Below are 244439 nucleotides of genomic sequence, written 5' to 3' on the forward strand. Positions count from 1 at the left end.
GTCTGGTAATGTAGGTTTGTTTCACAGTTCTTCCATGTTGATCTGACAAAGATTCACTGGTTTGCAGGCAATTTTTTTTCCCAGCATAAAATATGACATTAATGTATATCTAAAACGTAAGAAAGTCTTCATCGTTGTTTCATGAAAGATCAATCTGGTGTTTTCACACTAGACTGTGACTGTAACATCCTACCAGCAGGTCCTTCAAATCAAGAATTCAGCACCATGGAGAGCTCCTGTCAAGGAAAGAAAAAAAAATCTATTGTGGATCAATTATGTTGTTAAACAAGTACCACAACAACTTAAATCAAGTGTAAAAGACATTTTAGACTAAACAACTAGATTACACCCCCCAACCTTTTCCCTAATTTAAACCTAATGCCTCTAGTTTTTATTTATTTTTTATAAGTGTAAAATGTCAGAATGAATTTCAATATATTGTAAATCTAGTAAACTTATTCCAGGGAGCAGCAATCCCATTCGTGCACTCAAATTCTTTTGTAGACTATTTGAAACTGTGATCACAGGTGACTTCTATTACAGTACAGTATTTACATTGTTGTTAGCATGATGATGTAAAAACAAGAAATCCAGCATAGAAAACCTTTCCTTGACATTTAAGCACTAGGGGCTGCCCTACAGAGATCTCGGTCATACATCACTAAAAATCTGTTTAGTTACTAACAAAAAAATTCATGAGATCAAGACAAAGTAATTTCTGAATGGACAGTTTATTAAGGCTTGATTTTTATTTATTTTTTTAATAGAAAACCAAGATAGATCTTTTGAACAAGGTATGTTCACTACAGCTGTGGCCTATAAGATAAGGTTTATTTAGTACTTTGTATCTCATTGATCGTTTTGTAATTAATATAATTTCATGGCTAACCTGACATCCCTCTTGCAACAAACATTTCCTGACAGTTTACATTAACATGCATTTGAGACCTGTCCTTCAATCACAACCAGTTGCTTCCTGAGAGAAAGACGGCTGTGGCTATGGTGGTCTTCGGCGGCATCCTTTAGCTTCCCCCTGCCTTTACGCTGCTTAGTGAGTGGTGTTGGTGAAGGCAAACATGTGAAGGGTGTTCACTGTATTGCTTGGATCCACCTAGCTACTGCTCAGTGCAGATTTAATAATAAAAAAAAAAAAAAGAGGAAAAAAAGGGAGGGACACGAAGAATAAAGGCTACTATTCGATGGCAGTTCTCTTGAAGATGAGGGATACACTGGTCAGGTGCAAATACACTAGAGCTTCACACACCTGCAAAGTACTGCTGTGAAGCAGACAGTTCAAACTCACTTGAAGTACCTCCGCAAAGCGCAGCACTTCTGCCATTTCAATGTTGGTGTTAAGTTTTAACAGAGTCAAGACAGATCGTATGGCACACACATTATCTAACAATCTGAAAATACAAACAGCTCATTTCCACCTTATTTACCTGATATTACTGTCTGTTTAGGTGAAATGCCTTCAGAGAACTGTGAAGCGGAGTCTGAAAAATAAATTTGCTTACTGTAAGGTCACATCAGATTAAAAAACTAACAAAATTACACAGATGAGAAAAAAAATCCCTTAAAATGCAAAGAGGCAGCTATGAATTCCTCTCTCCATCTTTGTAATCTTGAAGTCCAAGATTAAGCGACAACCTCAAACTAATCGAGAAAACCACCTGATCTCTCAAATAATTTCGCATTCTTGCTGTGAATGCTCCAAAACGAGTAACTAAACACCCGTCACCACCCTAAAAACAAGCTGCAGGTAAATAGTTCAACCATTCGCGACAGATTTCTATTTTGCAGCTTGCCATGCATGGGCACACACATCTATTAATATTTTTATTTTTTAATATCCAATTTTTTTAAACATACCTCAATGTAGTTTACAGTATCATAATCAATGGCTTCAGTCTAGAACAAACTATAGTCGCAACAACCAAAAAACACACAGAAACCACATCTCATTCTTATTTTTTCTTACTTGATATTAAATCAGTTACATTAATTTTTAGGTTATACATTTTTAGGCTTTCTCCATGAATATATAGGCTCCTACGTTAAAGCTTAGCATTATGACCAACATGATAGACTTAGCAAAACCAAATTAAAGGAAAAAAAGAAAAAGGATTAAGACAGAATGACGGTGACTGGACAAATATCTGAACCTTCCCCCTTTTCGTGGAAGAAAAATATGATAGCAACAATTGATTCAATGCAGCAGTTACATCATTACATAAATCTGATAAAGTAATTTAAGATGGTGGATGCGACAATTCTCTCAGACTGGGTTGTATACACAGGCAGAAAATCCTGATGAAACATACAAAGGACCCCTTCAAGACAAACATCAAAAGAAAGCAAAGCAGAGGGGTGTGAAAGATGTCAATAGTACAATTTTTGATTTAAATGGTGAGAGTTCTGGTTGTGGAGGACACATCCATTATATCTTTCCCAGAGGCCTTTGCAATTCCTCCTCTGAAATGTCTCGAGTCCCGTGTGACTTCACACTATCCCTGATTTCTCCAGCAGTGTCACTGTTTGAGCAGTTCTTTTGAAAAGTCACCAATAATTAGAAAAAAAATGTTAAGGCTCCAGAAAACAAGTTTCTGAAATGAAAATTGTCAGTAGTAAGCCAAAAAATAGATTTTGTCGATTTGAATGAAAAATAGATAAACCATTGAAGTTTTATTATCGCACAGTTCCAAGTCCGACATTGCCTTTGGGATCCTCCAACCCTGTTGGCACAGTTAAACCTCTGAAGCATGGCAATGTTGCCCCCAAATGGACAAACAGGGGCAGGACACATCCGTTCCTGATTGTACTGAAATATAAAGTGGCAGATTTTTTTCCTCCATGGTGCAGTCAAACCCTGATTTAATTGGAAAGAGGAGGGGGATGTGGGCAAGAGAGAGAAAACCAGTCTGTTGAGAGAAGAGTACGTCATGGAATGGGAAGAAAAATGTATATAAAAAAATCAAATAAAGAGTGTGGTGGTGGCTAGGTAATACATTAAATCAGCTTGTTATCCCTGCACAAAACGTGGTGGTACATGGGGCAAAAAAAAAGCACAAGTCTCAACAATGGCAGAGATTCACCAGGATTAAATAGAAAAAAAAATGAAGGGCTTGGTTGCATTTTCATATTCTTCTGTCTTTTAAATCAAGTCCTAGTGTAACTGTTGATCAAGCCAAGGATAGATGTCTTCTATTGTTTATTCCTGTTTTGGCGCTCCTGTTCAGAAAAAAAAACAAAAAATAAACATTACTTATATGACTGTTACTCAACAAGAGTGACTGCAGCACTCCTTGATGAACAGAGGTCTGCATGTATTTAAAGTGCTGATCAAAAACTAGATTAGGTGAAATTTCATCGTCACTGTGTGAACAACATAGTCCAAAATAAACCTCAATAAACAATAACAAGAACATGTCAGCTCTTTACCTGATCCAACCGAGAGCGGTTCTGTATCTGAGCAGGTTCAAAAGTCTGTCAAAAGGAGCAAATAAAAGGAGATAAAAACAAGATTAGATTTTCACAGATCAGCAACAAATCAGCAGTCAAATGATCAAAGGAAACTGCAGTTTTCCAGTAAAAAGCACAAAATCCTTATATATATATATATATATATATATATATATATATATATATATATATATATATATATATATATATATATATATATATATATATATATATATATATATATATATTAGGGGTGGGACTCGATTAAAAAAATTAATCGAATTAATTACAAGCTTTGTAATTAATTAATCGAAATTAATCGCATTTCAATATTTGACATGAGAAATATTAATTTAAGTTTAGTTGATGAATGAATCAATATACATAAGCTTAAACTTCAAAATGTTGTTTATTTTCCCACCAGTCTACTACACAGACCAATGAAGGGTGGAAGTGCTCCTGTGATGAACTCCTGAAATTAAAGTTAAGCATCATAACTGGATAGTTTTATTCAACATTAATGTCTCACTTGTTATAGTTGGAAATTAATCATTCTCTCAGCTGTATTCCTTGATGTTGAAATATGTTCTGCTTGTTTTAACAGCTTATTTTGAATTAAAGACTTAAAATTAAACCACAAAAAGGAGAAAAAGTTCGTTCTCCGTTTAACCAGCTGCTTTTACACAGCTGTGCTTCACACTCACGGTTGCTAGGCGACATGAGCTACAGAGGTGACGGCAGCTGATATGAAGGCTAGCTGCTCACTTCCGGCCTTTGTGGTGTTCGTGGGTTGCGAAAGACGTGGGCCTGGTCCTTCGCAGGATGCGGCCCCTAATTTGGACATTGTGCGTCGATATAATCTGTATGCCGGGAACTCGCGCACTGAGAAACGTTCCACGGTGCAAAGTGCGATTAAAATGCGTTAAAATTTTTAACGCGTTAATTTCCCCGTAATTAATTAATCGAAATTAACGCGTTAAAGTCCCACCCCTAATATATATATATAAAAAGGTAACAGAGTAATGACTGTACCCACCTTGCGCACCTCTTCCTCTTCTTCCTGTCTCTTCTCATAATGGGAGAAATCATCAAAGATGGAAGTTGTGTGTTTGTAGGTGGCAATAATCTTGAGCACCTGCTTGGCCTTTTCCAGAGGTACCTCCTGGGTATCACGGGAGTTGGTCACTGGCTTGTTGTCGTTGTTCTCCAGGCGGATGTGACGCAGCTGGCTATTAGGCACATCCTTAACAAACAACCAGTCCACATCAAACTTGCCTTTCCACTTGTCCTGTGCCCAAACACCAGCACTGGTCCCATAGTCCACTGGTGAACGCATCTCTGCCACACCGCAGAAATGACCACTGCCATTGACACTGAACAGGAGGTATACAGGACCTTTACCATTCATGGCCCGGAAGGCTGAGTCCAGCCGCTTGTTGCCATGCTCAGTGCTGCACCAGATGGAGTACTTGATGGAGCGATGAATATCATCCTCAGAGTAGCTCTTAATGATGAAAACACGAGCAGTCTTGAGGTTCCAATCAAAGTCCTTGGGGTTGTAGCTATGGGAGGCCCGCAGTTTCTCCAACACTGGGTGCGACTCTCCACCAGGTCCTTGGCTGGAAGATATTTGGGGGCCATTGTTTCCACTACCAACCACACCCATCACACCACTCCCATCATGGCCAGGGCCACCCTGGCCATAGCCTTGGTTACGGTTGCGTGGAGCAACCCAGCGGGTCTGGGGTTGTGGGGGCTGGGTGTGGTTCTGGTAGGGCTGGGGTGGTGGCTGATGGTGGTGAGGGGGTTGGGGCTGTAAGGCCATAGGTGGCATCTGGGGTTGCACCAAAGACTGAGGAGGCGGCGGCTGCATGGGTCCTTGCTGCATGGGGGCTTGAGGTGGCATGGCATGAGGCAGGCCAAGAGGCTGCTGCTGTTGCTGCAGTGGAGCTGTGGCTACTTTAGTCACTGGGCCCTTGTCCCAGGTCCCAATGTTCATGTTGTGTTTGATGGGTGGTGGGGGAAGAGCTCCCCCTGGGTTAGGAATCCCTGGCTTCACCTTAGCTTTCAGCTGCTGTGGTTTGGCAGGCTTGCTGGCAATGGCCGCCCAGGAGGTGGGTTTGGGTGGGGGCATTCCAATTGGTGTGGCTCCGTTTCCTGTGGCTGCCACTGCAGGTCCACCAATCACAGATCCCACAGCCTTGACTGCTGATCCCTGACCAGTGACATCACCACCGATCTTCAAGCCAACCATACCCTGCTCCAGGCTGTTCATACCAGGAGCTTTGTTCAGGGTGTCACTGTGAAACCCTGTCTGACCATCAGGCACCAGAGTGCCCCCCAGGGAGCTGGGAGGATAGCTATAGCTGCCACCGTAGGCTGAACTTTGAGTCTGCTGGCCCTGGGAGCCACTTGTCCCCCAAGCAGAGAAGGCAGGGTTTTCAGGGAAAAAGTTAAATCTGTGGGGATAGATACTGCTTCCCAGGCCCCCTGGCTGACCAAACACTGTGTCCGGCATGAAGTGGTGGTCTCCATTACTCAAGGGTCCATATGGGGTGAGGTATGGAATAGGGGGGTCCCCACCTGTGGACCAGGGAGCCTCACTTAGGGGGTATGGAAATCCAATGGAAGGAGCGTAGTAGCTTGGCAAATAAGGGTCGGTGATGGACTGGTAACTGTTGTTCTGAATGAATGGAAGTCAAGATTCACAACATTAGCAAGCAACTTTGAGTTTCATTAAAAAATACCCCACAAAATTAAATACAACTCTGCTAGTTGTAGGTTTTTGTTTTAAATATTAGGTTAAATAATAGGTAAATGCTTCTTAAATCACAATTCACTACTTCATTGTTTTATAAAGAGACTGATTATACATTTGCCATATTGTGGCATTTGATAATGAGCAACATTCTTACAACTCATGTGAGAGAAGGTGAAGAGCGGACTTTACCTGAGTTGATTGACCAGTGAGGTATGGCTCAAAATCATTGTCATGAACAGTGTCCTTCTGATGCAGTGAACCATTTTGCACTGCAAAAAAACAAAACAAAAAAAAAAACATTACATTAATGGGTCATTTAATTTGATTTTGTACTGGGGATGGAGTTGTGTTTTGAGGGCTATATAGCAAAGGTTTTTAGCTTTCAAGATGTACCAAGTTTAAGGATAACCCTAAGATTATATAAAGCTCTTGAAATATTTTAAACAAATCAAATCATACTGATAAATGGTTTTGATTTCACAGATATATTAGTGACACAGAGGCCAAAGTGTTCTACCAAATACAACTCAGAATCATAGTACTGAGATCTGTCTGCCCCTATTGTATCTGCTTTTCCAAAAGATCAAAAAAATGACTAAACCAAAATTGGCAAGCCATGCCAGACAATCGTATACCAGAGGTGAATGTGCCTGTGGCCTGCTGCCAGCCAGACCTGGAGGGAACACAATTTAAGACCTGCCTGTCACTCCACCTACTCCAACAGCTGCAGCAGATCAAATATACCAATATCAGTGTTAATGAGGAACTAACAATAATAAATTATGGGTAAATCTTTCTTTGTAATAATTAGTAGGGTTAAAAAAAAAACAACAAACAAACATATTTGCTAATTTACACCAATCTGCCACAATATTAAAATATAAAGGATTCACTGGCAAGCTTTGGATAGATGCAGTAATAGGACTTTTTAGGCACAGGTAAATCTTATAGAAATCTGATCTATTGTCATAAAATGCATTGTGAGATTTACAGTTCTGAGAACGAAGGACCTTGTGTTTACATTTCAAATGAAAATGCCGTTGCTACTACATTTTAACAGTTTTTCATGTTTGAAATCTTTGAAACCAAGATTTCTGGAAACTAACACAAGGGTGTCCTGACCCGTGAGAACACCAGTTCTGAAGACACAAGAAGAAACTACATAATATTAGACAGGTTGTCTTGAATATAGCTTTTTCAAAGCATTTTTCACAGTAATAGAATCACCAAAGGTGGTCTGCTACAATTCACTGTGATTACAATGGTTTCTGATAGTGAGAATATTTACTGGAATAAGACTGGAATATTCCGAAAATGTGAAGTATTATCGGCATTTGGGATTTGAGGAATTTAAACTATAATCTAGTAGTATATCTCCTATGAGTGAAAGTTGTCCATAACAGCTATTCCCGCCTTTATTATATTACAAAAACTGACAGGCAATTTTCTAGGCTACAGAGGTGAGTGTGTCATACTCAAAAGATGGATTTGTGCTCTTACCATAAAATTATGAACCAAATAAATGCCAAACCATCAGACAGAATCAGTGCTATGAGGGGAAAACTTTACGCAGTTATCATCAGCATCTCATTAATAACAATCCTATCTGTAAACAAAAGACTTCAGCATGTTCCCCCAAAAGCCACACTGTTAAAGATGTTACTGAATCCACAGGATCTAGAGGTTTCTGAAATTTGGATTTTAATCGCCAACATGTTCTTTTCCAGTGTGTCTCACATAGTGTACAACAGCACACTATTTTGCCTCTATTCATTTGGCTTAATATTATTTGTATTATATGTTAATACTTGGTTTAATGTGGATATTCATCTGCCAATATGAAAGACAATAGGCAAAATACAGTCAATCCAACTAAATAATTTTATCCATACCTTTCCAACAGCCTATATCAATCTCCAGCAAAGTGTAGTAATTATCCAGAAATATGGTATTGTATACCACAGAGAAGTATACAATACCATAGTGTATACCTCTCTGTGGTATTCAAGATGAGGACAGGGACGCTGATTTACCTGGTAGAGGTAAAGCCAGGCTAACTATATGGATGGGTCTGTTGTAATGCACATGTTGTTACACCCTCACCTAAACCCAACTGAATATTTTTAGCAGTACAAACCCAGCAAACTATCTTTTTTATTGCTGCATGTGGGATAGGACAACTTTGGACAATGTTCCAATCTGATTCTGCCAAATTATACAGAGTAAAAAAAACCTTAATAATGTGTTAAGCTTCAGTGGACCTTGGCATTGATTCTGAAAGTCTCTGGTAGTCTACTGGGGGGCTGGAAAACCTTTCTTCCAAAATATATTTGGTGTGTGATAATGGTGTTGGTGCACTGTCTAAGACATTGGTCCAAAATCAGTCATATGCTACTGGTGACTGTGAACCAGTCATGCTCTATGGATGAGGGCACTGTCATCCTGGAAAAGGCCACTGACATCCGGATAAAAATGTTTCTTCATGGAATACCATTCAGAACAATTTTGTAGTAATTCAGATACTCTTCCCTCTAAAGGGATAACTGGACTCAAACCGTAACAGCAAAACAGATCCACTGGATGTCTTCAAACATTTACAGTTCTCCTTTAATCTGTCCTAGTCTTTACATATACAAGTACTTATCTTTATACACTCATCCACAACTCACCTTTTGATGCTTGTCCCTTTGATCTCTGTATCCAAGTAAATCATAGAAAAAGGGGGGGGGGGGGGGGGGGGGGAGACACCACAAAGTTATTTTCAGTTGGCCTGAAATATCACGTAGCTTCTGAGTACAGCCCATAATGTTACCTATCCATTACCCAGAAGCTGAACATGAGACTACTTCCTGAAGAGAGCCAATCTAAAACATTTATCTAACGCTTCTCTACATAAAATGTGCATATTACTTACACTTGACAACATACGTTGCTGCTATCTACTTGTCATATTGTAGAATTTAGTGGTCAATTTGTTTTAATCAATTAACCAGTTAATGATAGCTTTAATGCACACACAACTTTGCTAACTACCATAGCTCCCTTAAAATGGCCTTGTAAAAGCCAACAGAGGTAATGCAACTTGCAACTTAGTTTTCCTTAGCAGACTCAAACACTTTAGTCAGCCATGAGAACACATTTCAATAAAAGTAACCGTTCACGGAGCAAGTTAGACAAAGCCTTTATGTAAATCTGTTGACGTTAACTAGCTTTAGGTTTCACGAATTCAGACATTGACTACTACTTTTTTCTCCCCAACCGGCAACAAAAAATATGATTTCTGTTAAAGATGTGTCTGACAATGGCCTGAATAGTTACGTAAAAGTGTCACATTTCTTATTGGTCCATTAAAACATTTAACAATTTCACGGAATGTGGCTAACTCGCTAGCTACAAGTACCGGCCAAATGCTAGTGACTTGCTAGCACTTCCGAGCAATAGCCATAGCCCAATAAATCGTTAACGTTAGCAGGTGAGCTAGCCTGGAAGCTCTCTACAGTCGAGGTAAGTCGTCCTTCCTACCTGAGGGTCAATGCTTGTGGCAGACATAATTCATTAAGCAAGTCCCTGGATTCTCACAGAGCCTGAGCTTGTGACTGAATTGCAAGCCCCGTGATTTGAAAAGCAAGTTCACAGCTCAGTTACAGTTAGCTATGTGGCTAGCTGTGCCGCTTAGCGTGTGGCTAGCAGTTGTAGCGCAGGCTCAGCTGTATATTTTCCGCTGTGTGGACGTATCCCAACTTCCACAGTTCAAGTCAGTCGCCTCGGATACTGTGTCCGAAAGCAGTCAAGTCCCGGTAAAGGTATTCAAGTTGATGGTACGTGTCGCCGAATGGGCCTTTCTGATCTTGAATATTTCTATCTTCGGTCGCCTCTTACTTTGTCTTTTTTTTTTTTTTTTATTCCACAGAGAGAGCCCTCCTCAGTTACGTTAAAGCCCTGTACACTTCCCCAATGGCTGCTCCATCCGGGCTTTGAGCCGCCGCTGTAGTTCACGTCGTTCCCCGCGGGGTGGCAAAAGTTTGAAGCATCCTTTCCATCAGCAAAGTGCATCTAATGGCTGTGATTTAGTGGTTGTAACGAATAAATCCAACTCATAAAAAAATGATATTCCAGTCCAACAAGTTTACTATTCCAGGGGTATGAGTACTATTTTCTGCATCCCCTGTGGGTGTAAACAGCGCCAGGAGGTGTCAGCAGACTGCTTGTGGGTTCTGCAGGCCCGCCTAGAGCTGACACTTCAGTTAGGCACAGTTCTCATGTGAGACTGTGTGCACTTGGCGTGTTAGCTTCCCATTCAAATGCCTGTGGTATATATCAAGCTGAAAAAAAAAATGGAAATGAGTTCTGTTTTCATGATTATTTTATTATGGCTAACTCCATATGGACTAGAAATTCAATACAGTTATTGTTACACCCTTTCACCGCTAGGGGGAAGCAACGAGACATACACAATCCCCATAACTTAGCCAAAGGTCAAATTTGTTTATTATATAAACTGTAAAGAGACACTAGCATGTTTGATTTTCTTATCTATATGACTGACATTATGAGAGCAGTTTTATTTTCCCCATCTTGTGTAGGTTATGCTTTGACCTGGCTTTCTCTTTTCCATTTGTGCCTTTCTGCCTTAATCCCTCATGGCTGGTTATCTAGAAATTCAACACCCCAAACTTGCTCAGCATGAAATTGAGCATTACAGTCAATATAGATGGGAAATATTTTAATTAGATTTAAATGTACACAACACATGCAGCACGCTCTTCTTTCTATTTTTCCTTCCAAGAAAAGAGACTACATATCTCATTATTTTGTGTATTTAACCAATTAATACCCTAGTTTTCACAATTAATTTTGAAAGCTTCCACTTTTTACAAAGCTTTCTTTTCTGTATGAGATGTATACGCATGACCTTTATATTAAATGGTTTTCTGTTATTTAGTTTAAAGCATTAGTTATTAGTTGTTAGGGGAAGAGGAGGAGCAATGTGGCATGTTCAGGCTGTCATTCATTCAAGGGTGAAAGGGCAAACATTCTGGCATTTGGGAGATTTTCTGGAAAGCAGTCTCCTGTAGGCCACTGTGCAGGCCCCCTGCAGCTGATCACATTATTTTCAGCTGGATGTGCTGCGCTCACCTTCAGTGTGCGCTCCACTATGGACCGCAAAAGGGATGACTGGCACAGAACAAAAAGGGAAAGGAAAACCTATATGCTGCAGAATGATGGATGACAGGCGAACTATGCTTCACATCCTTGAGGAGCCTCGGATGCGAAGAGAAGGCATGAGACTTCAAACTTTTCACAACTGGCCAGCAGATGCACCTGTCACATCTGGAGACCTGGCAAGGGCAGGGTTTTTCTTTCTAGGCCCTGGGGATAAAGTTCAGTGTTTCTGCTGTGGAGGGATTTTAAGATGTTGGGTACAAGGGGATAGCCCAGCCACTGAGCACAAGAGACATTTCCCTACTTGTAGTTTCATTCTGGGTCAAGCTGTAGGAAATATTCCTCTTCAAGCTGGCTCCTCAGATTCTGTGGATGGACAGCTGTTGAGTCAGCTCCAGAGGATGACTATGGATGACCAGGGAACAGCTGGACAAGCAGTCTACCCAGAGATGGAAACAGAGGATTCCCGGCTTACAACTTTCCACAACTGGCCCACCGAGGCCTCAATCCAGCCAGATGTTCTCGCCAGAGCAGGCTTTTTCTACACAGGTACTCAAATGTCTCATTATAAAGCCTAACAACACATCAGTTCTTGTTTTTAATAGATTGTGAGCAAAACTTTAGTATCTATTAGTATTTGTAAGGGAAATATTCAGCACAGATCTTGTCACTGTTGGAGCGAAACACCCCCCCACCCCCCACCCCCCCGTGTGAGAGCTCATGCTACAATTGTCCTGCTGATTCATGATGTTGTGGACAGAACAACCTGGACAAAGCTGGAGCTGCTAAAGAAGTAGGGCCTGTATAGCTTCAGGCAATACACAGGGAGTGGACACAGTATTATGAACACACAAAGTTTTTGTGAAGGAGCTTTGTGGCAACAGTGTTAGAGAAGGATGAACCTTCCCTCACAGTTTCTTCAGATTATTGATTCTGCATGAGTTTTATTTCTTTGGCCTATAGTCTTTTTTTTCATTTAGGAAAACACTGGTGTTTACAGAGATTTTTTGCTCTAAAACTGCAAAGATTTAGTGAGTGTGTGTCATTACTCCCTACGTTATCGCAGGTCACGGTGACAATGTTAAATGCTTCTACTGCGATGGAGGGCTGAGGAACTGGGAGCCAGGCGACGACCCCTGGCAGGAACATGCCAAATGGTTTCCACGGTAACAACAGGACGTTTCACAGGCAGTTATTGAAATACCAGCCGAATGCTTCATTTTTTTTTTTTATCGTGGCATTGCAAAAAGTCTTTTTATATTCAGTACTGTGCAAAGGTTTTTGTCACTTTGGATGTCAAAATTCCGATCACATAATATTGTCAGAAATGCATCTGATCAGTCCCAGATTTGCTTTGCAGCACGAGCTAATAACCACAAAATTACAGCCAGAGTTATAAAGCTCTTTCAAGTTTGACTTGAGAAATTAACTGAAAATAAGAACTAGACTGGAATTATATTTGATAAGATGTAAATCTAAACTGGCTTTTTTGTATTTCTCAGATGTGAGTTCTTGATACAGTCGAGGGGGCAGGAGTATGTCAGCAACATACAGGACACTCATTTCCACCTGGGTGACACTGTGGTGCGATTTATCTCTCTTATTTATTCAGGATCTATTTGGAACACTGGAGACATTGTAACTATACATTAATGAACAACAGTTTGAAACTGCTGCATTTGAATGAGTCAAAAATGTGTATGACTTTTCCAGGGAGGATCACAGACTTCTGCAGGTAGAGATATCAGCTCCAGAAGCGGTAAGTCATACAAAAGGCAGAGACTGAGCTATACATACCAAAAAAAGCTAATTCTTGCTGAGAAAATATGACTAACAATATAGCAGCCTCCTGCTTTCATGTCAGTAATTATCTATGTATATCTTATATATACATATATAGCAAAGATTTAAAACATCGACACCCATTCGTGCTTGTTTGCACGAGAGAAAAAGGGTGATCAAGCATTTCTGTTTCTGTTGCAAGTCACATACAGGGAGAAAACAAGTCTGCAACCACTTGATTTATTCTTAAATCAACCACTTTGGTTGAAATATAGATCTGATGGATAAAAGCATAGCTTTCACAAACTCTATTTAATACCTTAAATTAGCCACAGGGAATCAGGTCCATTTCTTTCCATTGTCATTGCTTTGTGGGGCTGCTACAAATGAAATTAATGGAAGATCAATTACCTGAGATAATGTTTGCTCTAAAATTGAAGTAATTAGGGAGAGCTATGGAAACCATTTGACTGTTGCTCATGGTTGCAGGGCAGACATGAGAGGGCAATTATTCCATACAATGAAGGAAGCAGAATTATAATCCATATCATCTGAAATGCATTAGAGCTGTGATTTGAAATGTTTATATACTGGCAGACTGAGGTAAGCTGCACAATTTGACAGTTATTTCCACACTTACCTTATAGATGGTATAGTGTGTGGGGTGCTTAGACTAGTATGAAATTGACATGGCATCCGGTGGCTGGTGGGTGGACTGCTTCTCTCATAATCCTGGCATTTCCCTTCCTCTGATCTCCAGATCTGGTCGGAGGTCTGGGAGCTTCATCGGCCATGCTTTCTCCTGTGGTGCAGACTGTGCTCCAGATGGGCTTTGAAGCCAGCCTAGTGGAGAGTCTGGTCCAAACCAAGTACCTTCTGACAGGCCAGCACTACACATCAGTATCAGAGTTGGTTACTGATGTACTGCAGGCAGAGGAGGAAGACAGACAGAGGGGACCTCAAAGCAGAGGTAACCGTCATTGTTGGCAAGCAAGTAATATATTGTCTGCAGACAGCTTGTGTGCTACTTCATATACTTCAACTTCACCACAATATATATATATATATATATATATATATATATATATATATTACTGTATTTATTCAACAGCCATAGTATTTTCATGAGAATTCAATTGGTTTTGTTGTTTCCATTGAGCAAAATCCACCATCTCAATGGATCCTTAAGTTCATGTCTGACTGAATGTTCGTGTTTGTGTGCATCAGAGCCAGAGATGAGGCAAGGCTCCAGTGCTGGAAATGTAAGAACACAGACACCTGTCAGACAGAAAGGTCAGCAGTCATCATGTCAAAAATTTTCAAGAAAAATCTAAACTTTGTGCTTGTAGTATTCTCTTTATATGAAATCATTCAGTTGAACAACAGACATATAATTCCTTTAATCTACAGCAATTAGGCTTCAGTTATAACACTGTCCTTAAACAATTGGTTTGTGTGTGTTCATCTGGGATCAATAAAGTATCTATCTATCTATCTTCTCCCAGCAGTTAAGGACCCCAGTCCAGAGGAGCTGCTAAGGCAGCTGCAGGAGGAGAGGACCTGTAAAGTGTGCATGGACAAGCTTGTGTCCATTGTCTTCATCCCCTGTGGTCATCTGGTGGTTTGTGGTGATTGTGCTGCCAGCCTACGTCATTGCCCCATCTGCAGAGCTGTCATCAGAGGCAGTGTTCGTGCTTTTATGTCCTAAAGCTGTAGTGAAGAGCCACCTATACAGGTGTTGCATGAGTGGCCTTGAGATTTCCACTGGCCTCAATTTCTATTGTACTGAAAAGAATAAAGAGTGCTGATTGCTTATTTTGTCAGAGTTAAGAGATAATTTTCTATAATAAATATTTCAAGCTGTCATCATATGTTTAAACAAACAAAAATTACCTACGAAATGGCACACCGGATCATCAAAAGAGCACATTCTTTTATTAACAAACACATATTTACATGAGCACGAAGCACAGTGATGGATAAATAGGAATACACAATCAGGTCACATCAGGTTGGAGGAACACCGGACGCAAAACAGGAGAGGGAGAAAAAAATCATTTCCACTTTCTATAAAAGCAAAAAGTATCTGCAAAGAGATAGACTCTTTTCAGTGGAAATGCACACAACCATAATAGGTTTCAACTAATACCAGTCACCAAGTTTAGGAAAAAGGTTGTATTGCACTGAGAGGAAGACCTGTTTTTACATTAAGATTTTAGTAGAATTTTCCTACCAATACTGATTATGTTACAATATGAGGTGCTTTGTGTTTTTACTAACCCACACACTAGTTGGCTTCCCAGGAGTCAGTAAACTTTAAATTATAAAGATAGTGATGACAAAAATTATTGCATCTCTCAGACACGAGTTGATCGACTGAACCAAAACGGTATTCAGATCATTTTCAAAATCACAATAGTTTGAAAACTACCTGGCAGTAGAGAACATCTAAGATCACAGAGGAATCTCACACACACTCAATAGTTGAAGGTGCTGAAAACAGAAACAACTAAAAATAAACCTTCCCCAGAAAACAAGCTAAGTGGCCAGTTTCAGACTATTAGCCAAGAACTATTGCAACCAAACAACACAATGTAATTACTGTCAAATTGAGCAAATCCCAATGTACATGACGTAGGCAATACAACTATGAAAACACAGAGTAAGAAACAAATCCTGGCCAGGGAAAGTGCTGAAAAACACATGGAGATTTATGGAAGATCAGGCATGCAGCAGAAACTCAGTAGCCTTGAAATTTGCACATGGACACTTTGAACACCAGAGGGCAGTAGTGATCCACACAAACAGTAAGGCCCGAACCTCTGACTGAATATCTGACTTATTCCTGACGATGCTAACATGAACAAAAGAAGCGCTACCAATCAGTCTGGGAGATATGAACTTTTTCATTTGCCTAGAAAAGGTTGTCATGTCTCTGGGTCAGAATAAAAGAAATCCAAGTATGGCAAAACTCAGTTCAAACTTGCAGTTACCAATTAACCAGCTCATATAAAGCCAGTTAAAGACACAGGTTTTGCTATTTACTTATTACTTAATATGTTATGCACATAATTACAATACAAATTGTGTTTAAAAGAAAAAATACAACATGCTATCAAACAATCACAACTGCAACTATTAATACTGATCATTTAAACTGCTGAAGTGACAGGAGAAAACATTCTGATCTATTCAGGTATAGGTCATGCTACTTCTACACTGAAGACCATACCCAAGCATCTCAGCACTGTTGTGCGCAATATGAACAATATGAATCAACTTCTATTGTTTTGTTCAAGTTAAAAATATGCTATGTAACCTTTGTTTGAGTGTGTGTAATGATCACCCTTGCCAGATCTATCAGTAGTCAGAGGAGGACTGATGTGAAAACAAAGCTTTCAGCATATCATCTAGCACAAACACCTGACACTTCAGAAACACAGACTTTGTTGTTGGTGAAAATAGTCACAATAATAAGACTCCAGAAATAAAACTAAGACTTGCATGCCATCCTTTGTGTTTGAATGCCTCTTGCAGGCTCACGCTATTTTGCATTCTTGATAGTTCACATTTTCAAAATCCCAAAAAAAAAAAAAAAAAAAAAATCTTACCCTCCCACTTTCATTATTTACATTTTCTATTTTTGACGGATGCCCCTGTAGGTTTGGTGCTTTTGTTCCCTGCCCGCCCTCTACCTCTACTTCTACACTCCCGTCTCTTCCTGTACTGCTTCTGTATTTATGCACACACATCCTGGCCTAAAGTAAACAGACAGCACACAATAGCTCATTCCACAGGCTCCACTGTAATTCAGCCCTCCGGCTAAGATTTGAGCCAAACCAGCAATAATATGCTAAATCACTGAGTCCTCTAAGACACAATGCCAGAGACTGGCAATGATGGGCAGTCCCTGATTACATCCACAATGTATTTATTAGCTGTACATGATCTATACAGTCACAGTCTGGGGGGGTAATAAGCCCATTGTGGGCAGGTTTACAGTGGTGAGACCTCAGCAGAAAAGTCAACACAAACAAAATGACTGATGTTTTCCTAAATACACAAATACCCCTAAATACATGCTTTGTTACACTGCAGTTCCCCAGCTCCCTAAACCCATCACGATGGACCCTTACAGAGAAATGTTGTTTTTTCTGGGCAGTACACCAGCAAATTACATGTTTAAAGTACTGAAATCAAGAAAGGGAGGAACATCTCGCACGCTGAAGCGCACTGGGATGTTTGTGTCAAAGCAACCATTTTGTCTCTGCAGGAATTTGCTGCATCACCTCCCCGCTGGATGTTCTCCTATTTACGTAGACCTGGAGGGGACAAAAAGACAGAAAGGGCAAAGCTTTAGTACTTGTTGAGCAACTAATGCAAAAAGACATTTATATTCATAGACACACACACACACACACACACACACACACAGAAGAATTTCTCAAGGATAAATAGGTAACTCTCAGTAGGTTGGGGGGGGGGGGTACGGGGGCTGAAAACTTCCTCCTATTAGAGACAGAGTTGATTAAACTGTCAAGACGCATATAAAATATTCATTTCATGTTGGCAAAGAATTATTACATCACTTCCCAGACTTATTTTTATTAATTTCACTGCATAACTTAGGTGATTAATCCAATTTTAGAGATATTTATATGTTTTTCTTCATGTGCTTTCACCATTAACTGCCTGTGGACACACACACACACACACACACACACACACACACACACACACACACACACACACACACACACACACACACACACACACACACACACACACACACAGTGCTACGAAAGGCCTCAATATTCCCCAAAGCAATCTGACAGGATGTAGCATGTTTCAGACAGCAGTTTACTCCCCAGACATGACTCACATCTCCAGATACTGAGTAAGCAACTCTCCCTTCAGTGTAATCTCTATTAGCCAGTGCTGTGCTGTAACCTAGTGACGCTGACACTAAACTCTGTGATGAACATGAAAGTTGTGATTATTTTGTCTTGCTCTGACTAATGAAGAGTTTAAGGGGGTGTACCTGACACGCATGTAACAAATGGTTTCACCATCACAAATTGCAACAACAATAACGTGAAAGGTCACAAAAATATGCTTCAAAGACACAGAGACAAACACACATGTAATGGGATGAGAGCACACTCGTACTTACGGGTACATGGGCTTTAAGAGGAGATGAGATGATTTCTCATTGACATGGTAGAGTGGGAATGGGTCAAATCCTCCAATAAAATCAACTGAAAACAAATTGAACACATAAATTACGGAGTAAATCAAAAGACAGACAAAAAAAAAAAGACACCGAATATGCATGCATGATAAAAACAAAACAAAACTGAATGACGAATGAAATGGAAACAAAAAGACACAATGGGAACAGATGCAGTGTGCAGATGTTGAAATGTAGGCAGCTTGTGAACAACAGTGCAAACTTTCAGTCTCTTTCAGTGTTAACACTGACAAAGTCTACAAAAGAAGAATAAGAAGCAGAAAAAAAAAAAACTATCCCTGCTTCAACTGATTTTCATCTGTGCATCTGCCTCAAGCCTAAGGGAAAGCTTGGGAACAGGTGAAAGCTTGCCAGCTGTCAAAATAGCCTAAGCCTTTTTATCGCTCAGAAACAGAGGTGACCTTCAGCCACTAAACTGATGCTCAAACCTTTCTGTTTATTTTCTCAGTTAAGAGTTCAGACTCTAGGCGAGGTGCAGATGAGCGAGCGACTGTTATGTCATGCGAAAAAGAGAAGGACATGCTGGTACCAAAGTGCTGTGTGTTTCTCACAGATGCAGAGAGAGATTTTTGAGATGGATGGAAAAAAGCTTGGGGCTTTTGAGGGGACAGAAACGGCTGAGCGGGGGAGAGAGAGAGAGAGAGAGAGAGAGAGAGAGAGAGAGAGAGAGAGAGAGAGAGAGAGAGAGAGAGAGGAGAGAAAAGAGAGGAGAGAACGGGGTGCGTCACGCTTGTCGGTCTGACTGACAGGGAGCCAAGGAGATTAAGGAGTCCATGTGAAAAAGGCCAGCGTGTCCAGGAGCTGTGAGTCTCCTCTAAACACAGTGAGTGGAAGAAAAGTAAAAGCTGCACCCTATTCAGTGGAAAAAAGACACCAAATATATATAGAGGACCCTAGTTGAGAGAATAACAAAATGGGCACATCTGTTTCTTCTTGGAACCTAGCAGCTGTGGTGGGGAAAAAAAATCCCATACATACAAGTCACCCATAGAGACTAGTGTAAGGCCAAATCAGTTCCATCCAGATAAGAGGAGGCAGGGGTGGTCTGCTAAAGGCTGATAGGTAGGCAGGATGCACGCAGAGAGCCAGAGGGGTTGTGCTGTGTCACCCCCTTTCCTCTGACCCTGTCCCGGTTTCCAGGGATTCACTGTTTCATCTGCACACCAGAAACACACATACGTGCCAGCCACCCACCAACAGATACAAAGATGCACACACAGAAACATACAAAGACCTCTCCCCTGCTCTTTTCTGTATGAGTGATTTTCTCATTATAAGCAGGTGGGGATCCATCTACTGTCATGATAAACCATGCTGAGGAATACAGCTAGATGATAATCATGGTTGCCATTTTTAGACACACTACAACTCGCGGGGATAGCAAAGCAATATCACTCTGTGGATCCCTCCACCAGTCTGTGAATCTAATACTTTGGCTCAGAGTGAAATATCAGGTTGACTACTGGATGGATTGCCACAAAATTTGACACAGATATCTGAGGACTCCAGAGCAGAAATCCCAATGACTTTGGTGATTCCTGCACTTTTCATCTAGGACTACAAATGGATCAACTTCTCCACTTGGAAGGTATTTGAAAGTCAGATTTCTGTAAAGAATCTTATGACACATTCACTGAACAGTCCAAACTTAAACGAGACCGTGTGTGCATTATGTACAACTTTTTTTTATTTCCTTATTTTCTGTAATATATACGCTGTTAAGATGCTGGGTTATCATATTTAACATGGTCAGAGTTTAAAATAATGAGATCAGGCAGTTCTTTTGCATATAATTGCAAGGTAAACACAGGTATTACTAATTAATTAGTAACATTAACTTTGGCTGTGTTCCTTTAAGATAGGGAACGGCTGTGAAACACTAAACAGAATGGAGCCATAATTATTTTTATCAACCTGTGCTATGCATGCATAAAAATTGCTGCTTAGAAAAGGACCCATGAACTAAATGCTCAGGCTTCTACAGTACAGAAGCCCCACCCACCTGCTGTTCAAACCTTTTGTTTATAAGGGGCAGCCTATTGTAAGAAAGCTGTCTTAAAGAGAGGGGGAAGGGTGCTCAAAGGGAATGTTTCATACAAATGATGGACTGAGGGGCTGTTCCAGGGCCCAGTACAAGATAAATAAGGATTATTTTGAACTGTGACTCATGTAAATCTACTCAATTAGAGTAAGAAGTAAGAATTTAGAATAAAAAATAAACATGGATTGGGTATAATAGGTTGCCTCTAAAGCTGCCTCTTCTCAAACTAATGAAAAGTGTGTCAAAACATTACTTAGCACTCTACTAAATGCTTAATTTATAACCCCGACCTCCATTTCTCCTACAGACTATATTGTTTTCAAGCCAGTTAATTGCTTGTTCCATGTTGAATCATTTTCCTATTAATTACAGCATGCACAGTTCTGATCCTACTTTGAGGTCAGTCTTCTATGCAGCTCACTGATCCTTGATGGTTGAGAAATCACTGATAATAAGCATTAAAAACACAGCTCTTTGAAAACATGTCAGCTGAGATCATCTATCTCACTGTAATGTGTTCCATTTTTCCGGGAATGTTTCAGACTGTAGCAATCTTTTTCTATGCAGCAGAAAATAAAAATGAAAAGGTGCTTGGATAAAAAGGTTTTGTGACACTCTTAACATTGAAAGAAGCAAGATCACTTTCTTCCAAGCAGACTGAGCAAGCTGTTTTTCCCCTTCTGCAGACACATGCAAGAAATGAAAGGTGAAAGGTATGCAGATCAGTAGTTAAGGCATCTATGTTGTGCCCCCCAAAACAAGCAGGGAGTAATGTAAGACGATTATGTTTCAGTTCAAGTGGAAATCAGAGGACCTGTACTGAACCAGCAGAGATACAGACAGTCTGCAGTCTGTGTGTGTGTGTGTGTGTGTGTGTGTGTGTGTGTGTGTGTGTGTGGTGTGTGTGTGTCTGTGTGTCTGTGTGTGTGTGTGTGTGTGTGTGTGTGTGTGTGTGTGTGTGTGTGTAAGAGAGAGAGAGAGAAAGAGAGAGAGAGAGAGAAAGAGAGAAAGGGGGCAAGCTGAAAGGACACCAATATTAGACCAAAAAAGACCAGAAGGGGGAATCTGGAATATAGTGTGAGAGCGATCAAGAAAAGCAAGGGTGAAAATGGCAAAGACAAAGACAGAGAGAGCGATAAAGAGTGGACAGCTCATTCAAGAATCTGTAATGATGGAAGAGGTTAATTAAAAGACGCAGTTGTGGTCCCTTTCACACACACTCGTAGTTGGCTCTGCATGTCTGCATCTCTCTTCTCACACACCATTATGCAGCCATCTTTGCTGTTTTATGCATTGTTATTCTGCATATAAAAATGTTGGGTGTGTTTGATTGAAAGTGCAATTACATTTTATGATCCATGCAAAGATGAGTGAGAGTGAGATGTTCAAGGGAGAGACAGAGTCTGTAGAAATTTTGTCTGCATTAATGGAGTTTCCAAACTCCAGTGTCAGCACCATCTTCAGTGTATTCTTAGTAATTTTTGTATGACTCCATCATGATAGCCATCATCCACACAAATGGAAAAAAAAGAAAAAGAAATCTCTGTGCTATGCATGTACACTATTTGTAAATTGTTTGTGTTAATTATAAGGCATTATTATAAAGTCTTTACAATATATTGCAGTCACACAAGGGAAATCTGTGGCTGGAGATCATAGCATGACCAAAATTATTGCAACTCTGTGCAATGAACTTGTGATTTAGTTGCTGTTTTCAAAGACGGGGAACAGGTCTGCAGTGATAAAACGGAAATGAGATGGAGTCAGTCTGCTATCAGTTTTCAGCTGAAAGTGGTCAAGTTAGCAATTACATGTAATCTTTTTATGATAATATGGCAATTAACTGTGATAAATTGGGGACATTTATTAGAAAGCATTGAATATCCTTTCATTGCTATGCAGATGATACCCAGCTTTATCTATCCATGAAGCCAGATGACACACACCAATTAGTTAAACTGCAGGAATGTCTTAATGACATAAAGGCCTGGATTACCTCCAATTTCCTGCTTCTCATCCCTACAAATCTTACAAACACAGTCTCGGGGGCCTGGGTGCCTTAGTGGTGAAGCCGGCAACCACATACATATGGCCACGTTGCGATGCGGGAGGCACAGGTTTGAGTTCCAGCCTGTTGCCAGTTTGCCCATGTCCTCCCCTGTTTCCTGTCTCTCTCCATGACAGATAAAAGCTGCTGTGGGGGAAAAAAAAGAAACCCACAGTCTTTACCTTAGAATAGAAAGCAGCTTGAGGCAAGTGCTGTGATTTGGCACCTTATAAATAAAATTTAATTCCCAAATCTATTGCTGTTTGTTGCAAATCTGTTGCCATCTGCAGACACAGAAATTCACTGATTTTTTTTTTATTTTCTAACCAGCATGATACTACTTTTTTTTATTATTCATTTCATTGCTTGTTGGGCAGCCTATTCTGAAAGATTCTTGCTGCCTGGATTCTTAATTAGCCTATATTACGGGGCTGGCTAATCACCCCAAAACACTTGCTTGTTGGTTTTCTGTTTGTTTTGACAGATCACCACCATTTCTTTGTGATTCTGCAAAAGAGCTTGAACAGCACACCTGTCTACTCTAACATTTGCAGTATTGATGCATTATCTGGTTCCAGCCTCTCCATTGTGAGAATTTACTGCTTCTTTTTGTTTTAAGTACATTTTAATATCTCTGGGCATTGGACTGTTGATTGGGCAAAATAAGACCTTTATATTGGATTTTATATTGGAAACTGTGATGGGTATTTTTCACTTTTTTTAAATTAAAACACTTTTTTTGATTTAAAACATTATTTGCATAAACATCAGTAATTAGGCCAATGCATTACTGGGGCAGCTTGTTGCTTCAGTTTCAGGGACCTGATGTAGTATATGATGGCTCACTGACATACTGATGTGATGTACATGGGCACAACATAAACAACAGATAGCCATTGTTGATTTTATTAATATATAAGGTATAGTAAATGAGCATATCTGTCAGGACAAGGGCCTGTAGTTTAAGAAGCACAAAATCACTGACAGTATTTATTTATATGGTAATGATCTTATTGCTAAGTGAAGTCTAGACTTCCTCCAAAGATATTTCCCTGCTGGTTACGCTGGGACATTGCAGTTTGAGATGCCTGTGGTTTACTTCATAGTTCTGTGTTTCTGCCTGACCTCACACTCCTTGGCTTTGCATTGTTTCTCAACCCATTATTTAATCCATGAAATAATATGTCTATCCTAGCCTCATGCTCCTCTACTTATCACATTGCTTTTGTTTTAAAAATAGTATGTTTTTGCTTTTGGTCAGTGGGTTTCCCTGACTAAAGCCTGATTTGTTGCGGCACAACATTTAAGGCAGAAATTACAGAACAGGTACCATCAGTTTCAGATTTGCAATACAATATGTCCAGGGTGTACCCTGCTTCTTGCCCTATATCCAGCCCCCCACGATTCTAAAAAGGATAAGCAGAAGGAGATGGATGGATGGATGGATGGATGGATGAATGGATGGATGGATGGGATGGATGCATGGATGGACACTGCTACATCAATAGAAATGATCTTAAGGCTATGCTAAAGCATAAATCTAAGGACATTTTCATAAATGAGGCCCTGAACATGTCAAGTACCTACATCTTTTTGAACATACTCAAACTTTTTTATTTTGACCTTCTCACACAACTTGATGATACTGCCACCTGTACAACAAGCCCTCTGGTTCTTCTGTCTGTTTTTAGAGAATTTTCAGCAGATGTGACTCAGCACAGAGGGCGGCAGCATAATTAGCAGACAAGCTAAAGCAAGCTTATCCCAGTGCTAGGCAGCTAACTCCATGACCTACTTTACAAAGAGGATTTTCCCCACCACTCACTCTGCTGGTGTGTCTGCTCACTACAGATAACTCTGTAACAAATTCATGCACACAAATATAGACAATCACCTACACTCAGTCAGCCAGTCACACACAGTGAGCTAAACATGCACACAAACACATAAAGGTACGAATGAGTGCACAACCACATATAGATGCACTTATGAGTGACAGAGGTACAGAGCCTCACATCAAAAGGGAGCACTCTCATGCACGCACACACACACACACTCAGTCTCTATCAGTGATGAACCCTGAAAGCCATGTCAACCCTGAGCTGATGGTAATAACGATGCTTGTTATTCTGTCCATTGTGTCTTCTTGGCTTTTTGCGCGTGTGCATGTGTGTGTGTGTATATGTGTGTGTATGCGTGCGTGTTCATTTCGCTGTTCTTTACGCAAGCCTGAGCACTCAAATCGAACTCAGTACTGTCCCTGGAGAGTGAAAGAGTGCTTTGCGTGAAAGGAATTCCTCTCTTATCTCCTTATTCATGAAAAGCTCATCATGCCTCTTGTTGTTTGCATATTGCGTCCTTTTTTCTTCCCGGCTTGCTCCCAATAAACACCTCTCTCTGCTCCCCTAATGTATGCCCACTCTCTCTCTCTCTCTCTCTCTCTCTCTCTTTTCTCTCCATCTCTCCAGAGGATTCTCTCTACTTTTCCTCTCTCAGTGAGGTGCAATCAGCTGTGGAAGTTATTGACCAGCAAGGTGGTTAATGAGGCTGATACAACGAGTGACCAGAGACCTTTAACTTTTTAAAAGCACACCTCATTAAAGTTCAAAAGCCAGATATGGGAAAAGACATACAGGGGGAGAGAGGTTTTCTTAAACATACTAAAATCGAGCTCTGATATATTATTATTCCATAAACTTGTGAAGAAACTGGGAATTGAAATGAAGCAAATGAGAGAGAGGAACATGGAAGGTGTAGTTCTGAGTAGGAGGAGAAATGCTGAGACAGCCAGGGAGCTCAGTGAAGAAGCTTGCTTTAATCTACACATCAAATAAGAGGAGAAAATGAGCACAGAAAGTGCTTTAGCTGGTGTTTGCGTTGCTGCAATTGCTGTGTGTGTGTGTGTGTGTGCGAGCGCACGCGCGCGCGTGTGTGTGTGTCTGTGTGTCTGTGCATGTACGTGTGTGTGTGTGCACCTGTGTCTGCTTGAACAAGCATGTCCATATTGGTTGGTGTGTATAGGCAAAGGGCTGATTACAATAACAAAGAGCTAGCACGTGGAAGCGACGTAGCAGCGTTTCACTTTAGCACAGCCTGGGGTGCCATTTACACGAAGCCGTTTTCACTGGAAACGGTGTCGTTTTGATGCGTTTCAGCCTTTCGTTTACACGATGGCGTTTCAGAAACGATCCGCGTTTATACGAGGACATGTGAAACGATGAAAACGATGTAGTTCCCATGCCAGGCCACAAGTTAGCGTTGGTTTTCTCTTTGCAAAGTTTGTTTATGCAAGACGCGCATGCGTGGAGTGACACAGTAGGTAGTGCGGGCAAATTGTTCATTACTTACAAAACGGCCAATGTGAGAGGTTTTGTGTGGACCGATGATGAGGTTGGATCGGCTGCTGCACACAACGCTGAATTACAAAACGGTCAAAACACAGGAAAAGCATAAGAAGCACTCGTGAATCCGCGAGTACTGTTATCAGTTTGCGCGTGCGCGAAAAACTGGCCGTCGCAACCATAGTGCGCATGTGCGAGTCGAGCGTTTTCAAATCACCCCGGTTTCAAGTGTTTACACGAAAACGCAAGCCGGTGCGTTTCTGAAACGCTCCACTCTGGACCCCCGTTTCTGAAACCACATCGTTTTCACTCTGTTGTCGTGTAAACAGAAGGCCGAAACGCATCAAAACGACACCGTTGTCGTGTAAACGCAAGGCCGAAACGCATCAAAACGACACCGTTTCAAAATGAAAACGGTCTCGTGTAAACGGCACCTGGATCAGAGAACAAATCTACCAGATAATTAAAACCAATAAAAATCACACCATAATCTGTTTCTACCCCAAGCTTTTTTTAGCCATCCTTTGCATTTTTTTATCTCTATTTGAGAGAATATGAGTGTCCACTTTGATTTTAACACAATCAATGCCTACAGTTCTCACTAGGAAAGAACAGAACTCAAACCAAAAGGGAAAGTTGCTGAGAGGAGAAGTCAAAATTTTTTTCTTTTTTTTTACTTTACTTGACTGAGCTGGTATTCCTTCAAAGGACTACTTAGGGTTGACTGATGATTAAGTTGTATTAGTTCGAGCTAAGGGTGCAGGGCACTTGGGTGGTGATGCAAACCATTCGCAGCCTCTGGTATGTGACCACCTAAGAACTGCTCAGATCTTTGTAACAAAGGTATACAGGAACACACACACACACACACACACACAGGAATCACATCTCAATTCCACCAAATTACAAGAGCCTGCTGTTTTAATTAAATTAGTGCATGTAGTGCTTTGTTCATTACTCTGTTTGCGAATCACATTAAAAGCTACAAAAGAGAAATGAATAAAGGCAGAAAATTAGTATTCTAAAAAGCATATGTAAATAACTCCATGCAAGTGGTCCATTTAACCACAATAAAATATTTGTAAAGACAGATTCTCAAGCTTGTGGACATAGCTATATGAATCCTGGAGAGCTACTGCAGAGCAAATCAGATATTTATGACTACCACTGACCGTTAGATCAAACGTTTCCTGGTCTTTGATTGGCTAACCTCTTGCAGGACCTCTGACCTGCTGCCTATGAGGTCACAGCAGCTGCATCATTTATCAAATGTGTCTGTCTCTGCTTTCCCCATCTTCACTTATGTCTCATTTCATGGTTCCCTGCTGTCTTTTCCCACACTCTCCACCAGCTCTCTGCCTGTTTATGCTTGACAGGAAAAGAATGAGTCTCTTGCCCTCATCTAACTTCAAGTTAAAGGTCTAACACAGATCATTCATACATGAGAAGAATAGCAAGGGTCCAGAGATAACACACAGCGAGAAGCCACTTAAGCAAACAAATCCACATGTTTGAGTTTCTCCAAAGAAACAGACATGGGGGGGGGGGGGGGGGGGGGGGGGGGCAAAGTTGTGTGTTTGTGAACAAGAGCCCTATCTCACCTCAACCAGGCAACAGACAGCTGGACACGGGGCACACAGAAAGAAGAAAGTGAGAAAATAAAAGGCCTCAGTGCATTAAAGGAGGGAAATAACAGGTTTAAGACAACAGAAAGGATGGCAGACTGTGAGAGACAAAGCGCCCAGCGTACATGTGAAAGAGAAAGGGAAGAATGGGCTGAAGGAGGTGTGGAGAAGTAACACATGGCTCCTTTGGTTCTGGAGGGAAAGAAGAGGAGAGGGCCCAGCTGGTGTGGGGGAGGAAGGAGGAGGTACAGATAGAGGTATAGGGTAGGACAGCAAAAGAGGAAGAAGAAAAATGCAGCTTTATTCCCTCAACTCAGGCGTTTTCATCTCCCCTGTGTGAGTGGTTGTGGGTGTGAGTCACTCATTATCACGCGCACCCGTGTGTGTGTGTGTGTGTGTGTGTGTGTGTGTGTGTGTGTGTGTGTGTGTGTGTGTGTAGTCACTACTCACAGCTGTCCTCCTCCTCAGTGATAGCACTGACAACATAGCAGGCGTACACAAAACCAAGGAGCTGTGAACACACAAGCAAACATAAGAGGTTAGACTCTGCAGACCTGCCAGGGTGAAGTTAAGCTGCTGAGTGTTTTCTTTGATGGGCATAAAGATATTACAGGAGGAAAACGTGTTTGCTCTCAGGGATCCTGAAGTACCAGATAATGCAACACTGCTCGAAGAACAGAGTGAAATTTATTAATTAATTAGATCTTACTGTGAACAAGTTTAAAAGAAAATCAAGTAATCATTAAAGACATTTATTGAGCAAACAACATTTTGAAAGAAACCTTAGAAATTTTTGCTTCTCAAATTTTTATATTTACTTCCCTTTACAGTTTTACTCTTGGTTGAACATCAAGATGTGACCTCAGTTTATTTAAATATGTACAAACATACAGCATACAATTTTAATGAGCTTGAAAGTCAATATTTGGTATGACCACCTTTATTCTTCAGCACAGCCTGAACTCTCTCAGGCAGCTTTCTTGGCATTTCTTTAAGTAGTCTTCAGGAATAGTTCTCCAGGCTTCTTGAAGGAAATCCAAAGCTCTTCTTTAGGTGTTGGCTGCCTTTTGTTCTGTTCCCTGTCAACATGATCCCACACTGGTTCAATAACATTGAAGTCTGGGCTCTGGGGAGGCCAATCCATGACTGATAATATTTCATTATGTATTTTTCTGTCTGGTTTAACTGCATTGGCAGCCTGTTTGGCATGCTGAAAAATGAAGCCACTGCCAATCAGACACTTTCCAGATGGTGCTGCATGGTGGCTCAAAATCTGACAGTACTTTTCTGTATTCATAATTCAATTAATTTTGACAAGATCCCCAACACCACCGGCTGAAATACAGCCCCAAACCATGACAGAGCCTCCATCATGTTTTTTTAAGAACACACTGTACACCATCCTGAGATATGCCAGGTTTCTGGCTAATAACTCTTTGGGAATCGCCGTGTTGGTGCAAAAATACAGTTTTATGCCTGTCAAATTGTGTTATCATTAGCATTATTTTGAAGATTCAGTTAAAGAAATGGGAACAAATTAGGTGTTTTTGCAACAGGCTGTTAGTAACAAAGTGCCTAAAGACACAATTTAATTTCAGAATCCTTGGAAGTAAAATATACAGACATGAGGTGTGGCTCAAGACTTTTGTACAGCACTGTAAATACCTGCCAAAGTACTTATAAATTCCTTTGTGAAAATGTGATAGCCTTGTGGTGAGGAAGCCTGAGAGAATTGCCATCTGACTCAACAGTTTCCCTCAGCTCTACAGAGCTTTAAAGCGCCTCTCAGCAGTGAGGCTGGAGCTTTATTGTTTTGGATCATTCTTAGCACTGATATAAAGTTTTTTTTTGTGGAAGCAGACAGCTGCTTTGAACAAACAACCTCTAAAAACCCACTGCAACCACTATACCTGTCCAGCATAGGAAAGAAAAGTTCATGTCTAGCTGGCATACACAAAGGAACATTTAGTCAGTAAAGATACTGCAGTCGAGGGTTTCTGCCAGAAAAGTTGTTAAGCCCAGTGGCTGGATTTGGCCAGGGAGTGGGGGATTTAATGCTCCACTCTATTAACATAGTACTATTCACCAGCTGCTTCTGGTGAAGAAAAGGAGACAAACACAGGGGAGTTTATTTCCCACTTCTACCATGAAGAGAAAGTAATGTAGGCTATAACAGGAGAAAAACACAAAGTCATGGGTTCTCTGAGTAAACATAAAAGAGAAAAAGGTGTTACATTAGAAATATTACATACATTAGATAACCCAACAGCTGTAGCTTTTGTGACTTTAAAAATACTTTTAAAAAATGTCCCTATGCTTAAACCTGTCAAGAATTCAACCTATCATCCAAATCAGTGATACTGTTGCTCCATACTGGTTTTATGTGGATTTGGATGTGTTCACTCTAACTCTAATGTCCTTTACTTTTTGCTGTAGGTTATGGAGTGTGTATAGAGTAATTGCTTGTGTCCATAAACACACCAGAAAGCAGAGCACACGAGTGACTATAGGAGGAACACACGTGTGGGGAAATACACAGCAGTGAGAATAGCCCGTGGCACTGGCAGATGGCTGTCATCAACTCAGAAACAGACACAGCGAGTCTCTGCATCCAGCCACCCATCCATCATTTGGCACTCTGCCATGCCAATTAAAGCAGCATCGGGCACACTGCCCTGCTTGCATACTGGGTTCACAAACATGAAACCCAAGGGGGTAATGACTGTGTGCGATGATATCTATTTATGTAAGATTCATTCAACATATAACTTAGCTTGGCTGATGTAATTATAGATGGAACAAAGATAATGTGCTGTTCTTCTCTATCGTTTGGGTTTTACTCCATTTTTAATGCGTACAAAATATTTGGGGCCTCATTGAAGTTCCAGATGTAGATTAAATGTTTTATTTATGAGTGAAAAGCAGGTGTCACATCTAGTATAAAAGGGAAGGGTTCTGTCTCTGTGTGGGTTAGATAAGATACTCTTCTTTCCGCTTCTCTCTCACTATATTTTTTCTCTCTAATATCTAATTGCTGGTCTCACCCCATCCATTACAGTGGCAGTGAAATGGAGGTGAATTAGCATATGTATAAAGCCAGTGTCAAACACAAGATGGTGTTAACAGCAGGGGGCACACCCCATTTTTCAATTTTATTGTGTATCAGTGTGTGTGCCCGTGTGTGTTTTGTCAGTAAAAGTGTGTGCTCTTATGAGTTAATATATGCATGAGTGCATGTTGATTTAAACGTCATAAAAGGGGCCCTGATTTCTGCAGTTTGGGGTTGAGTCAAACATAGTATAGCCAAAGTATCGGCAGAGAAGGCCTGAGGAGCGACCAGGTGCCTGTGCAGCATACACAAGTGAGTCAAATTAAAGTGAGTGTCAACTGTCTACGTAAGGTGTGTTGGGTAACCGAGCTGCCAGAAAAGCTTTCATATGCTGCTTCATTGATTTTGTAGGTGTCTGGATGTTCTTTCAAAAAATATTTGCTGTTTTGATTGAATACCCCTGCTGTTACGATTGTGGCAGTGAAGAACACTGTAATAGTTCATAGTCAATTTGCAGAGAAAATGCAATGGGCAGTAATTTTAAAGCAAAGCTATGTGCACTGCAGTGCAATTACTCAGCACTGTTTTGGCCAGTCTAATACATGTAAAAGCATGTATTAGATTGGTGATTCAGATTCCTGGTAGATTGCATTGTAAAGCAAACAGGGTAAGTCTACTGTCTACCTTTGGATCATCAAGACAGATGATCAACGTTTCCTATATTATAACAATCTAGAGATGCAAAATTGTGACTCATAGTATCATAAAATCCTCAGCAGTGTTTTGGTGTCTGACGGAACAATTTTACTGACTATCAACAAAAGCCACGCACTCACAGTATGCCCAAACAATCAGGCACGGGTAATAACTTCTGCTGTTTCTTCACTTATAATTGCTGACAGCGAGACAGATCAGACACTGCATGTTACAGCTGATCTTTGTTTCCACGCACTTACCATGGACAATTTTGTAAGAATCAGGTCAGGATATTTTTCCCGGTTGTACTTTCTCAGATTTAGCACACAGCAGGAAATAGTGTGCTTTAGATGCATTTGCACTTCTGGAACTACTCCGTGTGGTTTAAGCGAGACTGCTGCCCACAGGAGGGAACACACATGATTCCCATTTGCAAACAGTAAATGCACGGTTTTATTAGCTGCACTATTCACACACTGGTGCACGCCAACACAAAGCAGCTGGCAGGTACAAGACCTGTCATAAGTAATGTCATAAGTCTGAGCCAACTCTGTTGGGTGATGTCTAGAAAAGTCAAGGCTGCAGCATATGCACAAAAACGGCTTTAGTTTGATATACAGATGGCAGTTCTGGTGTCTGATAAATCTTTAAACCGCCCACTGACAAACAGAACCTTTTTCACAAAAGCAGTTTGCAAGTAGCTCGCACATGGGAAAACGTCATGTGTCAAGAGGCCAAAAGAAATTACATCAGCGCTCCTGTTAACAATTAACAGTTCACAAATGGCATCTATCACTTATTCATCAGCCCATAACTTCTGTGTGCAAGAAAGTTCTGACACTGCATGTTACAGCTGATCTTAAACCACTCCGTCTTCAATTCCTGTTTTATAATGCTTCCGTGGATTTAGTGTGATGTACAGGAAGGCGATAAAATCGGAAATGTGAACACTGGTCGGCTTTTTTGCTGGAGGCAGCGACCAATATAGGTCGGTGTCCTCAATAACAAGTGACAGTTCCACTTATGTATCGTTGCATATTAAGTGTCCTTAAATGAAGCTAATAAAATGCCTGTCTCGCTATCTCACACTCAAACTTCCACACACGAAACACGCACACACACACATGCACGCACGCACGCACAGCTTTTGTCACCTATGTGCAGAAATTATTTTTGAAATTAATGTCACATTAATTAAGCTCATAAAGCCCGCGCATGTCCTCTGTGACTTGACCTCAGTCTTTCTGTGAAGACGTGCCACACTAAAGCCAACTAATTTGTCCGCCAATCATTCTCCTTCTCCTTTGCACTGTGTACTTCTTTCTTTATGCTTTTCTAAACACAGATCTCAGTGTTTCTGTCACTCTCCAAACTGCAAACCTCCTCTGCTCTCTTTCTCTCCAGCCTTCTGTGGTTCCTGGTTTTGGGGTTTTCTAACACTAAATACCACTCTTCCCTTTGTTTCCTCTCTTTTGCCTCCTGGGTTGCTGAGCAGTGAACAGTGATCTCCAGAATTAATAACTCAGAGGAAGAAGCAAGAAGGCACACAATTGGATACAATAACTTTGGTGCAGGAAAACAACTAAAGATGTCCTCCTTCATGCTGCTGGCTGAACTGAGTAGATATAGTGGTATTTCAGTTTCATTTGTGTCTCTTCTCTCAGATAATGAGGCCAAAAAGAAGTTAAAGGTTCTGACATTAATGTGTATGTGAGTGAGAAGATCAGCCACTGAGCTAGAGAAAGGTTGCTTGTATTTGCATAAGCTAATGAAGGTCAATGCTACATTGAATGTGTCACTCCAGAAAGACACATCGGCACCTTTAAAAATTCACTTTCACTCATAAAAGAAATCAGTCCACTGGGCATGCAACTACTTTGGTCAACCACTGTAAAGGAAATGCAAAGTGCATCTAAGTTTGATGTCAGTTCTGTAGGCTTTGGTCATAAAACAATTTAAAAAAAATCAGATATTGCTGATAGATTAAATGTCTAGAAAACACTGAAGTTATTACAATTAATTTTGACTGAAACAATAAAACAATTTAATCACTTGGAGATTGTGGATGTCTGTACAAAAGTTTAGGACAATCCATCTACTAGATGGATATATTTCATATACTAAATAGAAATCTTGACCTGCCTGTGGTTCTACAGAAAAAAAAAAGTATGTCCGTTGCTGTGATGTTTTAGTCTGGCCTGATATGGAAGACTGAGCTACCAACAACCTACCAACACTGTGAACCCTCAAACCATGTCACCAGTTAGATTTTTTACACATGAACTCTTCAGATGGGTTCTCACTACAGGAAATATTTCATTTGATTTTGGCATTTAGGAGGTACCTTGCAAGGAGCTCTGTGTGAATACAATGGACAATTACCTGCACTATTCTCACATTCTCAGACATTACACAGACTTTGTGTTAGGGAGCTGCTAGGATAAAGACCACTTCATGTCTAATCTAACTAAGTCAGACAGTTGCACTCTCACACGCAGCGCAGCCAGGTAAAATTCAGGGCTGTAGCGAATGTGTAAAAATGGCTTAGGAAGGCATTCACTAGTTTTTCAAACTGTAAGAGATATGAATTGCTGCTATTCTGTTTCAAAGAGGTAATTTGATATGACAAATATCACCTATGGATATTGGGAAAGATAATTAGATTGGATCCCTTCTTTTCCATTTGGAGTCTTGCTGCACCCTGCGGTGTGGTAGGCCTGTATCACTCATACCTTCACACACAGTTGGTTATGCGCGAGACCACTGACTGACATTTTTGCTTATTGTTCATCCTGGAATTTTGGACATTACCCTTTGGACAAGTTTATTTCAGACATTATAACAACCTGCTGTGTAGGAAATCCTCCTCATGTGAATGGTGTTGAGTTGAACCTGAATTGGAACTGAAATTGATTAATCTGTTGTTCTGTTATCCATTACAATTTGGAATTCAGATTACCAGGGTGCACCCAACAGATTTGATATTGAGAATTAGCACTTGGCCAAGTAGTATTATTATTTTATGTATTTTATTGTGTGTAATTTCATTTTCATAATTGTGAGCCTTGTATAACTGTTCGTCAATTTTATGGTTTATGTCACTAAAGTTGGTTGTCCTTTAAAATTATCCAGCTGCCTTTGTGTGTCACTTAAACACCTCATTGTGCTCCCATAGCCGAACCTATTGGCCCATTCATCTAGAATATATAATACCTTTCTCTACTGTGTTACAGAGAAGCTGTGGCGAGCCAGCCAGGAGCATGAGTGTGTGTGTTTAAGTGTCAGACCTCTTACACATATTGTTAGGACGTGCCAAGTACTCTTTCAAAAAAAAAAAGGGGAAAAATGGATGTAGTGCTCAGGGAGTCCATCAAAATTCCCCTCTCTGTGGTTGTTAGTGGTTTAACAGGGTCTGAGGCAGATGAGGAAGTGTCCACCTTTCTCCAGAAGTATGGTTCCATTAACCGTTACATTCGCTTAGATGATCCTAAATCGGATTACCATAAAAACATGATTATTGAGTTTGCACATGAAACTGGCATGCAGACACTAGAACCATTTCTGCCTCTTCAGCTTCCAAGCTCGACTCAAGCAGGCATTGTGTATGAGTTGAAGGCTTTAGGAAGTGTCTACACCGTAGATGCCAGAAGCAAAGCTACTAAGATGTACATGGAACAGCTCTCTGAAATTGCCAGGCTGAGTGGAAATTCATTAGGGGAAATGTTGAAGGAGGAACTTAAAAGTCTGGTTGCATCTGCAGAAAGTGCTTTTGCCCAACCACCTCAGACTGATTCAGAATCCTCAGCTTCACAGAGTCCAACCCCACAAAAAGACTCAACCAGCCAAAGAGATGTCACATCTTCTGAGAACCCTCAAACAGTGACGCTTACCGAATCCACGATTTTGACACCAGCAACTGATCCAAGTAAGTCTCTCACCCCTGCCATTTTCAGTGAAAACCTGATTGATCTCAACCCCCCACAGACTCTTTCAGTCCCCTCTGAATTCACTGCTACGCCCCTAATCGATGTCAACCCACCTGCAGTTCAGCGGGTGGTGGTTGAGCATGTGGTGCGCAGCAAGGATAACTCACCCCAGTTTGCTTCACCCGGTAGACTCAGAACTTTTGCAGGCAAGAGTCCACGTCCAAGCCACGAAGCAGATTACGATACATGGCGTGCAAGTGTTGAAATTCTTATCAGAGATCCATCTGTGTCAGACTTGCATTGCACACATCGTATATTGGACAGTCTTCTTCCTCCTGCTTCTGAAATGATCAAGCATTTGAGCCCACAGTCTAGTCCCTCAACTTACCTTAAGTTGCTTGACTCTGCTTACGGGACAGTTGAAGATGGCGACGAGCTTTATGCTAGGTTCATGAGCACATTCCAGAATGATGGAGAGTTACCTTCTGTCTTTCTGCAGAGACTGCACACTGCTTTAAGTAAAGCAATGAGACGAGGTGGTGTGTCCACCCATGAGTTTGACCAACAGCTTTTGAAGCAGTTCTGTAGAGGCTGTTGGGAAAATGCTTTAATAGTTGATCTTCAGTTAGAACAAAGGAAAGAGAAACCACCTGCCTTTGCAGAGTTGTTGCTCCTTCTTAGGACAGAAGAGGATAAACAGGCTGCAAAAATGACTCGCATGCGGCAGCATTTTGGCCATGCAAAGTCTGGCCATAACTCCAGTAAGCAGCGTGTCATGTCACAAGTGCATCTCGCACATGACACTAATGATTTGATAAATAAGACTGATCTTGAGATGCTCAAGCAACAAATTGCTGATCTCAGCATTCAGGTGAAGAGCATTGTGTCAGAGGGCCAAAACCCAAAACGACCTAAGCAGCAAAAAGCAAGGTCTGTTCCTCTATGTGTCACACATGAAGCCCACGTTGTGAAACCAAAACCAGCCCGTCAGCATCCCTCCACGTTCAAAGCAGATGGCAGACCACGTCCCTGGTACTGTTTCCAGTGTGGAGAGGATGGCCATGTTGTTTCAGTCTGTGATAAAGCACCAAATCCTTCCCTTGTAGCAGCTAAGAAAAAACAGCTGAAAGAAAGGCAGGCTGCTTGGGAAGCTTCTAATGTTTCTCAAAGTGAGACACATTTAAACCAACATCTGCTCCCATAGAGGGACATATGGGAGCGAAGTTACAAAATGCCAGTCCCAAAACCATGAAACCTGTTGTCAAGAGTGTTGGGGTAGAAGGGTCAAAATTACCACATGGCCTTGTGGGAACTAAAACCACAGCCCAAGTATCCATTGCAGGGAAAGACATAAACTGTCTTCTAGACACCGGTTCACAGGTCACAACTGTGCCCCAGTCCTTTTATGAAGAGCACCTTTCTGATCTGACCATCCACTCTTTGAATGACTTGCTTGAAGTGGAGAGTGCTAATGGCCAGTTTGTTCCCTATTTAGGATATGTCGAGCTTACCATCACCTTTCCTAAAGAGTTTGTTGGCTCTGATATTGAAATAAACACACTGGCCTTGGTCATCCCTCACCTCCGCTCTGCAGCCCATGAACAGGTGCTTATAGGCACAAACACACTTGACATTCTTTATACGGACTATCAGAAACTTTCACCCTTTCAGCCTTTGATGAGTGGCTATCAGGCTGTTCTCAAAATACTTGAGATACGACAAAGAGAGTCTAACCGCAGCAGCCTTGGTTGTGCAAAACTAATAGGCAATCTGCCTAAAGTTGTCCCTGCAAGACAGACCGCTGTTGTTGAAGCCTTTGTTCATGTGGATCGTCTGAACATTCAAAGAGACGTCATTCTTGAGCAACCATCAGCTTCTTCTCTACCAAATGGCTTACTGGTTTCAGCGATTGCAGTAACTTTACCAAGCAAACGTTCATGTCATGTTCCTGTCGTACTAAGAAATGACACCAACCATGACATTGTCATTCCCCCTAAAACTATTGTGGCAGATGTTAGTGCTATAGTGCAAGTGCTACACAAAGAACATACTGTCAGAGAACCAGACTGTTCTCAGTCTCCAGCAAAGCCTTCCCAAGAGCTAAGCTTTGATTTTGGAGATTCACCTCTCTCCACTGAATGGAAAGAGCGAATAACAAACATGCTAAACAGTATGCCAAACGTCTTCTCTCAGAATGACCTGGACTTGGCCATACTGATAAAGTTAAACACAGAATCAAGCTCAGTGATGAGACGCCTTTTAAGCAAAGGGCCCGTCCGATACACCCCAACGATGTGGATGCTGTGAGACAGCATCTACAGGAGCTCCTAGATTCTGGAGTCATACGGGAATCTGAGTCCCCATTTGCTTCCCCGATCGTTGTGGTTCGCAAAAAGAATGGCTCTGTTCGTCTGTGCGTGGATTACAGAAAGCTGAATATGCAGACCATTAAGGACGCCTACGCTCTTCCAAAATTGGAAGATGCTTTCACTGCACTTGCTGGTTCTAAGTGGTTCTCCGTCCTAGACCTCAAGTCTGGTTACTACCAGGTTGAAATGGAAGAAACAGACAAGCATAAGACTGCATTTGTGTGTCCAGTTGGATTCTGGGAATTCAACAGGATGCCCCAAGGAGTAACAAACGCACCTTCAACCTTCCAAAGACTGATGGAAAAGTGTGTTGGCGATATGAATCTAAAAGAAGTTTTAGTGTTCATTGATGACCTCATCATTTTCTCATCATCCTTGGAAGAGCATGAACAGCGCTTGCAGCGTGTCCTTGAACGACTGATGACATACGGTTTGAAACTGGCACCGGAGAAGTGCAAATTCTTTCAACCATCAGTAAAATACCTTGGTCACATTGTCTCTGAGAGAGGTGTTGAAACCGACCCCGAGAAAGTTGAGGCCTTAAAGACCTGGCCGATCCCCACAAACCTTAAAGAGCTTCAATCCTTTTTGGGATTTGCTGGATATTACCGACGGTTCATTCAGGGGTACTCTGCTATTGTAAAACCACTTAATGAACTAACTTCCGGTTATCCACCACTCAGAAAGCTGAACAAGAGACAGAAGGTAAATCCAAGCTCAGAATATCGCAACCCAAAGGAGTCCTTTGGTCAGCGGTGGACATCCCAATGTCAGAAAGCTTTTGATGACATAATAAGGAAGCTAACATCAGCTCCAGTCTTGGGATTTGCAGACCCCCAACTTCCATATGTCCTGCATACAGATGCCAGCACTGTTGGCCTTGGGGCTGCATTGTATCAGGTTCAAGATGGTCAATCTCGAGTCATAGCTTTTGCAAGTCGAGGACTTTCCAAGAGCGAGAGGAAGTACCCGGCTCATAAGCTTGAATTCTTGGCCCTTAAATGGGCAGTCACAGAAAAATTCTCTGGTTACCTATACGGTACCGATTTCACAGTGGTGACTGACAGCAACCCACTTACATATATTTTAACGTCCGCAAAGCTTGATGTGACAGGGTACAGGTGGTTGTCCAGTCTTTCTACCTACTCATTCAGTCTTCAGTACAGAGCGGGAAAGCAAAACCTAGATGCTGATGCACTTTCTCGCCGACCTAACGACCCACCAAAGGATGATTATGCATCCAAGAAAGAAAGTGAGAGAATCCAGCAGTTCACACTGTACCATCTGAGCAATCCTAACAGTCCAGAAACTGTTCCCCAGGAGGTGATTGAGGCTATTTGTGAACGTCATATGGTCACTTCACCTGTAGCTGATGTTCAAGCCGCCAATCCTGGGTTGACATTAGTTGAATCCCTCACTCACCAGTCCACAGCCATCCCCGACTGCTTCCAGCAGGAGCAAGTGGATGGGTCCCCTCTTGTCCATTCATTTTCAGAAGAAGAGTTGAGGCAAAAACAAACATCAGATCCTACTATCAATGCAGTCATTGTACTCTTGGAGACCGGTGAAACTCCATGTCCCAGCCTCAGGTTGGAGTTACCAGAACTACCCTTGTTACTCAGAGAGTTGGCTCGGTTGGAGATGCAGAATGGAGTGCTCTATCGTAAGCGACAAGATGGTCCAAACATCTCATATCAGCTTGTGCTTCCTGAGGAGCTAAGAGCTACAGCACTTAGGAGTCTTCATCATGATATGGGCCATCTTGGAGTCGAACGAACAGTAGATTTGGCAAGAGCCAGATTTTACTGGCCGAAAATGCGCATGACCATTGAAAAAATGGTTAAAGCCTGTGAGAGATGTATTCGCCGAAAAACACATCCAGAAAAAGCTGCTCCACTCATGAACATTAAAACCTGCCGACCGCTTGGACTGGTGTGCATTGACTTTTTGTCAATAGAGCCAGATCGCTCAAATACGAAAAACGTTCTAGTAATAACTGATCATTTCACAAAATATGCAGTGGCTATACCAACTCCAAACCAGCGAGCACAGACCGTAGCGAAGTGCCTCTGGGAAAACTTCATTGTCCATTATGGTCTTCCTGAAAAGCTCCTTAGCGATCAGGGTGCTGATTTTGAATCGAGGACCATAAAGGAACTTTGTGAACTTGTTGGCATGAGGAAAGTGCGCACAACTCCTTACCACCCCAGGGGAAACCCGGTTGAAAGATTTAACCGCACTCTTCTTCAAATGCTTGGAACACTTGATAAGTCAGACAAACTCCGCTGGAAAGATTTTGTCAAACCTCTGGTACATGCTTATAACTGTACAAAGAGTGATGTAACTGGATTCTCCCCCTACGAATTAATGTTCGGGAGACAACCCAGACTACCCATTGACTTGATCTTCAGATTGCCCACCAATGCTAGCAAGCAGACTCATTCCCAGTATGTTGGCAATTTAAAATCTCGGTTGGAAGAAAGTTATCGTATTGCTACTAGTAATGCAGGAAAGAATGCAAGTTGCAACAAAGCCAGATTTGATCGGCGAGTGATTGAATCAATCTTGCAGAAAGGAGACAGAGTTCTTGTACGAAATGTGAAGCTGCGTGGAAAACATAAGTTGGCAGACAAGTGGGAGGAGGATGTTTATATTGTCCTCAAGCGAGCTGGAGACATGCCAGTTTACACAGTTAAACCGGAAAGTAAAGATGGACCAGTGCGGACTCTGCACAGAGACCTGCTTCTGCCATGTGGATTCCTGTCAGCAGCTGCAGAACCTGAGACAGTTAAATCTCGTACAAACAAGAGACCCAGAACGAGACAATGTCCAGTTGTTGAGAGTGAAGAGGAGATCATCTCAGACTCGGATGATGTTCCTGATTGGACGTTTTTCCCTCGTATTACACCTGATGCATTTGTCATAGTGCCTGAAACTCACAAGTCGAGTGAGCCTGCTTGTGCAGTCCGGCAGTCAGCAGAAACCGAGGAGTCTGTAGTTTCTCTTTCACCCGATGCTCCAGCAACTCAGTCCGTTGTAGGAAATGGAAATACTGGAGACATTCAAGGTGCATCAAATGTCAACTCACCTGAAAATGACAACCTACCTGAACATGAAAACCTACCTGAACATGACAACCTACCTGAACATGACAGATTATCTGAAGCAAACGTCTTACCTGAACTGAACTCAGTTGACAGATCCCCCCAGTGTTTGGATTTGCAGCAATCTGAGGAAACTCCTCCAGATAATGAGATGAGTTCAGATGCAGTACATGATGATGGGTGTTGTGATGCTAATGCACCTGTTACTGTCCAGCCTGAACCCTTAAAGTTTCAGACTGATGGACTTCAGGATGCTGAAACATCCCTTCGTCGCTCTCAAAGAGTGCACACAAAGCCTAAGAGATTGGATTATGTGAAACTAGGCAATCCTCTGATAATGGTGGTGAATTCTCTTTTCCAGGGTCTTAGTGAAGCACTGACTAGCTCCCTGAATGGTTTTGAGAATGCATCTCATGATTCCGTCAGGCATGTGTAAGCCGTGTGACTCAGTGTCACATTGCAGATGCCCAGGGACGGGCATACCCTTCAGAGGGGAGGGTGTAACCCACATAAAATGGGGATGCCTCTTTAAGAAGCAGGGGTTAGGGAAGCTAGGTAGTCTACCTGGCCAATAAAAAAGTTTAGTTCTGGTGTGTATCAGCCAATCAGAATGCAGACCGCCGCTGTAGGTCCCGCCCTCCTTCCCTGTGTCGGTAGCATTGTTTGTGTGAGCGTGAAGATCCGCCATGAGGAGGAGACTGCTAAGCTGTGCAGCGTGAGAGTCAGTGTGTTAAGACGATTATAGTACTGGATACGAACTTGAGACGAGCTCTTTTGCAATTGCAATTGCTGTTTGCCATCTGACTTCTAAGCTGGAAGTCGTGAAGTGAGTAAATAGATTGAGCTTCAGTTTTCTGCCGAGCACTGTTAGAGCTACCTCGTTAGCCTTGTTAGCTCTTATTGGCTACTGGTTTCCTTGAAGTTCATCTCGTTCTCCGTTCAGCTGAAGTGCCCCACGTGTCCGGACTGAGAGCCACCATATCGTTGTCCCAAACGTGTCGCATTGAGATCGGTGAGCATATTATGTGCCTTTCATTCAGGTTTTTTGTTCTGTTTATCACATTGTTGTTAAATAATAGCCTTATCTGAACTGTTTAATTATTCAAATGTAAACTTTTACTGATTTGGGGTAAAATGTGATATTTTAAGGTTGTATTTGGAAAATGCTTGTGTAATCTACAACAAAGTGGGTTAGGAATGCAGTGAAATACTGCACTGAAGTGAAAGACAATTGTCTTATTGCAAATTTGAGTGCTTTGATGATGGATTGATGTCAACTATGATGTCTATAGAGATCTGATTTAAGGATTAAAGCTAGAACAGCTTAATAGAAATTCTATTATTTTGCTGGTCCTGTCTGTCGACAGGTCAGGTTTTTTTCCCATGCTGGATTGTTCCTGAGGTGGATTCCTCCTGTGACTGTGATGGCGAGCCTTCCCACCTGAACTTAGAGAAAGAACTGGATCCCTTCTTTTCCATTTGGAGTCTTGCTGCACCCTGCGGTGTGGTAGGCCTGTATCACTCATACCTTCACACACAGTTGGTTATGCGCGAGACCACTGACTGACATTTTTGCTTATTGTTTCATCCTGGAATTTTGGACATTACCCTTTGGACAAGTTTATTTCAGACATTATAACAACCTGCTGTGTAGGAAATCCTCCTCATGTGAATGGTGTTGAGTTGAACCTGAATTGGAACTGAAATTGATTAATCTGTTGTTCTGTTATCCATTACAATTTGGAATTCAGATTACCAGGGTGCACCCAACAGATTTGATATTGAGAATTAGCACTTGGCCAAGTAGTATTATTATTTTATGTATTTTATTGTGTGTAATTTCATTTTCATAATTGTGAGCCTTGTATAACTGTTCGTCAATTTTATGGTTTATGTCACTAAAGTTGGTTGTCCTTTAAAATTATCCAGCTGCCTTTGTGTGTCACTTAAACACCTCATTGTGCTCCCATAGCCGAACCTATTGGCCCATTCATCTAGAATATATAATACCTTTCTCTACTGTGTTACAAATGCATGTTTGGGGTGGTTGAAAACCTCTCCCCATACACTGTACGTAGGGAAATACATACGCATACACAACTGCAGTACCATAAATTATGCATAATAAAAATTAATGTTGCTCAGTGATTGTATTGAAATATTCTGCTTTCTGTGACTGACGGCAAGTAGTTGCAGCAACCAACTGGTCTCCATCCAACACCATCAACCTTTGGGCAATAACTTTCAATTGCAAGGTGCTTGCACAGGTTGGCAGTTGGGAAGCAACTTGTCTCCAGACAATTGCAGTCCAGCTTGGAGTGACTGCAATCATCTCAGACTGACTGATTGATGAAGGTCTGGAAATCACCTTCAAATTGATAAACGTAGACACATTTCCAGCATGTTGCAAGCAATTGCAATTGTCAGCACAACTCATCTGCTATGCGTATTTGCAATAGAAGACTCACTTCAATTGGTTATTAGTGCAGCATTTCCTGGTTACAATCCTGTATAACAGCAAGGTTGCCCAGCGCCCATGCCATTTTGCGGTTAAATTGCCGTCCTGCAGCAGCTACATCGCTACTTGTGGAGGAATTTCTGTTTCATATCTATGAGGCTCTGGCTGGACTCTGTAATGTAAGTAGTTAATGTGAATTTCTGTTTAATGTCAGTTTCTGTGTATGCAGACAGCAACAAATTTGCCATTTTTGTTGACTTATCAAAGTTAATCGCCGTATTATCACACACAGATTGCATGTGATTGCCAACTTGACCCCATTCAATCGCAAACTGATAGCAGACTGACTCCATCTTATTGCCGTGGCACCTGACTGTTTTCCCCTAGTGTAACTATAGTATTAGATTTTCTTCATATACGTCTAAAATATCAGTATTCTGCATTTAAAGTCAGTATATCTGAAGATGTCGCCAGTTCTCAGCTGCCTGGTTGGTGCATATGTGCATAGTGATGGATATCTGGGTCGATCTGCCAGCTAATTAACACAGTATTGACCGTGGCTCAGTGTCAGGAGAAAACTCACTGAGTGCACTACAATTAAAGGAGTTTGTAGGTAAAACATACCACGTGGGAGAAAGGCGGAGGGGATGCAAAGAGGGAAAAACAGATAGAGAGGGGTGGTACAGATGTCCTGTAGGTTAATTACACAGGACTCTCTGCCTGACAATGAGGTGCCAACTCATCTGCAGAAAATTAGATGTGTGTGACTGTGTTTTGGCAGCTGCAATTTTAATGACAAACCATTATAAGGTAGAGATTGTAGATACCACATTCATCTGTTCTTTTCTAACCCCCCCCCCCCCCCCACACACACACACACACACACACAGGCCTATACAACTGACATATGACCACAAGCTATTGGGAAGTGTCTGTGGTGCTTATTTGCATCTTCCGCATCAAGTAACTGCACTTAACAGCATGCTAATGTCACACAAACACAAGAGGCTTACCCAAGCAGAAATAAAAGCTGCATAAAGAAAGCAAACACAGGCTGTTCTTCACATGCAGCCCCACATAATAGATTTTACATGAGGTCTGAGTGAAAGGATGAATAATGGGGCTCTGGGATCAGAAACTAATGGACTGAAGGCAAACCAAGACGGTAAATAACACAACAAGCACACACTCAATGAGCAAACAGGTAAGCAAGCATCACACCAGAGTGGAAGTTTCCTCATTTCAAGCTGCTTGTGTTTCACTTTCACGTTCTCCTCTGTTGACTCTTCTTTTTGCTTTCTCTCAGTTTAAAAAAAGGCCAAATACTGTAATAAGTTAATCTTTATCCTGCACCCTGCAAAACAGACTAACAATTAAAGCTCTTGGCTGAGACAGCCTTTGAAGTATAACAGAGGCCAGTCATTTTTTTTTTTTCTCCTCTGGTCTTGAGGTCTTTCTCTCCTCCTCCTCGCTTTTGGCTGCAACCAACAGCCCTAATAACCGCTCACTACTGCATCATAAATCTTTTAATCCCAGAATCTTTATAATCCTTTGAAGCAGAAGCTGTAAAACCTACAGTGCAGCTAAAATGCAGTGTCAGTGCTGACATATCAGAGAGGTGCTTTGTGTCATTGTTACACCAAACAATGAACAGCTATTTAATCTTTCTGGAGAAATTACTGGACTTGAAATAGAAACACTTCAAAGATCCCCTCAGATGGCTCCCGGTGCAGCTTACACAAAAACAGAAAAAAAAAAAAAAAAATTAGTGTTGCTCAGCACAAGAGCTTGAATGTAGAGCATAGACCAAAGGACTCACCAAAGAGAGCACTCTGACCTCTTGGATGTATGAGGGGGTGGCCATGCTGTTTTAATGCTTGTGAACTGAGTGAACCTCAGCAGCCAAAAAACATGCACAGGCCCTGTAGGCAAACAGACCCCAGAGTAGTGATCACAGCAGTCTGCTCATCCCAGGCCTGCTGAAAATACCCATCTAATCAACCACGGCTGTTTCAGCCTCCATATTACCCTGCTCTCTGGTGCTAAAACAAGCCACACCCTTAAAACAGACACCAGACTGACATCACAGAGCTGTCAAAGCTCAAGAGAAAACTAGAGAAGGAGAGTAAGTGACACTGAGTGAGAAAGAAATGCACTGTCATCTTTTGTTGTTTAGGTTCTTGTGAATTTAAATGGCATGAAGGTCAAACGGTGTGAAATTTGGGCAGGAAAAAGACAGGAAGACAGGCTGAGCTGTGAGATTGTGATGTGGGAAAAACATGAAAATAGAGGAAATGAGCAATGGAATGAGAGAATGACGCACACGCCGTTCCTCCCGTTATCAACTTCCACCCATTGCATGTTTCTAGGGAATAGAGATGCAACAGAAGAAAGTATTGCCTGTGGCAGCAATAACCTACGCTAAATGATATGATATCTGTGTGTGTATGTGTGTATACGAGAGCACTTTCTCCGGCTGTTTTAGGAGAAGCTCAACAGCTCAGACAGCTTTCACTGTTCCCTTTAAGCTTGTAAGAGTTATGTCTACAGATGTAAACTGAATTTCACATCCTGCACCATTTCCCTTTTTCTTTCTTCCTAGCTACACTCCACCTCCCTAGAAATGTTTTCTCAGACTCAATTGTTTTATTTACCAGTAAAGGAAGTTCACAGGAGCGAAAGAAGGAAGATGGGAAGACACCGAAAGATGACAGAAACAACTGTGGATTTCTGCTGACTGCATTGATCTTATAATGATATATTCTTATAACAGCAGAACAATAACCAAACCCAGTAAACAGCAATATGTTCTATAATATCGATTTAATGAAGGCAACAAAGAATAGAAGGACAGTGATGGAGGAAAATATCCCTCCCAGTGATAAATGAATAATACATTAACCCAGTTTGAAAAGGTTGCCTCCACTTTGAGCTCATCCTTCAAATTGTAAAGTTTCTTTTTGGCTGAATGTTGCCTGCAGCAGCAGTAAGCATCAAAACAAGGCAGACTTCCCCAGACCTAAAGCTTTACTTCTGAAGTACTTTCTTCCAGCTTATGACAAATCTGAGCTGATAGATGACAGGGATGCCTCCATTATTGGCCAATGGATCCACATTTTTCAACTTAATGAAACATGCTCCTTGGAGCCCAAACTAAATATTTAATGGCCTCTCACTGCGACCTTGAAACCCCTCTAACAAAGACAAAGGGACACCCCACTTTCTTCCTTTTCTTGCCATCCATCCAACTCTCTTTTTTCTGTCTGGCCCTCTTTTTGGCCAGAGAGAAAAAGGGGACTAACCATAACAACAGTGGACATCTCAAAAGGACTCCATTTTCCTAAGCAGTGCTCCGCTTTTAGCCTGAGAGGAAGCGAGGATACAGGGAAAATGATGTCACTTGTGATGCTAAGATTTCAGTACCAATTTCCCTGCTTCTCTAGGGAGCTGCCCCCATGGAGTTGCAGTTGAATGCTTGGTTGAACAATTTCATGTAAATTGCAGGCAAAAGGGTGTTGCCGTCTCATGTGGAGTAGAAATCCAACCAAGGCAAGGGATAAACCAATTCACTGTGCATAATACAAGTAGTAATGAGGTTCAGTGAGAGTGCCATGAAGTAAAGTGAAGCCAGCCATTTTATTATCCTTCTCCATGGGGGCCACAGGATGAATGGTAAAATCCAGTGCTTTTCATGGCTGGGCCCGTTTGCTTGTTTTCCAATCTATCAAACTGCATTCACAATGCTTCCCCAGTTGTAAATAATTCCAGTATCAGATAAAAATCAACAGGACTTTGTAACCCACTGGTACACTGTAGTTCAAGGCTGACAACACCACTGCGTATTCACTCTCTCTTTCGGTCAGTCACCTACTGCCAACATTAACTACGCCACATGTATTAAAATGGCAATAATAGGTGTGAGTATATCACAGTGGAGCCAAAGGTTAAGTGACTGTTAGTATGAGTAAATCTGTGCCACTGTGTATGTCTGAACCCAAGTTCCTGCAGAGCTGGTCACCAAGAGTGTTCTGGCACCTATCCAGGATGGGGGGCAGTCGGTCATATATGGGTGTGCGTGAATGTGAATGCTGGCTGGATGTGAGTTCCTGGTGAATTGATACAGAGCTGTATAAAGAGAACAATAACAGTCCTTCCAGTGTTTGAGTAACCCGTTAGCATCAGGCAGGTCTGAGCCCCAGTAGACAAAACAACTGAGACATTTTTCATTTGGAGACCCGGGCAGAGGAAGGTAGGCTGTGGCAGACAAAATAACTGACTACTGTGGGAAAAAAGCTTAAAGAAAGACAAAAACATCACCTTCCTTTCCATCATGTTCACATTTACAGTGGCTTGCAAAAGTATTCATACCCCTTGAATTTTTCCATATTTTGTCACATTACAACCACAAACATAAATATATTTCACTGGAATTTAATGTGAAAGACCAACACAAAGTGGTATACAATTGTGAAGTGGAACGAAAATTATACATGATTCAAAACATTTTTTACAAATAAAAACTGAAAAGTGCAGTGTGCAAATCTATTCAGCCCCCTTTTCTCTGAGTGCAACAATTGCATTCAGAAGTTGCCTGATGACTGCTAATGACTAAAAAGAGTCCACCTGTGTGTAATCTAATCTCAGTACAAATACAGCTGCTCTGTGATGGCCTCAGAGGTTGGTTAAGAGAATATTGGGGAGTAAACAGCATCATGAAGTCCAAAGAACACAGCAGACATATCAGGAATAAGGTTGTGGAGAAGTTTAAAGCAGGCTTAGGCTATAAAAAGATTTCCCAAGCTCTGAACATCTCACGGAGCACTGTTCAATCCATTATCCGGAAATGGAAAGAGTATGGCACAACTGTAAACCTACCAAGACAAGGCCGTCCACCTAAACTTACAGGCCGAAGAAGGAGAGCACTGATCAGAGATGCAGCCAAGAGGCCCATGGTGACTCTGGACGAAATGCAGAGATCCACAGCTCAGGTGGGGGAATCTGTCCACAGGACAACTATTAGTCGTGCACTGCACAAATGTGGTCTTTATGGAAGAGTGGCAAGAAGAAAGCCATTGTTAAAAGAAAACCATAAAAAGTCCCATTTGCAGTTTGCCAGAAGCCATGTTGGGGACACAGCAAACATGTGGAACAAGGTGCTTTGGCAAGATCTGAAAACTTCTGTTCACAAACGCTCTCCATCTACTCTGACTGAGCTTGAGCTGTTTTGCAAAGAATGGGCAAAAATTTCAGTCACTAGATGTGCAAAGCTGGTGGAGACATACCCTAAAAGACTTGCAGCTGTAATTGCAGCAAAAGGTGGTTCCACAAAGTATCGACTCAGGGGGGCTGAATACTTTTGCACACCGCACTTTTCAGTTTTTTATTTGTAAAAAATGTTTTGAATCATATATAATTTTCGTTCCACTTCACAATTGTATACCACTTTGTGTTGGTCTTTCACATTAAATTCCAGTGAAATATATTTATGTTTGTGGTTGTAATGTGACAAAATATGGAAAAGTTCAAGGGGTATGAATACTTTTGCAAGCCACTGTAGCTCACACATATCCCACAGACTGTGATATGTTGAAGTCCTGGCACATATAAATGCAGCGTATGGACCGTTTTTTTTTTCTTTGGTTGTTTTTTTTTTAATGTGCATATGTCAGTAGTTATTCTTAACTTGTACTCACAGCAACAAGAATCTGTGTCCCACTGTGCATGACCTCGATGTACTGGTAGTCCATGAGGCAGCCCATGACAGTGATGTAGGAGTGGCTCTCTGTGGTGCGGACCCCAGGAGCCTGTGGCATCTCTCTCCGCACACAGCCGGGGCCGTGTTCGCTCCACCAGGAGTGATGGGCTGAGATGTTAAATGTTAGCAGGTCACTGTCCTGGAAGAAGAAGAAAAAACATTAACTTCTTTGCTTGGACTGCACTCTTTAGTTATTAAGTTCATTCATGTAATTCTTATAAGCAAATGAAGACTGGACCACCGACAGGATGCTCATCAAAGCAGGGAGCTTAACTTTGGAAACTTACAGCTCCTTTCCTTAAAGTGTTGGTTCATGCAAGGCCTCACTTGTGTTAGAGTTAAATTTTAACACGAGCATACTCAAAATAACAATACCAAAACATAACATCATAGCAAGATGTTCACCAGCTTTCTTTAGTGTGCTAGCCTGCTGATATTATGCCAAATGCCACTGTGGCTGAGAGTCACAACCAGAAAAATCTATGAAAAAATAAAACATGTACCATCTACATTCATCAGCCACCTTGTTAGGTACACCTTGTTAGTATTAGTTTAGACCCCATTTTGTCTTCAGAACGGCTTTAATTCTTCATGGCACAGATTCACCAAGGTGCTGGAAACATTCCTCAGGGATTTCGGTCCATGTTGACATGATTGCATCACACAGTTGCTGCAAATCTGTCAGTTGCACATGATGCAAAATCTCCCATTCCACCACATCCCAAAGGTGCGCTATTGGATTGAGATCTGGTGACTGTGGAGGCCATCTGTGTACAGTGTAGTCACTGTTCTGTTAAAGAAACCAATGTGAGATGATCTGGCCTTTGTGACATGGTGCGTTATCCCTCTGGAAGCAGCCATCGGAAGATGGGTACAGTGTTGTCATAAAGGGATGGAAATGGTCAGCAACAATTCTCGGGTAGGCTGTGGTATTTAAATGATACACAGTTGGCACTAAGGGGTCCATAGTGCACCAAAAAATATCCCCCACACCACTACACCACCACCAAGCTGAACCTTTGATACAAGGCAGGATGGATTTCATTTTGTTTATGCCAAATATTCCAAAGATAGCAGTCCAGCCATTCTCCTCTGATCTCTGACATCAACAGTGCATTTTTGCCCAGAGAACACCTGACACCAACAACTGTGCCACATTCAAAATCACTTCAATCACCTTTTTTCCCTCAATCTGATGCTCAGTTTGAACTTCAGCCGGTCATCTGACCATGTCTACATGGAGATGAACAGTTGTATCAAATACAGTAAGTGAGTGTATGTATAACACATGTATATCATGTATTTAGTATGAGCAAAATTTATAGGGATTATATACTGAGTGGACTAAACCTGTCATGCCACCAACATGGCTAAAAATACATTTTATTACACAAATTTCTGCTTCCATCACTAAATTTGGGGTAAATGAAAGAGTATTTGTAGTTTAAAAGCATTAAAAATTTACATTTAATTCAAATTAGCTCTGTGCCTTTCCAGAAGCTGCCTATTTCTCATGACAATTTTAAAAAGTTTTCTTTGGAACTACCTTCTGAAAAAAAATAATGGCATCTTTCTGTTGGGATTGTAAAAAATGCATCATCTCTTGGACCTCTTTTTTTTTTTTTTTTTTGGGTTGAAGACAAATCTCAAGAGACTTATAGCTTACATTTATCCAAGTAAAATCAAAAACAACTGCGGGGCTAGACAGATAATTTTTAAAAATTTGGCTGAACTAAATATCATTAATAATAAGTCTGAGCCAACAGATTTATTGTTTATTCATAAAGGTTTAGGAATTCTTAAGCCATTCTACAGCAATACTGCAACTTTTAGAGACTACTCTTCATGCACGCAACTCTGCTCCGCGATAGTGTCGTTCAATTTTTACACAACCATATGAGCTCACAGATACAGACACACAGACACACTCACAAATCAATACCCCAATACAGCAATCTAACCTTGCATCTGCCCCTCAGTGACAAGACATGCATTATTAACGCTGCCAAGTGCTGTCAGGAAACATCTGATTCCTATCAACCCCCACTGGCACATACATGGACACATCAACAAAGCATACATCATAATATAACTAGGTTTTCAAGAGCAGGGGCAGCGCTGGCTCAGGAGGTAGAGAGGAGCCGGAAGGTCGGTGATCCGGTCCCCGGACTCTCCAGTCCACATGTCAAAGTGTCCTTGGGCAAGATATCAAATCTAAAATTGCACCTGAGATAGGCATTTGTGTGTGTGACAGATTAAGAGTTGTGTGCATAGATGAAAGCACTGAATAAATGTGTGTGAGTATGTGGCTTGAAGTGGTAGAACACTTTGAGTGGTCAATCACACCAGAAAAGTGCTATATAAGCACCGGTCCATCTGTGCAGTCAGTAGCAAAGTCTTCAAGGAGTCATGAAAAATAATAATAATACTGATTTTATCCCCATTTCTGCTTATCATCCCCCTCGGTTTCTTATTTTATTTCCGCATCATTCTGTCATTTTCTCAAAACAGTCACAAAAAAAGGGCAGCTGAAGGTCAATAGGTAGGATTGTGAAGATTAATGACTGACAGATGCCACTGATGGATCCTGCAAGCTACAGAAATCATCTCTATCCCTGCTGAAGCCGCACTCACAACTGCACTATGTCAGCAGTCGATACTGAAGAGGCTTTGGGCAACTTACTGTCAGGAGTGTTATTGTTATGCTTCCAGCACCCCAAAGCACAAATCAATCCCTCTGTATCATAGATTTAAGATCAGTCTACTGATATTACTCAAACTATTTTCTCTAACACAAGTCAATACAGATTTAGAGACAATTCAGTTAGAGGAACACTAGAAACAGGAGGCAGTCTATGAGGCTCAGCGTCAAATGATTAGACTCTTATTTAATTTGTTGTTTGTGAAATACAAAGATAAGAATCTATGCTTGAGTGATCGCACTGGGGAAACAAACCTGAGTACCAGACTAAGTGATTTAGATTCTTCTGGCTCTGATTAGTCTCAAATTTACTTAAATTTCACATAGGCACACACAGGGGCTGCATATTGATTCAGGAGCTGGAAAGAAAGTGCTCATGTCATCTCTAAAAAAAAAAGAAAAAAAAAGTCTGCAGTCACAGTGTGTGTTGGGGATGAGTGAGAAAGAGAGGCTTAAGCTAGAGAGAGTTTGTTTCATACTCCGTTCACACTAAGGTGGATCAATAAGAAAATTTGTCCATATTATTTTTTTTAGGGTAAGGCCAAGAAAATACAAAAAGCACTAAATAGGTTTGCCCTTGTTAAACGCTACCTCTTAATCTAAAAACAGGCAAACCTCTGCACTGTTACACTCAGATGTAATTCCTTTTCTGCACCCACCAAATTATCAGACAAACTAAACATAAATACAGGTCAATAAAACCAGAACATCAGTGTCGTAGGAGCTCATCTGACTCATGATCCACCACAATGCACGTTATCGTAATGTGCGAAGAACAGAAAGAAAGCTTCGCGTTTTGTTGTCACTGGTCAGCCGTATTGCACAAACCAATTTAAATCCACTGGGAAGTCAAAGAAGCTCGCAAACATCCAAAACAAATTAATCTTGTTTCACTCAAATCTGACCAGTGCTCTAGTAGGAGCAGGAATTCTTGTGGAATAAGTGTCCACAAAACAGTTGATATGATCTTGACTTAAATGATCACTAGGACTAGGAGTCATAGTGACTCTTGTGAATTTTGAAAGGTCAGACAGAAGGATGGACAGCAGATGGAACGCCTCCCCATCACATGAGTTCATTGGTTCTTTGAAAGGAAAACTGTAACTCGAAATACATTGAGATCACAAAGGAAAGCATGTTTAAGGTATGTCATCAATTTAAACACAAAACCAGAGTTTTCAGATTTTTGTACTGTGCAGCACTTTTATAGCAAGTATAAATAATTGTGCATCAGGAGATCATCTGCTTAAGATGTGCTCTCACTGCTGGAAATATGCAGGTTTGGTTTAGGTGAGAATTTGCCAGGAAGGAGGCAGGACAAAATGTTCACTTTATGAGTTAAATCAAACATCAAACTTTGTACTAGAGATCTGGAAGTCTGATGTCTTTTTAATGCTCTGTCCAACTGATTTAGACACTGGCATTTTCATGTGCAACCCCTCCAAAAAATTCAGGACTGCAGTGCATCTGGAAAAAATAGCTGCTCAAAAAACTCAGTTCCAGAGTGTAAAATGCCAGCTAAGACCAGAGTATCTATATCTGTGTGAAGGTATGAAAGAGAATGAATGAAGAGAGAGACAGTGAATGACTGGGGACTCTTTAAAACAGAGGTGTGTGCAGAGTAGCAGGGGTCTGTCTGTTAGTCTGTCTTGCACCATGGGGGAGGAGATAAGGAATCAATAGGAGGTGACAGAGTATGTGGCATATGACTCTGACAACCAGCCCCCTCACTTTGAGGGTCTGGCTAGCACATACCATTCACACAATCAGATACACACCCTCCAGTAAAGTTCTGTCAACATCAGTCAAGGCAAGCCAGACAAAATTAGCTGACGCTGTTTTATAATAAAATGTGTTAGGGTCCTGTGTGTCAAATTTGGGCATGCATGTGTGCATGGGATATGGGTGTGTGCGTGTGTGCGCTCCATTAGCCAGCCTTCCTCCTGGCTACCATATGCAGAGCTTGGAGCCCAAGCCGGCTCCATCTGTCGGGTTAATGCCCAGCCTCAGCCCCAAGCAGCTGTCCTCTACAAGCCTCATTATTCTAGCAGGAACCATGCAAAACCACACAACCACCACACGCACGCATAGTGGACGCACAAAGACATTCGCAGCGAGAGACAGACACAATTGATGGAGCCAAGGACTATCACACAATGACAAAGTCACCAGAGCCTGGGAAGGTGTTTCTGAAACTCATTTTGGCTGTCTGAGCAGGTGTCAGATGAACACTGCCTACACGAAGTCATTATTCTCATTGGTCAAGCCTGCAACTGGACGAGCTACCCATTAGAGGAGAGGAAAGGAAAGGAAAGGAGAGGAGAGGAGAGGAGAGGAGAGGAGAGGAGAGGAGAGGAGAGGAGAGGAGAGGAGAGGAGAGGAGAGGAGAGGAGAGGAGAGGAGAGAAAGGGGAACGAGAGAAGAAGAGTGGCATTTGCTTGGCTTTAAAAAGGAATAAAAAACAAAGGCACAATGAACAAAGTGAAAATAGCTGGGGAAAAAAGGAGGGGGTAGAGTAAAGGTGACAACCTAAACACTAGCCTTTGTCTGAGGCTGAGGAACCACAGGGAAGCCAGAGACCTATGTGTGTGGGTTTCACACTGTTTTGAGAGGAGGATGGTTCCTGATTATTTACCTATTACATTTAAGCTTCCACTTGAAACACAGCAGGATAACCCACAGGTCAACAGAAAGGTCCCAGTATAAGAAAACACACACACACACACACACACACACACACACACACACACACACACACACACACACACACACACGCTTGAGGTGTTGCTGTTGTGGGTGCACGTTGTACACAATACTCAAGGGAGTGATTTATTGTTCAGAGAGTGGATTCATAGATGGCTGTGTCACACATTCATTATACACTGCAAGTAATTGTGTTTACTTTGGCTTTACTGTTATTCTCACCAAGGCCTTCAGGCTTCTTCAGTCAGAAAAGACCTGGTGGCAATACATCATATCTAATTAAAGCTGAAATATATGCTCAGTGCCGATAAAGCTCCAGAAGCCTTAATTATGCTTTTATATTACACGGCTACAATTCTTATAGCCACAGCCTGGTGCAATAAAGCAACAACACTGGCACAAGGTCATGAATGAAGCTTGAGGCTTTTTTACGGTAAATACAAGAATGAATCAGCTTCTTTCCAGAGAACCATTTCCGCCCTCACCTGTCCTGTCTCTCTTGAGGCCTGCACCCTCTTTCTTTTGAAATCTGCATACAAACCACAAATTTCAAAACACTAACAATTCCAATACCCCCATATCCCATAGATTACCCCATCTCACCCCTTTCCATGATGAGTTTTTGTACTTTATCTGAATGTGACTTTTGAAATAAAATGCCATCCTACATGGTCAGAGAACACGCCTAGCATAACCTCACACTTAAGTCCCATCTAACCCGTGCATCTGTAGAAAATGGGTTGTGTAAACCTAACAGTTAATCTTTTACATAGAATTAAGATAGTGGTTACCCTTTTGACCAGTGATACAGTTGAGGTGTTCTGTTATTAATCTTCTTTGGATGCTTGAAATAAGTGTTTTCTGTGTCTATACTATATATAGTATAAGTCAACCTCAGTAATGGAGGGTTTTTAGGTGCATCGAGAATCTTGCCATTATAGATGTAGATTTATTGTATGACCACAGCTCTCGAACACATGACTACTCCTGTCATGGTCCTGGGCCGTCTGCCCAGCATTTTGTGTTTAGTTCTGTCTTCCCTGAGTTTTGTTGTTTTTCAGTTGTTTTGATACGTTTGTTCCCCTCGTCCCTGTCTCCCCTGCTCCATGTTCTTGTCATGATGTCTTGTCCCTGACCTCCTGTGTTTTCATGTTGAGTTTATTCCTAGTGTTGTGACTAGTCTGTGTCTCTGCCCCGTGTCTGTGTGCCAGTCCCCCGTATGTAGTCTGCGTGCGCCTTGGTTAGTCACTTCCTGTATTATTTTGACAGTCGTATGTTCCCTGTGCTTTGTGTTTAGTTTTGCTTCCCATGTTAGTTTCATTTGCTTCACCTGTTGTTCCCTGCTGTTTCCTCTTGCCCTGATTACCCAGTGTGTACTTAAGCCCTCAGTTTTGTTTTGTTCTCTGTCGCGTCGTCTTCAGTGTTCCCTCGCTGTGTGTCTCCCTGCTCCTCCTCAGGTTTTGGTTTAGTCCCTTCCCAGTATAGGTTTGTTTTGTATTTTTCCAATAAATCCTGTTTTTTGAGTCTGCATCCTGGGGTCCAATTCTGCCTGCCACACACACACGCCATGACAACTCCCCCATGAGGCTGAAACCATGGTGACCGCTTCTCACACATAGACTTTACTTGGGCCCGGCAGTCAGGTATATTAGTATATTTGGCAAGTTAATTTATGATTTTTATTTTTTTAATCACTATTCCTTTGATGGATTTCAAATGACAGTACCATCACTCTTATTTTGAACGTTCAGTCACTGCTAACCACATAGCCCCAGGCCCTTTCTCTTTCAAATTTTCGCTACCAGCTGGCTCGCTGACCAGATTCCTATTTTGGCTACTATATCAATCTCATACTTAGCACACAGAAAATATTTGGCAAATATAATCTTTGCAAAGCAGCATCTGATAAGTAGCATTATTAAATAATTCATTTAAGAAAGTGAGCATGCTTCCTTTCACCTGCATGCACACATACACAAACATGCACATTAGCCCCTAGAGCTGTGGAAAACACTGCGTGACCTTACAAAGATTTCTCAGTGCCACTTGAATTGGATGAAGATGCATGAGGGAAAACCCAGAGAAAATTCTGACAGTCTCACCTTGGACAGGCCTCCTACTTCCAGGTAGAAACAGATGATGAAGACGTTCCAGGCTACCCAGATCGCGGCCCATACTGTGTACTGGAGGGAAAAAAAAAAAAAAAAATCAGTTTAGCTGCAGGGAAAGTAGATGAACTGAAAACAATATGACAGCTTCAAAACAAATGGCAGGCGGAATGAATAGGGTAGTAAACAAAGAAAAGGTTGTGACCAGTGAGCTTTCAAACCTACATACTCTATACACATGCAGACATCATATACACACCAATTTCTATGGAAGACCTAATTTTTTTCCAAGATGCCAGTAAGTTCAGCAAGTCTATTTGAGCCGTAAGGGGGCTGCAGATTTTTAAGGGCTGAGTGAAGCTCAAAACAAAACCATTTCTAAAATTGTACGGTTAGACAGCCAACTGTTGACAGCTATAGACTGCCACTGAACGATAGTCACTGACAGAGTCATCAGAGTGAAGATTGTGAAATCCTCTGACTCATGATGAACTGTGTTTAAATTGTCAGCAAAAAAGGGTGAAGGGCAAATCAGCACCCCTGTAAAAATGTACATGTTAGATCGTGAAACCCCTTAGCTTGCACTCTTACATTTTCCATTTGACAATAGACAATGGTTGCAACTTTCCCCCCTTCCTCCACTCCCTTCAATTCCTGCTTCCTCTGTTCCTGCATGGCTTCTGTCTATCCTCCTTTATCTCCCCTGCCTCTCTTTATTTATTCTGTTCTCTATATCTCTTGCACACTCCTCCAGTCTTTTCCTGTCATTAACATCACCATCTGTGCTTCCACTAATGCTGCTCAAAATAGGCTTTTAATGCCTTAGATGAACGTTATAGTGTCAAATAAAAACTGAAGTGCGTAAAAGCACATTTATAAAGCCTCGTAGTGGTGCTTTCTACCAAAGTAATGAACAACAAGCAGCATATGCATTCCACTGAGCTTTAAAGATTGACCTTCTCTGTCCCCAAACTTGAAGCACTGTATAAATCTAATGAGCTCCTTAGTGGTCCCCCCCAAGATCCCCCCCCCCCCTTTAATTAGCCCTAATTAGCAAGGGATTAGAGTGATTTAAGGGTGTCACACAATGCACAAAAGCGTGCAGCACAATTGCAAAGAAAGGCAAAAACATGTCTGAGCTACAGTACATGCACAGACAGAGAGCACATGCAAAGTGTTGTGACACTACTTAAGAAAAAAAAACATGAGAACTAGGATTATCTGACAGACTGTACAGAGTTTCAAGTGAGCCAAAAGCAATTCATTTATGTGCACTCACCACAACAATGTAGCGTGGCCGATACTGGATGGTGCCAAACAGGCCGAGGATAACGACGATGATGTGGAAGAAGTTGGCCAGGATGGGGGCCCACTGGTAACCAAGGAAGTCAAAGACCTGTCTTTCTAAAGCCAATACCTAAAGGGTGGGAAGAAGGAGAAAAAGCAGGTTAACATTTAGTGGTATCTTTGGATGCAGCAGGGAAGTGCAAGAAATGTTGTGTGGTTAGTCTCGTAAAACAAACCTGGAAAAGGGAAATATACAAAGACACCAACATGTATCGCTATAGTGGGAGAGAATTACATATTGAGCGATAATTAAAAATCAAACACAGCAAACATGGACTGCTCTTAGTTTATTGAAGACAATATGTGTTCCCCTCACAGCAACTGTCCAACAATCCATACTGAGCCACTTGACATGAACAGCTTGAGTGTTTAGCCTCTAACGGTGAGAGCGCCCGGTGGGTGGGGGTGTAGGGAACAGAAGTTTTATAAAATAAACAATGACAGATTTATTGATTCAACCCCTGCTGAGCTACAGAGCAGATCACTATTTCCAACCTTTTCGCCAATGCCTGCCAGGAATGAGAATGCTCTGGGAACTTTACAGGAGGTAAGGGCCTTCCTAAATAATACCACTGCAGTGAGCTTCTGCACGCACACGTTCACGCGTACAAGAAAAGTTAAACCCCTCTACAATGAAAAGAGAAAATCCAGAGTTTGCCCAGTAGAGGTTAACCATTTCCACTCCTGCATCAGTAATTGTTTAATGCCAGTTATATTTGATTAAGGATTTGTTCAAATATGATATCCTTCTTTGATTTATTTTTGCCTTTTGCTTCTTTTTTGTTTTTTGAAAAGGACATCAGTCTCTTTTGTCTTTCCTTCTAGCTCAGATCTTTATGTGAAGTATTTTGTGCAACATGAAAAAACACAAAACAAAGCAAGCTGAACCTTCGAGACTACAAGTCCCTATTTGCATTAACTCAATTAGCATGCCATTTGGTGGAAAATACAGGGAGAGGGTGCAAACGCTTAATTAAAATTCCATTGCCAATCCAATTCCATTCCATTCCCAGCGAATGTGTGCGTGTCTTGAGCAATGATGTGTGCTGACATGTCATTTACAGCCAAGCGCTTGAAGATGGATGAGAGAGGGAGAAATCTTGTTGCTGCCTCAAAGATAGGAACACACCATGAAGCACATTCTTGCACATACACACGCGCGCACAACGCACTCCATACACCATGGTGGCTGCGCTCCTTGATGTAATGGAAATGTTACTAGAAACCCAATGAGACATTGTGACAGGCAGGGGAGGGAGATGATCAAATACTGAGTGATAATTAAAAATGAAGGAGGGGAATAACTCTACAACCGGGGTGTGAAGCGACAAAAGGGCGAGGTGCGTGAACTGCATCAAGCGTTACCATACCAAAGTCAAGGAATATCTCTACAATCAACAGATAAAACCTTTCACGCACATGGAAATAGGACAAAAGAGAAGGAATTATGTCTGGAAAACTGAGCCAGATTAGGAGAATGCTAAGAAAATACATGTTATCAACTCAGAGAGATGGAAAAGGATGAAGGCAAAAATCCCAAACAACATATACTAATGCAAGACGACTGAGCTCCCCCCTCCTAATAACCTCTGTCTATCCCCTGGATAGAGAAAAGACTTGAGGGAATGAATAAAGTCAGGAGTCATAGATCTTCTGGCCAGCTGTGGGTCATGGTTAGAGAGCTAAATAAAACTGATGCACGAGGACTTCAGCAAAGATTAGATGCGGCTATAGGATGCAGTTAATTTATTTGAGGTGTTTGCAGGCTTGACCCGGATCCTATTATTGGAGTTATAATTCAGCTCTGACTTTTAGATCCATGTCTGGCCAAATATTAGAATTAGATCCTCATTATTTTGTGAAAACAAAAGAGAGGGTTAATAAGAATTGAGTACTAACCCTGTATCACATTGACTACAATGAAACATGTAAGAGACCCAGTTTTAAACCTGATCAACAATCTTAATGAGTTACCTTACACTGATAAATAATAAACTTTACATTTTAATAATAAACTTAATAGTAGAAAGGACACCATGTATTGTTTGTGGTCTTAAAGGAGCTTTTTAAAACATAAAGTTAATTAAAAATCTTTCTGAAAAAGTAATAATGGTTAAATTAATTCATGTGTTGTACCTCTCAGATGGCTGGGCTGGATATCAGCTGCAGTTTGAGGCCACTTGCATACTTTTGCTGCCTAATTATACCCTGTATATTAATCCATTGTATGGTGGTGTGAGATTTATCCCTCCTCACCAGGAAACTCCAGAGAGGAAGGCTGCTGTTTTGTTATACGTCTTCTTTTTCTCCTGTTTCTCTTGCCTTGTACATTGACAGGAAGTTAAGATTGTAACTTTAGAGTCTGGTCTGTTTATCTAGTGTTCACTTTACATTTGTTCTGCTCTGGGTTATTTGTGATTATTTTTTTTGCCAGGACTCTTCCTGAGGTTACATCTGAGCTTTATTACTGTTGGAAGAAAAACTGAAATACCCAACAAATTGACTTCACATATTTTCATCCAGTTATATGTTACTCCGAACTCCTGAAGCACCTTTGAGCTCAACAATAATTATCTAAGTGGGGGATGAAATGGGGGGTGGGGGAAGGTAGGGAAGCAAAAAAAAAAACTGTAAGAACAGATGATGGAGTTTTATTATATTGAAAAAGTAGAGCTGAGCTCCCAAAATGTTGTCCACTAATCCTGTTGGGGAAAAAAAGAGAGATCAAATTCTATTAACCAGCTTTTATTCTCTTTGGCTAGATAAATGAAAATAGCCCCAGGGTCTTATGTGAGTGTACTTGGTACAATTTCTGCATTCTAATATTGAAAAGGCTAAAAGAAAATGGAGAAAGTTGTGAAGTAACTTTACATATTTTCTTTACTTCATCAGCCAAGTACGGCATCTGCATGACCCCCTTTGGCCCAAGCTTTAGATGTCAGACAGATGGCCTCACATTTGACTCTAGAATACTTTGGTACACAGAGGAGTTCATGATCGACTCAATGACGGCAATGTGTCCAAGTCCTGTGGCTGCAAAACAAACCCAACCATTACCCCTCCACCAGAGTGCTTGACAGTTGGTATGAGGTGTTTGTACTGATATGCTTTTATATATATATATATATATATATATATATATATATATATATATATATATATATATATATATATATATATATATATATATATATATATATATATATATATATATTGTTTCAAAAGCAACACCAAATACAAAATGTCTTAAAGCTGCATTTAGTCTGATTATATAAAAGTCTATGGAAAAGCTACCTTACTGCTGATTTAATTTGTGGCCTCAGTAAACACATCTCTAATGCAAGGTTTCAGTGTCTTGTCTTCTTTAATGTAACATGATGTAAAGTAAAGTTTCATTTACAGGAAAATAGACAATAAAGCAGGGTGCACATGGCCATGCCCGTTTGTGACATCCATTCTGTAGTGCAAAACTTTTATGATTTTATCATTTTATCCATACAATTTTTACTTGACACTGAATTTTTGTCAAATGTTGCTCACTAAGAATAATTAAAAAAAAGATACACACATGCACGCACACACTGTCCTTAGGACATACGTTATCCTACGTGGACTGCTGTCCCAGCACAGGACAACAGTCTAGTTGTCTAGTTGTCTCCATTCCATGATGTATTTATTACACACAGCCATAGACCCTTTCCCTGAATTATTTCACTGAATTAAAGATTATATAGGCATGAGGCACATATGAATGTGTATCTGCGTGTGTGTGTGTGTGTGTGTGTGTGTGTGTGTGTGTGTGTGTGTGTGTGTGTGTGTGTGTGTGTGTGTGTGTCCTCTTGTTTGAGAAGCTGCAGTTACCCTATCATGCAAGCTGCTAACTCAATAATCTACCAAGATGACAACAATCAATCAAGGCTAGAAAGGCCTCTGCCCACCCAGACACGAACACACACACACACACACACACACACACACACACACACACACACACACACACACACACACACACACACACACACACACATACACACACACACACACACACACACACACACAACCTATATAGCACAATTAGCCCACAATTCATAGGGAGTGGGTTACTGGAGAGTGGGGTGGAATTTGATCAAAAGATACCAATGCTCTTCCAGGAATATTGAGCTGGCTACATAACAGCCCGTAAAAGCCTCCCACTGACCTCTCGCAAGCATAAATGACTCCCTCTTGGGTGACGGAAACTCTTAGTGTGCATTTTGGTTTTGGGTGTGTATATGTGGAGAAGCATGTTGGCCACACATACCACTCCTCCCACTATAAATAACTACCAATTATGGGATGGGTACAGCAGCAGGATGCAACAAGCCCTCCTCAAACTTCCACTGCTGTCCATTCTGAGTCCTCTCTCTTCTCCGCTTTTTAATATCTATTTATAGCTGTCAATTACTTGGTCCTTTAGCCGAGCAATACCAGATTAGGATCACCGACCTCAGTCCTGCTTGTTCTCTCACTTAGCTGGTAAATATACTCAGTCTCTAGAGGTATGCATATATGAGCAAACACTAACAGAGCAATAAAGAACACACTAACACAGTCTGACGATATAAGCCCCACTTTCTCCAATATCAAACTAGAGAATATCAAATCCCCAAGTCAATTCAATCATAAATGCGCCACAAAGAAGGAGAGGTGGAAGTAAGCCAAACAGAGTGATGAGGGAGATCAGAGTGAACGTGTCTGAGAAAGAAAGAAAAAAAAAAACGTTTGATCTGCATCATTTGAGAGCTAATTAAGACGTGCATGTGTGCTCAAGATAAGTGGCTGAAATTAATGAAAAGCAGCGTGCTTTGACTACGCATCCAACCGCGGTTTCAGACAGAGACCGAAACATGTGTCAGGCTGTCTTGACAGTTGTTTATGATTATTAAGTCAAACGGTGTTGCCGTGAGTTAGAGATATCGAGAAAGTAGGGCAGATTTCTGGTGAGGTGTTAGGTGTGATTTCTGCCTGGAGCTGGAGGATAGAGGTGACTATTGACCCTCTCATTTCTTCCCAACTTAGAGATCACATCAGTGTTTCTCTTTTTGTGTTTGTCCTCTGTGAAATGCCCTCTAATAACATGTTACTAGATGTGTCATCAGGATGTGTTTGTGTGTGTGTATGTCCATTCTTTTTTACTTTAGGCGGCATGAGTTAGGCTACTCTGTGTTCAAGCATGTAACTCTGACTCACACTGTCAGGCAGAAGGACAACACTGAGGAGAGCCAGTAGATATGAGGGGTAAATTAAAGGCAACTCCTACTTATTCGTCTGTCTCCTGTTTCCTTATCTCAGTGACTTTAATGGTTGATTTTACTTACCTTAAACACACTAGCCAAAGAGACCAAGCCTGTTAAAATGAGACTACCAGGGGCAATTTGTATGCAATATTCAAATAGCCAGTAATGTTTCATGCATGTCTTGTCCTCTAACTGGTGCATTCCTGGCTGCTGGAAGTCACTGGGAATAGAGACAAGTCAGGGCAAAACATGGCACATTATAAAAATCCAGCCAGTCCAGATTCATGCTTGTCTCTTCTAATTTTTTTGGATTCTCCACACCTAATATAAAATTGACTGAAATATGAGTTCCTGCACGGCCCTTTAAATGGGTTGCCAATTTGGGTGTTGAAATAGTGAAATCTCCCCCGGGGGAAACTAGTCTGAGGGGTCTGGATAAGACAGCAAATCAGAAAACTTTTCTGCTGCACATTTTATGCAAAATGTCATTTTCTTTTCTTTTTCCTTTTTTCTTGTGAATTCCCCGTTAAATTTACCCTCCTGGAAGAACTGAGAGACAGGCGGATGAGAGAAACAGGAACTCACCCTTTGGATTAAATTATGAGAATCCATAAATGTATATTTCACAGGTCTACTCAGTCCTGCAAAACCAACAACAAAGTCCAGGTTCAGAGTCAAAGGGGTAACAAACTGCACTACTCTAATCAGGTTGCATATAGAGTCTCACTTTTTTTGCCATCTTGTGTCTGTGTGCCAATATGCAAATGGCCCTCAGTAGATCCAAGAAGACACAGTGCTTAAATGAAGTGGGACAGAACTGAGTTAACTAGAGTTAACTACTAAAATGGTCTATTCTAAAACTAAATAAAGAGAAGGACAGTAACAGGGACAAACCATGACTCAGAGGCCAGCTGTCTTTTTTTCCCCACCCTGACTTGTCTTTTATTCTGTGACTCCCAGCAGGCAGTAAAGTACTTCTCAAAAACTTTCCCCAATCCAATTTTTCACCTCTTGCCTGGGTAAAGTTATTATACTCTGGTGGCTGCCTGGTCCTTGTGTAACAGTGTAACTAATGGTGCCAATCTCAGTATGTGTGTGGTAGTGGTGTTGTAGTGTGTAGTGTGTGTGTGTGTGTGTGTGTGTGTGTGTGTGTGTGTGTGTGTGTGTGTGTGTGTGTGTGTGTGTGTGTGTGTGTGTGTGTGTGTGTGTGTGTGTGTGTGTGTGTGTGGCTTTGATTGGGCACATGGAGAGTTGGACAGATAGATAGCCCCTGGTCGTGCCTAGTCTAGCAGAGCTGAGACAGGGATTAAGAGGTAGGGTGCCTTCATAAGCTACTTTCTTCTTCACTGTTTGAAATATGGCCTGCACAATGAAACACACAGCAGCTAGTCCCTTTAAATATAACTTGCTTTAAGTGGCAGTGCTAAACAGACAGGAAGAGAGGTGCTGGCGGTGTCTCTGATTTTTTTAGTTTGTTTGTTTTTGAAGAGGCTATTTCAAGCATATATAAAATCAACCTCTTTATTTAAGATGAAACATGTAAAACCCTAAGTGTTCTTACTACTAATAACATAATAATAACCTCACCACCACCACCACAAGAAAAGTGACAAAAGTCAGTGCTTTGAACTAATTCCCTCTGGGATCTGTGACAAGCCACTTTAAAGTTTTTGGGTTCTGCCCTGTGTTGTTGTCTCTCTCTCACACATTTGCTTGAGGATCTGACTTTCATCCTCTGGACTGGAGGCAACAACCAGCTCAGATAACTGAGCTTAATCAGTTCAAGTGAATAAAGCTCTTCTTCATAGTGTAAGTTCATGCTGAGACCTACTCAGAGTCCTTACCCTCTCTCCGTCCACTGACCTCGTTGGGGGTAAAAGTTGTCCCACTTCTATTTCTCCATCTGCTACCAAGTTTCCTCATCCTGGATTTCTTTTACTTTGAGTTTACTGTCCATAGCAGTCAAGCAAAGTTATATTTAAGTTGGCACTTGTGCAGCAGACATACAAGAAAACCTACTTTCTCAATGAAAAAGCAACACATGTGGCAGAGTAACATCAGTAGCCATAAAAGGTGAGTTTTCTGCTGCCTTCATTTTACTTAACTAACTGTTTTTGAAGTGAGCAGGAATGTGAAGCTACAATTTTAAAACCACCTGCCTAATCTTTGAAAATTTCCTGGTGATTACTACTGAAGCTCCAGAGCCTAAAAAAACCCAACATTCAGGACAGTCCTAAAAATAATTTCCTCAGAACTTAACTAAGACCTTGGTCCCTGTGGTGGAAATGTACTGAGCCCATCTAAAGGTTCATGGAAAATCTTTAGTTACAAGTAAGGTAATATTTTTATAGTTAACCTGGTCCTTTTCTGCATGCAATCTCACATAATTAAATAATACACTTGGAAAAAATGGAAAGAATTTAGCACACATTCATCATGAAGCTGATTCAATAATGAACATGTTCCTCTGAGAAATGACCCAAATGTGGACATTGTGACACCAGACACCCTTCTCATTTCTGGTGAACTGCTAACTTGCTCAATGTCTCTTTCTCTTTCTCTCTTCTACAACTTTGCCTTCAGCTAACCTTTAATTTTAAGATGATCAATAATAGCAATGCTCATAATATTAGAGGTTAAATGAGACTGTACTACTTTACTGTATCTCTTGGGTGAAAGCAGCAACACTTATGATTTCAGCCTCAGACCAGAGGATTAATGTCAGTTGAGTGGGTATGTGTGCTTTTCTTGAGAAAATGTTGGGGAAAAAAACAACAGCCGACATCTTATTGCATCTTCAAAGTTAACAAAATATATCAGGTTACATTAAAAATCCACAAAATCGCAAAGCAACACATGCGCAAAGAGGTATTTTGTTTTTTTCGAGGAGTTGACAGAAAAAAAAAACAGTACAAGAATAAAGCAGTGGCTAAAACCCAAACACACCAACAATAGATAGGAAGGAAGAAAAAGTTCAAAATGAGTGCAGCTTAAACCAGCCAATCCTCTCCGCTCTTCTGCTTCATCATGTCCCAGATTTAACAAAGAGCTGTTTAGGTTTCGCCCCAGTTAACAAGTAGGCAATTTAGCAGCGACAGAGAAAATTCTCATCAAAAATATGCAGTCAAGAACTGCAAACAGCTGTCAGCAGTTTGCACCCTCCAGCTCTACTTTCCATAATTGAGTCGGTAATGTTGCTCTTTTCATCATAATACCATCACTCGTAATCTTTCATCCACCATAGAGGAAGTTATGCCGTGTGCATCCATGCTGTCCAACCATTTGATCACAAAACACAATTAGAGCAAAAACATCCGTGAAGTCATCAACCGCTTGTAAAACAAGGACAGGCTGCCAAAATCTGTGGGGGGAAATTTGAGTGGGATGAATATGCGCTGCAGCCATTCAGTTGAGTATGATCTGTCAAGATAGTCATCCCAGCTGTGGTGCTCCCCAAGCAATTTATTCGATGCCACACTATAACAAATGACACCACTGGAACCGCTGGAATGGAAAGAGAGAAATGGGCTTGCAAATAGTTCTAGTTCTATCTCCATTATAGCTTAATATTGCAATATCATTGATGTGGAACACACACACGGACACACTAGTGCAAGCCTGTGCATGGATGGGCACATGCGCATGCTCACATTTGCCCAGTCCAAGGTTTTCTCTCTAAGAACATAATTAATGGTCTGGCAAATTGAAGACATTAAAATGGTGAACAGCTGTAAAAAGGGAAACAAGGGACAAAGAGGAGATGAGTTTTTGACAAACACTCATTATTATAAACCCACATCCACGCAGTATGGGCAATCTCGCAATGGTCAGAAAAAAGAAAAGATGGCCACCTGGCTGCTTTGATCTGTTATATGATTCATCACAGACAAAAGTATATACCAGACCACTCCATTCAAAAGAAGGTTGTCATTTCTATCTACAACAGTTTATACTTAGCGGCATGGTTATGTTCTGGCACCTCTTCATCCTATTGTGTGGACACATTCAAACTGTAGGCAGGGGTCCACCAACAGAACAGAGCAAGCATCAGTAACATCTAACATGACAGCATGAAAAGGAGAAGCTGAGGTGGAGGTGGGTTGCAAAGCAGCTTGCAAAAGCCACTGTAGGCACGCTTAAGATACTTTAAGTAATGTGCCCTGTGTGAGATTTGTCAGTTGAACACACAGAAGGCTATCAGATGAGCCATCAGCTGATGGCCGGTTTGAGATCAGCTGATTCTTGCTTTCAGGTAAAGTTGGTAAACAAACCAGCTGCATCATGCTAATTCGGTTGTTTCATTTCGATGAGTCATTTTTGTGACAAAGCTAGAGGCTACATACTGTATGTAAGTAAAGCTATCTTTGGCGTGACAGCTGCCCTGACAAAAGGATGCAAACTGCATCATCTTTACAGTCTAATGCCCAGAGGTCATCTACCAACAATCATCTCCCTTCTCAGCATGCTAACTCAGATTTGCATCATATATTACCAAGCTTCCTTTTGACAAGCTGGTTTTGATTACCTGCAGGCTCCTCAGCATCTTATTGTATAAGTAAAGGTTTCCCTGGTAACAGTGCGCCAGATAGAGGGCAGAAGAATGAAAGAAAATGAAAGAGAGGGGAAGGGGGAAGTGAAATGTAGAGATCTCAGGTCTTGAGGGTCATGCTCATAATTGAGCTAGGGTGAGAGGTCGAACCACCACAATCACCCCTCTTTTTGCTCTCTATGTTTCTCCCTCTTTCTATCTATAGGTCTTCCAAATCTCAGGTGACTGTGGTGCCAATGATAACTCAGATGGGAATCAATAATTCAAACATATTCCAACCTGCCTGCAATCTCAGCAGGGGGGAGAAAAGAAAACAGGGTGGGTAGAGGGGTGGATTATAAGAAAAATGGGGGGGGGGGGGGGGGGGGGGGGGGTTAACACACAGCTTTATTGTGTTTCCACAAAGGATACATGCTACAGACGTTCATTACACATTCAAGCAGTGCTTCCCATCCCTGTGTACCCAGGCTACATTAAGCTCTTAGGTGAGATGATGACACATTGGAGCTCCAAAAGTCAGAGATGTGACTGTGAATTTATTAGAGTCACCTTGTCCTGGTGTCTCATTGTAAGCTGTTTAATCAACTTTGCAGCTCAGGCCAGGCATGACCTGTCAGAAACTGCTCTTCTGTGGATGAGGGTTGCTCAGGAATAGCAATCTACACAGCCTGGGTCAAGACCACAATCAGCAGTGAACACTGGGGGTCTATTTGACAGCACAAGCACAGCACTTACACACATACACCTACGGTACCTAATTATGGCGAACTGCATGACCTTCAAAAAGAAAAGAATAAGGGCCCACAGACAATATAAGATGAGGTTAAGACCTTCATTTCTGAGATTATCTGAACTAATGGAGCTTTGTGGGCTACATCTATATACTGCGAGAACCTTCAGTTCCCTATCTCATGCACATTTCTAGAAAAGGAAACATAGGCCAGCATGTGAACCTTCCTTTAAAAAGAATACTCATTTTATTTAGCTAAAGTATTTTAGCAGTCTGAAGCGCAGTTATCATGTTGAATGAATCAATCAATTAATTGTAATAGGTCCTAATGACTTGTAAAACAATATTAATTACTACACCCTTCCACAGTCCAAGCTACTGAACCATTTTAGCCATTGCATTATATGAGGAATATAAGGAGGTAATTAGGAGCTAATTAGATGTTTATACCAGAAGTCAAAATACAAACTAAAAAAGTTAATTCAGACCAATTGATTACTAGTTTAGGGTAAGCCTTGGCTTCATAGTGTTGATCAGTGCTCAGCTGGCTCAAGATTAGTTTGGTTTATTAGTTTATTTAACGGGAAGCACACTTAACTACAGTATATAACAAATTTGCATCTGCTGTCTTAGATAAATGTTAGATGATAAAAACAATGTGAGCGATCATGTGCTGCTTTAGGCTTAACAGGAAAATACAACCCTGCCCCCAGTCCACTTCTTGCAAATCTGTTAATCAGCTTGTATGAACTGTATGATACTAGTGGAAATTCTTCAAAGACCTAAGCACATGCCGGCACAGATCCATTTAAATCTACAGTACTGTGCAGACGTCTTTAGCTACCCCTCATTCCTTTATATTTTGCTGGGAGAATGGGAAATAATTGAAGCCAAAAATAGAGTTTGTATAATCCTAACAAGCTTGAAAATCAATATTTGGTATGACCACCTCTATTCTTCAACACAGCCTGAACTCTCTTAGACAAGCTTTCTTGTAATTTCTTTAATTCTTTAAGTAGTCTTCAGGCTTCTTGAAGGACATGCAAAGCTCTTCTTTGGATGTTGGCTGCCTTTTGTTCTGTTCCTGTCAAGATGATCCCACACTGCCTTAATAGTTCAATTTTATTTATATAGCACCAAAGCACAACAACTGTCTCCACAAGGCGCTTTATATTATAAGGTAAAAAACCCTACAATAATACAGAGATAATAAATAATGTTGAGGTCCAGGCTCTGGGGAGGTCAGTCTATGACTAATAGTGTTTGATTGTGTGTTTTTCTATCCAGGTATGCTTCAGTGTGTTTGAGATCATTGTCATGCTGAAAAATTATATCAGCAATCAGACACTTTCCAGACTGTATTACATGGTGCATCAAAATCTCACTGTTTTCTGTACATCGATAATTCCATTAATTTAGACAAGATCTCCATCACCACTGAAATGCAGCCCCAAACTATGACAGCGCCTCAACCGTGTTTTACACATGACTGTAGGCACTCGCTGTTGTACCTCTCTCGTGATCTCTTCTGAAAATATTGATGATTTTAACCAAAACTTTTACATTTTGATTCCTCAGTGGCAACAATAAGACTTGTTGCCACTGATTTTCAGTCCGGTTCATGTGTAATTTGGCATATCGCAGCCTTTTATCCCTGTTTCCCTTCTTTCTTGACAGCCATCCTTCCACTGAAACATTTCTGATAAGGCTTTGGCAACCAGCAGATGGATCAACTGAAGGTCCAGATGCATCTCTCAGGGTCTGTGTCAGGTCTTTGCTGGATTTTTTCCTATCTCTTTAAGGGCATGACTTTCAGATACTGTTCAGTCATTGTAGATAGTGTTTTAGGCCTGCCACTTCTTCTTTTGTCCTCCACATGCCCAGTTTCCACAGTTTTTTAAGGACACACTACACACCATGCTGAGATATGCCAAGTTTTTGATTAATAGCTCTTTGGGAATCATCTTGTTGGTGCAAAAATACTATTATGTACTTCTACAACAGGCTGCTAGAAACAATGAAGCATAAAGATACAATTACACTTTTTTTTCTCCAATTTCTCCATTATGTATAGACACTGGTTCATCCTTTGATTTAGGTGCCTTTTTATGCTTGAATGATTCACAGGTCAGTGTTAAGTGGGTTAACAAACCAAATAAAATTCCTCTGAAAATGGTCAGGTACAAAGACTGGAGTGAATATGAGTGAGAAAGCAAAAATGAAGCCAGTGTCCATAGAAAAACTTTGAAAAACCTTAAAAAGCCTGGAGAACTTAAAAAAAATTTACAAGCCTGGCTACTTGGAAGTAAAATATAAAGAAATGTGGGGTGGCTTGAGACTTTTGCACAGTACTGTAGTTTTAAATGGAGCTCTGCTGGTATGTGCTTAGGTCTCTGAAGAATTGTCACTAGTATCATACAATGTACACAAGCTGATTATCAGATTTGCACAAAGTGGACTGAGGGCAGGGCTGTATTTTCCTGTTAAGCTTAAAACAGCAAATGCTCATTTACATTGTTTTTAACATTAGACAGCAGATGTAGATTTGTTATATCCTGTAGTTAAGTACTTGAAAAAATGACCCAAGAAGTCACATATTTTGTTATTGGTATTCAGTGAATACAGAACTTGCAAGGAGTCTAACAGACACTGACAACACAATTTGTTTTTGCATGGATAATTCAGGTACGGGGGCTATCTTAGTCTACCACCATCTGTACGAGCCAAAACAAAGAGTAAAAAATGTGCTTGTGCCCACAGTGATATAAATCACAGTCCAGAGAAGCTTTATAAAACTTAATAGGAGCACCAGAGAGGTGAAGACAACGAGAACAGAAAGGAGTGATAAAGAGCTGCAACCATTCATTCTATTCCTGCTGGTCTATCTCCTCCATCAGTCTGGCAATGTCAGAGAAATGCAGTTTATTATCACTGATCACACTACTCTGACTCCAAGTTCACACAAGCACTCTGAAGAAGTTAGACACACACGCAGTCAGCAAAACACCCAGAGCAGATGTCTGAGGCATCTGTAACTGTTGAAATTTAAATATTCTAGCTCTTACGCTCGTACTTCTCTAGTTAACAGATTTTGATTCATCACATCTCCAGTAAATTTGCAAGGCACAGGAGGATACAGTAGCAGTAACCCTCACACCCTGGTTTGCTGGCCTGACAGCATATAGTGTTTTATTGCCACACAATTTGCTCCAGCTGCAGTAATTATTCTTAATTATAGCTGTGTGACGCATCGATATCAAAGCTACGGGCCAAGACCTTCCATGTGTTGTGTGCCTGCTAGCACACACAGATTAGTGGGGAGAGAGAAACTGTGTGTTAAAGACATCCAGCATCTCTGAGATCATGAATATTCAGCAGGAAATTTGAATGTTCGTGCCTCAATAAAGCAAATGAGTTAGCAGTGCAAACTGGGGGAGAAAACACACCTAAATCCTTTGTAATATGTAGAAGATGACGTGAAGCTTGCCAAGGGATAATGTTGTGCCTTTAGAGATAACGCTCTTCAGGATGAGGCGCTTAGCTTTTCTGCTAAAAACTTTCTTGGAAGTACTTTGGTTGAACTCACTCTTCTTCTCAGAAGCTTTCGCTACCAAGTATATTCTCTAGCTTTGTCATCAAAAGAGTAGAGGAAAAGTGGGCAGCATGATGCAAGATGTAATGCGCAAACACTCGCACAGTGCTTGTGGGTAGTTTCTTTTAAAGGGGTAACATGAGGTAAAACTTGCAGAGCTCCTGCACTTCTGTACTGTGGTTGATTTTTTTTTCCTTTTTAGACACAAATTATGCATCCACTGTGACAACAAGGACATTGTTTATTCTCCTTGAATGTGATTGAATGCAAAAAAAAAGAGAGAAAAACATACATCTGCTTCTGTCATCTCATCAGAGGTCAAACACAGCTGCACTTATACAACGGCTCTAATCTTTACCTGCCACTAGACCTAATAATCTATAACTCAAAGTTAAGACTGCGCAGCTGTGACTGTGTGGGTGTGTCTCAGTTTGAAGAGGTCTGTGTGTCTGTGAGGCTGCATCCTTCAGTGCTGCCAGCATAGTTATGGCCAGGCATTTTCAGGGTCAATGTTCACTTCTGAGCTCATTACCTTTGTTCACAGCTATTTTGTGTGTGTGTGTGTGTGTGTGTGTGTGTGTGTGTGTGTGTGTGTGTGTGTGTGTGTGTGTGTGTGTGTGTGTGTGTGTGTGTGTGTGTGTGTGTGTGTGCCCTCTCCTGACAAACCACCACGACCACTGAAGAGGCCTCCTTCATCTATCATCTGGCTTTGTGGAGCCACAATAACCATCAACTCTATTAAGGACAACCTCCTCGTCATTGCAAGTCGCTGACATTCATATGTCTAGACCGGGTCCCGTATCGGACCAATGGAAAAGCTTTACTGCCAGGTCAAGTTAAGGTCAACACCTCAAACACCCAACCAGTTGATACCAAAATGAGCTTGCTTGTGTCTGAGTACAAACAAATCATTACACAGACGGGGCTTCCTGCCAACGCTCGCTATTCTCTGGAGCTGATCGGGGTTCTGACAGCCATCCAGCACTACTGTCTGGAACAGTTAGGCTGCAAAGAGAAGAGGGAACAGAGGCGTTTTCGATCAATACGGGCTCATTATCTGTTGCCTTCTGTCCCAGAGAGATGCGTCCCAGCACTCGGCCTGTTGATGAGGAAAGCGCACCACAATTCAATTAGGGGATGGCCGAGATGCCAAAAGAGGTTTGATCAAAGCACTCTGCCAGGCTAATTAGCACACACAGTGGTTCACAAGGGCTTTTTTTTACATCTGAGGAGCAGAGTATGTTGTTTTGTTAATGGTAGTTTTACCCTGTAATGGACTGGGAATAACCTGGCTCATTTTAAATGCATAGGTTTCAGCCAGGGGAGATTGGGGGTCCCTTGTGCTGCTCTACATACACATATATATTCATGTGAACACATACATACACACACACAGAGCCTGACGACCTTTTCAAAAGGTCATGCAGGGTTTAATACAACCCCTCACTACAGTTTAAACTTGTCAGTGTGCAGGTTTGTGTATATGTGTGTGTGTGTGTGTGTTCCTCCAGACAGGAAGTGTCAGGTCATCCAGAAATACTGCCAGGGGAAAATAAAGCTGTTTCCAGAAGTCTTCGGGGACTTTTTAGGCAGCCAGTTGACAGCTTTATAAACCTCATAACAAATGGTCAACCTCCTTCTCTCTAATGAGGCAAGAAGGTCCAAAGGCTGCGAAGGAAAAACAGGTGTGTAGTTCAAAGTGGGTTGTATTTGTATTTGTGGGTGTTGAGAGCATTTGTGTGTGTCACCAGCAAAGTGAGTCACATTTTAATCAGGGAGCAACACCGAGATCCTTGTGACATAATCCATACAGACACAAGCAAACTATTAATATAACATTTGAATTCCCCGTTCTTCACACTATGATGCATGTACAGAAAGATGAACAGGTGTGAGACAAAAAAGAACAGTAAGAAACTAAGCAGCAAGCGCTTAAACAAATACTTAAGAGTTTAAAGACCTAGTCAGCTCTAAATTATCAGCCTTGTACTGTTTGAAATGCATGACCTTGAGACAATGTGGCAACCAGAAAATATAAGGTGGTCTAAAAATGTTGGCTTTGGGGCTGAAACACTTTAATAAAAAGAAGGTGCGGACTTTGTTACTAAACTTGGCTTCCTAAAGGCTGATACCAACTGATAAAAGAAAAACAAAAAAAAAACAAAACTGTTTCATTTCAAATTCCTTCATGCATAATGCAACATATCACAACTTTCCCATTTCATTCTTTGTCTGGAGAAGATTTTATAGCTGCCTTTGTTGCTGAAAGTGGCATTTACGTGGGAGCTTATGGTGTGAGCAAGCTCAGTTTTAATGCCATCATAAATAACATTGTCACAGCCTGTCAGGTAAACTTCACTCAGGGATAATGGCAAAGGCAAGCGGGCCTCTGAGTCAATAGGAAGCATCATCCGAGACATATCATCAGTAAAATGTCACAGCCTACACTCCACTGATCAGAATCTGAAACATTCCAACAAGCTGCACCATTGTTTTTTCTTTTCTTGTCTTTTTTATTAAAACTTCCCAAATCATAGCTGTTTAAGTTCCCAACGAATACATTTCTCATAACAGATAACATAACAGAAGTGAGCGGAAAATTCACAAATGGATGTATTAGCCAATGCTTTACAGGCTGATACATCAAACAACATCTCTGTATATTACACTGAAATACCTCCATCGGTTATATGAACACATAGCTGACACCCCATACAAAGGTGGTCAATGATGGTGAGTGCAGGTGGAAGATGGGACTTCATTATAACATCGTGAGGAGTATAAACTTGCTCTGAGTCCTGTTACTGTACAGCTGCTTAAGGCTGCTGGTGCTCAGAGAAGTTGACTTCTTTAGACCAACACCACATGCTGTCACAGTTCATTTCAACACAACACTTCTTCACGAAAACACAAAACTTATAAACTCACAGTTATTCCAAGGATTACTGTGTTGAATTGAACAGGAATCAGCAGATAAGACAGAGAAAGATAAATATATAAATATGAGATCCTTGTTGGTTACTTAAAGTTATTGTTGATATTTCTATAGCATGCCCTCATCAATTTTCAACATCCTCCGACAGAAGACGTGCTCCTGGCCATTTAAGACAGACACTGAATTTGAAAGTAATTCCATTCTCAAACATAAAGTGGTTTCCTCGTAGAATAAAACTTCTAAGACAAAAAAGTGCAAAAGTATGGACCAAACTCACCAACTGTAAAGTGCAAATAAAGATGAGAGTGCATCGTCCGCTGCAGCAGCCCATTGTGTCAGCGGTGAAAACACGGTGACTCTGGCAGGAAAAAAAAAAAAAAAAAAAAAAAAAAAAAGGACTTAGAAACGAGCCGGAGGAGCTTTCGGTGTGCCAGCCAGACTCAATCTCGATCCAAGCGTCCCATTCTCCTCTTCTGCCCCGGTCTCTTTTACTTGAGCCCAAAACACGACAGTCGAGGGTCGCTCCGGATCCTCTGGATCTGTTTGTTTGCCTTCGCTCCAGCCGCTCGGCCGTACTTGAGGTGACTGACTGGGAGGGTGGTTGCGAGCCGGTGTGTAAAAAGGAGGGGGGTGGGAGGTGGTCGCGGTGGTGGGGTAGTCAACAGGGGCTGAGATAGTGCTGACTGAGGGCGTCAACTGGTTTCTGACTGTGATGTGGCAGTCAGGGCTTTTTAATTCGAAATATTTTAACAGGGGTTAATTTATTGCCATGGTGAATAGACCTACATTTCTGTTAAGTAAATAAAAAAAAAAAAGATAGCCAATTAGATTTGCAGAAAGGGGGATTAATCCAATTTGGGGAGTGTTTGTATGGAAATTAAGAAGTGTACTGGTGCTTGTTAGAAATGAGTATTAATTGTGATTTAATGATGCTAAAGAAACTCGGATGTCTATTTGAGCTTGAGGACGGATAGCGGCATAAATTGCTTCGTATGAGGCGCCAGCTGATGGAGAACAGGCGCCATCTCGTGACTGTATGATGACACACGTTGAAAAGTTTTAACAAAGCCCTACACCACTTAGAACGGATATAATTTTCTACATTTTGCGTCAAGGCGTCTCCTTCCATATTTTATAAACCATTATTTTGTAGTTTTTTACAGCTTCTATACCAATAATTTAAGCTGTTTAAGCCCTTGCGGGTTCCCACAGTCTTAGGGATTCCTTTTAAAGATGTGTTTAATCCAATATGTAATTTGTTTAGTTTCTTTACGTACAGCTTCCACTCCGTTTGACTCTTTATACATCTTTTGCCTCACCTCTCTTTTCTCAAAAGTCCTCTTGCCCTGCATCCTCAGACCTTTTGTTTGAATCTCCACTTGCCTTTTGGGCAACTAGTGGTCGGTATAATTTATAATAGAAAGGATCTTAAAAGCAAGTCTCTCAGTCAATCGTTCCCTCTGTAGGAGCGCACAGAGGCAGGTCCCACCTCTCCCCTCACTAGCTTCTTAAATCTTTTACACGTCTGCAGGCTCTCAGTGAGGGAACACTTCACATCTCATTTCATCACACACTCCCGCGCTCTTTCCCTTTAAAGTACCGCTCCTCTCCTCTCCTCTCCTCTCTCTCTCTCTCTCTCTCCTCCTCCGTGCGCCGCCCTGCCCACTTGCGTCCAGCCTGCCCAAGAGGAGCTCCTCCCCCCCATCGCCAAAAATAACCTTGGGGTATTTGAGGAACCCGACGAGCAGGCACGAATCCGGCATGAGTGGAAAAAAAAAGAAAGAAAAAGAAAAATTAAAAATGCTGAAATCTGAGTAAACATTTTGGCAATCCACCTGCACCTGTTTTCTAATACAGTGATAACTTACAGTGCAGTGCGTTTACTCTAGATAGATAAGCATTGGCGCATCATGTTACGTAATCTGTGCGCCGTCAAGTGATGCTTCCTGCTGACTATTCACTTGATGTTGTACAGCTGATCTATAAATTGCTCTTAACTGAAAATTGGTAGATATGTTAGCAATAAGTAATTAAAATCAAATCACCTATAATTTGGAGAATATATTCTATCAGGCAAAACAGTTCCAATTCAATATTACCAACCTTTTTTTTTTAACCATATCACACCACCTTGATCAGCAGGCAGGTTTTTCTCAGTTATATGCTCAAGATCCACTTGGTTCCTGTAAACCAACAGCTAAAAAAAGCTCTTTAAAGACAAATTATAAAGCTATTGTGTGAAGTATGGCAATCATATAATGCTCAAAATTTCCAGGAAAAAGCTTATATGGGGAGCCTGAGTTAAGGCCAGGAAATACTGTTCAAACTTAACATTTTATTATGTTATTTATTATGTTTTATTATTATGTCTAAACAATGATGCTGTTTTTTTATGTTGTTTGTTTGTTTGTTTTGTATCTTCCATGTTTTTATGCCAAATTCTGAATCACAAACTTGCCCTCTTGAAGCATATTTATCTTAGCTATATTTCATAGAATAAAGACAATTTTTTTTTGTGGCGTGTGACTGATTGCTTTGTTCGTAACAGATGGCATGTTTATACTGTTACACATAAAGCCTGTAAGTGCATGATGTACATGAAACTTATTTATTCCTAGTTGCAGCTCTCATGAGAACACAGCTTCTGAATGTGTGCCATAAATCTATGCCTGCGTGTATCTGGGTTGCTGGTTGGTTGGGGGAGAGTGAGACAGAGAGGCAAGCATGAGGCTGAAATAAGGTCACTGTTAAAGTTCTAGTTAGAAGGCTTGATGGAGGTTCTCCTTGTGTTCTCATTTTGCCCATTTTGCCTGAGACCTCCTATATTCACTGTCTCTATATGTGTGTGTGTGTGTGTGTGTGTGTGTGTGTGTGTGTGTGTGTGTGTGTGTGTGTGTGTGTGTGTGGGAGGGGTATCCACAGCACTTCTTTCATGACAAGTGTGGCCCTCTGGGGCTGCTGTTCTCTGAGAAGACACTAATGTGAAGTGACAGGAGAGCCAGTGGTGCACTGCTCTGAGGGGACCTGCATTGTGGAGGAGACCCAAGAGTCTGGCCCACAGTGGACAACAATAGGAAAAGATCTCAAAAGGACAAGGCTTATCTGTCTTTGAAAGCATCTTAGGCTGTGGCTTTTACTTCTCATTCTCTCTTTCTTTCGCTCTGTTCTCTTCTCTGATTCTGTTCTCACACGTTTTGGCGCTCAAAGTGAAGATTTGTGTCCTGCAGCACTCACCAGAGGTCTGTTTCACTATTATCAAAGAGCCAATTCATCATTTCTGAGACACGAGGGCTGAAGATATTCAATCTATATATTTACAGCAGCCTGAAAGACTTGATTTCCCTCAAATTATTATGTTGCAGCAGTAGTTTGCTCACAACAAAGGCTTGCAGATGATGCCATTATTCAGGCTGAAATGAGTATGTCAGCTGGGGAAGTGTACCAAAAACAACTCCGGATATTTTGAACTGGTGCAACTAAAATACATTACAACCTAACCTTAAATCAAAAGCAAAATGGGCTGCTCCCTTCAGCTCGTTGGGACATTTGTCAACACAAACTAGCTTACACAGCTGCAAATTACAGCCATCACTGGCTTTCCAAAACGCATATGAATGCGTTCTTTATTTAGGCCCATGCTCATAAAAGTTTAACGTTATACAGTACATGTGACGTTTGAGGCGCAGTCTCATTTGATTTTTTTTTTTTTTTTTTTTTACCATCAAGACAGTTCGAAACTCGATGAGGAATAAATGCAGAAGCTATTATGAGGCGCATGTCAATAGTTTACAATGAGATTATGCTTCGGAGAAGACATATTGCTCCTCGAAATAATCTTTGAGCAGTCTCTGTTACTCTAACTGCGGTCGCTTGGAGGCACTCTCTGTGAGGTCAGTTTTAATTGAATGGGTGCCTTCACAGGTGCGTCAATACAGACTCCAGCCGGAAAAGAGGGGAAAATCCCTTCAAGATAAAACTGATATATTTCATTTTGGTAAGCCCGGTAGAAAATGTGAAGTACTTTCAAGAGGGGGAAAAGCACAGAAGATATCAGCCGGAGTCGATAATTAACCAACAGCAGATACTGAGATACTGCGAGATTGATATGTCAGCCCCACATCCGCATCGGACTAAGAGAGGCAAAGGCCAGTCAGTACAACACGTTTAAAAGACGGAAAAAAAAAAAAAAAAAAGAAAAGAAAAGAAAAAAAAAAAGGCATTTTTAGGGGGGAAAAATACAGACTCTCCAGCGCAGCATGTCAGATTTCCTAATCCTTAATTTTAAACTATTACCCAGTTTTTGCCAAGGTCGTGCACGTGCAGGCATCTCTGCTGTGTGGTATTAAATACAGCTATTCCTCAACCGTGGCACTAATTCTAAATGAATATTATATGCAAAACAAGATGTTTTTAATGGACAAACTGCACCAGAGTTATCTCTCCACCATTTTCTTCCTAAATTTTCCTATATATTTTATTTAAACTCGAGATGCACATCTGGTTCTTCTTCTTCATTTTTGGTATTTGCAGTTGCAGACCTCATCCAGAGCTGGGAATTCATTCAAATAATAGTTTCATAAGTGTTTCTAAGTGATTTTCTCTCTCTCTCTCTTTTGTAATGTGAAATCAGATTTACTATATTTTTGGTCATCTCTAGTTTGCCTAGCTTTTATTAAGCTCCTACTTTTTTTTCCCTCCTCGGACTCCCCCCTCCGCAAGACTAATCTTGCTTAACGGTTAAGTTGCGTTTTATTTTGAAAGGAGGGTGACGGGAAGAAACAGTGTTATCGTGTGTTTTTGACTGGTTTCAGTCACATGGTGCTGCCCAACCGAGAGCTGCTGATGGAGCCAGATGAAAAAGACAGGAGGCGAGCCCCTCCGGTTGCGCGTCAGCATCCCCTCAAATAGGAATCCGCTTCTGTCACTTCTGCCCTGCGCACCGAGAGACGGACGACGGCAACCCCGAAACAACACCTGAAGGAGAATTTTATTTGGCATATAGCGTTTTCTTTTTTTTCTTTTGTAATGCCAAAGAAGAAGAGTAAAGGGAGGCTGTGAGGAGGCTGGAGCGTTGCAAAGAATGATAGTGAGGATCAAGGCGCGCTGTCCCAGGAGAACTCATCTCAAAAGCTGGCCGTGAGAGACCGGGATGCTCCTCTAACGCACCGGGGGCGAGTGAGTACGATGCATCTGGCCTCTTTCTCTTTCATTTTTGCTTCCACTTTGGCGACACCTGGACAGTTTTGGACAGTTGCAAATGCACGTCCCTCCTTACCTTTAAATTATGCCGTAGCTACTACTCGATCCCACCTGTCTGATCAATCATTCATAGGCATCTTAGTAAACCGCATCTTCAGCGGCGTGTGAAAGTTAACCTGCTTATTTGGAAATGGTGCACTTCAGCGGCAACTTAACGCATGCAGGCGTCAAGGTTTGATATCGTGCGGTGCGTTTCAGCGGGTGATTGGGAGGTCGATCGTGTCCCTTTAAAGTTTTGATTAGAGTGAACATGTGTTGCACACTGCGGCCACAGCGTTGGCGTTAGGCTAATTAATAAAGCCTTTGTAAGGGGCTCGCCTATCACAGGCACTTATCATTAATCCACTCATGGCCCGGAGGGCGTGGGTTGCTGTACGTGATGATAAGAGAAAGGCACCAGTCCTGCTCACACGCTAGGGTTGATTAATTATGGACTCGGAACTGATGAACTCACTGACTATTAAGTGCCCAGCAGATGCAGACTTGTCAAGCAGAGCCAGTGGCTTTTCAGATCAGTTTAAAGTTAGATGATCACCGGTCAGTCGTGGCATTTGGGCTGATTTTTGTTTTTACCCAAAATAGAGGTCCAGGTCTGTTGAGATGGACTGTGTTTTAGATACAGGCTCACTTATTAGAAATGACATCATTTCATAATATCTGATTCACTCTGTAACCTGTAATAAGAGTGAAATCCTTGCTGTGCTGCTAAATGTGTGGGTGTGAGCAGAACTTCTGCAGCAGGCTCAGTGCATGTAGATGAATGAATCGCACTTACTATGCAATAAGGGTTCCCATCTCCTGTGTGTGTGTGTGTGTGTGTGTGTGTGTGTGTGTGTGTGTGTGTGTGTGTGTGTGTGTGTGTGTGTGTGTGTGTATTTCACCTCATTACACCCATTGTGTTGACTTAAGCAGGAGGGTCACCCCTGAGGCCCGTTCTCCAGCCTTATTGAGGAGTGATGCCCTGAATTACACCATGCTCGCCCCGATTACAGACGAGAGAGAGGCATTTCAGCTTACGTGTTAAGCTCATGTCAACTGAAGCATCATGTATGAGTCTGATGTATATTTCCTGCCACAGATATGTCAGTGCATTACACAATCACCAGACTTAAGAAGTCCCCCACTCACTACAACTGCATTGCTTTTGAGAGGTGCTTAACTCTTGCATCTAGTGTATTTACAATTAGCAATGGAGTTCCGGCTTTGGTCCGAATCTTGAGCAATTATATTTGCAGCCTGCCCACGCACGCTTTGTACAGGAGCTCATCTATTCTTGGTTGTTCTACAAACTGACAAAAAAAAAGAAAGAAAAAAAAAAAACCTCTCTCCCTTACAGCCTGTGTGCTGCATTTCTCCTGAGGCATTTTCAATATTCTCCCTGTGTATGTATTAAACATCAAGCTTGTCGAACTGCTAGCGCGGGGCCGGGCACTTTAAGGCAGAGTCAGCCTTCTGTTGAGGGTGACAGAACAGTCAGATGGCCCCCACAGGGCAGAGAACAATTCCTGCTGCTGATGCACCCAAGGCGACAGGACTGGAGCGCTCCTTCCTCCTCCCTTCTCTTTCATCCACCCTACATCCCATCATCCCTTCCCACCTTCATCTCAGAGAAATGGAAAAAAGAAAAAAAAACAGTCTCTCTGGTTCTGTTGCACACCTGCACCACAGTGTCTCTTCTCTTTCCGTTTTCCTTGCACTTCGACATATAAAACATTTACACTCTCTTTCATAAACACACATGCAGACGTGTGCCTCCGGACTAATATTTATGAGTGGCCGCTTAGGTCATAAATCAGACCGGCTCTCATACACAGCATAGCTGTACACATAAACATTAAACCCACAATCACAGTGTTTAGTATGTCATAATTACATACGACACACCTAATTTTATTTGCTGTCCAGTGCATTTCGTCTGCTATAAAGTCCAATTTTATATGAGTGTTAAACTATGTTTAATTCAAATTGTATCATAAAGGTAATGTTGTATTGAACTGTATAATATTCAGAGGTGTTTCTAATAGTCTTAGAAAAAAAAAGACAAAACAATACAAACACTTTTCAGTATAATGTATCATACTTTTAACAATTATCTAAATATTGAACATGTATGTAAAAACATTATAAACTTAAAATGTATAGGGAGAATTGAACTGTAATATATTGCAAAGGTGTGCTCCTTTAAATGACCACTCATATACATGGAATCAGTGTGTCATACAGGAAGTATTATTCACTCTTACACATGCATCTCTGCTCTGAAATTCAAGGTGTTTTTGTCACATTTTGAAGTCAGTCTGGTTTGTTACACAATCACAGTCTTAAACTCACTAAATGCTCCATATGTAATTCACATAATTGCTAGCCAGCAGGTACACATGCAGTAGGCAAAACAGCTTAAAATGGGTGCATTTGTATGCATAAAAAAAGAGATACTGTAAGACTACTGGAATAGAAAATCATCTTCATATAAATCTTGCTATTGTTCTTGGTGAACAACTTGAACTTATTTAAGTAGTGTTGCTCTATGGTTAGATTTAAATCCCCTCTGAAACATAAAGATAACTTGAAGTGCCACAAAGTAGACACAAGCTCCTAAAAAGGCTGTGAGCCAATCAGAAAGTGATTAGTTCAACGGCTTCAGAGAAACGACCTCCTGTTTCAAATAAATGCTCTGCACACTAATGCACACATAAACTGCCTATTCACTGTTATTTTTTTCTCACACAATCATACTGACTCATGATATTCACGCAAAGAATTATACAACAGTTATAGTCTTTCCCACACACTAATGTCTGCCTACATTTGAGCTTTTAGCAGATATGCTTGTAATCCCACTCACAGTATCATGCTCTTTTTTAAAAATGCAAGTTTTTGGTTTTTTTTTAATCATGGAAACTACCATTCAGTTACATATGCGTTATATCAAGAAGGTATGCTGGGATGTCTGAGTAAGAATGATAATGTTTAGAAGAAAGGAAATTCAAATCCCTATTTTTGAGAGATGAACCAAGTACAATTTTCTTGTCCAATTCCGATTTCTGTTTGTTTTTTTTTGCCGATACAGATTTTTGCCAATTCTGATTCTCTTTAAAAGAACTATAACTGACAGTATACACAAACAAAAATCAACTTTTCTTCAAAGCATTTTTTAGTCATAATAAAATAAATTATTAAACTTTACAGTTTCCCCAGACTGCAGTAAGTTACAGGAACTTCTCTCAGCTAAACAACTAAAAATAAAGTGGTATGCTACTGGAAAGAGGTACAAATAATTATCTGAAAATAAACTGCTGTACACCCACCTTTACCTGACATATTTTACCTTACCAAACAAACGCACGCACAGCAGATTTACATAACAAAGCAAATGTCAGTTTCACACATTTTCCAGTATGTTTTTAAATTCACCATATAACAGGACAATGAACCTTTTCTCTTTTTTACTCATTTCTTTTTCTCATAACTGCTTTGGTGTTTTCACTGCTCATACCGAGGCTCAGCTGCTGGCTGGCTCTGAGCTCTGGCTAGCTTTAGCTTTAGCCACTTTCCCTTTGTTAGCTTATTCAAATTAGACATGTTCAGCTGGATGAAAGTGATTTTTGTGTATCTTCCTCACTCAGTGAAGAACCTTAACAAGAACCTGCTAATGGACAGTTCATGCTAACGTGAGTATGCTAGTGACCTGCATCACTGTGCGCATGTTGAGCATGGATGCAATGGACTGACTCAGACAAATGTGAGACTGACTGGCCGAACAAGCTGAAAATTGGCCAGTTCTGGTCCCTGGCTGCTCAATCAGTGGATCTCTACAAAATTCCAAATTAGAGGAATTGGGCTTTTATTTGCTGCCTGAGAGTTAGCTCTACTAGTTTTTTGTTTAGCCAACGTGCTGGATAGTTGTTCACAACTGCTAGCACATAACCCTGCCATATCTCAGTCCATTCTTATCAACAGCAGCTCTGGTTGTCAGTGGAGGGTCATATAAACTGCCTCTGGTGTAATAAAATAGGTCTCGATATCATTTATGTCATTTAACCTTCTTGAAAATGTAACTACTTTGTCACTACTTCCCTGGAACACTGATTACAAGGAGCCTAAATCTAAATCTAACAACTGATCGTTAGCTAGCTAATGTTAGCCAGTTAACTGTCTAGTTCAAAGTACAGCAATAGTGACTCATTCAGATTCAAAAGGCATTGTACTCTCTGCAGTGTTTCATGAAACTAACACTTTGCAGTTGCAAACTGTGCTTGTAGCAATGCAACAACACAACTGACTTTACAAAGTGGACAGATTACTTTTTGGGCCATTACAGAATTTTCCCATCAGGATTCTTCAATTTTTTTTAATTTAAAAGTTTTTTTTTTGTCTTTTCATTATAATTTCTTTGACAGAGACCCTCAGCAGCACATAGCTGGTGAGGCCTTTGAAAATGTAAGTCATTGTCGATGGCTTTTGGTTTGCTTGTTAAATGTGATGGGAGCTTTACAGAACACAGCATTAATGGTCCATGAATCCTTAAAGTGTGCAAGTGCATAGACATGCGTGCATGTCAGCTGCGTGCCTAATAGCTCAGGGATTGAGGGGCTGTAGATTGGCCAGTCAGTCAGACAGATGTGCCCTAGCCTTGACTTGTAGTGCAGGGCTTCAAACTGGCATGCCACCCAGCATTAGTGCCATGGATCTGTTACCAAAGGGCACCGAAACTTACTCTCTGCATAAAATGCTCTAAAATATTAATTCTGTTGTATAAGGCAATAAAATGCATTGCAGAGGCCAAGAGAAAGAAAGAAAGCATATATGTTCTTTATTTCTGTCTCATCTAATGACAAACTCAACATTAACAATTAGTAAATATACTGTATAATACATTGTGCAAAATTTAAACCAGACAGTGAAGCTTACTTACTTACTATTCTCTCAGCTTCATGAAAAAAGAAACAGTTTAGTTAGGCCTGCATCTTTTTGTGCCATATATTCCTTTAAAAGAAAAACTCAGAAATGGTTACTACAGCTCATCCCCTGAGTCATCACTTCATGCAATTAACTCACAATTATGCAGAATCCTCCTGACTAATTGTCGAGTGCGCTGAAAGTTTAGTGTCCATTGTCTCTCTGTGCACTAAATATATTTCAGGCTTAGCGTGGCAAAAGCTTGCCATTAGAGTCTGAGTACGGTAATTCATACACTAAGTATTGATTCATGTCTCAGTAGCGCTACAGCATAATGTCCCTGAAAACAAGTGCAAACAATAAATAAAGTAAAGAAAAAGCTGTGATTTACATAGTTTTGCTTTTAACTCCCCATTATGTCTGTTTGTAATCCACTTATAATCCAACAACATAAAACAATTTGCTTGCTTTGAACATTTTACCTTCATTACCACATCCTCTTCTGTTAAACGTGACCTGGAAGAAATGGTTCTCCTCTTCTGAGCCATGAACCAGCTTTTGTGGCTTTATCAAACACATTTTATTCAGCATTATTTCTTGACGCAATCAGCCTCATCCAGCAATCTGACACCAAGAAAAGGAACCTACTCTAATAAAATGCTGCAGTTTTTGCATGTCACTTTATTTAAGCAGTGAGAGCTGTTGGAGACATAGGAATGTTTTACATTAAACTTCCTAATAGCTGGTTTTAGAAAGTTTGAAAAGCTCTCTGGGTCTCAGCAGCAGGTGTAGTTGTCAAAATATGCTTTGAGGAAATATTCCTTCCACCTTTAAATCATATTTAGTGCTGCCACTGCATGTGATCCATTAACTGCATATGATCCATTAAGGGATGCATGAAGGCCCACAAATTGCCATTGTGGGAACCACAAGTTAACTCATGATACAATACAAACATGATAAATTACCTACAATAATGATAATACAAGCATACCGTTCTTTGATAGGTGTTACATCGCAAGACAGTTCTTTACAGTAGGTTCTTGTATCTGTAAAACTGAAAAAGGAAAAAAAAATACCCATCACAGTAAAAAATGGGAATTATTTTATTTACTTGTGGTGTGAATGCATGTATAATGTCATTAATGCTGATTTTTTTTTTTTAATAGTGTGTCAATTTAATTAATTAGCTCTCTGACTCACTTTCTCCTGCCGTCTGCCAAATGGCCCCCTGCGAGTTTCTTCTTTACCCTTAGTCAGTCATCTCTTCTTAAATTTACACGCTTTTATTTGGTAAGCTCTACCACAGGAAGTCATTAATTAATAATTCCAGAAAATTCAATTTGGGAACCCCCTTAGAGCCCCTTGATGGTTCAAAGAAATTATTATTAAAATATTTTGCACTGGTGTAGACCACATAACTGCATCACAAGGAAGGAAGTGATATGATATATTGGGTTACATAATTTGTCCCAATCCTAATCATCACCGAAGCCCTTTCTCTTTGAAGTGCCAAACATGCGTAGGTGCTACCTTTCCCCACTTTGTGTTTGAGTCATGAGTCATGGAGATTTTTTTCTTAGTAAAAAAGAAAAGAAAGCAATGTAACCCCTTTCACACTTTGTACAATGTGACACAGAATTCATAACTGTGTTGATTATAGGTGCAAATTGGGAAAGCGGATTATTATTTTTGGCTAAATGGGTCTTTGAGAATTCAGAAATGACCAAAGCAGTGTTGACTTCTGATAAACACTGTCTCTATTTTCTAGAGTTGTTTTTTCTTTCTTATAAAATAGAAAATTAGATGCTTAGCTGTGTCTAAAATGATACATAAGAGGCTCAAAACTGGGACTAATACCCCCCCCCCCCCCCCCCCCCCCCCCCCAGTAGTTTTAAAGCATATCTGTTAAAGCAAATTTTCTTTAGCTATTGTGGTCAAAGTTTCGAGCGTGTCCAATGTCAGTAAAAGCAAAACAAAACAGCATAAACATCCCCTTATTGTGCCTGAATTGAGTTACCATTTGTGACATTTGTGTAGACCCAAAGTGTGTAGTGCGCAAAGTTCCCATATTAAGTAAAAAAAGTGAATCTTTTTAGTTTCATTTGCCTAAGGAAATTTGACTTGGCTTGACCTTTTCCAGCACTCCCCGACAGTGTTCAGCTGTCTGCTGAGTTGCTCCTCTGAATGTTCAGGGCCACACTGAAAAAAGCCTTACAGCCACAGTACAACAAGTACTCTGTATCTAGGCTGATAAAAGAGGGAGGAGAGTTTTTCATTCTTAAAGTTAGAATTCCTGACTCCTTGTGGGTGGAGAAGTGTTTTATACTATAATAAAGTTTAATCTGCACAAACTGAGCATATCTTCTTGATCTCATTAACGAGGACGGGATGCTCTTCTTTGGCGCACCTCTCTTTGTGTTTTTTTTGCTGTTGTGTATATAAAAATGCTCCCTAATCTTGCTTCAGGAATAGGCAGAGTGTTGCATAAGCATTTTTCCTGATCAGATTGTGTTGAGCTAAAAGCAGCAACTTTAACTCCATGCATGTTACAAGCATCCATGGAGTTTGTTATTGGAGACAGTTTCATGATATCAAGTGTTTGATTGATTGCAATATAAAAATCTTTTTGGGGAAGGAACATCAGCAAAAAGTTAGTACAAGAGGAAACAAGTTACCAGACCTGTGACATAGCCAGAAATATTTAAAATGCAGTCTTTAATTTGTTTTGGTCTAATGTAGTTATATCTTCCTAATTAATGTGTTCCATCAAATTTGGTGGTGTTATGCCGGCAATCTGTCTCTGTACTTCCATTTATGTGCTATGCATGTATTTATATGTTTTGCTCTCATTGGAAACTCACCCTCATGGCATTAATTTGAATGTGGGGTGTCTTCCTGGCATAAAAGGCTCTGTCTGTTAGAGACACAGACAGTGGGAGCAGAGTGTGCACTGGTGGGCGAGTTCACCTTTGCAACAGTAGCTGTTTATTGATTCCTCTGACAGTCACACAGGTGTTACAGATGGAAGATCAGCCTCTGCACTCAAAGAACATGGTGACAGTGGGGCATTCATGCTGACTTCCCTGTTTATTTATTCATTAACAGGCGGTTTGTGCCTCAGCTCTTCCTCAGAGGACTGTTTTCACCTGTTTCACCTCATGAGGTTTGAAATAGCAGCACATTGGGTACCAGATCTGTCTCAAAATGTGCATGCACACGCGCACGCACGGCAGCATCAGCTACACCCTGTGCTTACCATGAATGAGTGAGACTGTGGGGGACAGTGAAAGCCAGAGGAAGAATGAAGGGTGGAGTCAAGGGCTCCGGGGACCATGGCAAGACAGATCCTTTATTGATTGCTTTAGTAAGAGAATCCTCCGGCTTTTAGTGGTGCTGCTTAATAAGAGTGGCTTGTGGAAAGAGAGATCACATCATCTGAACTCCACTCCAGAGGCTGCCTTCGGCTTTAAAGAATAGTTCACAGCAAAATCAAAACATAAACAAGAGGCGTCTAATCCGTTTAAATAATGGTTTTCGGCACTCCACAACTTTCAGGATTCAGAAGGATCTCTTTACGCAAGGGCTCGTGTCAGAGTCATTTGTTTATACTTTCTCTCTGAGGTTAGTTGTACAGTTCAGGTTTTCAAACATGAAAAAAAAAAAAGGCTTAAAAAAATAATAATTTTGTCACAGGGCCAGGACACTGTCACAAGTACGTGATCTTTCCAAATCAAAACCTAAGAAACCAGAATTTACGTAGCTGCCTATCACATTGTACATTGCAGGATCACACGAAATCAGTCTTGAGATCTTGCATTGGGTTTGTGTGCGTGTCGCAGCAGGGATGGTGTGACTTTTTTTTTTTTTTTTGGTGCACTGACATCTTTCTTTTTTTTTTTTTTCTTTTGCTGCACATATCCCTATCTGTCTATCTTGGTGTTAAGTCAAGTGCCTGGCTTCAGAGAAACACTGAGCTATTTAAGGAGGCAGCAGACTGTGCTAAGCGAGGAAGTAAAGTGTCACAACTGGGGTTGAGATTTCTTGGTGTTTGAAAACCTTGAAAATATCTTTATTTAGTTCTCTGCTCCCCCGGCACCTTGCAGATTGCACCTAGCTACCATCAGATAATGAGTAGCTATGGAAGCAAGCAGCACATCAAAGCCTGAAGATAAACAAGGCATTACTGACAATAGCATCTTTTACATTTTATTTCAAAATGACATTTTTAATCAGAAAGCCTGTTATCGCTGTCCTTAGGTCATTTTAATTTTTGTGCAAGTGCCAAAAAAAAAAAAAAAAAAAAAGCATAATTATTTTGACATTCTAATATATAGATAATTTAATTTTAGGACTGAAGCAGGCTAATGTAACACTGGAGAATGTGGAACATGTAATACAGTGTGTATATTACTGAGAGAAGTGCTGGGACTATTTTGGGCTGTTTTTGATGATTTAATTTTATTATTTATGTATTCACCTCCACATGAAAGAGCGCTGAGGTCCCAGGTGGTTTGTCTTTTTCTCTCTCATGCACACTTTTTCATGCAAACACATGCGTAAATCCATATTTATTTAGCTATTTGCTACCAGTTTTGTAAATACCACCACTGTTTTTTTTTTTGTTTTTATATGTATGATATGATCCACATACCTCTACCCTCCCTAAGCTTGTGCAGTTAGCTCCAGTGTAAAGAGACACATTTGTGTGTGCATCCAGTCTGTTTTTTGTTTTTTTTCATGTGCTTGGACTTGTTTAATTAAAGCACCTGCTGTTTGTCCCCTTCATTCACCCATTTGATCAATAGCAAGCTGGCTCTGTCAGTGTAGTAGCTGTAATGGAATCTTTGCTAACCCAATTAGCAGTGCCCCTGCAGTATATTAACCCCATTTACATTGGTACACACATATATCTCCCTGACATCAAGCATGCAAGGCCACACAGCTGGTCAGACATTCAGTGAAATGAAGTCAAGTGCGCAGCACATTTCATACGACAAACTTAGACCTAATGTCCTTATCACTCATACCATTTGCTTCTTCCATAGTGAGCATTAATGGCTGTAAAATATTAATGGCCTGTAATGTCTGTTCCTTTGTTGTTGTTGTTTTTTTTTTTCAATTCAAAGAAATGAAGTACTGGATAATTCAGGAAATAGGACTTGAATGTGACATTTGGTCATCTCTGTTCAGTAGATTCATTTAGTCCAAAGAAGTATTTGACTGGATCTCTATTTAAGCTGATTTTGAATGTTATCGATCTCTTGAGTCTTTTTTTCTATATACTTGTTGATATAGAAACATTGTAATGTTTCCAGTTATGCTTTTTTTTCCCTGCCAGCAGCCATTAGCAAGTTGATTCCACAGCAAAAATGTCTGGCTCATTATCAAGATGTTTGTTTATGCTGAGCTTATGTTAAAAATGCATATTTTTACTGGATTTTTTTTTTCAACTAAAGCCTTTGCATCATCCTCAAGAATGCATTAGAAATAGAGCTATACATGTGATGTCACCCATTACTGTTTCCTACTAATAGAAGCTTACATAAGCATAATTTGTTTATTTCACTTTTTGGTAATTATTTTGTGTGTGTGTGTGTGTGTGTGTGTGTGTGTGTGTGTGTGTGTGTGTGTGTGTGTGTGTGTGTATGTATGTATGTATGTATGTATATGTGTATATATATTTTAATAAAAAAAACACAGTACATAATTATATATCTATATATAATTATGTACTGTATTTTTTTTTTACTATAGACATTCATAATTTTGAATCTCATGTATCTAGTTGTACTGTTTTTAGTTAAATTAATAATTAAAAACATTGAAATACACTCACTAATATCTAATCAGCCAGTCACGTGGCAGCAGCTCAGTGCATTTAGGTATGTAGACATGGTCAAGATGACCTGCTGAAGTTCAAACTGAGGTTTAAAATAGGGAAGAAAGTTGATTTAGGTGACTTTGAATGTGGCATGGTTGTTGGTGCCAGACGGCCTGGTCTGAGCATTTCAGAAATTGCTGATCCACTGGAATTTTCCCGCACAACCATCTCTAAGATTTACAGAGAATTGTCTGAAAAAGAGAAAATATCCAGTGAGCAGCAGTTCTCTGGTAGAAGATCCCTTGTTGAGACCAGAGGTCAGATGAGAATGGGCACACTGCTTTGAACTGTTGCACCAAACTTGAAGCAGATGGACTGCAACAGCAGAAGACCACACCGAAAACTACTCCTGTCAGCTAAGGAAGCCGAGGCTACAGTTCCAACAGGCTCATCAAAACTGGACAACAGAAGACTGGAAAAATGTTGACCGGTCTGATGAGTCTTGATTTCTGCTGTGACATTCAGATAGTAAGGTCAGAATTTGATGTAAACAGCATGAAAGCATGGATCCATCCTGCCTTGTATCAGCAGTACAGGTTGGTGGTGCCAGTGGTGTAAATGTATGGGGGATATGTTCTTGGCATACTTGGTAGTAGTACCAGCTTAAGCACTGTAATTGAGTATTGTTGCTGAGTATGTCCATCCCTTTATGACCACAATGTGCCCATCTTCTAATGGCTACTTGGTGACATGTCACAAAGTTCAAATCATCTCAAACTGGTTTCTGGAACAGAGGATGGATGGATGGATGGATGGATGGATGGATGGATGGATGGATGGATGGATGGATGGATGGATGGATGGATGGATGGATGGATGGATTCTTGAACATAATATCTCAGAGAACCTTTGGGGTGTGGTGGAACAGGAGATTCACATCATGGATGAGTGTCATGTTAAAATGGCTAAGCAGTGTTTCCATAGGCAGTTCTGAAGGCCAAAGGGGATCTAACCTGGTATGGATGTGACCCTAACTTTGATAAGCTGTTAAGAAAATTGATGGATGGAAGATTGACCAAACTAAAATAACTAATAAACCCCATCTTCTCCTAGTTTGGTAACTCTGTTTGAAAACCATAGTGAACAGATGTGAGACTCAATAGACACCAAGTCCAGCCACAGTCAGAATGCTATTCTTAACATCACTCACCAGGCGAATGACACAAGATAATGATATTCTAACTAACTGATATGAGTCTCAACTTCAAACCCCACATATCATTTTCAGTGTAGCAGCAGGCATTTGTGCTGATAAAATTAGTCATCTGTGACTTTTCTACAGTGTCAGAGGCTGTGAGTAGTGTAATGGATGAGCAGGCATAGTAACTTGGCAGCAGCTGTGCTACAGTGGAGGTGTAAGGTAGGTGGCCTTGGAGAAGGAGTGTAAAGAAAGGCAGCATGACTCACCTAGTGAGGAGCATGCATACTTCCATTGACGAGCAACCCACAGAGCTCCCTCTCCTGTCTCTTCTCCATCTGTGGTGTTGTGTAGGACAGTCAGAGAAAACAGGAGAGTGATTGGAAACATGCATGTAGGTTAACATTTCAGAATTCACCTGGGTTAATGGTTTTTCCATAAGCTGCCATTGCTGAGGCTGACCTGGCTTTTAAGACTGAATCAAATCGATGGCTTCTCCGTCTGAGGCTGGGAGGAGCGAGCGAGCCTGTCTCTGTCTGTACAGCCTCGATAACGCACTGCTCAATGGGCACTAACCCCCTTTCAAATGGAAATATAGTATCCAGTGAAATTAGACACAGTTATCTGGATGGTACTTAGCAGCTATGGGGCTGTGAATGGGTGATGGTAGTGCGACTGTTGAGGGTGTGTCACGCTTCAACTTTGTTGTCCCAGAGCTTAGCGTTTACAGAACATTTGAGGTTCATGTTTCACATCTTTGAGGTTCAATAACACACCCAAGAACATGCAAACAGAAATTGTGTTTCATATTGAGGCATGTACGATTGGATGCAAGCTTGCAAGTGCAGAGAGTGACTCACCACCCAAAACCATGGGGGTGTGTGCTACAGACAGTATGCTAACTTACAGTACACACTCATCACAGTGCCAGTTCGTTCTTCCTGTGTCTCTCCCTCTCACTCTCTCTCTCTCTCTCTCGCCATGTCTTTGCTTCCCATCTCTCTCTATCACTCATTAGCTTGCTTGCAAACACACATGCGCACCCAGACAAATTCAGACTAAGGGGGTGGATTCATAAATTGCTGACATAGAAAGTGAGTGCTGTGATCAGGTTCAGTACTGGCTCAATCCTGTAAAACCCCCAGGGAAAGGTTTAAAATAAATCACTCATAGATTCTGCCTGCCCTGAAGATTAAAGTGGGGGAAGTGTGTGTTCGTGTCTGTATGCGATCATTCTAAATAAGACAGTTTGTCTGCATTTGTGTCTTTGTTTCTGTGAATTTACTCCATGTGCATATAGTCTGTGTCTTTGTGAGAGTTACTGACTGCAAAGGTGATGAAAAGAGCCACTGGGTGGGTGTGCTAAATGGCTGCATGAGAGTGTTGGCATGTGTAACTGCTCCAATTGGCTTGCCGGAGTTGTCCTCAGGGAAATAAGGGCACCAGCACAAGCAAGATAGGCTGCCACTGATAGAGAGTTATGTGTCTTTCCCATATGTGCAGGTTTTCTTGTGCATTAACCCTTATGTCTTACTCTGGTATTTTTGTACATTTTTTAAAAACTTTTTTAAAATTTATTGGGTGATTATTTTGACTGTGTTACAGCTTGTGGCATGAATTTTTCCTGGAACATTTCTTTTTAGTAATTTTTTTAAAAATCCAGTGTCTTTTACTCTTACATGTCATTCATACTCTCTTGATGCATTTTGTACCCTTTGGACTTCTTCATGGCAAAAATGTACACGCACCAAATAACTGCTATTAAATCATCATACATCAATATTATTTTTCTGCTTTTTTTTCATAAATCACTTAATCAGCTTCAGGTCTGATCAAAATGATCAAATATTCAATCATTTTCAGGATTTTAACCCTTTAAATGTCAGTTAAATCATTTGAATTATTGCATTATTTTTTACATATACTTGCATACATTTTCCATATAATAAATAGTAGGGGGATGGGACATTGGTGGTGATTAGAGTCTTGGATATGTCAAAAATTAGCAGCAAAATAGATTTGATTGCATTAGTATTTTTTATGTAGTGCCAAATATCCCCTCTGGATACCTTTGGGGCCAAAACTGCCCCATTGACTGCCATTACAGTATAAAACCATGTATTTTGTAATGTCAGCATTTCATTTTGAAGAAAAGTAGTGATAATTGATATTTTTACTGTATTCCACCAGATTCAACCATTTTCCCATTTTAGGCCAATGCATGAAATTTGAAATTCTTGTATTTTTGCCAATTATATTATGGAGCAGTGCCATGTTTGTGTGTGTGCACTGATCATTTTAGGGGTAAAAAAAGGTCATCTTTGAGGCACGTGTTTCATGTGTCTTTGAAGAGATGCTTGAGTAAAAACATGGCTTTCTGCCTTTGCTGTACTCAAAAATAAAATCAGCTGTTAGTGTGTATATGCACCTGGCTGCTTTCACAGCCAAAGATGAACATGCAGATTGGCTGATGTGTCATTTCCTTAGTGAGCAGAGAAAGAGAAAACAAATGAAGAGTCCTCCACTTCTGTGAAAGCGGAGAAGACACTAGGGATTCTAGCCATCCTAACCGGGAGTGGACAGCCAAGAATGGACAAGTCTGGTCTCCATCTCATGCCAAGATACTGCACTATATTCAGGCACCCACCGGCATGATGCCAGGGTCTACAAGATATGCCACATCAAGAATCCATTTTTTGACCTCTTCTTCACTCTTGACATGATCCAGCTGATTTTGCAAAATGGCAAACCTACACTGGAGGTATTCATTGTCTGGATGGAGTGATGTGGATGCCCAAGAGATTGGAGCATACATGGGACTTCTCATCCTGGCAGGTGTGTACCAGTCCAAAGGGAAGCCTATGGGATGGCCAGAGTGGGAGTTCAGTCTTCAGGGCCACCATATCCCACAAACAATTTCAAATGATAAGGGCCAGCCTCTGGTTTGATGACCAAGCCACCTGTCCTTCTCGACACAAGGAGGACAAGCTTTCAGCTTTATATAATATCTGGGACAAGTGGAAACAGTGCCTCCCACTCCTGTTCAATCCAGGGGAAGACCGCTGCAAATTCCTGCAGTATGTGCCCAGCAAGCAAGAGAAGTATGGACTGAAAATCTGGGTCACCACAGACGTCGCCGCATCATATGCCTGGAAGTGCAAGGTACATACTGGAAAAGTCACTGGTGGAGCTCCAGAGATGGGCCAGGGAAAGTGAGTCATCCTGGACATAATTGAGGGGCTCAGTGGTGTCACACTTACTCGTGACAATTTTTTTTGCCTTCTGTGGAAGAAAATGGCCCTGGTAGGGACCATCAGGGCAAACAAGTCTGAACTTCCTCTCAAACTGAATCAGAGAAAGGGGAGACTGTCTTCTCATCTCTTTTTGCATTCGCAGCAACCACATCACTGAGCTACAGCCCACAGTGTGGTCCTCCTTCTGAGCAGCAAGCAGCTGCTGCTGCTGCCATGGTGGTGGAGTTATAGACCACTGCTGCTGCCCTCACAGAAACCACCAACACTGCAATTGCCACTGCTGCCACCAGCTTAATCAGAAGGAGAGGCGTGTGCTGGTTGTGCGCAGGCCTAAAAAAGAGGTCTTCTACCACCTTTACCAAGTGTAACAGGTACATTTGTAGATAGCACCAGGTCACATGCTGCAGGACCTGCTGTCCTGCTGCTGAAAATGAACTAAACTAAAAACACACACACACACAAACTCTTGGGGCCCCCCATGGTAGTCACACAGCTCCATTATATAACTGGCAAAAATGCAAGAATTTCATGCATCAGCCTACAACACACACACACACACACACGCCTCTGCTCCATAATATAATTGGCAGAAATCCAAGAATTTCATGCATTGGCCTAGAATGGGAAAATAGTTTAATCTGGTGGAATACAGTAAAAATATCAAATATCAATACTTTTTTTTCAAAATGAAATGCTGACATTACAAAATGCATGGTTTTATTCTGTAATGGCAGTGAGATTTAAAAATGTGGTTATAATGGCAGTCAGTGGGACGTTTTGGGCCACGAAGGTGATTTAAGAAAAAAAAGCAGAAAAATATTGATGTTTGATGATTTAATAGCAGTTTTTTGGCGTGTGTACATTTTTGCGATGAAGGTGTCCAGAGGGTGTAAAATTTGAGGAGGGCACAAGGGTTAAGACTGAGGCCTGGAGATGCAACATATGTGCAGAATGTGCAAATACAGGACACACTCCCTCATACATTTCATGCAGTTGTATGCACACATGCTCATGCTACTCATGAAAGTTTTATCAGTGTGCATAGAAATGCCTTTGTTTACATGTGCAATATGTCTGTGCCTATGTAGACATAACGTCTGTGTCCGAAGGCTAAGTGTATGCAGTGGGTTTATTCAGGCCTTCCAAGAAGTCCATATGGTGTCTTGGGTGATAAATGGACTCAAGGGGCAACACTCAGCAGCTGTTTGTAGAGCCACACTGAACCATGACCTTTACACTCTACTGTGTAAGAGTCTGTAGTTAAGTGGCTGTTTACTCATAATAGACCATGCAGTGCTCTGAGTTTCTACCCACCCAGACCACCTCATTCGCATACTACACCCCTTCTTTCTTCGGCCCTCTGTTTCGCCTTTCGGCACGTACTGAAATAATGGCAAAGCTGACAATGTTGCTCTGTCATCAGCTTAGCCATGTGGTTTCATACCTGTGTAAAACTGTGTGTTGCCGTGTCCTCAGAAGCCACGGCTTAAACTTCACCTGGGCTTTAATCCAACCCTGGTTGCTGTCCTGTGGAGGTAACTGAGGTTCACCTTAAACCTGCTGTAGACCCAGTTTAACATCACAAAGTTTACAATAAGGACTTATTTAATCAATAAAAAAAATTTCAAATCTGTTACTATGGATATTCTTTAAAAGGCAACACTAAAAAAAGCTGTGACCTGGCCAGTGCCTATGAGAAAGGCATGCTTGTAATTTAGAAAGAAATACTCATATACAGTGTACATTATCAGACAAAATCCCACCACAGTTTTAATGATAGTCAGTGCTGGTCATTAATAAATTATTGATATTGATCAAAGTGTTGATAGTTTGAAAGGAAACAAACTGGAAAATGTGCTAATGAAATGATGTGATTTCAATATTTAAGGAATCAACTCTTTTAAATATACTGTCAATACAAGGTCAAATATTTTCAGATCGAAAAAAGGTTTCTCACTTTTAATATGGTTCATTGGTGGGAAAAAAATGCCAGTGCCACGAGTCAATTATCAAATAATTCAATAATAACATGCAAAAGCATTCAGTCGTGATAAAATCATTCATTCCTATTTAAGGGTCAGTCGGCTGACTTGTACGGTGTGTGCAGAGAACTTGCAGGTTGTGACCTTTAAGAAAGGTCACTTAAAACTTGATGTGGAATACAATGTATAAGATCAATAATTGTACAGGGTCTGCCTGGCTTGCTAGGCTATCTCCAATCAGTATAGACGATCGCTGTTTCTGGGATTTGCAGTCAAGAATTTCTGCTCTGATGTTGCAGGATTGTAGATATTATTATAATATTCTGACAGCAATTGTTTAGTTGAGAGTATGTACCAAAAAGAAGTCTCATACAGGCAGTACCAAACAGTTCAGAACGGATACATGTAACATTACACCCGCATTTGTAATGATTAATTCTACAGCAATATGGAAACATGAGCAGCAGTGCAAACATCATAGAACACAGTATAGATCACAGATACGCCAGCAACAACACAATTAACTGCATGCTTGTAAGTCATTAGACAAGTCATCTCTGAGTTTTCTCCATGATAATGAGCTTCTAGTGTGCTGGGTGGCACAGGCGCCCCGTTTTAGCGGCAGTTTAGCTTTGGATCAGCTGAACCTGTGCTTGTTTTGACAGAGCAATCAGGTCTCGTTTGGCATGCAGCTGGGCTTTAAACCCCTCTAGGTTTGAGATTAGCTGGAGCCACTCTAAACCACAGCTAAGCACGTCAGATGCTAAGCAACAAAGTAATTGTCCCATTAAGTTTAAACTGAGAAAGATTAGGTGCACTGTTAATAAAAGGCTGAAATGCTATGCTTTATTTCGTAACCACAGCTGTGGAGCAAGACTACATGAGGTGGATTTAAAAAAAAAAAAAAAAAAAACATCTTGTGCAGAAAAGGTTGAATGCTACGGTAGCTGAGTTTCAGTTTTGCTGGTAATTCAAAAAATCTTTTTCTTTGTAACTGTTGATTGAGCTGTAGAGGATTGGAAGGTGCACGGTTGGCTTAGAGAGAAGATAAGAGAACTAATTCCTTGCCTCTTCTCTTTCTGCTCTTTGATCCTCACCTCCCGCTTCACATCTCTTTGATTGCCATGTTTATGACAGCTCCTTTTCCTTTTCTCCTCTTGCCTCTTTCCTCTCCCACTGTGTGGTGTGGCATGTCAGCAGTTCATCTTCTGTTGGAGGTCTTCGCACACGTGCGCGCGCACTCTGACTCATGCATAGACAAGAGCGAGTGGAACGCACACTCAGAGCAAGACACACCCGCCTCCATCCAAACAGAGGTAAAGTGAGTGCACCAGCATCCGTGATGAATAATTGAGTTATCTGGCTCCGTGCAGAAATAGCAATCTCCCCACATAAGTGTGAAAACATCACTTGCCACCGGAGACCTGGGAACTGGTGCTGCCATGTGGGTCTGCACGTGCATGTACCTGCGCTTCTGACTGTATAAGATTTTGTGGGACTGTTGTGCTTTTTAAAAGCTATGTGAAGATTTTAGAGGGATATGTTATGTCTCAGCATGTTGAAGTGGTGACATTTGCGGATCTGAGCTAACAACTGAAAACTTACCAAATGTTTGTGAATTAGAACTCCTTCATCGCGGTACTCTGATCACTCAGACCTGTGTGATTTGAGGGAGAACTTAAATGGGGGATCGTTATGAATCCATGTTGAACTAGAGCAGCATTTTGATCACATAGCACCAGCTCAAAGCTTAAAAATGTCTTGTAAATGTAGTGAGTTACATTAAGAGCTACAGTTGTTCAGTCTACAGTACTGTGCAAAAGTCTCAAGCCAGCCGGCATTTCTTTATATTTTGCTAGGAAAATGGGAAACATGTCAACACATAAATGAAAATACTATATAATAAGGCAAAGAAAATTATTTGTACAATTCTAACAAGTTTTCAAATCAGTATTTGTATGATGACCTTTATTCTTCAACACAGCCTGAACTCTCATAGGCAGGTTTTCTTAGTATTTCTTTAAGTAGTATTCAGGAACAGTTCAAATCTTTTCTTTAAATGTTGGCTGCCTTTTGTTCCATCCTCTGCTGCGGTGATCCCACACTGCTTCAGTAATGTGAACTATTGCAACACAACTCTCGGTAATCTTCTTATTTCGTGATTGGATGTTTTATTTTCATCTACTTAATTGTAACTTTATTTCTTTTATTGCTATTGTTTGAGATCCGGGGGGGTGCTCAACACAACTTAAAAAAATTATAAGAAAGTGTGGCACCTTGGAAGCAAAATATAATGCATACATAAAAAATGTTTCATTCATCTGAAATTAGATTTTACAGTAAAGCCACTCTAGTCACTCTGTGTAGTGCCCCATTGTATTTAGTTGTAAAATAAGGTTTTTTTTGTTTGTTTGTTTGTTTATTTTTTACAGTTTCTCCACGGTAGTGCATCATGACATATTTTTCCAAAAACTGTCGCTGCTAAATATAGGGCAAGACCTATTTCTATACTTTTATTGTGGCAACAGCATCTCTGGAGATTATCGTAGTTGTTTAAATAATCATAACTAGTGTAATGTGTAGAGCTTAAGCATTCCATCTGTCTCGGTAAGGACTGACCTGATGTAAATCAGCTCCGATGCCTGGCATATATTCTCCCTGTGCGCACCTCCCAGGAGCCCTCTGAAGCAGTCGAAATGGTGACATGACAAAGCTGAGGGAGCAGAATCACAGCAAAGTGACAAATAAGGCCAAATCTGACAGGCGAATCCTCAGAGCAGCCCCACATTTTGACAGATCCTTCAGCGGAGAAGCATGAGCCAACGCCCTCCACAGGAGCACGATTTGTTAATGCTATTTCATAACGCTACAGTAGAAATGATCACATAGATGGCAGATTACAGATCACATATGGCACAGATGTGTGCTGTACAGTATAAAAGTGAGGTTATATAATGAGGGTAGGTGTCAAGAGCAGGAAAATTTTAATAAGTGTTAGTGTTGTAGAAACACAGGCTTGGGGGTGGACTCAACCAGCTGTTGGATCTGAACGCTCAGTGCTCCGTTATGGGGAGACAGCGGCAGATTAAACAGCAATCCCACTGATCCAGCCCCACACAGTTAGCCTGCCACTCCCCTCCCCCCTCATGCACGCCCACATTCGTCATGGTGACGAGGTGCTACTCTGGGTGACCACTTTATCTTCTGCTGGGCTGTAATCTGGCCCGTCCATGTGACAGTGTTTTGCTATTATAGGTAACAAACCTGAAAAAAAGGATGAGATAGGGTTAAATCTGGGGCAGGCTGTCCCAGGATGGATAGCTTCAAGAGCTGTCAGCATGATGGGGTTTACTGGGAGGGAATGCAGGGATGGCATTATCAAGACGCTCAAGGTAGTAAGAGATGATGATAGAGCACGCTACGAAAAAAAAAAAGTGAGTTTCTAGTGTCATCATGCAGTTAAGCAAGGGTTTGCATATGTCTGACAGCATGCTTGCACTGACATTTACACTGCTGCGTGTGTGACGCTGGGATTTAGCAATAGTGTGCAGTTTGGTTTCAGTCAAAAAAAAAAAAAAAGAAGTGATCCTCATGCCCCTGCTCTTTGCGTCCTCTGTGTTTTTCTAAGGGGTTAAGAGTCTTTAGTGTGGAAATCGTCATTAATCTGCTCTGTGCAGACAAGTAAAACAGAGCTGGGAATATTAAAACATGTAGGGAGAAGTCTCCCTGGATCATTCGAAATCCGGTTTGCATGTTTCACTACATTGCAGCTAAGAGATTGAGCCATTCCTGCTCCTGCTTTACTGCATCTGTCTCACCCATTCTTTGTTCTGGTGTTTTCCTCTCCCTCTTCTCTCTCTCTTTCTCTGTCTTCCTTTTTTTCTGACATTCTCGCTGCGACTTCTTTTTCTCTAGTCTGCCTGTCTCTCTCTCGCTTCTCGTCTTTTTGCTGCCAGCTGGGGAATTGGGAGGGTTCCTCCAAATTGGCACACAGATGAATAATGCATCTAAAGCAAAAGCAGAGAGCTGGGGTTGGATATATCTGTCTGTCAGACTCTTTCTCTGTATTACAGTTATGTAGGGAGTTCTGCTGATACTTCAGAAGAGAAAAAAAGACGTTTGACGTGCTCTACCCAGCTTCCCATTTACTTTCCCTTCTGTCATTAACGCTTTTATTCTCAGTAAATGTGAGCATGTATGGTCACAGAGCACTGTGGATAACATGCAAGTCGGATGGTGATACATAGTGCGAAAGATTCTTGAATTTTGGAAGTTTTTCAGCTCCTAGTTTTTGCTATAACACACATGCATAATGCATGCATAGTAGTTTGATTTCATTTGATTCTCTGTCACTGTATGCATGAGTTTGTGTGTATGTGTATTTCTTGCTATTCCCAAACTGCAGCGTTAAAAAGCAAACTGCACTCGTGAGCATAAGCTCACAGTAGCACCATCATTAAAGTAATGAGCAGGAAGTTAGCACCGAAGTCAACCATAAACAGAGAGCTAGAGAGGGAGAGCGGAAAACGGGGAGAGAGGGAGAGAGAGAGAGAGATCCCCAATCCCATAAGGACAAATCTTAAATCCTGAGTGTTGCTTCTGACTCATTCTGGTTAATTAAGTCGAGTCAAGTGAGAGGAAAATGGGGTCTTGCCTTCCCGGAGTCTGTAGGATCAGCACTCTACTGTATTTGCAGCTTATGTAGTCTCTCACTGGAACTGTCCTCTGTGCACTCACAAAGCAGGAACGGAACAAATTGTATCAAGTCTATTTCTCCTATTTTTATTAGCTTGACCTGCACAGCCTCTTTATACACAGAAGATTTCACACTTCCTGTCAGCTCCAAAATTTACATATGCATCAAGAGTAAATGCTCCCATTCAGCATTGGGTTTCAGGCAGTAGGTACACTAATGGTTTCATTTATCACACTTTATTATTTAACCCCCCCATTTATGGTAAATGTTATTTGCTCTGCAGATCCTGCACTCTGCAGTTAAAATGAACACGCACCCCCCCACCCCCACCCCCATCCGAAACTCTGAGAAACAAAGAAATCTGTTGAGCAACCTTTGGGATTTTCTCTGTTGTATTATGGTGGAAAGATTTCGCCATGCGACAAAGGATGAGGCAAACAACTGAAATGTCAAAACCCTGTGTAAACTCTAAAAATAAAACAACACAAGGGTTGCCATTCGAGAACATCATAGGCACTCGATCGGGTGTGGAACAGATAAAACAAACAGTTCTTTATACCCAACAGCAACCGAGGCAGAGCTGCCAACTGTCCTCTGCAGAGAATAGCAGAGAGTGGATTTTAGAAATGTTTACCTAGTTAACATTTTAAACCAAGTGCCCCTAAGATTTAAAACGGCAGACAAACAACAAGGGTCTTTAAATCAGCATAACATATCCAGACTGCAGTCTTAATGTGCAAAATATAATTTATTTACATTTGAATTACATAATGCGGTGTGTGTGGATGTAATACAAATGTTGTGTGATGTAATAAATTCATAGTTAGTCCAATCACAGCCTTGAGGCTAAAAGATGAGCCTCACCTTGTTCCATAGTTTCCTTTCTGAAAGGAAATCCTATAAAAAGACAAAATCTAAAAAAACATTAGTCCATCCCTTTTCTGAGGAATCTTTTAAAAGGGATTTCAAGATGAATTAGTTCCTATAATTTCCTGAGTAATCTGGGCTCTGCAGGTTTTAGCAAATGGTACTCAAACAGCACTAATTGGCATGTTTGTCAGCCTGAGAAAATAAGCTACACTGTTGATTTTGGACAAGTATGGAGGGCTCTGGCATAGAGAGTGGGCTTTTGAATGGTGTTAGGAAGACTGTTAGTCTGTTAGTAATGTGATGAGTTTTGGTTCATGTAATTTGTTAAAAATCACAAATGTAGATCATCACTGTGTTACAAAATTTAAATATAATGTTATATAGCAGCTTCTGAATCACCCAAAAATTTAATTTACTTTTTATTTATTTTTGTTATTTTATCTTTATTTAAGTACGAAAATCTGATTCTTAGAGATCTGGAATTTCAAACTGAGCGTGTCAAGGTCAGCTGGTCAAGGTGGGCAGCAGCTCAGTCAGCCTGGGTTACACAATAATACACACACAGTGCAATACACAAAGATAAGTATACATGTCTACACAAGATAGGGAGTGAAATATAGAAACATACACTATTATAAACTTCTTGAAGCTACAGAAACATAAAACAGCAGAATAAGCAATTGTCACGCAGTCGTTACAGATGCACATATGAAGTAAAGTTCAGGAATAACATAATAATAAATTAGCTGATTTTTGTAGCTGATTCGAAGCAAATTTAAATGCCCTTTTTCCTTATTGAGTACATGCTTTGCAGATACATGAAAGGAACAACTCCTGGGAGTGAAAGCAGTAACTTCCAACACTTTTATGACGGATGTAGGTCTGTAAGTAACAGAAATGGGAGCTGAATGAAAAAGCCTTGTAAATAAGACTATACCAGTGGTTGAATTTATGGAAGGATAAAGCAGGCCATTTATCTCACAGACAGATTACTGCATCAGCAAAGTGGGCGCATGGCCGTAAATTTTTAAAATGTGTACAGTATTGTTTTTAAAATACTGAACTAGAGGGGTTTTGGAAATGTGGTTTGATTTAAAATTGTTTGAATGTTTTGTAAATTAACATTTTAAATCACATCTTAAAGTAACGCAGGCGATAGGTGATATGCCAACTTATGATCCAGTGGTCAACAGAGAAAAATCATAGACAGCCTGTAGAAGAAAGACACACTCAGCAGGCTGGCAAAACATAACTGTCAGCAGCTGTGGCAGAGCTCGAGAACTGGATACGAATGCCCAAGTTCACAGGACAGCAGCTTTGAGATGAGTGATAGTAGTGGAGCACCACCAGACTGGGCACAAAGAGAAGCGAACACCTCCTGTGGAAGAAAAAGTGCTTGATTGTGCACTTAAATTCAACATTTTCTTCACATGTACAGTTAAGACTATTAGACACTTCCTGACAGCACCTGCCAAGAAGAGCAGATCTTTTTTTGTCAATGTTCAGGATGTTAAAATTTAACTAAGGATAAGACAGATGCCTGAACAACTTTTCACTTATGGCTATAAAATCAGAACTTTCTGACAGTTGAAGTTCAAAGACTTTGATCAGTTATTTTTCTCCAAAGAATGGAAGGATAACGTCACTGCTTTAGGTAGGACTTTTTTTTTTTTTTTTGGTGAGGTGGTGGTGTTTGGGGGGTTGGGGGTTGGAGGGGTGCATGATAATTCATGCACAGCCTATCTCATGTGAACAAATGAGGTGCAGTCATTTTAAAGTTTGTGATGAATTTCAGGGCTCCGGGATAGAATTGTATTTGTGGGGATGCTTTCTTGGTACACCTTGAGCTGACACACTAGCTGAGCATCGTTTAAATGCCACAGTCTATCTAAACATTGTTGCTGAACATGTCCATCCTTTTATGACCACAGTGTACCCAACGTCTGACCATCTCAAACTGGTTTCTTGACCATGACACGTATAGTTCACTGTACTCAAATGGCCTCCACAGTCACTAGATTTCAATCTATGAGGGCACCTTTGGGATGTGGTGGAACAGGAAGTTCACATTGTGGATATGCAGCTGAGAAATCTGCAGCAACTGTGTTATGCTATTATGTCAATCATGTCAACAAGGACCAGGATTCAGGATTGTTCTCAGGACCCTGTTGAATCTAGGCAGTGCAATGAAAAATTAAGGCAGCTCTGAAGGCAAAAAATAACTGTACTGTTGTCACTTAATGCTTTTGCTCATTAAGCTCATTAAGGGAAGTATGCTGCCAAAAGCTTTTAGCAGACTCCAAATCATATTTGTTCTTGGTTATGAGATTAGAACATTATTCCAGGACAAAAGCCCAGCAGGTTAAATTCACTTGATCTTTTATGTGACCATTTGTAACAGGTCATTTTGGGATAGGCATTAAATTGCAAACTGAATTTCTAAGTTCCTGAACAAGGTCTTAGTCGTGTGTGTGTGTGTGTGTGTGTGTGTGTGTGTGTGTGTGTGTGTGAGAGAGAGAGAGGCTTAGCTGATGGCAAAAATGTCAGAGGGTTAAGCTGTGCACCCACATCCTTCCACACCACCTACCTTTCTGTGTCTCTTTCCCTTTTTACTGCTGTCTCCCCATCAGTCCATGTTATGCGCAGTGGTGTCCTGTGGGGCCTGAGAATCCCATGGACATGATGTAATTCTGTGTCTCCCTTCAGCTGTAATGTGCTGCACTACAGGCCTCTGATGAACTTGCCACACAAGACATGTCCTCTACACTCCCCTCTGCCATTTATTTCTGTCCATCACAGATTGTGTGCTTCAGTGCCCAATCTTCAGATGGCGTATTTGATTGATTGATTGATTGATTTGGAGGTCGGAAGTCAAAAAGACAGACAATTTTACAAGTTAGCTACAGGTCAGTCCTGTGGAGGTGATTTAAGTGAAAATGTGTCATATCACCTGATGAGGGCTGGTGGCCTGTAACTGACATCTTGGTTTACCAAGAAAGAGCAGTGCTGCACACACCCTCATTCACACACATCCACACACTCACGCAGCAATCTTCATGTCTCAGAACTCCATTGTTGCTGTTGATAATAATCACTTAGTTGGATTTGTACTAATGTGATGACAGAGGCTGAAAGCTGTGCTCAGGATCATGGCAGGGGCATATCAGCCTTGGCTGGCTACATTTACGAAAATTGCATGAATGCTGGCTTTGTTAATCCAGTGTGAAGAAGGAAGGGTGGGGTTTGGGGAAGTCTTTATGTGATAGTGAGCTTGGAGATACAAGAGACAGTGGCCAGTGTAAATTGGAGGGATATTTTTGATCTCACCTAAAGGTCTGTCTACAAATGTGGATAGTTTCAGTTTTACATACTGAGGTTTTGAGATATCATCTCTGAAAATTTTATTTGTGGTGCACGAAATTTCGAAAATTTAGAAATGTTCAACAGCGACCTGTCATTGTAGAAGCTGTCATCAGTTTTCATTGCAACTATTTTTTAACTTAAGTTGAAAGTTATGCCAACTAAAACAAGTCTCCTTATTTAGCTTCTGGAAACAAAATGGCCAAATCTGAAGTATATTTTAGGAAAAATGCAAAAGAAATTGTGAAGGAATGTTTGTTTTCACCAACTAGTATTATGTGATTATTTAAAGTACACTGAGATAACCAACTGGTGACACAAATCTTATAAAACTTCTCAGAAGTGGTGCAATAAAGAAAGGAGCAGCCGAACTAGAAACAGTAGAAAAGGATGGAAACGTCATCAGCAAATAAACTACTTGCTTGCTGTTGAATTTGTCTTTCATTGTTACACCAGTGTGTAAAAAAAACATTTTCTTCCAGCTTTACCAGTCAGCTTTTAATGTTACATTTTTAGATGGAAATGCATCTGCTGAGGTTTAATGATTCAAGAGTTTCAAAACTCTGATCAAATATTTCCTGATTGTAACTATATTTTTACATAAGCACATTTGATGATGAGATTTTTACTTCCATGTTCGTGCACTTGATGCACCAAGAAATTCTCTTTTGTGAAGCTTGTAAAATCAAAAACTAAGAAATGTAAGTAAAATTATATGAATTGTTATGAGAGAAACCCTCAATGACACAAGACTAAGAAGAGCGGCTGATTTCTTTAATTTTGGATAACTGGAGGGAATCACTGTTGAAATGCTGAGGTTAACATTAATATACTTAATATACTTAGATTCCCCAAAGTCATCCAGTTTATGCATTGTGCAGCATTTGGCTCTTTTGGTATTGAAGTCATTTCTATTCAGCTCTTCTGCTCTTTCAGTTAACCCTTTATAGGAACTCACTGAAATAGTTGGAAATTTAAAATTTAAATCTTAGAAAGATAGAAAGAAAATTTGCAATAATGATATTTCTGGTGATATAGAGGGGGAAAAAAGCACTGAATAGCATTTTATTGATGCTTGCAGCTTGGAGGCAGCAGCATTTATAAGTGTAAATAAATGAAGGGCATTTTCCATTTTTCTTTTCCAGTGAGCTACTGTCATTGATGACACACTACCTAATTCAAAGTATGAAGCTACAAGGTGAAACAAGGTGCCAGCAGCACCAGCACTATTTCCTCTGACACAGCACAAGTCAAATGTCAACACAAAGGTTGCCTCGCTAGTGTTTTCCCTGTAAATTTTTAAATAAAGGTGAAACACTTTAGTTTAACAATAACTAAAGTAACTTTAACCTTGCAGCTCTCTGGGAGCCTCCACAATATTGTCAGATAATAAAACTGAAAAATACTTTGGACCTGGGATGAGCTTTATAACCAGTTGCTTCCACTGTGTAACCGCATCATATGGACTTTTGGGTCGCACATCACCAACTGCTAGTATCTCCTCCTTCATAGCCTGGTTGTACTCAGTGGTGTTTTTGCCTAAAGTGGTGAAACAAGTTTTTTGTTTCCACTTTAGGAGGAACAGTTTTTTTTTTTGCATATTTTTCAAAGTACTGTGCTTTGTTTGAGGTTGTTGAAGTAGCTCCATTTTTAGGTACTAAATCATCATCGGGGGCTAACATACAGCTCTCACTGTCAGACATGCCTGGGCTTGTCTCATTGTTGTGGCACTAGGGGACATCAATGCAAGCATTGCTAATTTGCAATGCCATGCAATATTGCAATATGACACTTTCATGTCACATAAAAATTTATACTGGTATTATAACAATTCATGATGCAATCTACAATTTAAATAGAAATGTAAATGTCATCTCAGATATGCAAGTGAATCAGGTTACACTTATTTTTGAACTTAAAAAAAGGCCCACTTTTGATGTAGAGCTGCAATTCAAGAGATCCCAGTGAGGTAGGTTTATAGTAAAAGGCATTGTTCATGAACTAACTTGTTGATAATGATTGTTTTAAATATATAATTAAAGGGATAGAACTGAGTGATACATTTCTAAATGGTTTTCTGTTAAAGCCAAGAGCTCAACATACCGTGCCTCCGCTCATCTCTGAAACAGTTTTCTGTGCACCTGAAAAACCTGCTGATGTTTTTTTTTTTTTTTTTTTTTTTTTTTTCAACAATCTATTTTAAGCAACAAAAAGTAGAATCTATAATTAGCTTTTAGTTAAGCAGAGATCGCGAAATCACAAGGCTGCACAGTCTGCACAGACCCCGTTTGTAAATTTGAGGGTTAAATATTGTGTCGATTTGACTTTTCATTGCAAAGTGATTGTGTAATCCAAAGACTGGGGTTTGATTTGTAACACAGAAATTGTTTTATGTTCTCCGTGTGTGTGCGCATGTATGTGTGTGCATTTGATCTCAGAGACACACAGAGGAAATCTTCCACCCTGTGGTTGTGCTGCACCGCTGCATCCTGCTTGCTGCTCTGCCAGCTCTGCTGCTCGCATCCGCACCTCAGTGTGTCTTTGTAACTCTCACTTTGACCTCATTATCATCACTACCATCACCATTAGTATTAGTAACTGCACCTTTCATCATCATCACTGACATCTGTATTGTAATCACCAGCAGCGGGCCTCGATAGGGCTCTCACCACCATTGTCATCTTTCTCAATATGCTGTTATTATCACTGTCATCATTTTACATGTAATGTTCTGAAATGAAGACAGATGCGGGAATAAACATTCTTGCACCCTAACTGTGTGTCAGCGTTGAGCATGCTGCAGGGGCGTTGTGCGTCGTGCAGGAACTGCCTCTCCTCCTCCTTCTGAGGCTTGTTCACCACTTGTGAGCTTCACATACTGTTAAGTATGCTGCTAGACATGTGCTCCCGTCTTGCATTGTGTTCGCTGGCAGTTCAGAAACGCACCCCTTGTGTGTGTTTCTCCTCTGAATATTTCAGAAGGGGGCTGACAAAATGCAGGCAGAAACAGACCGCTGATGACCTCCTTCTCATCGCCTCCTTTTTCTCCCTCTCTGTTCTCCCCCCCCCCTGCTCCTTGCGTCGATCGCACATTCTCTCAGGCTTCCACGGCATTTCTCTGCTGTCCTCATCTTCCTAGTCTCATCACTGTCTTTTCTCTCTTCCCTCCCCCACTGTTTATTGCACCCTTCCTTCCTCGTTCCTCCTTCGCATTTGAAGTGCGCTCCCCTCTTTCCCAGTCTTCCCCCATTTTCTTGCATATCTTCCACCATTCTCCCCTTTCATCTCCACTCATTTGCTCCTGTGTCTGGCCACTCTTACCATTTCCCTTCATTCATTTTCTTCCTCTTTTTTTTTTTTTTCCCCGCTCTCCAATGTGATGTACTCTGCCTGTCTGTCTATTCCATAAAGGGCTGTCTGAGGCCTCTGCTCTGCTAATTCATTCGCTGTGCATCGCCTCACATATCTGCAGGGTTATGCAGACAGACAGATAGAGAAAGAGAGAGAGGAGAGGAGATCTAGAGAGAGAGAGACAGACAAAAAAAAGAGGACATGGAAAAGATGTAGTTTTATCTCCAAGAAACAGAAAGCCAGAGCCAGATCCTGTGGTGGTATGTTCCAGAATCTCTCTCACACACACACTATGTACAGCTGTTTACAGCCTGCCATGACCTCTTTCTGTGCACTGTTTGCTTTGTCACTTGGATGCAATCCTTAACCACATGGCTGCCATTGTCTGTGTTTCTAGAAGAATGTGAAGCATATAGTGTGCCTGTGTGCATCTGTGCCTCATTTCAAATAACTTGTGCTGATAAGTGAGTAATTTTGAACATAATTTGCTCCCTTTAGTTCAGGTATCGGAGCTAGATGAAACAGCTTTTTACAAGTTTAAACTTGGATGTACACTTAACTTACCTACCTTAGTTCTTGTTCACTAACTAGTAACCATAGCTGACTACTAGGATTACCTTGCTACATTAAAACTGAAGGGTAAAAGAAATGATATAGAATGAGGTATAAGTACCATAATCAAGTGATGACATGATATAATTAAAAGTAGTGCCCAACTGATATAGGATTTTTAAAACCGATACAGTACAGATATTTGGTGGTCTGATATATCGGACAATATATTATTTTTCTTTCAAGCACACAAAACATAAACATATATCCCTAACATTCATTAGGTGTAGTTATTCCTCACTAACATAATATGACAATGCCGTTTAGAAATAATCTTTTTTTCTTGTCATGATAAGTGATAAATCATGGATTACTCGTTTATAATCTCCCCAGCTCCTCTCACATCAGTTGACTGTCATGGTTGTGGACAAACTAGGCAACAACACTCATAACACAGTTGAAGGGTGTTTCTCCCATCTCTCCTTTAGTTTTCCTAATTTTCATTTATCGGCGGTTACAAATGCCAATATCAGTATATTGGCAAATAGCCAATATTGGCATAAAACATAAAAACATGATGTTAGTGTGTGTATGTTAGCTCTACTGACCATATAGCATTTGTTATGTTAATGTTTTCTAGCGTCTGTGAACAGTTCTAACAGTTTTCATTAAGAAAGACATTAAGTTTAAATAGTATGATGCTGTTTTTAAGAATTAGGTTGTCCAGTAGTAACTCAAACCTAAAGCTCATTTATATTAACAATAACTTAACGGGGCTGGACAAAGACATAAAATCTTTTGCTTGAAATAATCCAGCGCTGCAGTGTACTGCACTAGATGTTAAAGATCTTCAGTGCAAGCATATATATTGCAAGCATATACATCAGTTTACTACATTATGCGCTGCAGTTTAAAAATGGGAAATTTTGTTTGTCAGTGTTTGAGGCACTTGTGATATGAGAAAAAGAGTGCTCTGCAGGCAAATGAAGTGTAGCAGCAGAGCGCCTGGTCCTTCCGTCAGTGAGGCCATACTCTTGGGAGCTCAGTTGGTTTTTCCTGTTAAACTAACACAAGAATCTCTCTGGCTAGTCAGATGAATGTTACGGTATCATTTGATCTTTTTTTAACAGCAGAAAGAAAGAATGTGATGAAACCATTTTTGGCGTGCTCATAGTCGCTGCCTTGTAAGGTGTTCTATTTTCTGTGCATTATTCCAGCGAGTCAAAAATAGAAACTGATATGTCAAAATGAGACAGTGACAAAAAGCCAGAGGCAAACCAAGAACACACACAAACATGTGCGCACACACTCACACATGCACTCGCACACGCACATTTTTCACCGTGTGCTAGGCAGCATCTCTTTACTTTCTTATCTCTCATGTCACTCATATGTTGTATGGCTTTCTTTATCCTTCTCCTGTATCTCTGCAGGTTTTCCTTAGCAGACGGTCAGAGTGGCAGAGTTTAAGCTTGAGTAAGGAAGTGTGCAAGACGGAGTGGGTGTCATGGAAAGACAAGGAGGAACTAATGAAAATCTTACCTACCAAAACCTGCTTCTCCTGGGAGCCATTGCAGCAGCGTCTGCCTTTGTGGTCACCATCCTCATTGTCCTTGTCTGTGTTGGCTGCCAAAGGTAAGATTGGTGATCATATGAGGTGAAATGTGGTGCAAGTAGGGTGAGGAATAAAATACTGAACAGCTACAGTTTTATCATCTTTCAGCTTCTGCTTTAGTTCTCTTCCAAATTACTCTCATCATCCCTTCTTTCTTTTATGTGTCTCTGCTTCTTCTGAACTCTTCTCCTCCCTCCTTTCTTTTCACTCCATCCTTCCTCTCCTTCTCATTTATCCCCTGCTTTGAGCAGAGTGGCAGTAATGAATGTTAATGGCTGCGAGTGTCGGATCAGATGAAATGATGTTTACAGGACACTGACGAGACAGGCCAGAGCCAGAGCAGCCTCACGTCATCCCTCTCCAGCAAACTACTCAGCAGGCTAAAGCAATGGGACACCCCATGGTTTACAAAGGATTAGACTCTGAGCCAGACAAGAGCAGTGGAACAGCCTATGACTTTTTTTGCAGAGCCCTCAGAGACCAATCAGAGGCACTGTGGCTTTGTTGCCATGGTATACAAAGATAAGCATGTGGAGAAAGCCTAGCTTATGCTATGAAAATATAACTGCAGTATTGTTAAAATATGCTTTAAAATATGCCACAGAACTTTTAAATTCCAAGGATTACAGTAGATCTGACTCGTGTGACTTTGTGCCTTCATTTCATTTTTACCTTAAACCCCCCACCATGCCATGTTATTATGAAAATCTCCAAGGGGAGCTCTCTTCCTGTGGTTTCCTTGGGCAATTATGGCCATATGTTTGCACAAAAGATTTCCAGCTTACTAGAGGAGATAATATCTAGCTCCAGTGACATGGATCTGCCACAACTTCCCATGGTACCTTTTATATTCAGATTTATTTTCAGCGACTTGCATAATAAGAAGCTGTAGTGTATGGTTTCTGCACCTGTTTGCAGCGCTGTGTTTTGCAGCACAGCAGTAAGGGCTCAGATCTCAGAGATGGGGGTAGAACTGTTGTCACACTCACACCTGCACTGAGGAGCTTTTGTCTTCTCGTCACGCTCTCAACCATATCAACTGTTTCCTATAGCTACAGCCTCCAGGGATCCACAGTGATGTGTACACTACATACATTTGTTTCACAAGGCTAAAACTAGAGGAAAGTAAAGTGAAATCACAAAGAGAATTGGCATGAAGCAAACTGCATATTAATAATTGTGAGTTTGCTTGGTCTTATCTTGAAAAAGAAAATGCAGTGAAGGTCATTCTCCACTTTGGCAAAAACCTGAGTCACGCTCATTCACTGTTTGACTGAGCTCTTGGACTTTTATGCCCTAACCAGAGTCGGATGCTTATAGTATCTATCTGCTCTGACTGTGTGTATATGTGTATATTCTCTCTCTGTCCACTGGCTTCCGTTGACCTTCTTCACTTTGATTTTGTGTCAGGAAAAGCAAGAGCAAGCACCCTCCGGCCGGAGAGAAAGGGACATCTGTAAATATGGTGAGACATGCTTTCATTTTACTCTCTCTTTTTCTCCCCTCTTCCTTTCCTCCCTTCATTTCTCTGTCAACCACCACTCTTTTTCTTCTAAGCCAAGTATAGATGCACATGCATATGTTTGCATGTTTTACATCTGTATTAACAAATCCATATGCATGCGACAGCAGGGTACCCTTCGCCATCCGAAACTCAACTCCATGAGTAAATCTGACACCAGGCTCCATGAGATCAATCGCTTTCCCTGCAATGGAAACTGTAAGTGGTGGCTAACAGCTCTTAAGTGACAATAAATGATATACTACTATAAGCCGTTTCACACACTACACTGTTTCAGTCCTGAGCCAACCATCTCCTTCCTCTTCTCCCTCACCCTTTTCTTTGGGCAGCTGTTAGTAAGAGCCGTCCAGCCAGTATGGACCTCCTGCTCCTCCACAGTCGCCGCTCCCAGACAGACCTGAGGCCCTCCCATGGCCGCCAGCTCCCCCAGATCCCCAACAGTCCACAGAGATCTGGGCAGGGAGGAGAAGGGGAAACAGGAGGGGAAGGGGGAGGCGGAGGAGGAGGAGGAGGGGAAGCCAGAGACCACACCTATACCGAGGTGGGCCTGCGCAATAACCCCACCCCTACCCACTACTTGGATGATGGCCTGTATGAAAGTGTAGGTGTGCGGGAAGGCCCCAAGGTAGCCTCTGCACCTCCAACCACATCAGCCAACGCTGCAGCTGCAGTCAGGGCTCCTCAAAGCCCCTCTGCTCATGCCAGTGGAGCTCGTAATGGAAATGGGAACGTACGTACATGCATTTTAAATATTAATTGTAAAAATTAAAGCTACTTGTTCATGTAACCCTTAAAGTAGAAGATCTGCAGCTGTAATTTAGGGCACTTGCATGGGAATTTTTGTGTTTTTGGATATGTGACAGTAATAAATTTGGTACATACTTAAACATTTTGTCATTCAGCAAAAAACCTGTCTCTCCATGTTTTTCTTTTTTGTTGTGTTTGGTTTGGGGTTTTTTTTTTGTCTCCCAGGGTACCAGAGGGAATGGCACCAGCAATGGACCAATGACAGGAAGAGGTAATGGGGCAAGTGGGGTCAACAGGTCACCTCTCTCTTCTGTCAATTCCCTGGCCGTTCAAGATCCATCTGCAGCTGAGTATGCTTCTATACGAAAGTTTAGAAAGGTAATTACAGTCATTTATTTTTATCGGTGTTTTAAAGTGCAGGTGTGGTAACTTTAAATAAAAACGATGGTGCTTCCCTCATAAAAAACAGTAAAAGGAAGGGTTTGAGTTAGGATATTTTATTCAAAGCCAGTTTAGGATAAGCAAGTAAATCCTATTTGTTCACCTGCATTCACATTAAAAGTTCCAACAAGCTCAACCTGAGGTTAAAAAAAAAAAAAAACTGAAGAAGTACACAAAATCAGCTGTACTCTGCATGTGTATTGTTATATAACACAACAAATGGAAAAAAAAAAGTTGTATTAATGTGTTTACAGTGGGTTCTTAGGTGATAGGTGATGCTTGTCTCATGGTACATGATGTTATCTCTACAGAAGCATGTGTTTGCATGACAGTAATCAGTCAGGAAAATCAGGCAGGTTCTTGTGCTGTGAGCAGTTGTGGTTAGAGTATTGCATCATAGTGAAGGTGGTACAAGTAAGGAAATAACTAAAACTTAATGCAGTTAGCTTACAGTCCAATATAATTTTAAGTATTTTGTAGATATTCCTACCAATATTTCTCAAGGTTGGGATAATACGAAGTTTTAAAATTTGTGTAATAAATGGAGTTTAGTTTCAGTTCAGTCTTTTACATGGCGCAAAGATTTGTTAAAAGCGTCTGTCGTTATTTTTTTATTACTATCATCAAACCTTTGCATGTAATGCTTTCAATGGTGATTCAAAACCTCAAGGTTGACAAGTTAAACAGGAAGGAAAACAATGGGGCCGACAGCCAGTCAGACAGCCAATCGAGCGTGAGTGATTCACCCTCTGCTGGTCCTCCTCCACTACATCGCAGTCAAGAGTTTCCACGGAAACCGCTGGAGCCATTTCACCTGCACTCCTTCCCAAAGGTATGGGAATTATTGGATCAATATGCTCTCTATTAACTTAACCCATCATAATACCCGACTAGCCACCCACTTCTCCAGACTGTTAGGCTGTCTGTTTACCACCAGAGGGCACTGTCCACAAACAAACAGTAGTCAGCCTTGAGGATTTGTATTCTTCAACTGCTCCGAAGGATTGAAACGGCATTAGATAAAAACAGATAAAATCTACCACCTCACTAACATCAGTACTTGTGTTTTTACTGTTCAGTGTTTTATTTGTATTTTATCTTTTTTTTTTTTTTAATTCACATGAAATGGTTGAATGTGCCAGCTGGGATGTGTTTATAAAAACCAAAGTAGCTATAATTGAGAAACAAGAATAACATCAGACCATTTCAAACACACATTTCTTGTACACGTGTACAGTTATTACTGTGTTTTTAACGGAGATTGATAGGGTTGTTTAAATAAGTTTTTGTTGACTGTTTGTCAGGCTTGCTGTTGACTTGCACCTTTAAGCTGTGCTTGCTAAATTGTTAATAGTGTGTGGGTCTATGAGTGTGTGTGTATGTATGTGCATATTTGTGCATGTGTGACTCTTTCCCTCCTTTGCACTTTGCTGCACAGCTCACTAATAGCGAGTAAGTAGTGGAAAGATGGATTATGTAAGAGCTTGGCAGGCTGCCCAGCTGTGTGTGTATGTGTATATGTGTGTGTGTGTGTGTGTGTGTGTGTGTGTGTGTGTGTGTGTGTGTGTGTGTGTGTGTGTGTGTGTGTGTGTATGTCCTGTTGAATCTATCAGCAAGTCTATCTAGAAACGGCTAACAGGTAGCCAGCAGCCAGAGTGGGAATAAATATCGTTCACATATTGAAGCCATTTACTCTGCCCAGGCCTCTATTGCTCACTCTGACTGAGGAACAGGAGGAACGTATAAAACTTTAATCATCCTTGGTTGCATGTGTACACACCACTACATGCTTTCTAATTGGTTACTAATTGGTTTTTCATCACCAGTAGTTACTGCGTCCAAGGTTGTGCTAGGCTCCCACGCTTCTTTTGTTTCTTAGCATAGAATCATGTAAAGTCTTCACATAATATGAAAAAATCTAAACAACTGAGACAAGTGAAACTCTGAAGTCACCAACGTGGATTCAGCTGCAGCAATTCAAGTTTAAGAAGGTCCTGTAATTTTGTAAAACACAGATTTTTATCTGTTTTCTATCGTCCCTAAAATTACCTCTACCAGTGGAGTTAAATGGAGGGTGTGTTTTCAGCAGCATTGTCTGTGTATCTCAGCGGGTCTGACTGTCTGTCAACAGGATGTCTTTGAATGAAGGGATTTGCATAAAAGCTTGTGGAACAGTTGGTCATTGAACAAGGAGGAACTGATTAACTAACTCGCTCAAAATTCAGATAGAATCCTGCTTGGCACTAGCACAGAACAGGCTTTTGATGTTTTTATATATATATATATAGTTTATTTTTTAAATAAAACTCTATTTTAGAACCTGTTGTGAGATTTATTTTTGCACAAAAGCTTACAGATTGTGAGTGCAATACTTGTCTGAACTCATCATTTGATTTTGCTAACAGGAAGCAGTGTTCATGGGCAATGGGGAACAGTACATCTGGAAGCCTCCAGAGGACAATGACATCATCACCTTGCACCCACCTCCACACCATGGGGAAAATGGACAGGGGCACCCATTGCCTCCAACTGCAAAGGAGGTAGAATGTGTGTGTGTGTGTGTGTGTGTGTGTGTGTGTGTGTGTGTGTGTGTGTGTGTGTGTGTGTGTGTGTGTGTGTGCGTATGTTTATAATACCTTGTGGGGACAATTTTCCTGATATATACTACGTTGTGGGGACCAATTGCTCCTTGTGGGGACTGGAACCTTGTCCCCACAAGGGGAAACCCTGTTTTTGGGTCAGGGGTCAGAGTTAGGGCTAAGGTATGAATTGAGTTTAGGTTAGGGTTAGGGTTAGGTATGTGATGGTTAGGGTTAGGAAAAGGGTAAAGGTAAGGTTTAGGCTGTAGAAATGAATGGAAGTCAATGGAAATTCCCCACAAAGATAGCAAAACACACTTGTGTGTGTGTGTGTGTGTGTGTGATGGGAGCAAAGGGAGGGACCACTAAACCATCAGGTTGACTGGAAGGACCACAAGAAGATGGATAGAAAGGCAGGTTTCTGATTACCACTGAATGGCTTGTGCTGAAGGGGGCGCCCATCTGAAAGGGCATAGTACTGCTGCCCTGTGACCTGCCTGTCATACAAGGTTTCTGCTTACAGGCAAAGGTTACGTTACATGGATCCAACACCCTGCTTGCGTGAACCCTGACCCTAATCTTCTGGTCCTCCCCCCACTCATCTGCCTGCCTTCAAAGTATGACCAGACAGATTGGATGTCAGTATCACTTGCTTCCGAATAATTAATAATAACTTCACGTTCACGGAGCCGTTTATTAACTGTTAGATTTTTTTTTTTTTTTTTTTTTTTGCTTCATCAGACCAAACAAACAGATTGTATCCAGCTTTGACTGGGATGTAATATATATGTCAGCGCATGGCTGGTGGGGAGAGGGGGAAGCCTGCTAGTCGTGTCATATACTTGACCACATGCACTGCTATGGGGAGCAGCTCCACCCCCACTTTTCCACTCTCAATCCCTGCCTCAACCTTTACTCTCTGCTGGACAGAATGTAAAGCACTGAGAAAATTGCAAGCGCTTTAGGAAATTCTGTTATGCCCGGGGGGCTGGGGCAGTCAATCCGACTAGATGAACAGGCGTCCCCAAAATAGATGGTTGTCTATAATTAGTCGATGTTTAACGGGACTTCTCTTTTTTCTGTTCCATTTGCCATTTTTTTCTAACATCTTTATCACCTAACATCTTTATGCAATATGCATAAACCTCACTCACATAAAGGATAGTCAAGACGAACATAAAATGTATAGTTTTATCTGTTTTATCTATCTGGAGGCATGTTGAGAGCAGTAGAGCAGCAGTCCTGACAAGTTTGAAGCTGCTCGTAAGTTTCTTGTCGAAGCCTGTGTTGAGCCAAAGAGTCTGGATGCTGTATCTGGAGATTAAAGGGTTAAGTCTCTTCTGTTTGGCTCCACTTAAACTCCTCTTCTGCAAATCAGACTGATATGCAGAGCAGCTGGCCTTGACTGCATCCTGCTATCTCTCTTTTTATTTTTCTTTCTAACTTTTTTCCAGCTTTTTAAAAATTTTCTAGACTTTTCTCTCTCTGTGTGTCCATGTTTTTCTGTTCAACAGTTTGCTGTTGCCCTAACATGCCCATATACTTTGTATCCTCTGGAGTTTGTCAGTTACAGTCGTCAAAAGGTGTTGGGTTTCCACTCTTGACTAAATCTCCTCCTCTCCTCTGGCACTCTCTCTTTCTGCTCCACTCCCTTTGTGGCTGTTAGGAGGCGCTGCCTTCCGCAGCCAATCACGTTGCATGAAGCATTTCTTACCAGATGAATATCAACTGCTTAAAGACTGTTTGGAAACTTGTGCCATGCCTGCTATTCATAAAGTTGATCACACACAGATGCATCATGCATATGGTTGTTTCCACTGCAAATCAGTGAATGCAGAAAATAGTGAAGCTTCAGTCTAAGCAGAGTTGAAGCAATGCCAGAAACATAACAAAAAGGAGTACTGGGTGAGGAAGGAGAAAAGAAAACATACAATGCACAGGCTTCCTCAACAGCTGCAGATATGAAGCCCAGTTTTGAAATCCCCATCATCTTGTGACTTCCTTCCTCTGCAGCAGAGCTGCAAGTTTTGTGTGCACACCCCGTGCCCCGTACATAGACACGCACGGCACATTGGCTGCACACACTTATACCATACGCTAGGGTCTTTGTTTATCCAAAAAGGTCACAAAAGAGAGATTTGTGGGGGGAGGGAGTGTGCATCGCTTGAAATCTGTCAAAGATAGAACCAACAAGCAGAAGAGAGCAATTCAGACAGTGAAAGTGATTTGCACTTAAATAGTATTTTGAAGGCATAGCCAATGTGTAAGACACATAAAAGCAAGGTGAGTACACACAGAGAGCACTGTCTCTCTGCTCTCGGGTTTCAGTTTTTCGGGAGTGCACAAAAACAAGACTAATCTTGCTCCGTGTGTGTGCGTGCGCGCGCGTGTGTGTGTGTGTGTGTGTGTGTGTGTGTGTGTGTGTGTGTGTGTGTGTGTGTGTGTGTGTGTGTGTGTGTGTGTGTGTGTGTGTGGAGGGGGCTGGACAGAGTTTGCATAACCACTGTTTCTCGGGGCCAGTAGAGCAGAGCTGCTGGCCTGGGTGTGAAGACGGAAGGTAAACAAGACCATGTCCCACAATCCTTTGCTCTTATGCTTCTATTGTGGGGAATTCTGATAAACCAGTGTTGTGACCTCTGGTATTTCTGTTTCAAAATTGCATAAGACCTCACACATGCCCTTAGGTTTTGAGTCCTAGATATCACATTTTCTCTGTTTTGCTGTAAGTTCATTCATACTGCATATGCAATTATATTATGTGTGCACACATATGCAGAGCACTGGAAAAAAAACAAAAAAACATGTATATAAGCAAATAAGATGTGAGCAAAGTCCATCAATGAGCACAAAACTTTTCTTTTCTTTTCTTTTTTTTTTTTTTGCAAGTTGGCTGGAATCCAGATCTTTCACACTGTTGTGTTGCCAAAGCAGTTGTGGTGAAATTTTAACAGGTTTATCCACTGCAAAGTTAATGCTGTCGCCCGGCCTAGAACTTAACGGACTGATAACATAGTTTACTCTTTCTTATCCTGCCCTGTAAAAATAGGTCAGGTTACAGCACACAGCTCTGGCAATACAAACTGTTGCATATATATACACACAGTACAGGTGCACACAACTATTCACTCTTTTGTTCACAAACTGTACCTTTATACAGAAGTGGACAAAAACAGACAATTTCAAAAATATAGAAAGTACATGTTGAAAAATTCAGAAAGAGGTGACTTTAAATCCCAGCACAGTTGTGGTTATGGACTCTCACCAACATTCTATTCAAGGAGCTGTCACCAGTAGAGTACAGGATAGAGTTGTGTTGTAGTTCAGTGTTATTAACAGATAATGTCTCTGTGTGTTCTCAGATTGCAGACACCTACTCCATCGTATGTAAAACTCAGAAAAAGAAACCCATGGAACACAATGGAGCCAAGACCCTCCCACGATCCTTTGGTGGGGAGAGAGGAAACATGGGTTCTCGGGGCCGAGGTAGAGGAGTCCAGTGCCAAGCACGATCCCAGGAGGAGCCCTGCTATGAGCCTGTGGGAGACAGGTCCTGGTCCTCCCCAGTGGCCGAGTCAGACCCAGCGTACGCGACTATCGACCCGCACCGGAAACGTGAGCAAGGGGGAACCAATAACAGCACAGCTGGGGGTAGTGCCACTCTGAAGAGAAAGAAACAGACACCGCAGCAGCAGCAGCAGCAGCAGCAGCAGCAGCAGCAACAGCAGCAGCAGCAGGCAGCACCAGCAGCACCTCAAGCCTCAGGACCAAGCTCCCTTCCTGTTAGAGGCCTGCCTGGTGGGGAAAACTTCTATGAGACCATCAGTGATGTGAAACAAGGGGGCAACAGCACTACCACCATCTTTACTTTCAATGATGGCATGGAGATGTATGTCACAGGCCTGTAGCTGACTGACAGGCAAAGGGCCTCAGAACCCACTGGTATAGAGTCTGGAGATTTTCCTGTTCACAGGACAACAGGTTGCTGTACATAGACACAAGGCCCTCAATAGTCAAACAACATGAGGATCCATTTTGTGTTGAAATCAGGTACAAACAGGGTCTTTATCCAGGTTCAGACTTCCCTTGATTGGTCTGTACTTAAGAACCAGCCTAAGCCTAGTCCAGCCCAAATATGGACTAAATTCATTTGAACAAAAAAAAAAGAAAAAAGAAAAAACTGGGATTCACATCTTCAATCTGCTGTTTCACTCACCTTACTCACCTGTTTGTGCATCATTTTCCATTATATCTTTATTTTTATATGAAAATTCTTTACTCTAAAGAGTATGTGTTGTTAATTACAACCTCAGAAGAACACACTTTAATATATATGAAAAAAACAAGAAATGTGCATGCATTGTGCAACTAAAAACACATGAAAATAGTTGTAGCAGTGAAAGTGGCTATATTGTACAAGGAATATGAGGCACACTGTAACGTATTGTCCCCAGTATGCGCGCATACAAACATACACACACAGGCTCCATCCATCCATATGCCTTATCTTACACATATGGATGTCACAGAGATTTGCAGCTCTATCTCTCCTTAAACAAACACCCGAAACAGGTTTTCATTGTGCACTGACCCGTTGCCTGGCACACAGCATTGAGGTGTTGTGTTCAAACATAGACCTATGATTTTTAGGCCTGTTTAAACGTGAAGGATATTGTCCTTTCCCCCAAAATGATCCAACTCAAGCTTATTAGCAGTTTTCAGTAACAACCCACTTGATAACCACAGAACACAACAGTTGGCTCAATAATGTAACTTCCACTTAAATGCAGAGATTAGTTAAAAAAAAAATCCTCACTTAAACGTGACATCTGTAGCTTGAGGCATGTTGACACACCCCAACACACACCCTCACACATATGCACATATTTGGCAGGCATGCAGGCAAAAGTGATCAGGTCAGGGGTGTTGAATGACTTGTGCAAGAATCTCCCTAGAGTGATTTGGGTGATAGATTTCACAATGCTTTTACAGTATTGTTGCGTTAACCAAGAGAAAAATATTTTCAAAAAAAAAAAAGGAAGTGAAAGAGTGTCCAAAATAATACAGGATGCTTCATCATATGCAGATAATGTCATAGCTTTTGGGCACTGTAAACATCTGATTTTATGACTATTTTAGCACTGGACAGCTGCAGGACTGCTGGGCTTAATTGTGCATTGTTGTGCTGTAAAGGGCACAGTTCTGATTCGTTTTCTGGGCTCAAGTTAAACCCAGAGCTCCTCGTAGCTTACCAGATTTAAATCTTGTGGTTGAAATAGCAACAGAGGCCTTGGACTCCAAGGAAAATAAAGAGCTGGGCATAAAAATTACCAGCAAGTCTCTTTTGGAAGGTTGCCCCTCTCCCCACCCATGTCTCCAGCCTCTGTCCAGGGTTCTCTTCCATTATAAACAATGTCTTTCCCATGTAGCTTTGGGGAACATTAAGGAAAGAAAGAACAGAGGGAAAAAAACAAAATATTTGAGGCTTAATAAATGGGTATAAAGATATGAGGTGAAGAGAGATACAAACTGCTCAGAGGGTGAGAGTAAAAGGATGTATTTGAATGATCTCACTGTGAGACAACATGCAGAGAGAAGACAGATGTAGTAAATCGATAGATTCTATTGTGTCAGAAAGTATGTAAAAACAAATGCACTCTGTATTTTAATGCACTGATTATTTTTTTCTTACCTACTGACAGTTTCATTGGTTGAATAGCTCATACCACTGCCATGAAAACAGTATGTTTATGTTGTTGGTGCAATATTTCCTGCTTGGGTCCAAAAAAAAAAAAAGTGCATGCTTTAATATATGGAGATGAAAAATATCGTGGTACTTAATTGATCTCTTGTTTGTTAATCTTTTCTGTTGTACTTTTTTTGCCATGTGAAATGTGAAAAAGCAGTTTTTCCAAAGCAACAACTTCGAGGAGCAGGGGAGAGAAAGAGAGTTATCAGGGAGGAGCTGCTGGGAGTTTAGGGTAGAGCTGTGTTTATTCTCTGCTGTGGAGAAGCAAGAAAGAGTCATGGTGGGTGGGGGTGGGGGGTGAGGGTGAGGGTGCACAGCTAATATAATGCTGGATGATGCTCACTGCAAATGGACACAGACCCAAAGGACCCTCCTCCTCCTCCTGTGTGTGCACAGAGAGCAGCATTCAGCCATGTGCTTCTCCAGTTTTTTGGGGTTTTTTTTTGGGGGGGGGCATTTTGTTAACACTTGGTCAGCTCTTGCATGCACTCCCTTTTCCACCTGTGTTCATTCTTCAACACAGATCTTTTTTTGCTTAGCTTCGCCTTCCTCCCTCCCTTGCTGTGCAGGTGAGGCCTTTGATGTGCGGTTCTGAGAGACTCTGGGAGTGAAATGAGGGTTGAGGAAGGGGCAGAGGCTGTGGGTCACACCAGCCCCAGTCTGATATCAACAATGCACCCTTGGCTCAACTAATGTCTAATATGAGAAATGGCCAACAGCTGAGACGCTTAACAAGCTCTGGTCAGGCTTCCCTTAAACAATGCCGGCTGGAAACCGCTATTGCACTTAATCCTTTTTCTTTGGCTGTCACCTAATGTGTCACATTTCTTTTATCCAGAGAAAAAAAAATAGCACTGATCAGATATGTTTGGTTGTTATACACACATCGAGACAGATGTTCATTGCACAAATACAGTATGACGATGTAAATGTGTAAACTACTATGTTGCTGTTCTGATGTCGTTGCAATGTAACATACAGTATACAGTATATTTGTTGAAAAAAAAAAAAGATGGTTATCACAGACACATTGTACTTTGTGGATGCAAAATCTTTCATGCTTTCCATGCAGATACAGATGCTGTTTCTTAATTGTCTTCTGATATAAATATGGGCCAATACTGCTGTGACAGCTGTAGCCAATGTTGTATGTTCTTAAAGCACAGGTTTTAGTTTGAAAATAATTCATATAACAAAATATAGTGTAACAGTGCAGATACTGTATGCAGAAGATTGTAATGTTTTATATTAACCTTCATAAAATATTAAAGTGAGTTTTTACTTTTCTAATAAAGTGGCACATCATAAAGTGCTTGTTTTGCCTGTATCTCATTGCTTTGTAACAGCTTTCTTACTGCCTGTTGCTGCTCTGCAGAAGCCCCACATTTAAAACTGCAACTACCAATAAAATGTATGTGAAAATTAAGAAAAACAGCAGGCACAGCTGAGCTGTAAGCTATGTTTCAATAACAGGAACCAAATGAAGAAGGCTGCTGAAATATATTTTCCCCCAAACATTTTCTGACCAGTCTCACAAGGCATCTCATAAGAAGGAAGTAGGCGCATGGACGAGAGATAAAAATAGGCCAATCTGTAAAATATGACCTGAAACTTCTCATGCAACTGCCCCTTAAATGTACAGTAATGCTGTGCAAGTCAACCTTCCAGATTTGAATTAATCACCATAAAACTGTACCTTGCTTCTGCATATTACCTTATTTATTGCAGTGGACTGAAGTGGTTCATGCTACTATGTCCACCCATTGTTAGTTTTCAATTATGCTAACTTTTGAATATGATTAGCTCATACTTCCCAATAAACAGGCCTTATAACTTATAGGGAGAAAACTGTGCATTCATTTTATTTATAATAACTCGCCTGCAAAAAATAGTTCAGGTTTTATAATTCACGATTCGCTAAAGCGCCATTTGAGTTGCAAAAATATAAATGCGCAGTTAGCCGCTGAGGCCTGCAGGCTGTTTTTCCTGTGCTCTCTCTCCCTCGCCTGCCTCACAGACCGGCTCATCGTCGACAGACACCGGCCGGTAAACTGTAGAACACGCCCCTTTTTCTCTTCCATCCACAGTACTTGGCTTAGAAAAAAAACGTAATTGACAGAGTGAAAATAGCCAATCACCTGCTTCCCAGCGGTGGACGCGTGCCAAAATGTAATGTTTATGTGTATGCAGAGCACCAATAGGAGTGAGACAGGGGGGAGTGGCAGCCGTTTGGAGGAAAGAGGCAAAACAATCTTTTATCCTCCTGACCGGGCGGCTTTTTGGATACCCGGGGTAGCGGCGGTGGTAGAAAACTTTACATGTAGGCTAGAATATAAGTTAAGACACAGGCAGTTCCCATCAACTCGCGACAATCCTAATAAATGTATCTGACTCCAGCAATTTGCACTAAAATCTATAGAAAGCTGGTTTTCTTTCCCGTCTTGTCTGAATATGGAGTCCAAATATGTTGTGGAGAACTGGTCGGTTGGGACAGGAGTTGGCGGTGCGGACTTTAACTGCCGGACAGGCCGCTCGGTGCTCCGCGACACCCGGGTCCCCTCGGTGGAAAAAAGCCGTTCAATGTTGGCGTACGCAAACGGGCTTGTGCCTGACAACTCCGTAATGGACGGCATCTCGACAGCGGAGGTTAAAAGCGAGAGGACTTCTCTAAAAGGGAACGGGCTGTCTCTGGGTGGTCGAATATTGCACGACGTGGAAAAAGTAAGTGCCGTTCAGATGTTTTACGCATGTGCGCACGACTCCATTAGCCGGTAAAGTCACCTATACACCCAAGTCACCACTCAAGATAGTATCACGCATGCAACGTTAGCGTGTCTGCACGATATGCGAGTTTAAAGTTTTGACATTTTATGACGCTTTCACGTGCTGTTATTACGTTTTAACGGTTGCGACTGTGACGCTTAAACGGCACTACTGTGTCGTTATTTTGTGGTGCCGACAATACAACTTTTAAAGCGTCAGTAAGTTCAACTGCCGCCGGTGCTTATCGTTATTAATTCCGTCGCACTGTATTTACTTTTAATGGCGGCTCATTCTGTGTGCAAAGTTTACAGAATAGGGGGGCAGGGACTTCAAACTACAAGCCTACCCCCCCTCCCCCATGACTTAAGGGTGGAGCTATAGTTTGGGCTTCCTGGCTGCGCAGCAAGGCCCCACTCTGCATATCCACCAGTGAATTAACAGTAAAGACATGTGATATGTTGTTGTTGTTGTTGTTGTTTGCACCATGTGGCCGCGTTTTGTTTGCATCGTGCTTCTACTTGCATTGTGTGTGTGTGCGCGCGCGCACTTTGCGTGATTCTTTATACTGACAGCAAATAAAAGTAATCTATTCCACAACTTTAAAACTATGACATCAAATAAAAAAAAAAATCTTAAGTTATGTGCAACGTTCTGCTGGGATATATTGGGTCCTGGCATTTATCTGGATGCTACTTTGACACTTAAAGCCCACAGAAACGTTTTTGCAGACCAAGCACACACCTTAACAGTAAGGGCACTCCAGTCAGCAGCAGCCTCCCCTTAGCAAGACAGTGCACCCCTCACCAAATTCCCAACATCCCAATCTGACTCTCCCACCAGAACAAACCAGATCCACAGGAGCCCCACCCTACAACCCACAGAACCCAAAGGATATGCTGAAAGCATTGCAGTGGCAGACACCATAGGACACCCCCATAGGTCCAGTGTCCGTGGCCATGGCCTTATTTCTCTAACTTCAGATTTGAAAATTGAAGTTTTGCTGCTTTGCTTTTTATCTGTGAAAGTGAATTGGCAGTGTTTTAAGTTCTGGACTTCCAAAGTGAATATATTTGTAGTATTTTATAAAGTCAGTGGTTAATTGGTTACATAAATATTTATTAACCAGTCAGTCAAAACTGATCATCCTATCTGATAGTTATATATATTTTTCAGATTTATACAATTACTTTGCTAGTTTTAACCCCAATATCACTGGGATTGCTTCTGTTCCGCTTGGTTCAGTGACATTCATGTCCAGTGGAGAGGACAATAACCTTGGGTTTATTAAGTGAGAGGAAGAAAGATTACAGAAGTTGCTTTTCAAGGCAAACTGTTAAACTCCAAGCACCACACCCTGGTGAACAGGAAAAAATCAGAGAAAGAAATTAGAAATTTATGATATTGCTAGATTTAATGTTGTGATCTCTGATAACAGAGAGAAACTGACTATAATTTATTCTTGCTACATTTTCTAGAATGGCCTGGGGGACCAAAAAGACACTGGTTCCACAGGGATCCTGAAAAGGGCGAGCCCCACTCACTGCTCAGGCATAAACGGGCAGTTGTCAGGTGGCTTTATGCATTTGGACATCAGAAACCCTGGGAAACAGCCAGAGCTGGCTGGCAACTTCAGAGCAGCACAAGGGCAGATCCTACCACAGACAGAGAGACATTCCCTCTCATCCTCCCACATCCCAGTCCCCAGAAACAGGTATGGAGAGGCTGATGACATCTATAATCATGAACACCTGGTGTATTTCAATCTTTGGTTGTTAGTGTTGCTTGTTACATAAAAAAGAGAGAGACCTTCAAGAAATACAGTCATTTGATGTGTTTCTGTCTTTATCATAGCATTCATTCACAAGCTTTGGGCATGTGTGTAATAAGCCTATAGATTTATGCCGCACATAAATGTAACAATCAAACCAACATATATGCTCTTGTGTCTGTTAAGCCTCATCCCAGTGCTAACTTGGTACTGTATGTACCAAATGGTGATAAAAGTGATTGTCGTAGGCAATTTTCATCCATAGCTATGGACTTCTGTTCCTTAACAATGCTTTGACATCTGGCTAAAACTGTACAGCGGTTTGGGCATGAATGGTGTGGGGGCGTGCTGGTTAACTGACCGCATGTTTGGTATTCCATCCAGAATGGTTTCGAAACACGTCTTAAAAGAGCCAAAGCTTGATGAGGGCCAAGATTGCTCAATCACTTGACCAAGTGAAAAGAGGGAGGTTGCATGAAATAGAGTGTATTTTGCTGATAACTCCATTATGTAGATTTTGGAAAGATTTTGCTACTCAGATCTCTAAATGTATTGATTGTGCCTAAGCTCAATGCCATCTTTGTTGACCCTCTCTTGACAGGCTGCTGGATATATCAGTGTGATGTGCTCACTGTTGTGTCAGGCAGTAAAATTAACTTTTGTTGTGTGTGAGTGTATTTTGTTAGACGTTTCATGTGCAGTGCAGTTTGCCTCTGCTAGAATTGTTTCACACCATTTTTACACAGAAGCGCACGAATATTTGTGCCCAGGGTCTTCTACGGTCGTCCTTGGTTAAACATATGCACACGTACAGTTTCCTAAGGGCAGAACATGCATCCTGGGACAAGCCTACTGCACTAAGGTGATTATGTAACACTAAAGCAGACTGGGAGAGGCCGTAGGTGGTGCTTAAGAACATTTTCCTTCTTTTTACACAGCTTTTGGGGTTGCTGTCCACGGTCCAAATGCTGTGCCAGATGGCACTTAGACACCAAATTACCTGGTGACTCTATAAAAACTGAGCAGCTTCTTGTTGAATATACATATAAATGTCCTAATTTTTTAAGAGCTTCAGTATGATAATTTCTTCATCAGTGCAAACAGCAAGTTGACTGTAGTCCATCAACAAAATAGGTCATAAGTGTTCAATAGTAGGCCTGATTTTTGTAAGGGTTCACGGATTTAAACGCCACACTTACTCCTTTCCTTCCTTCTCTCATCATCACATGAATTTCACGTGCTGCTGGTCATGTATGATGTGAGGGAGTGTCACTGGGGAGTATGCAAGACTGAGCATGCATTAAAAACCAGGGTGATCATATGACTACTACTACATACTCAACAAAATGGCTCTTCTTGCTGCTCTGTCAAGTTTAGAAACATTTATTTTCCTTTTCATCTCAACAAGACACAAGAACAAAATCTGGGTTGACACTATTGACACTATACAGTGTCTAAAAGAGGTTGCATAACATTATATAACTGTGCAGTAATATTAGCAAGGCCTCTTTGTTGCTCCATTGACCTTTCAGATTAACTCCCAGCCTCTGTTCTGCTCAAACTGGTTTTGTTGGTGACAGATTCTCTTCTCTCTCTCTCCATACTGTTCGCCTAGTCAGTATGCACATTTGCGTTTAAACTACAGCTGTGATTATTGATAAGTTGTTTGCCCTGCAAAACATAAAGTACTGAAAATTGATCTCGCGGCTCTCGAGGTGATAGATTTTGTAACTGACAGTTAATCTCAAACTCAAAGAAGAAACACGGAAAGACTAGAAATGGTAGCAGATTGCTCTGGTTTAGGCTGAGCCTTAAATGCTTGTTATTTTGGACAAAATTTATAATCATTATTTTATTGTTTGGCTAATAATTCCAGCTCTAGGTGAAACAGTTTTTATATTGAGTCTAGTAGGAGAACCGATAATGCTTGCTTAATTTTCTTGGCTCATCCCAGCTCTGTCTGTTACCCAGATGTGCATGCATGCGGCATTCATCACAAATTATAAGAGCACTTTAAAAAGGAACTCTTATTGCCACACAAACCCACTCACAGTAATTTGGTTTTGACAAACGTGGCTTTGAATTTCACATAGTAACAGAGCTGCGCTGCAGTGTAAGGTACCTATTTTTTATTTAATTTTTTTTCTGCTAGTATTGGACACATTTGGAAAGTGGTGTTCAGGATCGTTGTATATGTGGGTGTGACCCAGAGTGCATTTGTAGCACTCTTTGCCCTGCGTTGGATAATGTCAACAAAACCATTTATTTTCATTGGTTCTCCACCGCCTTGGGTAATACCCTTTCTGTGTTACAGGATTAACTGTGCTTAAAGAGACCTTACCTTAGAGATGCTGCTCAGTCCTCTGTGTGTTTTATATTAACTGCTTTGTCACTTGCGTATTGCTTCTACTATTCAACTTAGTACTTTTACACCTCGTCTTGTTATTTTGCAAATGCTGCAAAGTAGGTCACTATCCCTTAGACAAGCCTGGGCAGAAAGATCTTGCAGGAAGGAAGAATCAGCACATTTACTTGGGCACAAATGGTTATATTCATCTAAATATAGTAAAACTGCAGCAAATATTTAAACATTCCCACCTGTCTTGTCAGCTGTGGTCTGTGTGTCCCCCTTTTAACTCTTCTTTTTTGTGCTCTCTCTCTGAAGTCTCCCTTTCACCCACATCCTAAAGCAGACCACGTCAACCTGTCAGTACTCATCAGTGTGAGATCTAGTACCCCGATAACGAAACAAAGACCAGTTTGAATGAACATTACAAGAGCTCTGAGACGTGAAGGGGGTGGCGCCATTTTGTTTTGATGGGAAAAGCTTTTCTCTTATCTGTCCTTGGTCAGGTACACTGTTACCGCACTAGGGTAACATGAATGGAAAACACAGTCAGCACAAACAAGACACCGGGAGGGAAAAACACAGGTCTGTTTTTAACATAATTACTGACCAGCATCTGACTCAGTCTGCAGAAGAGTCACCAGCATGTTTTAGGTCCAGCAAGCAGGCATAATGTAGTCCAGCACCTCTCCATCCCCCTTCAATCACCTCACCACTGATCCACTTCTCCCAAAGGAGACATTACAGGCGATTGTTGAAGGTCAGTGTCAGAGGAACAGCTAACCCACCCCCACTGTAGTCTGGGATGTCTAACCCACATCCAGGCAGCTGACATTTCCTCCTGAGTGAGGTAGATATAGTTCCATATTTGCCTTGGAATAATAGTGTTGGAGATCAAATGGTACAAAAACTTAATGTCACTGTTAAGGTGAGCAAAATGACCACAGTTATCAGTATTATTGCAGTGCTGTTAAAATGTGCCAAAAAAAGTACACATCACATAGAGCAGCAGGACAACATGCAATGTTTTTAAGCGAGTAGGTAGCACGGAAAGCTTCAGTTTACGTTACTGGCAAATCGGGCTTGCAAAGTGTCATGTTTCCAGTTTTGAAAACACTACATCATGGACTGAGCTGAAAGTTAACTTTGATGCTCTTTAAGTAGTGGGCGGCAGTCATGAAGTGATTTCCTTTCTGGATGTTCTGCAGACAAAGTGAAAATCTTTAATCAAGTCTTTCTCAGCACTGCTCTGCAAAACAAAATATGACCACACTTAAAAGTAAGTCCTCTTACTAAAAAGATCAGAAATATCTGAGTGCTGCCTTCTGTCAAACAAACCCACACTGCATTCTGTGCTGGTTCAGCTACATCTGGGAGGCTGTTGCTAACTTTGGTTAATGCTTGTTTTTTAAATATAGAAATCAAACGTGGTTTCAGTGACATCAAAACTTGAAATAGTGATTGTGTGTTAAAGTTAACTGTCATTGTATCATTGTCTGAAAAATTCCTGCTGAGTTAGAAGGTACATTTTCATCCTTCCTTGTAACCTCTTTTCTTCCCTCCAGAGTACAAGAGGTTAAACTTCTTGCACTGACAGGCAGAAGTGAAAGGTCATCTTAAATGAATGGGAGCCATGCGAGCAGGGAGGGTCAGACCAGGACGCAAGCGGGCATCTGGAATGTCTACTAGGTCAGCCCTTAGGATCTGGGTTATAAGCTGTATTAGTGATTCATAACCACAGAGGATTGTAGCAGACAGCTTATCATCTAACTATGTAGCTTTGCTGTTTACTGACTTGGAGGTGCATGGAGGAGTGAGGATCTTGTATCAAAGTAAAAAAAAGTTTTCAGGGTGCAGCTTTGTGGCTGGCTCTGAATCACTCATTCTTTAATACTAATGAGGGTCTCTGGAAGAAGCGCAGAGTAACGGGGGAAATATGCACCGTGTGTGTATGTGTACAGAGCTCTAATGAGACATTAATCATCTCCTGATATGTGGTGAAGAAGAGAGGCAAAATTTCATTTCAGTTTCATAAGTGAGGAGGAGCGTAGGAGGCATGCAGGAATGTTTTCTGCAAACAGTGCTCCGTTGCAAAAATGATGTTCTTTCTATTATGCTTCAAATACATGTTCAATTTAAACCCTCAATTACTTTTTCATGTCTGCCAGTGTATATGTAGGTTTTATAGTGTACATCTGTCCACAGACAGGATGCCTTAAGGACAGGGAAAGAAATGCTTATCATGAGGGAAGGAAACTCTCATTGCGCAGCTCTGGCACTGCTGCAGAAAAATGCTTTATCGCTTGCTCACACACACTAATAGATGCTTACATAAGGCCTCCTGTTCTGCCTCAGCGGCGTTTAAAGATTCCAAAGTCAACTATCTCTCCTTCTCTTGAGTCAGTCTCTCTCTGTCCTTCTGCCCAGCTCTTTATACCAACCACCAGCTGTGCCATTTCCTCCTATCCACCAGCAGCTGCCACCTTTTTCTTTCCTGCCTTTCATTATATCCCTCCCTTAACTTTGCTTTATCTTCACAACTGTTAGCACTCCCTTGATATCCTTCCCCCTTAAGTCACTGACATGCTGGGCTGCAGTGTTGAGAAGGTTACTTTTGAAGTGTTACAGATTAATTGCTATTATCTTAATTTTTTTGTTGGTCAGACATAAATTGCTTTTATCTTAGTGTTCATTACAGCTTTACTGAGACATATTCACCGTTTTTTTTTTTTTTTTGCCATTCATGCAAAAGATTTGTTGCACTTGTCGCAATCAACGTCCCTATCAACTCTTAGTCAGGTGCCGCCACACTTTTGATCATTTAGACCTCTGCGTCGTAGCATTTATGTAGTATGTGTCTATGCTGCCTGCTCTCCTTGCAAACAGACTCCCAGGAGACTGTGTGTGAGAGCTTAATGAGGAGGAGTTCATGACTGATGGAAGTTTTTGATTTCTTGATTTTTATTTATTTATTTATTTTAAGTAAAAATAAATCCTCTACAAGCTGTAGATGATGTTTCTGCTGGTAAGAAAAAAGAATTTATTCTGTACAGTAATGTTAGAGCCTTTTTCTGATTTTGAATGGAATTCAAAGCACTAAAAGACATTCTTGTTCCACGACATGGCCACCTGCCCTGACATGGTCAGCTGGTTGCTCGCATGACAGACTCGGGTTGCTTCAAGTAATGCATTTTGGCATGCTGGCAGATTAGAAGCATTGCAGATTTAAACAAGAGTTCCAACTTTGAGTGCTCACTGTGGAATGAATGGACACTTCCTCAGTGTAGCGACAGTTTCTTGAACGCTTTTGTACCGATATTTGTCCCAGAGCTTTATTCACCTTTATGATATGGAAAAGTGCCAAGATGCAACACTAAAAGAATGACTGATGTGTATATATAAGCTTTATATGGGACATAATGTATTTGGGTTTTTACAGTAATTGACAGTAACTGCAACTGATTACAATTACATTTACTAATACATGCCTGTTGGCCTGTTTATGCTGTTGTTGTAAAATAGGTGCATAAATGTTGACTAGTCAGCATGATGACATTATAATATATTGTACAGATATAAATGTGATGTTATTGTTGTTAAAATCAATAGGATGCTGTAGGTGCATAAAGGGAAAAAAGCCCTGTTGCTATGTAGTTACCCTGTTGCTAGCTGGTTATCGGACAACCTGATAGCATAATATATCATGAATAATTGAAGTTTTGTCAATAAAAATAAGATGTTATTATGGTTAAATAAAAATAAAGTTATAAATGCTATAGACAGGTAATTTTAGCCCTTTGCTCTGTGATTGTTAGGCATCATGATGATGACATAGTAATTGATTTAGTTAAGAACCTTCAGAGATTTAAAATCTGCTCATGTGCCAAGTTTGGTCTCTCAACTCCTGGATCATGGAGGAGTTGGCAGAGAAAGAAACAAACACACAGCCAGGCAGAGATTTCAAATCAAAGCAAACTCTCATTTGTTCTCTTCATGTTGCAGTTTGTTTTTGTAGATGTGAACACGCAATCTGGTGCAGACCAAAACAACTTCACTGAGACCCTTTGGAAGAGATGGTCTCAGTCTGGTTTCAGACAAACTTCCGAGTGGTTTATTTATAACCTGACCTCGATCCGACTCTGCTGCCAGGTATATGCTGCAAGTTTGAGCTAAACCCCTTCCTGCAGCCTGTAGCTTTGCATTCTGGGATGTGGCAGAGTACCATAGATGTATAGAGTACACAAACTGCCAAATATTACTCAGATAAATATGAACTTTAAGAGTTCTTCAAGTTATCCACTAGTCCAGAACACAGCACCTTCCTCCTGTACTTTGTTGCTCCTGCCCCAAACACATCTGGCTACTAAGCAGACTGAACATTCTCATGTGGTTCGCAGTGAAACATTTTGGTGTGTTTGTAGTTCACTTGGTGTTTTCTCTGTGTGAAAAGAAACCAAAGCATGGGGAAACGCTACAAGTTTACAAACTCTTAGGCTGATTCTGCCCAGAAGAATTGAACTGTAGGTGTGAAAACGCCCTTAATTACGTAACTGTAATTAATTATTCCCCAACACTGTTCTCATGCTACAAAAGTACCTTAAAGATAATCACAGTAAAGTGTAGAGTTAAGTTTTAAAGCTGCTTTGCTATTGATGCTGAGTTTTATCTTACACAAAGTTTTTGCAGCATAAGACTTCTTCCACAAAGATTATTTCAGATTCCCACAGAAAAGCATGGCACTTCTAATGTGTCTTTTTCCCCTCTCTTTAAAAAAAAAAAACAAAAAAACAAAACTTTCCAGTAACTGTATTCATTCATAAGGTGTGGAAACGATGGCACACTCATCACTGGAATTTTCACAATGTTTCTGTTGGCACTGAAGCTGCAAATTTGCAAACTTAAAAGCTATGGACTGATTTTGCATAGAAAATGTATTCCCTGACGTACGAGGTTAAAGGTTTTTATTTATTTTTTCTTAAAAGCATGCAGTCAAACAATATTACACATTTAAACTGTAAAATCCAAGGACAAAGCTAATTATGCCAATCTTACTACTTCTTCCTGTGAATGATTGATTGGCACAACACAGCAGGAAAATGTTGTGTGTGCTGTGTAATGCTTCAGTGCATTTGCAAATGGCATCCAAAACTAGATCTGTGATGGCTGACAGTAAGCCAGATTCATGGGTTTTCCTTTTTCCTGTTTCAAAGCACTACACTTATAAATATCCACACACACATACACAATGTCATGTGCAACTTTATCAACGTTATCTCATTCTGCTGATGACAAGGAGTGAAATTCAGTAAAGACTGCAAACAGAAAAGTCAGATGGACTTCTATTGCTTTGTACTGTTCACAGCTGAGGAGCCTACATTTGTTTAAATGACTGATAATGACTAAAATGAAGTGTCCTTACCGTGCTTTTTCTAGCTAGCTTTTGGCCCATATTTAACTTAATATGCGTACAATTTTCTGCTATGTCAGAAAATTTTTCTCCTTTTCCCCCTTCTCTTCTGTGTTCCACTAATAGCTCTTGTCTCCTTTTTACTATGTCAGTAACAGATGAAAAGTCGTGGCTACCTGCATCTCACTATGGCAATAAGCAGGACATGGGCAGCGCTGATTTCTGGCAGCATGCTAAGAAACGTCAGATGACCGTGATCTCACTTGTAGTAAAGGATTGTTGACATCTCTGTCTTTTGGTTTAGACACAAATTCACTTGTACTGAGCTGCTGGCACTTCAGCCAGTTTTGTGTTGGCACAGACTTCTCAGAGTGTCAGGAACTGCAAGGGATTCAATAGATCAAAATGGCAAGAAAACACCTGGAAGCACCGCATAGGCTGAAAATCTTCTTTTGAAAACACAAAGATTAGGCTTAGATAAACAGATTATAAAAGATACCACACCCAGCCTCCAAAAACCAGTGGGCCCAGTTCCTTGTAAGCTTCTAGAAACCCCCTATGCTTTGTGTGTATCCTTAAGTGTGTGTAGACATGCGCATCCTGAACAAAAGAACTACAGTATACGGGTTTTATAATCACTTATCCACACGTTGGTGGACAAAATGAGCAGTCCAGCAGCATGTGAACAGATGTTTATTTTCCTTCTCTTTTTTTTCTTTTTTCTTTTCCTTTCGTTCACAAACACACACACACAAACACACACACTCTCTCTATCTCTGTTTCAGTCTGTAGCCACAGTGAGGTAGTCAGGTTTCATTTAACACAGATCTGCCAGTAAGGCTGCTGTCCTCTCGCCTCCTGGCTATTGCGTCACAGTGTTTGCTCTCCCCTGCTAAGCTATTCAGCAGTATTTACTCAAGTCAATTATATGCACAAAGTCAAATTATAGATGACTCTAGGATTTACACAGATAGTTCCATATTATGGCTGTATGATAAATTTAGGTGTCGAGGTTGTGTGTGTCAGTCATAAGAGAAATAGCGGGTTGAATGCCTTTTGCTTTCTGTACATATTGTTTGCTTTTTCTCCTGTTAACTTGGGATATGTGCTCTCCACTTGATTGGATTGATTTTTCACACACCTTTTTCTTTGAGCTAGCTAAATCTTATCAGTCCTGTTAAATAGAAAGCACTTCACACACCTCGTGTTTCCAGGTTTGTTTGTTTTTTAACTATGATAATATTTGGCTTTACTTTAACTTAGTTGCAGTTGCTATTAATAACATAAAGATGCTATAAGCATGTTTTTTTTTTTTTTTGAGCTGACTACTCCGAGGAACACACTGACTGGACTCCTGACTGCTGCCAAGATAATGTGGAGATTTCCGGCCTGTGGAGAGGTAGAAAGTAACCCCTCTTAATCTTAGCGGTGGTGGCTTCCAGCACCAACATGCCACTGCACAAAGCACTGAGTGTGTGAAGCTGTTCAGTGAGGTGTAAAGTACGGCACTGATCACTTCCTGACTAACCTATAGAACTTTAATAGCTGTTCCAAGGCACAGACATACTGAAAGGTTTTCATATTCTGATTAGTCTCTCTTCTCTGATTCACTGCATTTTCAGCACCGGCTTTCAGGTATTCATCTTTTTTTTTTTTCTCCTGATCTTTAGTTAATATACGATGATGCAGTCTCTCCAAACTCACCATGTTTCATCAGATTTGCTTGTAAACTGTTTAAAAGACAATGCTGGGCTGATCCCCAGCCTCTTGTCTAACAACTTTTGTGTTTTCACGCATCTGCCCTGATCTGCCCTGATCTGGCTTGGGCCAAGAATCAAAAGAATGATCATGGTACCACTGTGTTTATACTGTATTTTGTTCACTATAATTAGACCATGAGGAAAAGATGAGGAAAACAGCAGAGAGAGAAACTGAGAGGAAACCCCAAGCTTAGATTTCATTTTAAATTTGCACTATGGTCTGTGACATTCTCAGAAAGACACTAAAGTACATGGAGGTACATGAAGAAATTCTCCATAAACACGTGAGCCTACAGATTTGTGTCCTTTTTTCTTTCTTTCTTATTTTTTTGTTATTTTTGTTCTTATCAGCTGCCCCACCTAGCTATGTGTAACTGTGGAATTGTGTATTTTTCTAAAAAAAAAATTAAAAGTTCACTATATATAAATAAATTAAAAACACGATGTAGGTGGTAGTGATCCGAGTAAAGGAAAGATTGTTATAAATTCATAGGTATGCTTTAGCTGCCACAATGATGTTTAAGATGAATAAAAGCCAAAGGTTAAAGTTGCCATGGAATTGTTAAATGTTAAAACTTTCATGCCTTCAAACTTGCTCATGTTTGTCATTAATGCATATAATTCTAGAAATTATGTGCCTTTATGAGTGTGTGTGTGTGTGTGTGTGTGTGTGTGTGTGTGTGTGTGTGTGTGTGTGTGTGTCTTTGGTTGTGTGTCTTGAGTCTGAGACCGAAGCGCCTTGGCTGAAAAAGACCCCACTGTCTGAGAGAAAGAAGTTTTGCTCACATGAAGCCTGACTTTCGCTGGGCCAGAGCAGTGTTGGAGCAAGTTCTGTTTCTTTGTGTGAGAGAAAGGGTCCGTCCCAGTCTGACCAATGCCTAGGCCTGGCCTTGTAAGAAAATGCATAACTCTCAGAGTGACACCAGCATTTGCATTCAGCAAGCTGTCCTGCTCATCAAATTACATCCAACCAACATTTTAAGCGTGTTGGCAAATGGTTTAAAAAATAGCAGGTTGATCCAGAGTTGAGGTTTAATATTACTTCAAATAATCCGTCACAGTTTCATCATCCTTACCATCATCTCTCTATTGTTTCCATGATGTGGTCTTATTGCCTCCATTTATCTTATTAAATATTCCATTCCTGACATTGCAGAGTGATAAAGAGACCATTTTCCTTACCTTATTCCCAATTCTGTCATAAGGCCAGAAGTTCCACATGGAGGCTTAAATTACTCAAGATATGGTTTATGGAATTTTTCTCTATATCAGTCACTATCCGGTACAGTAGTAGGACTAGTGAGGGGCTGAGGATAGGATGATATTCAGTTATTCAGATATTCATCTAGGGCAAATATCATAAAATTACATATGATTAAAAAAGTATAACAAAATGAGAGCCTACTGTGCCATTTTTCAAATTCATTAATGTGTTTTAATGCAAAGGTAGTTATCCAATGCCTGTGTGCAAGTTCTTAAATAAAATGTATTTCTGCTAATGGCTCAGATGTAACACTTTTTTTTTTTTTAAAGTTATGGTTATTTTTTACTTTTTAATTCATGTGATATATATATATATATATATATATATATATATATATATATATATATATATATATATATATATATATATATATATATATATATATATATATATAAAATATACACCACAAAATTGAGGCTGATCGTTACTCCTTTTTTGCACATGCTTATCAGTCCACCAGAAAACTGTGTCAAAGTTTGTCCTTTCATGACAAACACAAGGATGGATAAACTATACTCCTAACACATCTTTGCTTTAACTGCACAGTAAGCAAACAGGGTATAGCCAAACTCTCATTCTATATACAGTTTAACACTTTTACTGTTAACTTCCTGCTTCACTTTTTTTTTTTTTTTTAACCAGAGTGCATAACACCAGCAGTCTGGTTTGGTTTGATTAGTAAAGTAACTTGCAAGTAATGAAGAAAAAACCCCATAAAAAAACCCTCTTCATTGAGTGCTTAAACACTTTGCATGGCATCTATCTGTTTTATTTAAAAAAAAAGAAAGAGTGTGATCAGTTGATTATACTGGCTGGAGTCTTTGTCTGTCTGATGGTGCCCTGCAGATATTTGGCTTTGTAGGAGTAAGTAGAGCACAGTGGCTTTGCAACAGCTTTGGTTTGCCTTTGCAAAACACAGGAAACCAGGCAAAGGAGTGCTCTGGCTTTCGATGGCAGACGGGCAAATCTCAGGAGCAAGCAAGTGTGGGAGTGAGAAGTGAAGAATGAAAAACAAAATAAAAGCACGAACTCTGCAGAAAGAGAAATGACCACTATCCAGGGCTTTTCCACCATTTTGCTCTGTTTTCCAAGACATATTTCTTTTTGTTTACTATGGTTCCTAGCTGTCTTTTCTTGCCTGTTAATCGGAATTCATTGTGTGACATTGCCCCTTTCCTTGTTCAAGTCAGAAGATGTTGATAACATGCAGCATGAACTTTGATTACTTGATTTAATTTAGTTTCCCTTAACATCCACAGGACAAAGCTGTAGTTAGTTAGTATGGGTGAAGACATGACATGCCTATGGTATTCTGGAGTATCAAATCCTTAGTCTGGGCCAGGGTGGTTTGAATTAGTTTGACACATGCATGTGATAGGGACTGATGTCATATAATGTGCTACTAACAGTTCTTCAAGAAGATTGTAAACAAACAAACAAACAAAATTACTTGCTCATTTTTACTTCTTTTTACATGGACTCAAATGTCAAATGACATTAATTTTGATAAGGAGGCCATGTTTCTGAGCAGAACGATCTTTTTCTGTTTTGCCTCCCTCAGTGTGTGTGCAGTGGGGGAAGGGGGGAGGGCGATAAGGGCACTGGCCAGAAGAGAATACCCCGCACTGCCCTAGCAACAACACTGTTATTGGTGGCACTAACAAAAGTTGTAAAGGAACTAAATTGCTATAGCTACAATTAATCTTGTATAGCATGAAATGACAGTGGGGAAGTTAAGTAAGGTACGCATAATTTTTTTTCTGAGAGAAATGAACATTTGATAGATGTGTCTAAAAATAAAACTACTGACTAATTGTAGATTTGATGTCTTAAGTACCCGAAATGGTGAAGTCAGTCCTAAAATAACAGGCTATTGAAGATGACTGGAGATTATTATTATTATTATTTTTAAATTCTGTGATAAGAGATTGAAATTCAACCCATCTTCACTGTGTGGGGCTCACACTGTAAATGTAATGAACCTGCAGTTACCTCATGCCTCGCGTTTTGTGCAGTATATGGGCATGGTATGCAAGACAGGCAGTGTGTCATGATCTACTTTGTCATCATCCTTTTAAGTGCTGCTGCTGAGCCAACATTTTCTCACTGAGACATGTTCGTCACAAGCACCTGTGTGATCTTGAAATGGGGTGATCAGTTACTCCACATGAAATAACCCCTATTCACTGAGGTTTGAATCAATTTGAGTTTTTTTGTTCAGCTGAAATTTGCAAATCTGATGCTGTGTGTATCATTTATGACATCTTGAGTCAAACACCATAGAGGGAATCATGCCTTTTTGCTCAGTGTCTAGCCGCTATTATTTTGCCAGAACAAAGCTATCTGTTGTTTGTGCTTGTCCCTAAGGGCACAGATTGCATTCTAGGATCAAGAGAGAGAAAGAGAGGGCTTTTTGTCCCACGACTGAATAACCATCACACTCACAACCCACTTTAAAGAGACACGGCTCCTGCCTGACAGCCTCTCCCTCTCCGGGGGTTCAAAGCCTGGAGACTTACGTAAGGGGCAACATGTGTATTGAATGCACAATCATGTGGGACTTAGGAAGATACACACATGCTTGCATGCACAATGGCAATCACTACTTAATGCCTACCCACATGGCCATATTTTTGCATTTATATCCTTAATATATTTTTATATTTTATTCATTCTGTATATACAGTACATGGAATCTTTTGCAAATTATGACAGAAATGTAAAGCAGAAAACCTAGAAAGAGGCAGAGTGGACACTAATGCAGGCTTGTGTTGGGTCAAGAGTAGACTGTTTAGTGCTAATCATTACCATCTGCCTGCAGCAAAAATAGTGAGATAGAAAAAAAGATGAACAGAGGGCATTACATAATACTGTGGAGAGGAGACAAGATGATGAGGGACAGAGAGAGTGTGGGCTTGAGAGCAGTGGGTGTGGGTGTGGGTGTGGGTGTGGAAGGGGCAGCTGCCCGAGCTGCACCTCAGGCAAGACGAACATCCACACCAGCCCGGTCTTTTCCAATAGCCTCAGTTGTCATAACGTAACCTCACTGTACAGAATATCAGAATGTCCCAGTTAGACAACATATCATTTGCTGTGTGTGTGTGTGTGTGTGTGTGTGTGTGTGTGTGTGTGTGTGTGTGTTTAAATGTTTAAAATTCACATTTTAAAAAGCCTTCAACTATGTGTTAATATATGATTGGTCTGAATTTTAGATAACAGTCCAAATTTACTGGTAGTGTTTACAACCCTCTGAGTCTTAAATAGGCTGTAATCAAAAAAGAAAGTATTACAAAAAGTGAGAAAAAAATGTATGCTAGCAACAGTCTTTGTGGGTTTGTGGCTACCGTCTATTTCTCTGTGAGCCTCCCTCACAGAGTGTATGTTAGGATGAGAAATGCAGGCCTATGCTTTTTAGAGATGAATTAACAAAAGGCTGAAAACTTTAGCTGTATTTTTAGTGTGCATCTCTCTCTACCCCGTGTCCATTTGAATTTGTTTGTGTTCAGTAAAGATAACACATATGAAAACATTAGGCAGCGTGTGCTGAATGTGTAGGGTTAAGGTTCTGTGTTGACTCAAACAGAGAGGTCCTTCAAAGTTTGCGACGCCGTGTTTCTCATCTTTCTAACTGCCAATCACATGCAAGTCATTGCCAATTTAAGGCACGTGCAGCTGCTTTGAAAATGAGGAAGTTGGGACGCTTGTGCACACATACAGTACATACAGGCACAAAAAAACCCTCTCTGATGCCTGTTTTGGGGATCATGTTGAACACATGATCACATTGGACAGATAAGTGCTATTTAAAACCACCACCACCGGGGCTTAGAGAAAGATCAGAGATTATTGTTGGCAGTGTTACGGCTCCAGTAAAAACTGGACCTGTCACACTGAAGTGATGCAACAAAACAATAAATGTTACAGATTCTGCTGAGTCCCTGTCACTCTGCCTTCCTCTTTTTGCGTGACCTTCAAAAGCTGGAGTCGTGTTAAGCACAGTGTCTTTCCTGGTAAATATAATATATCTATAATGTAGTCCCATTTACATGCAGAAGGTCTGGGTAAGAGGGAGATTTAAATTTACTTATCCACAAAAGGAATATTTATAGCATTTACACAGTGCTCTAATGTGGCACATGCAGTTTTTAATGTCAAAGTGACAACTGAAGTAAAACTGTATGTCCCTGTTCCTCTTATTTGACAGAAGCTTCCAAATAACTGCCCATATGCACTACCAAGTAGAGAGACTTTCTTCTTGAAGGACTTTAGTTACACATGCAGTCATCAGATTATGTATACAAACAATATACCTTAGAAAAGCCAATACAGTATGTCAAATCTTCAGCCATATGCACAGTATGTCACTTTTTCAGTCATGTGTTTTGTAGCTGTTGACCTGGATCTTAAGTGGGCTAGTGTTCTATAAACCAGGCAGATCCTGGGGATTTTAATTGGAATGGTAACTAGAGCAGAGGTGATGTGTTAAATATAGTGGGGAGGCCCTGTCGTCTCCCCAACAACAGCAAAGAGCCCACTATAATATCAGATGGTGGTGCCAAACAGTAACTCAGCAGCATCATATCAACATTGGCAGTATCAAAGTCCTTAAGTGTCCCCCTATGAGACTTGGAAAACTACCGTGTTTTCCAAATCCACTTAATAAAAAGTCAACAGGAAAATCATCCCCACAACAACAGGCTGCCTTTGCCTGGCTCATTATACTGCACATTAGGTGAAATGGTCATCTTTAAAACTTAACAGTTTTTTGGCACAAAATACAGAGACACACACATCCCCCCCTCCACCCCCTCCCTGCCCTCTTTCCGCACTCAGAGCATGTTGTTGCTGCCTGCTTCTTGGCTTGGCTTTAAGTGGCAGTCTCTTTTCCTCCCTCTCCCTGTATGTGCCTGGGCCTGGCTTGTTGATTTTTAGCTGGTCTGTATGTTGTGCTGCTGCCAGAGGGGAGTGTTCTTGGCCCAGCCAAGGCCAATACAAGTTGAGGGAGGAAGGAAGGTAAGAGGCTCTGTGTGTGTGTGTGTGTGTGTGTGTGTGTGTGTGTGTGTGTGTGTGTGTGTGTGTGTGTGTGTGTGTGTGTGTGTGTGTGTGTGTGTGTGTGTGTGTGATTGTGGTGGTGGGGGGTGTTGCATGTACTTAAGTGTGCCAAACTGCAGACAAACAGGCACACATGCAGTTACTGTAAGGCAGAGTTAAGACTTCCCAATTGAGGTAAATTACCTGTCTCATACAACAGAGATGTCAGTGACACTACTTGTAAATTTAAGAGCTTCAATTATGAATGATATCACTACAGTTCATAAAATAGCATAGTTACCACAGAGTATGTGCCTACACATGTTCATCTACGTGTGTGTGTGTGTGTATGTGTATGTGTGTGTGTGTGTGTGTGTGTGTGTGGAGCGGGGGGCTGCTATGTTTATCATGTCACCATTAAATTTACTGCATGCCATAAATGCACCATGGATAGACTCGATGGTTCGTGTAAACATCCTGATTGGGGGATTGGGAAACCAAAACCCCACCCTAGCCCACTCCCAAATACATATACATATACCACACACAGACCAGCTTTGTTGACAGCAATCTCTGTTCTCCCTTTGCCTCATTCTGGGCACTAAATAAAGACATCCCCAGTTTAACTTGCTCCAAAATAAAGCCTCTCATAAGAAGATGCGGACAGATTTATGGGGCATCAGTACTGCTGCTCTTTCAGCTGTCATACACTCACACCAAGTTCTTAGTTACTTCACAGGCAGATGAGAAGTGAAAAGGAGTAGCAGGCTGTGTCATATAGAGTGCAATATCTGCATTCAAGTAAGCGATGCAACGGAGCGGTTATCTGACTAAGCTGTTTTTATGATGGTAAAGTGTTGCGGCCGTCTGCTTCTAACTTGATGCAAACACTGATATCAAAATCAGTCTGCTATCAGGTTAGTTCTGCTGCTGTCAGCATGAATAAAAGTCAATCAACAACTGGATTTTTCTTTTAGGTTTCATGCCTTTAGTGTTTTGTTTTTATTTAATACACAGGGAAAAAAAACTCAGATCAGATGTAATGAAACTCTGGTGGAATTATCATGCTTGTTCTGGGAAGGAGGAAGGAAAACACTCAATGTCAGGAAATCGGGGTGGGTTGAAGGGATGGGTATTAATGGTGTGTGGTTGGAGTTGGTCTGTTTATATCAATCTGTGTGAGAGGGGAATATCAAAGTTTGAATTAGCTCATGCATTAACTAAAAGGACTGTTGTCCTCCCAGCTTGTGTTTGTTTTCCCTAATCTCTCTCTCACTAAGGCCACACACCAGAAAACAGACATGGATGACTGTCAGTGGTATGCTATCAGAATACCACACTATATGCAGGCCAAATGGAATTTAACCAAGAGTCCTAACACACATTTTATAGACACATTTCATTAACAGAGACAGAGGTAAGTCAGAAGTGTGTCCTTGGTTGGCCTGATTTATTGCTGAAAACAAGGGTGACTGCAATAGGACAAAACTAATCTTGTTATCTCTTTATCTCTTGTCCAGACTCTCTCTGTGTGTGTGTGTGTGTGTGTGTGTGTGTGTGTGTGTGTGTGTGTGTGTGTGTGTGTGTGTGTGTGTGTGTGTGTGTGTGTGTGTGTGTGCATGCCCTACTTCTGACCATGTCTTTTATTTTGGCAGTGGTTTCAAATATTATATATTATATATCATGATTCTTGCTGTCAGTATTTTATTATTATACACAACCTATTTTTCCAACTGTCCGTGCTGCGCCCACAGCTCACAAACACACACTTAACTTACGTTTTGGGATGCTGGAGAGTAAAACCAACATCTTTTGTGGGAAAACATTTGTGTTTAGACCGTCTGAGAGATTCTTCCGTATCTGGTACATTCCATTTTGATCTGTTTGCTCCCTATCCGACACATTCTCATCAGCGTGGGAGCTTAGCCACTTTTTGAACTTTTTTTGGTGTCTGTAAAATGTTTTAGAGACTGCTCATTTGAAAGTGTGTGTGTGTGCAGATACACGTAGGCTTGCTGATTTTTGAAGTGTACTTCTCTTGTGTTTGTTGACTCCAGCATGAAGTTTTTGTTGTGTGTGTGTGTGTGTGTGCATGTGCGCACTGAGACTCAGAGTGGATCTCTGCCAGGGCTTAGGGCTTGGCTGAGAAAATGCCTCAAACCAGTTTACTCTGGTTGTGTAGTGAAGAAGTCTGTGGGCGGGACGAGAAGCTCTTAAAGCTGCAGACTTTCTCTATGAGAATATGAGTGTGTGTCTGTGTGTTAACACAACTCGGTAAATTTGGATTTGCATTAACATAAATACAGTACATAGCTGATAGATATGGACATTAGTGTATCTTTGATAGGCCCCCCTTTTTCCTGGATTTTACACGACAGTTTAAATTAGTTTGTGTGTGCAAAAGGGAAGAACCCTTGGGTGACCTCTTGGCCTCGCCTCAAATAGTTTTCCCCACATTTTGCTTTCAAGGACAGTAGAAGAGTCTTAGATAGAACCAGTAGAAATAATAAGTGTGCATGAAGCAGATAGGTTTAGTTGTCTTTGCAGGATCCAGTTTTTATAAGATTGCCTTATGCCAAAGCACACTATTTAGGCTGTCTGTGCGTGTGTTTGTGAATGTTTTCTGGTGTCAGTTCAAGTGGTAGTATAAATAAGATTTAAGATGAGGGTGGACTGCTCTGCATGGGGCGTTCTGAGAAGCAACTTAGCAAAAAAACATCGTTCTCCCCTCTAAGCGAGGTTGCACAAGCTGCAGAAAGACACCACAAAGCACTTTCACTCTAAAGGCTCTGTATCCGTGTGTATATATAAATGCACACAGGCACATATTTGAACACACACAATAGTGAGATGTCTAAGATTTACTGTGCATGGAACTGTATATCTCTCTACTCTGGCTACTTGTTGGACTTGTTTACCTCCTAATGCACATTTTTTTTTTCTATCATAATTTGTATTTTGAGGGTTTAAAAAGATTTGAAAGTTTCCCTGGGCACAAAGCCAGACTTTTTTTTTTTCTTAAATATTTTCCCATTATTCTGAAAACAGTCACAACAAATACCTGTAATATAGAGCAATGGGGCTGGATTTGTAACGAAGACAAGGGCACTCCTTAAAACTCCAGCTGATGTCTTTCTTATGTGTTCATTGTATATTTGTGTTTTTGCAGGAAGCCGTCAGGTCATGCTGATAAGGAGGTAATGGCTGCCACCGTCCTGACCTCACTGTCCACATCACCTTTGGTGCATTACCCTTCATCTGCACCCACAGGTAACACCACTGCCTGGGCATTCACCTTTCCACCTACTGCTTCTTAAGTGGAAGGTGCTTCACCAAACACTGACTCATCCACTGTGTCAAACAAAATCAAGAACATTCACTTTAAATCATGCCAAGTGTTATTCGCTGGGGACAGTGCTCATCACAAATCACTTGATGTTAGTTTACCCTGACACAGGCTGAGCTGCTGACTCGATGTGTTAACCTGTATTTATCCAAACGAAGGGAGTCATGCAGTGTTATTAGCACTTTATTCCCCTGGTTTTTCGATGCATGCATGTTTACCTAAGCCCAGCACTGACTGCCAAATGTTTAGCCTTGACCATTTCACCACAGCTCCTTTTGCTGTTTCCAGCGTTGCTGTGGTTGCCATTACCATGCCCACCACCAGACGGTCAAAGTCCTGACAGCTTTGTAGCTCAGCGTTAAACTGAGACTGCTGTTTTTGCTCTCAGTTAGAACTCATATAGCTTTTATCTCTAAAGGCTTGCAGCACCCTGTTGACACTGCTGTACCATTTGAGACATAATAGAAAGAAATGAACTGTAAGCTTTCATGATCTGTCATGCAGTCATTAGATCATATCAGAGGATGCTGTGGGTTTGTGAGAGCAATACTTGATTAAATGCTTAGTTGACAAAATATTTCAGAAGGGAGATGGTGGTTGATTTATCATAGTTTATCATAGATATTTAATTTTTTAAAATTTTCATTGCGACATTAGGATTTGGATTGTTTTGCATTCTGTCCCAATATTATTGTTATATATTATCCTGCCAATAATTTTTTTATTTTGGGGCTTTTAAATAATGCAAACTTAAACTCAAGAGATGCGATCAAAGAGTTCTGATAAAGGGTGCCTTTACATTTGGTTGTCCCGTTCAAGGTCACCTTCTTGTGCACCCCCTGGACTGTTTTTATTGCAGCTGTCCACTTGAACTTGCGTCTGTGATGGCTGCTGGATCTCTTTCAGCATGTCAAAACTACCACCCGTCAACTTCATTTTTATTTTCGGGGAGTAGAGTAAGTTGCAGGGAGACAAATCCAGTGAAGGGCCCAAATGGTGAATGACAATTGTTGTGTTGTCAAGCCAGAAAAACTCAAAAGTGCTCTGAGCTGGCACTCTGGCATGCAGCATGGTCAGAAGATGACAGGAAGTGATCTGAAAATAACAGCTGTGTTGGAAGCTTGAAGCTGTCTTCTCATCCATGAGATGGTCAAATTTAAATCAGCTTAGACTGCTGTTTTTTATGGACCTGTTCTTTTTGTTTTTGTTTTGTTTTTTTCTTTTTCTTTACCTCATTGGTTCACATTTGGCTCGTAGGTCATTTTCAAATTTTTTTGTCTTCAAACATAAAACATCCTCATTTCAGTCATGTCTTGCCAATAACAGAAGCAAATGTCTGTGTTGTATAAGCTACAGTCCCCGAGCCAGCCAGCAGAGCTTGGAAAGAGGTGCTGTCAACTAGCTACAGCAGTTCAACCAGCGGCAACTGGAGCTGGGATGCCAGTGACCATTCAGTGCCCTCCACTCCGTCCCCGCCACTTTTAAACGATACCAACAAGAACTTCCCGCTCTCATCCCAGGGTGATGATGGCAGCGAGGATGCAGGAGAGAGCCAGCACTTCATGTTTGAAGATCCCATACCTCGGAAGCGAAAGGTAACCATGAAAGTTTATGTCCCACTCCAAGAAGGAGAATACAGCAGTTCACATGGTTAATATCATATTGTTGTTGTTTTTTTTATGCACCTGGGATCAGTTTAGATTATAATTTGTAGAGGAATTGTGATTTATGTGTCTGTTTGTGACAATAATTACCCAAAAACTACCAAGTCATGAAATTTGATAGAGGTGCAATATGAGCAAAAAAAAAAAAGTGCCAGTTAAATTTTGGTGCACGTAGCAGACCAGTTTCTTTAAAACTCCCAGCTAGGGCAGTGGTGGAAGATGCACCCTATTTGTCTAAGTTCCTTTCAAATTTGAATTGTGCAGTTTTACTTAACAAAATGTTTTTAAATTATTGCTCCTGAATAGCTGTTATTGCAGTTAGGGAATTGTATGTGGTGTCATGACAAGTATTTAACACACCAGTACATCCATACATACATACATCCATTTTCTTAACCACTTATCCAAATTAGGGTCACAGGGGGCTGGAGGCCGTTCCAGCTGGTATGGGGCGAGAGTGTTTAACACGTGTCAGGACTCAATATATAGAGTACATCATAAAGAAAGTAAATCAAGCTGAGCTTGTACACAAACAGCTCTGTGCCCTTCTTATTTTTTAAGTAGTAGGTGGGAGAGCAAACGGTTAAATATAAGCACTAGGCAGTTTAAATAACCTCTTACATATGGCCTGCCATTCCCTGGTTGTGTGGATGATTGATTATGTTCTTGCTTTTACTTCTCCTCCATTTTGTACTACAGTAACAGTCCAGAATGGCAAAGTGTTTTTGCTGTCAAGTAGTTTCCCATCACCTTTTCAGCCCTTTCAGGGGAAGAGGTGGTCGGGGTTTGTAAGAATGAAAGAAAAGCAGCAGACGGTGTAGGAGCGAACAGCAGGAAGTAAGTATGCAAGGGATGCATAAAAATGAGGGCAGTTGGAGGGTATAAAGAAGGAAAGGAGAATTGATGCTCAGGGTAGCAGTAGGAGGAGAAATCAATCTCAATATTTCCTCTGGCCATACAGTGACAGAGGAGAGCTCATATACTGTATATGTGGGAGTTTGCAATTGAGCTTCCCTGGAGTGGAGCAGCAGTGTAGATTATTGAGCTGCAGAATATATGAAAACCATAAAGACTCCAAGGACATGCTATTCTATAGATAAGCAGACAGGAAATTAAGTAGGATGATGCTGGGGTGAGTATAGAAACCCAACTTGTGTGGAAGTGGGCTTAAATGTTGTTAGTGTTGTGTTGTGACATAACTGACACACAGTCTAACAGCACTACACCCATTGGATTTTAGGCTGTCTGATTTTTGCACAGGCATTGAATTAAGAGGATTATTTAACGTGGCACTCACTAGTCCTAATGTTACTTTGTTAAGATGCAAGAAAAACGCTTTGAGAATTAAGTGATTTGTGATTGTTTGTGGGATTACAGACTAGCTTTACTGTGTGCTTTTTGTTGCAAACAGCTTGATGGGGTAGATGCATAAAGCCAGCGTGTTGTTTTTGAATACAATTAAGAGCAGTGGGAGTCAGTGAGAAGTAGTTCAGAGGAATAGCGGTGTACGAGAGAGTTAACATGACTGCTGTTAAAAAAAAAAAAAAAAAAATCTGTTTCACTCTCACTCTGCTTTCTTCTGTCTCTGCTGCTCCCTCCCTCACTTTTCTTCTTCTTGCCCTTCTTTCTCCAGAGGCTGTTGGAAGGTAATGAAAGCACACACCCACTGTCTTTCATTAGCAGCAATGCAGGTCCCTGCCTGCTAAAGGGAAAGCTGCCAGGGCCTGATAAGTGAAAAGGAAAATAAATCAAAATAAAAACAGGCAATCTATCTATTGTCAACTCCCAGCTTGTTTATGGAGCAAGGCATTGTGTTTGTTTGTTGTTTTTTTGGTAAAATAAAAAAAGAAAAAAGAAAAAGAGGAGCAGCTATGATAAACATTTCTGAATTACACGTCTATTTGGTTCCATTTTTGTGAGAGGTCCGGCTTTGTTAAACAGTGTGACCAGCCTTCCTGTGCTATCCTCATTCCATCCCAAAAAGTGCTACATTTATCTCCCACTGTTCTCATCGTCCCTCTCTGGCTTTGTCCTTTCCTGTTTCTCAGCAGAGCTGTTCTGACTGAGGTGGCCAGTGAGATCCACAGAAATCATCTCATGCATAACAGGGTTATGAAGAACATGTGTTCATTTATTTACTGTTTTAATTACAGCTTGATTCACAACCCAACTGCTAAACAAGAGCACAGCAGCATAGATATTGCAGGAGCACTGAGCTCAGGCCATCTAAATGAACAGCTGGCTAACTCCGTTTGTGTTTTTGGTAAACGTCTCTTTCAGAATTCAATGAAGGTCATGTTCAAGTGCTTGTGGAAGAACTGTGAAAAGGTCCTCAGCACCTCCTCAGGAATCCAGCGACACATCCGCACCATCCACCTGGGGTTAGTTGCTAGTCAAAACTAAGCCCACACAGTGTTGAGTTACTGCCTTCTGGTTTCAGCAGCCCGTATTTGTGGAAAATATGACCAGATATTAGCTGCATATTCATGTCTCTTTTTAGATGTGCTGTCAGGTGTTTTAAAAATGATCTAATGATTGGAAAATTGTAGGTTAACAATCACATCATTTCTTTAGGTGTGTGTTTCTTGCACTTAGCCACACTTTTGTCTTAGCTAAATACCTGAACATACCCAAACCACCGTCATGTGTTTTATAATCTTAATACGTCCCACTGAAATTCTTCTTTGTGAAGATGTCATTGTTTGAAGCTGTGTTTTCTGTGTGTTTTAGTAATCTTTTCTCTGCAGCGTCAGGATAATACTTTCATACCTTGTGATTTAAAATAGTGTGGCAAGACAAGAAAAGTGACACACATTTGACACAGTTGACACAGTTTGGATGGTGTCCAACTGGGCTATTGAATTTCTGTGCCTCCGCACAGGTGCGTACAGGCACATTTGCTATCAAAACCATTCAGCCGTGGCGAGTATGCAAGGGTTTACATGTTAAACATTTTCATTTACTGGTAAGGATGTCTAACTGCTCTAAAAATATTATTTGGGGGAGGGGGGATTTATATCTGCCAGTGCAGATATAAATCCTGCAAATACAGGTGTTCAAACTGAGAAGCAGATCTGGCAAATATAAGTGATCCTTCTCAAAAGATAAAAAGAATAAGCGTCTTGCGCCAAAAAGACAGGGTTTGAAGGAAGATTCTACATTCTTAACCAAAGGGCACATAAAGGGTTATGCGACTATTATAAACTGTATTCACATCACTAGAATTATTCCTGCAAGTTAACGGGGGTGGTGGTGGGTGGGGGTGAATAATTTTGATTGCAGCTGTGCATTGCCCAGTTAAGACAAATTCAACACCACTTAAGCCATACTTTATTTATTCTTTTGCAAGGCATCACATTATATTATATATGCTCAACTGCCATTGATGAGTCATACTGTGGCTGCTTCTGCTGTGCAGCATCTTAGATAATCAGAGATCATTCGCAGTGAAATGTAAATACGATCTTGTGTAAAAAAAATCATAATTTCATACCTTTATGCAATTGGAAGTTAGGAGAAAGAGACACTGTTACTCAAAGGATTTGTATATTATGTGGGTGGTGTAGTAGTTTTTGTGGTTTTAGTTCCCAGCTTGTGTGTTTCAGGACCTTTGTAGCACACTGGTTTATACTGCCCCCTTCTGTTGGGAAGAGCACATTGTTTTTCTTTTATTTGTCGTAATCAACAATTTCTCTACTCATGTTTATGGATGTTAGCGGGACTGTCCTGGTCGTGATTCAGTATTTAAAAATGCATCATAATGTGTTTAGAGATACTTTATGATTTCTTATCAATATTAGTTGTATGTTTGCAGTTTATCTTTAAAACCTATTTTAAAAATTGTTCAAAATTGAAATTATGTGATTTTCACCTGCAGCCGAAGCAGTGAATCTGACAGTGATGGAGAGGAAGACTTCTACTACTCAGAGCTCGAGGTCAACATGGACAGTCTTACAGAGGGCTTGTCCAACCTCACACCCACCTCCCCAACCACAGCCGGTTCTCCGCCCAGCTTCCCTCCACCGCTCACCGATCTCCCTCACTCCAAGCACATCAACACGAATGGTTTGCAGAGCCACGCCCCTTCACTGCTCAGTCACTCGGCTCCCTCCACACTCTGCCACATCCGCACTGACCATGCCTACCAGGTAATTCACAGTCAGCGTGAGACAAGAGATGCAGAATAGATGCAGCAGAATTAAACACAAGACAAAACATGAAGCAGTTGCTGTGTTACTAAGTCAGGATTCGGTTTTCTATCATGTGGAACGCACAGAGGCAGTTTCTGAGTGCAAAAAATAAATAGAGGCCAGGGTGAGTGAGTGAGATCCTACACCAGTGTGGGAGTATGTAACAGGGAGAAAAGATTATCATCAAATTCCTACATAATTTAGGTGTCTGTGCCTCTTATTCATCTTCTTTTTGGCCTTCTTTTTCTTACCTTAGCTGCATATGCGCTCTTTTCATTGACTCGTCCTTGGAGGTACAATGACATGGTGTCAGCTGGAAGAATACATTTGGTTAATGTTTAAATGTTTAAAGCGTTCACTGAATTCAGTTCTTTGCAGTGGATCAAACTTTTAGTTGCCATGACAGCAGAACACACAAAAAGAAACTGAAATGTTTCTTTTAAGCAAAAAAAAAAAAAAAAGAACTGAAACAGCTACTTCATTTTCTTTGTATTGCACTGTATGCCTACTTTTTAAAATTTATCCTAACTTCATGTTCTTCCTCCTGTTCTTTATGCTGCCCTCTGTGCAATATTCTGCAAGTGCCTTCCAGTTTTGGTTGACTTAAATTGTCACTATAACTAAAAGCAATACAAAGTTATTAGCAGTTTTGGTGTACATGTGGAAAACATTGATTTTTAAAAAAAAAATTTTTTTTTTTTAAGGCAGCTGAAGAAATGCCTTCTTTTCTAATTATACAACCTATTCTTTCTGTATTTTCTTGTTTTCTGTTTCTCTCTGCTCATTTCCTGTCCCTCCTTGGTTCTCTTGTGTCCTCTCCTGGCTATGTGGGGTGGTTGTCCATGTTCCAGGCCGCCGCTCCAGTGAGTATCCCAGTGGGTCCTGAGCTGGCTGGGATAGGCAGTGGTAATGGGATCGGGCCTGGAACTGGGACTGACATTGGCATCAGTGTGTCGTGGCAGTCCTCTCCTGTCATTTTTAAAGGCATCCCGGTGAGTGAGGCTTTATCTCACAACCCTTTTAACTGAATTTTAACTTCTCCACTGCTCTTTCCATGGAAGCGTTTTTCACTTTAGTTTTTTTCCCTCCTCCTTGCTTCTTTACACTGTGATCTTTTTGTACAGAGGAGTGTCAGTCTTTGTTGCTGTACCTAAAGAAACTTACAAGTTTGTTGGTTTCACATGATCATTATGAAACAAAATTTTTTGTGCAGTGTAATGGCTATAACGTGGCACCATCGGAGTTTAGATTTACATACCACCACTTTGACTACGGGGGGGAGATGAAGGCTCAATCTCACAGCCAACAAAAGGAAAGCAGAGTGCTTTTGTCTTCCACAGTAGGTGTTGGTAGCTTTCCCCAAAGTAGTAAAAATTTCAGCTAGTAGAACAACCAGAGTAGATATAGAAAGGCTGCAAATTATCACTTCTTTAAAAAAAAAAAAAATTCCTGATTGTGTTGCAGAAAACTTTAAGCCATGCTCGTGCTAATATCTGAACCACACAAATGCAAAGCTCAGTGTCATTTGTATATTTGTGATAAACTTGTGTCTGTTTCCTGATGACATGGGAAGACTGTAGGAGTTGCACAGTACAGATCTCCACAAGGTGATCTTGTTGCTCTTAGTAATCAAAAGCAGTGAGAAAAGTTGACAAAAAAGGACTTTCTATAGTCCTGTAGTCCTTTTATTGTTGTATTTTGTTAGCCTTATGAAATGAAAAGTAGCTGTGCATTAACATTTAAAGAAAGAAGAGCTATTTTAACTTTTTAATAAAGGGTGCTCAACTGAACATTCATTTCAGTCACTGGCCACTTTATTAGGTATAGCTGCTAGTAGCAGGTTGGACCCCCTTTTGCCTTCAGAACTACCTTAACTCTTCACGACATAGATTCAGCAAGGTGCTGGAAACATTCTGGTCCATACTGACATGAAGTCATCACACACTTACTGCAGATTTGTTGGCCTCATATCCCATTACACCACATCCCAAAGGTGCTCTATTGGATTGAGATCTGGTGACTGTGGAGGCCAGTTGAGTGCAGAGAACTCCTTATTATGTTTAAGACACCAGTTTGAGATGATTTGAGCTCTGTGACATGGTGCATTATCCTACTGGAAGCAGCCATGAAGGGATGGACATGATCAGCAACAATACACAGGTAGACTGTAGTGTTTAAATGCTCGGCTGGTACTAAGGGACCCAAATGTGCCAAGAAACCTATCACTATCAGCCTGAACCGTGGATATAAGGCAGGATGGATTCATGTTTTCATGTTTACATCAAATTCTGACCCTACCATTTTAATATGTGAATTGTAGTTTCCATTTCCTGTTCTTAGCTGACAGGCTAGGTTTGATGTGTTGTATGCTAAGGCATGCTTTTTTGCATACTTTGGTTCTCACCACTCACCCTATAATGGGCTGGTACTGGAGCTAATAGATAATGTATAATATCAGGAACAATGTCAGCACATTTAACGATGTGCAATCTTTTATAGTTCAGCTGAAACTTTCTGCGAAAATAAGGTACTGTGATTTATTCAAACAGGGGCAGAAAATTAAGGTTGTGTCTTTCTGTATTTCAGCTGTTATTACGTGGTTGTAACTACATAAACTTCATGTAACAGAGGCTGTTCAATTGCTGTTTAATAACTGATCATTTCTCTCAATGAAGCTGGTCTACTCTGTGCTGGTATAATATTCAGCAACTGACTTATGGCTTTTTTATTTATTTATTTACAGGGGGCTACAACTCATGTTCGCGCAGTTAGCATTGGGGAAAAGCGGCAGCCAGCAGCCAGTGCACACACCACTGTTAACAAGAACCACGCATCGATAACGCCGGCACCTAAATCAACACAAGGAGCCAGGTATGCATTTGCAATTTGCTTTGTGCGCTGGTTAATAAAGTATAGAGCTCAAATGTATGAGAACCATTTCTACACTATGTTGGGCGGAGCAGTGGTTAGCACTGTTGCCTCATAGCCCAAAGGTTAGGGTTAGGTTTTAGGCTATACTAAATAAAAAAAAAAAAAACAGACAAATCTGTTTTGAAAATTTTGGTCATATTATATTTCAAAGGGGAGGATTAATGCCAGATCAATCACCAGTCAGTAGCCAGTGAGCATGTGGTTTCATAGTCAGACCCACCCCTCCTTGTTAGATAGCGACAAATGCTCATTTTGAAGCTTTAAAACAGGACTCCGGAAACCAATGGCTGACATGGAAGCTATATCCATCTTTTTTGCTGTCTATGCTTACAACACATTTCCCCTGAGTTCCCTTAGAGGAGTCTGCATAGACTTCCTGCAAGCTGGGAACTTAAATTACAAATGTTAGTGAAGCTGTTATCGCTATATCACTTTAGCAGAGCCCAATAGGTTAAATTAATAACGTTGTAGCCTCTTGCATTAATATACTTTCTAAAAAAGTTATTGAATGTGATTAATATGTAGCTGTGTAATGGTTATGGGGCTGAATATTTCATCATGCTGATGAGTAGTTTGACACTTTAGAATCCTTGTAATGGGTTCTGGATAATAACTAAAACTGTGCACTCCCAAAATCCTGCATCGCTCTTCGTGGTGCTGAACCATATTCGATATCGTGTATGTACAGTTATGATATCATCAGCCTTTTCAGAGATGCTGCTGTTGTATTGAATCACATCTGCACTGATTTCTTTCAAAGAAAGACCCTGTACCTACTCGCCAGTTAATAAGTGCCTTTAAGCATATTATGTGTATATGTGTGTTGTTGGCACATGTGTGCGTCTGGATGGGTGTATGCATGTCCTTATGCTGTCACATCTGCTGTTACCAAGGAAATCCCGTGGGGAGGCGAAGAAGTGCAGAAAGGTGTACGGCATGGAGAAGAGAGACATGTGGTGCACAGCCTGTCGTTGGAAAAAAGCCTGCCAGAGATTCACCGACTAATCAAGTCCCCTTCCTCGGTCTGTGATATGATCTCTTCCCCACTAGGAGTGACAGTGAGGTGGACACTTCCACTGAGGAAACGAGGGGAGTCTCTTCACAATGGAGTTCTCAGCACTGCTTCCTTCAGCCCAGCAGGGGGTTTCGCCTTCACTCTTTTTTCGTTTCCAAACACAAAGACAAAATGAAACTGATGCTTCAAAGCAAACAAAAAAGAAAACTTTTAGCAAAAAAAAAAAAAAATGTTTATGCAGGTTTGGATACTTTGTTCTAAGACTGAAACATTTTCACTCTGTTAAATAAGGAAAAACAGAATTTAAAATTAGATTATGAACCTGATTTGATTTTGTTTTCAACTTGCTTCAACTCAAGGCATTGTTTAAAGACTACAAATAAGCTTTTGGATATGCTCTGTTGTTTATCAGAAGAGCATCACGCAAGCTACTGTTTATGAGTCGGATCATGGGTTAACACCCCGATGTGCTTTGTAAGACCTCTGTAGCATATCTGTTTCTCAGTGTCGCTGTTTAAGGGACTCCAAACCTACCATGTGCAAAAAAGCCTGTTCACTTACAGCCAACAGTTTTGGTGTAAGCTCTAGCACGTTTTGTCCCGTATCAAACAATTAGTTCATTACGCAGATTCAGAGTAGCCAAACAGCTGTATTTGTTTTGCAAAACTGCACAAAAATCCTTCACACTAAGTGGTACAAAAATATTTTCTGTGATACACCAAAATGTTTAGAAGACATGTATTTCCCGCTCTTTCTCTCTACTTTTAGAAATATGCACCTTCTTTTAAAGTGTCATCGTAACCCCTACGTATGTCAGAGAAAGTGGACATCTGTTTCTTATACTGTGTCATTTATTTTCAGCAATGAATTGCTGATGCAACAAGTAGTTTCACTGTGCTGTGGGCAGAATCGCAGGATTGATTGTCATCTTTCTTGCTTTGTGGTCAAGCTGAGGCTGAAAGGTTGATACAGTTTTCTTCTAACAGCCGATGTTCTTAGAAAGATTGTTTACCACAGCGATACATGAATGAGAGCTGCCTTTTGAAACTTTAACGCACCGTCTGACTGATCTTAATTTTGTTTATTGGTAAATAACAGCGAGATTGGCAGCTGATGATAATAAGTCAGGCGTCATAAGTCATTTCTCACAGTTTGAAACAGAGATATATTTGTGATAATTAGCATTAACCAGCATTACAGACCAGACTTAATTTCATGAGTTTGAAATGATTTTTTTGCTCGGGTGTAACATTTGGAAATAAATAAGCAGGAACAAGCTGAGTCAGTGCAGGTCAATATTTTTGTAGATTGACTGATTTGTAAAAATGTAATGTAGCAATATTTTACCAAAATGAGGTCTTACTTTGCAGAACAGGCCTGTAAAAGTAAAAGTAAGGCTGGGGTTTCCATGCTTTAGGTAAAATACAGGTGGTAGATTTAAAAAAAAAAAAATATCCTGCTTTAAGAAAGTTTTACTTCAGTATTGGCATTTTAAAGTAAATGGTTACTTCTAAAACCCCATTCGTTAGCAGTTAACTGAGATAAACAAAACAGGAAGCAAAAGAAAAACAAGAAAAAATTGTTTAATTGTATTTTTTTTAAATAGGTTGTCCCTTGTTTAAAGGCTAACCAACTTCAAACTGTAGATCTGTAATTGGCTAAATTACATGAGAGGACTATTTAGTGATCTGTTGTTGATATAAAAAACAAATCAGGAGCAATTATTAAGAATGTGTGTGTGTATGCATATATGTGTGTGTATATATATATATATATATATATACACACACACACACACACACAATTGTCGCTGGAGCTTCTGTGTTTTTTATAACATCCCCTGTTTTTAGACTGCTAATTGTGATATAACCAAACTCCAGATGGAAGTAAAAACATTTAACGGGTAATTTTGCAATTTGCTCTCAGAGGCAGATAATATATATATATATATATATATATATATATATATATATATATATATATATATATATATATATATATATACTTTTTTTTTTTTTTTTTTTCGGCTCTCTAAGCACCGCTGATGCTGACCTTACCTGATCTCGGTAGCAATGTATGACAAACAGAGTGCCTGTCCTCTTCTATATGAGAATGCCGTCTTTGAGCAGTCTCCTTGACTGAGGTACAGGATGACTTCAGACATCTGTCACCATAGAAACACCTGTGCTGTCCTTCCTCATCACAGAGTCACATAATGAGAGATCCTGTGAGGTGATACCACCTTATATACTAGCAGCTGCCCCTTCAAAAACAAATGTTAAGCACACACAGTCATTGACATAGTTGTTAATAATCATTTGTCCCCCCCCCCCGAATAAAGCATTATTCCAGTGGCATCTCATATAAGCTAGGCCAGCAGGCCTCTTCCAGTCAGAAATTTCACCAGTTCACCAAGTGCCAATGAAAAGAACACAAAAAGGAAAAGATATACTGAACTAATCAAGTTGCACTGTGCAAAGACGTGTTTTTGTAAATGAAAATTTTATATACAAAACTTTTTAAGTGAAGGGGGTCTTTTGTTTTGGGGGTTTGGGGGGTGGGAGGGGTATCGTCACTGCCTGATGGAATAAATGGGGTGTCAGGGGCAGGGGTCGCAAACCTCTGCAGTTCCCCATTATTAGCACGTAATCTTGACAGTTAATGTCTTGCACTCTGTGTCAGAGTTGTACTAAACACAGCAGTGCTGTCAGCTTTAGGAGCGTGGTACTGGAAGTACAGTGAGGTACTCGGTAGTAGTCACTTTGCCTTTCCTTGGACGAGTGCCAAGGGATGAAAGCAGCACCAGCCTTGTTTCAGTGATGGGAAAACACCAGTTTCAGTCAATAGCTACACATTATCAGCTTGATAACAGATGCTTTACAGTTTTTTATTGGAGTTTCTTTTCACAATACTCACAAACTTTTTATCCGCAAAGCTCAGTCTTGTGCTTCCTTTACTCAAAAACAAGTTCCTGCTTCTTTACATTTAACTGAAAAAACAAAAAAAAGTCACATGTACATATGTTATTAGTGCTGGATACCACTTTTTATCTTGTATCCTTGGTTGAGCTTTGGTATAGTGTCAAATGCACCCCATTTTAGGTCTCTCCATCCCCAGGGCAAGCACTTTCAGATTCCACCAGCGGTGGGGTTACAGCCCAGCGCTTCAGCTGGCAGATGTTAAGCTAATACGGCCCCCTGCCTGCCACAAACCCACCTTTTTTTTTTTTTTTTTTTTTTTTTTTTTTTTTTTTTTTTAAATTTAAAAAAATTTTTTTTTTCCAAGTTGCACTAAACTGGCCTGTGAGGGTAAAGACTGTATCATTAGGAGTTTCATTCTTTGAATGCAGCTTGGGTAAAATTATGGGTACAAAATCGCTCTTGCGTACAGCTCAACTATTACACCTTTTCAGCTACATAATGAGTGATGGAGACTGAAGCTGACTGTTGCTGGGCGGATATTTACAGTAGATGGAAAGGGGACATGAGGCGCGCAGTGACGATATAGATGGTTTTTGCATTTTCAGGGCTTTCTTGTACATATGCAACATAAAGAGAACCGTGAGGGGTTTTTTTGTTTTGTTTTGTTTTCATATATCATTTATCTTTTGTTTGTTGTTGTAACTCTGTCATATGAAAAGGAAACTTTTGTTTTTTTTTTGTTTTTTTTTTTACAATACAGAATATTTTCTTTAATTTTTAAAGTTGTTTGAGAAGCTACAGTTAACAGCTTCAATGTATATTGTAGCTTAGAGGCAAAGGGGAGAAAAACAAAACCCGATGAATGTAAAACTTATTAAAAAAAAAAAGTATAAAGTCTTTTTTTTTTGTGGTAATAGTTGCTGGCTAGTTTTTACTGCCTGTAGTGAACCTGTAATGTGTCCTGATTTTGGTATCCAAATCTCTAACACCCACAGACAGCTGTTGCCGCAGTGCTAAATCATATAAAATGACACCACCTTGCAGTATTGCTTTACTATCCTATTTTGTGCAATGAGATGCTTTACAATGGAACAAGAACTAACTTGCTTTTTGGTGACATCTGAGCTAATGCTCACACTGTTGCTGTTCTTTTACTCTGGCATTTTTCTTTTCAGTGTGTGTGATGTTGTCACAGGTGTTTGTTTGTGGCTGTGATGTTAAGTTTTTGTTAGGCAGGATAACCTTCGTCTTTGGGGGGCACCATGGAAATTTTGATCCTGCCTTGCACATTCCAGTAGTCGGCATGCTTTTAGCGTCTTCCAGTTGCTTCCTAAAAAACATATCCTTTCCACTTCCTTTTTACTACAGCGATTTCCCCAATCACCTTTCCCAGTTCCTGTCCTCGTCCTGTCCAGCTTTATTGTGGTCACACCCAAGCCTTTACCCAGTATATTAAGCTAAACTAAACCCTTGAAATGTGCAGAAAGCCTTTGTTTTTGTTTTATTTTTATTTTTTTTTCCAAATACGTCAAAATTGATGTGGTGCTTTTGTGAATGTCGTGTGTAAACCAGCAGCAGCAAAGCCAATAGATCTCCTTCCAAATCAAATGTTATGCATTGCAATGGCAGCTCTACGCAGTTCTCTGCTTCTTCTACTGTGCTGTATTGTTTGTCTGGGTGTTTACCCTGTCTGTCATGTCTCTCATTTGATGACCTGTTTTTTTTTTGTTTGTTTGTTTGTTTTTTTCTTTCGTGTTTTTACTGAGCCTTACGCTGGCTGGTGTAAAAACCAACCTTTGCTTTTTATTTCTCATTGATTGTCTGGTTGAGTTTGAGGTTGTTTTGCATGTCTATCATCACTCATTTTCCCCCTTCTTTCTGTTTTTTTTTTGTTTGTTTTTTGTTTGTTAGGAGATAACACTGAAGGGTTTTATGTGTTAGATTTCCCCTCTAAGTATCCAATAACCCAAGGCTGATACAGGATGTTTTTCACTAGAATGCTCATTGCAGCCTGTAAAACACACACACACACACACACGCACGCACACGCACACACACACACACACACACACACACACACACACACACAGTGCTAAGAGCATTTTGTGGGAAACCTGACGTCAGTCTTGGGTCTTCACTGGAGGGCAAGATTTCTCCTGTGTGTGGGCTTGGCCTCTGGTCTTCATCAGCAGTCCCACGCACACGGAGGAAGCACTTTCTGAGGAGTGGTGCACTCAAGGAGTATTTGTGTGAATGTCAAGCCTGTGACAAGAGCTTGAAAAGATGGATGAACACGTATGATGTTGATAATGTGATCTTTGTGATGTAATGTGACAGAAAGGAAAATAAAACCTAAATTGAAGAAGCCTTGTCATCAGATGCTTTTGTTTATATGAAGATGAGTGTGAATATCGAGGCATATGTTTATGATGACCTGTTATTTTTTTGGGGGGGGGGGTAAGGTAGATGAGTGGATTTATTCATCTACTTTTGCTACCTACTTTCTTTGACTTGTGTATTCCTCCCCCTTGTGGACAGCAGGCAGTATGACAATAGTTCCTCTAAATGTCTTATCGTCACCCTCTTCAAATAATGGTCTAATTCATTTTTTTCAGGTTTTTCAGAAAAGACAAAAAAAAAAAACTAAACCAAACATTGAAAATATGATGATTTAGACAAAAAATAAAACTTTAATTAAAAAAATGACTTCGGCCATTATTTTAAGAGGGGGATGTTCTGCAAACAAAAGGCACAGCACACACTGGTCTCTTCTTTACAGCAGCAATTTCAAAATTTATTGAGACTGATTGGTTTTTGCAAATAATAGTCAAGCTAATTCTTCCACTAAACATGAATTAGAAAGAGGCTTGGACGGCTGGCGGGCCTGTCCCAACATCAAAACAGGAGGCTCATGGTTGACTGTAAAAATGTTTTGTGATCAGTACTATCAACCAAAAAAAAAAAAATTTATCAGCACAAGAGCACTTAAATCTGCCCAAAACAAAACAGGTGTAAAAACAGGACAGGTTTTTTTTGATTATTTAGCACATTTTGTTACAAACACAGGATTATGATAATATAAAGTCAGCATCATATTGAACAATATTCCCAATGAAAATAAACAAACCTCAAGCTTCAAGTGCGACCTTTTACAAATCAGAGACCCTCTGAAACTTGAGGGAGAAAATAAATAATATATAATAGTAATATAAATTTATATATATGAAGGTATACACACATCACTCTTAGTAGAAGAACAAAATCTAAAGTAAAAAGCGCCAATTTTGAAATATAGTATAATATAGATATACCCATATCTATGGCTTCATGATTTGCACGTGTGAATCAAGCTATACAGGCTAAATGAGGATTGCAATTTGTACATGTCTAAGAATACCCATATTCATCTGCAATAGAGCAAAAAAGTTCCAGTTTTGCATCGTGTGGAATGAGACAGTTGTGTGCAGATGCCGAAGATGCCGCTTTGGTATGACAAAATGAACATAGGCATGCAGTTAAGACCACAGAATCAGGGCACAAAAGGTCATCAACACACGGTGGGAAGGAGAATCTGATCACCCATCTTGATTTGTCTCTTCGAAGTTTTTATCCTCAAACATTTTGGCCCTCTAATCTGATCAGTCGCATCTCGGTAATCTCTATCCGTTGATACAAATATTCAGTTGTCTCTTGGAAGCAAACACTCTCACAAGCACACAGGTGAAATGTCATTGAGGCACATATTGAGGGGTTGATGGCAGACGTTTTTCCTGAAGTACAACCCAGAATGAGGAAGAAGACGTACAGTACAGAGCGTGAGAAGAGCGCGGGGGGGCCGGGGGGTTACACATACATCCAGATGCCTCTCAGGGGCCAAAACAGCACCACAGGACAGAGATTTGTTACAGATTATGGGCTCCTTCCACACCCACCATTGACATTCATAAACATATTCTTCCCCCATTGTCTTTCTTCTTTTTTTTTTCCCCACCCCAGAAAAGTACAACTGTTTGATAAATGGGTCAAACAAAAGCACAATAAATAATACAAATAAAATAGACATTTGTCAGACATAAAGAAAGCATCACAAATCGCACTGCACTGAGAGTTTCTCAGCAGGGGTTGATGGGAAGTGCAGTCCATGGCACCTATAGCAGAGAGGCCAAATGTGTGCGACCAGCACCGGCAACAAAATGTTTCCCAGAGTTACTACTGCAGCACTCTTTCCCTTTATGCAAATGAACTGGAGTCAAGCCAGTAAAACGCTGGCATGTAGAAATACAGCATGTAGACTCAACACTCTGCTAACCGATAGGTGCGGTCTGTCTGCACACTGCATTTCTACTTGATTGTGTGTCATTAAAGATGTGCAACACAGTAGAAGCCAGAAAAAGGAAAAAAATAATAATAATCTGCCTGGTTTTGAGATGCAGTCTTCAAAAGCTAGCTGGTCCTTTCACACAGCCCTTCATATTCACAATAATACCATAACGTGCACTTATTTTTTTTTTTTCTCCAAACTGTGACAAATAGTGACAGGTTCAAAAAATAAAAACAACCCAACAACAAAACTGTTTACCACAACGATAAATCCAGAAGCACCTGCACACACAGACTGTGAAACAAAAGCACTTCATGTATACAAATTACTAGATTGTTTTTGGTTCGATATTAATCAATTAGTGTACATTAGTGATGCAAAAGCATGTGCTGAATACATGTTTCAATCAATATCTAACAGAGATGTCTGACAGTGAATGTGTATTTTTCCCCCTTGGTAAAAAAGCAAATACGACAGAAAAAGCGTAAACTGGCACAATAAAAGATTGATAAAAGCCCCATGGCTTGCTGTCCACAACAAGGCAAAGTATAAAAGCTTTTTTTTTTCCTTATACAAGATATAAAATATCCAAAAAAAAAAAGAACACACAATAAAGCTTAGCATCCAGCACTTAATAATAATTAATAATAGTAACATCAACAACAGTAATCATAGTTCTGATATTCATAATAATAAGACATGTCATCTGACTCACTTGAATTGTCAACTTTGCCAAAAAAAACAAAAAAAAAACAAAACAAAAAACCATGGAAATAATCTTAAGAACTCAATATAGAATATTTTTGGACACTGGACACTCATTCTTGCATACAAGCAGCCATCCTGTTTCACCCAACACACACAGAGAGAGCGAGCGAGAGCAGGGAATGACTTCTGAAAAATCAGGAATCCACAAATAAACAAACGAGGGTTTTCAATAAATAGCTGTCAAACAAAACAAATTAATATTACACTCGCTGCAAATAGCAAAACTCTGAATTTCAAGCACAATTCTGATCCTCTTCTTTGAACCTTGCAAAAGCTGGAGAAAGCATATCGCCAAAAGAACCGTGAAAAGAGTCTGCATATTCTGTGTCCAGAAACTGGAATTATGTGACTGACTTAAAATACACACGCACGCGCGCACGCACACAGAGAAAAGAAAAGAAAGAAAAAAGTTAAACAAAGGCAGCTCCTCCTTAAGTGTGAGAGACTTAGCTCTCAGGTCCTATCATCACAGCCTCCATTGTGAGAGAATCTGAACCAGAGAAAGTGAGAGAGAGGGAAAGAGTTATTAGTGTAGAGCATCCGCTGTGTGCTTGAGTCGATTTTTAAAACAGGAAGCAGAAACTGATGTCCACTCTGTGCGTGAAGACGGTTTAAACTCTAAAAGTATCTTTCGGTCTCTCTGTCTCTCTCTGTCTCGCACAGCCTTCATTCCCCTTTAAAATTTTCCCGCAAAAAAAAAAAAGAAAAAAATGTATGTACATTTGTCAAATCTCCAGTATTTCTCGGAATGGATCGATAGAAACCAGGTGGTAAACTTAAGTGAAGAAAAAAGTTAAGGACCCCACTGAAAGGCATAGGCTATATAAACAGCAATCTGCACAAAGATTCAGTGATTTCTTTTTCGTGATAACAGTCAAGAGGACATAAAGTATATCCTTAAAGGTAGGTGCGGTCACCGAGTTGTTTAGGTAAGTAAAGATCAGATCAAAAATGTAAACCACGGGTTCAGGGTATTGATAGGAGTCAGTTGTCATTAAAGTGCAAGTCTGTGGCAGTAGGACTCAACAATGTGCCATCGGGCTGCCCAGTCCTCTGACACACGTAGCTTTGCAATAGATTTAGACCCTCCCTTCACTTATAGAGAGACACTTTCCCCAGAAACATTATAGTCATTGAGGGACCAAGACAGCCTTCCTCCTGGCTATTTCCCTACACTGTCGGTGATCCTCGGTTTCCATGGTGATTGTGATGGCAAACATACATAGCAGTCTAGTGTTGGCCATGTCCTTGGCAGCGTTGCCGTTGATTCCTGTTTTGACAGAGTAGAAAACTACTGGACTCTGGCCTGAACCCTCAAGAAAAATAACACAAAAACACTGCATCAGAAGTAAAGGAGGTAAGCAGAAAAAGCCTTGCACTGAGCCATCTCTTCTTCTACTATGGCAGTCAAGGTTGAGAAGAGTATGTGCGTGTGTGTGTGCGTGTGTGTGTGTGTGTGTGTGTGTGTGTGTGTGTGTGTGTGTGTGTGTGTGTGTGGTAAAAGTGTGTGCATGCCGGTATGTGTGCATTTGAGTGTTACTCGTAATGGTATTAGATCATTGTCGCGCATCACCCTACAGCATTTCCACTCAAAGGAAGGCCTGCCCCCAGTGGGACGAATGGGTAAAGAGAGCAGAGAATTCTGCCTGAGAGATCGCAAAAGATCTTCAGAGATTGGTTGATGGGCCACTAACAGAAGCCGGACAGACTCTATGAGATCCAGGCAAAGTCCTTCTCGCTCCCATTCTGCTGCTCCCCCTCCTGTGCTGAGGAGTCACTCTCCTCTTTCTCATTGTCCAGCGTTCCGTGTGACTCAGCGGTCATCCCTGAGTCCTTCCACTTCCCTCTTTCTTCCTCCCCTTCTCCCAACATCTCTCCATCCCCCTCAACCATCATTTCCTCCTCCCCTTCTCCGTCCCCATCACACTCCGCCTGGTCATCATGGAAACGATCGCCGGGATACAGCTCCTCCTCTGGAGAGATATCTCCACCCACCTCACCATTGTGGTCCAGGAGCGCGGCCATGCCTCGGCCAGAGCAGTCGGCGCAGACGCCGTGGCGGCGGGAGCCATGTTTGATTCCAACACTGGCTGCTGACATGAAGACTCGACTGCAGACTTTACACACGTACTTCTTGTCTTTGCTGTGGACCTGTGTGATGGAAAAACATTGCAAAAGTTTCATTCACACAACCTGCAACCTCCAGGGTTGAAAAATGAAGCCAAAGTGCAAACACCTCCTCCCAAAGTTAAAAAGTCCAAATTTACAGCAGTAATAAGCATACTTGTGTTTTTGGTTAATTTGCACTCACATGGCAGCTGTACAGGGGGTCAATTCTTTATAAATCACTATTTTGAACTATAAAGGGCAAAAGTTAAGCGTGTGGCCACTCTGAATAATAGGTGGTTGACACATGTGGCTGAAGCTGCTAGGTGAGTGCAAGGCTTCAACTCTGTTTATGTAAATCACTGAAGGAAACCTCTTGATCGTGGTAGCATTGGTGCCATTTGAAACATTTTAATGTTATCTGTCAAAAAACATCAGTTACTGTGCAGTTAAATGTACTAATAGCCAATCCAAGATATCTGCACTCCAGACTCCACCTCATGCATACACTGGGTGTGTCCCAATTCAGGGGCTGCATCCTTCATAGGCCGCCCCTCAATTGGGAGGCACCCATTGCTTAAGATTTGTCTACCATATTGGACACATTACAGCCACGAGTTGCTCATTAAAAATGTGTATTCCCCAACTGGTTGGCAGTGGTTCCTGGAGGTTTCTGGCTGTTGCTTGATGAAATTGGTTGAGAAGAAAGTGCTGCGCCAAAAACGTCCTCGTGATTGCCTTGGTTGTGAGCACATTGCTGCAGCTGCCTTTATTTTCTCATGCTAGCTGAGCGGTAGTAGTAAAATTTACGTCAAAACTGGAAATGGAGACAGTTCACCTTCAGAGCTGCAGCCAAAAACACATTTTAAAAGGTGCAACTTTTACTTTTTCATTTGCGTCGCACTTCTGACAGCTTTCACCACAGCTCGGAGAGTAGCTGAACAGTGTTTGTAGACAAGTCACTTACATTCAAACTATTACCACAGCAATCACAAGGAGGAGGAGGAGTGCACTTTTTATCCTAGCAACATGTGGCTGCCAGGGGTCAGTGACCCGTCTGTTACCTGCGTGACAGGAACTTTAGCAATCATTTTCTCAGTAACTGCCATCAACCTCCAGCAACCACTCACAACTGGTCGGGGAATACTAATCTTTACACTCACGACCAGTGGCTGCCAGATGGTCATGGACCACTCTCTAGGCCTATGTGACTGAGGCCTTATTTAGCTTTTAACTCCATCCTTCTGTCCAAATTACTTCTGGCTCCAAAAAAACCAAGACGGCAACACCCCTAACGTTAAAATCAAGGCTTCTACACAGGAATTCACAAACCAGTCGCTGATTTATACATTTATTTTTTCTTTTATATAACATCTATAAATGTTCACTTTGAGTAAGGTGTAATTTACTACCTCGTACAGGTAAACGTGGGACAGCACTCACCAGTGTGTGCCTCTTCATGTGCTCTCTTCTGGTGAACTTCTTGCCACAGATTTCACAGGGGTAGGGCCTCTCGCCAGTGTGGGAGCGCATGTGCCTCTTTAGGATGCACTGGTGCATAGCAGAGAAACTGCAGTAGGGGCACTTGAACTTTTTACGGATCACCGTGAAGTCATTCACTGAAAGGCCAGACAAAGGAAGGGAGGAAGGAGAGAAAGAAAAGAAAGAAAGAAAAAAGATTGAATGTTGAATGAAGCTTGTTTAAATAAACCAAGATGTCACTTTTTAGTTACTACATTTAATTAGCGGCATGGTCTAGAAATGTACCATCAATTCCCATGGCCACCCCAATCCCCGTCAAAGCTACTGTTGCCCTGGCAACAGCTCTTCCTCTATACTAAAGTAATAAAGGCAAAGAGATACTATAAACACATAACACAACAGCCAGTCTGCCTTAGTTGCACTAGAAGGTCTCTACTATGGATAGCAAAAACACAGACAGAAAGACAAACACAGACAATGACAAGAAAATATAATCACCCACACACACACACACACACACACACACACACACAAAAAAGGAATATTGAATCACACAAGAGGAGGCTACAGGAAAACACAACAAATATTAATACCATGTCCTAGTGTTGTGTCAGGGTCTGGTAAGCCATTTATTTTAAGTCTAGACTTAAGTGGTAGTTTAGGTGAAAGGCATCCAAGTAAACTGGCTGTTTCTGTGTGTGTGTCTGTTTCAGCCAATGATGAACTGCATCTGACTTGTGGAGATTGGAACTGGATTTATGAATACAAAAACACAACAAACACTGAACACTGGGAGTCAAACACACAGTTAAGGGTCACGAGCTTTTACAGCATATTTACCTCCGTCTGCAAATCGACTTCTGCTCTGATTAAACATTTAAGAAGCACATCACAAAAAAACATGCAAATTCAGATGAACTGCAAAACAGATTTAGGCATCTGGACCTTTTATTTGGTTAAAATGCAAAAATAATGAGAGAAATATTGCAGAGTGTGTGTGTGTGTGTGTGTGTGTGTGTGTGTGTGTGTGTGTGTGTGTGTGTGTGTGTGTACATAACACGAACGGCTTCATTAAAGAATAAAAACTGCAGCGAAGTTTAAAAATTTTCCATCATAGTTTAATTACAGCATAAAATCTAAAAGCAGAATCTTATTTTAAAAAGTACAGCTTTTGTACAACACATGGATTTCAATGAGAAAATGTTGAATATAAAGTAAAATATCTTTCAGTATTTTCAAAATTTTACAACAGCACTCAAAAACGGCCTTACAGTACTTTCCATTTCTTCTCAATGACTGGCTCTGATTACTTCCTGACTTCTCTGAACCTGCCGATCTGTCTCAGCACCTGGCTAGGACAGGGAGTGCTACCTGAAAATGTGGGATTCTGTAGCAGAAAGGATTTGGCATTCGGGAGTTCCCTATGTATATACATGATACACACACACAACGGGAAGCAAACAGATTCCCAATAGACACCAGTTTTGCTTTTCTAAGCACACAGAAATTGCAGTTCAGTGTGCTCAAGTGATAATTAGAGGTAAACACAGGTGAATGGCTTCCCTTTGGGCATAGTAATCACAGTATGGGTGTACATAACAAACCTTTATAAATGGGATTTATCAAGACAGTATCTTGTTGCATGTTAAAGGCCTGCTGTAAACTCAAAGGAGAAAAATTTGGCAGAAATTGGTGTGAATTTACATTAGCAATGATTTTCAAGCCAGTGTTTCAAGCTGATTCCAATATCCTGCAGCCCTGCTTCCACCCATCGACATTCTCCACCACCTCTCTTATTATTCTCCTGCATTTGCCTACTTGTCTCTCTTGATCTCTCATTTTCTACCCCATGCTCACAGCCACACCATTATCTGTCTGCAGCCGTGACATCACTAAGCTCATCCAGTTTAAAGGGCATCTGCCCTTCAATACCCACTTCCTCTTCAGATGAGGGGTCAGGGGTTAAGAGGGGCCGGAGCCGTGAAGGACCAATTACTGTCCAGCTCCAACCACACTCAGCCACTGCAAGAATTACAGATCTGGGACAGAGAAGATGGACAGAGAAAGAGAAAATGACACCACCCAACCCCCACCCTAGTTGCTACTGGTCTATTGTTTTAGCGGGCTTTGTCTCGTTCAGCGCATCCCCTCATCTGTACTGATCTGACAGCAGTGACTGAAGGCAGTCACACTGAGGACAAGCTACTGCATGTTCAATGATGGTGAATCTGGGGTAGAATTTTGTTGTCCTTGACTTATAGTTAAAAAAATATATATAATATTTTTATACCACATTTCAGTTATTTTATGACAGTTTCTAATATCTACTGAGATGTACTGCCCCTGGCAGCAGTAATATTCTTACCTGGGTTTTCCTTCTATTCTCACAATGCAATGCTGCAAAGTTCCTGCAGGTGGTGTGGTTGTGTGGGCTGTGACTTAGAGTAATGCCTGGCAGATATGTCTGAATGTCTTTGTGCCCCTATTGCAGGGGTGGACACAAAAATAAAGATCTATCTGCCTAAAAAGGAGAGCAGAGTTTAGTTAGACTGGTGACCGAGAGCCAGACAAGTAGTTTAGGACATGGGGGTGGACCCCCCCCCCATTGCCCTCCCCCCGTCTCTCAACCCGGCACTGCAGTGGAAAGTAATTCACCTGTTCATGGATACAGTCAGTGCTCACTAGAACTATTCACTCATCCTAACAAAGACCACATATATTTTCAGTCAAAGGTTTGTTTAAACATATCTTTTTTCTGGGGTTTTTTTTGCATAGCAGTTGTGCTCTTTTGACACATAAGTCATCAGTTTGAGTCACCATTAAAAAAAAATATCAGTGACATAAAATTTAACAAGCCATTAAAAAAAAAAAAAAGTCCCGAGATATTTATAGCCATAATCAACAGATTTTAAAAGAAACTCTTTCTTCGTCAGTGCAATGACACCACAGAGCATTTTTGGCATGAACGTAAAACACATTTGAGGATACACGACTAGCTGATGTGTAGGAAAGTGTGTAGCATGCTGCCTGTAATTCCACTCTCAGTTTTCCACATTGATACTTTGATTATGATTGTCAACCTTCATCTGATGTGTTACCCGCCACAGTGGGTCTATAATCCCACCCTGGGACATTTCCATTCCACTGTTGCCTCCCAGTATAGCTCCTGGCACTGACCCCACCTGGCAGCACACCTTTACATGCGTGGCCAGGTTTTTCTGGGTGCTAAAAGCCTTGGCACAGGCAGGGCAGGTGTGCCCCCTCTCTTTGGAGTGAACGGATGACAGATGTCTGTGCAGGTCAGTGCGGTCTCTAAAGTGTTTCAGACAGTACGCACACTGCATCAGCTTCTTCTTGAAGTGGATGGTCTTCTCGTGTCGGTCTGCATTAGATTTGAGGGTGAAGCTGGCGGGGCACTGCGAGCACAGGTAACGTGCTGGTGAGGGTTCAGCCACTGCAGGGCGGTAGGGAGACTGAAAGTGGAGATGATGGGATTGAGGATGATGATGGGGCTGGGCCAGTTGGTGGTGCGGACCTTGGATGCTTGGCCAGTCAAGGGACAAGGCCATCAGAGATAGGGTGTGGCGGTACTCGTGCTCCCTGAGATGCTCCAGGCTGCGGAACAGCCGTTTGCACAGGGAGCAGGCGAACCCCTGTGAGGGCCAGGCACCGTGCTCTGGCACAACCCTTTCCCCTAATCCAGCCTCTTCACCCAGCCCTAGCAGCCCTTTAGTCCCTCTGCCAACCATGGGCACTGACGCAGGCACAGTCAAGCCACCCGCACAACTCCCCTTGCCCATCTGATCCCTCTCGACAGGAGACTGGTCACCTTCCAAAACTGAAATAGTGAGGAGGAGGGTGAGAGAGAAAGTGAGAGAAAGAGTGAGGTACAATAGGCACAAGATCTTTAGTTATTGAGACTATTAAGTTGTGACATGCTTCAGCTTTTAAAGCACACTCCATTACCTGTGTTGTATTCTTTCGTGTCTTCTTTGTGTTTTGTGCCCTCCTGTAAGCGCAAAACACACGGTTATTTCACACACACATATTTATACAGTATGTATGGAATGTTGTCTGGACATGCAAGAGGCAGGAAGATGGGACAAGCTGTGAAGACAAGCTTATTTCAAAATTGTAAGAAATGGAGAAATAAAGACAGGAAAACAGAAAATTAAAAAAATAAAATAAAGCAAAACAAGGTCATGATTATTCAAAGACTCTGAAACTGGAAAGCAAACAGAGAAAAAAAACGAAATAATTTCTGGACGCTACAGCTGTCTCATGGGCACAGAATGAGCAGTTAGGTTGAGCTACAGTATTAATAAATGAATTACGAGATACTCATAAACTCAGCACTCTCATGGGTGTAAGCAAGGTGCACCAAACACCCATCCCCACACTTTCTTTCCTTCTGCAACTTAACTAAACTCTGCTCTTTTTCAATCTACTCCATGCTCCTGCCATTCCTTCACCCCCGCCCATTTGCTCAGCCCCTACACTCCTCCTCCTCCTTCCTCCTCCTCCTCTAAGAACAGAACACCATGCACTGGGCAAACAGATGGCTTGTCCGTAGAGATAGGGAGGCTTGTTGGGAGGCAGGTCCACTGAAATCAAATGCTGCTCCTAAATGCTCACCCGCACACACAGCGTACACACAGACTGGCACAAAACTCACTTCTACACATGCTCATATTGCCATGCTCTCTCTCTCTCTCTCACACACACACACACACGCACACACACACAATCTCACTCACATACTGCGAAGAACAAACAATTTCCTGGGCTGCGAGAGCAAACCTCTCATTGTCTACTAGTATTGATTCTACTCACTCTCATCACACTACATTGCCTGTTATCTGCCATCTCTAAGCACACTCTGCCATTGTGACTAGACGTGTCATCACTAATGTAACTACTACAAACTACATTACCACTAATGCTGAGCAAAGACTCCCAGCTTGAAGGTGAATTCAAGTCTAGCTATATTAAAAGATTATCTGAGAAGGGAGACATGAGTGAAGAATTGGCAATCTGAAAGGAAGAGAAAAGCCAACAAAGCATACAGAAAAGAAAGGCAAACAAAGAAACAGCATTTTTTTCTTCAGGGAAGCAGGAAATATGCCAAATTCCACAAAAAGAATGAGATACAGAAAGGGATTGAGCGATGATGTGCTAACATTAAAAAAAAACCCTCTTTGAAATGAGGAAATATCCCCACTAACCCCCAATTTCTACCTGCAAATACTCCTAGCCGGCTCCCACCACATCACTGTTCACTCCCTATTCTCCATCACCTCTCAAACCCCTTCGGTATGTGTGTAGAAACAGGGTGAAGCTGCCCCCTGGATACTTATCTCCACTGTTACAAACTTTTATCTGAGTAGAGGAGCAGTGCCCAGAGAGCAGGCTGTGCCCTGGAGCTGGGCCAGGCTCTGGTACACTTACCTCAGGCAAGGTGGAGGGCTCTGGGCCCTCAGGGGCCTCTTCAACTTCCATGTCCAATCCCTCTGAGTGCAGCAGGGGTGCCCCAGCCCGCAGACCGGGGGCCTCCAGGGGCCGAAGCTCAGAGGGGTGTAGTGGTGTGGGTGGAGTGGGTGGGCAGTATGCTGATGTTGATGATGATGATGATGATGATGGTGGTAGTGGTGAGGATGGTGGAAGATGAGGAGGAAGAAGAGGAAGAGGAGGAGGAGGAGGAGAGGAGCCAGCCCCCTGTTTGTTATGAATAGTGGCCCCCGTGGCCCCTGGCCGGAGCGTGCTGCAGTAGTTGTTGGAGTAGAGCCCTGAGGAGCACAGGAAACGAGTCTCACCCACCCACTCACGTACAACTGCAACTCTGCTAGCAGCTGGCCACCAGAACACAACGGGAGAGAGTGGGCAGGGGGGCACACAGAGGCTGCCAGTGCTACACTATCAAACACTATGGAGAGGGGGAGGAAGAAAAACTCTGAAGTTTCACTTTCCACCAGCCAAGGGGAAAGGGTTAGGGCTTCGCTTCTCTCTTTCTCTCTTTTTTTCTTTCGCTCCTCTGCTCTCCTTCTCCTTCCACCCACATGCGTGCGCAGAGGATGGCAGCGGGTGTGTGTTTTGTGAGTGTGTATGAGCTGTGTTGTGTGAGTAAAATGCATATAAGGAGAAGGGCTTGAGGATCCTCTGTAGCGTGGAAGGAGATTGTTTTGGAGAGGAGCCATCTTGCAGCTCAAGTGAAGATTTTTTTGTACACGCGGGGTAAAGGACGACAACATCGACCATGTAAGATGTTTACCAGCAACAAGTTAAGACGCGCTGGATAAGAATTTCAAATTTTTTTTACAGAACCTTTAGCTTTCCACAACTATTCACACAGAGGCTTTTCTGCTACATTAATATCACCATTAGCTGGTACTGAGAGCGCGTCTCTTTTTCTCTCCCTTTTTCACTTTGATTAATAGTGTGTATTAATCAAAGTATAATGTATCGCAAGACTTTCTAGACAGTGTGTGTGTGTACGTATGCAAGTGTGTGCAAATGTGGGCAGCATTTTGGGGAATGTCTCCAGAGTTATGCAGTGGGTTAGCCATTCATTGCCCTCCTCTGCACAACGGACAGAATCACACAACCATGAGGCTCGGCCGTGGATGGATTCCTGGAATGTTAAACTACCGCACCCGACACTCCCCACTCCCACTCACTGAGAATACACACAAATGCTTAACTCCTCATCTCTTCTTCCCCACCCCATCAGTGACAGGAGAAATAGCATTAACAGTGAAGAGGAAGTGGAGACAGAGTAAACGTATGAGATACAGGTGAGAAGGAGTAGCTCATTAACAAATGGTGTTCTGGCAGTAGACCGTTCTCAGGAAAGGGCTTTCAAGGAATAGTTAATCAGTGTTGGTTCAAGCCTCTTGCAGAAATGCAACATGTAACTGCATATATTACAGCGTTGTATCACTGAGTTTAATATTACAGTTTTGTCTGGCAAGCTTTAAAGTATGCAAATAACTGTCAGCTGACTCACTGCACAACGGCAAGAGCAAAAAAAAAAAAAGTAAAATAATTACATTACTTAAACATGGAATGACTGACTAGGAACTAACATACAATGTTCATCCTTTTCCTTCAACTGCCATCACAGTGGGATCAGTATTCGTTACGTCTGTTTAGGCTGTTTAGAAGCAATTACAGCAAGGTGACTGGCAAAGGTTACTAATTAACTAAAAAGCCCTGTAAGTTTGTTAGGAGAAAATAGTAGGATTGGATTGGATTTTGCCCCTCTGTGACCTCATGGAAAAATGCTTAATGACACACAGTTAGTCATAACCTTTGGACAGTTTTATTTACTTTTTATTATTTAAAAGAAATTTGAAAAAATAAATAAATAAATAACGACCCCCGCAGGTTCATTGCAGCTCTGTGGACTTGCACGTTTTAGATGCCTCCACTTGCAGCTAAGACATTTTTGAAAAGTTCTGTTAACCCCCCCCCCCAAAAAAAAAAGTATATGCAAAGTAGATTTGTTGCTCTTAAAAAGAAAAACCAGGACCAGATCTGAGTGATTGCCATCTGCCATACCAGTACTTTTAAATTAACCGTCACTGTTCTTCCTTTCCCCTTGCATTTAAAAAGAGAGGAAGAAGACAAGCTATACAGGATCCATTTGTTAAATTTGGACCAAAATTTGTGTCACAATCATAAATACATTTTGAAAATCTCTTGACAGTAACTGTAGCCCACTGGGAGCTGTTGTATAGGGCGAGTCAATTTTTAAAAGTAGATGTGAATTGATGACAGCTGGCAATGGAGGGAAAAGTTCAATAATGTCAGTATAATCCATATAGTTAATTGGATGTTCCTAACATCCTGTACATGGTGGCAGTGTGGGCAGGTGTGCCGGGATAGTTCTGCAAAATCCATTGTCAGGAATTGACTCTGACGCACAGAGGGCTAGTGGGGCCAAATCCCATTGATCTTAATTGGATTTTGGAGATTGATTGACACACACACTGATTCCACTGTATTTTGGCATGTGATCTCTGACCCATGCAAAGGATAGCAAAAAGAGACGCTGTGCATTTGAATTCCATGTGCTGTCAACAAGATGGGGTCAAATCAGTTTGATTTCCTAAAGGCAGAGAGAAATATTCCCAGTATGGTCTTATTTTGGATCTGTGGATCTTTAGGAAAAACATGTTTTATTAAATCATCAGTTATGCAGGAAAAAAAAAAAAAGAATGAGAGAACAAGGAACAAGAGTAAAGGGCGTGGGAGGTGGCAGCTCTGTGTCAAGGCCTTCTGCTTATATTCAAGCCTCTCTGGAACTGGGACAGATGACCTTGCACTGCCTCCTCCGCGCCTAGATCGATACTTTCCCACTATTTTAGACCAACATGCTTTGATGCTCCACAGCTGAAGTAAAAGAGGGGGAAAGAGACAAGAGTGAGACAAATATGGAGGAACTACAAGAGCTGGCCAAAAGGGGAGGGAGTGAGGGAGAGCGTGAGGGATGAGTGTTAAGGAGGGGTGAAGGAGAAATAGATGGAGGAAAGGAGGGACAGATCACGTAAGGGGGAGTACAGGAGGGAAAAAGGACAGGAAGGATGTTAAGCGGGGTTGAAGGAGAAATGGGAGGAGAACAGGAGGGGGGGTAAAGGGCTAAATGGAAGGAGGGAGGCAGGGAGCAGTGATCTGTCAAACCAGGCAGACATATCCTCCGCCCAGTAATCTGAGGTACAGTGTTTGTTTATTTTCTGTCCTCATTTAGACACAGGGACAGACCTGGGGAGGGAGGGGAGGATGTTGGCCATCTCAACAGGCCCATTTCCCCAACCCCTATTGTGTAGGGAATAGAAAATAGGGTTTGGCTAACCAGAACCCTCCCTGAGGTTTCTTTGGTGACAACTAAAATACAGATACAGTGCTCATTCAACATGTTTTATTTCCAAGCGCGGAGCAAATGATTAACATTCTCTGAATTCTCAAAATCCCCTATTCATATAGTCAAGGCTAAGTGTATCTGTAAAGTCTGATTGTGTATCAGAAAGCCTCTTCTTCTCTTTTCTGAGGCTTGTGAGGCTGTCTATCTGTGCTGTGACAGCATCCGATTCTCCTCTTTAAGCCAACAGAAACATCTCAATCCCACACACTTAACACTGACACAAAAGGAGCGATGTGATGTGACGTGCATGTGCGAGCGCGTGCGATGGCGAATGTGTGTTTTGGTCTATTAAGTCTTGGCCCTGTCTTTTATTTTGTAGGTGAGTGGGGCTCAACTGAAAAGACATGACTAGGCTCTGAGTTGTACCCTTCCTTTGCTTTTCTTCTACTCACAAAAACAGGCAGAACTCAGGACAAAAGATCCAATTACTAGCCTGTAAAAGCTAAAGAAACAAACACACGAGTTGAATACACACGCACCCACATACACACACACACACACACACACACACACACACACAAATATGCCCACGCGGACGTGGACTCAAGCAAATACATGCTCACACTAGCGCACACACAAACACACATACACAGACAGTTTAACACCCTCATTGAAGGCAGAAAAAACTGACAGAACAAAGAAAAAAAAAATCTCTTGTTAACATAGACAAATTAAGCACCAATGCAGCCGCTTATTGATCTATTATTGATATGATTAGGAATTGATTTATTACACTATAACAGGAGGAACGAAGTGGAACTTTACAGCTGATTTAAGAGCTTATTTTACTAATGTTTGCTGAAAATTTTAGATATTAAAAGAAGACAGAGAGGAACAACTCACATATAGGTTGCAATTTTGTTCTTTGTTCATGACAATTGGGTTTTTCGCCGTTATGTGTTTGGATAAATTTGAAGAAAATTCAGCATTAATTTTGAAGGCCCTTCCAACAGCTTGCAGAGATTTATATATTGTAGTTGGAGCAATTCAGCAGGTAAATAGCTGAACAGTTGCTGCTGTTCTGTTGTGTTGTGTTATTTTGCTGCTGTGAAATACAGCCATAGACCCACTAATACCCACAAAGAAACTGTCACATAAAACCAAACAAATTTTCTCAAGACAGCACGAGCGATCCCAGCAAAATGTTCTCTCACTGAGTCACTGCTGACTAGTCATCACTGGCATTACCACACAAACTGGTTACACACTCAAGTGGCACCACACACACACACACACACACACACATGCACACAGGGATTCAGAGTTATCCAGATAACAGTGGCTGATGAGGGAAAGTACTACAGCAGAGGACACTCATGCGAGAAGCGGTCACGCCTGTATATTTTCTGTATGACAGGTATGACATATAAGCAGGTACTCAAAAATAAACTAGAAAATTTGTGTATGCCCAAGTTGTGTTGAGATGTGTGGCTGCTCGTGTGCGTGTGCATAACAATCAGTATGAACACAGTGTTAGTAAATAGTGACTTACAAGACAGGGAGTGTCCTCCTTTGGGCAGGTACTCATACAACAAGGGGTTATCATCTCCCATCATCTCAGCCCGCAGTGACAGCAGGCTGTTCTTACTCATCAGCGCTGCCTTCAGATTGGCTACAGATGAAATTGTTCCACCTCCGGCTCCTCCCCCGGCCTCCTCCGATTCGTTGTTGCCCAGGAAGCTCGGCTCTGTGGTAAGAGGCTCTTCCTGTTTGAGGAAGAAGTCGAGGCGCTCGCCGCGGCTGTCTGAGCTGTTGGGTTCAGTCACATCTGCCCCTGAATAGAAATGAAGTAACAGAAGATGGGTGAGGTTCTTCTGTCATTTTAACAACTAAAAATGACAAACATTAAAATGTTATTCAAGTTCAACCTGGCATTTTAAATGATTGAAGTAGTGTTTTAATATATTTGAGGGATTCTGCGCTTAGAATGAAAATTCCATCACTCTTGACTTTGTGAAATGTCTCAAAAGGGGGGTAAATAGGGATGGTCAAACTGAAAACAAACAAACAAAAAAACTGTCACTGTGCTTAAGGAAGTTGACACTTTTAGGTTTCACCTGACAGTGATAACAGCCTGAGTGAAAGCACAAAAACACCCACCATATTAAACCAATCCTTTCAACCCTCTCAGCCAAGTCATCGTTTACACCCAGTGTTTTTGGTAGCGACTACCAACACGTCACCACTCTGATTCATCCCTCGCTCTCCTCGACTCCCTAACATACCTCATCATCACCAGTCAACAAAAATACAGAGAGATCATAAAGAGGCAGTGCGAGAGAGAATGGCAGACACAGACGTGATGCATGTTTGTGTGTGTGTGTGTGTTTATGTGCTACGCCTGTGAGTATGTGTGTGCATTTAGCCATCAGACTCGTTGAAAGCAGAGAGAAGCTGTCAGCAGTAGACATGTCGCTGGAGGTTCCACTGTAGATCTACAAGACTGTCAGACCACACTGCTGACGACAGCTCGCTCAACACACACACACACACACACACACACACACACAAACAAAAACACACAAATACAGACAAAAACACACTTTTATTACCTCCTAATTGACATTTAGCTGATGACAGGTTGCTTTCTCCAACAAAGAAGCAGACAAAAATACACACCAGGCACATCACTGGCTTAGAGTCTTTGAAAGAATGGCTTGTCTACATCTAAAACAAACACACGGACTTCTGAGCGCTAATGTAGACTTGAGTCTTGCCTTAAGGAGAGGGGGGTGTGTACATAATTATGTGTGACTGTTCTGGACAGAAACCTTCTGACATCCTAATATATAAGTTTACCATTCCACAAAGCCAGTGCAGCGACAGCTGAAATCACACTCAGAGCTAATGGGGAATAAACAGAGTGAGGACAGTAACTAGGGTGATGCGGGGGCACTCGGAACAGAAACGGGTGGGGAAGTAAAAGAAGAAAAAAAAAACATGAAAAAAATAAAGTGGAAGCAAGAAAACAAAATAGCCCTATTGTTCATTTTAACTACAGTTAGGTAGTGTTAAGTGTTTCCTGTGCAGCCTGGTGGCCGTCTGCTGCAAGGGAGTCAAGGTGACAAAGACAGTAGTTTGCCTCCATGTCTGGAATACCGATAAGTATACAGCCTTTTCTCAGCTTATTAGGTCAATGTTGACCACCCTCTCTCTCGCTCTCTCTTGCTCATACACACACACACACACACACACACACACACACACACACACACACACACACACACACACACACACACACACACACACACACACACACACACACACACAGAAAGTGTCTGTCAATTTTCATGCTCCGGATAGATAAATGATCTCAGATCAGATGGATGGATACATATTCTGTATGCATGGTTGCACATATAGATCTGAAAGGTGTAGAGATATGAGTGAGATATGCCTCAGATGAGAGTGACATACATACGAAGTAATCAGTAGTCATCAAACGGCTAGCAAACGCATCAGAAAATATTAAAAAAAAGGGGTGGGGGGGGCATAAAGTACAAGACACGGAGAAAAAACGAGAGGAGGCATGGACAGCGTCGAACGAGAAAGAGATAAAGGAATAAAAAAGGCAGGGGAATGTAAAAGCGGGGGTGTTGAGCTGTGGAGGAAGCACAGATGATACACACAAAACACACATGCAAGCATCCACGCACACCCCCGTCCCACCCGCACACACACAAAGTTAATTAAGGAGGGGGTGTAGGGGTTGGCGCAAGGGGCATGAGGTGCAGGAATTCATTAGAGCTCTGCCCCCTCCTTCAGTGGGCAGCCCAGCAGCCACAGGAGTCAATCAATAACATAGATCTGCTGTTGGCCAACAACAGCACACACACACAGACACAGACACACACACACATATATGGAGAAAGAAGAGGCAGACAAATGGAAGGAGAGAGGGAAAAGAGGGTCATCTCTGACCCCTATCTCCTTCCACTCATCTGTTCATTGGGTGAGTGAATGACCCCAGAACACTTTCCCAGCATCCCCTTAGACACGTGCATCTACAGATGGAACATGTCCGCACTCCTTCCAGTCATACAGTAACAATCCTTCAGTCACACATTGCAGATTGAATAGAAGAGTTACTGAACAGTGACTGCTTTATGGCCTCCTTGCAGATGTCGGTCTAACTTCTGTCTTGTACAAAAATGTGTGAAATGAATTTTTGTATTTGATGCATTAGTGAACCACTCTGTCCGATGTGCAACATGTCATGCCGTATCCTGCTTTTCTGAGGATATGCCCACATATCCGGGACTAAGCGCAAGATATTAGAAATTAGTATTCAGCTGATCGCAAACAGGCTTCTGCACTAAATAATCGGAATATACTGCATAATCCTCCTTTACTTATGTAAGCTTTATTGGGCTTGCGTAGATGCTGTCTTACTTAAACCTCATCCTGTTCCTTCAGATAAAATCATTTACCACACCAGAACCAGTCGCACCTAATCCCGTGTACGCAGCTTATGGATTTCATCATACATGTGCCTGGTTTGGTTGAGGATTTGTAGATACACATATTGTGGTATCTTTCAAAGGCAATAGGTTTATCCCGAGTTTTAGAGACACCGCGGTTACATCATTCCTTTGTGCACGTATGCTGAGTGTTAACGTACCGGTTGTCATGAGGCAACCTATGAATTTCAATGGTGTGGAATATGGCTTTGAACTGCATGGTCAGATACAAAAAAACAATAGCATTTTCCTCATCTTTTTTTTGTTTCCTCTTTTCTTCTGCCTTTACAGTGCAGCGGTCTCTGTACAGTGAAGGGAATTTTCATTTTCCCCTTCATAAAAGAGTCCGAATAATTTAGATTTCTGCTTTCTGAAGAGATCTTCCGTTTAATTTGGTTGCCATGGTAGCCAGGCACCCTTGGCTTCAACATTTATGCTAAATAAAACCCCCTTTTAAAAAGAGAGACAAATATGTGGAAATGGTGGTTCTCTTTGTTCATGTGTGTGTTTGCGTGCGCGTGTGCATGTGTGAGCGACGCTGCAAGCTATGCAGGGGCTTGAGTGGGAAAAAGCAAAGGAGGAATAAGACTTGCCTTGGAAATAAAATAGGTGCGCGCAGAACTATACTTCAAATGTGTTATGAGGAATCCTGAATTTATCATCCATTGAGCGAGTTACAGCTAATGGATAGAAGATACAGTTTTATGTGCTGTGGTTGGAGGCTGCACTGTATCTAAGTGATGTGTGTATGTGTGTGTGTGTGTGTGTGTGTGTGTGTGTGTGTGTGCGCGTGTGTGTGTGTGTGTGTGTGTGTGTGTGTGTGTGTGTGTGTGTTTCACAAGGGGAGTTGTGTTATTAGAGAGCACGCTTTGACGCAGTAAAAAGGAGGAGAGAGAAGGCCTGAAAAGGGAGGGAAGGGTCGGCTGACCCAGTTTGACCTCTGATCTTCTGTTCTGATTGTGTGAGTTTGAGTGTGTGTGTGTGTGTGTGTATGTTTGTGTGTGTTTCTCGCTACAAATGCCTCCCTATTCTCTAAATGAAGCCTAACGCTGTTTTGGGAGGGAGTTTCCATTTTCCAAATATAAAAATTCTAATAGATTAAAAAAAGCCACAGAAAATACATTTATACAGGTCCCACACTCATGTGCACATGACCTGGCTAATGATGGACACACTCCTTCAACACCTCGCGTCACAAACGCAGACTCACACAACTCAACCCGCCTTCGAATCAGCAGAGACAGTAACCAAACACAATGGAGAGAAAAAGTCCAGGGTGGTTAAGCAACGAGTTACTGAGGCTTGTCGACCACAAGAGAGCTGTCAGAGAAGAAAGTAGGGCTTGTGTGCATGTTTGAGTATGCGAGAGTGCAAACAAAGGAGAAAGACTCTCTCAATGTGTATCTCTGTCACACGTGCACACACGTGTGACAGTGAAGGATACAGAAAGAAGCCTTGCCCCAAGTCGGCCCGGTTAATGGCTTGGCCAGCCTGAGGTTGAAAAGGACAAGGCATTACAAGAGCCATGTTGTCACAAGACTCCGCTGCTTTCTGTGTTGTCTGTGCACCGTTACAGCGTCACGCTTCCAAATGAGAAAACGAAAGTCTCTCCTTCACCCTTTATTACAAACAGTTCCGTACACTGAACCTGTGATTAGTGCATGTTTGTCCTCGAGTGGACAAAGAGGGGAGGGAAGGTGGAACTTGCTTCCTCAGCATGCCAGAGTTTGAGAGGGTAAAAAAGTAATTTCAGCTGAGAAGGGGGAGTGAGGCACTAAAACAGCTCAAGAATTCAGAGGCAATTTAAAAAGCAGTGTGGGAGAGGAGAATGAAAAAAATGCTGGGTTAAAAAGGAGGGAGGATGGAAAGTAAAAGAGGTTGTTATCCTCTCTCTCTCGCGCGCGCTCTCTCTCTCTCTTGCTTTCTTTCTCTGTTGTTTTTAGGGACTAGCCGGGCCACAACCTCCAAGAGAGATAGGGATGGGTGGGTGGGTGGTGGTGGTGGGGTGGTGGATAGGGAGGGCAAGCATAAATCAAGCAGTGCCTGAAGGCTTTAGAGGAGGGAGGGACAGAGGGAAGAAAGTGGTAAAGGACAGGGAAGAGAGAGAGAGATGATGGTGCTGGTAGTGATGGTGGTACTGCTGGGGGCTCGGAGGAAAAAGAGAGAGTGTGGGTGGAGGGGAGGAGAGGAGAGAAGAGAAGAGGAGCACAACGATTGCAAGAGTGGTGGGGTGAGAGGTGGATGGTGGGGTGATGGAGCGTGGGTGGGTGGGTGAGTGAAGGGGAAGCGAGGAGAGGTGAGGGGGAGGTTACAGAGGCTCTCGGAGGGAGGGTTGGGTGGTGACGGTGGGGGCGAACGAGCGAGTGTGAGAGTAGGCTACTGAAAGCCAGCTAAATTTGAAAATGCTTCCCTTTCTCTGCGCTTTTGCCCGTATCTACATGAAGACGGCAACGCTAAACAACTGCAAGATGCAAGCATGTGGGCAGAATTAATCAGGATGCAATCTAACGTAATCTCACTACAGTGCTGTATCTGGCCACTGTTAACCTCCTCAACTGTTTTCCCACCACAGCTGCATTCACAAGGAGGATATCTGTGTATTTCTAGGTAGGATTTATCCCTTTTTAAAATGGTGGCCACACTTCAAAGCAGTGCGGCAAAATTCGTTGACACATCTGTAGGCCCACCTACCGCAGGTGTCAAGCTAACAGCTAACATGTCAGCCAGGCCAGCCTCTTTTCTTCTTATTTTCTCTTATTGTTTCCTTTCTGTGGTTTACGTGTTATATAAATATCACTGAGTTGAGCACTGTAGATCACATCATTCAACAGCGAGTGACTTAAGAAGAATAAGCTGTCCAAATGAGAACAGTTGGATTTGCTTGATCCTTAATGGATCAGTGCTGTGAGTTCCAAGAAGTTCTCAGACTAAATATTCAGATTGGTTGTTTGTTAGTGTCTGCATTGGAGGCTTCAGCCCATACCTTCTGAAGCCTCCCATACAGACAAAGTTTGTCTAAGAATGCAGTTGTGGCACTGGCACAAACACAAATGACTTTCAGCCAGGTCCGCTTTTAAGTGTCACTTTCACTCAGTGTTTGATTTTCGATAGTGCAAACAATGCAATTTCTGCTAGGAAAAGATCCCAAACTTTTCCAGTCCCAAACACACACTGCAGAGCTTCATTCTCGGTTTCTTAAGTGCCAAGTTTTACCACGTACACAGGTGATGACCCAAGCATGCATTTTATATCTGCTTAGTCACATGCTTTACTTTAAATTGGAACAGATGACCTTTTCTGTCATTTTTAGGTGGGAAGACAGTCTCGTAATGTCATGCAGTTTCTTTAAACATAGACTAAATATATTTGCACCTTTAACTTCTGTCTCGCACCTGTCTGATCTTTTGTGGACCAATTTGCATTCCAACGGAGGAGTTCAAATAAAAAAATGTCAGCACACAGCATATGAGCAACAATTTTTTTTGTAATAAACTGATGTCCCTTTTTCTGCCCTTTTAAATGCTGGCGTGCACAGGACTTTCATCCACCAATACAAGCATACAGGCAAGTATGCGATCCACTAGCATCAGCGATTTCTAAAGACATACAGGTAGAAACTAGTGTTAGTTCAGTAAAGCACAGACGCAGTACCAACTGTGGGAGGATGTCACCGTCAGCTGATATGGGCTGATGGCTCAGCTGATACTCTTCTACACATCCAATTAGGAAATCTCATTTGGTCCACGCTATTTAGGTTTGCTTTTGTTGCTGCTTTGCAACCCACCCCCCACTCCAGGTCCTCTTTTTAACTTGTTTCTGACTTAATGCCATAACCATTGTGTGTTCTATGCTGGGTTCTTGCTGCTACTCTCCCTGCCTCATGCTTTCCGCATATGCATATGAAAACAGCCCTATTGTTAAATATAAATTAATACAGATGGAAATAACAACTTTCTTTTGACTACACTGGCTGTGACCGAATAAATCTTTTGGAAAATAATCATATAAATCTGGTCGAAGGTTGTAAGGCAGTAAAGCTCAAAAGGCAATTTTCTGTTGATTTGAACCCTCTCTGTGGTGTTTCATTTCATTCATCATTCTAAAAGGCTGAGTTCACAAGCATTTTCATTAGCCTTTATTGTTAATTTACTTTTATAAAACTAGTAGCTTGATGGACTTCTATGTGTAGAGAAGGCACAACTTGGCATTCACCTGTTCAACTCTGATTCAGCTTTAATGGTCTGTGATCAGTGTGCTTTTTTATATTTGCTTAATTTTCTGACAGTACAAAGAGAAAAATATAACTTTTTTTTTTTTTAATTCTACCTTTAAGATAGCTATGTACGTCCCTCTTTTTAACAGATGTTGGCAGTGAACCACAGTTTTGCTGAAGCCAGTGGACAAGAGATCTATTTTTCTAAGTGTTTCAGCATGGGCAGAGATCTTTACAAAATGACACAAAGCAGCTGTTTATCCACACTGTCAAAATTAGCTGCCTTGTTGTGGACACAGTCTGAGTGAGCAAGTGAATGACTGAAGGAAGGGAGGGAAAGAAGAGCGGGTGAGTGCGTGGGGGATGGAGGATTGCAGGGCTCAAGGTAATCTGGGGAGTTAATGCAGCTTAGAGGGACTGAGAGGAGTGGGAGGGAGGTAGAGAGAGGGAGAGAGGGGGAGTGATGGCAGGGAGAGAGAGAGAGAAAGAGGGAATATAAAAATAATAGGGTCAGCAGGGAAAGAGAGGGAGAGAGAAATAAATGAAGATATATCAGAAACAAAAAAGCCAAAGCAACTGAGGGGGTAGAAAAAAAAGAGAGCGGGGAGTGTAAAAGCTGGAGAGATAGGAGCGTGGAGGGAAAGAGAGAGCGATCCGAGTAAGTGTGTGAGATAAAGAGTGGGCTAATGAAAGGTAGGGTGAGGCTGAGCGAGTTGGCGGGCAGGAGGGAAGTCGACAGAGAGAGAACGAAAGGGAGCGGGGGAGAAGTCTGTATGGGGAAAGAATGCTGGGTGGGGAAGGAAGGCAGACACGCAGGGCTTTGTGCTAAGAGCAAAAAGAGAGAGAGAGAGAGAGAGAGAGAGAGCGAGAGATTGAGAAAGAGAGAGAGAGGTTATGTCTTGGATTTATACATGGGAGAGGACCAAGCTCAAATGCCCCTGTCCAGCCCAGTCCTGGGTTGTACTTGAAGGGTGAGTTGGGACAGATAGATATTGAGAGGAGGGATAATGGAAAGTGGAGGTGGAAAATGACAAACACTCTGGGTGGGGATGCTGTAGCCTGTGGGTTACTGTGTGTCCGGGTTAACACAATCTTCAACTCAGACTGACCAACAGAAAAACTCAAGTCTAACTATCCAGCCGGCTTAACCTTTTTACTGCTCCGTGGAAATAAATTTAAGACAAGTATAACAAAGTTGGCAAATGTCAAAATCTTTCCAGCTGGACATCCTGGAGCAGATTGTGTAACTATAAATGAGATAAATGGCATATTAACGCACGTTTTCAAGAGAGTTCATAAAAAAAAAAACAGTGGTGAGGAAAAATGTTCAAGATTTTGCGCTTTTATATAACATCTTCTTAAAAATGTCTCACTGTTATTGTCCTTTCCACCAGCTCACAGCATAGCTGCATGGTGTGTGTGATGGCAGTTTCAGAGACCATCACCTACCGACTGCATCTGTTTAAATATATGGTGAACTTACCAGATTTTCAAGTAAAAAATATGATTATTTCATTTCATTTTTAGAAAATGAAAGTCATGGAGCCATTATTGGATTAATTCATATCACCTAATTAATGAAAAATCATTAATAAGTCATTTGTACTGGACCTAAGTGTACAGAGACTCTTATTTAATATTTCTAGCCTTCTTAAAAATGAGCACTTGGTTATGTGCAGTGCTGTTCATGAAAGCAAAAAAAAAAAAAAGTGACAGCAGACGGCAAATGATTGTAGTCAAATAGAGTCAAATATGTACCCTGCCTCTCACCCTATGGCAGCTGGGATAGCCCCCCCCCCCCCCCCCCCCCGCGACCCTAAACAGGATAAGTGGAAGTGAATGGATGGATGGGATGGATGTTTTACACCAAAAGGACAGGTCGCTCAAATGCACCCACCAAGTTGCTGCCTGACAAATGTACAAACACACAACACAACGCATGCGCTGCAGTCATACAATACAGTCACAACAGGTGAACAGGGAGCGGGCGACCAGAACAAAAGTTCCTCCACAACCAATCAGTGTCACTGTGCTCCATCCACACAGGGACACTTCACAAAGTGGGAAGCATAGGGTGTTACATGTTCTCTGGAGAGCATTAGCTTGCTGTGGTGCTGCCCAGTGACCAGAGAGGCTATTGCCCCTCTTCCCTCTCTCTGCTCATCTCTCCCATCTCATAACATTAAGACTGTGCCTCTGTGCTTGTATCCTTGGCAACCTGCCTCCAACAATGAAGGCAGAGAGCTCTGGCCTCAGCATGGGAGGAGTATGGTGCCATGGAGAGGAAAAAGCAAGGGCGAGGGAGATAGAGGGAGATGGAAAGCTGGCACAGTGACTGCACAGAAAGGGAGAGTAAGGGAATGAGTGTTTGTCACATACACAGACATGTCGGTCAAAATGAAGGAACAGAGCAAAGGGTTAAACAGGAGAAGGAAGCGCAACAGATGAGATATAGATGAGCATATACACCTGCGCTAGCTGCAAGCTTAGTGCTAGTGGATCAGTGGAGATCTGTGTCACTCCTGAGCTGATAGAAGCTGGATGGATCTCAAGATCAGTCAAGACAGATCCGGACCTTGAACCTCACACTACTCCACGGGCCTCTCAGTAGTCTGAAAACCTGTGAAGATGTCACCAAAATATAAGACGCCCTCTCCTAATGCAGCTCTAAGCTGTGGTGCTGCAGCCAACATAGAGCTGATTATACACTAACTGTGCGACTCCAAGTTTGGCTTTCCAAATATCATCTTGTATTTTTATACTTGACTCAAAATTTTGCTAATCCATATAAGTGATTAATATGTTTCCCAAATTTAGGACTCATTAAAAGCTTTTCAAACATGCCAAAAGTAAGATTTTTTTTTTTTTAATGGGGATTTTGTACTAATATTTGTCTGCAAAGCCAAAACTTGCTAGGGTTATTCTATAGAGGAAATCACATGGGACAAAAGAAACAACCACCACAGCAGAATCCCAATAGCTTGTTCCATCTATGATACAAATATAAGAGGTAAGAAGTGTAAAAACCACTCTGCACAGACAGAAGGGAAAACCAGAGCAAGGGACGCCTGCATAAAGAGGACTGTGTTCATTTCTCTTCCCCCACTGCACCCGAGCTGAGCCATTGAGATTAATTGCTTATGATCAAATCAGCAGAAGCTGTGCAAATTAAAGAGCCCCCACCCCACCCCACCCCACCACCCTCCTCCCTCACCTCCAAAACATCTCCCACCCATCCCCGAGCCAGACCCAGTGGACACTGCGTGTGATGAGCCGCAGAGCTTATTCAAGGCTACAAACGTGTCATTTCCTCTTTCCCCAGAGAGGAACAGAGAGCGAGGAAAGGCCTCCAAATGGAGCAAGGGGTCGGTCAAGTAGTGCAGGCTACGTGCACGCACAAACACACATTCAGTTGTACACACAGCCTCATATGGACACACACACACACACACACACACACACACACACACACACACACACACACACACACACACACACACACACGTCTGGACACACAGAATCAGTGCCCTAAGCAGAACTGCTGATATCTCACCCCACTTCTCAAAAGTGCTTCTCTCCCTGCTTCTCCCTCGCTCTCTCTTTCTCATTAAGAAGCCATTAGAGGAAAGGGCAGCGTGAGACCACATGACCTCCTCCTAACCCCTGTAACCCACCCTTGAAAGGGAGGGAGGAACGGAGAGGGGTGGCAGAGGTGGGGGGAGAGAAAGGGGCAAAATATATAAACAGAGTTGGACAGCAAAAGAGGAAGGACACAAAAGAATGAAACGAATGAAACGAGATGAGGTAAAACTGGAAAAGCTGAGAGCCGAAGATTTCAAGCAAAAAAGGTGAGAGGTGAGAATCCCCACTGGAACAGAGTGATAGGTAAGCAGCAGAAATATCTGAAATTCTGTGAGAGGTCAATTTTACTCTGGACATGTAATATCTGGCCATACAATTAGTTAATTATAATGGTTTTGGTGTTTTTCAGCTTCCATCAAAAACAATCATAAGAACGATGCAAGACATAATGGGAGCTTGTATCTGCACTGAAAAAAGTGGCATTATGTCACTGTACCGCCAGATCTTTTTCACTTGCTCTAGTAAAACATTTTACACTCACTGCGAGATGATTAGACATGCTTTTTGCACCACGCTCAGTGGAAGGATGGAGAGAGATAGAGGAGGTATGTATGAGTCAGAATGGAATAGAGAGGTAAAGAGGTGTGTGTGTGTGATAAGTATGTAGTGATTTTAGAAGAAGGGGATAATTTAGGAGTGGAGGGGAAGACGGCTAGGCTGCTTCCTTAGTCGGACACAGGAATGTGGAGCGGGCGGATCCCAGTGTGTGTGTGTGTGTGTGTGTGTTTTTGTGCATGCATGCATTTGTGCTAGACAGGAATCCCTAACCCCCACAGACTTTGGCTCCACTTATCAAGGGCTCAACAGAAGGGTATGGAGGGGGAGAGAGGGAAGAAGGGACTGGGTGTCCTCCACTATCACATCTACCTCTCACCCCCATTGCTCCCTTTCTCCTTTCCTGTCCAACACGCAAACACACACTACAAAGACACACAAAACTAAACCTTGAAGCTGGATGTCACTGAAGCTAGATAAACTACGGGAAGGCCAAACAGCCTAACCGCACAGAGGGGAAAAGATTAAAAAAAAAAAACAGGGTCACAATTAAACTTACATGCTTTTCTCTATCTCTCTGTGCACTTCTCAAACACAGACACACTTATATATTTACCACCATGTTCCAGTGCATAATTTCTCATTCACTCTGAATTGATCAGGGCCCCTTAGACTTTTTTAGGTTAGATTTAGGCTCAACTGGGGAATTAATTTTAATGGAAAAAAAAGATAAGGTTACAATTGCTGGTGCCCACCTGAAACAAGCCCATGACCCAATTCAGATTCACATGTACTGACATATAAGAAAGAGGGTTGGCTTTGGGGTTGTGGGGGTGGGGGGTGAAGGAGACAGAGGGGAGATTAAATGGATCAGATGAAGTTATTGTTTGCATGCTGCTGCTGGAGTATGAGGGTAGCGAGGAAGAAAAAGTTGCGAGGTGAGTGTCAGAGGAAGGTGGAAACAATGAGCAGTGTGGGCAGGCAGGTGATCTGGGGCAAAGGGGTTGGGGAAGAGAGGAAGACAACGGGAACAAAGGGAGAGTTTGGCCTCTTTTTATCAAAGTATGTTAAGGGACAGCAAAGCACAGAGGATATAGAGAGCTGGAGTCCTGACGTCAATTCTGGGCTAACTGCTGTTCTAATAAGAGAAATATGAATATAGCCGCTTAGGAAAGGAAAGACTAGTGACCTCTGACAAACCACAAACAGAGCAACATCACAGTAAAGCAGGCAGTTTATAGACGCTACTGCTCTTCTATAACAATATACCCTCTTTTTTATATTTATTGCAACTGAATGACAATTTTTTTTTTTAAATTAAATTTTAGTGTGTTTAATGTATTCTACATTCTGTATTTTTATGGTGGTAGTACTAATTTGAGAAATAATAGGACGCATTGACTTTAATTTAAACCAATAGCCCTCATACTGTGATGATTTCATGAATTCCATTGAATAATGGAATGTAAAACTGGGAAGAACTGTTTTCAAAATAGTAACTGCAGTAAGGCAAGAAAAATGTATTTATATAGTACCTTTCAAACACTACAGTCATTCAAGGTGCTTTACAAGATAAAGAAGTTATTACAAAGCCTTATTACAAAAGCCACCCTTACCTTATTTGCATTATTACAAATGTGACTGTCCACTAGTTTTTTGGGTTTTTTTTACTTTTTGGAACCTAACCTGGAAATTCTGGTTTTACACAAGCAAACAAACTGACACAGATCCTGCTGATGAGGAGGAAGTCTAACCCACAGCTCTGCCTTTATTTGAAGCCCATGTACTCAATCTGAAACCACACACACACACACACACACACACACATAATCACACACACACACACACAGACACACAGAAACAGACACACACACACACACACACATATGCACAGTACACAAGAAGTGGCTGTAGCTGCAGTGCACGAGATGAATGAAAACAGAAGTGACAGCATGAATTGACAGGACAGTAAAAAAGGTCCAAACAGACGGAGGGAAGGAGGGATAGAGGAGAGAAGGAGGGGAGGAATACTTGCGAAGGACAGATAGTGGCTTCCAGGACTGTTTTCAACAACGTCACTGTGACTATCAAACCCAAAAAGAACCGCACACAAACACACACACGTACACAGCCCAAGCCATAATTGTCCCCTGTGGTGATTTTGGCCTCTCCCTCCTAGTTTCTCATTGCTGTTGGCCAACTCTTCTGTATCTTTAACACTTTCTTTTTTCTTTTTTTTTGAAAGAAAGGCAGAGGGGTGGGGTGGGGGGGTGTCACAAGAGAAGGAATGAGGGATGAAGGAGAAAGAAAGGTCTAAAGGAAGGAGGTGTAGAGGGGTGTGACAGCGGAAAGGGGGAATGAAGGGAAGGAGGTAAAAAGAGAGAATGAATGTGTAAGAGGAAGGGAGACTTTGCCCTCCAGCGGGAACACTCCCACGACTGTGTGTATATGTGTGTGTGTGTGTGTGTGCGCGCGTGTGTGTGTGTGTGTGTGTGTGTGTGTGTGTGTGTGTGTGTGTGTGTGTGTGTGTGTGTGTGTGTGTGTTTGTGTGCGAGTTGCCAAACCGACACACCCACAGGCTGTAGACCTCTATATCCTGTTCGGGTTGTCCGTTTGTCCAAACATCATGCCCCCCCCCCATCACTCCCCTTTTCTAACTGGTCGGACGGGGATAGAGGCTGCTGAGGGAGTGGGTACAGTAAATAGAACAAAGCCACCTTTCTAAAATAAACAGACTGGGAAAGAGGAACTTCACATTGACTGAGAATGAGAGAGAAGGAGAGCACAATTTCAACTACATGAACTTACTGTAAACTACTTTATTTTAAGCTTAAATCTTTCCTAAAGTTACAGCTCTTGATTTTTCATGTCAGTCAGTCAGTGTAAGTGTTTGCCCCTCTTCCTCTAACGCACTTCATTATCAATATGCCATCTGCTTGCGCTCATCTAACTCTTTAACTAATTTTTGGGTACAATGTCACAGATAGCAAGCATGCTCACGGCTGCAGGGACCATTATTGAATATCAGATCACTGGAGGAGAGAGGCATCCTGAGTCACAACACATCTCATATCTCTAAAAGAGGAGCTTTGTTATGGACACCCCCACCCCCATCAAAGAGGAAAGGCAAGAGGCCTCACTCATTATTTATTGCTTTTGTTTTTATACATGTTTAATTAAAATACAAGATGTTTTTCAAGGACTCAGATAGCCAATAAGTTGCCAGGCATTCAAAGTTTGTCATGTTTCTTAAGCAGTTTTGTCCTGCACCCTGCCTCCTGCACGCTCTGCTCAGGCAGCACCCTCAACTTATTCAAATGGAGAATTTCATGTGTGGAAACTACTTTGCAGTATGAGGAGAATGAATTTACAGTAAATAAGTTCCTTTTGTGACAAATTAAGATCAGAAGTTCCCAAATTTAATTATAGCTGTGACCCTGTCAGAGTTATTTTGCAACACCTTGGAGAATCCTGAAAGATGTGCAGAAAGACGTCACATGCACCAAACATACAGTATGACAGTTTAACTATAACTGCTTGATGATTGCTCTGACTTGTGTCAAACTTGATTCAGTCAGCCCCGCATATCCGGACACGATGCAGATATTTTAAATTCAGAGCAACTTATTCTTCCTTACTCTTTCTATCATTATTATTGATGATCCATCAAAAACAAATGCCCTTAAATCTGCTTAGAAATCTCTGGGCCAAAATGCACTTAAATCTGCACCACAGATATCCATGCGTGCACTGCAAACTGCAATTGCTAACTGCTAATAAACCATTGTATTGTGCCAATTTGCCAATACATAATAAATAATAAATACATGGAGCTCACATTTAAATAATGTACACCTTTCCACCGTCTGTACTGCCTACTTCTTATCGAACATAAACAAGAAAGTCAAAATCCATTAGTAGTAACTTTCTTTTAACGCTGCCCTTTCAATATCGTGACTTTTTTCCCTTCTTTTTCTGTCACACTCTCTCTCTCACACACACACACACACACAGAGTACTTAAAATGAGGTAAGGTAAGTATTAGGTAAGCCAAAATAGAATGGTTAAATTAAAGTGTGTTGGCAAGGCAAATACTGTTTAAAAATTCTGGTTTGACCCAGATCTTGGTATTATTGATTTTTTTAGACACCAAACAATTAGAGTAAAACAAGCTGAAATCATGCTGTATTCTGTCTTTGATATGAAAGGAAAAATATGGTTCAGAAAGTAAACAAGAAAGGACAGACAAATCACTTTTTTTTTTTTTTTAAAGGTGAACATAAGCATTAGAATAACTGATAACTGTTGTCATGTCTGACTTTACAAATGTGTATTTTTGATCTGCAACCACAAGCATTAAAATATCTTGCAGTGTAGTTCGAAGAGTGCGTGTGGATGTGCCGGAGCCATGTTTTAACTGTGGGGGTACTGCTATGAATGTTTAACCACAGAAACCTCCTGACCCACCCACCCCTGCATCGTGCCAACAGGACATCCTGTCAGGATGCATTCTGGGTAGTTTAATTCTGAGACCTGTGTGATCAATGCCAAGATGTGAGCATGATGTGTGTGGTGTTTTTGGCCAAATTTTGAAATGAGATATCGGGATACATTTTAGAGAACATTTCCAGGTGTTGCATGTATGTGTTTACATAGTGGGTGAGAGTGCACTATGTGTGTGTGTGGGCTGTGGTTGACTAAAGCACACTGGCCTGACCCAAGTGCACTCAAGGTGGGATGGCTAATCTTTAACCCCCCCTCCGCGAACAACACACATACACGCTATCCTTCCCTTCCTCTTCTTCTCCACCCAGCAATCCTTCTCTGGATTGTTCCAGGGGCAGGAGGTAGAGAGGTGGGGGGGTACTGACGTTTTGGAAAAAAGCCATGGTCAGGAGTGGGAAGGGGGCAGTTTCCTGTCCAAAATGGTTCTTTTAAAGCCAGAGAAGTATAAATAGAGCAGGTGTCAGTATTGAGAACTCAGAGAGAGAGAGTGCTGTGAGAGAAAAAGACAGACAGCAAGAGTGTGAAAAATTGTGTGAACGTGTGTGTGTGTGTGTGTGGTGTAGCGTGGCGCGGTGCGATGCCGTGGTGGAGTAGGAAAAGGGGCTTTTAGCTGGTGGACTGCCCATAATGTCCAGCAGGATGTGAGGTCATATGACAAAGACGGCTGGTGGGTGGTGAGAAATGATTGGTTACCACAGTGATAATGGAACTTTTTTTATTTTTAAATTTAGTGGGGGCTGAAAAGTAGATGCAAAGAGCAAAAGGGGGGGGTATTACAGTATTCTGTCACATCTCCCCAGAGAGCGAACAAAAAATAAAATCATATAAGGGGGCAAATGAGTTTGTGTATGAGCGGTAGCAAGGGACAAAAGAGGGAAGGAGAGGATGGAGGGAGTAGGGGAAACTGAAGGAGGTGGGGTGAACAGGCCACAGAAGTCAATAGGATGGGAGGAAAGGGCCAAAATCAGCTATGCAGTCAGAGGACAAAGAAGCAGAACAAACACAGGGTCGAGGAGATAGAAAGAGGCATAGAGAGAGGCCTGGAGTACAAAGGTGGAGAGAGACAGAGCTGATAATAGAATGACTATGGAAAAAGTGAGAAAGATGAACCAGGAGGCATAAGGAAAAAGTGAAATGGAATGAGTGAAAAATGAGCATGGGGGAAATACAGGAGAGGCCTCAACATGATGTAGTTATCTAACCCATCATGTGTCAAACACTAAGCCGTGAAGAAAGGGGTTAAAAATTAAGTCCACACAGTCTGAAATATTAAATCTATTTTGGTTTTTAATGAAGGAGGAGTGAATTAGGGACGAAATATGAGAGTAGATTATTAAACCGAGAGCGAGGAGATGGGAGAGAAAAAGTGGAGAGGTGTGCGAAGGGTGTGGGGGTTGAAATCTGTTCATGGTGTTTTAAATATTAAACCTATTTCAAGTTTAATGAAGTGCAAATACTATGGGGAGAGTCTTAACTGGAATACAGAGAGGAAGGGGGCGAAAGGGGGATCCGATTCATTATTTCAAGTGTTCACCTTTAGACTGCCGAGACTTGGGGAGAGGAGCGCAGGGAGAGAAAAAGAAAAAAAAAATGAGAGAAAGTTTATGCGGAAGTGCAAAGTAGAGGGCAATTTTCAGAGCACCTGTCTGCGGGCCCCCCGAGTGGGTCCAGGAGGCTCCGGAGCACAAGAGGATGAAGACGTGAACTCACACAAGCCAAAAGATGCAGAACAAGCTGCAACGCTTAAGAGTGAATAAACAGGACTAGCATCTATGGAAAAATTATTTCACTTTTTTAGTCTGCCTTTGTGAGCATATGTGTGAACGAATGTGTATTAGTGGTTAAGGAGGGGGAACTCTGAGGCCACAGAGCAGAGAAGAAGAGAGTCAGATAAAGATGTTGGATTTCAAAAAAGATTCTCGATGTAATCAATGTGCAACAGCTAGAGGGAAATGGAAAGAACAGCCCACGTGTGATTGAACTGTTCACGTCTACATAATCAGATGCTCTAAGCTGTGTGTATGTGAGTGTGTATATCACACCGGCCATTGCCAAAATCCCCCAAGCTGCCACTAAAGGTCACTGTGTGTGCGTGCGTCTGTGTGTGTGTGTGTGTTTTAATACCAGCAAAAACACAAACAAAAAAGTATTTCCAGTGCTGTTATTATGTGGGATAAAGATCAAGTTTGTGTTTGCCCCAAGTATAAAGGCAGCAAGAAAAAAAAAAAAGAAAATCAATCGTTAACTCGTGTTTTCAGCAGCTCTGGCTTCTTCTCAGTCTGAGGGGGCAGCTTCCAAAGAAAAGATGATGTCTGCCTCTGAAATGGCATGTCCACTTGCTGAAGAAGTGACAACTACTTTAATAAAATAGATAAAATAAGCACATAATCACACAATAATGTTTAGATTTTCAAATGGCAAAAGATGAAGCCTTTGTGGACAAGATGACACATATGCAGTTACAACTTAGATTCAGATGCCTGTTCAATATAGTGTTATTTAGAACTCTTCATGATGTCTAGAGGTATCTATAAATACTATGTATTTCTGTGTAGTGTAAAAAATCTTACATTTCATTAAGTTGCTTGTTTTCTACAATAAAGAAGGTTAAACATATTTCTCCTATCCACTCAAACAGCCCACTTCCTTAGTTAATAAAACACTATTTAATTTTGTTTTGTCAAATGAACTGCGCTTCCACTGCAGTCTTCTAGTCTTTTAGACCACTCACAGGATTTTACACTACAAGCCACATTCACTAACACAGTGACACATTGAGGGCAGGCCGGGCTAGGGTTGAGTTTCTTGCCCACTTCGACATGCGGACCGGAGGAGCAGGGGATTGAGCTACCAACCTAAGATTAGTGACCTACCAACTTTGGCTCCTTGAGCCACAGCTGCCACATTCATCAAATTGATTAACTGATTGCAACCCTACATGGATTACACAAAGAGAGGCTGATACGAGGCCCCGAAGAAGAATATACTAAACTGATTAAAAAAATTTGACTCCTGATGTTCAAAACACTGTCTTTGATTTGCTGGTGCTTTTTAATCCAGGTCTGGAAGAAGCAGCGGGGGCCAAACTAAAAATAATTTTAGATAATTATTCAAAGGTTCGAGACGTATGCAGGCAAGAGAAGTACAGACTATTTAAAACTCTTCCTCAAAAATTGTCACCTCTAATATTGTGTAAAACAGAAATATACACATGTTCAGTTCAGTGAAATGTAAGCAGGGCTGATTTCTTCTCTGGCTTCATATGTAGGATTTCAAACATTTGTGGCAGCAGACAAGGTGAGTCTAAGAAATGCGGAGATCAAGCGCTAGCTCGAGAGAGAGAAGGAAGCTGAGTGCTTACTGGCCTCAATAATGACATCAAGTGAACATAGCAGATGTTTGCAACGGAAGGGGATCTAAAGAAAACAAATCCTAATTCCCGCAGCTGTTTATGTCAACACAGGCACATGGCATTTTCGTACAGATGCTGCACGCTAATACACTGAGCCTTTTACACAGCTATACATTATCCTTATATTAGGGAATAATCCAGTCAAATCCTTATGGTTGTGCGTCATATAAACATTTCTAATAGCAAAGCATGGACACTGATTACAGATGAATGAGAGAGAGAGAGAGAGAGAGAGAGAGAGTCTAGGCACTTCTCATCAATAAAGAATGAAGCAATTAAGCTGATCTAAGACTGAAGGTGCCCTTTCTCCTGGATACTCTTTATGGCAAGCAACAACTGGACTTCATGAAACAACAGCATCACCACACCCCCCCTAAACTTAACAGTACAACTAACTAACTCTAAACTGTTGTTCCTAATCATGCCATACACAGGCGTGATTAGTAACATTTATTACGTCTGCATTTATATTTCAATGTGACTGATTTAGCTCCTGCAGTGTCTTGGCTTACGGTGAGATTGAATGTAATTAATCATCATCGTTATTATGCATAACTGTCAAGTATACATTTTCTCCCTACAACAACAACAAAAAAAAAAAGTCTGCTGTAAGTCTGATTCTGTCAACAGAAACTTAGACAACTACTTGACAAATTGTAAATCATTTATCAGGCAAACATTAAATGCTCTCTGATTTATATAATTGGCAGCAGGATAAACTGCGTTCAATCCCACACACCAGTAAAACTAATGAAGTAAAGAATGAATGACTTTATTGTCTAAACAATACAGCAGCAGACCTGCCATGGTCATATGATCAAAGTAATGCAGTGTGGGCTTTCTATTTGTAGAGCTAGTAGTACACAGCAATAGGCTGTTTATGTACATGCTTTATGTTTGGGGATTGTTTGTTTTCGTGATTTAATTAATATTATTTATGCGTCAGCTAGAGCTTTTAGTATTTCATCATTATGAGCACTTTATTTGGCAAGTATCAGCAAAGAATCTGCCATAAAATGGACATAACTCCTGCCATCGTTGTAACGCTGCGTGATATTATAATTGGAAACTTGAAACAAACTCATGCATCACTTTCTAATTCTTCAGCCTTTGCATACGCCTTTACTCCTGATTGTAATCTTTGGCCACAGGTGACAAAATCCTCTTCTTAAAGGGACTTAGGACTTAAGAACACTATCTCTCACAAGCTCAGAGACATCCTGTATATTTTTACCCTTGACTTGCTCAAACAAACAAACCTGTGGACATTGCACATTACCAGAAGAGGAGCACTCCCACAACCAAAACATTTCACCACTCCCCGTACAGGCTCCCTGACTAATAACAGGCCATTAAACCTATTCAACAATCCCCTAAACTTTTACTGAGCACACAGACACCACCCACTGCAAACTGACTCAACACACAATACGGTGTCACACATCCTGATATAAACTGCCACTGTTAAATATCAAATAAGCCCACTGGTAACATGATGTTTTACTGCTAAATGGCACTGAAGGAGACCCAATCCTTCCATTCTTCACCATGCTGAGCCCGGTCCCCAAAACCCAGGTGAAAGCGAGGATAAATGGCTGCCTTTTGGCGAGCACCAAGTGAGTCTACACCAGCAGCAACACTAGACTTCCTCTAACCTTTAGGTGAGACTACACCTCTCTCATTAATGGCTGCTTCACCACAGGCAGACTTAAACTCTACTTTCTACCACAGCACAGAACCATGGATATGGCCAAGGGACTTAATAGAGACATTTACCTGGTGAGTGCTTCTGGCGCTGTACTACAACCACAAAATTAGGACTTGGGACATTTTTATTAATTTAATCAGTTTACTTTTTTGTTTTTAATTTCGTTTAGATTCAGTCACTTTGCAAAGTGAATTTAATTAGTTTTAAAGGTTGTTTTCAATATGGGGGCATGATTAAAGAAATTCAGAACAACTCTCACTCTCAATACACAAAGGCACAAATGCCTCCTCGTGCTTTTGATTTGACCAAATTGACCAAATTCACAAAGGCTACAACAAAAGAGGCTTCATGTAAATTTAAATTTTATTTTAGTGACTTTTTTAAGTACAAAATATTCTTTAACTTAGACCTCTTTTTCTTCTTTTCAGTTAGTGAAAATGTATTTTTGTGCCCACTCTTAGTTTTAACTTTAGTAACTACAATAACCTTGCTTAGGACACTGAGTTACACAGGCTCACCCTCATAAGCCCATAATGATGCACTCTCCAATCTGTGTTTCTTTTTGTCTCTGTTTTTCTTCTCATTACCCCTCTCATCTGCCACTCTCTCTTCCTTTTCCCTCCCCTCGCCCTTTCCAGAAGGTCCTTCCCTAAACCCGAGAGAGAGGGGAGGAGCTTGGGATGGCGAGGACGCGCTGGTAATCCGTGCAGTGACCCAGGTCAATTCAATTATCCTGTTTTCTTTCGCTGCGCGACGCGTGTGCCCATTTCACAGCCAACTCCCTTAATGCGCCCAGGATTAGCTTCCCTTACTTTTAATGATCTACCTATCGACGCCTTGGGCTCCACAGCACACCATAGACACACACACACACACGCTCACACGCATACAGAGGTGAGTGAACACACACACAGGTAAGTTTTTCATGTATAAGTTTTAGTCTAAAGGAATTCACTAAACAATTCACAAGGCCGGGGATCAAGTGAGGCTTTCTCAAAATAAATATGTGTTCATGAGTGTGTTTGCATATGCATTTACTTGTTTATGTGGGAGTGTGGCTTACATAAACTGCAGTAAGGAGAGGATTTTATTATCCATCTGCATTTACCCAGGCTTCACCTCACACCTCCAAGATTTGAGATAATCATCTTAGGCCTAACACGTTAGTGTATAAGCTCGCTAATCTCAACCCCGGAGGAGGAAAAGAGGTCATTTTATACTAGTAAACTGTGGATGGCTCACATGCATTGAAATACACATGCAAGATTTAAAGTATTAGGCACTAATGCACTGTATTGTAAAGTGTCGTGCAGACTCTAATGCACATGAAGTCAACAAAGCAATTTAATTGCTTCAACACATTCACTGCTGTGTTGGTTAGAAGATGGCTTTTAAAAGATAAATTAGATTTTGCTACAGTTAGGTGTTAGGTGACACTCTCACCCAATTATCTAACCTGATCTTATTATCTCACCAGTAATCACTAATTACATGACTGGATAACTAACTAAGTAGGGACCAGCATTACAAAACTCTAGCAACTCCAGGACACCCTAAAGCCTCAAAGTCATCAAATCAGCACCACAAAGGGCTTCCTTTGGCCTCCATCCATCCTACCAGTTTTGAAAGCCTGTCCAATTTAATTCCATCTGCTGTTGTTTCATTAACCTGATAATCTAAAGACCACATTCTTGACCTGAAACCACATTGACTGCTTTCACTCTTACTGCATTTGCTCTCTCCACAAATAGCAGAAAGTAGTCTAAATTTGTCAGTCCTACCTGGGATATCCTGCCCATTGTAGTTCCATCCAGCTACAGCCAGCATGGAGGGCAGAGGAGATCCAGGCCTACTGTCTCTTTCTCTTTCTCTGTCCCGCTCACGGTCCCAGTTCCTCTCAGCCTGCTGGGTAATATGTCTGACTGTGTCCTTGTTCTTCCTGTTCTTCCTCCTCCCTGACCCTGACAGGGGTTGCCAGGGCCCTTCTCCACCTCCTCCACCAGCACCCCCAGTCCCTTGCTCCACCTGGCTTTGGGCTGCCCCCCTGGAAGTGTCCCGGGGATGAGAGGAGGAGGCAGGGGATACCTGTTCCTCTTTGACGGTGATGCCTGGTCGATAGTCGTGAGGCCATGCGGGCTGGGAGTCGTGGCAGGCTTCTTCCTGGCTCTCATGGCTCTTAGGTGGTTCTTGGTCCTCCTTCCCATACGTGCTGCCTCCCTCATGGCAGCTGGCAATGGCTGAGTCCCCAGAAGAGTTGGCCGGGCTGGTGCGGCGAGCCAGCCAAGGGGAGGTGCTGCGACCAGACATGATGGAAGCCAGAGCTTCAGACGCCATGCCCACTATCGCCCCTCCACCTCCTAAACCAGCACCTGCAACACCCCCTGCCCCTGGTAGACCCACTCCTCCTCCACCTCCCCCACCTCCACCTAGGCCAGCAGCAGCCACAGCGCCCATTTCAAAGTCGGCCAGTTCGTCAGCCATCTCTGAGCGGATGCTGATGTCTAGTGCAGCCTTGATGAAGCTGTGGCAAGCCTGAACAATATCTGTCATCTGCAGGTAGCTGGCGGCTGACATGACCTCAATCACATTCTTACTGGTGAGAGCAAGGTGCGCCGAGTACATGAAGTCCAGGATGGCTTTGAAGCCTGTTGCTGTGACAATGTCCAGATGAGTGACAGTAGTCTGGTGGTGAGGCTCTGCCCCCTTTTTAACCTGGAGGGTCATGAGAAGGAGTGTTTTTTTGTTTATTTACCTCATGATAAACAGGAGTAAATCTTTTTGAAACACAACTTCTGGCACTGCATCATCAACTCAAAAAAGACCATCTCTTAACTGTCTTTCACTGCAGGGGGGGGGGCCTTACCTGGCAGTAAAGAGTCTTGAAGTAGCGCGAGGATCCCAGGAGGACATTCTTATGGGCCTTGAAAATCTTCCCGTCCACAATGACACAGGCATCACAAAGGATGCCATGCTGCCTCTGCTCATTGAGCTCTCTGAGGAGCTGACGGTAGTGAGACGAGATCTCCATGTCCTCCTTCCTGTTGTTCATCTGTGTAGCTGAACAAAAGCCTCTCCTCCAAACATCTGCTGGAAAATGCAAGAAGACACGCAATCAATCAACTAAATCTGTGAATTGTATCTAAATATTTTAAGTGTACCATTTCAATGTACATTATGGACATCTGGTTGCTGCAATGTGAAGAAACAGACATATATATAGTAGCAATATAATCTAATCCATTTTGCAAACCTTATTTAATTTTAATGTAACGGGGAGAAAAAAAAGTGAATTTAACTGAACCACTCCTTTAAAGATGAGCCAGGGTAAGGATATATCAGTAATGACTGTGACATAAAAAAAAAACTGACATCAATAGAAACCACATCTCAACTGCTGTAGTTTGATGTCTAAAAACAGCCCAGTAACAAATAGTCAAAATTCTCTGTGTTTAAACCGTGTCTGACAGGTTCATTTATGTGTGTGTGTGTGTGTGTGTGTGTGTGAGTGAGAGAGAGAGAGAGAGAGAGAGAGAGAGAGAGAGCATGTGTAAGCTCATTAAAAATGTCAGTTAAAAAGTGTAACACTTTCACAAAACAGTTTTGAGGGAGAAAACGCACTCATTTAGCACAGACTACTTTACCATTATATTTATCAATAAACACAGCCTCAGTTACTATCTGTTTTATTTATTTAATTTTTTTTAATCTTGCTTTGACTATGAATATTCAATCAGCTGTCTAGTTAAGACAGAAATCCACTCTTGAACCTTCACCTCAGTGTTTGTGATCTTGCACGGTTCAGTCAAGGTTGCGAACACAAAGGTTTTTTTTTTTAAACTACAAAGAAAAGACCCTTAATGACAATTTGTGGTGCAGTTTGACTGTCAGGGAATGAAGATCCAACTTTCATGGTGGTATGACAGGAAGAACTGTCATATTTTATTGTTACACTTGCAAATTAAAAGTCATAAAAAAAAAGCTCACGACTTGAATGTTTACAATCTCTTAGCTCATTAAGTTTACGTAGGCTACTACTTTTGAGCACACAAATAACGATCTTAGACTTTTTCTTTTCTTTCAAATGTAGATGAAACATTATAACCTGTGTTTTTCCTGTTGTGTACAAGTTAGGTGACACATAAGATGCGCTGTGAGCTCAAACACTGGGGAAGAGCTGCAGGAAAAGGCCATAGTGAGGGACGTGAAGAAGGAGACAAAGGAAGATGAACATCGCCATGTTGAACCAGGGAAGAAGGTGGTGGGAAAACAAAGAGAAACCACATAAGTCCTTGCAAATACAAACATGTACGTGCACGCACGCACACACACACACACACACACACACACACACACACAGAGACACACACACACACACACAGAGACACACACACACACACACTAACTGAAACATGAGAGAGAAGAGAGGAAGAAGAAGAAGACCTACACGTGCAGGCAGTACATTAGCCAGAACATTAGCAGCCGCCGCTCCTGCTCTTGTCTCGGTGAGGGCTAAATCGTGGGGACGCGGAGTGTTACCAAACGCAGCAGTGATTTGTTTTGGGAACGCCACAGCTGTCAGCTCTCATGGGCCATTCTAAGAGATGACAGCTCGGGTTGGCCAAGGTGACAGCAGCGTTTGCTCGGGGGCCGGCACACTTCAGGTCATGTTTAGCAAAGCTCTGCTCAACCTGATGGCTTGTAAGATCAGATAAATCCACAGTGTCTCCCACGTCCACTTGGACAAACACACCTCCTATGAACAGCAGTGGACAAGCGGATGGAGTGATGGTGACAACTAGTGAAGCCTGCCTTGCACAAGAAAAAAAAAAAAAAACGATCAATGCAAAGTGAGCTCAAAATCTTTCACTGTGATTGGTGTTTGTCAGAGAGACAGAGAGAAAAAAAAAAACTGCAAGGAGGAAATAAGTTGGATGTGAAGGCAGAATAACTGTGTCCCTCAGAGTCTCAAAAGGCAAGTTTTGACACAATGTTTTTATCCACCAGCTCACACATTTCTCAGAAAAAAATCTATTGGCAGTTTAACCTTGAAATATTCTTTCCTTTCTGCATTGCTCTGATAGAGGTATTGAGAGTCTTCACCTCTCACCTCTGAGCACAAACCGAGCAGCTTTAAAGACACAGCCGTTCTGCTCCTCATCTCTCTGCTGTTCTTCTCTCAGGGCCACTGGCACATTCAATTGTACAGACAAGTCTATAAGATAGGCTCACTCTCAGTGCCACATACAACACAAAAGGAGTCATTTATTCACTGAGACATATTCCTCTGGTTTCTGTGCCTCATTTATTTCTAGCCAAACACAGATGGAGAAATAAAGGGTCGCTGTACAGCACACCGACCGTTCAGCAGTGGTCAGCACCATTTCAGACATATATTTGTTGGTAGCTTAGAGGAAACGTCAAGTCAACAGCTGGAGCGATAATGCCATCGCTCACACATTTAGGATCAGCCAGCTCTCTGTTTCCATGTGTGTTACAATTTTCGAAGACAAGCTCTCGACTGAATAAGAAACTAAATTAATAAATCAAGCTGCAGCAAAGGCTATGTGAGATTTCAATGCTTTTTTTTTTTTTTTTTTTGCCACAATAACCAGAATCTCTGTGGGTTTTGAAATCTTGGTTGGACAAAGGACATCTTAAGACATCACCTTGGACTTTCTAAAATTGCAATTTAAGAACTTTAATTATTATTTAATGCCATACAGAGAGATGGGTTAACTCCTTAGTTAAGAATGCCAGCCAATTAGCAGGTGATGAAAATAAAATTAGTTATAACCTGTGCAGGAATCAAGTTTGTAACAAAATTCATTGCACACCTGTCAGAAATATCTGACACAGATATCGTGTATTATGGCTACACATCACGAGATGAGGAAAAAATATTATTGTAATTTGACTTTTTTTAAGTACAGCTTACAATCCTTATCAGTGTATAGCTGGGGCTTTTCACATTCTGTGGTGATCCACAGATCTAATGATAATGGCAGTGTGGGACTGCACTGACACAATAGACCAGGTACAAAAAAATGTCAGTGACTTTGGGTGAATGTAATGTGAATGTGCGGCAAGAATCGCACCTAAAAAACATGTTAAATGGTGCCTCAGATTTACCAAAAGCAACAACCAGTGGAGTGTAAAAAAAAAAAAAAAAAAAACAGCAGCAACTGAGAGAAAAAAGAGAAAGAAAAGGAGAGGTATAATCAGATTTATTGCCTCAACAGACTCAGAGACATACTGAGTTAGTAGTTAGGTAGAGAAAAGCAGCTTTAATGGAGAGTGCTTTGACCTCTAAACTCTTTGCTTGCCTAATTGGCTTGTTTAATTTCAGCATGTCCAAATCCCTCCAGTCAAAGACCCCTTTTCCAGAGGAACCAATCCCAAGCTGCACATAAACACCGTGTTCACAGTAGCTTTTCTCTTCCTCAAAGATCTCCTCCTTTTTTACCCCAAAAGCTCAGACTATCACAAAGCCCAAAACCCATCCCTTCTACCATTTGAGTAGAGCCTGGAGTTATATTATAGCATGATTTTTTTTTTCAAAAATACTGTACATTTGATGCAAGACTGGAAAGTAAGGTAAAATGAACTTGTCAAACCTTCAGCTATACAGAGAGAGAGCCAGAGACTTTTGCGTCTCATCCAAAGCATTAGCAGTCTCACCAAGGCTACAGAAACTAAAGCTTGCTTTCAGGATGTCACACAGCAGGAAGAAAAAGCTTTTCATCCCTCTATAAAATTTCACTGCAAAGTGAAAAATAAATAATAAAAAAAAATGCAAGGAACAAGTCATCAGAAGGCAGGCTGACAGTCTGTGTGTGCCTGTTTGAGGTCAGAGAAGATTGTTTCAGTAAAGCATGCCACGGGAGCTCCAAGTTCCTGTCACCCTTCTGAGGCCAAATCAAAAGTGACTGCCCTCCTTAACCCCTCCTTTCTTCACACACACACAATCAAGAGCCCCGTTCCCCTCAAAACACGCACGCACATTCAGTCCCTGCCCCTTAATACACAAACACACGCAAGAACTAAAAACACCCACGTTCACACGCTTAGCAGAGCCGTCATGGCATCACACCCGGTTTGTCCTGGTCACATCACAGCAAAGTCACTTTAGGCCCCAGCCAGACGACTAAAGAGATGAGACGTGTGATGGAGTGAGAGAATGGGGCTTCCTCCTTCTTCTGTTTCTCTTAATGCAGCCTGTCCCTCCGAGCCACTTCTCTGCCTCCTTGACCGCACAGGACCGAGGGGAGACGGAGCGCAAGGTCCTTGTGGATCAAAGACAGAGCGATACTTTGTTTGTACTAGGGTTTAACACGGAGCTTTTCGCAGCAGGCTAATGCTGCGATTTCATGAGGGAGTCACACGTTGCACTGGATGAAGAAGTTACAACATGTGAAACATCTTCGCACAGGGTGATAATATGGGATTGCACAACATATTTTGAGCAAATAAAACTCACTCAAAAGCACACTTTTACTTTTAGTGTCTGTTGATTCAGCTGTCATTAACATTCTTGTCAGCAGGTACACAGATTAACCGGCTTTAAATTCCTTCATGTGCATGTTAGCACTATCTAGGCAGTTTGCAGTTGTATTTATTTTGAATTAAAGGATTTCCAGTTGGTCAGGGCAAATTATCATTAAGTGGCCAGTGTGCTGCTCGCAAAACCGCCACCCTCGGCTAATCACTCCAAATATTCAAATTGTGGCCTTCTGCTCGACAAATGTAACAATTCAGCTCATTATTTGATAAAATGAGTGCGGCATGTCAAACTGAGTGAACACAGAGTTCACACAACCCCCATTTTGAGCAGCCACATAAATAAATAAACCCATTAATAAATCAAGAGGAAAAAATAAACTGATAAAATGATCAGATTGAAAACATTTAAAAAAAACAAAAATATTTTAAGTACTGGGTGAACTTGTTTTTGCACATATAAATATTGATAGCTTTGGTACATTTTTTTTTTGGGGGGGGGGGGGGGGGGGGGGTGGCTCATTTACACCACTTTTCTGTGTTAAGCAAATATATATTGTTGTTACATTGTTACAAAGTTTTGGCTTTAATCTTCACGTGCTGTCACTGTTACTGGTGTCTTTGCAGCACCAAACAGCAGGCAGGCAAACAGCAAAATATAGCGGAATATTTTGCAGCTTTAAAGCCAGATATTTCTTTCATGAGTCAGTGCAGACCAAAAATAGCTAAAGGAGACTGAATATTAGACTTATATTCATGATAATGTTATGTTCAGCACAGATTACAGAATACTAGCTATATAGTTAGACTGCCAAAGCGCACGGTGCTGCAGTAGAGCTTTAATCTTTACTAATACATAATCAATTAATTTAATTTATTAACAAAACAGCCTTTATTTCACCAAATTCCCCCCGTTTAACATCCCTATCATTATCTTGGTGCTGCCTTTGAAAATCAGCAGGGGACGATGCAATAAAAACTGGGATTGAAGAAGTGAATGAATATAAGGAGGTAGGCAGAAGGAATATCAAAGCAGGACTCAGTAGCCAAGAGCTGGCATTTATGCTGTCAACCACCCAGCTTCATGCCTGAGCTACAAAATTTTATCAGTTAAGCTAAAAAGGCAACACGTTCCTTTTTGCATATTTTCTAGTACTGACTTGCACCGGCACACTATCATATCAGAGCAGGCAGTTTCTGTGGAAAAGGGAACCAGGGTGGCAGGTCTGAACTGAATGATTATGCACTACGTTAGCCTTTCAAACAAAGTGGAATAAAAATAAATTGTTTATATTACGCAGATCTTTGACACTAATACCAACAAAAATAAGAGGAAGTAAGAATTTGTTTGTTTGAAAGTGGACTTTTTTTTTCTGCACGATGAGAGAAAAAGTACTGGAACAAATTAGAACATGCGTAAAGGGAATTAAAATGATATTCGGCTGAACAATAGAGGCACTGTTCTTCATATGCATGGCAGTGTGGCAGTGTGGCAGAGGGCAGCCGTTACTTTCGAGTTTCAAATCTACTGCTCCCTCTACTTAAAAAACAAACAAACAGTGAAGTTCTATTGGATTTCAAGGTTTATTATTTTCAATGTAAAATTGGATGTGTGATGAATGCTACTGATGTTCAATGAACACTTACAAATGAAAGGTCATTCTGAACCTGGGACGAGGTTACACGAAAACAGAGCAAGGTGAAACGTCAAAAGGGAGAGAGGGGGGGGGGGTCGAGCTGGAGAATGAGAGTGATAAAGACCACTGAAAAACAGAGAGAAAAGAGCTCGAGCAGAATCAGAGAAACGGCAAGGCTAGAACGATAGAGAGAGAAGATAGAATGAGGGGGAGACAGGAAGAGAGGGGAGAGTGACTCAGGCAGCCAATATTTTTTAAACAGCTTTGCTTCCACTCAACTGGGCATCAAGGCCATTATCCCGGGGTTAATCCCCAATCCGACGGAGCTGGCAGCCTTCCGGGACAAGCCAGGGTGGCAGTCCATCAACAAGGCGGGCACGAACAAAAATAACACACACATGCATATGACACAGAGCCAGGCACAGGCAGGCATGCAAGCAATTAAAAAAAAAAAATAAAACAACAAAGCTATTAGCTGGCTTGTTCTTAGCTTCGTTGTCCTTTCTTGTCTGTTGAAAAAAAAAAAAAACTATTGCTAATGTCTTGTTTTTCATTTTATCTCTGTTTCTGACTTCTTTAAATCTCCCTGTAGGTTTTAGTGTTGTCTCTCTCCCTTGTTTCTTTTATCACACGCCCTCCATCTGTCCACCTTTATTTTCTCCACCTTCCCCACCAGCTCTAATCATGCCACATTTTGCACCTCTACCTCACTCTCCCTTTCTCTGCCCGCTCTCTGTTTCACTGGCCAGCATCCAAAGAGCCAAGGTGGAGGAAGAGATTGACTCAAAGAAGGATAGCCATGTCATGTGGAGAGGGACCAAAGAGGATCCAGGAGGCTTAGGGAGACTTAGCAAAACTCCCTTCATCCCTTGCTCTTCCATCCTTAGTCACACCTTGCACACACTGCCCAAAAACAACACCCGCACCTCCCTTATTTCCACCTGAAGACTTTCATGCAGTTCATTGTACTTTTTTTTGCACAAGCAAAACGATCTTCCTCTACAAACCTCCCATCCTCTAATCTATACACTTAAGCAGCTCCAGCCGTTTCATGCCATCATGTTTTCTCACCTTCAGCCAGGCAGGTGTTAAGCCTAGAGTGATCTTATGGAAATCCGGTCATAGTAAGGATGGACTGGGATCATCCTGGAGTGACCAGAAAAGAGGTGTAACTCAAACACATTGCTGTTGATGTACTTAAGCTTAAATACCCTGGCTGGGTTCCAACTTCACCTTAAATGCCCTACAAACAGTGGTATTATTTAACATTTTAGAGTTTTAAAAAAGTGTGAAAAAATCAATGCGACCATCTATCTGTTGTCTCTTTCCCATGTCTTCCTCCTTTACACTCCAGGACATGTGTACGTCTATGTGAATGTAGTTTCTGGGCTATCTTTCTCTCTAGGCCCCTAAGCCTGCTATGTCTCCCATGGTAACTCCCTGGCTGACGACCCGGGGCTTAGCCTAAATTCTCCCTCTATTAAAAGCTGTGAAATGCAAATAATGAAACATCTCATTACCACTGTCGGAGAACCCAAAATGAAAGGAGGGGGAGAGTGGGAGGGAGAAGCGCAAGGCATGTGGGGGAGTGGAGGCGGTGGTGAAGGACTGTAATGCACCGAAAGAGGGCTATACAACAGGGAGGAAAGGTGAGAGGACATGGAGAAACAAGTGAGAGCTGGAAATAAAGGAAGCAAAGTGTAGATTAAAAAGGGAAGGGAGGATATGAACAGATGAGAGCAGATCCCCAGACAGTGTGTCTTTTCTTCCATACATGCTGTCATTAACAGAAAGGGGCCAGGACTATCTAGACAGAGGGGGAATCCTGAAAAACTATGGCTGTGAATGAGCAGGTGTCATTCAAAAATCTTAGTTATCAATTTAATGCTAAAGTTTCAAACAAACATCAACCACTTGGGTGTCATTGGTGCTGCAGCACAATCACCTGTATGTGAAGGTAATCTTTTCAAAGAGCGTTAAAGGACTATGTGGTATAGGCATGTTTTCATGTGTATATACATGAAACTTCCAAAAGTATTCAATCACCCACCCAAATTATTGAATTCAGGTGTTCCAATCACCAAGCAGCTAGGCATGCAGATTGCATGTGTAACATTTGTGAAAGTATGGGTCACTCTCAGGATTTCAGTGAATTCCAGCATGGTACAATGATAGGATGCCACCTATGCAGCAAGTCCAGTCGTGCAATTTCCTTGCTACTAAATATTCCACAGTCAGCTGTTAGTGGTATTACAACAAAGTGGAAGCAATTGGGAAACTTCAGGTGGCCTTCAGATTAGCTCAAGAATAGTGCAAAGAGGGCTTCGTGGAATGGGTTTCCATGGCCGAGCAGCTGCATCCAAACCTTACATCACCAAGGGTCATGCAAAGCATCAGATGCAGCGGTGTAAAGCACGCCGCCACTGGACTCTAGAGCAGTGGAGACATGTTCTCTGGCGTGACGAATCACGCCTCTCTGTCTGGCAATCTGATGGATGGAGAATGCGAGCCAGGCCCTGTCCAATATCAGAGTCTGATCTCACAAATGCACTTCTAGAGGAATGGTCAAAAATTCCCATAAACACACTCCTAAACCTTATGGAAAATCTTCCCAGAAGAGATGAAGCTGTTATAGCTGCAAAGGGTGGGCCAACGTCATATTAAACCCTTTGGATTAAGAATGGGATGTCACTCGAGCGAATACTTTTGGCAATATACTGTATGCGTGTGCATGTGTGTACTAGCTGACCATTTTATTACACCCCAAGAGGATTATTGGTTTATCAGCTAAACAGAAATATATTACCATGCTTATGCTGTGACTCAGGCTTAAGGATATGTTTAAGACAGGAAAAGGCTACTTGTTTATGAAACATAGTCGTGGTGTATGTGGAAGTGAAATCACCAACAGGTGGGAGGAGGCTGGTCGTATTGGTGCGGCGTTGAGGGGAAGAGGGGGTGGGTAGCTTGTGATAATGATGACATCACCTTGTGTGGTCCGCTGGTGCAAAACCCCAGTTTCATGACTGGAACAGTTCAGAGACTCATCTGCTGATTCACAAACCCCTGATGTTCTGAGTAAATTCATGGGAGGTGCAGGTTTTAAGGTGGGGCATTTTTTAATAGCAGGATTAAGACTGCTTGGAATGCTTTGTTTTGTATTTGGCGGGTCATAAATGCATCACATCTTTTGTGAGTCCAACGAGGGAGAGTAGCATATGATTTGGATTGCTAGAATGTTTGTATTTTTTTTAACACCAAAGATTATTTCTGTATTTCTGATCATCATTCCTACTGAATATAATAACATTATACCCAAGACTGCAAAATGTCTACATGTGTGTCATACAGGGGAAGGAACACAAGCTGAAACAAAAATGAAAAAATATTTATGTGGATGAGAACTTGAAGACAGCTTTTGCTAACAGACTTTCGAGTTAAACTTTGACCAACTGTACTGCATAACCGCATAAGTATGTGGATGCCAGATGACAACACATGTAACATTAAAAGTTCTTACTTAACACCTCAGTCTCCTCTTTGCTGAAAAGGTTTTTTTCACGATTTTGAAAGCAGGCTGCAGGGATTTGCTCCCATTTGGCTACAAGAGCATTAGTGAGGTTGGTTACTAGTGATGGGAGAAATACTCTTTTTTTTTTTTTTTTTTGCTCTCATTTGTTCACCAACTCACTCACTCACATCAGGTATATTTCAGTGACAATTTCCAGTATGCGTCCCTCACTTTGTCCTGACCGAGAGGTAGCCTATCCGAGGCGCTCATTCACCCACTAATTCACCAACTCTGCCAGTCCTACACTTCTGGCACGCCCCAACTCTCAGACCCTGTTTATTTGTTGTAGGCTTATCCTCTTAGTCCTAGGTTTAGTTCCCAGCCAATCATATGCTAGCTTACAGCATGCCCTTACATGCATCATTGGCTGTCACTGCCCATAGTTGGTGAGTGAAGCTAATTTGATTTTATATGTTTGAGAGACAAGTGAAAGAACAACAAGAACTTGTCTGTGCAGGAAAATGACTGAATGTATGATTCCTTTAAGAGATTGGTTCCCTGCAAACAAATTATTTGTGACCATCACACCACTCCAGGTTACCGACTCGCATTCGATGTTTAAGTTCATCCCAAAGATGCCTGATGACTTGAGCAGGGGTCATCAACTGCATTTGTCCAAGGGAATTTTTCTCGGCAGACAGTGTGAGGGCCAGATGCTCTCGCGAAGTAAAATAAAATTAATATTGTATCCTAAGTAATATATTATCATTTGATATAGCAATTTTACTTTTAAATTTATACTATTTTTAATGATGTGCAAGTCTTGGACTTAGATGTTCTTCTCTGTTATGCTGACACCGCAGTTGTGTGCAGTTGTGCTAGTTATAGATATAATGAGCATGGGAAACAATAAAATATTACATGAGAACCCCTCACAAAGGAGACACACAATCCGGGGAGTATGCTCGGTGGCCAGGTTCATCGACAGAAATCTCGTTACCACGTTTACTTCCTTTAGTTAGACAAGTTTGATCGCCGAACATTTTTTCTACACAAAACAAGGTGAGACTTACCATCAGCTGTGTTTACAATCTGATCACCATCAACAAAGCCGGGTGCTCAGTGCAGCTAAAAAATGCTTGAAGTCACATGGTCCGAGCTTGCATTCTGATTGGTTCTAGGGACATGGAGGCATTTACGGGCAATAGGAAATCGCGATCGAAAGCTTTTGATAATTCAGACTAGTCAGAGACGATATTTAATGGATTATGACAAGACATGATTGATTGGCAGATAGTACCTCTGGCATTACTATTGGGGGAGTGGAAAGCTTTGGCGGGCCGGACGTGGCCCGCGGGCCGCCAGTTGACATTCCCTGACTTAGAGTTCAGGGATGGGGGCACACTGTATAGTACCATGTCTTTCATGTTTTGTTTTTGAGACTTGATTTTTTTTTAAAACTTTTTTTTCTTCCATGTGTGAGTTTTGTCTCTGTATTTTGCTAATCTAGTGCTCTGCCTCTTTGAAAATTAAACGTAGTATATAACTAACTTAAAAAAATGCAACTGCTGAATGGATGTACAATGCCTACTTTTTGCTGTGTTGAGCTGCAGTTGTACACAGTCACTGACAGATTGAAACTGAGATTCTGAACAGCAAATGTAGTGCCGTGGAGACCTGGCATTATATAGTTGATGTTAAGTACTGCAGAACAAAGAACCAGTGTGAAAGTCTCTGTTCTCATGTCAGACAAATGTCTGAGCTAACAGAAGCAACGATACTTATCATTTAATAACACATGTAGTTGTTCAGTTAAATGATATGAAGCTTCCTGTCACCTCATTGCTTCCACTAGGACCCCCACCACCACCACCACCACCAAGCTTGCTGGTTTTGTCCAGTTTAAAACATAAAAAATCCCAGATATGTGATTTTGTATTCATCACAACAAGCAAGTGCATGTGGGGTGGGGGGTTCCCTGCACACACACACACACACACACACCACCTTCACACCTTTGTGAATATGTTGGCAATTGCCAGCTTTTGAACTGACAGCAGCCAGTTTGAAACATTTAACATATCATCCAACCTAGACTCTGTGCAGGCAGTTAAGTACTGTACTTCCACCTCAAACATGACAAAGGTATAATAAAGTGGTATTGTGTGCTGTAGCATTAACCCTTTAAAGGGCACTCACTGAAATACTTGAAACTTCAAAATTCCAACCCTAGAATGTTATTGATGATTTTATAATTGGACTTTCTTTAACTTTTGTGACTTTTTACAGATTTTTTTTTTTATTGATATGTTGCAAATCATGTTACCATGTGTGGTTCCTTGCCCAATAAAGGGTTAAGCTTGTCCATAACTGGACATAAAGGGCCTCCAGCAGCTACCCTCAGACCCTGAAGTGTAAGAAAAGGAAAAGCAGTCCATGCACATTTGGCCTTGAGGCAGCTGTTGTTGTGATTTGGCGCTATATAAAAAAAAAACTGAATTGAACTGAATAGTATATATGAGTTACACACATTTCAGTGCTAAAGGGATTAAACCCAGATTGCTAGAATAGCTGATGGTTTCTTTATATCCTGCATGATCATCAGATTTCTGCTGTTTGACTTTTAGCCATTAATGAGTTTGACTACACCAGCTATTAAAAATACAACTCCAGGGGCACTTATTAGGTTGAGCTGGAACACCATGTGCTGCAAGGCTACTGGCAAGGCTCAGGTTTGATTCCACCCTGAGCCATTTGCTGCGTGTCTTCCCCCGTTCTCTTTCCCACCTTTTCTGTCCACTCTCAAACTGTCCTGTTATTATAAGGCCCAAAATAAATAAAACTGCAAAAAAATATGACTCAAGTTGTTAATAAAAAGCAAACAAAAAAGAAAACAACATCATTTTCTTTTATTGTGGCCTTCTCCCCTGGGCTTGTTTTTACATCCCCTTGCTTCTTCTCCTCTAGTTTCTCTCATTTTGGCAAATCTCAGTTCTGTTTTCAAAGGCACCAAATGGCTTTGTGGCCAGAGTGATGATGACAATATAAGGCTATGGACTGGCTCAGAACTCACATTTAACACCTACTCTGATCTTGCTCTCTCTCCACGCCAGCGAGCCACTCAGTGTGTGCGCGCAAATGTGTGTGTGTGTGTGTGTGTGTGTGTGTGTGTGGTTGGCCAGACCCTCTCATAGGTCTTAACACAAAACCTGTCACAGCAAAAAAGCAACCTGTCACGACTCAGCTAGACACGACTGTACATGACTGCACCACAAAGAACACAAGCAGGCTGTTCCCGAGCCGCTAAAACAGTCACTGCAGCCACCAGCTCCAAAGGTCTCAGGCAAGAACATGCACACACACACACACACACGCACACACACACACACACACACACACACGGACACAAACACGCACATATACACACATAAAGCAAGTGAACAGTGTAGAGGAAATGAAACACAGGGTTACCAGGAGGAAGACACTGTAAAAAAAAAAAAAAAAAAAAAGAAAAGAAAAGATCATGTTGTACAGTAGCCCTTAAGGACTACATATCTGAAATGTCTGACAGCTGAAAGCTAATTGTTGTTTGTTCGAATGTGTGGTTTTTGAGTGTACAGCTGAATGACTGAATGATGGTGACTCACTGCTGGTGGCCAGTCGCTATCTGGTGCCGAGGCGGGCGCTCAGAAAGTGTGTCTGTGTGTGTAAGGGTAACTTGGTGAGACTGTCGCTCTGTCAGACAGCAAACAGAGGCATCTTTCTCAAATCCACACTGGGCCACAGCTTACAATGAGCTCACGCAAAGCGGGGAGCAAAAAAACCTGCAGCTTAAGTGTGTACTCACAAGTTCAACAGGCACACCCTTCATCCCCCCTGAGCAAATATTAAGAGACTTTACTCCCTGCTAATCTTATTCACAAACACTCAAAAGCACACACAAAACAAGAAAGAAAAAAAAAAACCTAAGCATCATTTTACTGTATTAGCTTAGCCCTCAACATACAACATTCACTTATGGCAAACTAACTGTACAACTGAGCAGCACAGTGATTTACATATAGTGAGGGAAGCGTTTATAAAAACACATTTGTATATAATAGCCCGAGGCTGTGTTGTCACTCATCAAGCTGATCAAAAAGCAGCTGCTATACAACACTGATGAATCTTGGAGTGCTTTTGCAAATCTGTCCTTCAACAGTAGGAAAAAAAAAAAGGAGGTGAGATAAAGGGAGAGAAATCAAGGGGAGAGGAGAAGAGTATCTAAATATAGAGACTTGCATTTTGGAGTCAGAAAAGAGACAGTGAAGGGTAAGAAAGAGGCAGGGAGACAGGAGATGTAAGAAAAGGGAAAGAGAGGGAGAGAGATAGGGAAGTAATACAAAAGCAACAAAAATGGAAGAGGAAAAAAGTAGCCTTGAAGCTGCAAAAGAAGAAGAGATTATGGAAAACTGGCGGTACAGACTCATTAGGTCATCTCTTGCATTGCTTGGTGGACTTCTGGAGGACACTCAGTGTTAAGTCCACAAGACTCAAGAGTTCAGTACACCACATAGAGTATCATCACAGGTATTAGTCAATGCATAACATTGATATGGAAGCTGTACCGCTTCAGTGATCTTTTCAGCGGTTTCAACAAACCGGCTGCGGCCCCTCTTTTGACTAAATTCTTAGAGTAATCTGTGACAATACAAAATCAATTACCCTCTTTGCTTCCTTGTTTCACTGCTGTGCTGCGTCTGGGGTAATTGCTCCATTTTAATGTCATACCTTCTAAAGCTTCAAACAAAAAGAGAGAGTATTTAAGGTAAAATTTCAAGTAAAGTTTCTTCTGCTGGAAAGTACTTGCATTTTTAAAAAAAAAAAGGGGGACTTTTTTAAAGGACATTTGCATTGATGGAAGAGTGGCTCGAGGCCATTTTGTCCACCGTGACTGACAAAAAGTGAGGCTTGATCAGACAAATGCTTCGCTTCAATCCTCACTTCTGTCCTGATACCTCATTTTCTGTCACTCCTCCCTCATCTGTCTGTCTCTTCACTCACCCTGTGTTAAGATGAATGTGACGTTGGCTGTCACCTGTTGACTAACATGAATGGCTGCCATGGCTTGCAGGCTTTTGGAACTCCTGCTGCTCCCACCCCACACCCCCCACCGCCACCCCAGGCAGTACTGGAAAGAACTTTAAAATTCATATAGAGAAGAGGCAACGGGAAACACAATGAGCGAGGGAAGGACAAAAGGACCACTGTGTAAACTCTCACCATAGTGCTCACCATCGCTAAGGACAACACCCACCACAGAAACCTAATTTTGAAGAAGTCACACATTCCCACATTGTGAGGCAGTGCCAGTATCAGGTGTCTGTCCAAACCACCGACCAACCAATCAACTGCCACCCCCTTCATGACACACCAGCACACACACCAAAACAACCAGGAGGGGGGAGGTGAGATACAAGACAGGAGGGAGGGAGGGAGGGAGGGATGCGGGGGTGAAAAAGAGAGAGTAAAAAGATGAGGGCACGGGGACAGAGCCAGCCAGAGACAAAGGCAGACAGAATGGCAATGAGTGAAAAGAGGAAGAGTGAGGTGAAAAAAATAGAGAGGTGAAAAGCTCAATGCCATCTCACTATGCTAGAACAGAACAAAAAGACAGCAACAATGACGCTTACATATGCACGTTTCAGTTAGAGAGAGTGTGTGTGCATATGTGCATGTGTGTGTGTGTGTGTGTGTGTGTTTGTGTGTGTGTGTGTGTGTGTGTGTGTGTGCGTGCATGCGTGCGTGCACGCGCGCGCATCCATGTGCCTGAAAATGCAGTGTTGGAAAGAGCGGTGAGTGGGCTGTTGGGGAAATTTGCCCCTTGCCACTGAAAAAGGGATGTGAACCTACTCACTTCTGTTCCCATGTGGATTGGCTTCACCTTGTTTGTTCATAAAGGGAACTGTACTGACGTTGAAATACCCAAAAAAATGTCCAGCCGCTATGACAAAGGTCCACTTGTCTTGTTGATTTATGAATTTCATATATAAATATACAAAAGACAGGTTTTAAGCACAAAAAAAAAACTTTGATAAAACCTTTATGAACTAAAATAACTTCCTCCCACCCTAACAGAAAACTTACTGCAAGTTGAACAGCTTATCTTCACAGGTAATACAGCATCACACCTAAATCTGTTTGTGTGTTTGGGCAAAAACTGTACCCTGCAACTTTTCATATTAACAGAATGTATAAATATGTGCTAGGGTCAAGGGGAAGGATAAAAATGAGAAAGGGAACAGAGAGAGGGTAAAAATGAGAAAAGGAGTAGAGGGAGGGTAAAAATGAGAAATGGAGTAGGGGAGGCCACATGAGGCACCTGGCCCACTTACAGCAGAGAGGGGGGTGGTGGAAGAGAGAGGAGGAGGAGGAGGAGAGGTGGAAGATTAAGGAGTGGGAGGGGAAAAAAGTAAAGGAGAAGTTGGAGGAGGAGGAAGCAGAGGGAGAGGATGAGGAAGAGGAGACCTGGAGAGAAAAAAGCCAGGTTGATACAGCTGGGACGGAGCAGGGGGGCAAGGGGAGGGCGGAGGGAGGGGGCTAAAGCAAAGTGAAGGAACGCAAAAAGGTGAGAAGAGAAAAGGATGTGAGATGAGAAGGCAAACAAAAAAAAGTAAAAGAAAGAAAGAAAATAAGAGATGAAATAATGGGAAGGGGGAGAAGGGCACAGGGGGAGGTGAGAGCAGGAGAGAAAGAGAGAAGAGGTGGAGGCTGGAGACGAAGAGGTGGCCTTGTGATGTTGAGAAAGGAGGTGGTATGTGTGTGAGTGCGATGAATGTGTGTGCATGTGTCTCTTTGTGTGTGTGTGGGTGTCTGAAATTATGACGAAAAAACTAACACCTCACCCAAAGTATGAATAACCGACCACAACAGGCCAACGTAGGTTCAATCTCTTCTCCCAGCACATTCGAGCAGCCTGCCTATACCACTAATATCCCACTAATACCACCCACAGTCCTCGCTCCACCTCACATCAATGAATATTTCATGTCCTGATGGCACTTTTAAAGCAAAAACTAATTAGCAAATCCAAGTTGATCTGGCATTAGTCATATCAGGCCAATTAAAAGCCCAGTCCTACTGTACATGTTAATGGCAGCGAAGTGGAATAATTGTATGTTGAGCAGGGGAGAGAATGTTAAACAGGCCTTGTTAGCAGCACTTTAGCACTCTAGCCTGAGTCCATGGCTGGATTACAAAACTCTACAAAGCAGAATAATGTTCGTCAGAAACACACACACACATACGGAGGCACACACATCTTTGAAAGCGTCAAACGAAAACTCTATCCATTAATTAGAGTGTCGCCATCAATTCCATGGGGTCAGGTCTGATACTTATAGCTAAAGAAGAGAAATAGTTCCAGGGAAAATGATGGCTTTATGCTTCAGTACTAATATTAAACTGAGATCCAAATATTGGCAGAAGCTTACAGGTCAGATGTTATGCAGTATTAGTGGGAGAAAACCGTTCTCTGTTCCACACACTGTTTCTGCGGTCAAAGCCAGTCAACATAAGGTTGTAGAGACAGTTTTTGTGTGGTATTTGAATAGAGAAAGGTGCTGGTTTGGATTTGAGTCCTGCCAACCTTCCTTTCTGCGTGTGTGTTTTTTATGCAGGAGTTTAGATTGAGACAGACAGCACTGACACACACAGACTAAACTGTGCTGCACAAAAAAAGCGACAGAATAACAAGGGCTAGAGCGCTTTTGGAATGAATGTCTGTTTCATCACCACCCCCCCTTCCCCAACGCACTCAGCCCCCCCCCCCCCATTCGCTCTCCTTCACGTTCCCTCTTTTTCCTTCCTCTCTCTGTCTCCCCTGTCTCGTTCTCTCACCTGAGCTTTGATATGGAAATCTCTCACCAGCCAGAGCCCGAGGCTAGTTGACTGTTTCTAAAGATGTATTTGCTCAAAGCCGCTCAATTTCTCATCAAATGCTCGCACTATGTGTATAAAAGACAAACTCCTTCACTGGGAAAATAACAACTAAAAACCATGTACTTATATGAAGCTTTCAACAGTCTGCAAACTCCAGACCTCAACAAAGAGGTTTTTCTAAGCCCAAAACCTTCAAGTTTTTAATGGCTTATATAAATTTGACTAAGAAGATGGTGACCTTTCTGCAAAGTGGAGCGACGAGAACGCCAGCTATCTTGCTGATAGAATAATTCAACTGAGTGTGCAAGCTTGGGTATACTGTTCTTTCCCACTGGTTTACCAGTCCTGCCCTGCCAGATAATGATAATGCATTAAGGAGTGACTAACCAGCATATATACATGAACAAGACTGAGCCAAATAAAGTGGCAAATGAAAACATTCAAGGGTGAGTGCAACAATTTGCTAAAGGTCCAGAAACAATTTAATAATCCAGAAAGAGGAAAAGAATGTTTGGGGGGGAAACGTTTTTGTCAAAGAATAGAAATCACATGAACAACAACACTAATCAGTCCCATGCCAGCTCACTACTCGAGAGTGGCGATATCAGAGGTTCATCATACAGACATTGGTCTTGTGTGGATCTTTGTTTTGTGAGTCACTGTGATCTTTATTTTTTTTTTTTAATAACTTGGATGCAACAAAAAAAACTTTAAAGAGCTAATATTTTTGCACACCTTCCACAGAGATAGAAAAGTTTTAGCCAGAATATCCTAAAACCTTGGGTGTTCTATAGCTTACCATCATTGGAGTTAATTGAAAATGTAATGCCTTGAAAATATGAAGGACATTATTGCTAACCACCTGAAAAGAGACAAATGTAGTGCAAATAAGGCTTAAAGGGATAAGAAAACAGATATAATCTCTATTTTGTCTCCTTTGTTCATTACCAACAGACAGAATGCTAACAGAAAATATAATGCGCGCTTGCTATCTCACTGGCCTGCATTACCTGATGTGCAAAACTACCATCATCACTTTGCTTGTTGCAATTTTGTTTTGACATCTTCCGAGCAAGTGAAAACGCACAGAATACTAAAGCAACAATTAGAAGTGCAGGGATAAAATAATGAAGAGGGTCTGATTGGTTTTCACGGTCGGCCTGTGCGCATTGATGCAATTGATAACTGATGTCAGATAATGTTGTCAATTCCAGAAAATTACTCATGATGCTGATAAGCATTGTGTGATGATGGCTGGCTGGAAAAAGCCATTCTGCTCCGCATTCCTAAATAAAAGAAAAACACACCCGGGTGAAAGCACGCAAAGTGAAATCCCTCATCTGTTTTCTCAGGAATGTGTGATCCAAAAGGTGTTTTGCAATATCAACAGCTCCTAAGCAAAAATTTTCAAAATTCCCTTGCATTTATTTTTAGCAGCAGTCAAATTTGAATTTTTGCTTCAGAACTTGATTCTTTCTTGTGGATTGTAGAAAAAAAAAAAGCAAAAGCTGCAAATTATCTTTCATTTTAAAATTCAGGGACAAAGTAACGACAAACAGGAACTAAAGAGATTGTTATTTTCACTGATGTCCTTTTTGCACAAGCAGGTGACTGAGTGCATGGAAACACAGCTATGAAATATTAAGATCTACCTGAGTGGTGGGGAGTATTTCTGCATGCATGTGCGGGTGTAAGGTGGGGATGGATTAAACTCACCTGTTCTCTCTGCTGGGGGCAGATAGAGCATGTCAAATGAGTAGAAAGGGAAGCCAGCTGTTACACACAAATACACACATACACATCCCCCCACAGCATCAGTGTAACCCCATGGGGATTAGGAACACCTGTATTCATCTCCGCACAATGAGCTATAGAAGCAGTTAAGCTAAAGGGCCTCAGGAGCTATTACAGAATGGGGGATGGAACTGGTTGAGATACTGGTAGGGGGAGGGGGGGTTGGGGAGGTGGAGGGGTTAATGTGTGCCAAACAGTCTAAAAATGAAATAGATGTGAGAATTACAATATTCACGATATAACAGGTAGAAGACAGAGTTGTCAGAAAACTCCAGAGAGATAAGTTGTGTCATGTAAGATATGTACATGCCAGAGTAAGTGGTTCATTTTGCAGTGCGTTAACCAAACAGGTGTTCCCATTAACAAGTAAGCTCTGAGGGGCAATCGGGATGAGAAGCCTGGCAGGGAGAGACGGAGACAGGGAGATGAATCAAGTACAAGGTTGCTAACAGGGAACAAATGTGTCTTTGTGGAGCATTTTCCTTCTTTCAGGAAAATGTACAGTAAATTAGATAAACTTACTGTATAGAGTATTATTATCATGCTGTCCACACACACACACACACACACACATACAAACACAATGTTATGAGGCTGTAGTACACTACATCCCCAGGGTATGTGTAGCTGAAGTCGACCAACTTGCTACCACACAGTTCAGCCCACAATCTGAGCACCACCTACACAACTACAGGCTTACATTCATACACACGTACACAATGAAGAGGCTATCGTGTGGAGCTTCAAACCCGACTACCACCCAAACCAAGCACCCTCCTTCTCATTTTCTCACCCTCTTTTCACACACTGCCACACCCTCACCGTTTCCCACAGATGTCCAAAATCTGCAGCCGTGTGTGGATATTATTCAGTGCAACAACCTCCACCACCTCCAGCAAACACGACAGGAAACTTTGGTTTCAACTGAGAAAAAGACAGAAAAGTCATTTTGATGCACTTAATCTTCTTTAATCAACTTCAAAAGGTCCATTCATGAGAGAATGCACAAGTGTAAAGTGCTTCAAATCCTGCTTTGCAGTCCCACAAGAACACGCGCAGCTAATATTTTTTCCATCTTTCGGCCGATCTCGCCTACACTCCTCCTCCACTCATCCTTGTAACTGTTGTCTTGGTCTGTATTATATTCTCCCCGTGGAACACACAGATGGAGGTGCAAAGACAGGCACACACACACACGCGCGCACATGCACACGCATGCACACACACACACACACTGACATCCACTGTTCTCAATGATAATACTACACAACCCCAAATTAGTGAAATAGCCTCATTGGGATGTCATGTCAGGACCCACAGACACCATTCTGGCAGATTGTAAGGTGACGTATGGATGGCATACTGAGATTTGTTCAAATGCCACAACAGCTGAGGATTGTAAGCATTAAAAGAAGATAATTAAGCTTTCCCCTCCTCGTGAGGACTTTGCAAAATGTGCACAACATGCATGCAAACACACAAAAACACACAGAGACAAGCCTACAGTAATTGAATTACTGAATAAAAGACTTTGGAGGATTTATCATATCAAGTGCCAACTCTTAACTCAGTAGTAGGAAGGACAAAGTAACCAGACAAATCCAGAGAGAGGCCTAAGACAATTTGGAAAAATGGCTTGATGGTCTCTTAATCCCAGAGATCCAGTTAGCTGATGTCAAACAGAGGAAAAGACCTAGATCTAACTGGCTTTATGCATACCCAGAAGCCAAAGGCCACACTATTAACCTGCTGTGTTTTTATTTGCGTTGCGTTAGTGCAACGTGTAAGCATATGTCTTCTCAGCCTTCTCTCACGGACTTCTTGAAACTTTGCTTCTACCTAATCAGTAGGCTGTAACTGATGTAGGTTACACATAACAAGGTGAAACAATTAAAATAATCTCCTGAGAAATAAATCCCAGTGTCAGTCTAAGTTTGTCTTATGTTATATAAAAGTTTGAAATCCCCTGTGATGATGGGTAATGATTAGAGCAATGTAAAGATCTCTTTGCTGAGCACTCACCTGGCTGTGCTGGGGATGCACAACAGCCAGGCGCCCACTGCCGTCGTCTTACAGAGCGTGAATGAAGTGGGGTTGTTCCCCTCTCACATTGTAAGCATGGTAGAAAATGGAGGAAGACGGAACTGACCGGTTTGAGAGGGCAGACACAGACAGCAGACATACACTGTACCCACACCACTGGAGACAGACCGAGCGAGAGAGACGCTTCAGCTTCAATAAACAGAAAACACTTGACGCCACTCTTTTCAACTCTCAACACGGATCAGATGATGATCAGCTGTACCTCAACAATTACAAAAAAAAAGAAGAAGAAGAAAAAAAAAACACCCGAGAGCACCATCTGCAAATAAAATCCCCCCCTCTGTCTTGTCTGGTACTCTAGGGTTGGGTGTTGACGCAGCAGAAATTTCCAGCTGGAGAAATCCCCCAAACGGAGGTTAATCGAGGGGAGAAGGAGGAGGGTTTAAGCCCTTGTCTTCCAGACTCAGAGCGCTTTCATTTTGAATCCCCTCCAGACGGCTGTGCGGAGCATCAGCCGTATTTTCTGGTACGGCGTGTGCGCTTAAAAATTCCCCCCAATCAGTGTGGCAATATCGTGTCATGCTTTTCAAAACTTTGTAAAAATTTTCAGCAGGATCCGGTGGTTTTGTCAAACTCGAGGAGCTGATATGAAACCCAGCAGAAAATGATGTATGTGTCTGCAAGTGTCACAGACACCTGCCTAACCTAAAAGATGAGCTATTTCTAAAAGTCAGACGATACATTTGACTAAGTGGTACATGGCATTTTATTCAAAATCAGCCGAAAATTACGCAAACTGGCAACATATTTTCTTCCTGCGCGCCAACAATAAAAAAGTATTTCTAATTATCCACTGATACTACTAATATTCAATTGATTTAAAGCAGTTTGGTAGTATGTTCAAACACATGTTCAAAACCCGACAAAGTAGATTTTTCTTTGTCTGTTTAATAATTCACCGCCTAACGTGTGAAAATGGCTTTAATGTGCGTATCCATTCAACAAATTCCAGCTTCGCCAAATATCAACAAGCGGAATAGACAGCTGGCTGTCACGTATGGAACAGGTAGGCGTACTTTCAGACTGTTGCCTGCTCACTCGGTCGGGTATGTTGCTGTCAAAATACACTCTGCGTGGCTAACATGATGCCAACGGACTGGACTAAAAAGAAATTAAAAAACACAACAGACAGACAGGCCTTCGTACAGTAGCTTTTCCGATTACCAACTAATACAGTGCCACGATTTGCGAGAAGAGTTGCATTGTGTCATGTCTCCAACCTGTGCGCCCACCAACTATCAGCTGTAGACGCGATGGCTCCGTGAGGCAGAAAACTAATTGTTGGTAAGATCTAGTCCAAAGCCATGGAAATATTGCGATATCCGCCGCATCTGAATGAAATCTTAAACCTGTTAGCAAAGGGAGCGGGGCTGAATGCTGGTAAAAAAAGGGCTACTAGAAATATAAGGAAGTCAGACATACCTGTTACCCCATGGGGTCTGGGGTGGACGCGGTGTCGGTCCTTCGGAGTCCAATCTGGTGTGACAGCTTAAGAGAAGAAAGGAGGGGATGTCCAAAGCACTAGGTACTCTCCTTCCTCTCCTCTGTATGCTTTCTGTAAGTGTTATTCCCCGTTTTCTCCAACTCCCCGCTCCTCTTCCTCCACCAGCCCCTTTTTCTTTCTCTCTTTCCCTCCCCTGCTTTTCCGTGTCTTGGTATCAGGAGCCTCCCCCTCCTCCTCCTATTCTGTGCATGTCTATCTCTCTCTCTCGCTCTCTCTCCCCTTCTCTCTCAATTCTAACCCTACACACACTCTCTCTCCGTGTCCCCGTATCTCCTCTCTCTCTCTCTCTCTCTCTCTCTCCCTGACCAGAGTCAGGAAATGAGACAACGTGAACGCATTATGTGTATCCTATATCCATTTAATCTGAGACGAATCCTAAACAGACATAATAATATTAATAATAATAATAATAATAATAATAATAATAATAATAATAAATCCGCCTTATGATGTAAGCACTGGGGTTGTGATGAGCCCCTGTGGGTCTTCTAGCTTGTGAGTCTGTTGCCATAGGGCTCAGTAGTGACCGGGGGATTATAGTAACTTACCCCCTCTTGTGGTAACAACAAGAAAACACCAATCAGTCAAGATTAAAAAAAAAAAAAAGGGCTTTTACAGTTTGACACAGTTTGACTGGAAAACACCTATGACAGACATGTGATGCTCACCCTGCAAGACAGTTTTTTTTTGTTGTTTTGTTTTTTTTGGCAAAAGTCAGGGGTAATTCCACTTTCTGCCTGACCTCTCCTTTTCACACATGATGGATTTTTCTTATTGCATGCCTTTAAGTTCTGGGGAAAATTATGAGGTGGCAAACATTTAACACTTGTGACACGACAGATGGGGACAGATGTGAGATGTTCTGTGTGAGTCCAAAACAAACAATGCATTTACTGTAATATACTGTACTTCCCGTTAAAGTGCAGGTCTGTATCGGCAGGTTTAGAGTCAACAGATGGACTCAGCAGATGAAATTCTCAGAGATGGAAGAAGTACTCAGACTCCTTTATTTAAGCAAAAATGTCAATACAACAATCTAAAAATACTCCGTTACTACTAAAAGGAATTCATTCAAAATGCAAAGGCGCAGATGTAGCTATTATCAGCGATATATATACTCAGGAGGTGGGGCTAGTTTGTCTGTTTATTTATTTAAGTACAAACAGTTGTTTAGTCGAGTAGTTCCAAGTCTTGGAGTCAGATGCTTCCAAACTGTGTTGAGACAAATTGGAGGTGCCATCATAAGGACACACAGGGCACTGGAGTCCAAATTGTAGCAGCTGACTTTCTCATTCATAGATGTGTAGTTAATATTCAGTGCAGTAGAAACATTAAAACCTGACACTGAGTATTTCTGTTTTATTCCAACAGCGTTTGCTGCCATAACAACCTCCACTACCCCAACATCCTCCTTACATGGTATTCTGCGCTGTAGAGCTGCATCAAATAGAAGAGCTTTTCTCACTGAATCCAACCATAAACTCACCAGTTACTTTAAGTATATCAAGCTAGTGCTAGGTTGGACCCGCTTTTGCCTTCACAACTTAACAGTAGATTCAACAAGATACTGGAAACATTCCTCAGACATTTTTGTTGTTATTGTCACAATACCGTCACACAGTTGCTGCAGATGATGCAAATCCTGTTCTACCTCCTCCCAAATGTGCTCTATTGGATTGAGATCTGGTGACTGTGGAGGCCATTTGAGTACAGTGAAATCATGGTCCTGTTCAACCAAGAACAGTTTGAAAAGATTTGAGCTTTGTGGCGTGTTATCCTGCTGAAAGCAGCCATCAGAAGATGGGTACATTGTGGTCATTACAGGGTTGGCCATGGTCAGCAACAATCCTCAGGTCAGCTGTGGTGTTTAAATGATGCTCAGTTGGTACTAAGGGGTCCAAAGTGTGCCAAGAAAATGGCAACCACACCATTACACCACCTGCAGCCTGAATCACTGATACAAAGTAGGATCAATCTGTGCTTTTATGTTGTTTATGCCTCACTGCTTACTTACATACATTCTGAAAATACCGTCTGAATATCACAGTAGAAATTCGGCAACCTTTTTCCAACCCTCTATTGTTTAAATTTAGTGAGTCTGTGCAAATTGTAGCCTCAGTTTCTTCTTCTTAGCTGACAGGAGCGGCAACTTGTGTGGTCTTCTGTGGCTGTTGCCCATCTTCAGTGTCCTGTGCAAGCAGAGATGCTCTTCTTCCTACCATGGTTTTAACAAGTGGTTATTTGAGTTATTGCTGCCTTCCTATCAGTTTGAAGCAGTCTGGCCATTCTCCTTCAACCTCTGGCATCAACAAGGCATTTTTTTTTTCTCAGAAAGCTGCCACTCCCTGGATATGTATCTATCTATCTATCTATCTATCTATCTATCTATATATATATATATATATATATATATATATATTCTCTTTAAATCATAGAGATGGTTGTACAGAAAAATCTCAGTAGATCATCCGTTTCTGAAATCAACCCACTGACCCCCAACGTCCATGCCATGTTTAAAGTCCCTTGAATCACTTTTTCCCCACATTCAGTGGGTTGTACTGACCATATATAAATGCCAAAATGCTTCAAATTATTACCATGTGATTAGCTTCATTAATTAGTTTCATTAATCAGCAGTTGAACAGATGTGCCTAATAAAAGTGGTTTGTGAGAATATCAGAATTTTCTATAAATGAATAGGATTATTAATGAAGTTGACAATTATTTTTTTGTAAGTGCTCAAAAGTCAAAAAGGTTAGGAGCCGCTAAATTAATCTTAGTGTGGAAATACAATATTATTTCCAGAAATCTAGCAGATGAAAGAGTAGCATAAATTGGATGTACCCAAATTAAAACCCTTTAAAGGGCAAGAGGCTATTTTTGGTAATTTCCCTACACTGATATATGACCCCCACCCCGTGCCTCAGTGAGGTTAAGAAACATGTATATTGAAGCATGTGGTCATGAAGATTTGGCCTAATGTTGTATAAAGTCATAATGTGTATGTTGTAATGTTTAAAAAGTGATGTTGTAATGAAAGTGTTATAATGTTCAAAAATACGCATTCCTTTTTACCATGTGTGTGTTTTTCTTCTACACTTCTTGGAATGTTTTTTTTTTAACGCTTACAGGCAAGGAACCAAACATAGTAACTTCACTGACCTTTATTTCCTACATGAAATGTAATTAATTCTTGTTATGTCCTCCAATAACACTCTAAAGTTGAAATTTTGGAATTTCAAAGTATTTCAACGAGTTCCCTATAAAGGATTAATTAAGCAAAAAATATAAAAAATAAGCAAAGTAAACTGAAAAAGAACATTAACTCATAAGGGACTTTAATTATTATGAATATTTTAAATATAGAACTTGCCACTTCTTTTATAAATGATGAGGTTCAACTTTTACAGTGTCAACAGACATGAGATTGTGCTCATGAATGTGTTGCAGTCAGTGATCATAGGGAACTTTGTGTGTGGATGTCTAAAGTAATGAGGAACTGTGTACAAGCCTGTTTCTTATGAAATAAGAATGTATGGGCTGAGACCAGGAATTGTTGCAGGTTTGAGGAAGTGGGGAGAAAATATGGGGAAGAGAGCGGGTGATATAGCAAAACATGCACCGTGCGTGCGTGCGTGTGTGTGTGTGTGTGCGCGTGTGTATGGAGAGAGTGATGTGTGGCATGGCACAGCAGGGGGGGTAGAGCTGTGCCTCCACCAGTCTGGTAGTTGGCTACATAGGGCTGGATAACAGAGGATGTCAGGCCATGTGGATTAAGGCTGTAGGTCTGTAATGCCCAGGCACAGATCTCTCTCTCACACACACACGCTCCCTCTCTACGAGTAGGGTCTGCAAACACAATCCCTCGCTGAAACAAGCTGCTTTACTCAAAGCTGTGCTCCCTCATGCCAGCGTGGCCTTCCAATCCGCCTTTCACGACAAGCATGACCCTGGCATCCCCTCCTCAACCCCACTCCTCCTGTCTCTCACCCACTCTCTCTCTCCCCCTCTGTCTGCTCATGGATGGGTTTAGGCGTCATTAGGCCACTTACACATGTATTCACTCCTAGGAGCACTCATCAAGGCAATCCACTCAGGAGAGAGTGGTGTGAGGGAAAAGCAGGATTTTTTTGTATTACAGTGGGTTTAGCCTGTGTGTGTGTGTGTGTGTGTGTGTGTGTGTGTGTGTGTGTGTGTGTGTGTGTGTGTGTGTGTGTGTGTGTGTGTGTGTGTGTGTGTGTGTGTGTGTGTGTGTGTGTGTCTGGTACTTATGTTTACAAAGAGTCCTTGAAGCACAAGGTGATGGATGTGTTGTGGGCTTTTGTTTACCCAAAGGGACAGTGACTCTTCTTCTGTATTCTGCCTTTCCCTCCTAAGTTTGACTATTAAATATTGAAAGTAAGTGTGTTGTTTTCACTTTAAAAGTTTGTCACTGAGGCAGAGAAGAAGGAATTAAAAGCTCGGCACAAAGAAGAGAAACACGCACACATTCTCTCAGTGCAGAAAGTGAGACCAGGTCCCTTTCTGATGACTTGCATTTGAACTATGAAAAAACAAGGATGAGGAATGTAAACGCACTTTAGGAAAACTTTTTGAAGTCAAGCATTAATTTGCTCTCCGAGCTCCCCTGCTGAGGATCGCAGGAGCATAATTGGTCACATTGAATTAAACAGCAAAAAAAATCTACAACTGTCACAAAAATAGCACAAGGCGCTTTCAAAGCCCCATCCACTACCCTTTACTATCAATTTACCAAGGGGAACAGCTGTGTGCTGCTTGTGCCATCCTAGCCCTGCTTGTATAGAAGGCAGAGCCTGCGGCTGAAAGAACACTATCTCTACCAGGTGCAGGCAGGGGATGGGGGAAGGCTTTACAAAGGAATATTTGGCACAAGGTGTGAGACAACAATATGTGTGAAGGTGCAGCTTAGTGATACTCAAATCAGTATTGGGAAACGACAAGCCTTTTATAAAGAGTCCTCCCTCAGAGAGAAAGGCCAAATTAAGAGTATGGGGACAAGTCCACTGATGAGAGGATGGAAGTGAGGAAGGAAAGTATCGAGGGGCAAGAGGAAAGTAAGGAAGGGTAGCAATAATAATGGAGGAGAAGAATCAAAAGAATGGGCAGATTTCTCAAAGAAAGTGTAAATGAATGAATTACAATGTAGAATGACACCAGGAAAAGCAGAATGAATTGAGGTTATTGGATTTAAGGGCTGCATAATCATCTGGAGGATTCAGAGAATGTGTTTGTGCTCGCTGCCCACACATTTTGCGCCAGCGTGAAGGCACAGTGTGTGTGCGTGTGTGTGTGTGTGTGTATGTCTATATGTGTGTTGTGTGTGTGTGTGTGTGTATGGGGGGGGGGGGGGGGGGGGGGGGGGGGGGGGGGGGGGGGGGTGTTGTGCACTAGAGCTGTTCACACCACTGCCTGCTCCTTGTGTCACCCCATAGGAATTTCTGTCCTGCTTAAGGCCTCAGGCCCTGGTGACTATTGTATGTATAAGATGAAAAGATGCCCCTGGACAAGCTGCAGATCACCACATCCAACATAGTGGCTTTCTTTGATAACAATTGCTCCTGGCTGACCTCATGCTGTCCATCGCCATGTGTGGAAAAGACAGATGCATTTTACCCATTTTTGCGCAAAAAGGATCTTCTTCCCATATAAAAACTCAGGCAGACTCATATTCAGGCTTTTCATGCCCATTTCTGTCGGATCAGCCCCTGGCTGCCTCGCTCTAACCCTACTATCCACTTTACTTTAGGGGAAAACACATCTTTCCTGTTTATCATATTCTCGTTCTCTGTGTTATGAATCCTACATTAAACAGCCCTCTCTCCCTCCGCATCTGTCTTTCTTTCTTCGTCTTTCTCCGTCTGCATGTCTACCCTCTTGATCCCTTCCTCCACTATACTACCCCCTCCAAATCTCATTTACTCCAATGGAAGTAAGTAGGAGAAAAAGAGAGAGAGAGAGAGAGACAGAGAGGAGTACAAAACGACCTTCTCTTCCCCGAAGCAAGAACATCTTCTTATGTGGAGGTCACCGTCTCAGTTCAGCCCACGCTCTGAACACTACTCTGCTTGTTTTAATGATGCACAGAGCGGAAGAGAGGGAGGGAAAGTAAGATAGAGAGAGGGAAACTAACATAGTATTAGAGAGTGAGAGACAGTGAGAAAGAGATGAGTGTGGGGAGTGGATGGAGATGGAAGGATTGGGCTATTTTTTTTCTACAGACTCTGCTCACCCCCACCCCCTCTCCCACCTCCCTCCCCCTCGTCTGTGCAAGAAAGTGCACCTCTCTTTCCACATCCATCTTGAAAGGTTCTTCTAAGCTGTCTAACCTCTCGCAATATTATATATTATTGCCGCCTCAAACCCACACTGACCTGGGTTGCTAGCTACAATACTATGACCTCTCATCTCTTCTCCTCCACTACACTTTCCTTTCTCACTGCTTTCTCTCATTTCAGCAGGGAAAGGCAAAAGGCAGAGGTTAACAGCACCCCCCCATTCAGCTGGTCCCATCAGGACACTGCTTCTTAATGACCTCCTCGAGCTCAGCACGTATACTGTGATTTGACTCTGCGACCATGTGGGGTCACGACCCCATTCCACACCACAGCAATGATCTTTGACCCTTACAAAAGAAATAGGATCTTATTTGTTTCTTTCTATCTAATTACATACAGCTGCTATAATCGATCTACTATCTACTCGTATCTATCTATCTATCTATCTATCTATCTATATATCTATCTATCTATCTATCTATCTATCTATCTATCTATCTATCTATCTATCTATCTATCTATCTATCTATCTATCTATCTATCTATCTATCTATCTATCTATCTATTCATTACCTGTTTGTTATTGGACTGATTTGAATCAGATTTGAATGCACTGCCAGTAGTTAATTTATTTTAATTTATACAATGCACCATATGTTGTCCTAACCAAAGTACAATGTTTCCCTCTTAAATGCAGAAAATAAAGTAGGTAATTTCGGTGAAATACATGAAGTAAAGTATATCCAAATAAGTTTCAGTACAAGCTTACTTGTTTAATTTCCCCCACAGCTATCAACCTACCACCACTGGCGTCTTTCTTTCTGCACAAAACTAATTTCAGTATGATAGAGAGATACAGTTATAGATAGATATGAACTGCTATGTGCTGCTGGTTCTGAAATTCTCAACCCAAATCATAATGCACAGCCAAAATTCTCTGTTACATCATCCATCTCCAATCCCCGTCCTCCTCCTCCTCGTTCTTTCCCTCCACCATCCTCTTCTTTCTCTCTTATCTCTGGCTGGCCCCGTCTCTTGGGGTCGTTCATTTTGTCATAATCACCTTGGAGATTGGGGGACTGGTTGCCCATGGCAGAGCTGAGCTGAGTGGAGGAGAGGAGAGGAGGATGGAGGATGAGAGAAAATTTGTTGGTGTGTGTGTGTGTGTGTGTGTGTGTGTGTGTGTGTGGTGTGTGTGTGTGTGTGTGTGTGTGGGGGGGGGGTAAGATGAGCAGTAGAGGACGATCTTGCAGGGGGTGGGGGGTGACGGCTTGTCTGGCTCAGCCCCGGCTAATGTGAGGGGACAGCCTTGGCTATGCCTTAACCACACTCGCGCCATTGATGCCAGGGAGAGCGGGGAGGAGAGAATAGACGGATGAAACGCTTTCTTTTTCAGCGCTGCCTTCTCCCGCCCGCACTGCCTGCATTCGGAGGCGCGTGGGGCCCCAATGTCACACCCTGTAGGTGTTTAAGCTGCTTACTTACACAACAAGAGAAAGAGATGAGGGCAATAGAAGACATGGAGACAGAAGGGAGGAAGAAGCTGCAGAAAGGATGAGAGAGGGAGAATGGGAAGAGTTAGAAGAGGATGGGGGCGGAGAGGTCACGGTTGTAGGAGGGTTGTAATGTGTAAGTATCCCAGTTAGACTGTCTTCACACCAAGGAAGTGTTTATTTTATGTGGGGGATATTCATCAAGCATTTTGCCAGTGCAACTTGCACGTATCTAGGTGTGCCGATTAGACACTGCATTGTAAACGGGAAGAGGCAAAGTCATCAGGATGACAATATGATAAGTGTTTTTCTCCAGCCCCACCCTGCTGACTCTTTTTTTATACTCTTCGATAAGGAGAGGCTGAATGGGAAGGCGTGGGATGCACCAGTCAGGAGATGGTTTCATCACGAGCGGGAGCCAGGGGGGTCGCAGTGTGCCGTGTGAGTTTAAAAAAATCCTATTTTGCTGTGAGGCTTATGTGTGTTCAAACCTGTGTTTATCTCACTGTGATGTGAGGGGGTGATGATGACATGTGTTGGGGCTTGGCAGGGGGGGTTGTAGTATGAGGTCAAAGAGTGATAGACACAAGAAAGGCTTTTGTTGGCATCATTTCAGGGGTGCTGCATAAAGGTCAAAAGGTGACAGTTTGGACAAAGATGACTCACACCAACAAATATGTTGGACATTTGTACTCATACTCTTTTTCTCTCAGTGTGTTAACTTGTATTTCTGTCCTCTCAGCAGCCTTCTTGTTGATGCATGCTGGTAAGGTTCTCAGACACTCCCTCCTCAGGTCACTGGCTCTGTTTGTCCTAGCCCACCTTTCCTTCAACCCTTTTCCCTCCCACCCCCTCCAACTCCTCTCTTCCTCTCCTCGCCTGACCAGTTCCTCTAATTTGGTTTCTAATTTTTTTTCTGTACCTCATCTCCTCTCCCTTCATCTATGTGGGGGTAAAGTACAGCCCCTCCCCTTGGCAGTGTTTGTATTTGCTCTGTTAATATAATGTGTATGTGCACTGTGCCCATGCAGGTTTGTGAGTAAATCCCCTAAAGTACCTGAGGTTTTTAGCTGCGCAGTCCTTCTTCAAAATGATGATTTAACACCGGTGGCCTTTGGGAAAACACGCCCCACATAAGAGTCCTGGTTAACATGCTGGGAGAAACATGTTGGTTTATGTCATGCCTAAAAAAAAACAACAGCCAAAGAACATCTACGAGTGCGCATAAACACAAATAATAATAATAATAATAATTAAAAAAAAGACAAGCAAAACAGACAAATAAAATATGAGCCCCACAGTGTGTGTATGATGTGTTTTTCTGTGTGTTTGTGTGTGGGTTGTCCAGGTGTTATTCATGTTGTGGATCTGTTTAAGTAGTCACATAATTGGGGCATGCCTTGCTCATGGGGACAAAACCAGAGTCCCCATAGTGTAAATCATTAAACTGTAGGGTGAAGACACATTTTAAGTCTAGAGTAAGGTCAGTTTAGGGTCAGTTTAACCAGGTAATTGCTGTGGTTAAGGTTAGTGGAAGTCCATGTAAAGTCTTCTGAAGTCATCAATACATATCTGTAATATCTGTGTTTGTGTGTGCTGGACAGAGAGAAATTGTGCATAGCATGGTAGTAGAGCTTACAGTAAATGGAGACATTTAGGAAAGCTGTATACAGACACAAACACACAGATCAAAGAGGTTTGAGCATTACAGTACACTGGGGAACAAAAGGAATAGAGAGAGGGAGAGAAGAGGATGTGAGTGAAGGTGAATAGAAACCCCAATCAATATGGCATCCAAGAACAGCTTGAGCTAGTGAAGGAGTGGAGAAAGAGTGAGAGTGAGGAGAGAAAAAAGTGGGTCAAATAATGAGAGGAGAGGGTGAGTGTTTGGAGGACAGAAAGAGGAACGGCGCTGTGATAGAACAACACTGGGGTCAGCGCAGAGAGGAAAAACTGCTCATGACCCATACTGACCTCTCAGCCTAAAGGACCTACAGAGCTCTGGGCATTGAAGGGGATGAGGTGAGGTCTTGTGGGGGTGGGGGGTGGGGGGTGGAAAAGGAGGAAGTGATACTGATGTGGCCAAAACATCGGGGGAGGGAGATGATGGGAGGAGGAATGAGAGTGATTGTCAAAGGGGATGGGGGTCAGCAGGCCATCCAGAAACAGTAAGGATTCCTCTTTCTGTTCTCACGAGTAGTGTACTTCACCTCAATACTCACACATGCTTTGTGCACCTGTTTGTCTCTTTTCACAGACCGTTCTGGTAGCACACTCTCATTTGCACATGTCACACATCTACCTGGATAACAGGTAGATTTATTTTCCACTCACTAACATATTGCAAAATAAACAACTCCACGATCTGAAAAGCTCCAAATTTGTAGTGGCAGCCAGTTTGTGCCAGGATAACTAATATTTTGTTTGTATGTCAGGATAATTAGCTAATCCACATGATCCTGTCTCGAAGATGTTTCCTCTTCCAAAATCAAGTTTAGTCCTTTGAAAGAGGAAACACGCGGCAAAGGGGGCTCAACAATGAATAACACTGCTACTACTGCGCAGGCAGTGAGAAATATGCTAGGCTGAAAAGGATTGCAACGCTGGTTAGTCTCCCAGTGCCCCTACTCTAGGTTTTCTCATGAGAGGTATTTTCACATGTTTTCACACAAATCAAAGGTGGTGGATTTCTGGTTCAATTTCCGTATCGTACAAGGATCAGCTGTACTTTTCTTTATAACGAGCCAAAATGACTGAAAGGGCCTCTTGTGCTTTTGCAGACAGAAAAGTTGCCCAGATGTGGTATTTGTGGTAAAGGAATGATGGATCTAAAGCAAAGTTTTTTTGTTTTTTTTTTTTGCTGCACATCCAATGAATTAAAATTCTTGAAACCATAACACAATCGGGGTGGCCCGGCAGCTTATGTGTGCAACCAGTAACTGAATGTTGTGATATGTGACTCTGTGCATCCCAGTGACTTGAGTTGACCTCATTTAGTGCTGTAGTCCTGTAACATTGTTCAGTCACAATGAACAGGTTTGCAAACAGGATCAAAATCCTTGCATCAGAACCATAATTAGAATTTATATATATTTTTGTTCCATAGTGCTTTTTCCTTGTCAAAACTTGGCATCTACATTACCTTCCATGCAACTCAGCTGTTGGCAGTTTGCTCAGAGATTTGGGTGTGATTTTTGGTTGGGCCTCCAGCCACTAACCTCAAGCAGAGATGAGGAGCAAGCTCTCCTTTTTCCACAACTGGCCACAACTGATGCTGAGTCAAGGAGCATCACTTTAGGCAGTTCATACTATTTATTTATTTTTTTTTGCACACTGTACATATACATGCAGTGTGCAGAAATTCCTTCCAAGATTTGTAAACACACCTCGGTGTGCAAATGGAGACATGCCACCCCAAAAGACTTCATTCTACAACCATTCGGTTTACACTTAGGACCAGTGTCGTGTGTTATTCTGCGGTAACTATAAAATAAATATAGGATGAAATTAGGACAAATCTGACAGTCAGAATTGACAGTAGTTGCACAACAGCAGCCATGTTTATTCAGCTGTGAAAGGCAGAATCAAAGTTTCTCAGTTGTGGCAGAGAACGGTAGAATTTTTTAAAAATTGCATCTTGATCTGAATGCCCACGTAGCAGCAGACCATTGTGGAATATACAAGCCTGATTGTTTTCAGACTGCTTTCTAATACCCCAGACTGCTTGTTGTGGATTACAATGGATCAGAAAGATTCCTTTTGGTGTCCGAGTGAATCACAGGTTACCTCAAAATTGTCTATAAAGATCATTTATTGTGACTTAAACAGTAAAATAAAATAAAATTCTATAATCACATACAGTATGTAAAATTACTAAACAGAGAATCGTACTCTAAAACCTCCAGACACATATGAGCATTGCAAAGACTCTACTGTCACTGCCTGTAAATAATGAATTAGGATCATTTCAGTTAGATTTTACTCATATCTTGAGGGTCTGAGTCTAAATGCCCTTCATTGCATTTTAATATATGCTAGGAAACCAAAGTGAGCACAAGAATAGCTGTAGGATGGGTTTGGCAGGCTATCATTATGTATATAGAATTTTTTCTTTAGCATAGTACTTCATAAAAAATACACAGTGAGTGAATGTGGAGGCTCTGAGACACAAATGTCTTTTCTTTATGTTCACATAAGCATTCACGCACTCATTGTCTCTCTATCAAGTGAAATCAATACATATTGCAGGATGCTGAACACTACTACACTGTAGAAATGTTTATGACCATGAGCAACATTCCTCCTTCTGTTGCTCTTCATGTACCTCCATCCTGTCTCCCACAGCCTCAGTTATGGCTCTCCCTCCCTCTCTCCATCTCTCTTCTCATCCCTACTCCCTGCTTCTTGCTTTCACACACACACACACACACACACACACACACACACACACACACACACACACACACACACTCTTTCTCTCTCTCCCTTTCTTCAGCCTCCTCACAGTCCAGATGGCCTAGCTGCCCCCACACTTACTCCCCCACATAGACTCAGTCCACCATGCGCTCCACCCCACTCCTCCTCTCCCCTACGGGAACAGCACTCCCTTTCGAGGAATACAACCCCCCCCCTTAAAAAAAACACCACTACCATTGTTCATAATACACCCCCCCCCCCCCACCCACACACACACACACACTCTTCATTGCATTGCTACTGTCCCTCCACAGACCACAGGCTTATATACGCCCACACACACGCACACACACACTGACACAGAAGATCTCGTTCAGAATTCTCCTCTTCTGCAGCATAACTGATTGGAGTATAGTAAGAATGCTGGTACTGTAGGTGTGATGGGTGGCATAAAGTGAAATAGATCAGAACATGACTGTGCTTTGTTTTGGTTGTTTTATTGGTGTCATAAAATCCCATAAAACAGATCATTTCATCTCTTTTGATAATGGTGAGTGTTGAAGAATCAGCTCACCGACATCTTTCATCGGTGACTCAGCTGTTGCTAAGCGCAGACAGGATCTTTCAATGAGATGGCTGTGTGTCTCGTTTGCGTGGTCACATCACGAGCACAAACCTACCTGGAAAACCACAGTGGGCCAAACAGAAGCATGCCTACGTACGTACATCCAACTTATCATCATAATTAACTGGTTTGGGGTCAGAGATGGACCAGGCCAAAGAAGCAGAGAGATGGTTGTCAGAGTAGAGCGAGTTCAAGAGCAGGGAGAGGTATGAGGGAAGAGGACTATTGTTGGAGAATGTGTGTGTGTATGTATGTGTGTGTGTGTGTTCATTGGCCAGGGAAAGGAGGAGAAAGAGGGGGAGAATAGAGTTGGTGGATGTTTTCTAGGGCCTGCAGTGGTAGTGTGTGGGGTGTATGCCAGAGGAGGAGGGTGTGGTTAACGGTTCTCGCACTCACAGGAAGCCGTGAGGCAGGGAAAGGGGAAGTGAACCACCCCCACACTGTTCCAAGGTTGTGGCCGTGCTCTCCTCGAGGTTGGAACTAACTGACCTCAGCTCACAGCTCCCACCACACCTTTAAACTCTCTAACACACATGCTCCGCTTAAACACACACACACACACACACACACACACACACACACATACACACACACACACACACACGTTGATGCCCACAAGATCATGGATCATTGCACGGTCACTTGTTTTTATAAATAATGATTGCTGAACTAGATATCAGCACTGTGACGGTACGTTTTTAAGTTTTAGCAGTGTAATAAAACACTGAGGCTGCTTTTAATGAACAATAATATTCATAATTTTGTTTTATATCCATTTTGCAGGAGAAAATTGAAAAACGGTTATAGACATAGATAAAGGTGGAGTTATATGACAGTTGGTTCTGCACCTGCAGACTCCATGATCGTCATAACATCGACGGCCATTTTCCAAAGCACACTATAGGTTTCTAGACTGACTGCCTCCCACATTATGAACACAATTAAATACAATGAAAAATATTAAAATCATACACTGGAAATTCATTGATATAGGTAATCAGTCATGAACATTAATTTGCTGCTTCCATTAAAGACACAGAAACAGCAATACAGTATAGTTAATGGGAGCGGTAACACAATTTTAAAGTCTTCTTATTATGCGTTTTAAAATAGGCGCCAAAACTGTCAGATTATAAATCCACTCCAAACGACTTGATTCAGACACGGGTCTTACGAGAAGATAAATTTAAACAGATTATATGAAAATTGTAATTTTCATTGTACATTTATACAAGATTAAACAAACGTTAAAAAAAAAAAATCATAAGGTGTTTTACTTTATTTCCTTTATTTTTTTCTGTGTTTTCATGACATGAGCTGACTGAAACCCCTCCACTGACCCTCAGAGTTCACTGTATGCCAGCCAGCTCAGCTCACACTTGGCCACCGTCTTCTGGCTTTTCAGTCCAAACACACATTCATTCCCAGCCAAATGACCAGCAGCAACGTGGCTCAAACTCTTCAACTCCGGTCAGCTGACTCACAGACAGAACGCTGTTGGGCAACACAGGTTAAAGCTAGGCGAGCCCATATGAACAACACACACACACGCGCGCCCGCGCTAAAGCACACACACTCAAATAACTTTGTGACTAAGGTTATGTTTTAAGTAAACATTTATTAATAATTCAAATCAACAAAGCCAGTTTTACAAAATGTAGAGGACAAATACAAACACGTTCCCTCCTTGATATTATAATGATATTAGGGTCAGTGTTCGCCAGTGTGACCCTTGTTGTCACTGCTGTTCATAATGTTACCTTGGTGACCACATTTAATCCCCCCACAGAGAGTTCTGTCCCAATCTGACCCTTAACCTAGATGAAAGGAAGGTCAGTAAGGTCACACACTCCTCTAGTCCATTTTGTACACGACCATTTTCCTTTCAAAGGACGTTTGCAGAATCAGTTTTCAGGGCTAATAAAAGCTCGCACGAATTCATTCAATTGTGACACTACTGTCCAGATTGAACCAAAAACCGGACTGCAATTCTCTCCTGTCCCCCAGATTATTGGCAGTTTACATTAAGTGAGATTTTAAAACACCTTCCCTCAAAAAAAAAAAAAAATATGAGAAGCCTCATTTCTAATCTGCCTGCTGCTCTTTTAACAAAGGCAAAATTGTCAAAATGTATATATTTTAAAGTGACATCATAGTGTCTCCTTTTTTTTTCATTATAACTAATTTTTCACTGTCTCTGAGGAGTAATATAATATGGGAAAAACTGGGCTTTCAAAAAAATATATATATTTGTATTTTCTGCTAGAAAATATTTTGCAAAATGCCAGTTTAAAAAGGTTCATATTATATTCAGTTTGCACTGCCTGTAGGTTTTAGATTGAATTTATTCATTGATCTCAGTAAGTCGTCAGAGTACAAAAAACAGATGAAGGCGAGCGCATGCTACTGTACAAAACTCACAAGAAACAAATTTCAAATGTAATTTTTAAAAGATGTGTTTCCTGGGTCTAAAATGCCCTGAGTACAATTTCCCATGAAAAACATTTTCATGGAATTTTATTTTAGTGAAAGTTCCAGATGAGTACAAAAACAAAATAAGACGTATCGAGGGATGAATCTTCCAGGCCGAGTGTGAACAATCTGGAAGTTGTTTTTTAAGAGAGTAAAACGAAACAGTGGTACTGCATTTGCAGTGCGTGATTAAATATGCTGGGAATGATACAATGAGTAAATCTCTTGACTAATTTAAAAGAGATGAATTATTTTTGAGGACTTATTTTGCAGAGAGTATCCAAGTGCAGTGACAGTTTGTTCATTTTATCTGGGCTTGATTTAGTTTAAAATCTTTGGATATTTTTTATATATTTTCCTGATCGATTACCTGTGAAGATTCTGCTTCGTGCAAGTCATTCAGTAAGTGCAGAAAGTGCATTTGTGTACCAAACAGGCAAACAATCTACTAAAAGTCAGGATACTGATTTCTGTTTAAGGATTTCAGCCTCTGCAGTCTCTGTATAGATTATATAAATCTTTTAGGAGACAGTAAAAATCAAGGAAATGTGAACAGCTAGATATTTTTTTTTTTTTTTGTAAAACAGAAATAAATATAAGTGTACTTTAGTTACACATTCAAAATGCAATTATTTTTATGCATTTTTACAGAATTGATCATAAAATGTTCGTAATAATGCAACAAAATTAAGTGCAGCCCAACTTTTTGTGAGCTGTGCATCCCATATACAACATGCCGGTATCACTTTCACTTTAAATATAATTTTAAAGCATATTATTGCATTTTTTTATGCTGCAGCGTTCCAGTTTCTCGGCCGTTCATGCTTTTAAAGAAAAAGAAAAAAAAAACTGAAACCACATGAACATTAGCAGAAATCTCAGGTGGTCAAACAAGAACAACACACCTGAGTTTTGACTTTACGGGACTAAACAGCATTCTGGATCATCGGAGGCGGATTTTCTTCAGCATTTCAGAACAGAACGTGCAAGCGACTACATTATTAATAATAATAAACACTGAAAGAATATTATACTTCAGGTCTGATGCTGTTAGGCAATAGTTGAAAAATGTTTTGTCCTTAAGATTGAGAACAATGAGAACTTCATGAAGGCATTAAAACAGATTTACTGAATGGGTGATTCGGGCAATTTTAATAAATTTTTAATAAAATCAACATTCTTAATGTAATTTCCACACAGCAGTAGCCTCTGGTTTTTGGTTACTGTGTGCATTGCTCCCTCTACTGGTTAATGATTATTGGAAGAAACTGTTGAATTCTGTAACTCATCACTGAATATTATAACGCCACAGTTCTGTTTGAGGAAAAGTGACCTTGGTAAAAGGTGTTTAATATAATTTATAATAAGTAGAATAAGACTTTTTTTTTCTGCTGATATGCAGTATTCACTTTGAGTTAATAAAACAGAGGGAAAGTGCAATTTTGTTTTCCAATTTTGGACACACAATATTATATTCATCACCTGCACAATTAATGATTAAAAACACACACACACAAAAAGCTTCTGACTATCACTGTCCTCAGCAGGTCATTCAAATGCTTGGCGCCGGAATATCAAACCACATTCCAGCACAGTCCAGGAAGGTCTGGGCTTTTAGGTGTTCCTCCTCATACTTTGCTGAGGCGAGTCAGCATTTCATGGGCTGACGAACCTGAGATTGAGCCTAAAATCAACATTCTCAGGTTGGACAGTCCTTGAAAGGACTACTCACGATTTAAAGCGGGACGTCTTGTTCAGGCCGCTCTGCGAGCCTCCACACGCAGCGTCCACACTGAGGGCAAATGTGCACAAAAATAAAATTACTTGACAAAAACCACCCCAAAAAACTGGGATAAGTCTGACTATGAAAATGCTCCAGATGTGATGGCACATCTGACTGATGGGTGTTCTGGTGAGCTGGTTTTTTTTCTCGTAATTCAGATGCACAAATACCTACTTTATGACCTTGTGGTGCAGAGTTGAAATAATATTGTAAGTAATAATATTTTGGTCCCCAACATTTCTAATCGTTCAGCACTAAATATCACTGTATATCTAAACATAAGAATCTCATTAGAGCAGACTCCTGATTTTATTGATTCAATTGTGTAGTATTTCCTGTATGATTATCTAATACATATGAAATAAAAGCAGCAACTCTAATGAAAAAAAAAAATCTACTTTTAAAACGTAAAAGGATTTTAGCTGTGAGCTAAAGGGTGTGATTTGGGCGCGGGAAGCGTCCACCCAGCGAGAATAAAACTGAGAAAATAATACTATTAATGGAAACATCAATTTAGCTTGATTGTGGTTACACGATTTAGTTCCTGTCTTTGTAATCTAAATGGATTATTGTGTTTAAAGGAGGATACAGTGATTCATCATAGCTCATTTCAGTAGAATAGAGGTTTTAACCTGATGACAAAGACTGCCACAGTTAAAGGCATTCAAACAACACATCTGCCTCACATTTGTGCAAATTTTCCCATTCAAAAACTCCAGCCATAGATTAACACCACATCTGGCCCTCTGTTGTTAGCTAACTTGCACTAAAACCACTCAGAGAGCAATTAAACACTCAGCCAACGGAGCTTAATGCACAAACTACATCTCATTCTAAAAACATCTAAATCACCCTGGCCTGACTTTATGAGGACAGTCCAGTCTCTTAGAATTTTAACTCTCATGATAAACTATGCAGATGGAGAGTACAGGGGAACACACACACACACACACACACACACACACACACACACACACACACACACACACACACACACACACACACACACACACACACACACACACACACACACACACACGGAGTGAGAGTGAAAAGAGAAGGAGGGAGCGAAAGGGAAAGACAATACTTTACCCTCTTCAGCAGACTAATCTAAACCCTCTTCACATGATTCAGAAATACTTCATCGTCTGAATTATTCATCCTCCACTCTCTGCATTAAGCTACTGCTCTACGCTGGCCTACTCACACCATCTCTTCAACATTTACAATCCAGACACACTCACTGCCAGATAGCACTTTAACCAAACAAATAACAACCATAAAAATACAGTTCCTTTCCGTGATTTCTCAAGCATAATTGCAACAAGTTTGCAAAGTCTCATTCTGTCTGAGAGCTTTCATAGTCTCCTCTGTGTAGTCCTTACCCACAAAGCAGACTCCTCAGACCCAGTCAAGCAAGGCAGGGAGGCAAGCTTCAGCTTCATGAAAAGTCAAGACCAAAAGAAGGCGCACAGGAAGAGAGCACAGCAACCTGGAGTTAGAAGTTGGTGACATGAGGATGAAAAAGAAACAGGTCGCTGAGTTATAACGGCCACTCCTGCTGTCTTTACCAAGCTGTGACCTCATCATGCTCTGTACTACCAATGGGGATGCAACTCACACACAGAGAGACGCACTACCTTCCTGTTTGTCAGTGCTGGTGGTAAACTTTCCACTGACATCTTCATTCAGAGGACCAATCTGACGTTTTCAAGCGTTTAGTCATGCGGAATAAAAATGCACGTATGCTGAATTCAAAAACTCTATTTAGGCAAATGATTGTCATCCAAATGAGGCAAATTAATAGCAGCAAAAAGTTCCGGATTATTGCAAATTTAAGTGAGTTTAGCAAATTAGCTCATTACAGAGCCTCCTTAACTTTTGCTGAAAACCTTTAAAATCTATGACAGCTGATATTTTAAAGAGTGGAACAAGAACAAAAATGCTGCTCGGCTTCCTGATATTCATATCTCTTGCATGTCTTTTGACTGTCCTCTTCCCTTAGAAAAAAGAAAAACAAAGATGCCTCATGTGTGTTGATATCTGCCCAAGAGGCTGCTGATTTGTAATTGTCCATCAGCCTCATGAAATGCGTGTCAATCATACTTTACTGTGGCTGATATCTTGACAGCTGTCAGAGTGATAATTATGGAAAGTGATGGAAGATATCAAGGTTACTTTCCATGAGAAGAGGACAACCACAATATCCTTCCTGTTCATTGAGTGTAGTTAATGTGTCTTTCTGTCTCGAAATGTTTGATAAAGGTAAAAATGTTCAAACC

At 41.4% G+C, this 244439-nt stretch overlaps 6 protein-coding genes across 13 annotated transcripts; 3 read left to right on the forward strand and 3 right to left on the reverse strand.

Annotated features, from left to right (window-relative positions):
• Nucleotides 1-1826: 1826 nt before the first annotated feature.
• On the reverse strand, nucleotides 1827-9885 carry LOC115782960 (YTH domain-containing family protein 1). The gene is made up of 6 exons (XM_030733522.1): nucleotides 9746-9885; nucleotides 8893-8917; nucleotides 6413-6492; nucleotides 4499-6145; nucleotides 3442-3486; nucleotides 1827-3231 (listed from the first exon to the last, which is right to left on the reverse strand). Exons 1-6 carry the CDS (start codon nucleotides 9770-9772, stop codon nucleotides 3205-3207), a joined length of 1851 nt encoding a protein of 616 aa, XP_030589382.1. The 5' UTR covers nucleotides 9773-9885; the 3' UTR covers nucleotides 1827-3204.
• On the forward strand, nucleotides 9358-14948 carry birc7 (baculoviral IAP repeat containing 7). Of its 3 annotated transcripts, none has more exons than XM_030733527.1 (8): nucleotides 9358-9727; nucleotides 11714-11935; nucleotides 12453-12552; nucleotides 12889-12970; nucleotides 13100-13145; nucleotides 13929-14138; nucleotides 14396-14461; nucleotides 14674-14948. In XM_030733527.1, the coding sequence occupies exons 2-8, from the start codon at nucleotides 11788-11790 to the stop codon at nucleotides 14874-14876; spliced, it is 855 nt and encodes a 284-aa protein (XP_030589387.1). In that variant the 5' UTR covers nucleotides 9358-9727; nucleotides 11714-11787; the 3' UTR covers nucleotides 14877-14948. The 3 variants fall into 3 exon arrangements, with proteins under 3 accessions (XP_030589387.1, XP_030589385.1, XP_030589386.1); XM_030733525.1 differs by lacking the exon at nucleotides 9358-9727 and adding an exon at nucleotides 9902-10041 and having other exon boundaries at nucleotides 10134-11935; XM_030733526.1 differs by lacking the exon at nucleotides 9358-9727 and adding an exon at nucleotides 9902-10041 and having other exon boundaries at nucleotides 10134-11935; nucleotides 14677-14948.
• A 133-nt stretch (nucleotides 14949-15081) lies between these two features.
• On the reverse strand, nucleotides 15082-75378 carry nkain4 (sodium/potassium transporting ATPase interacting 4). 2 transcript variants are annotated; one of them, XM_030733530.1, is made up of 7 exons: nucleotides 75049-75378; nucleotides 57622-57759; nucleotides 56337-56417; nucleotides 48769-48969; nucleotides 27924-27984; nucleotides 18342-18426; nucleotides 15082-17490 (listed from the first exon to the last, which is right to left on the reverse strand). In XM_030733530.1, exons 1-7 carry the CDS (start codon nucleotides 75100-75102, stop codon nucleotides 17481-17483), a joined length of 630 nt encoding a protein of 209 aa, XP_030589390.1. In that variant the 5' UTR covers nucleotides 75103-75378; the 3' UTR covers nucleotides 15082-17480. The 2 variants fall into 2 exon arrangements, with proteins under 2 accessions (XP_030589390.1, XP_030589389.1); XM_030733529.1 differs by lacking the exon at nucleotides 18342-18426 and having other exon boundaries at nucleotides 75049-75144.
• Nucleotides 75379-79603: 4225 nt separating this feature from the next.
• Nucleotides 79604-123955, forward strand: LOC115782961 (uncharacterized). 2 transcript variants are annotated; one of them, XM_030733523.1, is made up of 9 exons: nucleotides 79604-79946; nucleotides 111450-111651; nucleotides 113042-113096; nucleotides 113261-113351; nucleotides 113483-113883; nucleotides 114126-114278; nucleotides 115012-115173; nucleotides 116747-116881; nucleotides 120280-123955. In XM_030733523.1, the coding sequence occupies exons 2-9, from the start codon at nucleotides 111524-111526 to the stop codon at nucleotides 120823-120825; spliced, it is 1671 nt and encodes a 556-aa protein (XP_030589383.1). In that variant the 5' UTR covers nucleotides 79604-79946; nucleotides 111450-111523; the 3' UTR covers nucleotides 120826-123955. The 2 variants fall into 2 exon arrangements, with proteins under 2 accessions (XP_030589383.1, XP_030589384.1); XM_030733524.1 differs by having other exon boundaries at nucleotides 113264-113351.
• Nucleotides 123956-124875: 920 nt separating this feature from the next.
• slc2a4rg (SLC2A4 regulator) lies at nucleotides 124876-158063 on the forward strand. Of its 2 annotated transcripts, XM_030733805.1 has the most exons (9): nucleotides 124876-125387; nucleotides 126905-127140; nucleotides 146176-146276; nucleotides 147703-147947; nucleotides 150297-150397; nucleotides 151894-152164; nucleotides 153058-153198; nucleotides 154950-155077; nucleotides 156031-158063. In XM_030733805.1, the coding sequence occupies exons 1-9, from the start codon at nucleotides 125118-125120 to the stop codon at nucleotides 156140-156142; spliced, it is 1605 nt and encodes a 534-aa protein (XP_030589665.1). In that variant the 5' UTR covers nucleotides 124876-125117; the 3' UTR covers nucleotides 156143-158063. The 2 variants fall into 2 exon arrangements, with proteins under 2 accessions (XP_030589665.1, XP_030589666.1); XM_030733806.1 differs by lacking the exon at nucleotides 153058-153198 and having other exon boundaries at nucleotides 124877-125387.
• Nucleotides 158064-165768: 7705 nt separating this feature from the next.
• zbtb46 (zinc finger and BTB domain containing 46) lies at nucleotides 165769-225279 on the reverse strand. Of its 3 annotated transcripts, XM_030732958.1 has the most exons (9): nucleotides 224991-225279; nucleotides 201970-202193; nucleotides 200888-201818; nucleotides 178163-178444; nucleotides 173199-173536; nucleotides 171717-171759; nucleotides 171463-171588; nucleotides 167712-167887; nucleotides 165769-166313 (listed from the first exon to the last, which is right to left on the reverse strand). In XM_030732958.1, the coding sequence occupies exons 2-9, from the start codon at nucleotides 202153-202155 to the stop codon at nucleotides 165873-165875; spliced, it is 2523 nt and encodes an 840-aa protein (XP_030588818.1). In that variant the 5' UTR covers nucleotides 202156-202193; nucleotides 224991-225279; the 3' UTR covers nucleotides 165769-165872. The 3 variants fall into 3 exon arrangements, with proteins under 3 accessions (XP_030588818.1, XP_030588817.1, XP_030588816.1); XM_030732957.1 differs by lacking the exons at nucleotides 165769-166313; nucleotides 167712-167887 and having other exon boundaries at nucleotides 168866-171588; nucleotides 201970-202190; XM_030732956.1 differs by lacking the exons at nucleotides 165769-166313; nucleotides 167712-167887 and having other exon boundaries at nucleotides 168866-171588; nucleotides 224991-225277.
• Nucleotides 225280-244439: the final 19160 nt, after the last annotated feature.

This window comes from Archocentrus centrarchus, chromosome 7 (assembly GCF_007364275.1).
Source record: "Archocentrus centrarchus isolate MPI-CPG fArcCen1 chromosome 7, fArcCen1, whole genome shotgun sequence".
Classification (NCBI taxonomy): Eukaryota; Metazoa; Chordata; class Actinopteri; order Cichliformes; family Cichlidae; genus Archocentrus; species Archocentrus centrarchus.

Coding starts and splice junctions, on each gene's coding strand:
- LOC115782960 (XM_030733522.1), bottom strand. CDS start 9,772: ATGTCTGCCACAAGCATTGACCCTCAG. Junction 8,918..9,745: donor CCACAAGCATTGACCCTCAG/GTAGGAAGGACG, acceptor ACTTGGATACAG/AGATCAAAGGGACAAGCATC. Junction 3,487..4,498: donor AAGAGGAAGAGGTGCGCAAG/GTGGGTACAGTC, acceptor TCCTTTTGACAG/ACTTTTGAACCTGCTCAGAT.
- birc7 (XM_030733525.1), top strand. CDS start 11,395: ATGACTGGCACAGAACAAAAAGGGAAAGGAAAACCTATATGCTGCAGA. Junction 12,553..12,888: donor CATGCCAAATGGTTTCCACG/GTAACAACAGGA, acceptor TGTATTTCTCAG/ATGTGAGTTCTTGATACAGT. Junction 12,971..13,099: donor TCCACCTGGGTGACACTGTG/GTGCGATTTATC, acceptor TGACTTTTCCAG/GGAGGATCACAGACTTCTGC.
- nkain4 (XM_030733530.1), bottom strand. CDS start 75,102: ATGGGCTGCTGCAGCGGACGATGCACTCTCATCTTTATTTGCACTTTA. Junction 57,760..75,048: donor TTATTTGCACTTTACAGTTG/GTGAGTTTGGTC, acceptor CCCACCCTTTAG/GTATTGGCTTTAGAAAGACA. Junction 27,985..48,768: donor GGACACAGATTCTTGTTGCT/GTGAGTACAAGT, acceptor GTGTGTTCACAG/CTCCTTGGTTTTGTGTACGC.
- LOC115782961 (XM_030733523.1), top strand. CDS start 111,524: ATGGAAAGACAAGGAGGAACTAATGAAAATCTTACCTACCAAAACCTG. Junction 111,652..113,041: donor GTCTGTGTTGGCTGCCAAAG/GTAAGATTGGTG, acceptor ATTTTGTGTCAG/GAAAAGCAAGAGCAAGCACC. Junction 116,882..120,279: donor TGCCTCCAACTGCAAAGGAG/GTAGAATGTGTG, acceptor GTGTGTTCTCAG/ATTGCAGACACCTACTCCAT.
- slc2a4rg (XM_030733805.1), top strand. CDS start 125,118: ATGGAGTCCAAATATGTTGTGGAGAACTGGTCGGTTGGGACAGGAGTT. Junction 146,277..147,702: donor CCCTTCATCTGCACCCACAG/GTAACACCACTG, acceptor GTGTTGTATAAG/CTACAGTCCCCGAGCCAGCC. Junction 153,199..154,949: donor TCATTTTTAAAGGCATCCCG/GTGAGTGAGGCT, acceptor ATTTATTTACAG/GGGGCTACAACTCATGTTCG.
- zbtb46 (XM_030732957.1), bottom strand. CDS start 202,155: ATGAACAACAGGAAGGAGGACATGGAGATCTCGTCTCACTACCGTCAG. Junction 178,445..200,887: donor CAATGGGCAGGATATCCCAG/GTAGGACTGACA, acceptor ATTTCTATTCAG/GGGCAGATGTGACTGAACCC. Junction 171,589..171,716: donor CACGAAAGAATACAACACAG/GTAATGGAGTGT, acceptor TCACTATTTCAG/TTTTGGAAGGTGACCAGTCT.